Source organism: Melozone crissalis, unplaced genomic scaffold, assembly GCF_028551555.1.
Source record: "Melozone crissalis strain CALT ecotype California unplaced genomic scaffold, PUWL_Pcris_2 ptg000006l_1, whole genome shotgun sequence".
Lineage (NCBI taxonomy): Eukaryota > Metazoa > Chordata > Aves > Passeriformes > Passerellidae > Melozone > Melozone crissalis.
The window spans coordinates 37,360,301-37,648,658 of NW_026535784.1; the positions used below are offsets into that span (position 1 = coordinate 37,360,301).

A 288,358-nucleotide genomic window follows, 5' to 3' on the forward strand; every position below is an offset into this window, starting at 1 on the left:
ATGTTGGTGCATTCCAGTGTGGGAAGGCCCAGCAAACCTAGTCTTGCCTCATTCAGAGGAATGCATGGACATATTTTGTGCTTATGCCTAACTAGTGCTAATAGGCTGAAAAAAGTGTTTTCTTTTTCCTGTTTCGTTTTGGGGATTTTGTTTCTTTGAGTTTTTTTTAATGGAAGGGAAACATTCCTGGGAATGGGACCAAGTCATTGCAGAACCAGTTAGAGTTTGTTTCCTGTATGGAGGTGGAAAGCACTTTGCTGGGATGCAGAGATACATATTTAACTGCTTGTTATACAATAGAAAAACAATTGTGTTTAACAGTTGGGCAAGAATCTGAGCAGGAAATGAAGCAGATCATTATCATGTACTATAAAAATATCAAGATTTTTGTATTTGTTCCAAAAAAGATAATGCCAGGATGTATTTTGCACAGGTAGTTCAGGCTTTGCATTCAGCTGCTCTCTCCCCCTGTATCTGATACCATGAAATATTTTAGACATGACAGTGGGTTTCAGAAAGAGAAAACTAGGCAATTCCAAATCTTTTTTTCTCAGCTATTCAATACTTCAGAAGTTCTTTCTTCAGTGCATCTGCTTTTCTGGATTTATAGCCTATCAGTATGCCACATTTCTTAAAAATACAAAAATATCTAAGGTACTACTTCCTAGGGTTTTTTTCACTCACTGGAAAAACAACATGTTTTGTGAGTCTCTTGCAGGGATTGTTTCTATTGCCTTCTTTGGCAATTGTATAATTTTTAAACAAACTTTTTAGAAGCTTGACTTCAACCGAGTTGTAAACATGAATGAAAACATAATTTTTACTGAAAATGAAAAGCATGATCATAAAAAGATGTCAGTAAATATTTTAAATGTGTGTGGTTTCTGATAGGGCCACCAGACCATCTTCAAATAATAAGCTAGTTCCAATATTGGACCATTCTCTGACTTTCTGAATTTGAACATGATTGAAAACAGACTGTCCAAGCTGATTTTCAAGCACACACTTAGCTATTTTAATCATTCCTTCTAAATTATCCTCAGATTGCTTTTCTTGCTCTTCTATAAGTTTTCTTGACTGTAACAGTACCAGTTTAGTAATGACAGATTCAGAAAAGACCATGTAACTTGTGCCTGTGCTGCCAGATGCCTTTTTGTCTCTATTACACTATCGACAGAAAGAAACACATGCCATGATGATCAACCTCAAAACCAAGGCGTTTTCTACTGCTCTGAAATACCTATATTTACAATCTTTGAGCTGAATGTCTCTCCAACATCCCGAGTAAGTTACATGGATGTGCCAGGAAGAGCATGGCAGCGCTGTAGCAATGAAAATGAGGGCTGTAGCAATGCCAAAAAGACTTGTATATGTCTCAGTAAGTATGGAAAGCATTGTAACTCATGCTTTCAAGTAAATTTCTCTGCATTTCACAGCTTTTGGACAGAAGGGTTGTCAAAGGAAGAAGAATCAGAGAAAATATAGGTAAAAAATCAGCAAATAACAACCAAATTCCATCTCCATAGCTGAAACTACATAGCTCCACAGCTAGATCTCCATAGCTCTGAACTGCAGGACCAGAATAAGCTGGTTGAGAGATAGCCACAAGGTAATAGAATTTATCTACCTTACATCTGCTTTACCATAGGAAAGAACATCAAATTAGATGCAGTCTCCTACCTTGTATCAATTCTGATTCCAGTCCTTCAACACATAACTCACCGTGAAGTTTGCACCTGTGGGCACAAGAAGATCTTTGTTTCTTTGGGTCTTATTATCCAATGTCTGCCCAACAGACTGGCCACCTGGTTTGTTTTCAGCTTGTAGCTTACACTAGTGTCAGCATAAATATTCTTTTCTATTTATAGAAATTATGTTACATTTACACTTCTTTCATGTGCTATTTTTATGACATCATTTAAAATTAATTTCCTGAATGTTCCATGATTAACAGTGTCAACAAATTTCTCTAAATTCTGTTCTTTGGAGTACTTTATTTCTCTGGGGTTCATTCCTTGAACTCTTTGTTCTCAGCTCACATCTGGGACTGAAAGGCCAGGCAGAGCATACTGAGATGTACAACTCTCTGTTGAGCGGCATCTTTCTTGGTGATCTCTCTGGTGCCTCCATGTTTGCCTCTGACAGTGTCCCCTCTGATATTTGCAAGGCCTTCCAGCTGAACAGAATTTTTCAAGAGTCACTAACAAAAATGCAGTAAGTAATGGGAGAAGGGATGGATAAAGTAAAGGTTGGCTGGACTCTTCTCCCCTACTGTTCAGTGGTCTCAATTTTTCTGTAAAAAAAGTATTTCTCATACTTCTCATGATGAAGCACAGCCTGTGAATGAGTTTGGCTTGTTCCCTGTTTCTGCAGGTGGAAAAATCCTGCCTCCTGGCTGGGCAGCCTTTCCTTTTCAGGGGGAACTCAGCAAGGAGCTGGCAAGCTGATTTGCTGGACAAGAAATCTGTGAGCTCATAACTTCTCACAGAGTAACAGGACAACATTGATACCAGAAACTCAGTCAGGGTGAGTCAGGTCTGCAACTGGATTAAGGGAGAAGGGAACGTTTCCATCCGTTTTGGCTCCTCACGTCGAAACAGTCTGCCATCTGTGAAAGGAGCTGCTTTGTGCTCCCCTCTGCTTTTTACTCCTTGCAGGAAGGCCCCAAATAAATGCCCCATCCCCCAGGAATGCCACCAATCATAAAATAATCCCTCTCCAATTGCTCTCCCAAGCTCTGCTGGCACAATGACGACTGCACACTCTGCCAGAGTTAACAAGCAGGCACATTAATCCCCTCTCTTGCTAGAGAGTCTTTCCAGACCTGCCTCAGCTTTCTGTCAGTTGCTGTGCATGGAGGCAGGTTTGTTCCAGGATGATTCCTTGCAGGCATATTTGCAGGAGAATGCCAAGTGTGCACCTAATCTGAAACGACTGAAGCCCTCGGAGGCATGGGACCAGCTGTGCCGTGCTGCTGGCTCTTTCATTTGCAATTTTTCATTCGTGTGGTTTACTTTGGCTGCTCGTCTTTGGTAAACATTGTACAACACTGAAACCAGGAAATACCCAAAATAAATAAAGAAATGGACGATGATTAATGGACCTTGCTTTGTCTTTCCAAGGATCTGCCTTACTCAGGCCAAATTCTTGCCATCCAAAGAGGAGTAAAACCTCCCTGGGAGCCTATCAGGAGTGAAGGACACTTCTAGCAGGGAAGGAGGGGATGGGGAAGCTGCTGGTCTCGTGCAGCCACACTAGGGCTGGCTCAGCAAGCCTTGCAAATCACATGCAGAACAAGAGCCTCACCCAGTTGCCTTGGAGGCATTGGGAAGTGGGAAGCTCACCATGGTGCCTCAGGGCTGGTTTGTCCTAAAAAGCTTGCACTTCCCATTCCACAGTTCAGCCAGGGGTTTTCCTTCCCCTCCAACCTTTGCTTTTCCTATGACTTCTGGTGTGCAAGAAAACAACTTTGTAGATAAAGCCACACCTTTAGCAGTGCAGGTACTTTGCAATCAGATGAACTCTTACTGCATTTCAAAGGGAAAATCAGACAGTGAATGTACTGAGGCAGTGCAGGGCTGCCTGTCCAGGAGCAGGGCATCCTTGTTCCCTCTCTTCCAGGGTGGAAGATCCTTGTCAGAAGGGCAACAAGATCCTCTAATTCCCTGTCCCCACCAGTGGAGAAGCAGCTGGGAGCTGGGTCCCTACAACAACATACATCCAATCTACCCTATACATTTGCAGGTAGCAGGACAAGACTGCTCCTGCAACAGAAGGACTGGCTTTGCCTGGCTCTGGGAAGCTGTAACCTTCTGTTCAAGAGGCCTATGGCAGGAGGAAATCACCAAGACAAGCTGTCACCACTGCTCCTTTTCCTGCAAAAAAAGCAGGACAATAAGAAAATTCAGGGAAGATACACCATGACTGTTCCAGTTCCATAGGAGAGAGAGGGATTTTTTTTAATGTGCTTCATAAACCTCTGTAAAGGCTACTATAGCTGGGACACAGAACAAAAGGAGTCGCTTCTTCTGGACAAGCTTTGTGAAGGAGCCAAGTGATTAGGAACTGGATTAAGCCTTGCAGAAAATGTGGGCAAAGAAGATATGAGTGAGCATTTAACCACAGGATACTGTCAGAGATGGATGACATTGTCAGAGCACCAGCTGTGCTGAGACATCCTGAGTATACTCTGAAGCAGACACAGAAATCCTACAGGAATTATGGTATCCAAACTCCAGGGTGTCCAGATACCACTGTCAGTTGAATATGGGACATCCAAAAAGTAAATGCTAAATGCTTTTGTGTCTAAAGAGGCAGCAGGATCTCAAATTTTCACCAAGTCTCTCTCTTGCTTGTGGTAGGACTGTTTTCTAATTCTTAAATCTCTACACAAATGTCAGTAACTGTGACTTGCTGATTCTTCTACAACCTAAGCCTACCCACCAAAAGAGAGCTGACATTCTTTCCTTCTCTTTTTGTTTCAGGAGATACATAAAGTCTAATGGGAAAGATGAAAATCAAGGAAAAAAATTCCTGGTACAGGGTTTTTGCATAATTTTTTTAGGTGACATTGACATTCAGCTTCATATATAGAGCTTCTAGAAACTCAACTCCAGGCTGTTTTGATGGGGAATGCAGGGGAAGGATACCATTACCAGATCCAGAGATTTCTCAAGTGTGCTTATATTTCCATCTCCACTGCCAAAATTACACTTTTCAATCAAGCTAAGTAAAAGGTTAGACTTTTTAAAAACAACCATTCATGTAACACACAAACCAGGGAAACAAAAGACAAGCCTATGTCCTGGGCAGGCAAGTTTCAGTAAGGTAAAAGGGGCCAAGAGTCCTGGCACACACAGCAACATTCCCCTCCCCTGGCACAGGGTTTGGCTCTCAGAGCAGAGCAGCAAGGCACCAGAGAGAGACAGACTGTAAAGCAGTGTGCAGTGTTTGTAGAAAGCAGAAGCAGCTGTTGTGCAGACCAACTTATCAAAGTCAGCATCTTGCACAAGGGCAAGCATTAGCTCAACTGTAACTCCACACAGTGTGGACTCCAAAAGGTTTATTCCAGCTTGTGACAAATGGCCTCCTCTGCCATCAGAATAAATTGTACAACTGGAAAACAGTTTTCAGAATAAACTATACAGCTGAGGCTAGTTTTTGGAGTTTGCAGCAGCTGGCACACAGCATTTCTACCTGCTGCTAGGCAGTGCTGCAGTTCCCATGGGTTCAGTCATCTTACTCATCATACACACAACCTGTCTGAGACTGTGCTGCAGTGCAGAGCCTGCTTGTGCAAATCTGTGTTGGGCATGCCATGTCTGTCTTCTACCTGTATTTTTCTAGGAATTAATACAGTAACTCATGAGTAAGCAGACTGATCTAAACAGCAGTAGAATGCTGACGTACTCAGACACTTAAGGAGACCTGGGAGGCTCCAGAAGCTTCCTACTCCTTCCTCTCAGGAAATGCTTCCTTACCAGGCTCTCTCTCAGATCCCAGACTTGCAGACTTCTCTTAATACCTGCAGCATGTTTGAAGCAACACTGGGTCCACAGTAATAGTAATAAAAATAATAATAAAAAAAAAACCCAACCAGAGCAGTCATTAGGCATTTTTCACTGCAGGAGGACAGGGGGGAATTTGAAATTGGCAAGTTCAGTCCCATTACTGTAAGGATACATTCAGTCTGTCATCTATTGGAACACATGGGTGTGTATGCCTGGCAAGTGCTTTAAAGTTGTTGTTTTGATCTTTGCTAAGATAAAACTGTAATATTTTATAGGCATTTGAGAACGTTAGTTATTGGACTAGTTAAAAACCACTTTACCACTTGGAATTGATGCCATCTGTTTCCTATTTTTATTCATAGAAATCAATACTTAGTTTTTTGAGGACTTGTTTAACAAACTCTCTATATCAAATATGAGTGATGGTCTGCCCAAGACAGCTGAACTTCTGCTTGACAGGTTCACTGATGGGGCTGTTCAATTGATATATGACTATTCAGACAAGAGGAAGCAAGGAGAAGGACAGAACAAAGGCCATGTCCTTTCACTCATCCCTCAGATCAGCTCATCAGAAAGAACAATACTCGGTTAGATTTCCGGTTTCTCTATTATATGAAATGGCACATGAAGTTCTTGCAACCAAAATCAAACCTGCAGCTTACTGAGCATCAGTCATGTCAGCCATTCTGGAAGATGCATCCAGGCTTACATTTTACTAAGGAAACTAATTTTAAAAAATTCATATTCACTTAAGGATTGTGAAGCATTTGTATAAGTAATTATTTGGTCCTCAACTAACTGTAGTTTATCGGTACTTAAACAGAATTGTTATTAAAAACCTTTCAAGTAAATAGAAAGATTACTTTCTTAAAACAAATCCAAATAAACCCTCCACCACACATATGCAGTTCATCTATAAAAGGCACAAAGCTATCTCTCCTTAATGCTATTGTGAATTGAGGGCAATCACCAGTTGCACATTGCTGTAGGATATCAAACTGGGTCATGAAGTTCAGCTACTACAAGAGAAACTCATAATCTTGCCTGAGAACTTCACTCAGAAGGCAGAAGTACTTACAGACAGGAAAGTGTGTCACTGTGAGCTTAGCAGGCTGTCCACCCCTGGGCATTTCCACCAGGTCTTTGTGTCCCAGGTTTCTGCTTACCATCAGGAGTATCCCACCCTGCAAGCCACAGATGTCTCAGGCCAGGCCACACCAAGCTGTGATGTTCCAGACTGCAATCAAAAGCAAAAGCAAACCCTGCAAGCTGGGAGAGGGAGACCAGGTGCACTTGGTGTGATGTGTGAGAGGAGAAAGTGATAGCAAAGCGTCAGGAGAAAATTGCTCAGCCACATCTGTGCTCACCAGAGGCCTGGAGTGGGAAAATTAGACAGCTGAACCTTGATTAGCAAAAATTAGATCCCTGAACCTTGATTAAGCAAAAGACACCTTTGGTCTGATTTCTAGCAGCCCTGGAGAGTGCAGTGCATGCCAAGGACATACAGATGGGAAAAACTGAAACTTGGTATGCTAAGTAATTTGGCAAATGCATGAACTGTACACAGTGCTAACAGGGAGAGCCTGAAATCGAACACAGTGAATGCCCCATGTCCTTAGCCAACAGGAGGAACTGGAAGGTGCCCAACTGAAGGCTAATAACCAAAGGAGGAAGACAATCTGGGATTAAGCAGAGGCTTTAACCTCTTTAACCCAACAGAAGTAGGGCTGGCATCTCCTCTGGTTAACAGCTGCTTGCTTGTCTGCAGAGGGACTGATAGACCTGCAGGCAGCTCTGGAAAGAGCTGGTCAATATGAAACTGCCACTGAGCTCCAGAAGCCATTCACACCACAGACTGTGGCTTGTGTGGCTGAGAAGTGTGGGGGAAGCTGAGGAGGAGAAGGGCTTCCCACTCTGCTTTGGAAACAAGGCAGCAATGAGGTCATTTTCCATTCCCTCACAAGTGCCAAGTGCCCTGTCCAGGACGTACCTGTGCCATCGTGAGAGGGGCTGGAGGCAGAATGAGCCAGCCTGCCTGCAAGCAGCTGGAGGAACACTGCTGGATGCCTTTCATATGCCTTTCTCATATGAATGCAGCCGATAAGAGAGCAATAAGCTCCACTGTCTCACAGGTCTGAGGAGAGTGGTGGGAATGGTACAGCATTTCTTGACATTTCTGCAAGCTTTCCTTATCATCTTCAACATCTGGATTGCACTGTTCAGCATTTCCTACACCACATTGCAAATCACCTTTCATCTAACAAGGCTGTGTTCAGTGAATGAAGTGAAATATTTTTCTCACTAAATCAGAACCAGCCATGGTAGCAGGTTCTTGTAAGGCACTGTGCACTGCTGCAGCACCCCAGCATTGCATGAGAAGGAGGTTATTTCCAATTTTGAAATAGCCCTGCACTGTTACTGAATATTATTTCTAATACTGAAATAGCACCTGCTGATGCCCAGCCCAGGGAAGGCAGCCCACCCTCCTTGTTGTCTCTGAGAGCTGGAGCAGGGTCCAGGCATAGGCTCCCTACACATCTGTGCTAACAAAGACATGTGAAAGCATTAGCTTCCTTCACAAACTGTACAACCAGTCAAAATTAAAACCAAATGGCTTCTAGCAAACAGAGCATTTTTCCAGAGTGGTTGGAGAAGAGGTCTAGCACAGCCTGTCAGCCCATGGGTACAGCAGTCATAACCCAGAGCATGGCAGGGACAGTCATGGGTAAAATCTGTTGCCTTCTCAAAATCCTTGCACAAGAGCTGAATTTACTGAAGAGGATGGGGCCTTTTTGGTCACTCGTGAGGGTGACGTTGTCCTTCCAAGAGACACGAACACTTGCACTCTGTTGCAAGCCAAGCCTGGCTGCTTGCAATTTAGCTGACAGTGACTAATCATGCTAGATGAGAAGCTAATCCACAACTCATCTGGCACTAGTTTGTACACTGGGCAGGTCCTGCATTCCAAGCCGGCATGGTCCCTATGTGTGCAGGTTGCTGGCAGCCTCCAAGCAGTAAAATCTGCAGAGAGGTGCAGGGGCCCATGTGGAATCACCCAGACCTCCACCACTTCGAAACAAGGCTGCTAAAAATTCCAATAGCCCAGGGAGTAACATCCATATACAACCAGGGGAAAAACCCTTCAGAGTAACTCCAGAGGTAGAAGAGGTCTGAGGGATTGTGCTGCTGTTGTTGCTGAAGAACCCAGTAGGAAATGAAGCAGCGCAGAAAAAGTGAGCTGTACAGCGTGTGGCCCACAGTTCCAAAGGAGGTGTTTTAGTCAAGCTGGCGCAGACAGATTTTGCTGAGAAACCCGCTCGGGAGATGAAGGGAGGAACAGCAAGATTCAGTTTGCAGCAGGTCAGGAGTGCCTGTGTCTACACATTAGTAATGAGCTGCAGAGGTAGGTGCAAGCCCTCAGGACCTCAGTTGTGAGACCACCTTGTAGGGCTGGGACAACAAATCCTCTCCCATGCTCTGTTCTTCCACACTGCTCACCCACTGTCTTCCACTCCTCCACACCCTCAGCTTGCAAAGGAAGCACTGCTGGGACTTGCCCAGCAAAGCCTCTTCTCGTGCAGGACTGGGCAACTGCCCCAAGCAATACCAGGGACCTCCTTCTCCTGCTGGGACACCAACCTCTGCCAGAAAGGCAGGGTGAGTGTTGCACTGCATAGGGACAGAGTAGGGCCAGGCAGCACAGCAGTCTTGAGGAGACAGTGAGCCTTCACTCCACTCAAGTGTGTTGCAGAAGAGGATGTGATAAACCCTGCCCTGAGCCTTCTTCTCCATAGAAGCGGTCAGAGAGACTGAACAACAGGACGGGGCAATCAAAGGCAGAAGCTAAACACACCCATGGTGACAGGGAAGTGCCACTGTGCACATTTTCCAGTAACTGCTGAAAGCGAAGCAAGTATGTGAAAAGGGCAAAAACAGAAGGAGGTGACTCAGTGACTAAGAAAAATAAACAATGGGTGTTTCATAAGAATGAAAGGGAAGAAAACAAATGATAGCACTGTAAATACCAGCCAGAAGCTCACCTGGGAAGACGGCTCTGCAGGAACCCGTGGTGCTGTGAAGGCCATGACTTCCCAGGAGTCACAAAGGCTTCTCCAGAGGCAGAAAGAAGTTGGGTGGTGGAGCTGCAGGCCCTGCCAGCTCTAGTGTAGGTGGTGGAAACCTCCCTTGCTTCCACCCCTTCCAGAAGATTAAGTTAACAGCTCTCCAATGAGCTCAGATGCCTCCCAGCAGTCAGATCTCTCACCTGCCCTCAGGCTCATTCTGTCAGTGCTGGTCATGGCTCCTCCGAGCAGCTGGAACAGCCCTGCATGCCCAGCTCCAGCTGCAGGAGCTGTAGGACGGATCTGCCAATCACCACCGTACCTATGACAAACTCAGATGAGCAAACAACTACAGTGCTCCCCATGTGGGCCTGCCTCGGGGACAGCCCTGTCCCTGCAGCTCTGGAGCCCCACAGGCGGCACTTGCAGCTCGGCCTCGCCCATCTGCTGCTCCCATGGAGCTCAAAGCAGGCTCCCATGCTGGACTGGTGGCAGCCACGCTGCTGGGCTCTCCAAATGCCTCGCTGCAGGAGCAAGCTCAGCTCTGTGCCAGCCCCACCGGGCAGGGTCCCAGCAGAGCACTCCCCTCTCCTGCAGGGAAGCTGCATTGGATGCTCCCCTTCCCTACAGCACAACGCTGAGAGGGGCCTGCTGCAGCCCAGCAAGGCTGGGCCATGAAAATATCCTGCCACAGATTCTGGCTTTGTCCAGGTGCTGCCTCTCAGTACCAACAGACTCCCAGGAAATGTGCCAGAAATATTCTCTGGTTCCATAATGGAACTATTGGCCCAACCAGGCAGGCTTGGCCAGTATGGCCTGTGAAAATCAAGGACAGTGGTAATGTGGTATCTCTCGTTCTCAATACACATATAAGAAGCCACAAATCTGCTCGGAGCAGAAAGCAGGGGTGGCCGTCACTTCCTCCCAGTTTTCTTGGGAAACTAGTGAATGCCCCGAGACTATGGAGTGCTCACATGGTGACAGAAGTCAATACTGAATGCCTGGAACTGCATCCATGGGGATTTCCCCCCCATTCCATCATCAGCCCTACTAGTGAACTGTGCAAGCTATTGCTCTTTTATACTGGTATTTTTGGTATTCCCGTTCCAATTTTAAGCATTTCTTTGGTCAACTAAGAACAACTTTTGCTGATGTCTCTTAAAACAGTACCATTTTCAGAGAGATCAGTGAGGCTCCCAGTGCTGCTATAAGCACAAGGCAAGAAGCTAGAAATTACTTTGCTCATGACAATGAGATGTCTTAAGAGCAGCCTCTCCAGTTCACTCTAGCAGAACTATAATCACTTTGGTACCAAGCAATTATTTATTTCATCTTTCCCTGTACTGTAGGAGGAAAGATTTTTAACTGAGCCCAATCCCACTTGCATTCAAGTGGATTGCTAATTAAGCTACAGATGTCTCCTGATGGCAGCAATTATTTCTAGTAACCTTAATGAGATTGTTACATTCCTTAGTTATTGTTATGAAAAGTTATATGAAAAACTATGCCTAATACTACACAGCTCCTGGGGGAATAACTTCTTGATCTGTTCTGGTTTGATTAAAGGGAATGATTCTTTCCTTTCTTAGCAATATTTCTCAAGCTCTTTGTGGCTCATTCCCCTTGTCTTTTGTTGACACTTTTAACAAGTCTGATGGAATTTTTCACACAGGTCTTCTTTTCCAAACATTTCTATCCGGCTTTGCTCTCCCTGAATTCTCCAGTGCCTTTGCTTGGTTTATTACATAATTTTTCCTCTCTTTTCCAGTGATTGACTCTGTTTAGAACATACACTTTACTTACAACAGGGACTCAGTGCCTGTCAGAACTCCGCAGGGTTTGAGGTTGTTGTTTGTTGCAGATACAAGAAATCCATGTCCTTACACTGGAACTTGAGGAAAAGCCTCCCTTCAATGCACAGAAAATAAGGATATCCTTGAAACACTCAATGGAATTAACAGAATAAACTAAGGCAGCTAAGCACATCTTTTCACATCATCTCCTCTCTCCTGTGTCTTTTTGTCCAAAATCCATGCATGCTATACAACAAGTAATATTATCCAAGGAATAAAGAAGTTCATTTCATTTCAAACCAAAGGATCATTTTTTTTTAAATCTGTATTTATTGGGTTTATACTCCCACTCTATTCCTCCTGAAGTCTCTTACCATAGGCAAGGGATGCACAGAAAGCATGTCAGTGGTTATGACTACTTCTCATGGTTTAGTACCATTTTCAGGAGCATCAAAGTTCATAGGAACATGTGAACTTCCCTTCAGAATCACAAGCAATTACGATTAAACTCGAGTCAAACAGATTCCTGCCCAGCACAACACATCATGGAAAGCAGCCATAGACCCAGGTGCTAATTCCTGACCAAGCAATTAAAACACCACAGTTCAGAGAAGCATTCAGCAACGATCTCATTTTTCTGACATTGAAACCAAAGGAAGGCTTTGGAGCACCTTCCACACAAGCAATTAGAGCAGGTAAATGTAGGAGCTTTTGAATTTCCTAACCACTACCTGACTACCTTCTGAGCTAACCCAAACACTCGCGAAAGCATAGTTGGCAGAGTAACTTTCAACAAAGCTTACTTTGCAGGAACTACTGATTTACTGAAACAAACCTTTTGTGGAAATGCACTGTTTTGGCTAAAATATTTCAAGCCCTGGGATGGCGTTTCTGGATGAAACCGGCAAGATAAAGGAGCTGGTCTGATAGCTCAGCAATGAAAGAGAATAGCAGGGCCAGAATTTACGTCTGAGAGCTCAGATTACTGAGCAGCCTTGCATGCAGGCTGTGAAATATTTTGCAGTGCCTTTTCTGCTCTGTCTTAGAATAAAAACAAATAAAACAGCCTTGATTTCTTACTGTCAAATAGAGCTCTTGTCTTTCAGTCACTCTGTGAACAAAAGGCAAGATGAAATTAGCTAGCAAAAAGTAAGGAACTTGCTCAAGCTTGCAGAATCCTCAAAATAGTGTTTATACCCTGATGGTCTCCAGTGTGACCTCCCATGAGGAAAAGGACTGCCACCTCCAGTACAGCAGGTCACGTGTGGCTTCATTCAGCCAGGCCATGAACATGAAGAAGAGATCTCTTCACCTGTTGAGGTACCTGTTCTCCTGCAGCATCACTCTCCAAGGGACATCATTCTTCCTCATGTTCAACCTCCCATGGAGCAATCCATCACCACGACCACTTGCTGTAATGCCTGTGGCCACCACAACATGAATTTGGTTCTGCTATCTCTATGGCTCTTCTTTAAGCAGTTGTACAAAACTGCTACTGGATCCACTTTCACCTCTCTCTTCAGGCCTGACAAGTGCCCTTGTGCCAAGGACATCTCTGAACCTAAGGGATGCCTCTGCCTCCTTTTGATGTCCAGGCACACTCTGCCATGCAGAGAAAAGGCTCTACAGGAGGGGTAAGCAGAGACATCATGGTGGACTGAGTCCTGGCATGGGTGGCAGCACTTGCTCAGCTACTCAGTTTTAGTCTCCTAACATAAGCCAGCACAGTATCATTTTGTTTGGGAGAGTGGTGTGAACTCTGCTCTCAAAGAAACATTTCTTTCAGCTCAAGCTTTGGCATTTTAAACAAGTGCAATTAAATGCACTGAAAATGCTACTGCAACATGAAAGCTAAAAATAACAACACAAAATGCCAGGAGTCACTCACAAGAAAAGTTCCTGGAAGAAATGCCCACTCACCCACACTGCACAATCTTAACATTGTCCAAGTGACAGCTTGCAATTTGAAGCCAGATAAACAAGGCACAATTCAGCCTTTTTCCTATTGCCAGAAGTCTGCACTCACTAACAACTGTATCAGCACTAGAATTGACACCATTTGGACACTCTCTGATCTGCATCAACAGGTAGGTCCCCAGCTACTATTTGGTACAGATGCAATTACTTATGAGTGTAAGTTTGTACCAACAACTGCTAAACCACTCCTAGTTTATACCACAGAATGTAAACTTCAGAAGAAACATGTGCAGTACAGGTTCATGGACACTCTTAAGAACTAATACTGTCCTTGATGATGATAAAAAATTTGAATTTCAAATTTGTAGCCTTCACCTGACAATAACAGCATCCTGAATATGCTGTGCTTTTTAAAATGCACTGAATGCTCAGACTTCAGTAAAAAAATTTATTTTCAATATAAAAGTGCCAAAATATTCACCATTCAACATTGTAATCTATTCAGCAACCAGCTTACTCTAGTAATCAAAATTGCAAGCATCTTTATTCACATTTTTAAATCAAATTCCTTTCACACGTTTCCACAATAACCCGAGTCCCTCGAAAGTGGGAAATTTGCATTTCGATTGGCTGCTGTAGTCCATATGTCCAAGTTCATGTAGGCACGGAAAGGGTTAAACCTCGGATAGTATTCCTGCTTACACATAACTGCCTGGTTCTCCACGTGGGTTGAATGTTGAGTCGTGGCACTGACGGGGCAGCAGCTCTCATAAACATCACTCTGGGGTGCCCAGATGGAACCAAAAAGTCCAGACATTGGAGACAAGCTTCGGGTGCTTGAGAGGTAGGGCTGCAGAGCAAGATAAAACCAGCATGGGAAACTGCAACACGGACCTTTTGCCAAGGAAAATGTGGAAATGCTAAGTACTAAATGGGAGAGAGGAAGCAGGATTTATGCAGAAATTTAAGAAATCCACAAATAGAAAATTACAGAGGAGTTCACAAAGAAATATGGCTGCCAAAAATATTACAGCAGCATTAATATAAGCGTATGTGTGTGTGTATGTGTGTGTGTTTAAAAGCCCTCCACTGAATGAAGTCACATGAGTTCCTCCCTGCACAGCACAGATATTACTCTAAGAACAATATACTACTCAGTTCTGGTCAGACTGTTGAGGGAAATAGAGGAGAAATGGAAGACACACAAAGATCACCATGCATACTTTGAGAATTAAAATGAAAAGAGAACGATGCCTAGAAATGACAAGAAACGGGCTGAAGTGTGCGTCAGTCCAGAAAGACTGTGCATGCTGGGAGCAGAAAGGGATATTCAGTGTGAAAAATGAGACTGTAATTGGGAGCTAGGGAATTTAGTTAGAAAATTCTGAAAGCTTATAAAGAACCTCCTGGAGGGCAAGATGTATTAGTCTGCAAGGAAGTCTCTCAGCGAAGGTCATGGAAGTCTTGGGACTTTTAAAACTGAATGAAACATTGAAATGTATTGTGGAGAAAAGCTCGCCAGGGAAATGAACTGAATTATCTAATGCATTTTCCAATCTCTACCTTCTGTGTTTCCTGGCATTCCTGAATAAAATATGAAATAAAATATATGTTTATTTTAGGAAAAATTCTTCTACCAGTTTTGCCACTTTTTAACATAGACGAATTTTCATTTTTACAGTTGAAAATATTTCTTGCTTTATTTAGTTAGTTTCATTCAAAATAAACCTATAGTAAATTTTAAAAAAATCCAAAATACAGTATTTTGAAAAATAAGCAGAAGAGAAGATAGTTACAATAAAAGACCACCTTGAACTGAAGTTACTACACTGCACTGTGGGATGACAAACATGGCTAGTCTGGAGTATAACAGGTTAAAGTCAGGATTCTGAAATCTGCATAAATCCAGCTTAAATCGCTTGAATTTCCTACCAAAAAAAAAATCCTGTTAAAGTACCTGAGAGCAGCTGTCCATTCAGCTCTTCAATTTTCAAATCTCTCTGGGTTTTTCTGTCTGCACTTTTTGGGCTTTAGCCTCAGGTGGACACATTGATTTTCACAGAAAAAAGTCTCAGTAGACTACATAAACCCAAAATATTTTTCCATGTGTAAGCTGATTTTAGTCAATTTTCAGGCAAAAGGATCATCTCAAAATTTTGCAGACAAGGTCAATAACATCCTTGACAAACAGCTGGGAAAAACCTGGGCTACCAATGCTAGCATTAAACACAAACATCAGAATACTTAGAAGATTCATGAAGAACATGTAAGCAACAGGTAGGGAAAAGACAGGAATACACGAGGAAGGCTGTGAAGGAGCACGCAAAGGCAGCGCCTCACAGTGACAATACTCACTGTGGAGTTGACATAACTGGCAGGCTCCCAGGCAGGTGGCATGTTGGGAGGAGCATTCCAGGTGGAGGGACAGTTCTGGTCAATGAAGGCTGTGTTCTGCATTGCTGCAGTACCTGGGAAGCCACTGGGGTAGTTCATGTTCTCTGCAATTTATAAAATCAAGAAGACAAAGTAAGACTTATGCAATATAAAACACTACTAACATTTCTGTGGAGGAATGCTGAATCTTCTTGAGAGTGAGCCAGGCTGGGACTGACCTAATCCTTCAGTGACTCCATGCAGCGTCAGGGTAGCACAGCAGCGAAGTGTATCAATTTCTGTCAACAGGACTACCACTCTGAATTAGAGACCCACTAACAAATTGTTATCAGGAGGACAGGATAAAGACTTGGCAGTCCCTCTACTGGAGAACAGAGTCTTTATTAGACAGAATGTGCATGGCAGAACCTCCACAGGCCTCACCGCCAACATGTCTCAGCTCTAAGCACCCAAGGGATCCGTGTGCTGCCTGGGATTCTGCAGTCTGACCTTTCATTAGTACTTAGGTAGGTAATGCTAAAGAATTCTAGATTGCTGCCAGTGTGCTTCCCAAGCCAAGAAACTCTAGCCTGGAAAGATAATTGGTCACAAGAGGCCTTGTATTTCACACACTGGAAGGCTGAAGCCTGCCAGAGGGGAAACAAAGAAGATTGTACAAAAAGATATGTGTAATACTGTAAGCACAAGCATTTCTCTCAATTCCCTCTGGAAGTCCTGCATACTGCCTTTTCAGGCTCTATACAAAGGCCAATATTCTCATCCACCACATGCAGTCATTGTTTATTACTACAGAACACACTGCTGGAAAACGTAAAGTTGAAAGCAATGAACATCCGTGTATAGAACAGCTCAACCTTTTGTTCTATAAAAGGTGAGAGGAAAACAACCATGCTCTGTTGTAATTAATAAGCTTTATTTCATCCTACCTTCTGGGAAAGCACCATATTCATTCATCTCTAGTGGACAATACATGTTGGAAAACTGGCTGTCACAAGCTGCATTCCAGTCAATGAAGCTGTCTCAAGAAAAACAAAAAAAATCTGCAGTCAGAAACAATTTGCAAAACTTCTGAAAATTACTTAGAAATACTTATTTATTGTAAAGCTCTTGGATGCAAAATGCCTGTAACTGATCAAGAGGCTTTTCACATTCCACTTGTCAATTTTGCCAGTATCTACTCTGCGCCACTACACAATCACAGCAATCTCTCTCACAGAGTTCTTTTTCCTCTGGGAAAATGAACAACTTGTAATGACGGTACCAGAATCCTGCAATGCCTAGCTGGGTTCAACTTTCTTCCCTGTAAAAAGAAAACAACTGTACTTCTTCCCTACAATCAAGTATTATGTGATTTGAGGTGGCAGAAATACATTTGAATGCTTGAGAATAACAATTAAAATGGAGATTTCTATTTTCCCAACGAAATGTGCTAAAGTCCTGTTAAACAGTGCATTTTCTAAGATACACATAGATTTCTAGGGGTTATACTTCTTTAATTAAAATAATTTCAAGAAGATTTTTTCAAAAGTAATTCCTAAAGACATGCCAGTAATAAAATAGGCCCTGCTACACAGCAAGTCTGAAGTAGTCCAACTCTGGATCCAGTCTGCAAAAGGATTTCATAAGAAGCTGCTCTACTTCAATTTTACTATTCAGCCAAGCTGCTATCTGAAGTTATCACTACTAAATATCAATATACAATTGCATGGGTGTGCATGTATTTTTTGCTTATGAAGTCCAAATTGAGATAGGTGTATGAAAGCAGTCACAGAATGGGCAAGGCTGGAAGGGACCACAATGGGTCATACGGTCCAGCCTCCCTGCTCAAGCAGGGCCATCCCAGAGCACATGGCACTGGATTGTGTCCAGAGGGTTGAATGTGAGAGATTCCACAACCTCTCTGGACCATCCACTCTGGTGTGTGGTCACTGCACAGTAAAGAAGTTCTTCCTCATGTTCAGGTGGAACTTCCTGTGCATCAGGTTCTGCCCACTGCCTCCTGTCCTGTTGCTTGGCACCGCTGAGCAGAGCCTGGCTCCATCCTCTTAGCACCCTCCCTGCAGACACTGACAGACATTGATGAGGTCCCCTCTCAGCCTTCTTGATGTACAGGCCCAGCTCCCTCAGCCTTTCCTTGTAAGAGAGATGCTCCAGACCCTTAAACAACTTTGTAGCTCTTTTCTGGACGTGCTCCAGGAGCTCCTGATCTCTGTTGCACTGACTGTGGAGTTGGAACTGGACACCACTCCAGATGTGGCCTCACCAGGGCTGACAGGGGGCAGGATCACCTCCCTTCCCTGCTGGCAATGCTCTTCCTGATGCACCCCAGGGTACCACTGACCTTCCTGGCCATGAGGACACTGCTTGCTCAGGGACAGCTTGTTGTGCACCAGGACCCCCAGGTACTTCTCCTGTCATTTTGGATGACAGGATACAACTTGAAGAACTGGCCATATTTCACTGTTATGTGGTGGCAGAGTATTTCTGCTCTCTAGTTTGTGGCACATCTTTCATTACTAAAATTTGCTGTGTAAGCAGTGTAAAATATAAGAGCTAATCAAGTTCATTACCACAGGAAGATCAACCCAAATATAGACAGAGCCTGAAACATACCAACTTGTATCCCTAAACCACTTTTATAGTGGAATATTTGTCTTTATAACAATGTCTGTTCCTGCCTTTAACACAAGTACACACTGCATAACACACCATGTGGCATACACAAGCTACGCATTTAGCAAGAGGGCAACAGATTTCAAAGTCAGGCCCTCTGCCTGCAAAATGAGTGAAAGCATTTAACAGCTTTCCAAAAGTATTTAATTAAACTTGAAAAAAGTTCTAGAATATCTATACATGAACAGGGACAGCAGTGAATTTGTATTAGTAAAATTAATCACAAGGTACTCATGGAAGAGCATTAACAACTAGAACTAAGACTGAAGTGGCAGAACGACTTTTATTTTAACTATCATCTGCCTTTACAAAAATGATTAGTAAAGTACAGTCCTCTGCATTACAGAAGCCTGAACAAAGCATTATCTGTAGTTTTTACACAAAACGTAACTTGCCTGTTGTGGACAGAGGGGGTTTCTTGGATCATGCATGGTATATTATTCTCAAGGTTGTAGTTCAAACTGTTTGTCATGCAGACTGGCTGGGCAGGCCACAAGTCTCCTGTTGGGTAAAGACCTAAAAAAGGAAAGGGGAATGAAATACAGAGTAACAGGAAGGAGACTCCAAAGATTCTATCACATAGAGACTTTACTCTCAGATCCCCAATAAGGACTGTCTGCTAGAGAAAAAAATCCAGAGTTACTAAGCAATTTTTTTTTGTGATGAAGGCCCATCTTTTAACACATCTCAATATTTCTGTTTTTTAACAAAGATATATGTAAGACCTGAACCGAGAAACCAGAATTCAACAAAACAGGACAAGAAGTTCCTACTGAGGGTCCTTAAGTGTTCAACTGCCAGTGCCTAGATGGCACACTTCCACAGAGCAGGAGAAACAGCAGGGATGCAATCCCCACTGGCCTCCTTGTGCCCACCCCTTAGTCACTAGTCACTAATCACCTCTGAAGTCCAACTACACAAATGCAGCAGGAACAGGGTCAGGTTTCTAACAGACTGGAGCCATTCCTGACCAGACAATTTGTGAACTCATTAAATGTTGTATTTAGCCTCTAGCACAGATATTCATTGTGCTGCTCTTCATGGACTGCATGCCCTGACTGCCCACAGATATTTGGTTCCTATCAACTCTGAGAACTGGCAGCTGGAGAAAAGAAAAAATCAAATTAGCAATTTCCATGAGACAATGCTTGCAAAGTTGGCTCTATTTCATTATTTCACATGATACATATCAATATTGCTACCATGGAAGAAGGTTAATCAGCATTTGTATCTTATCAGACAGGTTAAATCTACAGCAGAAGGGCAGGGAGTGCTGCTGCCCAAAGAACCCCATGTCCTGACCAGCTTTCAAACTCCACCTCACCATGTAGCATGATGCTTTTATGAATCCCACTCAAAAAGCTAATATTACTTCCCTCTGAGATACAAATAATGAAAACTCAAGAATTTTAACAGTGCCACACAACCTCACTCATTATTGCTGTCAAAGAGAGCAAGTCCCAACTGTGGATATTTAGAGAGAAAAATGGTCATATTTGATTTGGTGCCAAGCTTCACTTTAACACAGCAAGTAGTGCTCTTGATCTCCCAGCTGCATTGCTTCTGGACATTAATCTGTGCACAGCAAGAAGATGAAAAAAAGAAAGAAGACCTAGAACATGAGTTGAAAGCTAAATGCTGTCTTGACGCAGAGAAGATGCAACAAAAAATATCAAGGTTATAAGCAACAACTGTCAAGGTTTTAAGCCTTCATTTGCTAACTTTGCACCCAACTTGCTTAGAAGCAAGTAAGTTCTAGTAACAATGTGTCTATCAGGTTGGTGCATGTGTAATTAGCAACATCACTAAAACTGCTTGGCAAGTGTGAAAAAAACAGCTCCAGTTGTTAATACTGACCTTTGTTTTTGTCAGGATCTGCAGCTATGTCAGTGAAATTGGGACATAAGGTCTCAGGATATGGGGGGATGCTGTTCATGTCTCTGCTGAATGAAAAGAAAATTTCATTTCTTAAGTCTCATAATCCAAACTATTTCAAAGGAAATATACAGAGATGTAGAAAACATTCTAATGACCATCATAACTGCTATTGTGCTATTGCTTTTCCACTGTCCTGATTCTTCCTATTTCAGAATTACAACTGTGCAATTTTTAAAAGTTTTTTTTCCAATTAAAAGCCAGCTACTTATCACACATGCAAAATGAATGAAATTAATACACCTTAATTACCCCATTTTTATTATCCAGTTATCAACCTACTGCAAATTAATTCAACAGCTGTTCTCTAAAACTGGAAAACAAGCTGCAGTTCGTGAACATCAGTAGGACCTCTTATAATTTTTGAACAACTTTCAGGTAAGTTTACTTTTATGTCCATGAAGACACACAGAGACACATGAGTGTGAATTTGGTATTTATCAAAGCCAACCCATCAAAGGAACTAGTCAAAACGAATAAAAGAAAACATTTTCAAGCACCGGAATCCCAAAGGAAAAGGATTGGAGTATTTCTCCTTGTAAAAACAGAGAGTGGTCAATGAGAAGTGAAATGAGGATTCACAGCAATAAAACTTGTAGATGCTATCTCCACTGCAGTAAAGAGGGAGAAAAGAATGTGGGGGAGAGAGGAATCAATTATCATGCTGTATATCCTAGGAGAACATTATTCCCATTAAAAAAATAGCATCAACTTGAAAGTCTTATTCCCACCTTTAAAAAAAAAAAATACAACTAAGCAGTAATGGAAATATAAGTTGCTAGGATCTGGAAGAAGTCAAAGTGGAAAACCAATTTCCATTTTTTTTCCATGGAAGCTTTTGGAAGCTTTTATTGTACTTATGCAGCATAATCAATTTTGCTTATATCTTCTCATGTACTGAAGATGATTCTTCTTCCAACTATTAAATACAATCAGATGATCATAAAAAATTACAAGATAACAGGTGCCAACAGGTATTATCTATCAAACTGAGACAAGACTTCAAGTTGGTGTTGTTTCTTTAATGCCTTACAGGTGTAGATTCAATTTTTTTACCTGGTATTGCAGATGTTATGAGACAGATTTAGAGTGATAGGAGTTTCAGATGGAAAATCATTTTGTGAAATATTCTCTCCTAAAGAAAAGAATGACTGTGAAAATCAAAGATCCTTAAAAAAGAAGTATGCACAGAATACACATCCACACAAACAGAATTATCAATGGTGTTAATCAAGTTTTCTCTCACACTGGATTATCACTAACTGCATCAATTTCAAGGCATGCTACCTAGGTCCATAGTCTTAACATGTATTTTATGATTTAGAAGTGATTACCACACTCTTGAAGGAGAGGTTCCTTGTTACTATCAAATTAGGTCTGAATTTAGAATGACTTATTTTCTTTTTTCTTAGGAGGCATTATAATTTGAACAAACAGGAAAGTCATATACACATGATTTGTTATCTATTAAATCACAGGTTCAGACAGATCACACACTATCATTAAGAAATGTGAAGTTTTATACATACACAAATACACATGAAGTTTCTGGATATTTTTTAATAACTCAAACCATCTTTTTGCAGGTACCCAAAGCTGGGTTTGCTGGTGTCACTTTAGCACTTTAAAATTACTTCTAGTGCCACATCACTCTGGATAATTATGGCAATGACTTTCAACTACTTTAGTGATATTCAGGTATTCAAGAATTGCAGTAAAGAAGCACAGCTCCCATTTCTCATGCTAGTCAAGTGACTGAGGTGTTCTGGCTATTTACACCTCAAATACACCTATCCAAACCCAGCTCCTCAAATCTGAACTGCTTTCACACATTCCTCATTTGTGCATTACTTAAATAGTTTTAATGTTAAAAAAAACCCCAAATAATGTGATGAATCAAATTCAAAGGCAGAAATTGCTTTGGCTATTCTGAGTGACTCTCAGTTCTCCCATCCTTCCATGACAACTAACTGTGCATACTGCTTATTGAGGAGCCTGACAGTAATCTTCATCTCTATGAAATGTGTGTACTTCTTGTCAAGTACAAAGTTCTTTACATCCCTCCTTGTGTGTCTAAGGGGGGCTCCACAAAAGACGAGTTCATGTGCCCCGTGCTGTGGTAGGCCTTTCCAATCAGCAGGAAGGCTAAAACTCTGTGCTTTACTGTGAAGAGGAGCTGGTTGCAAAACTTACTGGATGGAAGAAAATGCCTGGTAGTAATCATTGGCTTTTTATCTCCATCTGAACTGCTGGTACTGCTCCAGCTACCCCAGCTCCCTCGACTTGCACGAACGCTTCCTGACGAACTTCCACAATCTGAGCTTGAATCAGAACAAAACTTCTCCAAACATTTCTTTTTGGACCGCTGATAAAAGTTTTCTAAAGAAGTTGGGAAAAACAAAACAAAAAAACAATCAAAAAAACAACACAACATTTAAGAAAGTCTTGTCAGGGAAAAGTAATCTGAATCATGAATTTACATGGATTCTCTGAATTTTCTGATAAGAGAAGAAATATTTGCTGGTAGCTTCAGTAACTAGACCAGTCCCTAACATAAGGAGTTTCTGATGTACATGATATCCCAGTAACATGAATGCAGTGGTGATACAGTGCTGCTATAGGCCATAGGTTCAAAGAGGAAGTGCATACTGTCCTTTGAAATAAATACTTAATAACATCAGACATGAAACATATCCTGGCTGTAGGAACATGCATATGATAAAATGGTGCAAGTAATGAATTCATAAGTGATAGATTCTCTTATTATCTCATTAGAGATGCAAAGGACAATCCTATAGAAATTGATAACTTTCTTCAGATCTCCTCTTCCCTAAAGCCAGGGAAAGCCAGATGATTAAAATCCTGATGGAAAGGCAGGAAGCAGGTATCCAAGCTTTATTTGAACACAAAACCAGACTACCAGTCTGTCTTTCCTTCACCAAGAACTGATGGATCATTGCTTCAGACTGATTCACTTTCTGGTCTGCACCATGAACCAACCCCATGGAGAAGCATGCAGAGCCCTTCAGAAGTGAGCAGCTATTATTTCAGGCACTGTGTCATACCAGTCCTGTCATCTTCACGTCAGGGTTCAAAAGGGAGAAAAGCACAGGTCTCTCGAGTAAGGAATGCTCTACTGCCACAAAATTCACATTCTGTTTCTTTCCCCATTTTAAGATAATTAAGACTGCATACCTGTTTCTCCTTGTATGGACAAGTTCCCAGCTTTTTGGTCTGCTTTACAATTTTCCCCGTTGTTCTGAGGACACCAGGCTCTTATTCCAATATTCGCTCTCAGATCCGGCCTTTCAAATTCACTGCACATATGCTTCAACTCACTCTGCTCAGGGACCCTAATAGAACCACACCCCAAAAAAACCCCATGTTTGCATTTTACATTTCATCTGCAGTTTTCCTTTCCAGGCATTAAACACTTCAACTCACACAGCTATCAAGGCAAAGTGCAGGGGAAGCAGTAGGTTTGGGAGTCTTATTCCCCAATTTTACAGAAACCTAAAAAACCTTTCACAAAATGCAATATCCTACCACACAGACTACTACTTCTCAGGAGGAGAGGCAAAATGACATGTGCATTTAATTCCATTCTCTAATGCACCTGGCAGAAGGCAATCAGATGTTGCAGTGATAAGCACAGTTTAGCAGTGTACAAAGATCTAGATGCAAAGAAAAATGTGCCCTCTGCTCATTTCACTGGCACAACTACAACTAGAGTAAAATCCCAATCTGGAGCAATCTTAACTTTTTGCTAGTAAAGGTGGAATGAAATGTCTACATCCAATACCATAATCAGAGAGTATTGAGGAAAAATGATTAAAAGTCAGCTGTCAAATTTCTGCAGAAATGGAACAGTTCCATCTTAACTCAGAAAGCAGCAACTGCTGAATTGGTTCAGGGAACGGACACTAAACTTCAGTATTTCACTGCTTATTTTTTATCCTTCCTATCTACAAAGGTGTGCATCCAGCAAAGATTTACACATGCGCTGACTTCCCACAAAATGAACAGAAATGTGTGTATAACAGCCCTTTCAGATTTACAATCTCCTTTTAGAGTCCACTGACCTCAATAGAAGCACTCGCAATAAAAATTACATCTGTGAAGGCTTTGTAGGATTGTGACTTTAATTCAAAGGGCTGGGGGAGGGGAAGGAGTAGGATTTTCTCCTCAGTAGTGTTTCTATTCTAAAAGGAGTTTGTAACCAGTATTTTTTAATAATCCATACAACTTAAATTTAAAATATATTAAAAAAATAATTAAAAGTAATTTACAACTGACTTTAAAATGCATTAACACAATTCTCAGGGGGAAAAAAAAGTAACTTTTCACAGCGCTCACTCAATATTCTTTACAATCTAGTGCTGCTCTAGTTGTTTAAATCATAATAGCAAAAATGAAAGCCACTCTCTCATTTCTAAACATTTCTCTCCCAAAATTGGTAGAGGACAACATCCCCACAGTTACTCAATATGGCAGATGATTCTCCTGAAGGCGGAATCATTTCAACAATTTTATTTTCCTTTTTTCAGTGAAGAGAACACATGACTAGAACTTCTCCAGACACTACACAAGGGGAAGGAAGCTAACCATCCAAACTTCAGAGACAGCACATTCCAGACTCTAACAGAGAGCTACCACGGCTATGCAGAATGGGTTGCATCTATCTACATGCAGATTTACACATGGAATATTTTAAAATTTTTTGTTTTGCTGGTGATATTTAGTAGTGCACATTCCTAAAAGTAAATGCTCAGGACAAGATTAATGTGTGTTTACTTAAATAGATAAAATAATCCTGCCTAATGTATTATGCAAAATCTGCAGAAACATTAGAGCAACTCTGGGTTTCTTCATGATTTGGTGAGGCAATACATACCTTGTGGATATATTTACATTCTTCTTCTTATTTTTCCTAGATGTTCTATTTCTATTCCAATTCATATTTGGTACATTTCCTTCCTTTTTATCCTGAGGCTTCTTCTTTCTATATGCATCTTCTTGCTAAAGGCAAAAATACAAGCTGAGACATTGTAAAATGAACTTAACTTAGTCAATGAACTCCACTGGATTTTTCTAGCTAAATTTCTCTGGACAGAATGGCCTGACCCAAATGCATAGTTACTTCATGATTTAGTAGCTTTCCACAGCACATCCTCTTTCCAGCACCATCACTTTAACCAGCCTTTCCAAGACTCTGTCCATCAAGACAGCAAGAGATGATGAGATAGGAATTTCTGAATTCCCAAACTTAGCATTTTCCCTTTCACAGCATCTAGCTCTGACTTTCAGGGAAATAAAAAAATGGAGGGAGAAAAAGTAAAGCAGTCAATAAAATTCCCAATGTGCTAAAAACCAAAAACATCTGCCAGATTTATGATCAGCTGGTGTGCAAGTTCAGCAGCAATAAATCCTCCCTTTCCTCAGCAACTGGAGGCAGTGGGGGAAGGCATTCATTTGAATTACAGCTGAGGAAATTATGGAGTAAGTTACCAGCAAATACTAGTCATTTCAAGAAATGCAAGAAACAAAGTGAGCACCATCAGCCACATGGGCAAAGAAGTTTGTAACAGCAATTCCCAAAGCAAGACAAGACCGTGTCTTTTCTCACATATTCCCCAAGCAATGTAAGCAATTCTTCCTTACATCTTTTTGCCATGGGATTTATATCCAGTACACAGAATATAAACATAATCCAGATTCTCAGGTTCACTAATTGCCTGATGAAGCTCTTTTAGTGTTTTATGCTGCCTGCAACAAAGGTACAGTCTTGATGTGTTTATCATACTCAGAAACTAGGGGTGAAGATCCTTCTCAGCAACTGCGTAATCTGCTAAAGGGCTTCTGCCTGCTGTACTCCCAAATGCAAGTTTCTGATGCAAAGCCCTGGGTTTGGAGATCAGGTCTGCAAGTGAAGGCCAACATGCCCACTTCCCTTGCAGAGAATGTTCCCACATCATTAGTGTGGCTGACAGCTGGCATTAGATTCCAGTATGCTTGTGCCTGCTCTAACAATAACAATCTCTGGCTGTGATATGGCTGTTTTGATTTTTACCCAAACTGTTCACCATTCCATAAAGCAGCATGAATACACAATGGATGTGGGACAGCACATTGCACTCTTCCTCATTCATCTGATTTACACCATTTCAGGTCTGTGACTCTACAAAATAGTTCCTACATATACACACATATCTATAGGTATGTATATATGTACATAAACTATAAAAAGAGAATTTCAATTTTGAAAAGGAGAAAGATCACAATACCAACCTCAGAAGAAGTAATCTCCTCTTTTGCACAGCATAGAGTCTCTTCCTTGGGTCCCTTACTAATCTTTTTCTCTGTGGAAGGCTTTATGTTGATCTGCTTTTTTGAAGTCTCACAGTTTTCTGTTTCATTCCTGAGAGGCACTTGCTGGCTATTCCCTACAATTAAACAATAACAACTGTTTGCATGGGAAGAGAAGGGACTCTCAGTCATAACCACATACCTTTCTTTAAAAACAGCCTTGTATTGCTTTCCAAAACACAGGAGACTAATGTCTAGGCTGATGATACTGGAAAATTTTAAAACCAAAAGCTAATACAATGTAAAAATTCTTACAGCAGCTGCAAAAAGTAGCTTTGTGCTGGTTCACGGTCATGAGCACACCACTCCCAGTGCATACAAAGATTACACAAGTCCTGCTCATCTCATCTGAATTTGAGCTACTTGGTAGAATTTGAAGCTAGAGAACATTGGGTTAAAAAACAAAGAGGAAAAAATCCCTGCAAGCTGAGTAGGGAGAAAGGACAGCCTTTACTTGGTGCTTGACACCTCAGAAGTGTCCTCTGCATTCACTGTGAAGACAAAGGGAATTCATCCTTTCTTTAGCATGGGTTCCACACTAAAAGTTCTTTTACTTGAGAGGCTTATGAGGAAGAAGAATTATTTTGATCTAAGAGTCCAAAAGATGAAAGATTCAAGAGGAAGCCTGCCTCAACAACTAGCTCAGCTGAGTCACATTGCTCTGCCTGGGCCAGGACAGGATAGAATTCACTTTGCCTCTGATTGGTTCCAGGTATCTCAGAGACCTGCACTACATCCACAGTGATCTGCTACCAAGGCTCTCAGCTGCTCTGTGTGAGAAATGTCATCACTTACTGAACTGAAGTGGCCTTCTCACCTGGGAAAAGTACACCAAAATGTTTTTACAGTTTCCTGCCAACCAACCACAACATCCCAGCTCTGAGTCAGATACCAGCTCCCCTCTGGAGGGGAACAGGCAGCCATGAGGACTGCAAAAGGAGCACATGTGAATGAAACACCAGGCGAGGGAGAGTGCCAGAGCTCTAAAGAATGCTCTGCTGCCCTCCAGCATACAAACATGAGAGTACCCAAGGTCCTGAACTCCCTGTTTGCACAAAACCAGGTCTGTAATGATAATCAAGGTACAAACACTGCAACATGGTACTTTTTAGACTTAACACATCCTACTAAATGTCTTGAAACACAGAAATATCACATGCCTGATAGTGCAGAAAGCCACAACTGCTAATAGACAACAAGAGAGATTACCTTTAGTGCTTTACCACTGAATATAATGAATTATCTCCTAATTCAAAGCAAAGAATAAGCAACAATGCATTTTAGGAGCATATGACAAATACCTCAAAATAGTCATATTCAAAATATATCTCAAAATACCTTGTAAGAATGAGTGAAAATATCTTGCCTTCACCTGAGCTTGCACGCTTGTATCTGTTATAGCTCACAGGTAACAACACAACAAGCAACAAGCCCATGGTAGCAACTACACAAGACAGCAGGGCCTGAAATCCCTCTCTGATGGCTCACTCCCTAAATAAACTGCCACAGCTACAGCAAATGCCAGTTTTCACCATTCAATTACTTTGCCAAGTGCCTCAGTAAAGCCAAGCTTCCAGAGGATACATTCTCCTATCCTGCTTTTCATTTCTCCCAGGTGTACTTCTGCTGTTCTTAAAATTTTGAATTGTGAAGCTAAGAGGTAAGACTTCCCAGGCAGCCTAGCCCCACAATTTCAAAAAAACAAAAACAAGATAAAAAAATACAGCTATGCAATTACTGTGGAAAACACTGATTTGCAGATTCCTACACAATAAAAGTTCACACTATCCTGATGTTAGGCTTTCCTTATTTTGGGTGGTTTTATCTGAGGAGTTCTGAATATCTGCTTCTGAATGCGCTTGCTTGGTGATTCAACCACTGTATTTTCAGTGGACCTGAAAATAGCAAACTGGGATCCTTCTGAATATCTGACAAGGGCAATTTGTGTCTTATAAGCAGATCTAGGACATCAATTATTTTAGCAGTTAAAATGCTAGAGCAACAAGCTTGAAATTTGTAAACCAAGCAAATTTATGATTTATAAAACAACTTTAAATGTAAGCTGCTTCCTCGGGAATGTAAACAGACAAAGCACAGTGAACACATAAGAAACACCACAATTCCCTTGTCCTATGCAAAAGACAAAATCCTGATCACAGTGAACTCATCAGAAGATTTCACTTAGTAATTTAGACTGATAGAATTTGAGAAAAAATTACCACTAGTTTTCCTTATTTCTTGCAGTTCTGGCTGTTGTTGAGGTGAATTTCTGGGCAAGTGACTTTCAGGTAGCTTCTTGGACATCTTCACAGAACAGAACTCCTGTTCTTTGAGCTCAGCTAGATTTTCTGAAGTTTTAAGGTTAGTTTCCTTAGGAAACATACATGTTTGAAGATCTTCCTTCAGATCACACTCTGAAGAAGTATTTTTAACGAGAACTGTATTTTTCAGTGTACTTTCTTCTTTACCCAGAAAGTCTTCTGGAAGAGTTAAATTCTTGTTAACGTTTATGCCATTTGCATATTTCAGAGTTACCCAGTTCTCACTGACAACATCAGTGCAAATGTCCTCTTTTGGTGCTGAGGTTTGGTTCTCTGCAATCTGATTCTGTTTCTCATCAGCAGCTGCAATAGCACTGCCAGCTGCTGTGTTTGGTTTCTGCTTACTGTAGTAAACTGAACATTTGTGTTTCTTCTGAGAGTGGCTGTAGGTCGCAGGACTTCTCTTTGCCGCACTCTGACTTCGGCTGGAAGAAGTGCCTACAGACAGGAAGCCCTTTCCTTTACCTTTATCTGAGGAACTATAGGAATCCATAAATGTCTTGCAGCTTCCCCTGGAGGGAAAAAAAAAAAAAAAAGGGATTTGTTTTTCTTTACAAAGCCATCATGAATTGTTTTATGAGATATTGTAAGAAAAGAAAGGGGGCATATTCACAAGCCATGAAATTGCTTTAGGTCTTTAATTTACCATACCAGCTAAGCACATTCTGCTTTCAGTGAGAATTGAGCAACACTCTAAGTATTTGCTCAGACTTCCAACACACTTACATGCTTCAATGAGTAAATGCCTGACTGACCACTCAAGCAGGTCAGATTGAGAACCATCAATGCATTTTCCATTCTCTCCATGGCTGTCACACCTGGTGTATCCTTTAATTTTATCACACAATTTTTACCTTATGTATTACTCGCAATATTCAAGATTAATAAACCCCTGAGTTCCTCCATTCCTCCTGGTTTGAGGTGGAAGTTCTCTAAAAAAAGGCTGCTTGGAACACTTTAAACCAGCACACAGCAATATCAGTGAGGGTCAGACAAAAAGCACCACTCCACAATAAACACAGTAGAAAAGAAGAAAAAAAAAAGTATTTTTACTTGTAGGAATCAGAGCTGATTATGTCAACAGAGTTGCTGTTCTGCTGTGGTGAAGCACTAGGATTTGGCCTCTGTCTTGATTTCATGAACTCTGCTAGAATATACTGGGCTTGCTGGAAGGCTATCAGAATCACTCCAAGCAGGGACAAACTGCCAAAGAAAACAATAGATACTGGTGTCTACAACTTTCAGGAATATTCAGTGAAAGGGTTAAAAAGCTTCTAACAAGATACACTTCTCAAGTATTTTTTCGGTAAATTCTACATAAAAAGACAGACAAACTCAAAATACAGCCCTAAAAATGATAGTTGTAATAGTACTTTCTTTTCCTTTTTTTCCTTATAGGCCTTACTAGTCATTAGCTCGATAAAATAACTCAGTCATGAACTTTAAAAAAAAATAGAGCAAAGAAAAAGCTCATTCTAAGAGAGATAATCCTTGAAAGTAATTTAGAAGTAACTGTGTTGTAGTCTTACATCATATCATATTATGATGCATGACATCATATCATAATATGACCTATCAGCCCACTGTTCATTTATGATAGTCATCATCATTATTTAGGTATTTATTAAATACTGTTTCTTTCTTTTCCTAGAGAAAACGCTGGCATAAAATGAGCTACAAATGCCATCATACTTCTGAACTAAAAATTTAGATGCAAAATGTCCTCTCTCTCCACAGTGTACCAATTGCATCAATCATATATGGATCAAAGCAAAAATCTTTCTAATTCATCAAACCACCATCTCAATCATGCAGTGTAAATTTTGTTAGCAGGAAAACAGAATGAAAAATTCCTGGTTTTTCAGATCCCTGTAATCTTCTTCTGTTGCATCTAGAAGCAGGCAAAGTGGTCACTGCTGTTACTTCATTTGTGTTCTGACTCTTTCCAGTGTCCAAACCACACAAGCAGCAGCACAGTGTGCAGGGGGATCTCAGTCAGGGATGCATCAGCCCATGTGTGTTATCACCACGGCATTCACATGCACTGCAACTTGTAGGAGCTCTGGGGTGCTGTGAGGAAAGCCTTACCTTACAAAGAGGACAGTGAGCCTCCAGAAAGACTCTTCCCAGCTGGGTCCTGGCACCACATCCGCACACAGCGGTAACAGATGGTGAGGGAGAGTCACATTGAGCGTGAAGTGGAACTCCAGATCAGCAGCAGTCACCAGTGTGAGCTCACGAATTACCCACGAAGATGTAAAGTCAGGAGTGAATCTGTCAGGAAAAACAGAGGTGGTGTTACTTTTTCATTGTTTGGCTGAATTTTACTTTCTGAAGTCACACTGATAACAAAAATACAAACAATACAATGATGACAACAGGAACAACAACAATAAGAAGAAAACTAATTTAATAAAATTTACCAATAATTTAATAGCATTCTTAAAATTACTAAAATATTGCCTCATTATTACTATGAATTATCAATTTATTAATCCAGTAATAACAGTTTAGTTATATGAAATAATATTATTTAATAATATCTTTTAAAGCACACTTAAATAAAGTGCCCACTATCTGCTTAAACTGTGCAGGTGGCATTAGGTCATCTTAAATTGGCAAAATATGGGGTTTATTGCGACTCTTCACAATACTCTTGTTACTGTGACATGTTTTCTTTTTATCAAGGCAATACACATAATCAACTCAGGTTAATCAACAAAAGCACAGCTGCCCAGCATACAGCCAGCATAACTTCAGAAAGGGCCAGGTACTAGGGTGCAAAGCTGGAAAGATACAGAAAGCAGAAGAAACACCAGATTTGTCTCTTCTTCTACTTCCCCGACCCATCTCAGTATTCTACTTGATTGCTAGAAGGGATAACTTGCCTTTCTAATCAGAAGAGGTGAAATCTGTTGTATGGGAAACCACAATTACTTTACTACAGTAACATCAACTTTACTTTTGCTTAAGTCACAGTAGTATCTTTCACTCAAGGATAGTTTAAAAAGAATCAGTTTTAGACTATGTGCAATGCTGGGAAAACATGACTAGATTGTGGTCAGGCTACTTGGAACAAGCTTAGAGAATAACAAGCAAATAAAAAATTGTGGCAACTGTTTCGTTTTAATTTATTACTTCATAATGCACTGATAAAAGCATGTATGCTGCTTTTTAAAAATAATGGGTCATATAAAGAACCAGTATTATATAATCCATTCATTAGTGTTATCCTGAGGGAAATTCTTATTAAATTTCTATTCAAAATTTTGTGTGTGGTATGCCATTGGAGTGTCTGTTTCTGAAATTATTATTTCACATTTCCACTTCAGTTTTTTTGTCAACAAATTTGTCAGTGCTTACACAATGCTGATTTCTCGTGATGAGTTTTGAGCTAGGAAAAATTCCCGACAGTCTAACACTTCAAATCCATATCCTTGGCAACTGTAACCATTGATTTTCATTGATGAAATTGTTATAGGAAGAGGCCCAATATTCTCTACTTTGAAGTTCTTCGTAATGGATAGAATTTGCTTGCTGTCTTTCAGTTCTTAAAGGAAAAAAAGAGAGCAATTAGTTTACAGTGCATGAAATGATTTTCTTACATTCATAAATAAATTGCTATTTTTACTTACAACTGAATAAAAAAAAACCTAAGTGACCAAGATCTAATACAGACTATTCTGCAGTAGTGTATTTCTAAAACTTTTAACTATTTTCAGTCAGAGTTTTGACAAAAAAGAATCTACACTTCTCACGGCCAAACTCTTCAGCTTTGACCATTCTGTTTCTGTAACATCACTGTTCTGTATGAGTTCCAGTGCAGAGCAAAGCAGGCAGCTGCACAAGCAGAGACCTGTCTCTCCTTACTCACGTCGTCTGCAGTCCATTAGTGTCGCTTCTGGCACCTTGAACCGAAGGGATCCTCCTGCACCTGGGAGTCTTCCCCCTACTTTAAGCAATTCTTTGGCTCCAAAGCCTTCTACATTCACCACATCCAGAACAGTTAAGTTGTTTCTGCCATAAAATAAAAATCAAGCAGTCAGCCACTAAAGCACAAATTAAGTTTCCAAAGTCATGGCTTTGCTCTCTAGGTGCCAAACCAAGGTAACAGTGTGTCAGAACAGAATCAGAGGCAAACCTAGACAGGTTTCCCCTAAACAGAGACAGGATCACTCCAGAACCAGCCCCTAGTGAATTTCAGACAGTGAAGGAGCAAGTTTAGTGACCAGTGCCACTAGATAACAACTGTGTCACCTAGTGAAAATGGTTGCTTCTTCAATTAATAAACTCCCTTTTCCTACAAAGGTAACCAAAGTTTGGCTGCATAAAAGACTCACCAGATCCATAACTCCTATCATTATTAAGTCAGATTGAAAACAGCAAAGCCATACAATGTGTTTCTCTCAACTCAAAACTGCCTCAGTAGAGTCACATGCATTTTATAACCCTCTGACAACATATCAAGAAAATTAATGACTGAGACATAAGGCCCAAACACACTCTAAGCAATTTTTATTAACCAGAGGTATTCTGACTTTCAAATTTTGAGCATTTGTCTATGTGCCAGGACTTTGCAAATTCATTTTTACATTGAGCTGCTTGATTCTCACTTACAGCTAAAATTTGGCTTACCTGATTAAAATAAGGGAAGCTACTCTTTTGTAGTCAAGAGGCGTAAAAATTACACCAACTTTTCTGGTTTCCAGTGGCTGTAAACTTAAACAAAGCATCTCAGAACTGCATTTCTTGCTGGTGAGGTCCTCTTGATGTGCATTCTGTTAAACAAAAAATGCACTTCTTACTCACAGAAAACATGCGTGCTTAAAGATGTCAATAAAGAAAGCACTGTATCACCACTTAGCACCACACAGAATATTTCTGGCAAGGTGCAGAAACTGCTAACTAACTCGTTATATCAAAGTCTTTCCTTTTGACAACATAAAACATCAGATAAGATTGTTTATTTGAGCAAAAGTTCATATTACTGCACTTATTATGAGGAATGTATTACTTCATTATTTAAAACAGCTTTTATTTCCTCAGATGGAAAAGAAATTATAGTGTCTTTCATTTTCAAGAAATCCTGAAACACTTCACAACACAAGAACTGAAGTGTATTGATTGCACAGGGAAATGTGGCAACCATTATACCCTCAGTGCATGACTTACAACTTGATTGAAGTGAGAAAGGGACTGCTGGTAAATATGCTGATAATTTGAGTCACTGGAAGGAAGCCAAAGAGAATTCTCAACTATATTAATTGAAAACCAGAACTACCAGAAGTTCACTTAGTCTGGAAATAATGTAAATTTTTTTAATACTGTTGTTTATTCTTTCTGCCTTTGAAAAATGAAAATAGCCCTATAACTTGCTCTTCCAGAACTGAGGTCTCCTCTTAGAAAGGGGTGATCAGATACCTATAGCAGTCAAAAAAACCATAAAGATTCCAAAATGGGCTCTCACTTGGTTGTTTCTCAGTTTATGGGTGTTGTATTAACAGCTTTTCTATCTTTTTCAGTTCAAAATGTTTTTATTCTTAGTCTATTTTATGAAAAATAATGCACAAAAACTATCAGAACCTGCATTTAATAATCAGTATTTATTAAAAGCAAGTCATGTATGGTGTTTGCAAACTTCCCCATGTCACTCCCTACAAAGATGAGCCTAACAATTCACTGCACATAAAATGACTAGGAAAATGACGTCAAATGCAAAAATTTAAATGTTAGCAATTATTTGTTTGGTTAACAAGGCAAGATCTGTCTCATATGTGCTGAAAATCTACCTAACCCTGCATGTTCCCCCTAGCTCTTCAAACCTAATGAAAACCATGTATTGCACACACTGATGTGAAGATCCACAGCTATTTTTCCATTTGGCCAAGAGTACGGTGTGTGGGACTGTGGAAGCTCACGCCTCCCCCTACACTACCTTCCCTTTTTCAGAGTGTGCCTACAGGCTAGGATTTATAAACTGCTGTCTCCTCTCTTTTACAACAACTCTTACAACTGTTGCCAGAAAGGAAAGGCCAGTTTTGATTAGTGCAGCAAACATACTCTTTTCTTTTTACAAGGTACAAATATTTCATTAAGATCTTAAAGCATATGTGCAGAAACCTGTATCTATACAGGACATTAAACATGAAGCTGCAGTATGCCCAAACAGCAAGGAAAATACATTAATTCTGGCTTTTTGTACAAACCAGAAGTCTTAAGAAGAGATCCTCTGGGTATTCTGGATAGTACTCTGGTCACCAGAATATGCCAGCATCCCTGATACAGCATTTTCTCTGTCATCCATGACACATCATCTCAGGGTTTAAGCACAGCTCAGCACTGGTGTGCCATGGTCAAGTACTACCACACTCATTCAAAAATGAGGCAATTGGAACCAGAGAGAACCATGACACTCCAAACCTGAATCCAGAAGTTGCAATGGCATGAAGCTGATATGTAGAAATCCCAGCTCCTCCTGCCATGAACTACCTGACACTACTTCCCTGTTCTGAGAAGAGAACCAGCCCGCTCCTGACATCACTGACTCCGCAGCCTGACACTTCATGGTCAGCCTGGAGCCAAGGGTGAAGCCCCAGCAGCACATCCACACACTTGCAGCCATGCATGCACTTCCCTCCCTACAGCTGTATTCAAAACTGACCCAAATCCTGAAAATAATTAACTACAAAGATACAAACCTGATGAAGAATCAAGAAAACACTGTGAAACTGCTTTAAATTGCTCTTGGGAAGAACCCAGAAGTAGCATAGCTAGAAAAATCCTTCTCTAGTGTGTCAGACCACTTCTACCAAAATTAACCATCTTACCCTGTGAGAACATTCATCCATTAGCCTGAATTCGGTGGTTGTGAAGTTGATAGCTTGCACATTTATCCTGAACCTAAATAAACCAAAACAAAAAGTTAAGCATTTGAAACCCAGCCTGTCAGAACTGCTTTAACTTATTTTTACATGCTGGCATCTATTCTTAAATAGAGACTACTTTTACAATTGCATTTTGGCAGTGTGAAATATGGTGGAAATGTGGGTCTGCATTTCAAAAGAATACGCTGCAAATCAGTTTTATGTGGATTACACATATTTGGAAAACAAACAAATGGCTGGGCATTTTAGGTCTGCCAGTGTAGAATATTGTAAAAGATAACAGTCAAGAAATAGAATTTCTAAGCCACACAAACACAAATTCCCTGAAACTCTTTCTGCTCACATAACTGTTAAGAAATAATCATTATTAAATCTCATATAATTTATTCAAAAATCCCTCTTTCTGTTCATGATTTGTTTGGGACAAATTCCTATTTTCCATCACATAATGCGCAAATCAAATTCACTTAAAACAATTGATTTGTTTGTCCAAATGCAAATTATAAGCATTTGACATCAAGTATTAAAAACCAACATAAGAAAACCAACACATAAAATGTAGATTATAGACGAATGGACCTCCAGCCACTGAATGAAAACTCACTTGTCATAACTATCTATGACATTAGGTTAAAAAGAACCAGTTAATGGATGCGATTTCTGGTGAAGTTAGAAGATCTGCAGAAACACAAGTGTGCAAATACAGAGAAAATGTAATTGCAAACCACTAGAAAGAGTCTATGTGGAAATCATATTTAGTATGCAAACAGATGGAGTTATTAATGTGCATATATATACACAGACATATATATGCACATGCATGTACCTATGTAAAGGAATGAGGTTAAGGAAGCAATTACACAGGGATTGGGATCCCAAATAAGCAAGATACACCTAAGCACAGGAGCAATCCCACTGTCTCTAACCACACACACCTACCAACTATAACATTTTTTCAAAGATAAGTGTGACAGGGCTTATTTTGGTGAGCTTCAGTTCACTCACCAGGTCTCTTTATTATTAGTCTAACTCTCCTCTAGATTTCTCATTAGATCATCATCTCAAATCTAAAACAGAAGGGCTAAAACAATGCAGAAACATTTACTTAGCTGACCCTAAATATTTATGCTGAGGTTGCTCCCTCCGAATCTGCATTTTGCTTCCCAGTTTCTGTTTCCTCTTTGACCAGGGTTATTACCTAAGAAAAGGCTAAGAAGAAAACTCTTCTCTGGGATGGTTCAGATACCTTCTTTTCACTGATCTATCTACAGACTCTACAGATACCAACCAGCACTGTGAGGAGATGCACAAGCCCAACTCTGTAAACTGTTCACCTCACCTGGGCAGCTTGCACTAAGCCTCAGATACTAGAAGATGAACAACTATAATATATATCTGGCAGACACAAATTTCCTTAAAACATGTTAAATTTGTGTTTTATCAATGATGAGGTACACCAAAAAGGCATGCACCATACAGGGAGCTGCCCCAAACAAGGCTCTGTCTTCCAAAATGGGTCAGAACATAAGCCCCATCTAAGTTACACTTTGAAAAACTAAATAAAACCCAATAAGTAACAATCATAAGGCATAGCAAATAAGATCTTTTAAAAGGGAAAACAGTATCCTGAGATAGTTATTACCATTTGTTCAGCAGACTCAGTGAAGCTTGGGGATCAGGGTAGTAAGAAAGAGGCAGAAGCTGCAACGTAACTGGGAAGGATGAAGGGTTTCTTAGTACGAAATATTTTACCTAAATAGTTTGGAGGGGAAAAGAAAGAGTTAAAAACTACATATTTGAGAACTGGTTGGTAAAATAATTCAACAGTAGCAATACAATCTGCATTTTCAAGGGATTTCAATCTGGCTTTTGTGTCAATGCAGTATAATCACACATGCACATGACTGCATGTAACAGCAGGACATGTCACCACAATGTCAGAATCTGCAAAATCAGCTAAGAGTGCATTTTGAACCACATACACAAAAATACAGACCACCCCCAGTACCCAAACAACCCTTTCATTTGGATTTTGATTTATGCAGACAGATGTGAACAAAGCTCTAGCACAGAAGAAAGTTAGTGAGGTGCCACCCCATCTTAGAGAAGTCTGAATGCAAGCAGGTTACAAAAATTTCTGTAATGACTAACAATTAAATTGGACAAATGGAATATTAAGGTAATTCACAATATGTGCATATGAAAACTATTTCCATATGACTGGTTCTGGCCTAGGCTAGGTTAGTAGAAACCTAAATCTGACAAACAAGAAAGAAATAATTGTCAGTGTGGCTGGAAGATACATTGCTCTGCAAGTGTTGTATCTCTCATAAATGTTTTACACACCTCTGTTAGACAAGACAGTGGAATGAGGAAGGCCATCCTGTACAGCCTTGCATGCATCACTAATGACAACACACCCTATCCCTAGTCCCACGCTCAATTATTTTACCACAAGCATGTAACTTATATAACGAACACAAGGAAAGTTTAACAACAACAACAAATTGTTGGTTAAAACTTACACTGCTTTACTCTTCTCCTTGTACTAAAGTATTACAACTAGCAATCTAGGAAACTTACCAAAGAACCAAAGAGATACAAATTTAGTGTCTTAACTGAGATCAAAACATCAGTTCATAAGCAATATGAAAATATAAGCAGCACCAAATATTAACCACAGACTTTGTTATTTAAAAAAGCTAAACACACAACTCAGAAAAAAGTGTAGTAACAACCATCCTCACCATGCTACTTTTAACAGCTGTGGCATTAAAGTTGAGTGTAAGGCCAGGCTCTGTAGTCAACCGTGGCAAGAAAAAGGCAAAGGATTCCTCTTCAGAGTTCTTCTGCTGAGTAAAGCGAGCTGATCCTAAAATACTTCTCCTGCTTTATTGGCAAAAGCAGAAAACTTAATTAGTTTCTTTTTTTTTCTTTCAAACAAAGAACTACAAGATGATTTGCCAGAATCTGTAACTGCATGAATTTATCTTTCCTTGGAAATGGTCTCTACAAAATAAAGTCCATAAAGCTGTAGCTTAACAGCTAACTTTTGTGTATGTAGGCCAGGGACTAAAAACCGTGAAAGCCATTCAAAGACCCTGAGAAGACTGCTAAGACTGCTATACAACCTGATGATGAAGGACTCATGCAACTCCATAAATGAGCTGGTAAAACATGCTTGGACTGCTTTCATGCCAGGTAGCCCTGGTGAGATAACTAGAGTCAGAATATTATTTACATTTTAGGCTGAAAAGCTTACTTGTGGCTGGCAGTGCCTTGAAATGAAAGCTGGGGGAGTCTGGCGTGCTCTGAAACTCCATGTGCTTCAAGAGAACTGACTTAAGTGTAGAAAATGGTCCAGAATGTTTTGTTCTAATTAAGAATACTTCAGAACAGAAATATTCTTTCTTACAACACTCTACTGGCTTGATTAAGAACCTCAACACATTCTGTACAGACCTGCATGCTTCCCCACTTCTTATTTTTTGCCATCTTTCATAAAGGTCACTTGCAAGCTCGGAATCCACGTCCCAGGCAGAGCGGTCCAGAGAGAGACTCTTCTGCCAAAGCAGATTTGCTGAAAGAATAATAGATTTTTCAGATTTTACAGAGATAATATTTGCTCCTTCCAGCAGTCTACTTGAGAACATGAGTAATCAGTATCTGCAAAGCATCCAGACCCAAAACAAAAAAGCCAACCCCCTTTTCTCTTCACAGTGAGAATATGCAAGGGTGTGTATATATATATATATTATCTTCCATATCAGATTTGTTTAAAGAAATATATCTGCAAAACCAAGGTAACTGTACATGCAAACAAGAGAATGGGCATTGCACAGGCTGTGTATGCTTTAGTGAGACCTTTTTATTGCTGGTATTCCTAATAGATGCCACTGAAGAGTAACCAGGTCATCAGTAGTCTACACAGTACTCTCCACTGATGGCAGTAAAGTACCAAGATAATATGCTATACAGTGGTTCAAAAATATAGTAGCATGGCACAGCAGGGAACATAACAATTCCCAGTTTGGCAAAAACAGTCTTTTCATTTTAGCTTTTTTTCTAGATGCTGATAATTTTCTCAAATTATTCTTAAGATGAATTGCAAAGCTTTACATCAGTCTAAAGATTAGTATATTTTAGAAAGTTACACTCATATTGGTTCAAGCATTTTCACACAGCAGAAAGTAGTTAGAATAGCAAGCTTCCTTAGAAAGAAAACAAAAAATACTTATTTTGAAAGTGCATGTACTTTATTTTACAATCCTTAATGTTTAAAGTAATTAATTGAGATTGGTGATTATTGGAATAATCCAACTACAATTTCTTTAGGTCAGTATTTCCAGGCTAATGCATTACACATTTCTGTTTACAAACAGTAGTATCCTAAAGCAGAAGGCAGAATACCTGTAAGTACAGATCTCATTATGTGTATTATTAGAATGAAAATAAAGTAAGCAACAAGTATTCAGTTGTATTAGCCATATTCTTTCATTGAGATTAAAAAAAAAAAACAAAAAAGCAAACATTTTCTTCTAAGATACGGACCTTAGCATGCAAGTGTCTCAGTAAGTGTTCAAGTCAAATGTTTCTATATGTCACCTCAATTCTCCTTTTCACATCTGACTGACTACTACTGCCTTCCTCATATCCTCACACAAAGACACATTTCAGGAAACATCATCTTGAAAACATTTCCAGGAGAGTGCTCAAATATTTAAAGCCTATGCTATCAGCTGCCTTCTGAAACTCCTTACTGCACAGAGAGCAAAAAGCACTATTCTGAACCAGCTTTTAACAGGTTCAAAATTCTTTAGACAGTATCATGCCACGTTAAACCTATTGCTGTATTTTGGTAAATGCTAGCCAGGTACTTAAAACAGCTCCCAGCATTACAGTATCTGGAGATGGATTCTTCAGTCCCAGAAAAAAAAGAGACGCCTTCCTTCTGTTTCATATGATACAATGTTAAGGATGTTGTTTTACAAGCCTGATAAACCATATTTGCTGAAACCTACGGAATTATTGCTGTGGGAAAGAGATAAAGAGGAGGCCTTCAAATTTAACTCTAGATATAGGCAGATATTGGTCAATTTTTTTTGTTTGGTTTTCATAAAAGAATTCCCAGGATCTGGGCCCAGGTTATGCACATTTTCTAATAACTTTGAGTTAGTGGACAGTTTTACCATTCTACTTCAACATCTCTCAAGAAAACACGTATGAAGAAAGAAAAGGGCAATACATCATCAATGACAATTCATAGGAGAGTCTTAAATACTAAAATTTAAAAAAAAAAATGTTTCAAGACAGAACAATAGCTTAGCACACGCTATGGAACTAGATGTCTGAAATACTGCGCCGTGTACTCAGTTCCCTCAGCCATTTATATACTCCCAGAACATTTCTTTTTAAACAAATGTAAAACTAAGTACCTACATGAACACTAAGTACTTGCATGAACAATCTCAATATTCTCATTGCAAGTCCTGCTATATAAAATGAATTTTCTACAATAAAACTAGTCAGATGCCAAAAAAAGCCTTGGACAAACCTACCTGAATCAGACTTTCCCAAGTAGCACTGAATATCACAGTGGGCAATTGCTTCAAAATTAAGATCTCCCTGCTGGAAAAACAAAACAAAAACATGACAAAACAAGAGAACAAATTTCACTTTCTCAGTGCATAATTTCATAGAGTCAAATAAGAGAATTTTGAATTAAGATAATTAAGTGCCAAGAGAACAAGAATTCCATTGCTGTTCAACTCTGGGGACTTAAACTCTCAATCTTCAGAATGGTCTAACAGAGTGGTCTGATACTGAGCTTTTGTTTCAGGACTAAGAACAGATTTCTGGCCTCAGAGAGACACTGCTGCAGCTGGGTTTGCAGTGCATAATAATAATTCAACACACACAGCTGAACACCATACCTTGGACACAGTCGAATATATCTGCAGAGGTATTTCGAACATCACTCCCACGTTTGTGGACAAACAAATACTAGAGAGCACATTTGTTAGAGTGTCTTTCACATTGAGCTTCAAAGAAAAAACATTCCAGCAGCCTGGAGGTAGAGTGAGAGGTTCAGCAAAGTTCAGAATCTGAAAAGAATCAAACAACAGCTGAATTAAAATTGGTACAGCACATTCTGACACAGGTGGTACCTTGAAAAATGCAAACTTTCTTGTCTTTTGTGTTTTTGCTGTTACTACATGGCCATATGAGCTCATACCTGATCCAAACAGTGCACTTATGCAAATCCCAATACCAAAACATAAGAAGAGCCATTTAGATGCCTATATCATGTGCTTACTCCTAAACCAGATTTGCCTGATTTGAATCAAGCAGTTGTGCCAGTAAATCATTGGCTTTAAAGGTCATCTATGCAGTAAAGGCTTCCACTATGAAGAAATGCTGAATCCTAGAGAGCACAAACACACACATTCAACAATTCTGAGAACAAAGCAATGGTCTGTAATTTGATGCATCTGTAGCTGCAACTCAAATGAAGGAACAGTTGTCAATAAAACAATACAAAAGTAAGCTGGACAGTGAATAATGCCTCTTGAGACAGTAACCTAATGGTTACAGATGTACATAAACCTTTATTTTTAATGGATTCCAACCAGTTCTAAGAACACAAAGTTCTTCCAAGAACCCATTTTGTATGTCAAAAGTCCATATCTTTAAATCAAATACAAAACATTGTACAAAGAAGAAATTAGGCTTACCTTAACTAGATTCTTTGTTTCTCTGGCTATGAAGACCTCATTCAATTCAATGCTGAAGTAAAAATTGTTTGTAAACCATATGGACCAATATCCTGAAGTATTATGATGTGGTTCTATATGAAACAGTGCTGCAGAAGGATCTACATCAAAATACCTATAAGTAAATACATCAAAAATATAAATACATCTGCTATTGTCCTTGAGTACACAAGTGGTCTACACAAGAGAAGATAACATAGCATTCTTGTATGATGGGGCTCTTCTAAGTTTTCCCAGAGAGGAACAAAATTATTTATTTGGGAATAATGACATATGAGAGTAAAAATTCACAAGAACCATGTAAAAGAGACATGCAAAGTATCTATCCCTCTTGTCATGCTATAGTACAACATTGCCCATTGCTTTATGATACAGCAGGCTGGATGAAATTAGCAAAAGATGACTGAAGCAGGAAAAGACTTCACATTTTTTCTAAGACTATCCAGCTTCTGCATTGCATTAAAAAGGGTGCTGGAAATTTTATCATAGACTAAGCAACGTTTACATGATATAAGCTCTTAAAGCACATCTTTTTACGGGCTCCTAAAATTCTTCTTGGGATAAAATATAGAATTACTGCTTTAAATTTGTGACATTTGGCAAATGACACAGCAACAATAGGAAGAAGCCTCTTCACTGACCTTGGAATCAGAGTGACAAAGAAAGTTAACGTCATCTCTTAAAAGTAAGGCATAGTATTTCCATTATAGTATCAGTGCGTGTTAACGAACAAACAAAAATCCACTGCCAACCTACCCTTCCATCACAGGACAGAAAAGACAGGCTTTGAGTGTTGTAGTGCCTTTCAAAAGATAGTTCTTGCTGTTGTCAGCATAAAGACTTTCACTCTCACAGGATGCAGCTGGGAAAGAGCAGACACGTGGAATACATCAGCCACAAGCATATCCAAAATTATTTTCATGGGAAGATTTGCAAGAACAGTAAAAAGGGCAACCTTTGCTGGTGCAATGCTCACACAGGTGAGTAAAGTATCTAATTGAGTCCTAAGACTCAATTTTTTTCAGAGATCTCAAACCTTGGCATAAGAAGTATTCATGAATGATAAACACCTTCAAAAATACACACACAATAAAGCTGTGAAGAGCAATTTTAACCACCTGTCATTGGCATAGCATTCTTACTAATCAGAGCACACTGCCTTCTTTCAACAAATGAAAAATTCCTCTGAAAAAGAGAATCACTTAACATAACAGTCCCTTTTTCTTCTTATTCATCTATGTTTTCCCTAGGAAAAACATGTCTCAACGTCATTATGAAAGGAGCCTGTTTCATTAATGTTTAAAGTCTGTACACTGCAGTCTAGTGGCCAGAACAGGAAGCAGGCTGGAGTCAGGAATGCTTAAATGCCAATCTCTGCTCTTCCACAAACACGTCTGGTTTCAGGCAAGCCTCTTCAATGGTCCTGCCAAGCAATGTCATAGAAAATGACCACCCAAGCACAATAGCCTTTTAGAAAACATATTTTAAACAGAAAAAAACCCGCATAAACCATAAAAGGATGTTGAAAAAGCATATTCAATAATTATGCTTATTGTAAAGTCAGCTAACATTTCAGAAACTGGTTTTTGCCCCGTTTTCAAGTATGTATAGCTTAGAGCCTTCAACCAGCATAAGAAGAACCACATATAAACAAAAAGGGTGGAATGGAAACTATTAGCAAAAAGAATTAATTCTCTTTCTCAATAAAGTCTAGACAAGATGATTTTGAGATCTTTCAGGGTCTCTGCTGAAAAAATTACCCTTTTTCCAGCAATCAAATCCTATTTAATCATATTATCTCCAAATATGGGTAACTTGTACCTTTACAAGAAATAGAAGCAACTTTTGTGAAGTTAGTAGATGATGAGGATAGCAGTACTGGCTCAAACTCCACAGCTGATGTGTATTTTTGTGACAACTGCCGTATTTCCTGCAGGAAGACAAGACAAGTTATTTTTATAGCAGTACTACCCTTATTAGTGCTGCAGCTCCTGTATTAGTCTATCTTCTTGTCAAATTTGCATGCCACCATCTGCCATTTTCTCTTATCTTCTAAATCAACACATGAATTTTTATTCAAGTTAACAGCTCTTACATATTAAAAAAAAAATCCATCACTGAACTACAACATGTCATCTCAAGGACCTACTAGACATTTGGGCACACTTCAAAACTTAAAAGTGTGATGTTTGCCACCAGCAAAATCAATCTGCTATTAGAGAAAGCTAATTCCCTAATAAAATTCACCACCCTAAATTATGACTTCCTGAAGCCCACGATTACCTGTATATGCACCAGGCTGTTTCCAGAATGCATGATAAACACATCTACTGATGAATGACCTGTCCAAAGGAATAAACACCATGGTAAGATCACCAAGGACAGAAACACTTGTTTTGTCAGACACTCACAGGAGAAGCAATCCCAATTTAAATTTTAAAATCTTTGTGTGACAGACACCCTTGTAAAAAGGATGAACTGTTCACATCTTGAGCTGGCAAACATTCAAGAGAGAAATAAAAATGCTTTAAAATGCAAGCATTTCCAGGAAATAATGCAAAGTTGGATTCAACACTTTGGGCTCAAATCAGGAATGGTCTATCACCCAGTAGGTAGTAAACTATTGCCTAAAGCAACAGGAGACAGGGGTAACACAGCTTTCACCTGCTGGTAAGGTGGTACAGCTATGTTGGGGAACCACCTTTGGTCACTGGCAAAGCTATGGTCCCATCCACAGGACAGTAGGAAGACGTAGAGGACCAAAAGAAGGGCAGCAGGACAGAGTAAGAGGTGACCATCATACTACAGTCCTTCCACAAGGGAGGTAACTAAGTTTTTGCCCTTGCTTATACTTGCATTAAATCAGTGTATGCAGGCTGACATGAAAGGACGTTCTCCTACCTGACCCACCATGATTTCTAATAACGTGTGTGCTTTGCTCAGCTGCTTGAAAGCAAGACTGCAAGTGTCAGCTTCCAAAAGAGGGTTCAAGGTATTGATTATGAGCTCCACACATCCCACAGCTTCTCCTCTGCAGCCTTTTCAGCTGGTTAGTTCCCCTGTGCAGACTCTGCCTATCTGCTGTACCACCACCAATCCAAAAGGCTTATAGGACCAACCTCTAGCACAGACAGGACTTATAATTGCACTATATTTAACAGAAAACAGCCCTAAAAGATACTTCTAGTACTTTAACCATCAAAAGTGTTAACAGTGAGCACCCTTGACAGAACAGATGGGAACAATTTTCTACCAGCATCAGAATAAATGTACATCCACAACTCAACATAACAAAGCCCTGGCATCTCACTGGCAGGAAACTAGGTTTACAGTGGGTATTTCAGTTTCAGCTCTTGAAATACCACATCACAGAACAGGCATGAGGGAACCAGAACATTTCATAGATATTCTTTTGTGTATATTGTATCTATTGTTTTGTGACTAGATTTTGAAATGCATCTCTCAAAAGACAAAAAGATCATGTTCCACTTCAACAAGTATGTTAAAAAATATTATTTTAATCTGGATTCTTAAGCAGTTTCTCATTCTCCAATCAGAAAGGAAAACTGGCAGAAATGTCTAAAAAAAGCTATTCTACTAGACTGCAAGGCTCTATAAATAATTTAAAATCCCCTGGATTTAGAGGATTTGCAGCATAAAGAAACTGCAAGGAGTTGATTGTTTTGCCTGTGGAATTCTAGCTTACAAGAACAAATGATGTGCACATCTGTATTACCTCATTACCCTACTTTCCATAATGGCCACTATCCCCAGTGCCATATAAACCACTCAGCCTTCACAATCCCATTATGGTCAATTTAATTCATGGGAAAAAAGAAATGCAGTTATAGATTTAAAAGGACCATGTCACCTTTCCACACTATTTAAGCATGAGGGACTGAAGAATGAAAGAGATCTAGTGTACAGCTTTACAACTGTTACCTTTATGAAGAAAACTGTTTATGATAACTCTGCCTGACACAAATTCTCTGCTACCTGTGTTTAACTGAACTTACTTGGTTTCCCTTACTTGTGAAATTAAGTTGTCACTGAAATTGTTTCAATTTAGGATGTCAAATTACAAATTATGTATAAAACCAAGCTGAATTACACTTAACAGGTAGATTTAGGACTTACCTGAGGTCTTTGTTCTTTCCACTGCTACATAAACTATCAAAAGATTCTCCAGTAAGTATTGTCTGTGCTCCACAAAATCTTGCTGGGCATTTTCCACTCTTACTGTTAAGCTCATTTCTAGCAGCATTGGGTCATCAGACATAAAACAGCAACTCTGGAGTGAGACAAAGGGATATGGTGTGTGTGTGATGGGGGAAGAATAGAAAAAATTCATTACACTAATGAACTTTGAGAAATTAATCAAAGCTATTATCTAAGAGACAAGGTTTCCAGCACCAAAGTGCTGGCAAAACAAAAGTAATTAGGACCTTTGCTAAAATCTCAGCAGAAACCAAACACAGTGCAGGTACAGAGAGCACAGCAAAAACAAAGACAAAAAACAACTAAAAAAGACACTGAACCTTGAGAGAATGCAAATTTATAAACTGTCTTAGTCAGTCTCACCTCAGGGACTGTAAAACAGTTTCCTTTGTTAAATCCTCTGCCTTCAATAAAATGTGCCATAAACAGACTGATGCATGTGTCTTAATGGTAGGAAGACAGTTCATGTTCACTGGTCTGTTTATAGTTAATTTTTCCAAATCCTGTGCTTTTGTCTCCATTTCTCACTGAAGTAATTTTAAAAAAACAAACATACATGTACAATTCTTAATAGAAAACACTGTTGTCTGGCTAGAATACTTCAGAAAAATACAAATAGGATTTTATTTCTGTCTGTAAGTAGTGGCTGCTGTTAACACAGCTAAGTCATAGCAACTACAAGGACACGGACACCATTTTGCAAAAAAAATTAAAGCCAACAAAGCAAAATAGAACTAGACAACCAACAGTGAACAACATTAATTAGTCCTGCATCAAACCACAAAGGTCACTAAATTCAAACGACAAAGGTCACTAAAGGAGGACTAATTTGCTCAGGATGGAGGATTAGGAGGAGAAAACTGGCATGGGAAGTGCTCTCAGAAGTGCAGCAGAACACTTCCAGCTCTTGAGATTTCAAGTGGCACAAGCAAGTACAGCAGGGGTGGGGAAGTGCTGGAGGATGAGATCACAGCTCACACAGCATCAGAGACCCCCAGCACTTGAAATGGCTGCCAGGAGCAGGAGAAGGGTTGCCATGGAGACTGGAGCACAGGCGTGGTGTGCCCTAGGGAAGCTCAGAGCAGAGGGCAGGAATCTGCACTCCACACAGCCTCCCTAGGGAAGCTGAGAGCAGAGAGCAGGAAGCTGCACTCCACACAGCCTCCCTAGGGAAGCTGAGAGCAGAGGGCAGGAAGCTGCACTCCACAGAGGCTCCAATGCTCAGGTGCACCTCAAGTCCCTCAATGCACTGCGCACCGCAAGAACCAAACGGGGAAGGGAAGCGGCTCAGGAATGCCACCATGTGCAACACGTGCTCCACACAGGAATACAGCTATGGAGCCTGGGCCTTATTGCTCAAACTCTTACAAATTTCCTCATTGCTCCTGGGGAACAGGTGCCACTGGCCACAGTGCGGGCCAGCTCCTCACCCACAGCATGGGCACTGAGCAGCACCCGCCCATCCTGTGAGGACACCCAGAGACGGGAGGAGAACCCGGGAGGCACCGCCCAGGACACGAGACAACCTCCTCTCCTGAGGGCTCAGTGCTTTTGGAGAGGCTAACACACTCTGCTAACATACTAGCCCCTCCTCAGCTCTGCCCAGCTGCCCTCATGCTCCTCTGAGAAACAGCCCAGGCTTCAGCCTCTCAGCTCACTGATCACTTCTCACTGTGAACCAGACACTCGTGAAAAGTTTCTGGAGAAAAGAAATTGCAGAAATCTAATCATTTTTGTGCCCCACGTCAGCAGTACAACACCTACACATCAGAATGCTTAGCCTGTTGGAGTGGTTTTGGTTTGTTTTTATGTGAGGTTTATGGGGTGGTGGGTATCATTTTTCATCTCCTCCTCTTCTAAAGATTTTTGTGTGATATGTGTGACACTTAATTTGTATCAGAGGATACAATTTTATAAAAGCACAATTCCCCTTTAAACTGAGACACTGAAAACTGCATTTTTGCTAAAACTTCTACAGCTGTGGAAAGTGTCCCTCTAAGCTGGGCTTAAAATAAGAAGACTTACATAGATATAAAACAATAATAAAACATACCTTAACTTGCTGATATGTGTCATTAGGTAAACTGCATTCAAGCTGAACCCGTAATAGACTAGCATTCATAGTTTCTGTCTGTAAGAAAGAAAAGTGAAGAAAACATCAAACACATTGCCTCAAATATTATACAAATCCAATTCACATGCCATAATTTATAAAGATAATAGGACTGCTTCCTCATATATGTAACATAGCAATGTAAGGAATTTTTTTAATGAATACAATTACTCTGTACAATAGTTCAGTAATCAGTCTCTGAATCTCAAGACTCCATCAATATCTACCTACTTATCAAACTATTATTACACATGATTATTAAATATTTATACAGCATCTGCATAAGTACTCTTACAAATTTTCTTATGCCAAAAAATCTGTGTTCAACAGGGCCTTTGTGTGCAATATAAAAGCTTGTTTCCTTGTTTTCTGTGTATTTTCTTTGCTGATTGGATACTGAAATACAGTATCTAGGCCAAGGATATAATGCTTCTTGGACGTGGTCTGATACATAGGCTTCATGCCAAAATGGACAGACAGAAAATACTTGTTTTGCCTTTTTATTCACTAGAATAGGAAAAGAAAAGAAAATAAAAGATGACATTGACTGTGGCAGTTTGTAAAGCACTCATAAATCTAATGGGGCGACAGCACTAACAAAGCCCAGTATAGTTCATGAAAGCTATCTGGAAATCTGCACTGCCAAATTACTGGCACAAGCTGCACAGCCAGTATATCTCGATTCTGAATTAAATTTTTAAAAAAACAAAATAACAAAAAAAGCCAGAATCAGAATGGCAGACCTGTCACTCTGTCAGTGCCTTTCTTACAGCCAAATGTCAAGCTAATTTTGAGGCTAATGTGGAACCCCCACCCTCTGTTCTCTTGTGATACTGATATATGTTGGGTATCTGCAGGTTCAGGTTTTTGAAGGTGTTGATGAAACTGACTTTAAACAATTTCAATAATTTGATGGTGAAAAGCAAAACTGAAGAAATTTTTGAAGGTATCTAGCATCCTATTTCATACCTTTTTAGTACAGGAAAAATAGGACAGGCGCATGAGTAGAGAGATTTAGCACATGTGTGGCATTTCATGGGGTCCAGTTTTATAAAAGCACTGCCAAAAGGAAGCCAATATTTGCATTCCAAATTCAACAGGATTTCATACCAAAATGACTGAAGCTTCACACAAGAGGGCGACGTAGCCCCTGTAAATGTGGTTAGTGGCAACTCAAACACTGTCCCCAGCACAGCTTCCTGGGGGCTCAAACCCCTGCAAAGTCTTTTCTTTTTTAACAGATGTTTTTGTCTGTATCAAATTGTGAGACCAGGAAAAAAAAACCAAAAAACAATACATGGCTGCTAGTGGAGTTTTAACAAGGCAATAAAATTAAAACTTTGGAGGTCATTTTCTGATCAGATAAAACCTGATGCTTAGAGTTCCCTTTTCAGTGCTTCTTTGAAAAACACTACTGTCATTTAAAGTAACTTAAGACCCCACATCCATATTAAAAAAATCAGCTAGATTGTATTTTTCCAGTCTTTGCTTTTCTTGACCTGGCATAGATCTAAGATGAGAACTGCTGTCCTTAAAATTGAAGCTTCAAATGTACAGAGGGGGAAATAATGCTACTGGGGCATATTTACTGTTGATCTGTTTTCTAAGGGAAATTTTTATTTCTTTGTGAGGCTATCTTCAGAACAGGAAATGGATTTGCATTTCTCTAAGGCAAACAATAATGCATAACTGATGTGCCCAATATCTTACAGCACCGGCAGGATGGCTCTGAGTTCACCCTAAAGAGAAGATAATGCATCTGAGAAGGAAACACTGTCAGAGGCAGAGTTTCCAAACAGACAAATCCAGGACCATCTCCCAGCAGTGCAATCACTCCATTTATACTGTAAACACCACTGCTAATGAATCAGAGCAGAGAGCTGAGTTATGCAGCCAGTGTTTGTACCAGGGGAAAATTAAAAAGGAGAGGCACAGCAGGGAAATCTCAGAGAGAGCTCTGCAAAGCACTGCCACTTAATTACCTGGTGCCTCTATTTTGTATTAGGTCCTCGGGCATACGTACTTGAATGTACACGCACACTCAGCACCCACAAATCCTCTATGAACAAAGACAACTGATAGAAACCACACAAATGGTCTCAAAGATTTTTGGATATATTCTTGCATCATTACCAGGACTGTAGAGTTCAAATCACTTCCTGGAGTTTGCCTACAGTATCACTGAAAAAGAACAAACCTCCTCTTCTTCTTGTAGGCTGATCCCTCAAAGTTCCTGTCCTGGACAATCCCTGGCCCTAAACTGGTATTTCTATTCTGAATGGTGTTAATAAGCTATCCCTGTAATAATGATTGAGCAGAGTTTCATCAGTTTTTTGCAGGCAGTTATCAGGATAGCACACCAAGAAAGCTCTACTGTCTTCCTTCCTTCCCTCTCCACACCCAAGCACCACACTTGGACATGTTTGCTTCTATGATCCTCTGCCCAGCAGAGCAAAACATAGCTTAAGGAGTGCTACATTTCTGCCAGTACTTGCAGTATTTCCCAAGCTGTCAGTTCATAAACTTTGACTTCCTCTGGGCAGTCAGCAAAGCGGTATCTGTGTGTCTCCTACGATAAGACCTTCCACCCTGCATGCCACTCCTCCTCTGACATTTCCACCATCTTGAACATAGCCAGGCAGTGATGCAGCTACCCTCTTAGTGCTGTCCAAATACTAAACAATGCCAAAAACCAGGCAACTATAGCAAAGACTACACCCAGAAGCTGGGTAAACAAAGATGACCTATATGGGCTGCACCATCTGTTACGGCTTAGTGGTAACTAGCCACTGCTGAGTGGCCACGTGGATGTACAACGGATTCACACTGTGGGACACTGCTCTTCTTCCTCCCAACAAGTGAGCCACAAACCCAGAAATCCTGGGATCCAGGAGCACAGGCAGAGCATGCCAATCCCAACCCTTCAAAAGCTCAAACATTGAAAAGGGTAACAGAAAGATGGAGACATTCAACAGTAAGAAAGGCAAGTTTGCTTTTTTCTTTTCTTATTAAGCACAAAAGTTTCCGGTAAAAAACACGCGGGAACAAAGTTGAAAAAAGAAAGGCCTTTGTGTTTTGCCCATTAAAAGATAAAGACAACACACAAAATTAATGCTCATTTTCAACAAAAAAATTCAAACACAAACCTGTTGCACATTGTATTTCCAAGGGAAACATTACCATAAACTTCCATCTGTAATCCCCAGGTATATGTTATATTTCCACCACACATAGCCTACAGTGGCAAACTTTTACCCATATTCCCTATTTACAATTCTGGCCTTAACCTTCAAAATAGTTTCAAATCGAGGAATCTACAAAAGGGGTGGCCAATTTGGTGAAGAAATGGACAGCCCATTACCAAAGATACTACAGAGCATGGACACTTCAGCTTGACAAAGTGAAAGTTCTGATGCCACCTACAAACACTTCTAAGTGTCAGAAGCAGGACAAATTACATAAATTAAATGTGCATCTCAATATAAAAAATGACCACAAAGCAATTTAAATTGGAAGTCAGGTGTAGGTTTCCAACCATCAAAGTAAGTATTTGGGGTAACAAGGCCTCCAGCAATTCTATAAGTCACTTTACCTAGCCCATAATGGGACTACATGATGTCAAAGATTTTTTGGCCTTGATAACCAAGGATGTCAGTACTACCAAACAATTTAAACACAACCACCTTTAAAATAGAAGGCAAAAATAGACACACAGCATGGAGCTCTCTGTCTGAGGTTTCTAAGCAGTATAAGTGGACTTCAGAGGTAAGGACACCTTCCATGTTTCAAACTAAAAGCTGTCACGCAAGGTTAGAACTCAATCATCCCAAGGTGAAAAGGGATGTGCAAATGAGGCTCATGCTATCCTGAATTTATTAAAATAGATATTTTATGTCAGTTAAAAATAAACAGGGAAAAAGAAATGTGCATATGACTAAGTGAGTATGACTGGTTTGTTTTAAATGCTTTTTCACTACAAGACTCCATTCTATGTGTAATAGTTACGTATCCTTCAGCTTGCCCTTGTGTAGTCACTCACTCAAACCTCATCAACCTCTCTTCCTTCTACATCTTCTGAGCTTAAAATATAAACTGGACAAAACATAATGATACCATTTTTTAAAATGAGATCTGGATCAGAATGTAAGGGAGATGAATTGAAGAAGGCACTTCTGGAGAGGACACCTAGCTGTAGAGAAACATTCTTCTGAGAGGAACTCAAACTCAAACCATAAACTCCTGTCCAATATTTAGATCTATAATCTTCAACAGCTGAGGAGCCCATTCCACTGCTGCTCAAATTGATAACATGCAGTGAAGAGTGTTACCTTAATTACAACACACCACAGAAAAACTACACCCAGAGCTTGGAGAATTGAGTCAATGCTCTCTCCCACCTCATGTCTTACAAGATTAGTGCCAGGTGGTACCATGCTGCACTGCTAAACATGACCTCAAACTTGTACTCCATACAAATAAAACATAGGATAATGTTTGTCATTCTACAGTGAGGAAAATGTCAAATGTACCCCAAAGCTCCTCCTCTCAGAAATTCAGAATAACTGTAAAAAAGCATGTATGCAACTTTCAGATTCTACCTGACAACAACCCATTGAGCTAGATATGAAGATGCAGACATAACCAGCATCAAAAAAAAAAACCCTTCTCAGTTCTACCTCTAGCACCCCAAATTACAAAACCAAACTACAAAACCAAATTACAAAAGCAAAGATTTTTGCTTCCTTTCCAAGAGTCTGTCTTTGTTTGTCCACAAGCAAGTGCAACTGTGCAACTACAGGGAAGAGACTGGTATGGAGGAAAAGAAAGGGAGTGAAGGAAACTGTGCACTAACATTGGATAGAAGCAAGATTGATCTAAGATATACATAGGAGATTGAAAAATACAATCTATGCTGGTATTTTTTCTCAGAACAGAAGGCATCACAAAGGCAATTAACGCAGCTTACATTTAGATAAAGTATTACATTTTGTTACATGCTAAGGTATTCTAAGTATGTTTTTGGAAAAACAATGTCTGTGTATAATACAACAGGAAATCTGAAAGATCAGTTTTTCAGATTAGTTATTCACTTGAGAGGTTCTGTATGGACTGGAAGACTATGAAAATACCTGCAACTGCAACCAAATGACAGAAATCATTAAACTTCTTTCAACTCCAGTATTTACATCTCATAAATTCAGCTGGCTGTGTTCTCCAGAGCTCCTTTGCTCCCAGTAAGAAAAGCTGGTATCTTCAGCACTGACAGGGGCAGGAGGGGATGCTGCAGCCTGACTCCCAGCTCCCAGTCTCATCCATGCAGCACACCATGCTTTTTAACTGTGGCTAATTGTTGGTGCAACCCAGCTGGAAACTCGCATGGGAACTGGCCAGAAGTGAAAAACAGAACAAACCAATACAGCTTCCCATCCTTCTCAATTTTATGGTATAAAGTTAATTTTTCTGTTTAGGGCAGACCAATTCTCTAGTTCAGTCAGAGCAGAGCCTCACAAATAGTTTTGCCAGCACAGTTTAGAGGGTAATCCCACCACAGGGGCACGAAGAACAACAAGTGTGAATAGTTTAAATGCCAAAGACTGTCCCATAAAGCAGCTGATCACAGTAACCCTGCATCTTGCAATCTCTCTCCTGCAGTCACTGGTACTCGGATTTTTTGCTAATGTTCCTTGCATCCTCACAACCTGAGGTCAAAAATCTTTTGTGGTTAAACAGACTTGGGTTTCTCCCCTCGTAATGTATACTGTACCAGTGTGTGTGATGCCGGGATGTTCTGAATCTGTGGAAGCAGTAAGTAGGCATTTGCTAGCTGCACTTTAGGTTCTTCTGGAGAAGACATCAGACTTCCTGTTCCAAAAACCTGGTATTAAAAGAAAAAGGTCATTACATCAATATCTAGAATTTCAGTTTTAACAGCAGCTTCCAAAACTACATTGCTAATAACAACAATCTTCCCAAAAACAGATCAGTTTTTCACATTAAATTATTTTAAAGGACAATAAACATAAAGTTCCAACGTAAAAAGTTATCATAGACATAAATGGCACTTAAGAATCATCACTCATTCATTCAAGCACTATTACAAAGACAAACAAAGTACTCACTAGCAGGACATCAGGTTATCTCAAAAACGAAGCATCTACATTCTCCTACTATTCTCCAGGCAATTACAATACACCTATCACCATTTAGGAATAAGGTAATTTCTAAGAAAACTAGTAACATAGTCCCACTGAATACTGAATTCAATGGCTCTGCCTTAAAAATAGAGTAAAATATTTTCTCATTATTTTGGTTTTTAAAGACAGCTGTTTTCAGAACATTGTAAGAGTTGTAATTTGGATGGCTCTACTGCATTTATATTTTGCCCCGCCAAGATTAGTTTATTGACGAGGAGATGCACAATAACTGAGGAGTGTGGAGCCAAGAGAGATCAAGGAGGCAGGAGATCAACAGAGGCTGACTAAAATTACTTTGGGCTTTTCACTTGTATGCATATATTTGTTGTTTTTTAAGAGGAAAAATCCACGTATTTTTAATTAAGAGGATAACAAAATGCATTTTATGCTCACTGAAGATCTCTGACTACAGATAGAAAATAACAAAACAAAGGGAATATGCCTTTTTTTCTTTTTAATTGAGGTATTTATAATACAGTGGTGCCTTGTCTCCATTTGGGTGATTCTTCTGAACATACTCTTGAACAAATGCATTAGAAACATCAGATGTTTCAAAGCTTTGGGGCTCTCAAGAGCACTGTAACTGTGCATCAAACACTCAAGTCATGCCTCCTTTTGAAACTCTTAAACCAAATGTGAGCTGAAAACATGGACAACTACTTCCTCTGTCTCAGGTGGCTGGTGAAAATGTCCAGGAAAACCAGCCTGCTACTGATTTTTGCAGCAGTCCAACAGGAAACAAACTGATTTTGAGGCGGCACTGACAACTGCTTCCCTGCAACTTGTTGATAAAAGGCTGAGCTGACTGGGCAGTAAATTAAGGGCACAGGGAAGGGTGAGATGTCAGAAAGAAAAGGTCAATCACTCTATAATGCACTTTTTCCTCATCCTTGATATGTTCCTGCCAAATGTGGCACTACCTCTAATAAATACTAGATAACTGCAACATTTGTATTAAAATCCCAAGTATTTCAACTGAACTTACCTAAGCTTTCATTTAAGGAGCTTTGTTTTCCAGCACAAGATCAAAGTATAGGCATTAAATAGTTTGATGATTGATCAAAAGTGTCATTCTTTTTAAATCACTAAATTCAGAGTTAAGATTTTTCTTCATCAAAATAATAAAATCCAAGAATTTGGAGTATATAGTGTCCCTTAGAAAAAGTTTTAAAAGCTAAAGACCTGCTCAAATCCACCAGTTATTCAGAAAACAGACAGCTTTAAGGCACAAACATTACTTCAACTTTCATGTTTTATGGGCCTAAACCTCTAACCCTGTGCTACATCCCCAATGTGTTTACATAAAATCCTGCAGAGTAGCTGAAAACCACCTTAAATAATTCCTAGTGGGTTTTTCCCAACAAATGCTTTCCAGCACAGTGCAGTCTAGACTACACTAATATATGAAACTAATTAGACCAGGATCTTTTAAGTACACACATACAAATACACTTGGTTTTACCACCTCAACTGGCCCCACTAACAGCACTAAGTTTAACCACATACATGTATGTGATCATGACACTAGCATGATCTGGTAAAAGGGATGAATTGGGAACATTACCCCACCTGATCTGTATCAGGAATTCAATTAACTTTCAAAGTCCCTAAAATTATGAAAACCAATTTTTCAAACACAAGAAAATCCAAAACTCAAGCTAAAAATAAGAGCAGTTCCCTGATATGAAAAATAAGAGCAGTTACCTGATATGAAAGAACTCCATGAGATGAGGTATTTATAAATAATGAGCTTTCAATGCTGCCTTCTTCTGTGGGCAGGAAGAGTACTCTGAAAGACATCTTTCCCATGGCTGGAATCACCTGCAGAGAGCACAAAGAAGCTTGCTTGGTGCCAGTGATCACGCACTCCCCACTCAGTCACAGGGCCCAGAGGACACTTCCACATGTACATCCCCATCTGTCAATCCCACTAAGCAGAACCTCAGCACTGAGAAGATTCATCTGTGTACAGCTCTCAACTCTTACTACAAAGCTGAGATCACGCAGCAGCTTGCCAAGTTATGGCTGGAGTTTCTCAGCTAGCATGGGGCCTCACCAGCCAAGGCTTCTTTTTGGATATTAACCCTGCAGCATGGACAGCCTGTGAGTGCACAGAGACACCTCCCCACACAGAGAGAGATGGCTATTGCAAAGTGAATCAGTGCCCCTGTGATATACAGGCAAATCAGCCAAGCTGAACTTGGGCAACACTCTCAGTAACTGTGGAATAACAATGACATTTATGTCTGCACAGTAATACCCATTCAGCTATAGTAAAAGCAAAAATCAGATGAAAACATAATAAAACCCCTTTGCACATCAGCAGAGGATAAAAACTGGGCTTCATCCAACTGAGATCACAGCAATTCATTCTTAACATGCATTATATTGTTAAAAAAATCAGAGTTGAAATAATGGTCTTAGATCATAAAGGCAATTATGCCCATTACTGCAATGCAAAATACATAAAACATTTCACTGCAGGTTTTTCTGACGAATATGCAAGACCGTTCAAAAGACTGAAAATTCAGGGCTGTAGAACACCCACATGCCTGTGGATTACTGCATAATGCTGCTTAAAGCAGAATGTGATTTAAACAGCCTCTCTAACACTGAAAAATTCTTCTCCTCCTCTGTTACTGTCAAACACATTTCCTACTGTAGGTTTTGGATGGCTTCTCCCAAACAAGTCTAAGTAGAAGTGAACAAAAAAACCACTAGCAAAACAGAAAAAGAGTTGGAGGTCCTACAAAAAAGCGCAAAAATACAGAATGAAGAGCTCATGCCAGAGGAAGCAGGAAGGCTTGGCACTTGGCCATTACATACTTTGCAAAAGTACATCAACACTCACCCGGCTATGAGCGGGAGACACATGAAACTGTCTAGTAGCTGTAAACACTGAATTGACTACAACATCTCTATCTCTACTAGGGTTGTAGGCATGCAGCATTTTAGCTCTGGGTAACCCCAGTAACCTAAAGCAGGAGAAAAAAAAAGATAATTAATTATTCACTTTATAAGCACATGAAAGAAACAACACAAATTACCCTAAAACATGTTCATCTGCAACAGTTACCTACTTGTAATTTATCTTTGGAAACACACCAAACAAATTTTGCCTTTAGTATACAAAGGCAAATATGTAACGCTGGGATGTGAGGTACACTTGGCCAAAACTCACTGGAGTAACTAGGAGTTTGAAAAAAAAAAACCTTACAAAGCACAAAGTTTTGGATAAAAAGATTTAAATAACTGAAGTCTTGTTTTGTCAGCTAAAGCAATGATTCTCTTGAGGCTTTTGCTTTAGCTAGTACACCCTAAACCCCAACATCTTAGACATTCCTCCAGTGCATCCTCTGAAATATTCCTTTAACTCACAAGGAGACTGTGTTTCTTTTTAGTTACTGAGAAATCAAAGTCTCATTATCACTTAAGAACAATTTTTAAAGTTTTCTTAAAAGAGAACTAAGAAAAACCTCATTTATTCGACCAGCATGTTTTGCTTGGGACTCTGGATTTTGTTATCAGAATTAAGAGGCAAACAACAAGTCCTTCCTCCACTAGAAAGGCAATCTTTCAAAAATCAACAACCAGCATGCAGCAATTATTTGACATCCATGCAGAATCACCTGAAATGTACACCCAGAATGTATTATAGTCCCAATTATCTTTTCCTCCTTCTCAGAACTATGTTGATTTTTAACTTACAAAAGACTGCAAGGCAAGAAATGCACTTCCAGCTCTGTGGCAATTACTCACTACTCTGTTTTTCAGATAGTGGCATGATCCCAGCTAATGCTTTTTACCCAAATGGAGCCCAGTGTAGCTGTTCCTCCACACCTCATTATTAACCAAAATAACAATCATGTAAGATACTCACTGCATTCCAAAATGCAGAACTGATGGGTGAAAATGTAAGGCCTTCCCATTTGGAGGCATTTTTGCTGAGAAGCTGAAAAAAAGGGAAAAGAAACCACAATGAAAATTTAGTGGACATTATGCTACAATCTGCAGGGAAGGAAGATACATTGCAGGCTCTTAACTCCTTCTGTTCTGAAGCTTCCTTCCTTGCACAGGTCTCCACAGTCATGCTGGCACACCTGTTTATGGGGCTGTGCAGTGGATTGCAGAGGGAAAACAACTGGGATGAGTCCTGAGGAATGAAAATTACGTCAGCATGGAGCAGATTACTTGCCTATGCAAGCACTGGCACAGGCACACCTGAGAGATGTAGAGGTAGAGAAGTAAATGGCAGCTTGGACAAAAGCAGAGATAGAGGAAGTGCTTATATAGCTGTGACTGTAATGTAAAAGCCAGCTTGCTTCTTCTATGCAGAACAGAATAAAAAATACTGTGAAGCACATATATCATCATCTTTCCTTTGCCCTACAAAAAGTCACAGTTCTAGGACATTTTTAGCTTATTTCAACATTACTCAATATCCTGTAACATAGAAATTCCATGATATCTTCATCATTTTCTCAATTAAATTTTCTCAATTAAAATTTGTCTCCCACAAGTCCCAAAAACCACAGTGATAAAAAACAAGCCTAGCATTTGTTTATTTTATCTGCATACCCAGTGCCACCCTGTTAAAAGCTTCCCCAGAAGCAGTCTGCATGTTGAATAGCCAGAACCAGTTTAATCTTTACTGGATGATGCTAATAAGCATCCTAGCAAGGATGAGTCGAAGAAGGGAGAGATGGACTGTGGTCTCATTAGGTATCCAGCTGCTTTGCATAATTTGTGGTAGTACAGTCAATTGGTTCCCAATTTTAAAATGTAGTTCTGTGACATTACACCTTTAATATCTCTTACTGTGTACAAAATCCTGCTGTGATATTCCAAAGCAACAGACATCATAATTTATTACCAGTCAGGAAAAATAATACTTATTATTATGAAAACCCACAACTTTTATAAAACATAGAATCATAGGATGGAGAGAATTCTCTCACTACTGTAGCAGGCAGAATGCAATATATCCAAGTAGCATTCCTGAGGAGCTGCTAGTGACAGCATCCTTCCAACCACCTTGTCTCTGCAGCAGCCCACTCTCGCTCCATTCCCAGAAACACTGCAACATCCAGCACCTTCTTCCTCTTCCAAAATTCAACCTCAGGTACATACCCAGAAGTTAAGTCTGAGTACTGTTGTAACACATACATATTAAAATTACTACTGTAGTAAAAGGCACAGATATTTGAGGAAGACATGTTTCTTAAAGGCCCTCAGATACTTTTATTGTATGCCTACACATGCACAGCGGAACAAAAGTTAAGCCACTGGTTAATGCACTACAATATGACCTTGAACCTCACCACAACATCTTACAGGTACTGCTGAAATACCTCTTCCCACCAGAAAAATCTTTCCTGACAACAGCAAGAAGTTGAGTGCTTCTCTCTGCCGATTCATGTAATTGGCAATAGCTCTCCAAGACTTGTCCTCCTTGTGAGGAATTCTAGCAGCATCAGCTCTTTCCCTCTCAATTCTTGCTCTTTGCAATAGGTACCAAATGCACCAGCTGGGCACAAATGCAGCAGTGGATGTAGGAGACTGCACTTAATTTGGTCTAGGTGAACATGGCCATGCTGTAGCACTGGCTCTTATAAATGCACTGTATTGCTGTTCGACCAACCCTCTACTAGTCAAAAAAATGGGAAAAGCCCTATAAGAGTAGCAGCAGGAGGATCCCAGGAGTGCCATTTATTCCTTCTGGAGATGGCAGCCTGGACCTTGCACGGCTGAAGCCAAGATTCAGTTAATGACCTGTGCAGGTTCTGAGCAGGCTCCTGAGCACTGAGATAACTTTGGAGCATCCCTGCACACCGCTTGACCAGGAATGGTCCTGTGATTACAAGACACCCAGCTTCTGCTTTGCACCCCACAAAAGCTGGCAAGTCACTTCAAGCTCCAGCCTGGCCCAGAAAGCAGCACAGCCACATTCCTGTGGCACCGTGCCCATCGCCCTGCCCACTGGCCAGCTCCAGGGCAGCTGCACCACTTATCAGTGGCCCCGAAGCAGTGCCAAAACATAACCTGAGAGCTGAGTTTCTTCAACAACAGAACTGGGGGAAAGACAACTACCACTGCTTTGTGTTGGGCTTTTTTCCCCTCAAGGGAAAAGATGACAGGTTGGAATAATGGGAACAGGCAGGAGAACATTCTGCTCATGACAATCGAACAACTAGGACGTGCTTTGAAGTGCACCACTGTACAGAGAAAGAGACAGGCCCATCTACATTAGAAGTGCACTTCTCCAGTTTCTGTCTCTAAAAGGCAGCTGGAAGCTGGCAGAACACCATTCTGCATCCCCATGTTCCAAACACAATTCAGAGCTCTGTGGGGAATCTGACACTGAAATAAACACCAAGGCAATTTACTTAGATGTTTAAAATTTGAAGTCACTTCTAACAAAAAAAACCTACTTTTTTTTCTCTAAGAACATCATCTTACCAATAGATTCACCTCAAATTATGCCCAAAATTGCTCTTTTAACTACAGATGATGTGTCCAAAAAAAGTACATGGATCCTTTCATGAGAATGTCACAGGCTTGGGAGAGACAGAAATATCTGCCTAAGAATGGAAGTCTTGAAACAACAACAAGTGTGGAAAAACAGGCCTCTTCACAACAGAAAAGGCCCGGTTTCCACTTTTACTCTTTCAGTGCTTTTTAAATCTGCTAGCATCCCATTCAGCATGCCATCTAACAAAGCTGGTCCCCATGTTCCATGGCATCTCTTTTTGGCAGACCAGTTGAACAGCATCTTCTGAATGGCAGATTTCGATAGAGCAGTTCAATTCCAACATTTCAGAGGATACTTTTAAGCACGAGTGAACTGGAGGAGGAAGAAACAGAGGAGGGCAAGGAAATTCTTGGCAATAACTTTGAATGGTTGGTATGCATCAAAATTCTAGTTTAAATGGTGCTATTATCAATTCCCAGCCCAACAGTGCAATGCGCTTCTTCCTCTCCATCCACACAATATATCTAAAACCCTGACACCTTGAACCATCCATTTCCAGGAAAAAAGAGTAAGAAAAATTGGGGAGGGCACCATATGGTCACCCAGAGCACCAGGAGGCTCTGGGGACAGGTTCTGGCAGGAAAGGTGAGGGTGAGCCCACGAAAACTTCACCTCATCACCCTCGCTTGCAGAAAACACCCAGGAGAGAGAGACAAATCCCAAATGTGCACACAACCATCAGGAATGCCTACCAGGGAGAAAGGTGGATATGGAGCTGAAAAAAGTGGGCTGGAGGGGAGGTAGGGTAAGGAAGAGGGGTGACACCAGGGGAGAAGAGCAGGATGGAGGAACGCAAGCACCATTAATCACTTGTGCAAGCAGAGGAACACAACTCTAGGGCAGCATTTTTGGGGGGGATTTTTTTTGTTGTTTTTTAAAAGGTGCATGAGCTGTAAAATATTAAGCTACCGTATTCCCTCCACTAAGAAGCCCCAGAGGTGTTTGAACGTGGAGAAGCTCCAGCCTCTCACAGTGTTTCTTGATTCAGGAAAGAACGTTTTGGTGTCTTGTTGGTTTGGGACTATCAAAAGGAGATGCTAATGTAGGGATGCTGAGAGCACTGTTAAATACAGCATTGATATTGTTTTGCCCTTGCTTCTTTCAGTTCTGTTAGGCTGTTAGGATGTATTAAGTAAATACAGGTAAACAACCAGGTCAGTATTTACAGTCCCAAACCCTAATATTTTTATGCAATGTACATTACAAACATTTTTTTGAAATAAGCAAAAGCCTTATGCTCCTCCCAAATTCCAACAGAAACACATCTTTTTTCACAGGAGATTTGTTCCTACTTCACTGGTCAAAATCACAAGAGAAATATTTCTCCTAAAAATCCAAACAAAAGAGCAGATCCATCTCAATAAATTGCTGGAGATTACATTGGGGTTTTTTGTTTGTTTTGCCTTTATCTTAAATGTAATTTTAAAACTGAGTTAATTAATCTGATTATACACATAAAACACTCAATCTGCAGAATAAGCTGCATTTGACCAGAAGTGAAGGACATTTCCTGGAAGGACATTTATCCCAATGTTGCTTTTTTTTCTATTAGCTCTTTTATGTCTTCCTTGTATCTTTAGTTCTTCACTTGAATTGATTACTTTATACTATCTTAGCATGCATATTATCTGATGATTCAGATAGGAACGTCTGTAATTGAAAATAATCACAAATGCTACTTGGTTCCCTTTCTTCTTCCTTCCTTTTTGTATGCTTTGTTCACAGCACATGCTGAAAAAAGCAAGTCAGGGAAAGGCATTTTATTGTCAGGCCTTTTGCTTTATGGCTGCAGGGTTTTCTTGGAAGCAGCAGGCAAAAAGGACTGGATTCTTGAACATACAAGAGGTCCTTTTTGAGTGTATCTGTTTAGGCAGTACTGTTTTATTTCTCAATATATTGATAAAAGTAAAATTTTACTTATGTTGAGCATTTTAACACTTTGCATGACCAGTGCAATCATATTAATGAACCCACAAGATGAGGTTTTGAGATGTGAAAGCATGTATGTATTGTACAGGAAAGTACTTTTTTTAATGCAAGCTGAAATAGAGAAAATTAAATAAAACCTCTCTTTACTGACTAATTTTAGATCAATTCCTCTAAACTACATCTGATAAAGAAAACACAGAATGGAACACATAGGGAAACAGTCAAACACAGATACTTTTAATCATGCTGACTGCAGCTGATGCAAAGAAATTATTCTGACAAATGAAAAGAGGTAATTAAGGGGTAATAGATATAGAAATAGAAAAAGCAGCTGAATCAAAGTCTTATGCAGAGCTAATGCAAAGCTTTGGTTCATCATATCCCTAGTCCCTCTCATCTCTCAACTTCTCCTTTACCAAAGGTAGTAAAAACCGCAACCAGTATTAGGAACATTAAAGTGCAGCTCCTGAGACACACACAGTGCCTTTGAAAGAGATCATGAAATTGTTTGGAAATACAAAATTAAAACTTGAGTTTACTATCAAGGCAACTCTGAACTCTGCCAAAACCAGAAACAGGAACGGTTTTTAAATTATGAATTTTTTGTAACCTTAACTTCCTTCCTAGAGACAGAAAGAGTCCTCAGAAACCAGGAAATTGTCCAGCTTGCAATAACCCTGCACTGCTCATGGGCAAGCTATACATGGTGTGTCCCTGTGGGGCTTTGGTACCTGAGGAAGAGCAGGCACACTTGCCACCCTCACCTCCAGAGACTTACAGGACTTCTCCTGAAGCCCTGTACCAACCTGTGACAATACATGAATCATTCCATCTCTCTAGATTTTTTTTTACTTTTTAAAGAAAAAGAATGACCAAATGAGAATTTTGAATGCTGGAAACCTAGAGGTCCCCAAGGCTCCCTTATTTTTAGCACTGCATTTTTTAGGAAGAGAGGGAGGACTGACTCACTGCTTCTGAATGCTTGGGATTTGTAACCCATCATTAGGAATTCACTTACATGCTTTACCAGAGAGCTGTGCTTCTTCTGGAAGAAATTTTCTTTTTGACTGTGAGGGTAATGAGGCACTGCAACACATTGCCCAGGGGAAGTTGTGGGTGCCCTGTCTCTGGAAGTTGTTCAAAGCCAGGCTGGACAGGGGCTCTGAGCAATCCAGTCTACTGGAAGTGTCCCTGCCACAGCAGGGGTATTTGAACTAGACTGAGGTCCTTTCTGGTCCATTCTATAATTCTGTAAGAAGGATGGTTGCCTTTATTTCCTATGAAGCACACTACATACATGAAGGACTGAATCCCAGACTGTGGAAAGCAGGAAAGGCCAAAACAGTGTTATCTGGCAACTAACATGTGCATGTATACCTGCTGTTCTGCATGTTTGTGCTACAGGAAAATAGGCAAGGACAGCTAAACCAGAAGAAACCAGTGAAATGGATGAAACAAGCTCCCTAAAAACAAATCCCATAATTTATGGCATAATTTAAGGAGGAAGGCAAGTCTATCAACATTTTCTTTCTTTTTTATTTCCTAAACTACTGAAGTTGGAAAGGCAACATATAGCTAAGACCTGCCCACAAAAGTTTCAATGAGTGGATGACTTATTTACAAAGGCAGTGAAGAGGTAGGTAAGCCTAGCCTGTGTAAAGCAGAAACCATTTTGTTACTACTTCCATACTTCCACCTGGTCCCTCATGCATTGCTCTGCTCCATACTCTGGCCCTGGTGTTTCCATGGCCATGGGTCACCTTCCTGGGCAACCTTCTGTCCTCTCACTGCCTGTGGTCCTCCCCTTTTCTACCAAGTCCTGCAATAGCACTTACACAAACCATTGGCACAGCACTTACCTAAGCCAACAGTGCTTCAGTGTAATTTAGTACAAAACAACAAAAACTGCAATGATCAAACTCAAGAGTATCTCACCTGATAGGCCTTAAAGCCACATTTCTCAATGGGGTGTAAATGGGAGGACACAGATTAAAAAACCTGGCTTTTCTCTCTACCCTCACAATCAACTCCAAATCATTTAAATGCAGACCACAATAAAACTGAGATTAAGACTTGTAAAGAAATCTAGGGGAGATGATGATCAGTGAGGGACAAAGCGCTGTAGAGAACATCTTGGTGAAAAGAAAAGGCTTTCTTCCTCAGCTGCACCTGTGGTTTGCATTTTAGTAGCAGGAGCAGCATGATAAAGCGTGTTTAAGAGCAAAATGGAATTACTCCCTACCATAAATCAATCCCCAACTTCTGAAATAACTGAAATTTGTAGTAAATTAAGATGTTAATTCACAATTACTTGAATTCATTTGAAATTATTTTCTGAAATCACTTCTTTGAAATCCTTTACTTACCCGAATTTCAACAACTCACTAGAGATGTTCCAGGGGGACCATGTACATTTTAGGCATCTTGGACAGACAGCAACCAAGCTACTTGTTTTGGATGCCTGTCCAGGGCCCACTAGTTCAAAATGCACATCAAACACATTTTCCTCTGAAGCACCTCTACTGCTGCCAGCAAATTCCATATATCCTGCCAGGCAGAACATCCACCTTCATTTTATTTTTGGCTTCATATAATTCAACAACTGCATTTACATTCTGCAATATTTCATGAGGTAAACTCTGATAACTGCTCTCAAATAAAATCTTTAGCTTGTTTTTCTCTTTTATAAGCTTCTTTACAATTTATCTTTTTCAAAGAAATCAGCAATCTTCCATTAAAATTAAAACTGCAGAAATGATACAATTTACACTTTTCTTTTTTTAAGTTCTTCCCAAGACAAAAGAGCCACTTGCCCATCAAAAACACACAGTTTTGGCTCCATCAGGAGGCCTCGGTACTCTTGACATTTTGTCTTTACCAGGTCCTGGACTTATGAGGTTTTATGAAATTACTGCATTTTCATGTCTCTTTGAAGACTGCTTCTAGCCCATGAGTTTGCAAAATAAAACCAAAAATCACAAAAGCAGCTCATGCTAATTTTTTTCCTTTTTAAACATTGAAATTTTTTAGCCAAATTCACTTCTTTGCGTAATTTGCTGACCCTCTAATTGCCAAACCCTAAAAAAACCCCTCAGAACATTTAGACTGCCTATGTAACACAGGTTTGTTCTTCAAAAACTGCCACTAAGATCACAAATAATTGCTGAGATGTTAATTTTTGCCCACCTTACTCGATTAACTACAATGAATAAGGGCAGCCAAAGCTGAAGCACCCTGGCCTATTTAATTCATGTACAGAAATGGCTGCTTTTTGAAGAACACTGCCCAACTCTCACAGAACTCAAAACCTCTACAAGAGAAGCTATCAGTCTCCACTCCTCTGAAAGATCAGGTCCTCCAGCCACACTCCTGCCCAGCATCTCTGAACTGAAAATAAAACATTTTCAAGTGAGATGTGCTGCTCAGAGCCTTTTTCAGACACTCTGAAACTACGAACCCTAGAGAAAGGGTGCATGGGGAAGTACCTAGAGAAAAGGCTTCCGCGGTGTCACCATGCTGCCTTCTCTGGCTAAAACCAAAGAACTAATGCAAGCCTTGAGCTGAAATACCATGAAATTTAAATTACTCTTCCCTTCCCTACCCACAGTTTTCAAAGCCTTTTATTGAAAGCAGTCAAAATTCACAGCACAGCCCCATGAAAGAGGCAGGATAAAAGAAAAAGTCAGGAGATGGGCCACAAACCCACCTGCCTTTTACCTAAGAAGAACACAATTATTTTTACTTACCAGGTAGCAAAGCCTTTATTTCTGTCATTGCAATGGCAAAATGACAGCAGAAAATTTTAGTGGGAAGGGCAATTTTCAAGCACAGGCTGGTGTTAACATAACTACAAACTGAACAAAACAAGAGGCAGGTATTTCAGAAGAAAAAAATTCTAGCACATCTGCCTCAATGAAATTAATTCCCACAAAAGTAACAATGAACCTATTTGCTTTTCCTGCAACATGCCTACAGAACAATTACCAGTAGAGAAGGAAGAGATCCAAGTGACCTCACCTTTTTAAACATACCAACTGCAATTCTGTTTTTAACAGTAAAAATAAAAATTCATTTCATCAAGCACACCCAGTTTTAATCAAAACCTCTCCCCAAGCTGAAGAGCAAAGGGCCAGCTTCTGTCAAGTAAGTAGCAACCCTTCCTCCTTCAAGTGTTTCATTTCCACATGCCAGGGAAACTAGTTTTCCTCCAGCTCTGAGAATCTGGCTCTTGCCTTGAGAAAAGAAGGATGCATCGACAGGAAGCACTGTGGGGCTGCAAAGCTCACAGCAATAGGAAGTCACATTCTTGTCAAATTTCACTGCACCCAACCATTTCCTTTTTCTACATCAAGCCCAGCCAAAAATTTCTATCTTGAGAGAAACCATTTTAAGTTGCAGCAGTTCAGCAAAATGCAGGAAAGAGCTCTGTGGTCACTGATAAGCTTGACCTGCTTAATAATTAAGAAGTGATAATCTTCCTACAGTAATTAAGAGCGATAATCTTCCTACGGGAGCTGCCTTTTGCTGTTTCTACATTAATCCAAGCCTTTTAGTTTCTTTTTTATAAGGAAAGGCCTGTAGGACAGCATGGATCTCAACAGCCCATAGGAAACGTTTGCACTGAGCCCATTAAGTGCCAAAAATCCCACGATCCTTCCCCTTGCCTTGCTCCTCCCTGGGTAAAGAAAAAAGGAATGCTAACTAAAAAGGAAACTAAGCAAACACAAGAAAACTCAGACTTAGGACTTTAAAAAGTAGTAACTTCTGCTTTTAATTTATTCCTGTTGATCTGGACAGTGCATCTGATACCAGTTTCTCTCAAAAGAAGTTACAGAAAAGTCACTAAAATCACATCTCAAAGCTACAAAAGTTCCCCAGTAGTGGAAAGCATCAATCTGGACTTTGCATTTTTTCCTCTTTTGTGAATTTCAGCCCAAATTTTTAAAAACAAAGTATAATCTTTGAGCATCAACCTTTAAGAATAGCAATTTACCCAGGAGCATTCAATACCATGCCTTGTTTTAGCCAGTATGAAGACAGACAACCAAAATGAGCTCAGTATGGAAAACTGTACAAGTTATCTCCAAGCACGTTAAAAGGCAGCGTTAAATGCTACAAATGCAAAAAAAGCAAACACTCCAATATACAGTTTCACTCTACCGGCAGTAATTTATTTTACAAACTGATAACATGCTGGGGAAGTCCCTCAAAACCTTAAAACCATGCACCACTTGCAAAATCCTTTTACCAAACCACTTGCTTGAGTAATAGACCAAGACGAGCTTTCTCAGGGCTATGTTTCAGTTTTATAAGGACAGAAGTTATTGCCACTACTGATTGACAAATGTATTAAAAACATAATTATCTCCTCTAGCAGATGGAACTTCATACAAGACTTTCTGAAGCATCTCCAAGTGCTTCAAATTTGTTACCACAAATTTAAACTGCATAAGTTTCCTAAAAAATACACAGTTTCTCATGTAATTGAAAAGCATTTTCACAGGCTGTACTATATGAATGTGAAAACATGATGCAAATAAAAATATATGGAGAAGAAGGAAGGCTACACTTTTCTGTAAGGTACTGTAAGTGTGGGGAAGCTGTGGTCACACAGACATCCTATGCATGCCAAGGAAACTAAGCTGCTCCCTCACACTCCAGGGGCCACTACCAATCTTCAGGATGAAAAGTTAAATAGCCAAATACCACCAGTGAAAAAGTAGCTTCAACCCCAAACCACCAACACTGTCACAGGAGCATCACTCTCTTGTTTTTGTTTTCCACCCCTCCCAGTCGGGACGTGCTACATCCTCTTTAGGCCCCCTCCAAATGTTTCAGCATCCTTTGGTGAAGCTTTCTGTTCTGGTGCACTAATTCATTGAATCTATGCCATATGTGATGTGTGGAATTTTTTTTAGATAGGACACAACATACAGAACCTTATGAAGAACCTCTTAAAAACAGCAATAAAAAAATGCAGACTATTTTTATTGTTCACTGGCATTTATTAACTGATAGCACTGTGCATTTTCATCATCTCTATGCTTCAACAGCACAGTCATATAAACCTACTCTCAAACAAAGAGCTTTTCTCTTCTAGCTTCCCATACAAAACTCTGGTTATACTTCAAACTACATCCCCTCCTGCAGTCAGACAAAGAAAGGGGAATCCTGCACAGTGTCAGACACTGCACAGTGTCACACTTTTTCACCTAAAGCCTGTAAACCCCCATGGTGGCAGGACACCACTGCAGACAGCCTGCAAAATTTCCCAGGCTGCCCCTTTTGAAAAGTGCAGCTTGCTGAGCTCTCCTGCCTTGTGTCACTCATCACTCTGCTTTGGGGTGTGCAAAATGGAAAGACAGCCCCATGACTTAGTGCTATTAATAAAAACAAGCATGCTCACGGTGTGTTTTTGACCTACTCCTAAGTACTATTGTGTATTTATGGTTCACTAGATTCCACTGTTAAAGGAAACACTCAGATATGAAAAAATTTATACCAGAAAATTCAAACTGGCAAAAAACAACAACAAAAAATTGGCATTACCAGGATTAGTAATTGCAACACCTATCACAGAAACCATTGGTTCCTTACAAAACATCTGGGATCTGTTGAAACCAATGCACAGCACATGCTCTCAGCCAATTTCTTCTGATGTACAAAATGCTGCAGCATTCTGCTACTATACAACACAGAACCATATGAAACACAGCCTGCTTCACAGGTTTATTAACAAAATGTCTACCACCAAAGAAACCTCAGGTATGTTATGGCTCTGAATTCCTGCAAGGGGCATCTAAAGTCCACAAGTTAACATTTGTTTCCTTCAGCAGGATAGCTCTGAGGAAAGGGAGGAAAATTAGCAGAAAAAAACAGCAGGAAGTCAGCTTTTGATTATTTTATACCCTCTAAAAAATGTACTTGCAATCAAGTACAATATTAAAACTCTACCTCCCCTAGACTCTTGCATTTCGTCCTTTATTTCAAAGCTAGGAGGCTAATCAGAGTTCACCAACTGGAAATGTTCACCTGTGAAACCAAAGGCAAAGCATTACTAAAGCTATTTTTAGTTTCTTGACAAGCCTCTAACCAGACATCTGCCTCCACTGCAGTAAAGGATGCACTTTGCTTCTGCATGCAGAAGAAACATGGGGTTTCTCAAGCTGCCCACGAGAGGAAAAGGTCCTCCAGACACGAAAAAGATTCCTCTGCAGCCCAAAGGTGCATTTAACTGGTCTTGGCCATTCATCTCTCAACACTTCTTGCTCTTCAAGATAAGCAAATTAACGCCACGGTCCCGCATGGGAACCCACACGAAGGTCCCACTGAAGCCAGAGGGGCTTCTCATCAGCAGAGGAGCAGCTGAGGTGGACTGAGGAGCAGGACTCACACACAGCACTTTGCCCCTTCTTATTGGAGCATTTGGATACAGGGATGGACATACAAGAGCAAGACAAAACCCAGCAAAGTGCATCCAGCCTCTGAAGAGGCTTCTTCTGTCACTCACTGGCAATAATTTACACTAAAACAGGAGCCATATGGCTTTGTAAGGCAGATCTTCAATCATGTAAAGATGTGGCTTTTGGCACGAATATGGCAAAAATACAGAGGAAAGAAAGAAACTTAAGGTGCTGCCCCAAAACATGGCCAGCAGTAGGTAATGTGGATTTGCAGTTACCACAAAGTCACATTTTCAACACTTGATCTTACCCGTCCACAGCTTGCAAGCTTTCAGTGGGTAAAGGGAAAATAAAGAAGATCTGCATGTTCAAGCCAAGTGTCATTGTCCCCAAACCAGTATGCACACCCAGAACGGCTTAACCTCCAAGTCAGGCAGCATGGGAAAGTCACAGATGACATGGGACAACCTGAAGTTTTCCAAGTCCCAAACAAGCTTCTTCAGCTTGGGTATAAAGGCAAAGGTCCTCATCTTAAAATCTGGAAGCGTACACTCTGTATGGCTGGGCACTGCCCTGCCCTCCCTGCACAGCAAACGTTTCAGTGATTGTTTCAGAAACAACAAAACACAGCCCATCGCTTCAATGACCAGAAAGCATGAATAATTGTTTTTATTTACAAGGAGAGAAAAAAAATCCAAGCAAGACTGAAAGCATGGGGACCAGGGCAGGGGTGTGTGTTTGTTTTAAAGCGACTACCCGCATCTGCGGGATCAGCCACATTATCCCAGCAACACTGAGAATGCTCACAAAGGCCAGAAATGTCCCCTTTTGAAAAGGGCAGTTTAAACGCTGCAGAAACTGGGTCAGCGATGGGCCACAGAAATACCTAAGCAGGCAGCAGGCACCTCACGAGCTGCAGGCAGCAGGCTTGCAGCAAAGGCCTCCAGTGAAAGACAGAACACACCAGGACAGAAATCAGACAATAGCTATTGAAGAAAGGCAGTTAATAGCAACAAAGCACGTAAAGCACGGGTCAAGGAGTCGGTCAAGTACAGGCCCTTCAGCTCTCTGCCTTTCTTCAGTTGCCTGGAATCAAGATTTAGACACAAACCAGAGATGTACATGGCCCACAGCACCAGCAGGCAGGCACAAAAACTGAGCAGGCATGTTAAATCCACAACGCAGTAAGGAACTGCAAAACTTATTCTACAATATATTACAGGGCTGCTCGCTTTCCAAAGGCAGCACATTGCTTCTTGTTCTTCTAGTTTCATTAAAAAAAAAAACAAAAAAAAACCAACAACAACAAAACAAATCAAGAACTACACAATTTTTTCTTACACATGATTAGTGTACTTATCTCTGTGTTCAGGTCTTTACTGTTGTACATTTATTGATGTGTAGACACCTTAACTTTAAAATGCTTAGCACGACTGCAATCGATAGGACAATGCAACCTAAATTTATGAAGGCAAAATCTGAGAGGTGACCTACAATGTCACTAGTGAGGCCTGACTCGCTGACTGCATAATAGCTGACACCCAGTCAGTGTGCAGCAGGACTGTTGCACACATCTGCCAGCCACAGCCAAGATACTTGTTTCTGTTTTGCAGAGACCCTTAAAATCATTTGATGTGAACGGAGGTGGTGGTTACCCAAGGTGCATGCAGTTATCAATCAGTCACTCCCTCCTTTCTCTCATTTCACTTCCCTTTTGTTATTGTGTATCTTTCCCTTCATTGTTAAGATTGAAATCTGCTGTTGTCCCTTGTCAGTTTTGCCAATCACTTGAAATGAGCAAGCTCTCATTTGCTCCCTACCTACCGGTATCTTTGTTCACTTGGTGTTTTTATCAGGGCACGGCTTTTTGCCTTGCTTTGTTCTGTTCACAATCTCTAGCATTTTTTCACTTGTCACCATGCTTTGCCCCTGCCTTTGCCTTTCCGGCAATTACACCCCGTCCTTCCCCTGCTGCCAAATTCTGGCCCAGTCATGTTCAGCATCACATCCAAGCAGTTTCCAGTGCCATGTGCAACTTGCTGGCTGCCCAGCCTCTCTCCCCACAGCCAGGCAACCATGCATGGATGGTGGCATCCTGTTTCAGCTGAGTTTTGTCTTACCCAACACACTGCTCTGAGCTTTGGTAAGAGGAATCAGTGTAAAGAGGAGAGCCCTATGCACCAAAGCAGACGTGACCTGTGAGCAGCACCCCCAGAGAAAGGTCTGGTGGTTGCAGAGTGCCTTTTGTTTCCGCAGCAGGAAGTCCAGTGGGACCCAAGGTGCAGCCACAGCCTCTGCCCCCAAAGAACACAAACTGATGAGCTCAGAGGGGACAAAAAGGGGAACAAACTGCACTCAGTGCAACCTCACAGTGTAGTTTGCTGCAAGACAAACACTGACAGGCACCTAGCCAGACAGTGGGAACTTAATGAGGGGAAACAAAACCACTCCTGTCCTCCTGCCACATCCCACAGCAAAACCCCACTGCCCCTCCATCCAGAGATTTAATATCAGGACACCAGTGCAACCATCGCACTGGGCAGCACTCAGGTACAGTGACAGCATCACTACTCCAAAATGTTCAGCATTTGAAGCTACTGCATGGTGCAGGGGCTGACCTGTATGGCATTGCTTCAGCCAGGACCTAGTGCTTGATTCCCAGACTGCACCAAAACCATGAGTGTCCAGCTCTGTGCATGATGACAGTCACTTGTCAATAACTTTGGTAGAGTTCTAAGCTAAAAAAACAAACCTTTTGTATTTCAATTTTGAACCCTTTTAATAATCCTTGTAAGATTGTCCCTACTCTTCAAGCAGAGAGCAAACAACTTCACACAATAATTTCTGCATTATTAACTACTGCAAAGGCAACCAAATCTTTCAGGATGACACCTCGTATCTACTACTGTGACATTTCATGCAATGCACATCTCCATACTCCAAGAAGTAGTCAAGTAATTACTTTAAATTTTAAAATTACACTTTTTTTTTCTACTAAATGCAACCGTTTTATTAATGAATCACTGCGATTTATCCTCCAAGAAAATTTATCAACTGTATCGTCAGATAATTCAGTAGAATTCAACTAGTTTAGCTTTTTATCATTCAACTCTCTCAGGATTCAGCTGTGTTGTGCAATGACAACAGCCAGCACTGAAGTGTAAGTGAAAATGATGGGTTTTAAATGAGGGAAATGTCCCCACAGACCACACCTGTTTATGAACCGCTGGCCTGGAACAGAGGAGTAATTGACAGCTTCCACATATTCCCACCCAGAAAAGCCTTGAGAACACGGTGCACTTTGGCGTGCTGACACAAGCCACGAGGAAGTCTGAGAGCCTAAAAAATCCGGTGCACGTGCAATTTCAATTGCTTGTGTAAACTGCACCTCTCGTCCAAGCGCGCTACAGCCGTGCAGTTAAAAGGCAGCACAACATGCAGGAACCTCAAGACCTTGGAAACCATTCAAAGGATCTTTCTCACAAATAATAAAAAAACAAGCATGCATCTGTTTTTTCTCTCTCCAGTGCTAAACACATCATACTGAGACTGCTGGCTCAGAGTCAAACAAGTCTCCAAAGTCCCACTTTGTTCCAAGTGCATTCCCAACTGGCAGCACAACACACTGCTCCAACAAATGCCAGGAGATGGCATTAAAGTGCACACACATGTATGAACTGAATTTTGTCTCACGCATGGCTGCTGAACCTGTTCCTGTCCTCACTGATAAGAAACAAATACCTGCAGCTGAAGGACTGCAAAGAGTTGCCTCATGTCACCAACCCCATATGCTGCCCACAGAGGAGCTTTTTGGAAACACTCACTAGAAAAAGAATACCAGCAGGAAGCAGAATACCAGATTATCTTTTCAATTTGCTTTTGATAATAACCAGAAATCACAGAAATAATTGAAGCAGCTACACAAGAAAAGTCAGACCTCAGCACCAACAAACTTTAAAAAGTGTTAAGCATTAACGTTTGGATTCACTCCTTGACAGCCACTGTCAGCTCTGAAAGAAGTGTGCAGGAGTCAACAGGAGCACTCACAGTGACTCAAAGCCAGTCCCTAGCACTCCTAGAAATCTGAGTATCTATAACAATTCCCTTTTGGATCCTCTCCTGGAACTCTCAAAAGCTTTTCAATCAAGCCTTCCATTAATTCAGGAGGGGAAACTGTTGGAACATGGCAGAATTCAGGGGTCTCAGAAGACAACAAAGAAGAGTAAAAAAAGATTATTAAATTTCTACTAGATCAGATATCAACAGTCACATGATTTTAAAAGGCTGGGAAATTCTCCTCATGAGATAAATGTAAATGTGCTACCAACAGGGCAGATAGTCATAATTTATTTCTATCTACTTTGTAAAGCTGAGACTCCCTATTCAATTCAAAGTTAACTTTTTGTTTTGAGAGGTGCATATGCAACAACAGAATTATGCTTCACTGTCTCAAAGAAAATAAACAGGATCCAGAAAGAAACATTAAAATAATGAATAGCAATTTTAAAAACTCAAAAGCAATCTATAATGATTTATACATGCAAAAGAGTCAGCAAAAACCTATACCAGAACAATTTGGGCTTAAGGTCACTGTTTTTTCACACACACACACACATTTTTAGAACTCAGGCTTCTGAAAGTCTTCCCAAGCATTTTCATGTGTGTCAAATTATCGTGCTATTGATGCACAAGTGTCTCCAAAGGCCAGACCAGCTTCAAATCTTAGTACTGCAAAGGGAGGGAGCTCTTTCATAATGCAAGTGCAACTATGTTACTTTTTTTGGCACCATCACATTGGCCAAAAAATGTTTTAGGCTTAATAAATATTGAGTTGTTTTCTGCATTTCTCATATTTCCTCACAGAACATGCTGTTACAAACAAACATTTTAAACAGAACTTTTTCTTTCTCATAAAATCCAACTCTGAAACAACAAACAACAACACAGCCCATACTTTTGATAGCACTGAACAGGACACACCATCTTTTTTATTATTATTTCCAAGTCTTTACAGCTTCTTCATGTGTCCTCACAAAGTTTTAAAGCTGAAGTTGGTTTTTATCAGGCAGTAACTAGAAGCATTATTTTGCACTTTAAATTTCTTGATTTTGCCATCTGCAGAGTTCTGGTATGCAGGTGGGTCAGACAGTAAACAACTAGCTAGAGCTCTGCAACAGCATCTTGAAGCAGACATGGAAGATAAGGACTTCAGTAAAAATAAGAACAGAGGCCTACTTCTCACCTTCCTCTAAGAAATTATTTTTCTTTCTTCTTCTCATAATTCTGAGCAAAAAAAGTTGCTTTTGTGTGTGAGAAATTCCCGTGTTTATATAAAGTCAAATTTCTACAGAAAGTAAGGTCTATTTTGTACACACACACAAAATATCCTGAGTTATCCTTGCCTAATTATATTTCCATTGCTATTTCTAAAAGGTACAAGACAATAAAAAAACCAAAAAAAACCCCAAACAAACAAACAAAAAAAAACCCAAAAAAACACAACAACAACAAAAACCCCTCAACTTTATTTGTACACCACTTTGGGGCCAGAAGATGGAGAAGAAAATAAGGTGACAATTAACACCACTAGCTTTGCCCTCTATCCTCCTTATCTCAGTTGGCAGCCTGGACACAACACAGAATGGTGGACTCCTGAGACAACAAGCAGACACCTAAATTATTCACAATGATCACATGTTTCTCGCAGGTGACTAGCTTATTTGATGAAAGCAAACTTCTACAAATACAAAGCAAATATTTGTGGTGAGTACTCAGAACTCTGCAAAAGAGTTAATACACACCATTGTCACATGCAAGTATAATATTTGATATATACTGTTCCCCTCCCTGAAGTGGATGGGGCCTTTCTCTCCTGATGAAAAAGGGAGTTGGGCATTTTGCAATAACCACCAAAAAGAAAAAGTCACTTCCCAAAGTGCATACTGAAGAAAGTGGATAAAGAATGATGTCTAAAGACAACATATGGTTTGAACTTATAACTATTTATAACTACCACTGTACTATGGCAAACACCTAAACTACTGAAAAGGCTCCTTCATCCACGTGCCCACAAGTCATGGAGTCAGAGCCACTGCCAGGGCATGAGCGCAGCTTTCCTAGAGGACTTTTCCTTGTCAAAAAAAAAAAATGTGAGTCATTAAAAGCTAGGCTTGTGTCACCTTTGAGTATCCACAAAGATGACAGTCAGGTAACAAGTGTGCCTATAGCTCTTTATTACTACATTAGATAGATTTCAAGAGCTTTCATGCTCTGCTTATAATAATCAAATGAGAGTAACGGGGTTGGTCATTCAGAAGCAGACTGCACACAAATTCCTACAAGTGAGCAAACTGTTGTTTAGGTTTTCTTCTATTTTGTCACAATTTGCCAATCTGCAAGAGTAGAAAAATGGTGAAGTTAAATTCTTATATTGTGTCAATTTTCAGACTGCTGACACTGGTCTACAATTCCAGATGTCTGTTGCTTAACTGCAAAATGGTAAAATTACTGCAAATTAAGTCCCCTTATTGGCAACTAAGAAACAGCTATTATGGAGGTGAAAATAATTTATTTATAATAAACGCACAGACCAAAAGCTAAATCCTTTGTGGCCCACTGCCCACAAATCAGAAGGATTAACCTGAGATTAACAGACATCTGAAATCCATTACCAGTGTATTAAAATGTAAAAGTAGAAGCATAATAAGAAAGTTCCTATTCTGAACTACTTATATTACAAAAGCAGCAAGTACAGGCTATGGGGACACAAAGTTTACAAACGAACATGAACAAACACGCCACAGCAGCTGTTTACTTTTGCTTTTCTTTCTCTCTTCTCTAAACACACAAAATGTGTCCCAACATCCCCTTTTTCAAAACAAATCAGGTTAAGTTTAACAAGAAAAATGCCATGTTCCCAAGCAGACTCGCAGAGCCGCAGCAGCGTGCGACTGGCCTGGCATTAAAAGCTCACCTTCCCCATGTGTTTGCTGAATGACTGCACCAACAGGCTGTGCCCCGAGATCTGCCTCTGCTCTCCCACAGCTCTGCAGCCAGTACTGAACCAAACACAATGGGAAATAAGACACCATATGCCCTTGTCCCACCTGCTCAGACCAGGCTTGTCCTAACTCTAAAGGACATGCATTCTGGGCGGGCTCTATCCCAAAACATAGGCTGTGGGGAGCTTACCAAGTGCCAAAAAAACAAAAAAAAACATGCACAACAAATTATGTGCATGTGTGTGCACCACCTAGTGTTGCGGTGTGTCTTAAGCTTCTGGGTCCCTTTCCCAGGTGTGCCTATATGCCTCTCCCTTCCCCCTCGCCCCCTTGCTTAGTGTGTTGTGTCAGTCAGGCTTAACATTCCAGCAAGGCATCCTGTGATTGGTCAAGTTCAAAAGATGCCCCTATGCCCAGGGGTCATTGGCCTATGTCTAGGTGTCCCTCGTCCCTTGAGACCCCGCCCCTTTCACCTGGTTGGTGCTCACCTGTCCCCCCCCTCCCCCTGCCCCGGGAGCTTAAAAGGTGATCAGGCCATGTGCTCGTTTATTCTGCTGGAGCAGCTGCTCCCGTCCAGACCTCTGTAACCATGGAATAAACTTCTGGACATTAAACCTTCCAGCGGAATCCTCTCCTTTTTCTCTTCACCATCGCCAGAAGCTCTCTCTCCTGAGGTAAACGGAGTTCCTGACAAGCCTGGACTTGCTCAGTGCCCAGCTGCAACCTCCAGCAGCCAAGGTATCTCTGGGGTGATTTACACCACAGTTGCTGCCTTTGGCCCAGCAGCGAGGGTCAGACTGGTCCAGGCACCATCTAACTGATAATATTGGGATTCTTATTCCAATAACCTAGCAACTGTTCACACAGTGCTGCCACTGCGTGATTCTCCACACCATCCACCCAAAACCCAGGAGCTGTCCCCCAGGCTATCCATCATCCCAGTGCAAGTGCTTTGCCCCACTCCTACCCCACAGCCACTGACTCGAAGGTGTTACTCCTAACACACAAGAGGCTGTCTGTCTCAGCCCCACACTTTTGAGGACAGGCCTGCTCATCTCACCCATCTCACCAACAGTGAGCAGAAGTGCAGATCTGGCTGGGCTCCTCCCCAGCTCCTCCTGCACTGCAGGTAAGGGAGCAGGGTCAGCTCTGGCACAGGTACCACCACACAACCACCCACTCCCAGTCTGCCCAAAAGGCAGGGGCAGGAAGAGGCAGGTCTGAAGGACAGACGAAAGAGCAAAAAGATGCCACGAGGTCCGGAGCAGTGCCACACCAGCGTGAGACAAACAGAACAGAGATGACATCCTGCAGTGACACAAGGCACCCGTCTCACACAACAGCCTGTAGACACTGAGGGAGAACTTCCGTGCATGTTTTCAGCTGATGCTGCCAGAGAGCAACAGGGAAACCAACCAGAGAATGATCACAAGTAAATGTTAACCTGGCAATAAAACAAATTCTTCTAATCCAGAGAACTTGTAGGGCTGCACAAGGCAAGGGAGAGCACCAGGCCACAGAGTGCAAGACATCCTCTTCCTCTGGCAGTACAGACACTACAACCATTTCAGGCATGGCTGAGACAGAAGTTAAAAAAAAAAGTAGAGATGCCATAAGACAGTATGCAAGAGATCTGCAGAAGATACAGAGAAGAGAAAGTGAAGACATTATTTACAGAGGAAGACAAAGAAATAACTATATAGGGCACCAAAACATAAAGTATAGTTTGTCCTTTTAAAACAGATCATTACACGTGAGAAAGTTTCCTCCAGTAGCACATATCCACAAACACAATTTCTCCATACAAACACAATTTCTCCATACACACTAATCCCTGTGCAAACAATGACCTCACAGCCCCAGCCTGCTATTTTTACCAGCATAGAAACTGGTGTTTCCATAGAAGCCTGTGTGGCTTTTCAAGGCATCATGAGCCAAACAAAGGCAGAAGTGCCAACTGGCAACTGCCACACTAAGATTGCCTTCATTTCTCAAAGCCAAGTTGTCACCTACAGATGAGAAAGTCTATTTTAGATGGCATACAAGTTAACATAGATCAAAGAGCCTCTGGTCCAACCATGAACATCCTCCAGCCCAAGAGAGTGCACAAAAGTGAGAGAAATATACACATTCCAGCAGTTTGTTCAATGCAAACAGACAAGATTTTGATGATGAGTGGGACTGCAACAGCAAGTCTCGAGTAATTAAATATGGCCACACATCACCTTTAAAGTATTTCCATCAAGGTCAAGTAGGACCTACACTGAGGACAGAAGTTTGACATGCCTTTGCAGACAAGTGCAAGACTGCCACGTGCCATTATCTCATGATCACAGAAGGCCACAGGGTCACCTCCTCAGTTTGGTATGAAACACTGTACAGCTGGCCTGGGCAATTTGTCTCATTTATGAAATGTCTGAAAACAATTTAGAAATAAAGCAACAAACAATGGCTGAAACATTTGTTAGCACACAGCACTGCCATGCAATGTCCCAGGGGAAAAAACAAAACACATTTTTTGATGGTTGCTTGTACCATCAGGCAAGCAACACAATTTTGTAAAAGGACAGGTATTTTGGAAGAAGCAATGCCCACATGAAGAGCTGTTCCTAACAGCATCTAATACAAAGTTCAGCAAGGCAAAGTTCATCAGTAAATCAACTGCCACATAAAACAGAGATAAACAATTAAAGCAGCAGGAGTTCAGCCTGCCACCCTAGCTGTGCCTGGCAGAGGCATAAGGAAGGAGAGAAAGAGTAACACTGATTACTATGGAAAGAACTATCTGTTTCTTCATCTACAAGAGAACCTCCAATTTCACTGACTTCTTGCAATTCTTTTCAGTAAGCTGCTTTTAGTCCAGTTTCACAATACCCTGTGTTCCCTACAGGTGTTTCCTTAGGGATTTTTACCCAAGTGTTATAGGTGGGTGTGTCCATCTTAATTCTCCTCTCTTACTTCTAAGGATTAGGTAAATTTCATTTCTTTAGGCATCCAGTAAAACTTAAAATTAGTAGTCCCTTGATGATCTAGACAAAGTGGAAGTGGGATACAACAGCCATGATTATCAATTAAAAACAAAAGTTTGCCAATATTGAAGAAGGTTTTAGTGCTAACCACTAGAAACATACATTCTGTGCATACTGCAGAAATTGTACCTTATGCAAGTATAGTAATGGGACTAAAAAGCTTTTTCCCAGAAACTCTGCTTTTTCTTTTCTTTTTTAATACACACATGGATTTTTGCTTGTTTTGCAAAAGAAAATTTTTTAAAAACACTAAACTCTTAATAAAAGCAGCTTATTTTATATATATATATATATATATATATATAAAAACTATTACAAGTTAAGACCAAGCATGTATTCTAGAAAAAGTCTTCATGTAGTTAAACTTACTTTTGGGGTAAGTTTAATGACAGTCTAAATGATCAGTGGTACTCCATACAAGCTTAGGTTGAAAATATTAAGATGGTTCCTCTCGGACAGCTTAAGCACTCACTGACACTCTCAGACCTACTTTTCAACTTTTCATTTTGAAACACTTTCTCAATGCATACTCACTTTGTTTTTGCTTTTAATAGAAGATATTTAAAAATAAATACAACATAAACCTTTTTTTTTTTAATATTCATACATTTCTGCTGGCACAAAATCAATTTTTAGTCATTTCAGTTAAAAAAAGGAGAAGGAAAAAGAAAATCTGGTTGATCCTAACCTATTTTTCAATCTTTTTATTTTCCTGCCATAGCCACCACCCAAGCTAGTTATCTGGCACACAGGCATACCACTAGTCCCACGCCACTACTTTCTAATTGGGACTGTCAAAAATGATGGCACTAAGACCACAGGCTTTTTGGAAGGATGAGTCACCTCTGAAGTGTCTTAATACTCCATCCACAGTGCCAGAGCTCATTTGTGCCTCTTGGCTAGAGACGAAGCTGTGGCCAGGGAGGAATTGCAATGTACAGTCTCATAATGCACAGGAGGCTCGTTCTCCCACTGCCACTCGGATTCTTCCTGAAACAAACACTCTAACTCCATCTCCTCAGTATTCCCTAAACCCCCTAGCAATTCTGCAGTCTGTGCACCTCCACTGCTTTGCTCTCTCTCAGGCAGCTACTAAGCTGCTCCCTTGCTACCTCTACCTTCAATTTCTCCTCCACATCTGGAGCACTATTTCACAGGCACAGCAAAAACAACAGGATTAGGAGTAATTCCACCAAGCAATCAGGAGAGGTCAAAGTGCTGGGCATCAGCTGTCACTCCCAGGCTGCACTGACACCCTAGCAGGAGCCCACTGGGAGCCAATAGCACCTACTGCTCCAAGCAGCTCCAGCGCACAGGGTCAAATGCTCTCCAGAGATCAAAGGCAAAGGTTCAACAGAAATGCCTGACTGAGCCAAATGCATCACACTTGGAATTCTCCTAGCAGTTGATACCCATCAACTCTAAGCAAAATATGCCCTGCCATAGGAAAAGGCTGGAAAATGTCCTCTTCCTGACTAATTTCATTCCATACTTCTAGTATTTTATCGATTTCCCTTCTCGCAGACAATCACTGTGCATCATATATTAAGAATGCGTGCTCCACTTGAGTACAGCAGTTTATTCTGGTGCAAATGTTCCTTAATGTGCCAGCTGCAAAACTGCATCCTCAAAGACCTTTCTCCAAAAGTCCTCAAAACCCAAGTACTAACAATGATATACACATGAAATCACTTTTTTTTTGGTAGTCCAAGTCTACTTCCTTGAAGGAGAAAGCTAAAAATTTTGATAGCATCATTTGTGCACGTCACCTGACAGTACTGTCTCTTCATTTGTGCCAGACTTCTGCATTTCACAGAATATCCTGAGTTGGAAGGGGCCCACATGGATCATCAAGTCCAACTCCTGACCCTGCACAGAACCACCCCCAAGAGCCACACCAGGTGCCTGAGGGCACTGTCCAAACACTTCTTGAACTCTGTCAGGCTTGAAGCTCTGACCACTTCCTGGGGGAGCCTGTTCCAGCAGCCAACAAGAAAAGCTGAAAAACCTTTTTTCTAATATCCAACCTAAACCTCCCTACACAACTTCAGGCCATTCCCTTGGGTCCTGACTCACTATGCTGCTTTAGCAAGAACCTAAACCTTCAAAATTTGTAACTGCCAGTTGTGGCAACCAAAATCACCTGGATTAAGGGGCAGGTGTACAAAAACCCCAAAACAAAACAAACAAACAAAAAAACCAAAAACAAACAAAAAACTAACCTCCAAACACAACAACAGTCAACATCTGTCATTGACTGTTATGAAAGGCATCTTTTTACTCCTAGCTTTCAAATGTAAGAAAAGATTTTTAAGGAAACTCGAAGCTTTTTGACAGGCTAGTACAAATACACATGACTTTAATTGTGTTAAAGTCTGTGGCCTGAAGCAGTACTCAAGTGTCTACTACGCTGCATTTCTTATTTCAGAATCTGATCCAGAGAGACACAAAACAGCATGAAGCAACCTGCGGAAGCATCCAAGCAATCAGAATAGCAGGAATCGTAGGGTGAAAATTAAGGAGTTGATAATGATCTTCTCCTCGCTCAGGGCAGCTGCAAACCTATGGACCTAATCAACCATTTCTCATCCACCTCTGAAGTAGCTCTTCATAAAATTTACTATTTTGACAATGTCTTTCACCTCCATGCAAATTTCTCTATTTGTTAAAGCTAAACCTAAGGCAGAAACGGTAAGACCACATTCATCTCCCTTGTGCACTTGCCACAAGAGCAGCAAACCGAGAAGACCACCCCAAAAGGAAGATCTGATGATGCACATGCACAGGAAGTCCGTTAACAGACTGTTAATACTTCACTGCTTTTGTTGTGTTTGCTTTTTTCAAAGTAGGTTAACAGGCTCCCAAGGAGCCCACTAACCTAGAATCAAAAACTGAATAAAACAATGTTTCGGAAAGAGACTTTCTCCTTTATGCACCAAGATTATGAACTCCCTATACTTCCCTCATCTCTGGGGAAATTTCTGATTTCTCTATCTCCTTTAACCTCTGCTTATCCCATACATTAAGGTGCTTTGCTTCTTGGGGCTTCACATCAAATTACAGTAGCTTCAGCTGATTTCCCCAGGGCATGCAGTCAGACAATGAGATGAAGATGCTGCAAGCTTCAGGTTTTGCTGCTACAGGAAAAGGAAATCCCCATGATTTCACCATATAGCAATGTAAGCTACAGGAATGAAAATTTATCCAGAAATAAACTAAGAAATTCTAATCTTTCCAAGGTACCTTTGCTGCCTCTTTTTCATGAAGTCCACACTATAACATTCCTTCAGTTTGTAAAGCGCACACAGGTCTATGTATGTGTTTACATACAGCAGCAAACCAAAATAGTTTAGAAGATGCACACAAGCCAGGATTTGTTCAGGCAAGTTTCCTGAAGCATTTCAGTATGACAATAGAAGGATGTTTCCACCATGCAAGTGAACCTCTACAAACTTTACTCCCAAAAAACAAATTCATTTTTGAAAATGAATAATTACTAGAAAAAAAATTTAAGCACCTGAATGCTGTAAAAAAACCCCAGTCAAATCACTTATCACTTTTTCCTCTCTGAGTCTCAAGAACTAATTATTTTCAATATTTTTATTATTGCCATAGTAGCCAATTACCCCATCCACCTCCAGAGAAAAATAGGCAAGTAGAGAATTTTTTTCCATCTAAATTACATCTCTCTGACTACTAAGGAAACAATCAGAAACAAACTTAAGCACAGCACTAGAGACTGCTTCCTTCTGACTACCTCTCAATAAAGAAAGCATGCAGGTAATAAAGTTACACAGTAAAAATTCTGCATCCAAAACATAATAGCTCCCAGATGAAAAAAAAAAATCAGAAACTTCTGTATTTGTGCAGGGAAATGCAGTTTTCAGTAGTTTACCCTTCTTTTCACAAGAGGAGGTAAGAAAAAAAAAGTCCCCTCTGCAGGTAGGAATTGGGGCACTTAGGCAAGCACAAGTAATCAGCACCAGCTGTCAGCAGCCACGGTAATTCTCACATCCTGTTTCCAAACCATCTTTGTAATTCCCACGGAGATGAGGCACAGGAGCCCTAATGTGATGCTGGGCTCAGATGAGAAGGCTCCCAATGGGGCAGCAAGGGGAAAAGCCATGTGAAGAAGCATTGCAGTGCAGGACAGACCCATCATAACCATCCCGTTCCCGCTCCCCAGGCTTACTCCTTCTGCCAGCTCCCAAGGCTTGTGTGTTATCAGATCTGTTTGCTCTCAGAACTAAGCTAAGGGCAAAGACTGGAGATAAATGAGAACAGCATTTGTGGCTGACTGCTGCCATCAGAAAACAGTGCTGTTCCACATGTTTGTTTTAAGTCTTGTGATCTTTCTGGCTGGCATGGTACTGAAAGCTGTAACCACATTAACACATACCAAAGGAAGGAAGCGTTTCACTGGTAGATGTCCAAGCATTTTAACCTGGACGCTCAGAGGAAACAAAATGCATATTTAAAAAATTATCTGTGATGCTATTTACCCATCCCTTCCAAACAGAAGGCCTGATATTAACAGAAACCACAGAGTTGTGGCTATAGTTTTGAAGAGCTTCATTATTTATCTGATTTCAAGACATAAGGGTAGAATATTTATTGTTCCATAGCAACACATTAATAAACCTTTGGCTTTAAATTTCCCTCACCTCTTTCCTTGCCTTGGTGCAAATTAGCACTCCAAGACTGCTTACATTTACAAATTTTGTAATGGACCACTGTTCCTTGTCTTAAAAAATTAATTACAAAATATACAACAAAACAATTAATAAACATTTAATTTTTTGTGTGAAAGCAATGAAGAGTAAATTCATCTTAGAGACAGGATTAGGAGAAAATGATGCAAGAAGGTATTTTGTACTTGCATATGCAGAGCACAGGTTTTCTGGTTTTGCTAATAAATCAATATTAACGTTAAGTTGAGAAAATTGTAAGACACAAGTAATAAAGAACTATTTAACACGCAGAAGAAAAAAGTAATGTTTTAGTAGTGTGTCCTAATTACACTTTGGTATTTCCTAAAGCAAAAACCAAAGTGAACTTCAATGCTCTTGTTTCCATTTGAGTTTAGCTTACCTCTGCTCTTGTGGATGCTCTTCCACATCCTCCTCTGAATCAGCCTGACAAACAGAGAAAATACTGTGTAAGAATCTCAGAACTGCAACATGCTACGCTGGACATATATACCACTTTAACTCCATCACAGATGGATTTTCATGTGACTTGTTAGCAAAACAAATTCAGAAACTTAGAATTCCTATAACTCCTTCACAAGTCAGGTAAGGTGGTAGATGGATATCTTATCTGAGGTTTCAGCTCATCTTGCAAAACATAAATGGTGACTTAACCTAGGTACTCTGCTGTTTCTTCCCAAATGCTGACCGAACAGACTCATTTTCCATTTATGCATCTGTACAAAATCCTCTCACACACAGAATCTAAAGCCAACAATTACCCTGAAACTACAGAAAGACTATTTCCTCTACTTTCAAATTTTCTGCCCCATCAGTAAATTTCAATAGCCAGTACCTGGGGAAATAGGATGCAGAACGCCTTGAAATGCAGATCACCTGTCAATGCCAAAAGCAAAGGCAAAGTACCACATTCCAACTGGCACGGTGAGGTCCCAAACCCAGATCTTATCACTGATTAGCAGAATGTACAGAAAGCAGAGAGAGCAGAAGCTCTGAATACATCATCTTAGCTCAGCTGCTGCACTCAGGTAATTTTCAAGACATGCAGCTGAATTGTGTCAGCTTGCAGTTCACCACTAACCACTTTGAGCTGTCTACAGAAATGAACTCAAGTGTTGGTTCAATGAGCTCCCTGCAGGAAATCCATTTAAAACAAGGAGGTAGCTACTCTGAACTGGCCAAGATCTCCAGGAAAGCTTTAGGTACAACTCAAAATGAAGTGTGTTACAGCCACTCAACCCCTGCTGATGAAACCAGGGACAACTTTAGAGCAATTAACATTTTTCAGGAGGAGGTCACAGTCATCCTGCCAGGAACAGCTGGTGAGCTTTCCCAGCTTCTACTTCTGCAGGTGATGGTTCTACAAATTCTACGAACTAGAGACCTTAGCAACGAAAAGGTAAGGGGAAAAAAATCTTTTAAAATTAAAAGGCTGTACTTTCCACCACCCCTCCTACATGTTTCCCACATAAGCATATCACGGAACAGGCCCCAAGCCACCAGCTTTGACTTTGCCTATTTTCACCACATACTGGAAAAAAAAAACATCTGTAAACACAAAACATCTTTCTACAGGCTTCAGATGCTTAAGCACATCAGGCAGTCTGACCTGCCTACTGAATGGGACAGGCAGCAGGATTTCTGAAGACCTGAGCTTCATGAAGTGAGGAAAAACGACAACCACACTATGGCAGCAAATATGCTGAATGCTAACATTAATGCTAATAATTATTGTGCCTAAAATAATGACCTTATGGATAATACTAATACAGATCTTGCCAAAAGCTACCAGACACATCTGAACTTCCATCTTTTGTCACAAGCAGCTCATACAAGAGAAGCAGCACAGCCTCCACCATTACATAACCAAATCTGGAACAAGATTGACAGGGAAGTACAAGTTAATTTGAGGACTTGACAATCTTTCTGTATGCCTGCCCAGAGGTTGGAAACACCATGCTAATTGTCCAGGATCTGCAGGACACAACAAAGCTCTTCAGCTCAGATCTACTTAGAGGTCCCAGCACCTAGCCCCCATGAAGACCCAGCCATCTCCTCTAGAGACCTTGCAAAGCCTGTCTGCTAGACTTCACCAGGATGGCATGATACAAACCCATCACATTTTCCAGCTTCTCCAAGCTCCTTTTGTATTTTTAGGACCTCAGTACATTACCAAGCAGAACTAGAGGACTCCTTATCCACCTTCTCCAGAAACAGCGCCTCTGTCACGGCCAGATAGCAAGCTATCCTCATTTTAAATGGCTTAGTTCCTCCTTTAAATGGCTTAGCATCTGCCAGGCATCAGAAACCTGGGTCTGTGTCATTACACTGTGCTCACCCTTAACACTAGCCACCTTACTATTTCTCCTCTTCACTTTTCACCAAGCAACAATGAAGCAAACTTCCCAGTCTACAGTGCAGCCACAGCACATCTCAACTGTGCAAGGAGAAAAAATAATTAAAAATCACCTTCAACTCTGATCACACACAGACCTCAATGTTCAGCTTTCTCCTGTCTTCACTCCTCTGTGTGATCCAGGCTACATGTGCATGAAGGTTGAAGGTTTACACTGAGGATTTACAGAAAAAAAAAAAAAAAAAAAGGGAAAAACTAGTATTCTCAAACTACAGGACTACAGGGGGAAGGAAGGCAGCAAGACCTCCTGAAAGTCAAAATGCAGTTCCCAACAGTCTACCTATGAGAAGAAAAAAATTCCCTTCCTCCTAACACTATCCTGAATATGGGGCAGGTGCATATCTTTGTTGGAAAGTCCCTGAAAGCACCCCTCTTGTGTCACACAAGTCTCAAGAGCCTGAGCTGACAGCTACTGCATAATCTGCATGGCCATCCAGCCCCAAGTCCTATCAGCACCATCCAGAAGCTCAGCTGGTAGTCTGGAGAAGCCTTTTAAAAGCCCAAAGAGGAACACAATTCCCACTCCAAGCCTGTCTCAGACTTTCACACAAACTGTGTGTCTTCAGACAAACCCTGCTTTGAAGTAGGTGACTCTGTACAACTAATTTGTGCACAGCCCATGGGCTCGTTAATGCCACACTGCAGTGCCGCCTATCTCTGATGAATATATGTAAGATCAAGGTCTTCATCAGCTTTCAAAACCAGCAGAACAATTAACCTTATTAGCCCCTGAGCTGCACTGAAGAACAGAAACTGAAGACAAGCTCCTACTACTTGGGAAAAGAGAAAAATAACATCTTTCAAACCTGAGCAGAGCCTTTTAATGAAAACTCAGCCAGCAGTTCTGTATTTGTTCAGTGCCTATAACAACTATGATACAGTAAACACTGCTGTATCTTCCTCTAAAATTCAAACACCTGAAACAATGTCACAGTAAAGTGAAACAAGAAGTTATTGTAATCTCCTTAGAATATGCAACCAAACTGAAACATTCACAAGGTGTTCCTCTAAGGAAACATCTTGCTCGTCTCCTACATGTGACACACAGGAACAGCAGAAAACCCATCACATCAGTCAAGCACTGCACTGACACCAAAACACAGTTTGGTACACACTGACTTTGATGACTTGCTGTCATTTTCAGCTGTGATAACAAGAACTAAAATTTAACCTTCATTACGTCATTTTAAGGTAGTCCCTCCCTCTGAACTGAAGGGGCCAAAGTGAAAGCGCTCTGCAGGTACCCAACCCGCCTGCCCCTGCCTTCAGATGCTCCCAGTAACCACCTACATGGTTTCTCACAGACAGAAACACACAACTATGACTCTCTGATACCTCTTTTAAGTGGTGGAGGCCTTGAACAACAATTGCCATTTGTATTTCTTTCCTACACTTGTATGTGTATGTTATGTTTAAAACATAACTAACTGCCCTTCAGCTTCGCACTGAAGTGCTACAACCTGGCTGTAAATATCTGGAGCTTTTTCAGCCTTTAGTGGTGAATGGCTTGGGTGTCAAGTCTCACATAAAGGAGCTTTTCTCTCAAGCATTTTACTTGAGTATGTATTAACAAGTTGCAAACAAACATGCAAAACCACAAAATTATAAGGGACCTATAAAAACCACAACTGCTCTAATCAAGTCTCTCACACTCAAGATTTTCCATGTCAAAATCCCACTGGTTTTCAAAGAAAAATCCAGCTGCCCATCCCAGGGACATCTGCTATGAAAGGGAGGTTAAGAGCAAGGAGAAGGAGAGCAAGGCCAGTGGGTGCTCCGTGGTTACTCCACGCTTCACACCACCTTCAACAAGAAAGAAGAAACGGGCACAAGGGAATACAGCCACCGCATCCGACTGGGAAAAACCAGCTGGTCTCAGAGCTAAAAAGGGAATCCAGGAAGAAACATTGAAATGCTGGAGGAAGCAGCAGACCAGTGGAAGACAGTCAGCAGGCTAGATACAGCCAGCTCCCCCTCAGCCCCAGCATGCGAGCCCACACACACCATCACCAACTGCAGCGCTCCGGGCACCCTTCGGGCTCGGCTGCAGAGCACGAGCAGTAGGTGAGCCATCCCCAAACAGCTCTGCAGCCTTCAGAGGAAGCCAGAATCAAAAGCCCACAAGCCCGAGGGGAGGAGAAAAAAGGAAAAGCACAAACACGTATAAGAGGGAAGCTGGGAGGGGGCACACGAGAAGCACAAACAATGAAAGGGAAGCAAGAGGAAACAGAAGGTAGAACAACCAAGCGGGGTGGAGGCACGGGGGCCCTGGGCGGCTGCGCTCCAGCATGCAAATTCATGCAGTTCACGTAGACAAAGCGATGCTGTGAAAGGCCTAGAAAGCAACTACAAATATTAAAACGCTTTGTTTCCCCTCCCTCACCCCTTAACGTGATGTCTTTATTCGCTACATGCTCCTGGAACAAAAGCACGCGCAGGCAACCGGATGGCTGAATGGGTTACCAATCCACCCAACTTTCATCCTCACATTCTGCAGGCAGCAAGGAATGCTCAAAACTGCTCTGTCACAGGCAGGCAGTTGATGATGCATGGAAAATAAGATAATAGTGTAAAGCCATGACAGAAAGAGAAAAACATCCAACAGACAGCATTGGTAACCCGCCAGAAACAGGCTAAAGGGCTGGCAGACAGGGCAACCTAATCCATTTTCCTGCTGAGAGCAGTTGGAAGGAGGTGCTTTGGCAGACGATTATGCACGGCTCCTTCCCTGGATTTTTCACTTCTGCAGGTGAAATCCTCATTGGTGCCACACTCCCTCCAAAAAGAAGCAGGAAAAACAAAATCAAGGGGCCAGAACAATCCTCTTCCCAAAGTCTTCATCAAGACCCATCTTCAAACATGGGAATGAAGCAACTCTCGGATATTCCCTACCAAACAACATTTATTAACCACTCAAAAGCAAGGAGGTTCTCCCTACACCCTCACCATCACATCACCACTGCTGTGATACATGAACACTGGGCAACAAACCTCATCAAGGGTTTAACTGAAAAATTCTGTTCTTGCAAGAAAGAGAACATGGAAAACCTCCTTGTAGCAGTAGTAGGTCAGACCATTTTTTAAAGTGAAACGTGATCAACAAGCAATAAACGTCTTGCAAGTTTAAACACCTCTCTAACAAAGGGCAGCCAGATGTTAACAGATGTAGCGACTTTCCACATCTCAGGAACTGATGCTGGCTTCTCCACTGATGCCCCTCACCATCCCAGCAGTCACTCAGGAGGGCAACGATGTTGACACGTCTTTAGAACCTCACAAACACCAGCTGGATGGGCAGCCCTCGACTCCTTGGGCATCCACGGAAAAGCCATGACCAGCCACTGCGCACCAGTGCCACCGCTCCAGAAAAGAGGTGCTGAAAGGGTCCCTCGCCACATCCACAGCGACTCTGGGAAACCTCTTTTCCTCCTCACCACAACAAATGGAAAAGGTGGTTTCAAATGTGGCCACAGGGCTAAAGCCCAACAAGGGCTGGGTAAAGCCCAAATCCACATTTGGATGGAAACAAAAGAGTAAGCATCAGGGCCTGTAACCAAACTTTTGTCTTAAAACCTGTTTGAGGAGCCTAGTCCTTCCGTTCAGCTTGAGGAGGCACTCATGCATCAGATGCTGCTGTAGTTCTCAAGCTCAGAGGGGAAAACCCATGCAAACCAGTAAATGCACCACTGGTACTCAGAGACCAGCTCATCTGACTTTAAACCTCCTAAATCAGCAAGCCTATTGTGATTTACTTCTCACTCCATCACAACTGAAGCCAGAAGACTTCTTTCTTTCCTGCCTGTAACCTCTACAGAAATGATGGAGGAAGAGCAGCCTCAGCTTTGTCTTCACTGCTGCAAGAACTGAGCAAGACCATATGCTCAACTATGCCAAATTCACGGGTCATTTATGCCTGGTTTTTCTTTAGCCAAGCTAAAGCATATTTTTATGAGGATGCTCAAGAACAAAGTGTTTTCCAAGAGGACCTAATCTCCTCAGGAAGTAAACATCACGTCATCATCACTCAATTGCAGCTTCGCTATGAGAAGCAACTAAAAATGACTACATTACACAGTTCTACATCTAATGCATCTTAATATCTCCACTGTAAAGAACGCAGATGCAAAAGGCTGTGCTCCTCAAGCGCAGCATCTCTGCACAGCGACTCTACACCTCCCCTTAGCTACTGCCACATCTGCAACAGGCAAAATCTCAACAGCACAACAAATGTATCTTATAAAATCATTTGGACATACAATAGATAACACTTCGTAACACCACAGTACAAAATGCTGGGTCCTGGGAAGCAGCATCAATTGTTAGCTAGCTAAGAAACAGCACTTCTGCTATTTTTCCCTACATTAATGGGTGTCAGTGGCTGAGCACTAAACAGAGAATGATATATGGGCTTAAGACAAATAAATTACCCGGTTTTGCCCCTCATATAAGATGATGTCCCTAAGGACTGCTTCTTCCCGTTTATGAGCCTGGTGCCTGGAAGTCTAGAAGGCCGAGCTCAACATATGGCAGAGTCCGTCAGTGGGAGTTAAATGACTGCCTCAAATGCCATAAACTCCAGACCCGGCTCCCAGCGCCCCTCCTCGCTCACCAGCCCCACCGGGCATTGTACCATATTGGCTCCTCTCGCCAGCACAGAATTTATCACATCTTGTTACTGCCCAACGAAAGTGGCTAAACAAGACAAAAACAAACTGCGCTAGAATGAGAGGAACGGCAACATAAATGATGTGTCATTTGAGGGGGGGAAAATGGCTTCACCTGAGCAGGCCTGAGATATAAATATATGCATATTCACGGCAGGCCCGTCTGGTGCGTTCCGACCACAAATGCACTAGTTTAAAATAAATAAATAATTAAAGGGGGGGGGACCCCAAACAGAAAATAAATGAAGCCGAAGCAGCACGCCGCTGGCGCAGGCTGGGGGGCCGCGGGGCCGGGGCTGCGCCGTGACAGCAGCGGCGGGCGAGGCCGCCCCCGCCCCGCCGGCCCCGCGCCCGCCCGCCGGGCCCCAACACCCCCGCACCGCCCGCAACGGCCCCGGGCCCTCCGCGCCCCCCCCCCCGCGCCCCTCACCTGGGCGGGCAGCAGCAGCTCCCCTTCCTCGGCTTGCCACAGCTCCACCACGCCGGGGATGGGCTCGATGGCTGCGGGGGCAGAGAGAGAGAAAGCGCGGATGGGCAGGGGGCGGGCGGCCGGAGCCCGCAGGCGGCGGCCCGGGGCTCCCCGCGCCGGGGCGGGCCGGCAGAGACGCGTGGCCCGGCGGGTACCGCGGGGCCGGGAGGAAGGGAACCGGAGTCGGGGGGAGAGGTGAGGTGAGCCGCGTCCCGGCCCCCTTTGTGTCCCCGGGCTGCCACCGCGGCAGCCGCCCGAGGGACGCCGACGGGGGCGGCGGCTCCGCTCTCAAGCCCGGAGCGGGCAGTGCCGGCATCCCCGCCCCGCTTTGCCCCGCCGGTGCTCTCACCTTGCCCCTGCGCCTCCCCGGGCCGAAAGCAGGGTAGGAGGACGTGGAAGACGCCGAGCAGGAGGTTCATGGCCGCGGCCGCGCGGCAGTAGCCGCCGTGCTGCGGGAAGCGCAGCCCCGCCATGCCGAGCCGCGCCGCGCCGAGCTGCGGCTGGGGCGGGGCGGGCGGCGACGGGGGCGGCTCCGCGGCACCGGGCACCGCCCCCGCCTCAGCGCGGCTGCGCCCGCCCCGCCCCGCCCCGCCCCGGCCGCGCACATGGCCCGGCAGCAGCGCGGCCGCCCGGCCGCTCCCGGAGGCGCCGCAGCCGAGTCCCCCGCAAAGCTAGAGGGAGGCGGGAGAGGCGTTGTGGGAAAGACGGATCGGTTTTGTGTAGCTCGGCCGTGCGGTCGGACCGCGAGCTGCCCTACACCCCGCCCGCCCTTAGGCCCGTGTGGGATGTCACCGCGCCGGGGCCCGGCGCTCCCCGGTGATTTTAGAAACAAAAAAGCACGAAGGGAAGGAACCAGGATGCCGCGCGAAGGGGGAGGGGAGAGCGCAGCGAGGAAGGCGGGGACGCGCGGTAGAGGGGAAGACAAAGTCCCCGATGTGGTGGTCCTGTTGCACAGGATCGTTATCAGACGATCGTTAGGACCGGAAGGAATCTCTGCACATCATCGAGTCGACCCCCTGCCAAGGCAAGGTCATCTGGAGCAGGTGACACAGGAACTCAGTATTCCTTCACTGCTTGACAGCACTGTGTGTTGAGGGTCGCTGCTGCTGTTCTTAAGCAACAGTGTTTTGGTCTTAAGCAACTCTTCAGGTGCCTGTTGGATCTCTCAAGGAATTACACGGTGTTCGCAAAACAGAAGTGTAGAACAGAGCCCAGAGGTAGTTGTGAAGGTCACAAGGTTTTAACATGCATTTCACATACCCTTCTAATTGCATTTTAAAGTGCTTTTTTAAAAGTCCTTTCTGCTAAAAAAAAAAAGCCCCCTCAGATGCCTTAATTATGGGAAAAAACTGTTGTTAAACTAGTTCTGCAAACCTCAAGGAGAAAAATAAAGCAAATACTCTACTAACAAGGTTTGCACAGGCCCCAGATTGCATCTGGTTCTCCCCTTACCAATCACACATAGTAACTCACACAAACACTGGCAGCATGGGACTGGGTCAGCAAAGGCTCATAAATAAAGCTAAAGAAATGACAAAAACCATTTTTAGCCCTGAACTGAGACAACACATGAGGACATCTGGGACCTTGGTCCCCAGCGGTGGGAGGTCACCTGCCCAATGTCCTTTCTGCTCAGTGCTTGGAAAAGCTTTTCCCACCCAGAGGCCATTCAGGTTTGACTGGAGATGCAGGTGGGTCTCCACAAAAGAAGTGCCCACTCTCTTCCTGAAGAAGACTTTGGCATTTGATGTTGCACAATCACCAAAGTACAGCTGGCAACGAAGCCTTGTCTCCTGCCCCTATCCTCCTCTTTTTCCTGCTCCCTAATGGTTAGACAGGTCTTTTGTTTTCCACGCTGTCCCCCTGTGTCTTTAACCTCATTTCCTGGGCTTTCCCACACATGGGCAGAGGAACACTGTGTTCCTCTGTTCCTCCACCTGTGTCCCAGAGCACGCCAGGGCTGGCAGAGAAACACAGCCTTTCAAAATAGGAATGGTTGGATGTTTCTGTGTCGGCTAACATGTGTCTATGCTTGGACAGGTGCCTGAGTACCTCCTTTAGAGAAAAATAGAGTACCTCCTCCTTATATGACAACCCCATCCAGGGACTGCATGGCACCATGAACGTGCTGTGCATTCAGTAGGGAACAGTTCCCATTGCTTCTGCAACTGCTGGTTCCAGTTGGAGTAGTCGTTTGAGCCGTAGAGTAATATTATTTTAACTTACTAGCTTTTCTTGATGAGTTTTTAAAAAGTTGTGCCAGCTTGAGTTGATGATTTTTTGCCTGTCTGAAAGTCAACTCCATTTTCAGTGCCTGCAGGAAGGGGTCTGGCAAGATAGAGCTTGGGGTTTAAAGGGAAACTCCTAGGCAGTCTTGGTTTAGCTAAGCAGGTTTAAAAATGTCAAGTGAGAGAGTTGGCCTGAGCTGCAGTCCAGGTTGGGACAAGACTCACCCTGGAAATGTTTCCCCCTTGCTCTGTGTAAAGCAAGGGACAAGTTTGCAGCTTTGGAAAGGGCTGGGGAGCAGGGGAAGCAAGGCTTTCTTCAGTCATGGTAAAGCCACTTTTGCCAATCTGAACAGCAGAACACTTTGCTTTCTGGAGGCTTTTTCAGATGCAATGGGCAGGACTGGGAGGAAATCAGGGCCACGATGTGATTGCATGGGGAGATACTTGTTGTGTAACAGGCATCAGAGGAGAGCAGGCAGCCTAATTGCATTGCTGCTCCTGTGCCTCTGTGCATCCCTTTACCAGCAAAATATACCTGAGACTCTTCCTCGGGTGTGAGATGAGATGAGATGAGATGAGATGAGATGAGATGAGATGAGATGAGATGTACTTGATGCCATGTATGTGGAAATACTCCATTTTAGACCAACTTCGCTCTCCACGGGTGAGAAGGAGCTTGGTGTGAAAGGGGAAACAAAGGCTGCCTGGCCAGTCCCTGCTGGCCCTCTTTGATGGGCTACCATGGTACTCTTCTGTTCCTCAGAAAATACTGACTAATCTGGAGCGAATGGATTCACTCCACTCACCTGGCAAAGCAAATAATTGTTAAAACATTTGGATGAGGAACTTGTTGGATGATGCACTAAGGGGGCATGGTCCAGCTTGTGAACCTGGTGCAGCACCTCCTGCTCTCTGCAAACATGACACTGCTCTTTGAAGCTCACAGACGTATTGATGATGCTGTTTTCCAGCTGGAGAAGATTCTTTTGAGGCTGTAGACATACTTAATATTCATGCAAAACAACTCCTTGCGCTGTTGTACTTTAAAATCTTTGACTTGTTTTTTCAGGAGTAGGATATGCTGCTGAAATATTTATTTTTACTGTTTGTCTTGCCCTTGAACTACAAGGAAAAGGAGCTAAATTTTACCTACAGCAGTCTGGAAATAGTGCTGTAAACTTCTGCAAATCATAAAGCACACAGAAATTAATCCAGCCCTAAATGCCATTACAAATCCCCATTACTTGCAACATGGGAATAGTTACTTACCTTTCAAAAAAGATGTGAGACTTTACAGAAACACTAGGCAAAATTAATTTCTGGGGGAACTGAGCCCAGCAGAAGACTTTATAGTATGCAATCATATCATTTGCAGCCATGTATTGCACCACATGCAGTCAATGCTCCACGTAAGTTGAGCATATTTAGGTATTTCAATTAGGTGCAGTTTGAGAGGCAGTATGCATGAAGGTGGTATATTTTCCTTTTAAAAGCCCCAGTAAAGTGGTCAGCTCACTCTGCAGTGTTACCTCCACCTTGCCATCCCCAGCAGGGAAAGCAGCAGTAACAAGCCCCACTGGCATGAGCTGATATGCCCATCCTGGGGTCTGCATCAGGCTCCAGTGGAGCTCAGGGCCTGTCCTCCTCCCCAGTGGCCTCCCTCCCTTGCCAGGTTCCTGTTATCAGCCCCATGGCTACACATCCCCACGCCCGGGGCCAGCCCTATCAGCAAGTGCAGCACTGGGCAGTTCCCCCTGATAAGGCTACAAATCCCAAAGAGAGATCGAGAGGTGATAATGCCTTGCCTTGGGTCATCTCCTCGCCCAGCTAGCTCATTCCGCCCCAAAGGACAGCCTTTCCCCAAACACCCCTGCTGGGCGACCAGGGCATTCACCAAGGGCTCCGTCCCACACAAGGACAGCCAGGTCCTTCAAACCTGAGCGCACACCTGTGTGATCCCCAAAGACCAGCGCATGGCTGAATGCACAGGAAGGGGAAAAAAAATTAGCGAGAGAGAATCTGGCAGGGTACAGCCATAAAAGTCTGCTCGGCTGCCCGCGGGACAGCTGAAGATAAGCAGCCCTCCCTTTTCTCGCTGGCATTGGCCCCGCTGCCTTGCTTAGCCAGCCGGCGTTCTGGGAGCAGGCACTCTCCCTCCAGCTCAGTGTTTGTGTAACTCCCAGCAGAGCGGGGCTGCCATCTCCGCCAGGGCCCCTCTGCATCATTAGAATAATAAAACTGTACGGGAACAAGAGTTTCTCTCTTCCTTCTGGTGACAATTACTGTCATGCGCTCCACCACTGCACGCTCCCCCTCGCCCCCCCATTCCGAGCAAAGATTCTTAGCGAAGATTGTGAGTGCAGCTCGAGCTGGGCTGAGCCTAATTCTTTTAAAGACTAATTCAGCCTGATAAGAGTGTCTGGGACAAAGCCTGCCCTGGCAGCGTAATTAAAGAAGTACAAATTGTTTCTAAAACCACACGCTGGCAGAATTTTTACAATTAATGACCAGTTGTCTCTGCTGGGGCTTGTCAGGGAGGAATCGCTCTCGTCTTACGCGTCCGATCTGGGTCAGCAGCCCATCCATCGCCTCTTTGAGGACGGGAGAGCGAACAGGCAGCGGCACTGCCTCAATAAGCTGTTAATGACACCGCACTCATTACTGCGGATCACAAACATCTTGTTTCTAAGCAGAATTTTTGCCAGCTCGCTTTGACTTTCTAGGTTGTGATTAAACACAGACAGAAAAATAGGGTACTTACCTGGCCTACTTTTTTTCATTTTCCCTCTTCTCATGCATTTTTGATTGAAAAAATCTGCATGGTAAAGGAAGCATCTGTATGATCACACAGAAGGTTTGATGAACATAGAACAATATTACGTTATTTGAATGGTGCAACTTCTGAAATATTGACAAGAAAAGCAGAATGGTTAAGGGATCTATTAAAAAAAAAAACCCACTTGCTCTGGAATCTCAAGTATACATACATACATATATATATGTATATATATGCCAAACTCCTCTGTGTACTGAAGAAGAAAGGATAGTAAATATTTTTATTTTTAAAAGCACTGTTACCATTGTAGTATCAATCAAATGCTAGGTAATTAAAAAAATATGCTGATGTGCTCTGTCCTTTCCTTGCCCTGCTCTGCCTACATTTTTTAGCACATACACTGCATCCACTTGAAAGCGTGGTGGATCCTTGCACACAGCAGGATTTTGCAGTCTCCTGCGGGACCCACCATGTTACAATAGCGTTCAAAGCTTTATAAGCTTCATTTGGTTTCAGCAAGCCTGCTGGAGCATTGTCTGTGCTTAAAGAGGCATTTAAACTAAAGCGAAGCTTTGAAAGCTTCAGAGACAATGACGCTGGACTCCCTAAACCCATGAGTTCACTGCACGGTTTGAAGTGATGGCATCATGTAGAAAACATGACACGCTGCTCTGAGAGCCTGGCAGTACCTAGGCACAAAAGAGGAGGGGGAACAGAAAATCTGGGGTGCACATTGAGTTTCTACCACTGAAGGTCACGCCGGGACCAAAGGGAAGAAAAGCATTCTAAATTTTTTTCTGCCTTTGAGATTTGTACCTTTGCATATTTATTCTCTCGTTCTGGAATGATTTCTAAGCCATTGATATGTGTGTTTCTAAGCTGTTATGAATAAAAGAAAACAACAGCCAGGGCACACACAATAAAAACAAGGCAGGATGCAGCAGCCATGCTTCCACAAGATGCCCAGCTTTTGGTCTAGGTGGTTTGCACATCCCAGGGCTGTTCAAAAGGCAGAATTTAATGCAGAACTACACTACTTACAAGCTCAGGGAAAGAGCAATAAAACAGGTAAAACTGTGGTTTCCCAAAGAGGCACTCATTTTTCAATGTACAACCCTGCTTGTCACCATTTGTAGGTAAGGGCATGCAGTTTGCATAACCACAGTGAGAAACTGCATTGGTAACATCTCAAGGCAAGAGGAGAAAATCCTCTTGAATCCCAAAAATAAGCATCCACCCTACCCATGCCACCTCACTCAGGTGGTGAAGGTTACAGGTATTCTTGGGCTGCAGTGGCATGAAGTCCCCACTCCTGCCTTTTTTTTCCCTGGCAAAACGCCCAGTGCTCTTGATCACCAGGGAAAATGACAAGGAGAGGGAGATCCCCCAAAAATGGCAATGATCTATGCAAAAACAGCACCTTGTGGATCAAGTCAGCTACAGGATGCCCATAAGTAGATTGAGAGGACAGTCTGTAGCAAACAGGTGTAATAAATACCATCTTTGTAAAAAAGCCATGGTGCCTGGGCAGGTTTAGAAATAAAACAGTAAAATAGGATTTCACAGCATGACAAATGCTGTTCAGTAATGGCTGGGCACACCTCAGCAGCACTCAGAGCCATGTCGTGTCTCGCAGGCTGCATCTCATTCCTAAGACCACAGCACTTCATGGGGGCACAGCTGCAGGCAAAGCTTGATGGGCTGGAAAAGGACACGGTGTGAGCCACGGCAGAGTTACCATGTGCCTAATTTTCAATTTTGATAGCTGTAGAAGGTTTTACTGGGGGTAAAATGTCATCTTATTTAACCTCAGTCCTCAGCCCAGTGGAGCCATTTTTCACTGCAATTGAAAATAATGAACATAAACTAGTTGGAGGCAGATAATGGGCATGGGAAATTTGAGCTCAAAGGGGTGAAGCCTGGACAAAGTGTAAAGCAACCAGAATCAGTTTAGTGCCACAGCACATCAGAAAAAAGCACAGCTGTCAAGAATGCAGCACTTCCACATGTGTGCAGATGCTCTTATGGGAGGAAGACGCATTGATGACATTGAAAAAACATAGCACAAAAGTAAAACACATTTAAAAATATACCCAAATTGGAAACAGTACTGTTAGAAGCTTACTAAAACACGGTAAACTATTGCTGTAGCTATTTTTTTCAGTCCTGAAGTGTTACTATAACAAAAAAAACATGCTGATGAAATATAAGAGAACAGCAATGCCAAACTCCTGGAGAAGTGAATGGCAAATTTGCCAGAGCTGTGCTTCCAAGACTGCCTCCACATCCAATGGTAATGGGTCACAGATGTTCTCTTTTCACAAAAAGAAGTTGAATGTGTTTATTTCTTTCATGCTACCGGCCAGAGGGCAGTTAGGGGAGCAATTGGAAACCTGTGAGTTGCAGTTACTTGATTGAATAATCTGTTTGGAAAAAAGATGTTGCCGTGCAAAATTCTCCTCTCCCCTCCACCACCCTCCTGCCAGTTTTGACAGCACATAAGAGTTTCACTTCCATCCAAAACTGAGAGGGAAATTTAGGTAACCCAAAACAACGTAATGTGCACAGTCTGTGAACTACCAGGGATTTTTCATGCCACAGACATAAGGTCACCTTTTTTTTAACATGCCCAAAGAATCCAGGGATCTGGTTGCTGCCCAGCTCTGTGCCAGGGCATCACGATGCACATGCAGGTCAGGCTCTCCAACTGCAGCCAGGTTCTCTGCCTGCTGTGTGAGAGTTGCCATGAGGAGGGATCTCCTCTGGGCATGGCCTGACCTCTCAGCTCACTTATCTGCTGAAAACTTGTGTGGCTGCAGCCACCAGCTTGTCACCAAGTGCTCTCCTCCAGCACCTAGCTCTTTCCTCATTTAGGGAAAAAAAAGCCACAGTATAACAAAGGAGAAAATAAATCCCTCCCTGAGGACAAGGGGTGCTATTACAAAGCCTTCCTGACCACCCCAAAGCATTGGCATTTAACACCCAGGCTGCATGGGCAGCAGTGGTGTGGGTGACTGGGTACTTAGAGCAGTACAACTCAAATGACACGAGGACAAGAAAGCTCATGGTTCCCATACTCAACCCACAGCATGAACAGTCCTTTCTGGATACTTACATTGCAGAGCAGTAAAATCTAGGCAGGAGTGGAGCATCTCATGGCACTTCTGCAATACAGGGTACTGAGGTCCTCTCCAGAGGCCCAGCTCCATCACCACTGAAGTCAAACATCATGTGTAAATGTGGGATGCTTCTTCAGGGGTGGCAGGCATGGGTGCCCAGCTAGAGACAAGCTTTCCTCCGAGGCACAAACAGACATGAACTCTGAGTGGTACCCACAGACAGCTCAGCCAAGGGTAGGGAGGCAATGCTGGGACAGGAGCCACAAGACTTCCCTCACCTGAAATGGTCTGGTTGCTGAAGGAGTCTCTGCAGAAGCCTTTGTCATGTGCAGATCCCAGAGCACCTTGGGGAGAAGAGAGGCCCAGGCTGTCCTGAGAAGAGCTGAAAGAGTAATATTTCTGTCTAATTCCTATAGCCAGGAATCAGCCTAGATATTTACAACTTTCTAATCGACTTTTGAATGCTGCCTAGAAAAGTGCTGCAGAAAATCAGGAGATCTGGAAATTTTGAAGACTTACTTTATTTCCCAGGGAGCAATTTTAGGCTTGTACATTTCTTTTCACAGATCTGCAATTCCCTGCAACTGTAATTTCTATCATTGTCTTTCAAAAATGACACTTGTACAGCCTCCTTCCAAATAATTGCAGGAACTTTCTGTTCATTAGGGGAGCATATTTTCAATGCACAGGTCTTCACCTCACAGCAGCTCTGCCCTTTCCCCAGGGAAGTGCAAGCATTCAGCTGCTGTACTAACATCCCAAGGGCTGTGGCCCTTTGCTCACAGCTATTCCCAGTGGCATGGCACTCACAGCTGGACAGGAAGCAGTTCAGCTCCAGCACACTCTGGATGGGAACCCATGCACATCATCAGCCACAGGAGCTGGATGCCTCATTCTCTGCCTGCTGTGCCAAAAATGTACTCTGCCAGGTGCCTGAAGGCCATGCAGGATTGCTTTTCCAAGCCTGTTGTATATGCTGAGTGATATTCAAATGAAATGCAATATGCTGCTCCTCTACAGGCCTTGATAAGACATCAGACCTCTGAAAACACCACATCTGCCCTAGGAAATACATTTTGGTTATTGTAATGAATTATATTTTTACATCCAAAATCTGTTTAGTTTCCAGCAAGAAATCAGAAGATGGCTAACATGAAGTACTTCCTTAGATTCTGCCACAACAGCTATCCGGTGGCTGGATAAATGCACAAGGACTTTCTTCAGGTCACTGAAGACATCCCTACAAAGAGGTTACCAATAATAAGTTGTGTTTCTATGTAAAACTGTTAGGCTTTTAACATTCAGAACTCCAGCTTTGTTCTCACCTTTCTGAAGCCTTATTCCTTATGCTGCTGACTGCACACTTGCACTTACATGTTTTCTTATTTTTTTGGCTCAGTGGAGCAAACAGTCAGCTTTTCCCTCATTCCTGAGGGATATCAGGTTACAACGAATGTTGTTCTGCTATTATATACTTACCCGGTGGCGTATTAAAAATGCATATTTTCCATTTGAATTTTCTCCTTGCCAGAGTCAGGTTTAAGGCCATTTTTCTTCTCTCACTTGCTAGGTACCGTTAACAAGCAACTAGCTTATTCCCAGATGTAAAAAGGCAGGCAACAATATATGGCCTGTTTAACCCCAGCTGGGGATATAGTCCCTGATCCACTTCATTTAAACTAAGGAAATCTACAGTGCATCCCTGCAGCTAAACTGCTTTTGAGTGTATTAATTTTTGGAGAAGTGGGAGAAAGATGTACATATGGAGGCTGCCTGGTGAAGGGCCAGCCTCCTGCAGCTGTGTGCACTCCTGCCCTGCCAATGCACGGCACATGCTCCCACTGCACGTCCCAGAGGGTCTCCAGTCCCTGCTGGTGGGTGCCATGTCCCCCCCTACCCTGCCCCTGGGCCACCTGGGAGCCAGCTGGCAGCTGAGAGGCCATGGATGAGCACTGCTGCTGAAGCTCTGGGGCACCTTGAGGGTCCTGTCACTTGCAGATTTGTTCCAACTTTGAGATTTAATCAGTCATTAAAATTGAGCAGCAAATTCAAAATAAATACAACCAGAAATACAGAGCAGGCTTGTTAGAGCTGTGTGCTGGAGCCTGTGGCACAGGGAATTTCCTTGCCCACCACTAATATTGCTCAGTTTAGCAGCTTCATCTAAGTGCTAGAAGAATGAAACCAGGAGAGAATCCCTGTGGATGGTTTAACTCCCCACAGGCATTACCAGCACGGCTCCAGCAGCCTGCACCACTACACAGAGCCCCTTATCTGACATGAGGAGAAGCCCAAACACCACAGTGTCAGCATCTGCCCGTGTTTTCCCTTTGGTGCTTCCTGCTGTGGAGGGGTGGTTCATCAAACCTCCATTCCCCGGTCAAGGTACTGCAAACACATGGGGTAACCCTGGTACCTTGTTCTCAGTCTCCGAGCTCTTTATGTCCAGGAGCACATATGTGTGCACTCAGCAGCAGGATAAAGACCCCAAAACCTTACCAAGTGACTTTTTTAACTCGTTCACAATTAGGTTAAATACCTTGAATAATTAAATAGAACTGATGCTAAGAATATTCTTTTACAGATATGCTAGAAACTGGTAGTATAGGAATCTCAAGAGGCAATTTAATCATTATCATGATTCCCTGAAATACCAAAAGGAGGGATAAAACCATTTTTCCTACAGCAAAAAAAGGGTGAAAGGTTCAGCCTGAAAATACATTTGTGGTCTGGTAACTGCCATGTGTAAAGAGCATGAACTAGAGGATTACACAGACAGAGTGGGACAGTAAATCATATAGATGTAAAAGCATGTTACCACTCAAGCTAGAAATACTCCTTAAAGGAACTACATTGTCTGTTGGCATATTTTATTTGGTCTTAATTGAGCATATCAAGAAACAGATCACTACTCAATGCAGACTTCTGATTTGGTGCCTTGCTGCTTGGATTTATCTGTGGCCATACAATTATGGATGATCAAAATCAATTAAGTGCATTCACTAAGTAATCACCTTAGCAACAGGAAAAAAACCCACAAAAAAAAGGTCATAGAAAATGTTCTGAAATTATTTATATATTTATATTCTAATATGACATACAATAGCAGGGAGGACAGGCTGGTATTTCTAAAAGGACAAATTTTTGTGCAATTAATCAGAAAAACATGAAGTAAAAAGCTAGAATCTTATATTCCCCACAATTCATAGTCCTGAGAACCAGAGGTTAGGAGTTTGCACGGACATACTCTAGCTCAACCCACAAAAGGACTCATCTAGTTTTTATGCCAACTCATCAGTCTTCAGCTGGTGCATTAGGCTCTCTTCCTTTGCTTTATCCAAATCTAAGCATCCAATTCTACCCATCTGGGAAAAATTCACAAGATTTGCTTTATTATACTTAGCATGACAAGCATGTGAAAACAAGAGGATGCTTCATGCAACTTTCTCAAGGAAAAGAATGCAAACTCACCTCTAAGTCTCCTAGGAAACACTCTCATTCCAATCAAGAAAACATGGGGAAAAGTATAATGGATTAAACTTGAAATCTGGTTTATTTTGATTTCTGCTTTTAGTAATTGAAAGTTATGCATTCATCTTTCAAAAGCATTAAATGTGGATGAGACTGACTGTCAAACTGGAAAAGGACACAACACTACTGTCAACTCCAAAAAAAGTTATTCTGAAAAAAAAAATCTGCTGCTGTTGAGACCTCAAATCCTGTCCAATGTATTTTGGGCCCTAGAAACAGTAGTAAGCAAAATGACATTCATCTAGTTTGCATTTTTCTGCTGTATTCAGAACCTGGTTCAATTGCTCCTGCAGAAAAGGATGATTTACAATCCTGCTGTCCTTAACAACAGAAAAATGGGGAAAAAAACCCTCACAAAATCTCCCTTATTTATTTTAATCCATCTGCTAGGGAAGAGACCTGAGACTAACTTACGAAGATTTTTAGGCGCCCAGTGATTTCAGTAGAACTTGGTCTCCTGAAAAGCTCTGAAGAGACACAGATGCCCAAATGCCTCCTGTGGCATTTAGCACAGCTACACTCTGAACCCCCAGGGGTGTCCAGGCAGATGTTGAAAAATGCTCAATAACCTGCCTGGGGGCCAGGAACAAAAGATGCTCTGTTGTGCTTAAAGTGTACCCGTTGAGAAAACTGGCTTAAAGCTTCAGTTGAGAAACTCCACTGTGGGGTAAAGATCTTTCCCTAAGTTTGCAGGTAAGATGGAGGTATAAGTAAAATGTAATTAATTTCAAGAAAAAAAATAGCAAGACTTGTTTATGGCGATGATGGAAAGATATATTCAGGCTGGTCCCTTCCATAGGCCAGGCTGCAATGCAACTGTGGCATTTGACTGAAGCACATTTTCCACAAAAGCTATTCAGTCTCAAAGCCACCTGATGCTGCAGAGGCTACCTTTCCCCACACCAAGCTAAAGCTAAAGCTGCCTCTTGTGTCTCATTTTGACACCGACAGCTGTTTCTGCAGCAAGACATTACAGCACATACAGAGTTCAAGACTTGTTTGCAGTCTCTGCATGACTGATCTCTGAGCAATCACTAGTTTTCCTCAAGAGAAGATCCACACTGTAGCACAGATCACTGGGCTCTGCCTTGGCATCCAGGGCTCTGGCAGAAAGGCATCCTGAGGCAGAGCTGTAAAAACAAGTCAGCAATAAAATGGGAAAGGTGAGAAGCTCAATATCCAGCAGCATCCTGCATTACACAGCCTCTCAGACCTGCTGCAGAGAGCACTCCAGCAGTTATTCTGTTTTCACAAAAATCAGGTGCAATTCAAGAAGCTTTGGCCAGAAGGTTAAGATAGAAACCACATGCCAAGGAATTCTGGAGCACAAACGTCACAGATTTTTATCTCTGAAGCAAAAGTAATGGTTTAAACTCAAAAGCCAGAAAGGAGTGGAAGAAGGAAATTGTAGGGGTGAAACCTTGAGTACGCTTGGTGGAGGTGAACAGAGATAAGAATCCTGATTCCCTAAAGGCAAACAGGGTTCTGCAAAAAGAGGATTTTACTGAGCAGAGGATGCCTAAAAAGGAAATGATTTTCCTCCTTTTCATCAACAGAAAGATTGTTCCAGCGACAGAGTTACCATGGAAACCAATTTTGAGAATAACAAGAAAGCATTTATGGTACAGAGCTTATTTTAAAGGATGGTGAACCATCAGCATCCCATTCCCCTAACTGGACCAAGAACCTGACCAGATGACCCACAGAACTAAAACAGCACATTTTAAAGTAGCCTGGAATGGCAGTGCTAAATGTAACAGTCACAGCTCCCTATTGTTGTGCTTTTATGACCTTCAAAGCTGTGAATATGGGGCTCAAAAGCTTCTCCCAGGACACAGCTTTAGCCAGGCTGAGTGGCACTGCATTTCAGCATGCAAAAACCAGAGACAGGTGAGCACCTCTGTTCAAGGTAGTTCATGCAGGCTGTCATTTTCTTCTGTCATTCAGTTCTACTATGAATGAACAGGCTGAAAATTCAATTGTCAAATTCAAGGGCACATGGGACTGGCTGAATCTAGGAAGGCAGTACTCCTGATGCCTTTACAGTCACAGATTTTGCTTATTCCTGTGGCTGTCACACAGACAGGGCAAACTGAGAAACGCATGCTACCCAAGGTAGGGGAGGGAGGAGGGACCTCTAGGCTCTTTCTCATGTTAAAATTGACTTCAGAGCAAAAGTCATGAGGCTTTTTCCTCCTACTCATCTTCAGTCTTTGGTCTGCTTTGCATTTACTTTATATTTTACTTTTATTGCGTCTCCTTGCACTATGAAGGCTGAGGGATAGGAGGCTGGCCACAGACTTGAAAAGATAAATAAATGAACGTGAGCTCTAAAATAAAGGGAATAAGGTTCTACTGGCACTGCCACAAATATTTTTCATGCAAGGCTATCAAGAGCTTTCCAGCTTCCCAGATAGGAGGCTGTTTCTCTGCACCCAAGCAGCCAAGGAGCAGTATCTCTGCTCACAGCCACCCACAGCACTGCAGACCAGCCTCGCAGCCCCAGCTCCCGGGCCAGCCTCTAACGGCTCAAGCCCAAGATAAGATGACACCTGTCAGGTGGAGCAAAGACAAGAGGCAAAGCCCAGGCTTGATGAGAAAATACATTCACTCAATCAGATCTAGATGCTTTTTGAAGTACTCAGAAATCAAGCAAGCTGAAAGGACTTCAACGCAGAAATGTTTCTTTTTCAAGAACACAGAACCTTCTGAGCAGAATCATCCTCTGCTGCCTTCCTGGCAAAAATTCTTTAATTTTGGTAAAAGCTAAGGCCACGTGTCCCACTGTCACTGCTGTTGTTCATACAAGAGGTGACAGAACTGTGCAATTAGTACTGACATGGTGTATGAAACTAAAGCCTCTGAAATATGTTACCTTGAAAAAAAACTACATGATAAAGCAGACAGCTTGACATCAAAGGATTTCTTTCAGTAACTCCATAATACACCTGCAAGCCTGGTTCTCAGAATTTTTTTAAACTAAACTGTAAATTATTGCTTGCACTATTGCATACTAGTTTATGATGCAAAAGCACTTATATTAGAATATGACTATTCACCACTCACTTGCCAAGATATGCATTTGTTAGGGTAAAATTGTCAAAACGAAAGATGTCTAGAAGGGAATAGAGGGGAACTGCCATCAAAGGTGGATCTAAGCATAGATCTTACTTGTGCTTTTTAAGCAGTGAACTCTCCTCCCTCTGGCCCTATTTCAGGATGGGGACACGCCTGGCAATAACAGTAGCAGTAAAAAGCCAAAAAAATCTTGCAAAAACTCATTGCTATTGTTTTTTCTATCTGCTCCCTATCAAAAGCTGGAGGATGCAGCTGGGGAGTTGGTATAGAAAATCAAGTCAGTAATCAATGCTTTTCATTTATGGTTTTCTGATTTGGGAAGTTGGTTCAAACCAGAGGTCAGACAATGCCCACTCTGTTGTCTCAAGACTGACAAGGGAAAAGTCTAAAAAGAACCAAAAAATTTGACATTAAATTCCCTTTTTTCATTTCCCCACGTTCCTATCCCGGTATCAGTCAAATTTGCATAGCAGTAAAGGCTATTTAACAGAAAATTCTCTTAGTTCCAGTATAAGCATTGAAGAAAGAATAAGCATAAAAACACACAACCCCAAAATGCAGATTTTCGATCATGCCTACTTGAAGGAGTGAAGACATATTTCCCACCCAGACATGAATGGTTCTCTTAGGTTTGTACAATGTTCTAATGATTTAAACAGTTTATGACAAGGAAAGGGCTCCTAGATTTTTTTTTTTTTTTTGTTGAACACAAAGACAGCTTCAACAATGTGATATCCAATTTTGAACCTAACATTTTAAATTTTGAAGTTTTGATTGTGAATCTGTTTTCATTTTTACCAGCCCCAATCTAAGGTAACTTCTATAAACAGCTTGAAAGTACCAGAAAAAGTTGATGGATTACAAAGATGGATTTGAAGCTGCTTTTTTCAATGCTTAGTTTGAAAAAAAATTACTCATTTGCTGAGCCTCTGGATGGTAGTTACACCAAAAATGAAACGCATCATCCAGGCTTCTTGCCTTTCACCAGATGATACAGAGACTGGTGTTCTGGAGCACTGAGTATAACTTTCTTCAGTGTTATTTTTTACATATCCTTTTCAGACAGGTACAGCATCAATGGCCACAGAAATAACAATCAGGTCTGCTGCACAGCCTTGATTTTGGATTTTTTAATCACTGATCTCAGGAGCTGGCTGACTTTTTAAAACCTAGGGAAGAGGATATTGCCTAGTAATATTTCAGGAAAAAAAAAGCCCACATAAGAATATAGCTTATTATGATGATTAATTGGTGTCCATGCAAAAAAATTAATCAAAAAGCATTTCTGCCACTGGGAGTATGTCTTTGACCAAGTACAGCATAACAAAGAAAAAAAATCTGATTAAATAGGTAATTAATTTTTCTGAGAAACTGGAAACAAAGTATGAAAATTTGACTTTTTATCTTCCTTCAAAAATCCTCCAGAATGACAGGATCAGCCAGAAGCATTGTTTTGCATGGCTAGTAATGATATTGCAAGAAAGCATGTGATTGACTTTTTTACTCCCCTTTTTTTCTTAGCAGGAAGGGAGAGAATACATGACCATTTTTCTCACTGTAGAGTGCAAAAAATGAGAACTTTTTTTTTTTTTTTTGCATCTCAACATAAAATTCCCATCTCCAGAATGCCATTGAGGTGCTGCCTGAAGAAAGGTGACGTGATCAAAGGTGTCCAGGTAGGGTGGGAATCCCTGTAAGACACGGCTTCAGTATGCATCCTTCTCAGGCCTTTTTCAATTCAAACACAACCTCTTTCATCACTGGCTTTCTCTAGAAGTCATAATTTTAAACAGCTTCTCCTGTTGAGCTTCAGCAGCAGTGCAGCAGAAGTTCATCATCTCACTTGAAAAAAGGTGCCCCTTGGATGGGTTACAGGATTTACTTCAGCACTGGTTGCCAGACCAGTAAGGTTTTTTTGAAACAAAAGGATGGAGTATATTTTAAAATTAAGTTTTTCATATGGAAAGGCTCATCCTTTCTCCGAATGACTTGGGATTTCATCAAATACTGGAAACGGAAAATTGCCCAGCAGGTTTTGCTTAAAAACTGTTCTTTATAAATACTTCAGCAGGAACTTTTTTTTGTAAGGAAAATTTTTCTAACTAGGTTAGGTACAACCATCACACAGCATAAAAACTGTTCATTCATTTGTGAGGCGTTATAGAAGAGTCTGAAGTGACACTGAGAAGTTCAGTGGTGCTTGTGGTGGTGTTCACAGATCTTTCTGCTCCCTGGTCTTCTTGACATGCAACCTTCTGTGCATACAGTTTAAACAGGCAAGTCTAATGCAGAGATAGATGCTTCCCTTCCCGTATGCCTGTGCACTGGAAGGTGTGTGTGCTGACAGCAGTGTCAGCGGGAGGAGGAGTAAGACAGACAGCCATCTGTACAGACTGCAGTGCTTCGCTTGCTCTGCCTATGTGGTTGCCACAAGCAGATCTAAAAGGGAAACGACAGTGGAGGGGTGGAAAATGGAAATGGGACAAGGAGAAAAAGAAGCTGAAGAGAAAGGCTATCCTTGCTGTGGAGGCAGACTCCTTGTACACAAGAATACTTACACAGGAACTGTGTCTAGCTGGCGTTACCTGCTGCCATCATGGAAGAACCCAGTCACATGTGTGACACCGAGGATTAGTCAAGGACATCATTTGTTTAAGTAAGTCACCTGTTCCTTCCCACTGAAAGGATGCACACACCATCCCATCTCAGCCCCAGCAATGCTGCCAGACCCTCACATATTCCATCACCATCTTTGACATATTTCCTTCCTCCTCCCACCTCCAGCATGCTCTACCCCTTCTCAGAGTTCCAAAAGGGGTAGGTGGGAAAGGGAAAGCCTGTATTTATCAGGCAGGCAGCCAAACAGAAGAGATAAATAAATTGTGAGCTTGTACCAGGGCCCCTCAGAGTAAACTTAGCTGAAATCACTGGGTAATTTAAGAACAGGAGGGAAAAGGAGAAGATATATGACAGAAAAGTATGATCATACAAACCTCACCTCTAAAAGAAACATGGAGATAAGCACCAACCAGATCACCTGACTGGTGGAAATATGCCTGGGTGACAGAAGAACTCTCTAAGGAGCTCTTGCATTGAAGTTCTTAGTCACCATCACAAACTACAAACTGGGTTTCTCTTCCCCTCATTGTCCCAAGAAGTTTCGGTTCCACCTCTGTCACGTGACTACAGCATCACCGTGCCATTTGTGTCAGAGCCCGGATTTTCCCTTTTCATGCACCCCCAAACAGCAATGACATTTTACGTGATGCATTAATGAAAGGCTTAGCAACTGACTGCTGTCAAAACCTAAACCTTTGTGACTGTTAACATTTAACACTCTGCAAGTGCCATAAAGGGAGTCCTAGAGCTGACGCTTGGTGTTGTATAGAGCATGTGGATGGCAAGATAAAAGACAAGGAAGAACGGGATGTTTCAGGGCAGAAACAATCAGCAACTTCCTTTAAATAATTAAGGTTTCTTAGTAGATCAGGTAGACATAAATATTTTCTCCTGCATCTCTCTTACTTCACAGTGGCCAATCAACACGAGTCCCAAAGAGCAGGCCTACCCAACACCTCAGCCTAGTACTGTAAAGATAATCTCCTCATGAGATTTTGAAAAGCCGGACCTGATACTGTTCCTGCTAAGTGTTCAGAGCAACAGACTCTGCTAAAAACAGGTTTGATTTTCACCCACTGCACTAGTAACTGCTTTAATTATAAACCTGAATTGTAGTTAGGGCCTCACCTACTGGCTTAGCTATAACAGTTGAAAACATTTACCTTACATGGGCAAAAAACCCTATAGGGCACAAGAAATAAAGAGAAAAGAGGAAGACATACATAAAATAGCTGTGACATAACCACAAGGGTAACAGTAGAAGTAAGCACTGTTCTTCTTGTTAGATTCTTCACTGTTTTCTTGTTAGATTCTTAAGAAATATTTCAGGTTCTATCTCAAGAAAATCAAAAATACAAATTGGGACAAAAAATCAGCTTAAGTGTTTTAAATTTTGCTACAGACTAATAGCAAAAAATTTCTCAGAAAGAAAATAATTTTAACTGCTACTGACTTTTAACTCAGCAGAAGACCAAAGTCCCAGCTTCTCCTAAAAACTGAAGTGAACACACATCTCAAACCACACAATCCAACATAGTTTCATATTGTGGGATTTAGTAGTCTGCTGCATAATTTTTTAAGAAGAAAAGCTTCCAAAAGTGAGCAGATGCAGCAGGCTCAAAGTATCTTGGAATATACAAGATACACAAATTGTCTCTTTTTCTCTCAGAAAGGATGGGTCTTTGCTTTTCCCCTTGAAATTCACCTATGCTAAAAATCCAGAATCACAAAACAGTAGCACAAAATCAATCTATTCCACTAGAGGAGTAAGAATCAGTTTCTGGTAATGCATCACCTCTTCCGTTCTTCTCTTTAGCTGAGAAATTTCTGTTCTGACTGTTCCAAAATTGTGTCCTTACAGAAGCAGACAAATTCTCCCTCCAGGTTTGCTAACCAACACCAGAAGACACAACAAAAAGTAAAGTGCAATGGTATGTCTACGTCTGTTCTGTACCTATATAACAAACCCAAAACTCTAGAGAAAATTGCACTGCTGTTCAAATCCCTGCAACTGAACTACCTAAGTTCTGTGTTCAAAGCATAAAGGCTGTGTTTGACATTTTTAAAGCCAGGTCATTCTGGCTGACTGTAGTATCTCTGGGCAAATCTACCTCAAGTATAGTTATTTAGATGGTATTTATTGTATTTAAAGGTTTTACTACAATCCACAATGCTCTTACCCTACAGACAGGAAGCCACAATATTGCAGCTAAACTTACATAGCTGGTCATCTTCGTTTCCCTCTTGAATTTGGAAAGTAGCCAAAGCAGTGAAGTCAGTAAGAAACCCTCATCCCCACAGGTACCAGAGGAAGTTTTGGTGCACAAGCTGCTACAGACCATAAATTACCTGAGGCTCCCTGACAAGTAGAAGGTCAGCCACATGAAAGTGATTCTAATAGGCAAAAACCATCAGTAAGTTAATGTGCTCAATGCTCCTTCATACAAACAAGCCTTTTGAGAAATCATCATCTCTACTGTATGGCAGTTATGTGCTGTAAACACAGATGTGCCAAGGAGCTTCTCAAACCTGTTAGGTGGTACAGAACAGTCGCTCCAAATGTTTAGCAAAACCAAAAAAAGGACTCACTTGAGAGAGATCTCCTACAAAGAAGCAAAAAAGCCTGCCTCTTTACTGTTTCACAGCACAAAATCCAAGAGCAACCCAACCACCCAAGCTACAGGTGCATCAGTAGTTCAGTTTGGCACCGCAGGGAGCTTTGCTGCACAGCACCCCCTTCCTTCCTGGGGCAAAAGCCAGGCCTGCTCAGGAACTCTCCAACACTCAGCTCAGCACCACCTACTTCCCTTACACCTTTACCAGTCAGCAGCTGTACTCAAGGTTCAGTATTGGACATATTAAAAATAAAGTCCTTCCAAACATACAAGGAATATTAGGAATAAAGTCCTTCCAAACTCATAAAACCATTGCAATTTTAAGCTTAATGACATCTTCCTATGTGCCAGGCATCCCATACATTTTCCTTAGGCAATGGACAGCTTGCTACGCTATCCCTCCGAGAGGAAATCTTTCACCTGTTATCTTCCCAGTAACTCTGCTGTCCCCATAGACATGAGATGACAATATCCAGGGGCATACCTGAAATCCTTGCATTTTAACATGGGCTGAACTGCTAGGAAACTTCTTAATTGGAAAGGTCACAGGAGACAGATTTCTGGGAACATTTCCAGATAAATGCCACATTTCAGCAAAGCTCTCTCATCAGATGTTACATAAAAGGTGGACAGACACTTTTCAGTGATAGCTTGCAGCAGGCCCACCTACCTCCTGAAGGTAAAGCTTACATGCTCCAGAGCTGTACAGCACAAATGCCATCTTGCAAACCACAGTTGTGGAACGCCAGTCTACACTGTCCACCTCCCTTGCTGCAGCCATGCACAGATCAGAACTAGAAACCAGAAGCTGATACAAAGTGAGGTGCTTCAGAAACTTCACCAAAAAAAATGAGGTGCTCACCATCTGTTATTATTTCAGCTGGCTGCGCTTTTAACTTGAAATTGAAAAACGTGCATAAACCCAAAATCCTCAGTTTTTAACAGTAAGTTGAATTCAGTCTCTCACATCCCAGATAAACATCCTAAATCTTGGTGCACAGTGGTGTGAAGGGATGGGTGCTCTTTGTTCCCCCTTCTATGCAGATACACCCTTGACCAGACTTCTCAGTGTCGAATCCAAACAGATTCAGCTCTGTTGCACTAGAATTTTGCAACAACAAATATCATGTTGTCACTAAACTTACAAGCAGTTCTAGCAACCAAAACAATAAAAAATTACTAGAAACCAGAGTTCAGCCTTTCTACTCACCTCCTTACTGTCTCACTTTTTTCCCTTAATGGATTATGCCTCTTTTCTATTTCATTGGTGAGACGAGGGAAAAATTCGTTCCACTCCATATTGTTCCCACTAATTCCCGCTCCAAAGCCTTCAACATGTTTAAACATAAATCCTTGGAGCTTCTAGCTCTTAGGACTTACCTCTTCCAATTAAGCAAAGGAAGAGTTAAATCCAGTCTCAAGACTCTGTAGTAATTATTCCCTATAACCTCTGTCCATGCTAAGCCTGTCTCACAGAAGAAGGCATGAGATTTACTATCTACTGAATACAAGAAAAAAAAAGGGCAACAAATATTTTTAGTATTTTATTAACCTTAACAAAACCAGCAAATTAAAGGGCGGTCACCTTTTTTGGAGAGGATTCACATTTTAATGGCAGCTATTAATATATAACAAACTATGTACAACTGTGTCAGCCATCAACTGAACACTAATCAATGTAATCCAAATCTTCTGGGATTCCAAAACCTTTATCTATTTTGCTCTCTTCAAATCCAAACTTACGCTTGGCCCAGGACTTTATTGAAAAGATGTTATCTGTAAACAGAATGAAAAACATTCATTTTGAGTATTTAGGAAAGCATGAATTTTAGTCTCAGCTACAACAAAATCCTTCCATTTGCAGTATCTCTTGTCTGTATGAAAAAGGTACATACTGGGGAACATCATTATCAAGTAGATTTAGAACAAAAAACATGAGGCTTTTGTTAATAACCTCCAAAAAAGAGGAAATAATTTACTTAGCACCGAATAAAAATATGTTGTCTTTATCTTTTCTTGCTCCTCTTTTACAAGGAGACTGAAAGCTACAATTACAGTGTAAGCCTGCTATAGAGTGATGAGGTAAGTGTGAGTATGCATAGTTAGTATTTTACAGGTCCTTCTTCAACTAGACACCTACTATGTGACTGTCTACAGCTACAAAAATTTGATTTAAATTTACCGTAAGGTCCCTTCTAGTCCTGCGTGTTTGTTCAGACACTATTTATTCAAGAAGCTTTATTTTAGTCAGGACTTCTCTTTTTAGCATCACATTACTTTAACATATACATTTTGTTCAATTTAACATAAGTTTTCACTGCAGCATTTACTGAAACTCATTACGTCATTTTTAACACCCATAAATTGCAGCATTCCTTAAGAGAGGAAGTGTTCACAGTCTCTGCACAGCTTAGAGATATTTTTTCTTTTCTTTAACCATCACACATTTGGTTTTAAAACTGTCTCTTCAAAAGAAAAATATGCTGCAGCATATAACCAAATTGTCTAATTAAATAGCAAAGTACTTTTACAGGCTGAGGCACAGCTCCTTTACCTCATTTGAAGCCTTGAGAACAGCCTGTCACCAACACCAGAAAATCCTGACAACTCCCAGAACACGTAATTTTATTTCCCCATATGCAGTAAACAAGCCAGGTATAAAACAGTCCAAAGACTAAGACAGAGATATCCTGCTGCACTTGGCACAACCAATGATAGCAAGCAGTCCATCACTAGGAGATCTATTCTAGACAAAAAATGATAAACAATATTCTAAATGATTTTAAAAAACCATAAGGACATATAAATTGTTTGCTTTGAAAAATGGGAATGAATACAGCAAAGCTAAGCAACAACAGAAAATTAAGTTAAACTTCCATATGAATGTCATTACAGTAGCATTCCTTAAAACTATGCATCATTTTACCTGTCAAAACTGATCAATTAGTTTGAGAAATACATACTTTATATCAACATCCTTCACATGGTAGCAGCAATAACATTCCACAAAACATTCTACTCTTTAGAAAGAAATGAACATTCAGAATAGAATTAAACTATCTGAATACCTGGGCATCACCATTTCCAGTCTCTATTGCTTTCCTCATCTTAAGAGATTTTAACTTATCCAAGGAAACAAGTTACAGGATTTAACACAGTGTACAAGACAGCATCAGAAGAACAAATCTGTTATGGCATATGAAGTATATTCAGTAACAAAACTGAGAAGATGTATTCTTTTTGTTGAATCATAATAGTTTTATAAGTAAAATAAATTTCTCTATGTTTTTTTAAGTGAGGACTATCCTACGTCAAATTCTAATCAAATTTAAAGTTCTTAACACTAAGTAGGTCTTTTCCTGAAATTGCTCTAGTGTGAAGCTGTGTCACTGCAATACACACCAGTCCATCTGTTGGCTGCCTCCTTGGCCACTTGGTTTGTTTGGCCTGAAACAGAGAAAAACACCAACAACAATAAAAGCATGCATCACAGTAAAATCATCACACAGTTTCAAGGCACAGAAACTAAATTTTTATTGATGACATTTTTATGGAACCACACAATGTAAGGAAGTTATTCTACTGCTTCCAAACACTTGTTTTACATTTCTAAGGTTCCAGCAAGCACAAAGCTAGGTCAAGGAAAAAGAGGAGTAAAGAGCATAAAAGATACCATATGAACTACGATAAATTTTAAAAGCATATTTTAAAATAAAATAACCCTGGTTTGGCTTGCCTAGGGGCTTAATTGTCTTCACCAAGATTTGAACTAGATACATGGCCTGAAGATATCAGAGGCAACAGAATGGAAAATATTTCATAATCCTCTCTATACATAAAGTAAACCATCACATGGGTATGCATGACTCTACACAGATAAGGAGAATGACAAGGCAGCAGTCTATCATATCAATCCAAAAGTTTATCATATGGCTCTGGAATATCTCCACAGCTTTGAGAATCCCTCAATGAAATTAAGACAAAATAATGTTTCTGGCAATTAAACTTGGCTTATGTCCCTTAACACCATTCCAGAACTAAACACATAATAGTAAATTACCATTACTACAAGCAGGTTTTGTATCGTTTCCATGAGACAAAACAACCAAGAAGAATTCCTCTTAGATCACCTTGCTCCCATTAAAGTAAGCACTGAATCGAATTAAGCAGGTTAGGCTGGAACGTGGGAATTTATCAGAATCACTCTGGTTCTCACGCCTACATGTAACTTAAACTATTCCCAGTCAGTCTTGTCAGTACTTGCATGATAATACTCATTTGAATGGTCAGCAAGAAACTTGGCTCCAGGGTACTGAGATATGAATACATGATCAGGTACCCATTGTTATACATATTAAACTTAAAGGAAAACCAAATTATGTTGAAAAATCATCTGCTAGCACATAGGAAGGGAAGTACTCATTACTCCAACCTTAATAGTAACTGATTTGAAAAATGTTTACATTGGAGTAATTTCAAAACCAATATAGTTTCTAAAACTGGCCTACAATTAGAAAGTTTGAGCACAGCATGAAGAAAAGCAAAAAAGATGAGCAAAACACTGAGTGGGAAAGAAAATGGCATTTTTGCTTACTTGCATGCATCAGAAATTCAAGTTTAGCCTGAGAGGGGTATCCTTTATTTCCTTTGCTGAGTGCTTGCTGCCATCCCCACTTGTTCAGTTCCACAACTGGGAGCAGACAACAAACTTGCAGCTAATGGCATTTGGAACAGTACCTAACCCTATTTAATGCAAGTCTGCAGAGTAAGAGCTTCCACTCATCAAGACTTTAAATGTGTGACCTCAGCATTTTTCTAACATTCTACTGTAACACTTGACAGCTGTATTTGACTCCAAGTAATGAAGTTTGAAATGAAGTGAAGGAAAGTGAGATGGCATTAAACTCCATGGATCCAGAGCTGTCACCTCCAGAGCTGTGAGGTGACAGCATCCTGGTGGTGGGGGAGCCAACCTATTCCACAGCACTTGTGAGGTCTCAGCAGAAAGCTCAGTTTTGCTGGAAGCAATTGACAGCACAACAGTGGCAGCATGGTGCCCTCACCCTGCAAACACTGCTCATGTGTGCTAAAATATACATATGTCATCATGTGTTCTGAAAATGTGACTTCACACCTCTGCCAAAGAAAAGGCTGAGGTGATGGCAGACATAGGCTGGACAACAAGTGAGAATTGCAGTCACTGCCTATAACCAATTGTGGCTAGAAATGAAAACATACTAGTGAGAGCAGGAAGCTATAATGAGGAAATACAGACAGACAGACAGACAGATAGACAGACATATAATCCCCAGTGTCTCATGGCTACAGGTGAACATTTAGCTATCTGAAGACAAGATTTAAGCCCCTTGGGATCAGTCTTAAGTCTTGCCTATGATTCCACTGCATGACCTTGTGTGTCTGCTGCAACCAATACCATGCCTGAAGAGGAACAAGATAGTTGATAGTTATGGACCTGCATCTCCAGGCACAGACACCAGCCACATCTGCATCACTGCCAGCATCTTCCAGAGACCTCACAAGAACTGTCAGAAATGAAGAACTCTGCCCCTTCAGTGCTTTCTGGAACTCTTTTATAGTTGCTTGTTGGGACTTTCACTGGTTGCACCATCTGTATGTACACATGCACGGAGGATGAGGGAAAGCAGGAGTAGTAAAGCAGACACCCCCGACACACCTACTTTATGCATGGGTGTAGCTAACTCCAAGTAATGCTACTTCTGACTGCTTGCTCTCTAGCTCACACAGGGGGATCACACAGCCAGGCTGGTTCTTAGACTGCACTGAAAAAGAAGCTCAAGATCTGAAGACAGCAACAGCATGGGAACTCAAAAATACACACTCCAAAACAGAATCAGGACACCAACTGCGTGAAGCTGTAAAAAGGAGAAACTCAAACACAGCACTAAGGGCAATTGGCTAATTGCCAAAACCATTACAACCACGGAGCCCCAAACTTGGCTGGAGTCCTTCTGATCCTCCTGCTCACCAGAGCTGCTCTAACTGAACTTATTTTTGGCAACTACTAAATAGTACTCCAGTACTGAATCTGCACAAGACAATGAAAGGCCAAATATGTAGTAGAGGTGAGCAAAAGAGGAGGCAACATTTTCCAGATGCTTCCAGATGTTCTCATTATCATTAGGCTCTAGTTACAGCCTGCATATAGGCTGACAATATATTGCTGTCTGGAAGCTGCAAAACAATCCATTTGTCCTGGACATTACATATTTATTTCACCTATTTGTGTGACAATGAATCAGTAGATTTTCCCACTCCCATGTCTGCAGGATACAGGTCATTTATTTGGCTAAGCCACATACCTGTATCCTCTGCTGACTAATTTCAGATACATTTGGCATTTTCTAAGAAAGAAAATGGAAGCTTGCATTTTTGTCTCCAAAACTGAACAAAAGCAACCACTCTATGTACAGCAATGCAAGGCCCAGGAGCAGCAAGACGTGAAGTGCTGGTCTGTTATGTCAACAAAACACACCTGGAAACATGCCCAAAACAGTGAAAGGTTACAGGACAGAGTTATTTTGGCCAGTCCTCATTAAAGTTTTTTTTCCCCTCAACTCCTATTATCTCTGGAGAACTGCAGGGAACTCAAAAAGCCCAGATTCTGGGAACTGAACCATTATCCCAAGCATATTGTGATTGTCCTTCTCACAGGGACAATCCCCTCTACCCCCCCAGAGGAAAGCAAAGGTATGGAAAGGAAGGTCCAGCCACAGTAAATGTCTAAAAAGAAAACAAGGGTGGGTTGGAAACATGCTTTTCAATGCAGGGAAGTGGCATTCTACCAGTGACCTGCAGGTATTTTGGAGCAGGCCAGGAGACAGAGGTGACAAACGGGCACAGGGACAGATGTCAGAGGTGCACCAAAAAGCTTCTAAAGCAAATGGACAGCACCTGGTGAGGGGTCAAGGCCAGCAGCACAGAACATCAGCACAGCAGTGTTTCCAACAAATCTCAACAGGCATTATATATTGACTCAAATCATTGTAAGGCCACAATGTTTCTGATCTGACTCAGGAAGCCCCTACAGTCATTCTCAGCATACTGCAGAACTACAGCCTCCTCTTTCCTTCTTCCCCCAGATTCTCTCACTTTTTTCACTGGAAGGGGGAGAGAGTTTGAATTAAAAATCCTATTTGTATTCCAAAATTGAATGGCCAAAACTGTAGAAGTCTCAAATATTTCCACAGGGCAAAAATCAATTGTGATACTAACAACCACCATCTCCTCAAACATTTTCCAAATGTACTTTAGGTTCTTCCTAAAAACATTTTTTAAGTCTCACACATATCATTACAGGAACACTAAGGATACAGTCATGGAACAGTACTCAAATTCAGATTGTAAAGGTGCCATATTAAAGTTCTGGTAGTAAAAGAAGCAAAACAAAACAAACCAATGGCCAGAACCAGCTCACAACCACCTGAGCTGGCAGAAACGAACAAAGAGCTGTCACTTTCTCTGATCTCCTAGATCCTACTCTGGCATTTTCTGGATAACTTTAAGAACTTCTAGGTCCAGGAACCTCTACTTCCCCAGAATAACAAAGGCTAATTGTATTTATAAAGCTTACACACTTGAGTGCCAGTTTTGACCTACCGCAACTAATGCCACAAGAAAATGGTATGGACTTCCTCACTTAAAAGGCACGTGACTGCAGAGGGAATTAGCACCTTCCCAAGGAGAGAGTCACCCACCAGCCTGTAGGGTGTTAGCAGATACATGCAAAATACAACTGCAGCCTTCAGCATGTGGGTGAGGGAGTTATTTTACAGCATGGATCACAATTCCTCTGCATGAAACACAGGGAACAGCTGCAACTGTTCTCAGGGACCAGGGAGGATTATTAGCCCAAAGATTCCCAATCTCTCTCGTGATACTGGTCAGGGTAAATTAAGTGCATTAAGTGGATTTGAATTCCTGTAATAAATATGCATTCACTTGGAACTAATTCAAAGATGAAAAATGGCAACTACAGTAGGAATATGTAAACTTGAACCTCTCATGACTCTGGATAACCCTCTGCAGAAGGCAATGGATAATCATTCTCCTGCACATAGGTTGTCCTTACTTTCCAGAAACGTTACCTTGCCATCATGACAGTGACAGACTTGTTTTCCTACTTCTCCTGGGGTAGCATCACTATAATATCCTGTGACGCAGTTTCCAAAATTCTTTCCACTAATGAAAACATCTCATGCAAATAAAGATCCCATCTCCGAAGGCCAGGGTAGAAGGTGAGCATAGAAATTATACACCTGTCATCCACAGAAAGTACAAAAGGTCATTGCCTAGTAATTCCTACCCACCTGTCTATTCAAACTGACACCACAGACTCTGATCAAGAGCCCACGGCTTGCCATTGGAGACTATTTATGGAAATGATGTGATGAAGTGGCTTCTTAAGGTCCATATTTGAGTATTCTTGAGAATAAGTAATCTACAACACTGTCAACAGGCTGAATTGCAATATGGCAAGAAGAGCTCTACAAGAATGTTTTGTAACCCTGTACCAGGCAGATATGTCTATACTATTGGAAATCTTTATCCTCCCCCATGCTTCTCAAACGGGAACTTCCTCTTATAAACAGAATAAAGAGCTGCCGTGTAGAAAAGTGATAGCACATCAGAATTCTGTCAACTCCTTTGAATCCAAAATAACACATCACTCCTCCCCCATACTCCAGTATCCTACACAACACTTTTCTTCATTATGTTAATCAACAGGTCAGAATTCATTACTAAATTCAAGTCAATGTGTAAATATGATTTCTCATTTAAATGGCATCACAAACTCAACTCAACTTTTTATACGAACTTATTTTAGACTCTGAATAAAGTTTCAGCACTACAAGAAAAAGCACTGACAGTTATGAATGCTAGCTACTCATCTACAACTATTCTGAAAAGCACAGAACACAATATAAGCTATTTGAGATAGAAAAATACTCAAGAATAGTGATATATGAATTAACAAAATCAGCATTTCTGCTGCAACACCAGTGTATATATGCTTGGAAATGAACCTGAGCAAATAGGTATCACAGTGCCAGTCTTGTCTACCTGGTGAGATCTAGCAGTGCACAGTTAAGCTACTAAGAAGCTGATTCACATTGCTGAGAATATGCTTTTAAAGGGTCTGCGATCTCTGTCAGTGTGTTTGAAAAAAGTGTCAAGTCTCATCAGCAAAAAACTCCCTCTGTCCTGTATGAAAAGGTCACATTGTCAAATTTCATCAGTATGTACACAGGGTCTCCTTGAAAAATGTCCAACAGAATTTGTCAGAATTGCTACCAAAAAGTTCCTCTATGCAAGACATGGTCCAGCACTTAAGTTTACAATACTCATGTACCTACAGAAAAAGTAGCTACTCATGTATAGCTACTCATGTACCGACCTTTCAAGTGTTGTACTTGAAAATCCACACTGAAATCTTAGTTGCATAACTAAAATACATCAATTTTCATCCAAAGAGCAGAGGGAAGCAAAGAGCTTGCAAAACAGAAACAAGCACACCAACTTGATTCAGGGCTGATTCAGGTCTCCCTGACACCACTCTGTTTTTCTTGCACTGGACAACTCTTCCTTCCCCACTTCATTCACTAATAAATGCCACATCTTCAGCACAGCTAAAGGAACTTGCACACTTCTGAGCTGCTGAATTGTATTTCACAAGGAGGCCCATGCCAGGGCACCATGGTTTTTGGGCAGATGTGTATTGCAATCTGCTGTGACCTCACATGTCACAAATGTTGTAGAGTCTGGAAGGCAGTGCAAGAGGTTCTCTGGTCTCTGTCACCACAACTCAAAGTATGTTCAACTTTTCCTATGCCATTTTTGAGATATTTGTTGCCTGTTTTTAAGGTTTCCAATTTTCTGGCCCTACAATTTAAGGCTATTACTTTTTGCCATCTTCTCCATGAACCTGAGTAACAGGCTGTTCCTTTTCTTTTCTTGAGGAGATACAGATATGACAACCCACTAAGAACCATCTTCTTTTGAGCCCTATTTTTGTAAAGTTTTTTTGTCTCTTAGAATGTGATTGCTCAATGTCCTTTTGCTCTACTCTGAGCACTTAGTTACCTGAATATATGAATGCTTTGAAATAAAGTACTAGGCTATATCCAGGTAGGATATCCAACACTGACACTGTGTTACAGCTGAAGCCATGCTAAAGCCTTTAGTGCCACACTTTCTGCCTTGAGCAAAAAGAATATTTTATACATCTCATTGTGGGTTATATCACTGCTTTTGTATCTTAGTGTAGGGGATTTTCTTGGCACAACAAAAATTCTTATATTCAACTCTGACATCTTTTTTCAAATCCTCCCCACTTAACCAACTGCCTCAGATCATCTGCGTAGCACAATATCCTTGAATACAGGTAACAGCCTTGCACTTGCCACTACCCAATACTATCCATTGTTTATTAGTCCATCTTTGCAGTTTATCATGATCATTTTGCAATCACATTCTGTCCTTTGTCCATGCAGTCTCTCCTAGTGTCATCATCTGCAAATATAACAAAAGAACATCTTCCATTGTATTATTCAGCTCATTAATATAAACACTGAGCAGATGCACATACATGACAGACCACATTACAGAGCTTCATCAACTCAACCTCCCTTTCTGATACTGAATTGCTCACACATTATAAAGTAGTTTGAGATTTCACACTACTGCTGTTTCATCAGGATTATATTTGCCTACCTTTCTTAAAACAGCGTCATGCAAAACTGACTTAAAATACCAAAGACAAACTTGCCCCAATCTACAAAGATCTCATACAGTGGCAGAGAGAAAACTTCTGTGTTGTTCTAGCTGTTTCCAAATTGGTTTTCTGTTCTGAATTTTTCTCTGATATCCTGGCTCTTTTCAGTGAAACTAATTCATATGACATTAAAGTGAGAAGGGAAGAAAAAACATTGGAAATACTGTCAAATGTGCTAACATTAGTCTTGCACTCACACAACCTGCCCTGCAAAATCTTCTGTTAAATGGCACAGGACAAGGCATCTATATTAGGAATATACAGTCATTATTCAGAAAAACCCATAGTGAAAACATAACACACCATCCCATAAAATAGAGGAGATATTTTAACATAAAAGATTAGCAATACGTTTCTTTAAGCAAGGCCAGGGAAGACCTCAATTTGACAGTCCTGCATGATAGCAGTAAAGACAATGAACTAAAATCCACAATACCCTTCCTGACCTAATTTTGCATGTCAAAGTCATGAAAATATATAGGCCAGTACATTCCTTCAAATATCACCATAACTTTATCAAAATTATCTGAATGGGTGCTACCATACACAACAAACTTAGCAGGTCTAACCCTGGAAGACAGAAGCAAAATACTTACTCCACAAAAGCCTTTTTGTTTCATATATTAATGGATCTATATATTATATCCTTTCATCAGGGCACTCCTAAATAGAAGAGTGTCATAAATGAAACCATAAGTCAATTCACTCCTAAACAAAAGAGTGTCATAAATGTAGCCATAAGTAGCTATTTCCCACATCACAAATTTTATCAAGTGTCTACCATTCCCAAGCAGCTCAACAGCTTTTGCCATAAGGATTTACTGGCAGAGACAATAAAGCTATTCCTATATACTTCACCTATGAGCCTCTCGCTTTAACTATTTTTTCTGTCATTCTAATATAACCAAATAAGAAACAAAATAAAGAACAATAATATATCTTGTGAGTGTTCTCATTTGATTTAAAGAAAAAGCAACCTTCCAGAGTGGTAAATTCATTTAAGCAGGGTGTTTGCTACATATATTATCTAAAGATTTGGTCCTCCAACTGCCTTCTTTCTGAGTGTCCAAGAAAAGCTCCACTGACAAAAAACAGCTTTTTGCTTAACTAGCTAAAATGCAGCTTCATTTTAAAGCAAGTTGGCTTAAGTCGACACTCCCTAAGAATAGTCTGGCTAGAATGTGTTTGAGGTATAAAAACACAAGTATGCATAAGTCTAAATATTTAGGACAATTTCTCATTGCAGAGTAACCTCTTATCTGAAGACCAAACACAGAGACAGAGAAATTCTCTGAAACACAGAGAATAAGTGCCTTTTGCTGAAAGCCAAATGACCCTTCTGGAGTTAAGCTTTCCAGCTTCAGCCAAAAGCCCCGTATTTCACTTTAAGCTTTCTGCCTTAGGTATGTGTGCACAGACACTTCTTAATTTGCCCAGTTTGACCTGGTGGCCTTTCACTCATTATTCTTCATGGCTGTTATATTTTCCCTTTTTTCTAAGTGCCAAAAGCTGCTCACTCATTTACATAGTCCTGTTGCTCCCTCATTCAAGTTTTTTCAAATCCATTTTCTAACAGTTCAATTCATTGCAGAGTTCATGAAAATCCCCTTATGAAAACTCATCATCTGTTCCTAGCTGGTCAGAAGATCCCTGGGTGCTCTTCAGAGATTACCACATGACAGACAATTCTGTGAGGTGCATGACAAATGACCACATGTATCAAAGTCTTATGAAGAAGGCAATGAAAGACTTCTTCAGATTTTCTGGATGGAAAGAGAGATTCAAAGACCTCATGAGAGTCCATCACAAGATACAGGCATCTACACCATCAGTTCCTAACTTGAGCTGACAGCTTATCACTGTCAGCTCAAGTTAGGAACTGATGGTGTAGATGCCTGTATCGAAGCACTGGAACGAAGGAAGGGCCAAGGTGAGAACTCTTTAACTTGCTTTTGTCAGGCAAGGTCCTTAAGCCATTACATTACAGCCTCTGGTAATCACAGCCAGATTCTGCTTAGTAATTGTTTCCTTAGTCAAGGGTTCAGCCTTCTCAGTATCTGAAATGCAGGCAAGCCTCCTTTGATTTTCAAGATAAAAAAAAAACAGAAGGGCTGAAGATAAAGGGGCAGATACTCTGCTCAAATTGGCAATTTCATCCAGTTTCTTATGATTACCAAAGCAGCTTGGATCAGTAATCAAAGTACACATTGGTACCTCCGTTCATTAAGTACCCTGTTCCTTTTCTCAACTGTACTTAACAGCTAAAATTTTAGCATTACTGTACAAACCTATGTTCACATTCCTGTACATGTATTATTCCTCATTCTTTCTAGAAACTAAGTTATGTTTAGTTTTCATAAGTTTGATTTACATTTTAATGTAGTTTTTGAACAAGTAATTTAATTTGTTAACCTTCCAAATGAACGACAAGCCATTCCAAGAACAGTATACAGAGCAGGGGAAACAAAACAAAATTCTTAGTTTGTTGAGAACAGTAGAGTAACCATGTCCTTTTGTTACTGGTGCGCGTCTATATATACTCTGGTACTCCATGATGAAGGAGGAAAAAAGGCGTGGGTGTGTGAGCTGTGTAGTTTTGTTTTGATTAGAAGCAGATAGCCTGCAAGCTCCATATATGAACATCCATTGTCTACTTCCTGTCATATTCTCACCCAGATTCTCTGGAGAGGACTATATTAAATATATAATACTCTGTAAGATGAGACTCATTAAAAAAGGAGTTCTTGCGTTTATAACCATTATTTTTCTATGCACTTTTAAGCAAGTGTCTGATTCATTCCAAGGAAAGTTTAGTTTAACCCACTAAGACTAACTCAAGTGTGAGTGAAGACACAAGTCTAACATCAGCAGAATGACTAATTCCCAACTGCAGACCTCTGTTAACGGCATTGCTGCACGAACTGTAAAAAGCACAGCTTGTCTCAGATGCCAGGTGCATATTTCATGGTCAGTAGCTAGGAAATATTCTCCTAATTGTAAACTGAACATACTGCATCTAAAAGTGATTAAAAAAACATTTTCTCTAAAGGCTTCATCTGTATACTATTGATCTTGGTGGCACCTAGACCAGGCTCAAAATTATTTGTAGATTTCCACTTTTCCAAGTGGAAACATTCAATTTTTTTTAATAGTTTATTAGCTGATACTGCTGACAAGGCTTTTTAGTTTAAACCACCTTTCTGATACAGTTTCTGAACAACAATCCATTAAACCATTTGTAAATTATTGGCATTCTGACACATTTTGAGTAAAATTGATGCAACTCATTTTAAAGTCTCTACATTAGCCAGGATAGTCCAATCTTCCTTTAATTTCTTTGCTATTGTTTCTCTTCTGGGAACAGGAACTATTCCTAGCATTAGTAAGTATGTGCCAAAGAATCTACCTCTTAGAACTAAAGTTTTTGTAACATGAAGTACATCTGCATATGCAACATATTTTCAAATTGATTTGAACATAAGAGAATAGCTGGGTGTATCAACAAAAAAACCAACCCCCAAACTATGCGCTCAAAAAAATCTAAATAAACATTAACTTCTCAGCATTAACCTTTCAGATTTTAAGATGAATGAAAAAACTGAACAATACAGAACTATTTTCTCATACTGTCTATATACCCTGACAATTCCTCAGTTTGTCAAGCTAAAATTTTCTTTGTTTAGAAACATCAGAATTAGAAATTTCTGAAGGACCTAAAAGGAAAAAAAGACATTTTCAAATACATATTACATATAACATGACATTTTCATGGTATTCAGTAAAGTCTGGGTGTTTTACCAAAATTTATTTTCACAGAATCATGTAAGTATTAATTTTAGAAAACAACTTGAACTGGACTGGCAGTGATGCCTCTGAGACCACACATTCAGAGAGTCAAAAGAATAATTATGTGGATATTTGTAGTTTAAAATCGTGCCCATTTGAACCCCCTGTCTCTCTTGTTACAGGATAAAAATAAACAGAGAGAGCTAAAGTAAAAAGGCTGACACCAAAATTGCTACATGTGTTGTATCTGGTAGTTGGCTAATTTTTGAGAAAATAAGCTTGCCTAGACATGTTGAGATCACTGTTTTAAAGGTAAAAGCCTAAGACATAAAAGTTATCAGTAACCAGACATTCTAAAAACATGCTAAATCAAAAAGGAATGCTGACAGGCAAGACCCCAGGCCCCATAAATATTAGCAATCATACCACAGAGAAGTCAGTGCAGTCAGTAGGTAACTATTCCTGAGAGAGCTGCCCTATCCAAAGGCACATAGTAAAAAAGCATGGCTATTGTGTAAAAACAAGCAAAGGCCTAACAATGTTTTAAAAATTTTAATTCCTCTTATTACAGTGAAAGAACAAGAAGTTTGAAATTCTAGAAATGTTTATTTTACAGTGAACACTGAAAGTGTTTAGCTGTTTCCAATTACAAGCTGACCAGCAACTCAGAGGAAAGTCCCTACCATTTATACACTTATGTTGCCAGACAAACTTTTCTATAAAATTAATTATGACAAAAATTTTATTAGCTCCTTAACACCTCTCACTGGCAGGCAGAAAGAATTGAACATATGCAGCAGGGTAATCCTGATATTAGGTGGAACTTTTTCTGTTGACTTTATGAAAAATCTGCATCAACTATGAACTATTGTAAGCTTGCACTCTCCATGGCTTTGTTGTCTACCATAACCTTTAGAGAATCCAGCAGCATCATCTCTCCAACTCTGCATACACGCATACCATGTCACAAAAAGAGACAAATCTCTCTACAATGGCTGCTCTCCCATGAGAATACATCCCACCTACATAGGCCTGTCTCAAAGGTGAGAAACAATCTCCATCTGAAGCAAGGTCACAAGTTGATTAGAAAAGTATAAAATCCCACTATTTGTTTGGCTTTTTTTACTTCAAATTGTTCTTGTCAGTTTTACTGCCTTTGAGAAATAATTTATTAATCAATGCTAACTCACAGAAGGTGTCTTAAACAACACTACCAAGTGCCAAAGACAAACTTCTGAACTGCAGAGGTCATTAGAAAAAAATCTACATATTTTGCTGTTCTAGATATATTTTTACAATACTGTTCCTGTAAAATGGAATTATCTGAATATATCCACAAGACCAGACTATTACGTAGCTTCCTCTAGTGGTCAGTCCCTAAATCTTGTTGCCTCTGCTATTTTCTCTAGTTACTTGTTACACACAAATTCTGTGTTCAAATGCTGTAAATTTGAGAAGGCATTAAAATTTATACTGCAATGTACCTCTAATACAAAAGCCAAGGAAACTAAGCCAAAACTTAGAGCAAAACATTGGTTAGTTGACACTAAAACAGTGAACTAGCTAAACAGTGAAGTCAGCAAAAACCAGAGTTATTAGTTTTCCCATTTGCACCCTTGTGAATATACATTATAATATATTTAGTTACATGGTCAAGTTTGACTTTCCCACCATAAGACTCAGGAAGTAAAGACAGATGTTCAGTTTTTAGCTGAGTCTTCAGATATTTGCTATGAATCATTCAAACTTTTGTTTTGACCCTGAAAATTATGTATGTATGTGTGCGTGTGTGCATGCACGTTTCAATGAGCCTCGCTGCTGTGCAACTGGTTTCCTTCTGCAAAACTCTGCTGAGGGTTAAAAGACACACCAAAGCATTCTCCAAATTTGAAGGCCACTGAAAACAGATGACAACTTGATATAGCCCTAAAATACCACAAGAAGAATCAAGGCAGCTCTCTGTCCTACAGGATGAGAAATTAGGAGGATGAAATTTTACACTGGGCATCAGGAAGACTGCCCTACAGGTTGAAGTCATTAAGGAGGAAGAGAGAAAACCCAAAGGCAGAAAGTGACAACTGCCTGTTACAAAATATATTTTATTGAATATATTTTACTGAATATATTTATTCAACTGTTAAAAAGAGTGTGATTACATAACATAACAGCCATCTCTGACTCTAAAATAAGGTAGTTAGAAATCTGCTCAGATGATTTAACTGAAAATAATCCCAAGGGTTATGTTATCTAAATTGTACAGACGTAGAAAATCCTATCACCCACGTGCAGTTTGAAAATCTGTGAATGAGTAACTTTTATAATATGTCTTTTTTCTGTGAAACAGCAGCAATAACTTTTATGTCCAGCTGAATGCATTTCATTGCCTAAGATTCTTTATTGCCTTCTTACTTTTGCCTTTGCACTTTTCTGCACTCTGGAACCAAAACAAATCCCCCTCAACCCTTTTTTTTTTCCTTTCCATCTCTTCTATAAAGCCTGTCAACTTCCATTCAGCTCTGACAAGGGCATTAACTCCCCAAAACTGACACCACCATTTACTCACTCATACATTGCCAGCAACAATGCATGCTGCCAGTGTAGCAATGCCTGACAAAACACATAATGAAGCAGAAAATTAAAATTAAGTTCAAAGACAAATTAATTTTGAAACACTACTGCATATTCCCCTGGGAAGCCTACAGGTAGCTCAACAGTGCTAACCCCACAAGTGCCTTAAATGCTCATCCCTCCATCACAGAAATTCACATGGAGCTTCCACACATTTGGACAAAAAAACCCAAATGCACAACATACAGACAAAAGACAAGGGCATGACTGAAGCACTAAGTATTACATTTCCTTCCCTTTTTTTCTTTCTTTCCAAGACACCAGTCTGCATGTTACCAGCGAATGCAGCTTGCCCTAGCATTGCAGCTGTGATTTGCTCCCTTGTGCCATATTTAGAAATGTGCTCACTGTGACTGTTTCAAAAGAGGCTCTCAAACCATTCTGTGAGATGCTGACTGTAAGGGTACCTCAGCAGTTAAAATACCTGATGTTACACATCCCTCTGCTGTTGGTATCTGCCTAACCTCATTCATTTTTACAGCTGGAATCAGCTGGAATGTGTCTTCTCCTCAGGAGAGCAGGCAGCAAGGGATTTACAGCACAGTAACTAACCTCAGGTCTCAAGTTTGCTTATTCCCTGGCATACCATTACATCCTTGGGGAAAGATAACACAGCTGACAAAAAATGTCACAGCTCCTCAAAATAAATAATATCTGTCCAAATTTGGAGAGTGCTGCCAACTCTGTTTATGTTCCTGGCTTTCTCTCAGAACAGCTCTAAAGCTGTGAACTTTGTTAGTAAAATAAGAAAGGAGAAAGATTTAGCCACATCTCTTTTCAGAAAAAGTTTTGTGCCTGTTTCTCGTCACTTTGTAAAATCATTTTGCCATTACAGCAACCTGAATATGCAGTGGTGCTTGGGTAGCAATGTAAGGGCCTAATAAATAAAATATGAAGGCTGCAGAAGAGAAAATTAAATAAAATTTCATGCATGCTTTTCATTTTTCATGCTAAGGATCAAAATATTAAGTGTATTTCAGTGCCAAATTCTGTATTAAAGTCATTGATAATTCTCTGTATTCCATTAGTTAGAAACTCCAACCAAAACCCAGCATGTCAGAGACAGTACAGACAGTCAAGATTGTGTAACCTACTTTCATGTACGTGACAATTAAGCATCTCTAATGAAATGCTTATGTTTTAAATAGGCAAGACAAAGTAGAAAGATACCAATCTTAACAGCATGGAACTGAAGGCAAACAGGAGCTAGAGACTCCTCCTCCTCCACACATTCTAGGGTACAGCACGAGTTATAGAATTAACATGGTTCTGGAAAGGATGACCCTGATGTTAATTCTAAAGCATCAGAGTATTTCAATTATAGGATTGTTTCTCAACTGCTCAGGTGGTGGCAGAGTAAGTCTCAATAAACTTCCTCATGTATAACAGAACAGAACATGAAAAGAAATGGTCAGCGTACCTGTTTTGTATTGCTCAGCTTTAAAAAGAAAAGCAGTTATTCTTTGACTAACTTCTGAATACCAGATTTTAGGCCAAAGAAGTGCAGAACTTTTCAGGCAAAGGATCATTTGAAACAATGCACAACTTACGCATCTCTTCAACCACGTCTGGATCACATTCCCTGTATTTGTCTATTTCTGTCTTCAGCTGCTCTTTCTTCTGCCGAAGGGCAGCAAGTTCCTTCAGCAGAGCTGCACGATCCGCCTGAGCATTCAAAGGATGTTGGGAGATACAAAAAAACCCCTCCAATTATTAAAAACAGTAATTATCACCCAAAGCTTTTTTAAAAATAAAAATATACACTTAAAATTTAAAAGCTGCTTTCACTACTGCTTTCTGTCTATGAACTACTTGAGCATTTTATTTTATTTTATTTTATTACATAGAATTCTCAGAGACATTAAATGATACTGAATACCAACTGGAAGGAAAAAAGTTAAGGCTAAAATGTACCAATAAAATTGTACCAACTAAAAATTTTCTACAACCTTTAAACCATGGTTTAACAAACTCCAAAGAGATGTCTTAATTATTTGGCTTAAAGGTTAAGCAGTATTTAGGAGTGTTAGTCTTGTAATTGTAAAAAAATTGTAATTGTAAAAAAGACGGCATTACAGAAAAACCTACCATCCACCCTTTCACAAATTGAGATGCTGTGTATGAACACTCTCTGAATTTGTCTTTTTTTCTTTTGCACACCCTTTAAGAGCAATGGTCTCAAAAATAAATTCATGCATTTATGACATGGTAGTCTTTGCTAGGATTGTACACAATATGGACCTCAAAGATTCTATTGATCAATAAGAATCTGCAGACACTGACTCAACATGAGCTCTCCCACAGCCAGCTCAGCACATAGCTCTAATTCAGTCTGTAGCTACAGACAAACACTGGAATTGGCTGATATTCAAATAACTCAAGCTAGGGTAGCCTAGAAGAGCCAGACTGCATGAGTTTGTAAGCCATCGAGATTTTACCAATGGCAATCTCCATGGTAACCCAGTAGTCTGAGGTCTTTGTGGATCTGGGATTTTGTTTACAGTTGTTGGGTTTTTCCTCCCCAAACTTCCATATTTCCCAGTGCTTTTGCCAACAGTTTGGGTTCAGCATGTTCTGAAAATGCAGTATGGAAATCAAAAGTTTCCAGATGCTGAGGTACGGAGGTGAGATGCTTGGAGACCTACATTGCAATCTAGATTTTTTAGGACTTCTTCTTGATGTATAATCAGGAATGAAAATGTTGGAAACATCAGCCAGAACAGGATTTCCAGACCAACAGCTGTCTGTAGGGCAGGCCACATGCTGGAGAAGCCCAAGGCTGAAACAGTTTGTTTGGAAACATGACAAGCACAATTATGTGAGAAACCTGCCTGTGATTCCTGATTACAGTCCATTGTGAATGAATGAATGAAGAATTCCCATTAAAGACACTGCCAAAAAGCAGGTTTTAATTGAATTTGTGGAACTGCAACATCAACAGAGTTTGATGGTAAGGGTCACTCTATTCCTTACTAGATAAATGAAACATACATAGGGAAAACCTAGAGTGTTTCTACAAAACAGTTTGGATTTGAAGATTTGGCACTTTCCTACAAAATTCAATTTCCTCCTGAAAGCTCCTGGCTATGCATGTTTGTTGGAGGTTTAAATCACTTTAGACTGAGCATCTCAGAGCAAGTCAGCAACCTAGAATACCATACAAAGTATTTCTAACTAATATGTTGGTTATGACAAACAGCAAGCCTAGATATATTTTTTCAGTGTTAACAGCTTCAGCAGCAAAGAGCACTGGGCTTACATTACTGCTCAGAACAGTAATTTAGGAAACTATATTACAAATAAGTTGAAAAAAACCCAAACCAACATCGAAGTTTGTAGTTACCAGATTTGGCAGTTCAGCACCCATTGGCAACTCTGGTACAGGCCTCTGGGTAGTTCAAGTTTTAAGATACTTTTATATCTAAAAACACCTGGAAGTACTACATTAGTATTTACAAGAAGTACATACTTGTAGCATTATTTCCTTGTAGGATTACATTCCCCCCAAAGCAACTTACAGTATCTTCACGTCCAATTTTTGATTTCTCGATGCTTTTTTCTAAAGTCTCTTTTTTCTGACTGCTTTCAGCAAACTAATAAGGAAAACAAAGAACAAAATAAAACTTTTCCAGTAACATTAAACACAGCTATAAAATGTGCATAAATATTAATGTATTTAAATTAAAAAGTGAATATATCTTTTTAAAATACATGTGTTTAAAAAATAATTAAATTTTAAAATACATGTGTAACTTATGTAATAAAAATAAAGACAAAATAAATACAAAAGTGCCCAAATAGAAATCTGAGGCTCTGACCCACAGAGAAGAATTACAGGAAACAACTTCAAGTCTAAGAAATACTTATTCCTGTGGCACATAATCTTGTTATATACTGCACGTTCAGCATGGGACTAAAATCCTGTTTCATACCATAATCTGGCATCTCTATGTAAAGGACCCCCTAACATGGAGGCTTTGGATCTGATGATTTCCTTGGGTCCTTTTCCAGCTGTCCCTATTCAAGGAAGCAGGGACAAAAGCTGCAGCAGCTCCACCTGCTCAGCTGTGGATACCGGTGTTCCCAAAGTGCGGTATGCCACTGGCACAGCCCCAATCCCCTTTACATGCTGATGAACAGAAGCCTCTGTTCAAAGGCATGCAAAGCTGTGGCCCCCTTTTACTGTGTGGCCCTTGCACTGCCAGAGCTCACAGAGATCCCTTCCTTCAAGCCCAAGGCAGAGGAATCTCACAGGGCTGGTGTGAATAATCCTTCCATTTTTCTGTTACATCAGGAGAAATAATTTGCCAAGACAGAGCTCTCTCCATTAACCTGCCACCCATCTTGAACCAGGCCTTTCCAGTTCAGCTGGCAGTTTTCCAGAGATACTTTGCAAACTCTTAAGCTGAGCAGGACTATGACTCGACCCTCAGGGACACCATACTCAGCATCAGACAAAGCACCTTGAAATAATAAATGAGATGAAGAAGAACGAAAAAAAAATTCTAATAAAAAACAGTTACTGCATTGAAACCAACACAAAAGAGGAAAAAAAGAAACAACAGCATGCTTTTTGAGTACCCTTTGTTTTAGTTTTAAAACTAAAGCACCAATCAGTATACCAATATATCACAGTAACTGTGAAAAGAACAGCTGCCAGAGCTCAGCTTTTACTCTGCTCTACCCCAAGATCCCCCACATGAGTCCTCCACTTCTACATTCCCCTTCTCACTGAGGATCCCACTGAGTGCAAAAGCATTCCCAGATATTTCTTGCAATCTCTTTGCTAATTTAACCAAATCACTAAAATTGTGCAGCTGATATAAATACATTCATGCAACACAAACTGCACTCCTTTGGAGGTATAATCACCTCTCAATTTCAATTTAAACTAATGTTTGGTCCGTATTTTCAGAATACTAAATGTAAATGTATGATAAATATCAGGCAGAGCTTACTGCCAAGTCTTGAAGATCAGTCATAACAGTAAAAAGAAACTCCATACTGGTGATCCATAAAGATTAGGATACAGCCCAACTGCAGCTCACTAGGATTTGTGGTTTCTTTCACAGCTTGATTTAAAAAAATAATTACTCTGTGTTCATGCACGTGTGAGCATGCATACAGCCAAAAAGTCTCCTTTCTAAAAGAATGCTTTAGTTTTCTTCAATTTATATAGGAATTATACTAATGGTAAGACATAATTTGAGGAAAAATACGTCCAGCTGTTTACTTTCTGCTCTCAATGCAAGAAACCACAGAGGCAGCATGGGTTTCACTATGTGGCTTGAAGTAGACCAACATCTTAATTTTGGTGGATAGTCAAAGAGTACTCCTTCCAGGCTTTCCACAAAATTCTTACAAGAGTAGGTGTGTTAGTCCCCACATGATGCCATACCAAACAGAGGTACACAGTTCAGAAGGGGTAAGTACTTAGATGCAGTTTGCAGTTCACTAAGTCCAGGGAACACAAACCTCAGAGCAAGTCATTTGGCATCTCTGAAGGCAGGACTTTTCTGGAGCAAAACCCACAGAGGACACAGAGAAGCCAAGGAGCTTACCCAGACCCTTAGACTGCAAGTGCAAAGAAGCCAATGCTCTCTGCAAGGGAGGTCATAAAGGTGTCATTTTCTCTGTTTTATTTTCATACTCATTAAGTTCTTAAGGAATGTTTCTGCTTTCTCTAAAATGGATGTACCGGAGGAGCTCTCAAGGAGTGCAAATTATAAAAGCCAGTTTACAGCATGGAAGCACCCAATGAGGCACCTTATCATTTTCTTGATCCTCTGTATGCCACATCATTTACTAATGCAAGAAACACTAATGACAAACTATGGGAGATAAAGGAATTTCTTAGATTCTGTCCTACACAACATGCAAGGTTACTGTGCCATGAGGTTAGAAGACCTTCCTTTGCCTAAAAGCAAAGATGATTTTTACATAATCTTATTTAAAATATTACCTTCTTAACTCACAGATTTTAATTGTTTGGGTATTTTCTGATTTTTAAATCATTCTTTAATTATTATTACACTTAACAAAAAAATTATTAAATAAATTGACACTTCAGCTCTTTATACATTATTTTGAAGTCATGGTAGTTATCCTCTATAACAAATAAATCTGAGGATACAGAAAGGAAGAGCAGAAGGAGGCAAGATATAGAAAAAAAACCCTAACAGAGGACAAGGATTCAAAGGGTGAGGAACAGATGGCCAGGGTTTGTACAAAGAATCTATGACTATGAGAGAAGCGGAAAGGCTTGGATAGAGAGGTGAGAACACAGCTGAAAACAACTATAATGAAAGAAGGAAAGAAGCAAGGATAAAGGAGTCAGAGGAAGGAAGGACACACATGATACAATACTTAATTGAAAGGCAAGTGCAAATGGCAAATGACAGTTTATAGGGCATTAAAAAGAAAAAAAAAAAGCAGAATATGCAAACATTGTGTATGTATGATAGCAGACAACCACATCTGGACAAATACAGTGACTTACTTTCCCACTCACCAGCTGTAGAAAAGCTTGATTGGAAAGAAGCACAGTAGCAAATGGAATATTTCAATCCTTGGAGCAACTTCCCAGGGAAACTGGCAAACAATTTCTCAAGGAACATTAACCACTCTGAGAAATCTATTTCCTACCAAAAGCAGAGAGAGCAGTCCAGAGATAAAGATACTGTGTGCCCTCTATGTTTCTTGAGAGACATGTCTGGGCTGACACAGGAACAACCTTCTGCCACAAGTGTAACAGACCAGCTGTGGAGAAGAAGTACAGAGAGATTCTACTCCACTACAAAGCTTCATGTCTCCTATCTGACTGCTCTGAATCAGCACATGATTAAGCAAGATGCAAGAAAGCAGCAAAAACATCATCTAGGGGAAAGAAAAAGGAGAGGAGACTAAATAATTCAAAATTAAGAAGTTAAAAATGTTCTCCACAAGAGCATTTTCATGTTTTCAAAACACAGTGGGAGCCTGCAAGAAGACAGCTTAATGAAGAAAGTAACTAGCATCTATAAAACAGGAGAGTTGGGGAACAATTTCTTTAGTTTACAGACCAGTATGATCAATTAAATGGCCACTAGCCTTAGACACTGATACAATCCCAAGTTCCCCCCAATTTCCCAAAAGGGAACAATCACTCAAAGGGATGATATTTCCTACTCTGCAAAGGTATCACAATGTTTAGCTAGACATGTGTGCAGCAGTTTGGGTGTGCAAAGTGCTGTGTGCTGGTGATAGCACTAGTTCCATCAGGGAACCTGGGGTCTGGTTTGTATCAAAGAACACAGATTAGACATACTCACATCATTTATAATCTAGTATGAACACATTAATAGCAGGCAAGCTTCAGCAAGCCACTGATCTACATTTGGAAGAGGAATGTTTAACCCCAATGAACAAGAGCAGCAGGTTCCAGTTCCAGTCTTTCTCAAAACCTGCCTGATAAACTTATATTCTAGAATAAAAAACTACTTTTTTTTCCTCCAGCAAAGGTTTTTGTTGGTCCTATGCCATCTGATTCCCTGTTTGTAACCACTCTAACCACCAGTATCCCACAAACATGTAGCTTGTCTCACCAGCATACTAAAATATCTACAAACCCAGTATAAGCCATGCAAACCCAGCCCCTGAGCATGTTCACTGGCCAAGAATCAAGCCAAGGTCTCACATGCTAACCACCAAGAGTGCTCACAGCTGTTAACTCACTGTCATTATGGTCTGAAAAAGAAAAATCATCCATTTGGGTTTTCTTTTGGCAAAACACTCAACCAAAAATGGTATTCAAAATTACTGCTCTTGTGAGCTTCACTCACTGTGGCACTACAGAAGAATTAAAGACATAAATTTTTAAATCATTTCTAACTTGTAAAGTTATTTGCTTTGGGTTTGAAGCTCACTGTGCCTTGTTTCAGGCTAAAGGCAAGGTTAGTTGTCTTCTGGTTAAACGAAAACAGTTCAAGAGGTTTAGGGTAACATTAAGCAGTAGATAGGTGTATTTCTTTTCTATGGAAAAACCAACTCACTACTGAAAACCTTAAGTAGAATTGACAGAAGGTATGGAAAGAAAGTACTTCAAAGCATTCCTCTAGATTTTAAAGAAAGACAGAAAAAATTGAAGCTAAAAACAGACTAATAATATATAGAGAGGACAAATGCAAAGATCAACAGCCAAAGAACAATCTGAAAATACTGAAAACAGACCTTTGTGTTAAAAGAAAGGCAGAGAACATTACTAAAAGAAATCACTTAACAATAACTGTTGACTAAAACTTAGAGGAAGAAAAATCCCAAAGGGCAGCACACTGACATGCAGAACTGCTTTCTTAAGTACTACACTAAGCAAGCATACAGCTACTCCTTTTACATACACAGTCCCAATCCATGCTTCCCACAGTTTCCAAATACATGTAAGCAAACTTTGCAGCCAGCTAATCATGGTCACAGAGCATGGAGAGCCCTCCTGTGACCTGCAGTACTGTGGCCTCTGCTCTGATCCCAGGATGTCCTGTATCACTCATGAGAGGCCATTTCTCCATATAACCCACCCAGGGAACTGAACTACAGCAGGAGCAGCCGCCAGCTCCACTGGGGGCTCCGTCAGGGATGTGATAAATGTCCCATTAAACTCTCAGTGAGCCACAAACAGCAAACATACACTCACTGCATAAATACAACTGAGATCTATTTTTTTCCTTATTTTTGACATTTGTGAAAGGAAGAGAAAGCAGCATGCAACATCTTACCCTGAGCCACTCCAAGTCATTTCAGCAACATGAAGTAGTGATTTATATTTGGTGGGACATAGAAAGAGCAACTAGGACTCTGCAACAGTTCAGGAAATAGAAGTAAGAACAAGAGTAGAGATAAAGCAAGATCAAGTAAGAATTTTTAACTCATAAACTGAAGAAGAAGATTTTTTCAGCAAGAGGACATCATAAAATGGAAGGAAAACAGACTGTCAAAAAAAAAGAATGGAAGAGTTAGGGCCCACCACATTTCTGTATTCATAAAAATTTTGGTTTTAAATACTGAAATATAGGTATATTGGAAAAAAATGTTCAAGAACTATCTTCTCTTTATGCATGATATAAATTTTACCATAAGAAGAATTTTAATGCAATCTTTGAAAGAGTCCATTCAAAAACTTGGGAGAGAATAGGGAATAAACTTGATTTTCTGGAGAAAAAGGATCACATAATTGGTCAGGTTGGAAGGGACCACAGTGGATCATCTGGTCCAATGTCCCTGTTCAAGCAGGGTTGGCCTAGAGCACACTGCACAGGATTGTGTCCAAATTGTTCTTGAATATCTCCAGTGGTGGAGACTCCACAACCCCTCTGGGCAACCTGTGCTGCTGCTTGGTCACCTGTACAGTGAGTGACCTTATTCCTCCTTTCAGGTAGAACTTCCTGTGCCTCAGCTTCTGCCCACTGCCTCTTGTCCTGTTGCTTTGCACCACCAAAAAGAGCCTCAATCCATCCTCTTGATAGCCACCCTTTTGATATTTACACACATTAAGGAGGTCCCCTGTCAGTCACCTCTTCCTGAGGCTGAACAAGCCTGGCTCCTGCAGCATTTCCTCATAGGAGAGATTCTCAGACCCTCAACCAACTTAGTAGCTCTTCAATGGACCCCTCCAGGAGCTCCATGTCTCTCTTCTACTGTGGAACACAGAACTGGACACAGAACTTCAAATGTGGCCTCACCAGGGCTGAGCAGAGGGACAGTATCACTTCCCTCAACCTGCTTTTTCTAAGGCACTCCCAGGAAACCACTGGCCTTCTTGGCCACCCAGGCTGGCTCACAGCACACAGCTGGCTCAGGGACACCATGCTGTCCACCAAGTTCTCTGGGTCCTTCTCTGCTGAGTTGCCTTCCAGCAGGTCAGCCCCTAGCCTGATGCATGCTGTTATTTCTCCCTGAGTGTGGGACCCTGCATTTGTCCCTGTTGAATTTCAGAAGGTGGCCAGATGTCATTTTAGATGGGACTTGGCCTTTCAAGTTTCATTTCTACTCCTCCTGACCACCTCTCAATACTCACTCCAAGTGGCCTGGCCTTGCTTCTGTTTCCTGGTAACTTTTTGCTTTTGCTTGAGTAATGACAGCAGTTCTTTATTCATCTATGGTGGTTTGTTTCTTGTGCCGTTGGCCTGACTCTTTCTCATTAGGATGCATCATTCTCAAGCTTGGAGGAAGGGAGCCTTGATCATCAACAAACTCTCCTGGCCTGCTCTTCCCTGCAGAGCCTGGTTCCCATGGGATTCTTCCAAGAATATCCCTAAAGAGGCTAAAGTGAGTTCACCTAAAGTCCATGGTCATCATCTTGCTCGCTGTCCTGCTACCTCTTCATTCAACACTGAACTCCACAATCTTGTGGTCACTACAGCCAAGGCTGCCCCCAACCTTCACATCCCACCAAGACTTCCTTGTTGGTTACTATGAGGTCAGTCAGCACACCATTCCTTGTGGGATCCTCCACCATCTGTGGCAGGAAGTTACTGGCAGTGCTTTCCAGGAACCTTCTGGACTGACCGAGTATTGCTGTGCAGCTTCTCCAGCAGATGTCAGAGAGCTTAAAAGTTCCCCACAAGAAGCAAGGCCTGTGACTGTGAGACTTGCTGCTAATTGCCTGTAGAAGGCCTCATCCCTCTCCTCCTGTTCATCAGGCAGCCTGCAGCACATACCCACACCAGGGTTGCTCTTTCCACTCTGCTCTTTTATCCTGACCCATAAGCTCTTGACTCCCTCATCATGCTCACTAAGACAGAGCTGAATACATTCCCTTTCTCCCATAACACATCATATTTGCTATTAAATTAAAGGATAGTACATTGATTATTGTAAGTAAATAACACTCGCTCCAAAACATCATAGTATTCATCCTGCCAATGTGTAAGTTCTGTCTTTTTTAAGAGGGACTGAAGAGATAACAAGTGTGAATTTTTAAGTTTAGCACTATAAATATGTCAGTGATTAAAAAAAAGTATCTGACAGTAATGCTAAGTAAGTGAAGGTTTTTTTCCAGGGGACTAAACTGAAAAAATACCTGACTCTCCATACAACTGTTTGACAAAGCACTACAAAGGCTCTCAAAAACTAGCAATTCTTAAGTTAGATCTCTGCACTTACAAGCAGTATTTCTATGTTTTGCTAGAGTATCCATGTGGGAAAAACTGATTTACTTGCCCCTCCCACAAACACAATTCATTTTACATTTCAAGATAAAATTTAGGTCTATAATCCTGATTTACTTAACATGCTATCAGATGAGAGTAAGCTGAAATATCATACAGTAAATTAGGCATGGCTCTGTTCTCAGGCCATGTTGAATATGAGTATTTGGGTTTTTTCTGGCAAATAAAATGTAATGTGGGATATTCAGAAGAAACAAATGAGAAATTCCCCCTCCATAGGAACCTTCAGTCATCCACATGAGGGTTCAAACGTACAAACCTGATATTGTTACCTGCAATTATTTTAAAAGTATTACCATACAGTAAGTCCCTCTACATTAAAAGTATTTTAATGCAATTATTTTCCATCTTTTTAGATTTGCCATAATAATTAAGTTAATTTAGAAAAAATGTCTTGCCAAGAGCTTTTGTTTTTGCTTCATTCATTTGCAACACCATTTGATAAGCAGTGGTTATGCAACAAAAACTAACTGCTCGAGGCCAACCTCCTTAATAGACAAAAGGTGAAAGAAACAGTTGTGCAGGCTCAATGAAAGAACTGAATTTCTGTGGCAGCTTTCAGAGTTGGTGCAGTTGGCAAGACCTGAGGGACAGATGGCTGTCTACTCAGACACAAATATCAAGTACGCCCCAATCAACCTAAAAAACCCCAAACCAACAAAAACCAGCTGAAACACCTCATTCAACACTGTTTCACAAATGCAAGAAATCTAATAAGGAAAGCTGAAAGAACTTCAAAAGATATTCACATGACTGACAGAACTACAGAAAATTTTCATACCTGGACATGAAGGATATGCTTGTTACTGAACATTAGGGTATTTAATAAACCTACAAAGTCCAAGGTGGTAGTTAATAGGCCTGTTCAAGGCAGGAAGAACACAGAAAGATATTTTCCCTTGGAAAGAAAGGGAGAGGATGAAGAGAAGTTTCAATTTTTCCCTGAAGGGTTTTTGAAGATTGCTGTCTGAAGCGGCTGGACCATACACTGACAATGCCTTCAGGGACTATGTAGAGATAGGCACAAGTTAAAACACAATATTCATGCAATACTCCCTGAGCTCTCATTCTGCTTAAAGACTTTAGAAACAAAATCAAACTTTATTCCACAAACTTCTAGAAATGCCCAAATTCTACACTGAGATATTATCAGTAAAATAATAAACCTTAGTAAAATACATCTATCAAACTTCAGAGTTTTGACAGCAGTTTTACATACTAACTCTTTATGCCAATTTTGTCATTTTTAAATAATGCTTAGACAGATCACCCAGTCATCTCCAATTCTTGATACAAAGAAGAGTCTTTCCATGTGTTCAAAAATAATGAGTTGTTTGGCTGTGACAAGAAAGACCTTTTCCTCTAAAGCCTCCCTGCATCAAAATAACTTAACACATTTTGGTCTTATACTCTGGGTTTTTTGTTTAGTTTTTCTTTAATTTTATTCCCTTCAGAAGAGGACAATTCTATGAAGTGAGACTTCTATAATTGCTTGCTGGTAGCTCATTTCTGCATGCATGTTCATTTTCTAAAATAAAATATGCTATATTAATTGAATGAAAAGATTTTAAGGTGAAAGTCAAAGTTTACATTAAACAGGACTACAACTCAGTGTCTCCATCAAATCCAGCTTTGAAAGTAGTATTGGCTGCCTATCATTAGGCTGGAAGCTTCTGGCCTTACAGTACAGGCAAATTTCCAGACAGCACAGAACATTTAAGCCTTTAAAGTTTCTCGGGATGCTGGTTATCTGCTGATCTGCTGAATGGTCCTTCCCACCTGCCATGCTGACCATGGGGCACAGGGAGATGTGCAGGGCTGTGTCTCTGCCAGACCTGACTGGGCTTCTACAGTGACAGCCCTGTTTTTACTTCCAGTTTCTTTTCATTTCAGATTAACAATTTCACCGCAGTGCCAGGAACGGAGCTAGCAGCAATGGAGCCAGCTAGCAAACCTCTTCAAAAAGGTAAACTGCTTAATGATATTACTTAAAAATTCAGTGTCACACACAATCCTGTTTGAAAAACCTAGTGGTCTTCCTGCATTATATCAGAATAAATATCTATGTATCCTTTTTAATGTAGTAGGAATCTTCCTTCAAACCTACGTAAAAATTTTTAGAGTTATTACAGAGACAGTTTTAAAAACAATTGCTCTTAAATCATGTCAATTTTACCTTATGCTCATCAAAAAGCAAGGAAAGGAAAACCTACACTTCACAGTTGCCATCAAGTTAGTTATATATTAACAGTAAAAGGAAAAGCATGAAATTCAACTAATGAACACCAAATTATGAAGTTGCTTAATTCCAACAGAAGCCTCCAGAGCACTGTATTTTTAGAAATCTGCCATGACAGCAGTAACTAAGCACACCCTCCAGGGCTTTGTAGAATGCCATAAAACATAATTCCAGAAGGCTCTAATAAGCTACAGCATTAGAAGAGTTCTCTGATGGACATTTTAGGACATAGTAAATGCACAATCATTTTAAGATATCACCATTATTCAAGTGCCAGATGCAGAAGTAACAAAAATTGTGGACGATTCAAATAAAATTTTATTAGCATTTTCCAGGGGACTAATAGAGGGAATAAGCCTTACAGGATCAATGAACAAATGGGCATAGATGTAATCATCATATTGACAATGTTTAAATTATGCAAATTCTCAGCCTCTTGCCCTTATTGTTACAGCTCCCCCTGGATGGTTTGAAGTGAGTTAGTCACACCATACCAGCTCTGCAACAGGCCATTTCTTTATGAGTCTAGTCCTTCAGTTCAAATAAAATGTACAGGTCAGTGAAAGCCAGAAGGCTGAACATGGGAAGGGTCACAAATTGTCTCTGTTGGGAGAGTAATTACTATGCAAGAGAAATAAAAAAAGTGAGCCAGCACAGAATGGAATCACCCAGCTCATTGGGTCTGCAGACTATCAAAACGGTCAGGAAAATCCAAGGAAGAATAACTTACTAACTAACTAACTAGAAAGCTAAATGACACATCCTCAAACAAGAGGGGAAAAAAGGAGGCCTAGCATGCATATGGGAAGACTACTCTAACTTAGTCAGCACACTCGGGTCCTGCCTACATATTACAGAGCAATAGAATGGTAAGGGTTGGAAGGGATCTTAAAGACCATCCAGTCCCAATTACCTCTGCCGTGGGCAGGGACACATTCCACTACACCACACAGCCCAAGGCCTTATAATGGCATTAAAAGAAAGACCTCTTCAGCCATCAGAATTTTACTTTTCCTGGAAAGGAACAATTTATTGCATTTTCTGCAACCTAACAGAATTAAATAGTAAGCACACATATGTCTAACTTACTGAATGAGAAAAATGTCTAAATAAGTAATTCCTAGCATAAGTCACACACATTAGTTCTGACTTCTGGTTCTGCAAAGGTACTTTTCTGGTTTAGAGGACAATTCTTTAACCATACTATCTACTACCTAAAATTAATAAAATTACATATATGAAAAAGATAGTGCTAAGCTTTCTAAATGTATTACAGCAAAGCTTCAGATCATGATAAACCCTAAGACATTTTATGCCCACAAGTCCTTTTTTTTTCAATAAATAGACAAAGAATTTTTAAAAACACACTGAATACAGCTCTTCAATGGATAATGGGAAAATATTACACCGCAAAAATAAACTGTTCTATTGAAAGCATTAAGCCATGGATTCCAAAGGTGTTGCACATGTACCTCTAGGAATAGCTCATCACTGCTGAGAGGCAAAAAAACCCAAATCAGTGAGACCTTGCATTCAGAACTATCAAAGGCTGAAAACTGCAATAGAGACCTGAGGTGTGTGAGGAGCTCTGCTGGGAGCTGATGCTGCACCATCTACTGAGGACATTTCTGCAAAGCAATGCCAAAAGCTTGCTCCACAGAACTGGGTCCCACAGGCTCTCCCTGCTGATGCAAAGCACCATCTGGGACACAAGACTTGTCCAGTGTCTACAGCAGCATCACCCAACTTCAAGCACCATCAGGCTTGCTACTCCTCACTGCAATCTGTGATCTCCAGGGATTTGTACCTCAGTGCAGGATTGGTTACTTTTAGCCAGCCACTGCTGAGCACTTGTACTTAACTGCAGTCCAGGATCAACCTCCAAACCATGTGGAAATACCCCAACAACTGAGTCAATGGGATGAAGGAGGAGGCTGCTCACACTGGAACAATGAGGACAGCAGAAGTTTCCTGAGCTTCAGTCAGTGGTCTCAAGCAGACTTATTCAGCCACTTTCCAGTCACAGTATTTAAGGAGGAAAAATATATCTAAAAGGATAGAAATAGACCAAGCTGCATCTTGAAAGAACTTTCTGATGGTTAAAACTAAATTTTTTTGTGTGCATTCTAAATAAACAAGGTTCTGTTCTTTTACTTATGTTGTCAGATATCTTCAGGAGGCTTCAAGCCAGATTACTCACAATATGAATTTTTTTTTTCATTAACTATTTTCAAACAATGTGCTTTCCTAACATAAGCATTTCCTAATACAGTATTCCCTTCATTTTTTTTACTAAAATAAATTCTTTCACTTTTCATATTTCAATGCTCATTAGTACAAACAATTTAATACATATGAAGTCACTTGATTTCAACAAGTTCATTCCTGGCTGGGGGGTGAGGTTTGTTGGGTTTTCTCTTTTTTTTTTTTTTTTTTCCAAACTAGCTGGCAAATGTGAGTCAGGATGTACCCAGTGCAAATTCTCTGCTTGGTTCAATATATGAGTCATGGGAAGCAAAAATCCCTCCTTTTACCAGCCCTAGGGCAGGGATTTAAGGAATGAAACATCAATTAATCTTTTCTGCCTTAACTAACAGTGGCCCAATGCAAGGCTTAGTGGGAGAAAAACATTGCCAGCAACTCTCAAGTCTCTTGGTCATGAGTATGATCCTGCTCTAAAAACATTCTGTTCCATCTCCATTGCAGCTCAAGGTGACACCATTTTCCTCTTAGCTGGAAGAGCAGCTCTAACAGTTTTGGCTGTTAAACTTTCCCTTGCAAAAGCCTCAGAACACAAAAGATTAACCCACAAGAGAGCAACAATATGAGAAATGAGACAAATAACAACACAGTAAAATTATTAGTTTTAAATGTAACAGTGAAATTAACACCACCACACTGAGGAAAGAAACTAACTAATTGTTCTCCCAAGCTAGTGGACTACAGTGCTAACAGTACTGTCAATAGTTACACTAACAAACACAACATCGTTGAAGTGCTTGATATTTCAGGTCAGATTCAAGTGTTTTGCCCAAGACAGAGATGAAAAAATGAAAGAAAATCTAAGCCGAATCTGTTTATAAGGCTACATGAGAAAGATTTCTCTTTTCCTCACTCACAACTGTTATACCAAGAATAAATATCTTGTTTTGTCAAACTATAACTGATCACAGGTAACTCGAGGCTTCTAAATCCAACAGACAGAAAAATGTTAGAAGAAGATCACATCATTTCACCTTTTCTTAGGGAAGGAAGACTAATCCCCCAGTAAAGCTTCAAAAGTTCCCTTTACAAGCAAGGCTGCATTAAAATTTTCTCCACTTATGAACATTGTTAAAACATTATTTCTCAGTCCACACCCTTGCTCTTCTTTCACTACCTCACACCTGTACCCAACCTAAGCAAATGCAACTTCCACATGCAAACAAACCAAATGTGTGTATAAACCCATCTCCCTAAAAGGCAGCTGCCAACATATTTCACTTTTTCAGTGGTCCTCTTCACAGATGCATAAGCATAACCAAGAGGGGAAGAATAAGCACCTGACAGAAGGCACAAACCTTTAGGAGCAACCACACCACTGCAAAACAAATCAATACAAAATCCAAAGGGACCTACTTAGCAATTCTCACTGTGGGAGCTATTGGAGGAAATAGTTCTAGCAGATGCTACACAAAATAAAGACATTTGCTATCCTTGCTTTTCAGAAAAACAGGAAGAGGCCCAAGCAGTAACTTGGGGTTAGAGGGCACCACCAAGATACTAATTAGATCAGCACAAGATCTGCCTCATATATAAGTCAGGGATTAGTGCCCCTCTCCAAACACCTGCCTCCACAAAAGCAAGCCAAAAGATGGGGTCAGGCAGGGAAGCTGTCAAAAGAAACTTTAGCATTGTTTTTAACTGTGGTATCTCTGCACACTGATCATGTAATGAATCCTCCCTGGAAAAAGTCTGGTGTATACAGCACCCCTGTGAAGTGCAGCTTAAAACATCCAGACAAAACTGGCTTGATCTTCATTATGAATACCAAGCCAGACTTCTTTGCTTCTGCATCTCCAAGATGGGATGTGGCTTAATAATCACTAAAAAATCTGAAACAAAAAAAAAAAGTTTCAAAAACAGCTCCTTAAACAGCCTACCACAATCTCAAGTTCTGTAAAATGCAGAATGCCATGAGCAACCTGGCTGTAACATTCTGAAGTATCAACATATGCAGGCAAAAGGTCCTGCAGCAGGCCCAACTTGTCAAACATAAGCCTCAGTGCTGTGAATTAGCAGGGGAATTTACATCATGAAGCAGCCTGTTCTGTTCTTCCACATTATTTCCAAATGACAATTTAGCACTTGGGATCCCTCCTTTCCCTTGACTATTTACCCATGCCCTCAGGAAACAAAGATAATGCCTCCTGGGAAAAAGCCTTAATTGCAGCATGAACTGAACTGCTGGATTTTGAAAGATGCTTTAAGTAGGGCAGCCTGATTCTGGCTTTTAACTGCTGCACAAAGAGACCGACTGATGCAGTTAACAATCAATGTGGACAACACACAGGGAGCAAACACATCTCTCAGCACACCACGAGCTCTGTATGGGAATGATCAAAGACAAGCAACATGCAACAGAAATGGTACAATAGCTGACTCTTTTCCTCTGCTTTGTATGTTCTGACAAGAAGCTTTGTGATAGTCAGTGACTAGATTTAGAAGTCCTTAAGAAAATCCGTATGTGTGCACACCAAGAAGAGTACAAACACCAAAAGAGCTAATTTGAACTCACAGACAGAACCTGTTATCATCTTGTAAAAATGTTCAGAGAGCTTTTCATTGAAAATGCCACCTTTCCACTGTGTCAATAGAGAAGTTATTTTCAGCTAGTGAAAATGCTTTTCTCTGAAATGCTGAAACATTTCCAGTCTCATCAGAAAAGCAAGGTAATGAAGAGAAGTACTTTTGAAGAACTCATACCATCATCTAAAGAGAGCTCTCATACCAACAAGCCCAAATGTCAGGGGCAGGGCTTGGTTTGCAAGTAAGGTTCTGGTAATAAAACTATTTCTGGAACAGTTTTGTATTGCAGAATTGTTCATATCAGAACATAGAAATAGCATCACAAGTCAATAACTACATGCCTATTACACTTTCATAATAATAGATGTGTTTGTTTAAGTGAAAGTACATTTAAAGCAGTTCAGCATATTTTTGTAGGCAATTCCTGGATATTTACCATGGAGCACATTAGGCAGATTCTGCAAGACATTCCAAGGAAGACAGATATTCATCAGGGTATGCCAGAGACCTGCTTGACCAATTATGTTCAAAATTCACAATGGGACTAGGCCCAAGGGCAAGGACAACAAATACAACTCCTCCTTTCAGCTACTTGGCTATAATATGGAGCATGAGCAACAACAAAAAGGATCCAAGAGCAAATCATTTGCATTCGACAAAACAGTGGCACCAGGGAGTTTGGTGAACAAAACAGGAGTTTTGGAATGCATTTGTTCAGTTTTTCAGTTGGCAATTTATGTGCTGGCAGAGTAAGCAGCCTTGTCTAAAACTAGTGTGAATGTACTAATAAGTTGAGTAATTTTACTGGGAAGTTCAGTTCCAACTCAGTGCAGAGTTAAACTAATCTGTTTCAGACAAATGAAACTCCATGGAATAAGAGCCAGTGCATTGTTACTACCAGTCTATAAAAATTAATTTAAGTCCAGTTGTGCCAGGTTAAGTCCATGCCTGAAAACAGTAAAACCATATTCAGCTAAGTCAAACTCTCTTTTCAATTCAAGATGGGGGAAAAAAAGCATTTTTCTTTTGATTATTTTGATATAACTGTATAAATACAAAGAAATAGCTGAAGTTGACAACACTGTACATAAGACAGCAATGCCTGAGATTCATTCAGAGCTATGCCTGAAGAAAATAATGGCTATAAAAATGTTCAGATGCTACCAGTAAATCTGCATTAATTCAAATGATTCTTTGAAGAAAGAACATAATGCTGAGTAATCACAGGAAGAGTTGGCAGTGCTGCAGTACAATCCCACCACATGGTCTCAAAAAGCTCATTTGTTCATCTTGTTACCATATACTCCCATTGCAGATAAACTGATGAATAGATGCTTTCCCACTCCCATTAGAAGCAGAAAGAAAGACAGTTCCCAAAAAGTAGGAGAGAACCAGATGCACAGAACAGCAATGCTGCAATGAAACATGCCCTGCTCTTCTGAAGAGGAGCCTCTCCTCCCCCTGTCCTCTGCCCTGGCGAGGCCTCCTCAGAGTGCTCTGCCCTGTTCTGGGGCGCTCAGCTCAAGAAAGACAAGCAGCTGCTGGAGAGGGTCCAGCAGAGAGCTGTGGAGATAAAGAGGGACTGGAATATCTCTCTTGTGAGGAAAGGCTGAGGGAGATGGACCAGTGCAGCCTGAAGAGATGACTTCACAGAGGACAGGGGACCTTATCAATGCAAATACCTTAAGGGCAGGTGTCCAGAGGATGTAGCCCAACTCTTTACAATGCAGGCCAGCAAAAATACAAGGGGCAACCGGCACAAACACAAAGTTTTATGTAAGTAAGAGAAAAAACTTCTTTCCTTTGAGGGTGACAGAGCACTAGAACAGACTGCCCAGGGAGGTCACTGACCCTTTTCTGGAGATACTCCAGATACACCTGCACATTATCATGTGCAACCTGCTCCAGGTGAACCTGCTTTAGCAGGGAATTGGACTAGATCTCCAGAGGTCCCTTCTAACCCCAACCATTCCTTGATTCTGTGATTCATGACCAATTTGCTCTTTTCTCCTGCTAAAAGTGCAGTATGGGATTACAGAAGTGCTCACAAATTAAGCCACCAATAAAAGCAGATGAAAACACAATGGCCTAAGTAGAAACCATTGCCTCATCTACTCAGGTTATGCATTCCAGCTGTCATCACTTTGATTACCTCATGATAGCCTATCTTATAGAAAAGACACAAAAGCATGCTACCTTTGAGTCCTTAAATGATGCTTTGCATCATGACTAGCATGCTTTCAGCAGCAAGTAGACAAGAAGTTTTCTCAAGCTCCAATAAGAACCTCCAGTTTTCCTGAGGTAACAGTAAGATAATGACAATGCCCTACTATGAGTGACAGATAATTCCTACAGTAAAATCTGTGTGTGTGATATGTACATGTGTACACGTGAGAGATATAAACAAAAATGACAAGGGGGTATAAGAAAAAGCAAAACCATTCAGATAAACAAGTATTTTTCATAGAATAGATTTACCTGAGACTCTAACTCCTCCAATTTACGCTTCCTGGCATGAAGAGCTTTACTTGGGAAAGCCCAGAAATAATTGGAAGTTCCAATTCTATCAGTGTCCACCATGCCATCATCAACAAGGCTCTGCAGAATCTCTTTCACTGACATCGAGGCTAAGAAAAGCAAAAATGTAAAATCAGAACTGCATAGCAGCTGGACTATGGAGAATTATGAATACCACAAAGTACCACCTACAATCATCTGTATTGCCCTCCAGTGTCAGCTAGCTGGAAGATTTCTCACGGACAACATGCTCAAAGCTTCACTCGAAGGGATGAATCTCTCTGAAACCAGCAGTTTGCTCCAAAATGCTGCTATTCTGCACATCTGCTACCAGATGTTTGCAAAACACTGCTCAGAAGTATTGCACAAAACACATGCATGTTACACTACAATACCATAATAAATCCATGAGAGGCACATGAGAAGTTGTCCTGCAGTCTTAATTCTAACTTGGATTAATTTATGTTTCTTGACTGGGAGTGTAATTACATTTCACTTTGTAATGGAATGTATGTAGCAGCATACATCTCACAGCAGCAGAGGCACTAAACCATCTGTCCATAGACTCAGGAAGGACAGATTCTGATTTTCATTATATTCACTTCCAATACAAAACATCATTTACACTCACAAGCATCAACATTTCTGAACATAACTGATAATTTCCTTTCAAACCTATGGTATAATTCACCATTTTAAAAAATGGTACCTGTTCAACAAAGCTAAGTAGTTATGTTATCCTCAGGTGTAGCAGATATAAAGACTTTTGAGCTCAATCACAGGTTTTGGTACCTGATGTTCAATTTCAAGATTAGAGGGGGTCCCATATCTTTTGGAAGCTATAGGCTGGATGTCAGGATGGGAGCAGGTTAGTAATTTTTCTTTTCAGAGTAACTGGGGCTTGGGTTGTGTGGCTAAATGCCTTCATATGCAGAGACAGGATGAATTTGGACTATTCAAAGGTGTTAATGGCTTTAGAAACTCTAAACTCAATTTTACTGCAAATTACGACTAAACACATGCACTGACATACCAACCAAGAGAGCACCACATCTCTTCAGAAGCCCACGAATGCCTCTGTTGGCTGCTGACACAACTGAAAAACTCTGCTTTGTGATATTCACATCTGCAGTTCTCTCAGCAAGTTCATTTACTCTTGCAGTGCCACCAAGATAAGCTGAGAAGGCCAGTGGTAACTACATAAACATTAAGCTTTGCCTCCCTTCTGTCAATGAGCACAGAAGGAAAATGAATAAGGCACATACACAACAATCCAAGAGCACAGATAAATCCTCTTGGACCTAATCCTAAACCAATGGATCTCATCAGGAAGGCTTTTATAGAAAAGACAAGCCCCTTCCATCTATTGCTCTCCAGCCACTTCTGGAGGAGAAAAGCTCAAGAGCACACTGCCCATGTATATTTGGACTAGGATTTTAAACATTTGTGATATTACAGGCAGATATTTAATACTTGAGTGCAAGCAATGATTTCATACACTGAAAGTCACTGCAAGTCAGACAGCTCAGAGCCTAAGCAAGCCCCCCTCCCATGTCACTTTTAACACTACAGCCCTGCCACTGACCAGTCTCCCATTCTAGCTGTATTTTCCATTATTAAAATCACAAACCTAAGATTGTAGCCAGGAAAATTTACACTGCAGGACCCGTCTCAAAAATGATTTCTTGCTCAAGAGAAATAACTTTTATAGACACTTACTAATCCCTTTTTCTTTTGGAGCAATCTTCTCTAGATCCTTCAACTGGAAGACATCTTTCTGTGCAAAACATAAAAGACATTTCAGTTCCAAATGACAGCATCATCTAAGCCTGAGTGTTTTTTACACTAAATCAATGCCAACAAAAGCAAGTACGAAATACATTGTATGTTTTGGTTTTGCTTGGGAAATAGCCTGCATATCCCTCAATAGAACTGGAACATTCTGAGAATTAAATAATAAGAAAAAAACTATTATTGTAACAAGCCCTTCTCTTTCCTCTGGTGATCTGAAGCCATCATATTTCATTTCAAATTAGACTATAAAGCCCTTAAATAAGGCTTTAGAAAGAATAATAGAAAGGTTAGACTGTCAGCACAGAGACACCACATTGCTCCAGTACTCAAGCGTCACAGTATTTTTTCTAAAAGGTAAAACATGGTGCATTACATGTGCCACCAATACAACTGTAGGTCAGCTTTTGGATCTCCAGGTTTCCTCTCCCCAGGGACCCTTTCCAACTCTGCTCTCAGTTTTTCTAAAGCTCAGATTTCTTTCTCCTCTCATAAAATGCAGTGAGATACTGCCTAATTTCCTGCTGTCCCTTCTTATGGTAACAGACTCAAAATGAGATGTCCATAAGTAGCAGATGAAGAATTTAACATCACCTGTGCATCTTTATTCCTTGTCTCCCCCTGGGGATGGCCACCTGAGCAGAAGTTAAACAAATGAAGTTTTGCCCCTGTAATTTTCACCCTGATGTCACAGGGCATCAGTGAAATGCCTGCCAGGGTAGAGTTCAGCTACATTCACAGTTAAGCTCCTTTGAGGACCTGTTTTCCCACCAATGTAAATGCAGGACAATTGCAAGTTACTTACTGTTTCAAAAAAAATCTCCATCATACGAGCCCTCTTCTCCTCAAAACTCAGACCTTTTTTCTTGGACTAGAACAGGGGAAATAACAAAAAAACTAACCAAGACATTCAGTCATCAAAATTACTATGTGCTCAGAATTCAAATCTATTTATCTGTAAGTTATATCTGACATCCTTTAAAATACCTGACCACCAAACCCAGGCTTTCAGATACACTCCTTTGCAAATAATCTCTACACTAAGCTCATCTATGAAATGGAGGGACCTACCTTTAAGTTTGGAGCCAGCCACTCACATAACCCAACCCCACTCCAGCCTCAATTCTCCCTGACACATACCAATCCCAAAACATGTATTTATACCAAACTCACACAAATGTTCAATAACTCTTCCAAAGATAAAAAGTACCTTCTGTTTGGTTTAGTTTTTTTTTTAATTGCTTTCTATCTTGTGATATGCATACAGTAGTGTGAGCTGTAGGCCATTCAGGTTTTTTTTAAGGAGTTACAGAGCATTTTGAGATATGCCCTTCTTCAAAGGTCCAAACCAACTATATAATTTCAAGGTCATATTTTAAAAACCATGCTGCTTTTATTTCTTTTCTCTCTGGTTGTGTGACCAAGCATTAAATAACTTGGGTTGAGCTCCACGCAAAAGGCAGAAATGGCTATTCACAAACTGCTATCAACAACACAAAACTGAGAAACAATCTCCTCCGGTCACTTTCAGAGGTGCTATTTGATATGCCTCTTATAAAATTAGGATGTAAAATATTTCTCAGAGAATGTAAAATATTAATAAATAGCATTTATTAATAGATTTCTCTATTAATAAATGCTATTTATTAATAGCATTTACCATAATCCTCAACAACCCAAAAGCAGCAGCCACAACTGGAATCTGAAGTTTCCCCTTGCCCCACTCTGATTCACACACTGTGTGCAGCTACAAAAAAGGGAAAGGGGGATGGAAAGGGCCAAATAGGATGCTGGCAGAAAAAGGTCTCATTTTAAAAAACAAACAAAAGGCATATTGTCACCTATAAATCAGTGGAAGTCAGTAGTCTAACAAGAAGATACTTTGAGAAAGACATGGTTATGTTTCCAAGTTTCCAACAAAAAAGAGTCAACACTATTTTTACTTTTTAATAGCAGTTTCTTTTTAAAAAAGAACACGATGAGGCAGCACATAACACTTAAAAACATACACCAAAAGCAAAATGGCCAGATTGACTTCTTTTTAAAAAACAAACATAAAAGCTAGCTTATGCAGCTGCAGTAATACATAGACAGAAGCAGAAGCAATTCAATATTATATGTCACAAAGAGCACCATTATTATTTTTTTAGGTTACCTCTTTCAGCCATCGATACCCTAGGTCAGCACTGCTGCCTCCTGCGATGTCAGTATATCGCAGGATGCGAACCTGGAGCTGCCGTGAACATTTCAGCAGGAGCATGAACAGAAAGCAGACGGGTTTAACTTCCACCTCCTGCTTTCTCCAAGAGCCCTGAAGGCGCCGGGAGCAGCAGCAGGAACCGAACCCGTAGGCGCACGACGCGCAATGGAAGCGGCGCTTCTGGAGCCACGTGCTTGCAGCTACGCCCCGAGGGCGTCAAGTTTCACACGGCCACTCCGGCAAACAGAGCAAAACAACGAAGCCAAGAGCACTCTCCGTGGAGGTTATTGACTTTCACGTTCCCACCTCACTGGCAGGCATTCCCACCACAAATATTAACCACACCACGGGCATCCCTTTCGCTGCCGCGGGCAGACGGAGGAATGCGGCGCTGCGAGCGCACCTGCGATCCGCTCTGCCCTCTCCCCCCTCCCCACAGCCGCAGCCAGAGGCTCAGCCTGGCCACACCTGGGCTCCCGTGTCTCGGGGGGAAGCAGCGGGCACCGTACCCACCCCGAGCCACAGCCACGGGGCTATGGCCGCTCCTCCGGGTGCCTGCTCGTTTGCATCGCTCTTCAACAACCCAAAGGCACGGCCCACGCCGTGCTGACCTGCACCCCCAGGCACCGTGGGGCCTCCCCGGAGCGGGAGCCCCGCTCCCCTCAGAGCCACCGAGGCGGGGGGACAGCGAGGCGCGGGCACGGTCACTCGCCATCACCGCGGGCGCGGCTCCACCCGCAGCCTTTGCAGCCGCCCGGGAAGGAAAGCGGGGCGAGACGGAGGGCGGGCGGCCCCGCTTACCATGTCGCGGGCGGGCGGCGCGGTTTGATTCCGGCGCCACCGGGCGGGAAGAGGCCGGCGGGAGGAAAGGAGGGAGGGAGGCCGCGAGGCCGCGTGCGCAGCGCCGCCTGCCGCCCGGCCCGGCCCCGCTCGGCCCCGCCCGGCACGGCACGGCCCGGCCCGGCCCGCGGCCCTCACCGCCCTCACGGCGGGAGCGGGGTGACCGTGCACGGCACCGTGGTTTCGGCTGCTGTGTGCGTGGCTTTTTTTTTTTTTTTTTTTTTTTTTAATTATTATTATTTCGTTTGGTTTGGGTTTTTATTTTTTGGGTTTTTGTGGTTTGGGTTTTTTTGGTTTTTTTTGTTTTTTATTGTAGAATAAAACTGAGGGCACAAAAAGAACATGATAACCACACGTATTGTACTGAACAAAAGGCCTTTCCACGGGATGTGGAAAAATAAACCCTCGCTGCCCGTGGAAAGGAAGGGCCCGGCCACATCTGGTGTTGCTTGGAGCAGTTGTTCATTGCGATGACTGTTGTAGCAACTTTAATTACTGACGGCTTGCTTTAATTATTATTCGTGTTGTAAATCACTTTCCTTCAGCTGCAGCAAGTTGTGGGAAATTGCTTTGCAACAGCAGTGGCTTCATATCTGCCATACTAAGTCAAGAGTTTAAATGCAAGCAAATGAAAATGTGCAAGGTGAGATGTTAAGGCAGTTCCTGTGAATATTTTCAATGCCTTTTGCAAGGTGACCCCTTCCCTGAAACCTGATGTTCTTTTCCAATGATCCCATTCCTCATTGTATGCACCAGTGTGTTACTAAAAATGAAAAGCAAATTAGAAAAGACATTTTTAATACAAAGCTTTTTGTTCTTTCTCATGTGCATCACATTTTCAGCTTGCTAACTCAGGATGAAATCTATTGGTACACCCCCTCATCTGCTGTTGAAGGCTCCTATTCTGTCTCCCTGCCTTTCATTTCCTTTGGCCAGCCCTTAAAGTGACTATATCCCCATGCTCCCTGTGACAGTTCTCTTCCTCCTGTCACCCTCACCACTGCAGTCCGAGGGTCTGGGCCCCTTCCTGCTCCTTTGTTTCACAGCCTGAAACAAAACTGAGCTCTGCTGTTTTTTCTGCTGCTGCTGCCAAGGAAATGATTGCTGCAACATTTGCAAAGCCCCCGTTGCAGTGTAGGTTTTCTCTGAGCAGCACATATGAGTGTCAGGGTGGGTGTCAGAGCTGAGCATGCTGCCTGCAGTAGAGGAAGAGGAGAGGAAGGAAGGGTTTTCAGAGGGGCATTCACTCTTGATGTGGGCCTGGAGCAAGTACCTCGTGTCTTCTGTTCAATACTCATAAGGCAGCAGTGCTCCCTTCTCCCCATTACTTGTGAAAGTAGACTGCCAGCAAACACCCAGGTGTCACCCCTAGACCGAGCCAGCACACGGCTGGAGCACACCCTGGAACCACAGCTGGAATGCATTCCTTGTTTCAGAGGTTGAATGTGATCACAGCAACCCAGAGAGCCCATCCACCTCCAAAACATGCTCTTGAGGAATATTGGGGCAAGTGGCTCTGCAGGTTTTCTCTGCCCATGGCCCCTGGGTGATGCCTTAAGACTTTGCTTTCACATTTTCCAGATTCTGTACTGCATTAGTAGATAATTCTGAACTTCATATCAAGTGTTAGAAAGTTCTCTTCACAAGTTAGTTAGACAAAACAATCCTTTTCCAGCCTGAGAACCAAGGACACCGCTGCAGCTTCAGGCCCAAAAGGTATAAAGAGCAGCGAATTGAGGAGAGCAGCCTGGGAGGGTGGAATTCATAACCTGAAGCTGTAATTGGACAATTAACCCCAATATGTGAATGGACCAAAACTTATAAAAGTGTGAAAACTCTTGACTTGGTGTCCATCTTGGGAGGAGCCATGGCTGGGCTCTTGTAGTGCCCAAGGTGTATCCTTTGAAGGCCTTTTAATAAATACCTACTTTATTCCTTTAACACTGTCTAGCTTCTGCTCTAGGTGTCCTCTCTAGGCATCATGGGGACAGCCAGGCTCAGCTGCCCCAAGTGCCCTGGCAGCCCTGAAGCCTTTCAAAATGTCAGGAAAATCCACAAACAGCAGCGGTTTATGTGGCAGAGAAATCCTGCAACTTCATTCAAATAAAGGGAGAGAGTCCACTGGGGCACACACCTGCAGGGTTTTCTCTCTGGCGGTTTCAGAGGGCACAGCCTCCTTTTATCCCAAACTTCTGGCCTCATGTTGCCTCTTCCTTTCCCCACTGGCTGATGTACTTGGAAGGTACAGCCTTCCTGAACTGCCTATCACATATTCTCCCTTGTACCTACTATTTTACGCCAAAGCTCAGAAACTCTGGCTTGTGCAGACCCACTTGTTTGTTTCAGGAGCCAAGCTGTCTGGGCTCTGCAACAAGCCTGCTGCCCAAAGTTAGTACAGACATGAAGACCCATTTCAAACACCTTAACCCCATACCTTCACCCAGAAAATTTGTTGTAAAGACATGAGCTTTCCTCTCAATGGCCACATCACCAGGTTCAATTGGCTCTGTAATAGGAGGTTCCCTAAAACCTCCCACATTTTGTAGCACCTGGTCAAAACTAGCTGAAAGACCACTGGGTGAAAGAGGTCCCAAACAAAAGGGTGTATCTCAATGCTTTGTCGTTTGAGGGGTCGTTTTCCTTTACTGCAAGAAGTGGAATGAATGACTCCTAAAATACATAAAGGCCTGGCATTTTTAATGGGCTTCAGAATGTCTAAAGGTGGTATTTCACAAAACTGCTAGTCTTATGATTCTAGAAACAAGACAATGGATGGAAATACAGTGTAATGGAGACTTATAACTGTGTCTTTCTGTTAGAATATTGTTCTCATCTTCCTGTGATTTTAAGCTTTAACAATTTGGGCTACATTTTCTGTTCTAGGAGTCTGACTGAGATCTTTAAGTACTGGTCAAAATAGTTTTCCACTGTTCCTGAGTTAGAGAAAATACAGTGCTCTGTCAGTGTAATTATGCTTGGATGAGACAAAATTTCTACTCTCCTTAATTTTGCTCTTACAATTGTCTGTAGCTGAATTACAATCAGAAATTCTGTTTTGAAGGGACAATAAAGCGACGATGGCAGAAAGCTTAGCCAGTAGAGAATGAAAATTGTCCTGGTTTAATTTTGTTCCTTTCATACGTACGTGCCATAGCACAGTCTTAATTACATGAGCTATTTTTTCAGAAGGGAAGAGCTCAAGTTGAATATGTCAGGAGACAGAGGAGTCCTGCAACTTAATTCTAATAAAGGGAGAGGCCATGGGACATTTCTCATGGGTTCTCTCAAATTCTTAGGGGATGCAGCCTTCTTTTTATCCTAATTTCCCAGACATGTTTCCCTCTCTCTTTCCCCACTGGCTGAGGAATTTGAGAGGTACAGACTCCCTGAAACACCTAATACCTAATACCCCTTCTAATGTATAACCCCCCTCCCATTTTTCTTTTTCTTTGTGTCTCTGTTTTTTTTTTTTCTCTAAATCCAGAGATTTAGCAGAGTCTTGAGTAACAGTCTGTGTCAATTAGTGGAATTCCTATGGAATTTATGATTTCTCCCATTGCTTCTTTCACCTTGCTGTATCTGGCCTTATTTATGTATCAGGCCCACAGTTTGTTTGTCAAGACACGTTCTTCTCATTCCTTTCCAATAGCAGATCAGTTTATTTCTAGAAGGGTAAGAGCAAGTCCTGTGGAATCCTGTGGCTGCCTCCCACAGCACCTGTCTGACTGAGAGCAGTAGAGCTTGCAGGACAAGGAGATGCTCACCCCTGGGGGGTGACTCTGGGGTCCAAGCAGTCTATCATGGGCCATGGCCACACATCCGGAAGCAATATGATCCATGAGTATCCCATACAGGCCAGTCTGCAGCATCTGCTGCCTCATTTCATCCTTGAATGAGCTTTTGGACTGTAAGCAGATGTTCTCCCTACAAACATTTAACCCTTGAGTGAAAAACCCTTGGTGAGAAATGCTAGCTGGCCCTCCCCCAAAAGTTACTGCTCCTACAACTTTGCTAGGCAGAAGTGAGCGTTACGATTATCCTTGAGGCAAGTAGCTCAAACAATAGGATTTTGGTCACAAGGCATTTCTCTGAAGGAACAAGGCATTCATGTGCCTAGCTCAGAACAAACCTGAGGGCAGCAGCCTTCAACTGCATGTAGCAATGAGCAGCAAGTGCTGGGTATCTCCTCTACCACCACAGCTGGGGTCTGCCTAGGGAGAACATCTGTCCACAGAAATGACATTGACTGTTCCACTCCACTGAGATAGTTCAGTCTGGTCCAAATTAGGGAGCATTCACATGAACTGTCAGTAAAACTGTGGGGGGAGTTAACTGCAGAGCAGCACAGCTGGAGGTGAGAGAATGTCAGGCTAAGGAACAAGGAAACGTTTTTGCATGTGCAGTGGTATGTTAAGGGGTACCACTCTAAAGAGAGTGGCTAAGGGTGGCTGCCCAAAGTACCTGCTCCTTTAGCTACTTTGGCCCTGTTCTCCCCGACATTGTTACTCGTTGGTGAGACTGGATTCTCTAGTCCTATTTACAGAACTCCTGAAAGATTCTCCTGCCTCATGTAGGTATTTTAATAAGTACCACAAGAGGGTCAAAGAGGAAGTTGGTCATTTACTGCAGATATTTTCTGGTAAACAAAAGTGTTCTCTGGTATTAGTGTTCAGCCTGTCTGTCTGATTTTGCTCAGTGATGAAGAGCCTCTGCTGTAGTAATCCAGGGAACAGAAAACATTTCTAGCCTATCAATAAGAAAAGATTTGGAATGTAACAAGCATCTTACCTACTAAGCCCACTGGTTTCAGGAAATCCTGTGCTATTGCTTCTTTTCTTCATAATCTTTTTTTACATGGGAAGGAACAAGTGCTCTGCAACTCTGAATGTCAATCCAACACTGCTCGGCTTCAAGATGTGATGTTCTTTTAGCTGGCAAACAAATAAAGCCTTTGGTAATCATCTGAATTTCAGGACAGATAGACAAGTACATTCAGCACCAAGAGTCTATGAGCATGTATTCATCTGGAGATTGACAGAAAACCAAAACTGATCCATTACATTGTACTAAGTTTGTCTTTAGGAGAAAAATGAGGCCTCGAAACATGGCTGCTGACACTCCCTGTGACTTGCAAGAAAGAATAAAACACATATTCCTCTAGAGGGTTTGGGGGAAAGAGCCACAAAAATGGACAGCTGCTCAGTATTTCAGCTGTCTCATTTCTGGCTGTCCTGCCACTGAGCAAACACTCATCACTGGGGGTTTCACCGACCCTGCTAGTCCCCTCCATTGAGGCTGCATCCAAGCCAAATGATGCATCTGAAGATTCTGTCTTACTTCGTGAGCAAGTTCCCAGTCACACTGAGTTCTCAAATTATTCCAGTTTGGAGAGTTCACCAGTGACCAAGAAGACATAGGTACTATGTGAAACTGAAGTTAATACAAGCTGGAAATTTGTTCTTACAGGAACAGAGTAAGACTGAACTCCAAAGGCAAATTTTCTGTTCTCCACGACAATTTAATTTGGTTTTCTGCAACAGACTGTTGAAAGATTATATCACACCTCAGCTAAAAGATACTGTGTACTTCTGTGATGCAAGCAGAAAAGCTTACAGCTCTTAATCTTACTGCCACCAATGAAAATCTTAATTTTGATTTCTGTACTGAGGAAGGAAGAGAGGAACAAGGAAGTTCCAACTCTGCACCTTCTTCTCAAGAACAACTCAAGTCCATCTTTCCTCTGTGTCAACATAAAAAATTTAACACCCATGAAAAAATCAGTTTCCTTAGCTTGTGACCTGTGGTGTCAGGGAAGAAAACTGGAAAAAAATTACCTGGCTTCCTGCATTATGGGGTTACTTTTAGGGACAAGTGATCATGAGACATATGAAAAATAAATCCTCAACCATGAAAATAACAGAGGAAACAAGCTTTATTTTTATTATTTGAAATTTTTGTGCGTGGTAAAGGTACACATTTGACTCTGGTTTTCCTACATTTCCAAGACAGAGTAATTTTTTTTGTCAGCTAAAGCATTATGAATACCATGGCACACAGGAAGCTAAAACTACACACACACACACGCGCGCGCACGCACGCACGCACACACAAACACTTTGATGTGCATCTTTCATCCTTGACCTTAAGGAGAAAAAGTCTGTATTTAGCATCATAGGGATTAAAAAAAACACAAACAAAAACATCATCATCGACCACAAAAAAAACATGTGAGAAGAATATTTCATTATGAGTGTCAAGAGAGTACAAGGCTTACATATACACAAAACATATATTACAAAGATGGAATGTACAAAAACGTTTTAAAAAAACACGGAAAAAAGAACTGGAAACACTCCTAGAACTGGAAAGCTGCAGCATATCAGCTGGTAGAGATTTCTATCAGGGGCTGCTGCCATACACCGCATAACTTAGGGAACATTCCTGTGTCATAAAGTCAAAGAAAAAGTGTCAGGGTTAAGGCTGTGTTGCTCACAAACATCGACTGAAGTGCTGTACATTCGTCAGAAATACAATGACCTGTTAGGAACCTTGCCACTCCATAGTACAAATGCCTTTTGTACACTTTCTACAAACAGGTCAGACAATCGCTGCTTGAATTCTTGAAGAAAAGTTTGACTTTACATCATGATTTCATAACAAGCTGTCTCCCACAACTGAAGGTCATTTCTTTATAACAAACACAACTTATTGGGCACTTATAGTTCTCATTATGGCAACACTAGATCCTTATTATAAAAAATATTGACATAAAATCAAAAACCCTCTAGCTTTTATGGAACAGATGAGCATTTACTAATAAGTAGCACTCCATCTTCATGAGGCAATTGCTTGCCTAAACCATTTTCTTTTTATTTTTCAGTACATTGGTGCTGGTTTAGCCTATGCAAAACTCTCCTATTGTTTATGTTGGATTTATCTGAACAGATCTTTTTATTCTATTCACTGAACAATGAAAATACAGTTGGCTAGTTTGTCCTAAAATGCTCTATATGACACAAGATCTAATAACCTTTTGAGATTACTTTTGAGTTGAAGATTTGCTAAATGAAGCACATATTTTCACCATTCATGCTGTGCTGCTACTCAATTAGCATTCCAGGGAAGTCAAGGGGACATTTGGTTATACCTGAAATCTGGCAGCAGCATGCCTGTAAAGCCTTCAATAAATGCTAACAACTCAGCAAATCACATAGTGCAATTCTGACCTTCCCTTAATTGGATGAGAAAAAAAGTCTGCCAGCTTTTAAGTGCAGAATTTCTGCTTTGGTTGGTCTTTGTAAGGTTTGTAAGCCAAGCATTTTAGCGAAATTGGCTTAGAAGCACCGTAAAAGCAATGTGTTTCTCAGTTTCCCGGTGCCAGGCAGATAAGGTCAGACCTTGGAAGGGAATGTCCTATGCCACTAAATTTGAAGTTGACAGCATTTGCTATCAGAAATAACTTCAAATTCATGACATTCTTTAGGTGCTGCTCTGCTGATAATGTCTGAAAATCCAAAAAACTACTCAATTTTAAGAAAAAATCCACAAAACTCCTAATAGCTTTGAGCTGTGTTGTGAGGAGGGTTATGTGCAGAATTCACTTATTTCATCAGGATGCACTGGGTTCACAAGGGTTATCTAAAATCCTGCTAAGCAATGCTGGACCAAAGGACTGAAAAGCTTTTGAAGGAAAGTGTATACATGAAATAGCACAGTCTTAAGTATCTATTTTGCTATATGGGTTAGGATCTGATTGTCATGCTTCTCAAAGTACCTGACAACAGAGGTTTTGGCAATGTTTTCTGAGGGGTAAACATGTAAGCTTAGTAAAATTGTATTCTAAAAATCCATATTCAGAACTAAGTGTGATAACTGACAGCCACAGCACATTTTTAAAAGTTTTCATCTCAATCCCTTTATCGCAACCCCTTCTCTTTATTACTAAATACAGTTCAAATGCCTTTTCTTCACTGATGTGCTATTTAAGGGTCTTCCAATGTCAGAAAGTGTTATAAGGACACTTAGAATGAAATTTTGATCTACAGCTTTGTTAAATTTTGATAGGACAGTTTATTTGTAATGACTGAGATACCATCTTCAGAATTTTAGGACAAACTCAGTTCAAGCAGAGGATATTTTGTTCTCTTAGTAATAACAAATGTGAGTTTTAATATTCATAAATGTTACCACCGGTTTCTCAGCTTCGTTATACAGTCCTTAAGCTTCATGCACAAAATATTTATTCCAATGAAATAAAGAAACTTGTATTTGCACGAGAAATTTTAAATTGATTCTATGTGCAAAAAATAAACAAAGGAAAGAAGAGGAAATATCTTCAGGAAACAGTAATTAAAAACCAGACAAACCCCCCATTTAAGAACCTTGGGGTCTGCATTTTTACAAGTCAAATGCAAGTTTAGAAAAAAAACCATTCGTTTTTCTCAAATTTATCGAAACAACCACCTTACATTTTAGAAATAAGACAAATACTTATAACAAGAAATTTTATCAAAGATTTCTTTCCATTTTGCAAACATGCTTAAAATACTCCCTTGTTTCTGACCCAATGCCCTTTTGTTTCAAGGCCCTAAAAATGAGAAAGGAAAGACAGCACTTCCCAGGCTATTGCAGGCATTGGCAGCTCCTCAGGCAACACTTGAAAGGGAGCACCACTCTATCTATATCAGGCTACAGTAGCAATTCAACCTTTGACCACTGGATATAGAAATAAGAATAAAGCCAATGCTACTTTAGAAAGGACAAGGTCATACTTTAAAAACCCCCAACAAACCAAACATTAAAAACAGAACCATGCCTGTAAGCATTTCCAGTTAAATTAATACTTCAACAAAGAACACAGTAGAGAGATCTGGCAGAGGAAGAAAGGTCATTTTTCAGAGTACTGCCATTGTCAAATATCATACATACGTTCCAGTTTGCTGAAATAACCCACATTTACCTTTTTTTAATTTTTACGTCAATCAGTCATACATACATACATACATACAAACAAATTGGAACAAATCTCACAGTCCTTGTTTTGTCCTCTAACAAAATTCCCTTTGATGAAGGACTTCAGGAATTGGTTCAAATTCATTTTTATTTGTAACGTATTTTTTCTCACATAAAAACAAATAGCTTTGGTAACCCTTGGCTTTCCTATACAACCTCTGTTTACCACAGTTCCTTTGGTTGTATAACATAGGTCCTCCACAGGGTACTTCTCTGGCTTTCTGTCCTGTGTGAAGCTGCATCTTATTTTAGAGGTTAATACAATGAGTTGCCGTAAGGAAACATGGCAATGAACACGTACGAAAGAGTGGCACACATTAGGTTAATTGACTTGACATTGTAATAACCCTGATCCTAATGAACTAGTTTGGTGTCAGAAGGTCTGTGGTTATACAGAAAATTCCTCTTCCACTAATGTATCGCTACAATTAAGTTTTTCCAGAGCTTTAGAAATGTCAGGTCTCTGCAAAGTCCTTCCTGCACATTGAGCAAGAGGAAGAGTGAACAACGGCCGCACGAAACAATCCTTCATTAATTCCACATGAGTAGGGAATTTGCATTGGTTCTCATAGTGCTAAACACTGAGCTGTGTTGACGGTTAGAGCTAGATGGATTTTGTGAGATTTAACCTTATAGTAAAAGGACCTACTTGTTCTACACAGTAAGACTGAAGAATGTTAGAAGTGTAATACCTACCATGATAATGAGATCTAGAAGATTCCCAGAGTCACCCCCGGGTTAAATAACGTGTAAGAATGATACTTCTTTAAATCTGAGCAGGAGCTATCCTTCGCAGTCATCAAAAAGCTTTGGGGACTTTTCCCAAACTTCTCATTTTTGCCTTATTAGTTAATTCCAGTTTCACAGGATGCAGTTTGTGTTTAATTTCACATTGTCTTTATGAATTCAGTTACAGAGGATTTTTTTTTATTAACACAAGAAAAAGTTCAGTGAGAAACATAAGAGTTGCAAGTCCTATGTAAACAAGGTAAGATTGGAAATAATCACAAGAAGTCCATAAGAGACTCCTTTGTTATTAAAAATAAACACAAAATAGGAGATATCCGGCACTGGATCTCTAGGACAAGTCTTTTCTTAAGGGTGAGTGATTATCCAGCTCCAGAGCTCGTTGCTACTGTAAGTATCGGTAGACCTTGAAGCAGTGATTTCCAGAGTCTGCAACTACAACGTGGCCATCCGAAGTAAGAGCCAGACCTTGGGGACCATAAAGGGGGTCAGCAGAGGTGTTAATGTAGGATAAAAATGATCCACTTCCATCAAAAACCTTTGAGGGTGAGAAAGCACAGAATAAATGTTATGAATAAAAAAGGAAAGTAGTGGACACAAAGTAGTCTGCTCTCTTATAAGTCTCTCTTATACTATTATACTTCTAATTTCTGAAACAGTGGACATACAATAGAATAAACAAGGGCAAAATCTGTTCTGTTATCTCATAATATGCAAGTTTATATACAAATGTGTGTTGTTATTAAAAAGAACTAATTATAGCCACCAGGATATTTGGCAAGATTTAACACACAATAAAAGAATAGTATTAAATAATAAGAACCTCAGCTGTTCCTGTTCTAAAAATAGTCAACTACAATAAATCAAACTTAATTGGGAACTCAACCAACACCTTGTTTTCCTAACATATATCACTGTTGCAGCTAGCCTGATTCTTAGGTTCCCACACAGAGAAAACCAGGAATTTGTTTACCCTGTTGAGAGTGCTTCCTGAGAACAACTCATAAGCAGCTCCCTCAGTTTTATATTCAGTGGAAATAATACATACACTTATTTATTAGGTATTCTTTGGCAAACAGGAAGACCTTATGATTAGCACTTAAAAGATAAAAAGACTGCAACTCTCATAACTTGGAAGCAGAATAATTTCTCAACGTTTAAAAAACATGATAAAGATCTGCTGCATTCAGCTCATTTGCTTTTTCATATTTTCCACTATGTCTCTGATCTTCTGTTATGGTGATTATAAATTACTATAATCTCAGCAATGCTTGCAAGTCTCCTAAGTCATCAAGAAACTTTTGGGGAACTACTTGGCACCAAAATCCTTGATCCCCATGGCCATCAGAGCTGCCAGCAGCCACACTGAAAAGCTCACAATGTAACACCACCAGGTCTGAAACTGGACAATGAGGCATATAAAGGATGGTGTGAGAAACCACATCACTTCTAATGCTGATGGTGTTTCTTGGGCAGTCTGAAGGCCAGAGTTAGCAACCCATTAGTTTTTTTAATCAAGCACCTTTGAAATACAGAAATTTTACCTGTATTCGGCTGTTTCCCCAATCTGCTACGATAATATTTCCATTAGAATCTACTGCTACTCCAGTTGGTGCATTAAATTGCCCATTTCCTTCTCCATTTGATCCAAACTTCAGCATGAACTCTCCTTCCTGGTTAAAGACCTGTATGGGTTAAAACAACAACCTAAATATGGCATGGTATCAAGAATTATAAGATCTGAGTCATCTCAGCCATGGAGGCAAAGGGCCCCAGAATTCTTCTGCAGCTTGTGCATCTTGAACTGAAAAGAGCTGAATGCAGATGCAGCACTGGGTGCTTTGTTTCTTTGGAACTAAAACACAATGGAGCAGATGCTCTCTTCTCTGCTTCCATAATCTAACACACATTGCAAATGATGGCATGCTGCTCTCTGCAGACAGGTCAGCAACTGAATTCTCTGTGATGGTAACAGGTTTAGACAGCAGAAAGATGGAGCTGATCAATGACTATTCTGTCAGTGACCTGGATGCACCAATGGGACCAAACAAGATACAAAATGTGTCATTTACACCATCCACAGCAATCTCTAAAATATTTTTATCCATTTTGGATCCAGGCCCAGCTACAGCACAAGGCCCAACTGAGTTCTTAGAGACTGACTGTGGCTTGCACAAGAAAATGCAAAGACCTGACAAGTGCCAAGCGTACACTGAAGTGCTGATAAGGTGGAAGATGTCAGGGAATTATTGTGTGGTCAAACACCCACAGTGAACAGAGTAAAAAACATTTTGGGGGAGGAAATTAATGAAGTACCAAGTTAGTGCCTCAGAGGATTAAAGAAAATAATAATAAAAAAAAGCCAACTAATGAAAAAATAGACAAAGATATATTGCTCTCTCCCTGGGCTAAAGTGACCAAATGAGAGAGAAGCCTACATTGCACAGGATTTTCCATAAAAGATGCCTGAGGGAAGGAACATCCTTGAAGGTTAATGGGGACAAGAGAAAAATGTTGCTGAGTGAGCTTGTTTAATTCAATACACTGGTGGCAGAAAGCAGCTTTTGGGACTCATAAGAGTGAAATTAATTTATTTAGTTATTTATAATTTATTATTTAAAAGAAGATGTACTCTCTGCTGTCAGCTTATAAACTCTCCAGAGTGTCAACAGTTATATGTACCAATTTAGAGAACACTACAGAAATAAGAATCTTTTCTGGTTAGTACCAAATTGTAACAAGTAACATTTGTATCCCATTGAGTCACACACAGATGGGACACTCTGTTCTCATTAGCAATGTAATAATTATAAATCCTCTAGGATGCCACACTTCTTACATTTCTTCACTTTCTTTTTTTCATTTCAGTTTGCCCCTTGCTGTTAAGCCTCTCCAGGCATTCTTGTTACCAGGCAAACCTTGCTTGTGGAGAGGTAATTTATGGAGTCACAGGCCTCCTGCTGCTTTAGGGCTCCTGCAGCAGTCTTGGTTTTTGTGTTGTAATCCAAACCACGAGCTGCTGCTTCCTCACCAATTGCAAAAGGATGCGCAAGCAAGGCTGCTATTCCAGACCTCGGTGATTCAGCACTGCTCAGGACACAAAGGTGTCTATGCTCAGGCAGCAACCTCCAATTTCAGGTGAATACATAACATTTATTTTTTCAATTAGAAATAGTGAAGAACTAGACTGAGGGTTCAACTTTATGTTCAGTCAAAATAGGCATTAGATGAAATGCCAGGGACTTTATTTTGTTGGGGTGTGGGACTGACACACATGTCCTGAGAGCCCAGGTAGAACAGCATCCTGCCTCTGTCCTCCTGCTGCTCTCTCCTGTAGAGGGAGGGCACAAGAGCACACGCAGGAAGTGTGGGAAAGGGAATGCCTGAGAACAATCACACACAGGTGAGGCATTTCTGAAGTGGCCTGTTTCTCCTTCATAGACATTTGCCAACACAACTCAGCATGTTTCCTTGGTCTGGTTTATTACTGGGACAAACAAACAAACTTCCTATCATACCATGACTTCAACAGGCTGAGAGTCAGGAATTGCCATGGGTGTACAGACTAGTGGCCAGTTTGGCCCAGTGCAGGAGGCACTGAATGAAGACCAATAGAAACATGGGTTTTAAGAGAATCAGGTTGTAAAATGGGTCCAGTAATCTTAAAGCTTATAAGTATGGAATTTAAAGACTGTAATGTATCTTTACTTTGCTATAATTTTACAACTAGAACTGTGGAAAGCTTTTACTGGGAAATTCAAAAGCCAGACTTTTAAAAGACAGAACACAGGGTCATTAACACGTTTGGCAGAGGGCTACTAAAATTAAGTAAAGTTGAAATTATTCATTTCAGATACAACCTATGTTTAAGCAATTGTGTTAGACACCATTATAGTGACACCAAAGGCAATGGACCATATCTTCACTAAGTTATGCACTGCATGCAGAGTTCTCTGAAAATGCTGTCTCTATAGCAGAGCTATATCACACTCCTTATATGGAATGTGATCTCTTTGGTTTTAACAATATGTTCTTTCCCCCAAAAAATATCATAATAAAATTAAAGTGGCAACTTTCCACGTTGCCATTGACAGTACCTTGACAGAATGGTTATGAAAATCTGTAATGATAATTTCATTGTTGCTGTTTACAGCTGCAAAATGAGGACCTGCAATGCAGAAAAAGAAGAAAAAAATAGTAGTACCATTAAAATAAAAAGTATGGGTAAATTAAAAAAAAAATCAGCCTGCCAGCATATTATGTTTGGCCTCTGAGCAACGGTAGTACAAGTGGGAATACCAATTTCAAATTCAGAGTAATTTTACTTCATGGTTTCTTTAAAAGCTCAGCATGCTTTTTGTAAACACAAATAATTTCTTTTTCAACCAGTTGTCAGTTGTTATTGTTCCCAATAAGCATTGTTGATTTCTCCCTCTCTTGTATACATATGACTATGCAGAGATTTATGGGCTTATTAACAAGACAAAACATGAAGTGCTTAAGCGTAAAGTTGTGCATACACTGAAAATTGTTATCAGAAACGTTCCTGTAAATTCTTAATTGAAGTATTTTATGCTCTGTGTGCTCACATCTTGCAAGCATTTGAGCTAACAAGTTTTAGGATAAATAAAAAAGTTACTTAGAAGACCACTGTCAGGGAAAAAAAGGGCATTTTTTGCTTTAGATTGTATATTGAGATATGTGTGCAAATTTGAGTAAAAAACAAATGGTAGTTTGAAAACAGGCAAGTACCCAAATTAAAACACTTGGCGCTATTTTGAGTTATTAAAGAGAACAAAACTCAGTTTCAGTTTTCACAGTATATCAGGGTAAACTATAACAAAAGTGAAAAATTTTGCAATGAAAACATTAAATTATTGACAACTTACCTGTTTTCTGTAGCCTATCAGCAAGAAGAGGTGATGTATTTCTCAAATGCACTGTCAGAAAGTATTTGCCTACTTATTTTCAGGACATGTTTTTGCAAATTTTCGAATGAAAAGAAATTGAGATACCCAGAAAATTTAGCTGTGTTAGAGCACAAGCTCTCATAAATTATATATATTATGCCATAACACATTGCAAGAGATCTTAGGATAAAAACACATTGATGTTATTCCTGCCTTTCACTGTGAACCAGTCAAAACATCAGACCAATGAACCTACATACTAAAAATGACCCAACACCTGTAAAATGACCTGCATACCTAATTTGGCACCTTCATTTCAAATTTTGAAAGAATGCCTATTCACTTAAAATATATCAATGGGGTTGTTCTGTTTTTTAAACCTAAATGCATGTTCTACTTGAAAGACAGCATGTGCAAGCAGTCAGTTGAGTATAAATGGCAATTTCCCCAAACTTACACTGGCTGTTCCATAACTCTGCCTTCCTGATCTCAATCTTAACACTACCCCATTACACTCATTTTCTAAGAGTTACCACTTAGGGCATTGGGGTTTGTCTCATGATTGGAAACACAAAGCACAGCATCTGAGTTGATTGTGCTGAACAGCTTAGTGTGGCAATTACAAAGCACTTATAAAATGCTAGTTAAGATCAGTCTTTCTTGGGTCACTGATCTGAAATGTTTCCAGGCATAGGGAGGTAGATGAAGAAATCTGGTTACAGTTACATTAGCAGAACAGATGTTGCAGTCTGCCTGAGCAATCAAGCAAATAGGAGCTGTATGTCTAGCAGAACCTCTCCCCTGGAGGATAAAGGGGTGGGATACAGCATCTTCAACATGCTCAAACATCATGCAAATGTGAGCAGAAGAGGCAAGAAAAGGGGATTTACATATTACCATCAAGTGTACCTGCAAACTGCTTGTCACCATTTCCTCGACTTCCGAACCTGGTGACTATTTTGCCATTTGGCTGGAAGATGAAGACACAGCATGCTTTATTGTCCACTACTATGATGTGTCCATTACGATCCACCGAAACACCTTTGGGGCCCATGAGCTTTCCAGACCCAATTTTGGCCTAAATGGGAAAACACAAAACAGGAAAATATGTTGGCACAATAGAAATTAGTTAGTACTGTTTAAAGCTTGTATTACAGGCACAGAGTAGAACAGAGAGGCTTTTCTTCATCAGAAGTTGGAAGCAATAGTTATTATCAGCTCTTACCATGTACTTCATGATTTTTTTCTTCAGTTGAAAATAGTGTGCTTTCTGTATGTCTTTTCTAGACTGAAAAATCTGCCACCTCAGCAACTGAGTCCAAATATATAACTCATAAGAAATACAGTCATCAGATTTGTGTGACTTGATAAACCTGTCAGAAATGTCTGTATATCCAGCATTAGGGTAGCAGCAGGATAGGCAGACAAGCAGAAAGGACTTCTGTCTCCCATTGTGTGCTGTTTCTGAGTCCAACAACCACCTTGATGGACAGGAGACATCTTTATCACTGCCTGCATCAAAGAAGTCAGAGTTCTTGGAGCATCAGGGCTGGGTGGGATGTAGGCTATGATGTCCTCTGTTGCCTTTCTTGGGTTAGTAAGACAACAGCACCTTCTGAGCGCTCTCAGAAAGAATCTGAGCAGAACTAAAGCTCAGGCTAACCTCTCTACCTTCCACCAGATTCCACATGAGATTGCTTCACTTGCTGCTTAGACTCATGAAGTGTCGGCTGAAAACTGCAAAGGGGAGAGGATCATGTTGCCAAACAGCAAATGAAGCAATCTTTGAAACACTAAACAAATGAAAGCTCATTCCTGTCCTGTCTTAGGTAAATAAAATAATTTCCATAATTTTAAATAGGCCTTGTGACTACCAAAACCATCTGCCGGCATAATCAGCAACAGGAGGGGAATTGTATACAGTATTTCACTGGAAAAACGTTCAATGGAGATGAGATTGATCTCATAACAGTAAATTACTTGGAAAGGCTAGAGAGCTGTCAAATCCAAAAATGCCAGAAGCATGCTTTGGTAGGTTTAAAAGGAAGGGATTCTTAAAAGAGGATCTAAGCAACAGAGCAAGCAGAAATTGAGACCAAGCCTTCAAAGAATCCATGAGCTACCTGGGCATATACAAGAAGACTCAGGATTACCTCACAATCCATTCTGCATTCTTCACCATTCAGCTTTTTCTTCGGCTGGGATTCTAGAAACTGTTTTAATCTACATAAAATCAGTTGGTTTTTGACCTTTCAGTTTAAAAAGGTTGTAAATACTCAATTGTTTGTGTTGGAATGGAGCAACTTGCATCCTGCTTACAGATCTTTTTTTAATTGATGGACAGATTTGAAAGCACTTATTCAGGCTGGTTTCAAAAGTCTGTACTGGACAGAGAGTCCACCAGAGAGGCTTTGTTGAAATGATGAGTTCCAGAACTTTCAGATTCTATAGTAATTTGTGACAGACACATCCTACAAAGTGAAATTCATATCTTGGTGAAGAACATACTTTTCTGTTTGCATTGGAATTTAAATGAAATATATACTAAGATGTTCATCTTATTTATGAAACAAGGCCATCTTTCACCTCACTGCCTTTGCAGAGTAAGACAGATCATCCCCTAGAACCAGCAATGCTGGGAGTCATAGAATAATTTCAGTTGGAAAAGACCTCTAGGCTTGAGTCCAAGCATTAACCTAACACTGTCGTATTTACCATTAAACCATGTTCACAACTACCACATCTACTTCTGACTTCTCTGCCGCTCTCCCCTCCCTCCTGCAATTGGTGAGTAGCTGTGGGACAGATTACAAGGCATTGAGAAAATCCATTGCCTAACTCATTTTTCTCATGTCCCTGATGTTTTCAAAGCAAACAGAAGGAGCTCTCCTATCCTTAGTAAGTCCCATGCTCCTATTGCATGGTACATTCTTAGGTAGGATTGGGGTTGCAGGTAAAAAATAGGAATGATCCTAAAATAAAGCCACCTGGGGACCCTGAGGATGGCTGCTACTAAGCCACTACATAACTTTTTTCAGTCTCCAGTAAAGAAAATTCCAGGGAGCAAATCTTGCAGCTGCAAGACTATGCTTAGCCAACATGCAATAATCTTGTGTCAGTTTTATGTTCATGTACATATACTGTTAGAAACTGCAAAATATTTAGGCAAAATCTACCTAATTGAATCATGCTAAAATATCCCCAGGAAAAACTATTAAAATTTATTTTGTGTTCACCAGGGGAAAGATATCAGCAGACCTACAAAATGTATTCAGTTTGCATAACAACAAAGCAGCAAAACCATAAATCAAATGCAAATCTGTAGAAGTATTTCCTTTGGGGTGATTAAATCATATTCCCCTCCTTCCTTTGGGATGCCTATGTGGTTGTCTGCTTGAGCATTGCACCACTCCTTACCATCTTTCCAGGATTCCTAGGAAAATGACTCAGACTCATGAGTACAGTGTCTTAATGCCCATATAAACACATATGGAAAAATATAACAAATAAATCACATACTACATTAATGGGCACTCAGTGCTGAGAAGAGTAATAAAAATCACTACTCTTGGGCCAGGTTTAAAATATAATTTGCAAGCAGCAATAAAGTATGCCAGGCTAGAGTTTGCAACGCTTTTTACTAAAAATCTGTTCCCAGTTTAGATCAAAATATGCTGATGACACATTATTGGATCTGGCTGAACATATTCTTTATATATTTTTATTTCAGAAAATTTCTTAGAATTATAGGTTTGATTATTTAGAGCAGAACATTATGAAACTCAGTCACTCTCATTAAGTGTATGAATGGAAATACTTTCAGGCTTTTTTTCCATTAGAAATGAATACAGTATAATGAATCATGTAAACCCTTAATACAAATAATGTGTTTAATTTAATTCAGTCAGGGACATTATGTCCCTTATTTTATAGGCTCTAAGGAATTTAGACTGGTTTTAAAATATGTGTTTATAAAGTCACCCTACCAGGTTGGAAAATATTCTACTGGGGGATATTCCTAGAGGTAAAAAAAAAAAAAAAAAAAACAAACAAAACCCAAAAAAACCTGATTAGCCTACATAAAAATTTATGAATACTTTTCCACTGTAGTAGTAAGTGTATTAGGGCTAAGTTTAACCTTACCATGCTTGTTGCTGTCCGAAAGGTTCAAGATTGTCAGGGATTAATTAAAAACTTTCAACAAACCATCTTTTGCTGTTTGAGAACTTCTCTATTAAGGAGATACAACTTTGTCACACTTTGCAATATCACACAATAAGTGGATTTATCATTCATCTGACTGTCAAAATTCAACTGTGACCATTTAACCATACTACCCATTCCCATCGGTACATGGAACCAGCTTCAGACAGCTCTTTCCTTAATTCTACTAGTGAGACAAGGAAGAAGTCTGACATATAAAATACTTCCTCTAATCTTTTCCCATTTATCTAAACTTGATCTTGACTTGCAGAGCCCTGTTTGGTTGATAACAAGCTTGTCATCATATATGCAGCTCTTCGAGACTAGAAAGAAAACAATCCTCAGAGGAACAGGAATCATTGTCTTGGCTCTGTTGTCCAGTTCCTTCATTAGGTTTGAACACCACTTGGTGAGGAGCTGGTACAGCTGCTTCACCATGCTTTCTCTCCTTAGCCTAGTGCTGTATCTGCTGCAACAGCTTTCTTAGCAATTTCAGAGTACTTGACAGAGGAAGCCAGCACTGTTATCCACCTCTTACAGATGAAGAAAATAAAGCACTGGGAAGTGAAATGGAAGATCATAGTCACCCATGAGATCTGTGGCACAGCCAGAAATAGAAACCCCAAATCCTAAGACCCGATCTGAGTCTTTATCACATCCGGGATAGTACAGCTCTTCATGTGAAGAAGCTCATACTTTGGTGCAACCTTAGATTGGAGTTTGCCCACCTCTGCATTTATGTAAGTTACAGCCTTGAGAAAACAGAACTCTGTCTTTGTTGCTGCCCGAACTAAGGAAGGTGACACTTTTCTGCCTGGCAGTGGAGGTTGCCAAGGGGAGTCAGTCCAGTGCTGTAATCAGGGACATGCCTGGGCCTGGCTCCAGGGAAATTTGCCTTATGGCTCACATGACTATTAAAGTTCTGCTAAGGGAGAGTGAGTATAAGTAAACACAGAAGAAGGGGACAACATCAAAAATAGTTATATTAAGCTCTAAACAGCCCCCTGAGAGTGCTGAGTTAACAGCTAGCAGGCCACCTGCATCAGAGGAATTACACAATGACTTGTAGGCACAGTCCTTTGAAGGCAAATGCCGTTATCCCTTTCTCTCTCTCTGTTATTTTAGCAAGTGCTGCCCAATTTAATCTGACAAGGCCCCTGTAAGAATTACCACTGCCAACACACAAAAAATTACAAGGCTTTGCCCAGATTCCCACAGGCTAGATCTGTTACATCTATGTTCTGTGCTTCCATTATATTTTATTTGTTCTGTGCTACCATTATATTTTATTTAACCCCATCACAGAATAATATCCTGAGTTGGAAGGATCACCAAGTTCAACTCCCAGTCCTACACCACCATGCCCAATACAAGTCCCATCCCTTCATGGCACTGACCATCCCCATATCACAGCTTCACCCTTGGTGGGCATGACCTCCCAACCCCGTGTGTGTCCCCCCACAGTTCCCCCAGGCCCTGTGCTCACCCCACCTGCACTCCTCCTCCCCAGCCCAGCTCTCCAGCTACACTGTGCAGGATCCCCTGAAGCAGTGCTGCACCAATACAGGACCCCCTACTCCCATTAGAGCTCCTGAGTGTGGCCCTGTGCCCAGTGCCCGTCCATGTCTCCATCCCAGTGTTCCCACTGCCTCGCTCCTGCTGTCCCCACGCACGTGCTCTGCCACCTGCCCTCCACCCAGCTCCTGCACTTATGTGCTTATGCCTACCCTCTGTATAAAAAAATACTTCTACAAACATTTATTTTTCCTCTCATAAATATGGCTTATTGCATTCAATCTAAAAACAGTATTTTATACAATTGATGTTGCATCTCTTATTTAATCATTCTAGCCCCAAGAGCTATGAAGTCTGATGCATAAATTTGTATTAACCACGCAAACACTGCCAACATCACACAGCTTTTGCATTTTTTGCAATCCAATGAAAACATTGACAGAAAACAAATCTAGGCTTCGCATCAGAGGAACTACATTAATAATTCTTTTTTTCCAATACCTGTCTCCCTGCTGGTAGTATATCACATAGAGCATTCTGGCTTCTCCAGAGCTTTTTCCTCCAGAGCTGGCACCATCCAAAATGCTGGACTTACAGCATATCTTAAGAAGGCAGGAAAACAAGCCCTCCATGTTCTGTGTTCAGTTCACATTAACGATGTTAATAATTATTTAAAACATACCTAGGATAATCAGAATATTTGGATTCTTAACTAAATTACATATTTCTTTGGGTTTGTTTTGGTGTTTTCATTTAATTTAAGAACTTCAGCCAAAACCAAGGTTTTCCTGTGTAGCTATACGTTTTCAAAATTACTTGACAACTAAAATCACATCCTCTCTGCAAATGCAAACAATCTGTATTTTTTTTTTAAACTTGCATTACATTTTAGTATTTTTTTACTTTAGCTTGAAGTCTATACATGATCTGGATACTTCTAGAAGGGTATGCACTGGTTTCTCAGATGGAGGTCACTGAGGACTACGCAAGTACCATTACCTATTTGCTTTTGCTACTTTGCAAAGACTATTTGGAGAAAGGCCATTTCTTGCTGCACACATGAGCGGCTCAGAACCTGAGCTTTTTGGCCACTAGGCTGCCAGAAGATTAGCCAAACAGGCCATATCTTCCCAGTGCAGGACTCCAGAACTAAGTAACTATGGTAGAAATTTCCCTCCAGGTCTATTATCCCTATGACCAGTGAGTACTGCTAACCTCTGCCAGAGATGGCTCTCTCTAATGTGCACCACCAGACCTGGTATCATGCATTCAGAAAACAGCACCAAATCAAGGAAATCTTTAATTCTCTCTAGAACTGCACCTGAACCCAAGTGAAATAAATGTTGCAGGTTGGGAAAAAATCATCAATGTAGTGTAGTAGCTGCTGTCTTATTTTATTCCCATTAAAGGGATCTGAGTTGCTATGAAAATATCAAGTTGTTTCCTTAGAATTTCTGATTTCTGAAACCTGCAACATCATTACTGTCTTTCAGTTTTTTCAGTGCACAACACACCAGGTAGAACACTCTTGTTTATGCTGTAGCACTGAAACAACACTCCGGGTTACTCTTCCTTGCTTATATTACCAACAGGATCACACATAAATTATACACTATATTTGCTGAGAAGTATGGAATAAAAGAGGAAGTCATCATCAGTCTGCTGCCTTCTTTTTCTCCTCCATATGTCACTCAAGAGCTTCATGTACTCCTTGTAAGATTTTGTGTCTGTGTGCACACATGTATCTGCACACACCCTTCTGTACAATCAGAGTACTAATGATATGAAGGTTGTTGAGCTAGTCCAACTAGCCGTGCTGGCACTTGCTGTGCTCGACCATAAGTTACAGAAAGACATCTAAGCACGCAGTATGGAACATGCTGTCTCTGCTTGGTGTAACATTAGCATTGCTGCTGTGATCACCTCCTATTAATTATACCATGTGGCTGGGTCAGGTCACATCACAACAATGGAATTTAGACTAAACTACAGCCAAACTATGTAGTTTCTTGAAAAATAATGTTACTTTGCATTCCTTTGAAAGACAGAGAAAGCTCAGGAGAGTTCACATAGTAACTCATACCTTAAATTTTCCATCTGATGAGAATATGCTAACCCATTTGTTATCATAGTCTGCAATAATGATGTCACCACTGGGATGCACAGCCACTCCTGTTGGCCGCTGCAGCTGGCCAGGAGACCTTCCTCGTATGCCAAAACGGCTTTTGAACTGACCATCATTGGAAAATATCTGTAATAGAAAACAGGGATTTTAAAATTATGTCCACATATGACCATCACCTATTTCTTGGAGCTTAGATTTTAGCAAGTCACTAATCAACACTATAATCAGGAAGAGAGCTGGGAACGTGAACCACTTTTACACAGTCCATATTTGAAAGTAATATACCTAATTTTAGAAGACCCTAAGTTCAAAAAAAAGAAAATCTCACTGCACTGTTTTTTCAGTGAACTCAAAGTACTTCACAAACATTAATTAGCTTCACAATATCTCTCTCAGAAGGGAGGGAATGGTATTATTTCCTTACTAGAAATGAAGAAACTGAGGCACCGAGTGCTAAGTCTGCAGAAAACAAAGGAATATGTCCTTGTGTCCCCAAGCCAGGTAACTAAACACTGAAGTTCCTCTGAAGAGGCTGCATATTACAAAGCATGAGGGTGCTGATGAATATTTGATTCTGTCTCTTTGAAAAAGCCTGGAAATGAGTTCTCATGGCATGTGGCTTGCTGGTTCTCCCACACAAGAGCAAGCGACACGCTGCTGCTGCTGCTGCTGCTGCCGTGTTCATTGCTACCACATGGGCAGCCTGGAGAGTGATGACAAATTGGTAATGGTAAAAAGGACACATGGCAAGCAAAAGAAAAAATATAGCTTGATTTTCACAATTCTTTACAGAAGAATGGGTGTCAGGGTGCTACCACAAAAAAGATTTCATTATATCAGAAAGAGAAATCAGTTAAATAGACTAAAAGCCACTTGAAAATGATATCTATATGCTTTTTTTCTATTTGTACTTCCTAAAAAATTATATTTGTGGCACCATGCTCTAGATTTACATTTGAAAACATGAGAGTGATAAAATTTACAATGTAAAATTATATTTACAGAAGGGCATTTTTCCAGATTATTGCAGAACTTTTTTTTTCATTCATTGCCAAACATCATAAGGAAGGGAAATAAACCCTGATGATATACTAGATATAGTATAGATCTGAAAAAGATAGCTGCAGGTCAAGAAGATGGAAAGTAAATGGATAATAAATTACATTTCCCTTGTATTTTCTACATCAACTGAATTGTACAAAATGTGTCTTTCTGAGGGTACAAAAAAGGGAGAGGTGTGGGGGCAAGGAGAAAAACACTGAAATATTCTCATACCTGCACACACTGGTTGTTACTGTCTGCTATTAATATTTTTCCATTTGTAGATGCAGCTACACCTTGAAGATTTGTAAATTCCCCTTTGTTTCTTCCTTTGGTGCCTAAAATTGAACACAAAGCACATAAGAAATCAGGTTAGACAGGACTAATCAGTTAGGACCCAAATGCCAACACATGCAATTATTACATTTCTGATCAAAGGATTTCTATTTTGAAGAGTTCTTCTCACTTCTACAACTTCAAAGAACCCTCTCAGTAACAGACAGACAATTCTACTGACAAGACAGGATTGTTTAAGGGACTCTTCTCACTCTACATCATGTGTCACCCAAGCCCCCATCAACATTAATTGCCTCTTCAGCCTTCCTAAATCAGTGCTCACAAATTGCCTCTTGCATGAGGGAAGCAGTAAAAGGTTTTTACATAAGTAATGGACTTTTTTAAACTGCAGATTTTTATTCTACTAAAAGGATGAGTACATGGGAAAACACAAAGAGGGGCTAAGATAAGAACCCGGACAGATGACATGGTTTTAGCTAAGTCTCCTCAGTGAAGTCACAAAGGTGGGATAGAACATATCACTTTGGATGGAGCTGTTTCAAGACAGGGAAGTTTCCTATTCCCTTATATATAGTTTGTAGTCAAAGGCTTCAAAGATTCCTTTAGCAGGGAGATTCAGATTAAGAACTAGTTTTGAATGAATGGGACTTGTGAGCCAATGAAGAACAACACCTGGAGACTGAATGCTTCTGGAAAGACCTTGGATTGTTCTAATAAAGCAGTGTCCCCACACATTTTTAACCATAAATGCACTTGTGTGTTACATAGAACTGTAAGTCTTTTGCCCAGTGGCTTAAGGAGATAAGGAGTTGTAAAATGTCAATTTTTCCACTGAAGTTCATTAAGCTTAGGTGGTTCATTAGATGTTTGTTCTGAGACATTCCAAGGGGAATCACAGAGCAAATTGTGATTTCTGAAACCTACAACATCATTACTGTCTTTCAGTAAAGATCAGCTCCAAAGCGGCTGGTCCAAATTACACCTGGAACACAGGAACAGGAAGCAAATTCCTGATTTGTTTCTAAAGGAGGCTCAGGAGTCCTTGGAAAATACTCTAGCTATGATCTTGGACTCCAAGGTTATTAATAATAAATGAAGCAAAAAAAAAAGCCCAGCAAACAACTACCAACTCCAGAAGCTGTCCTTTCCAAGACATGGATGCAGTGCTCTTTTTCCTGGTGAAATACTTTTACAAGCATTCACTGGCTGTGTATCTGGCATTAATTGGTTCCAATATATGGTTTTAACTGAAAAACTTGTATTTAATTTTAGTCAGTCCAAAATATTCTGGAGCACAGTGATTAAACTGTTCTGACTGTGACGCTTAATTTAAGGCATATATATCAGCTCTAATTTGTATTTAGCTTTCATCAGGGATGTGAATGCTTGTAACAACCCTTCTTTCTTCTGTGGTGATGGCTGTGGGATGCACATTTCCTGTCACTAGCTAACAAGTAACATTTAATTTCTCTGCACTCAATGCTGCAGGAATGTTCCTTTGTTTCAAGACTTATTTTCTTCAACTCCACCCGCTTCATCCTCTAAACAAGGCAAATGCTTCTCAGTTTTTGTACTGCAAGGGAAAAGTACATATTCAGGGAATAGTGAGTTACATACCAATTACATTACCCATACTTGAGCCATTTCTGTTTATTCTTTTAATAAGCAGTGCCTGAGGGATGCATGCAGCATTTTTTTTCCACCATATGCTAATGATAAGTTTCCTTCTTGCTTTTTAGCCAAAGAGAATGGATGGAAAGAGAGAAACATTCCTTTTACTACTGAGAGTAAAGGGAAAACATTTGTTAGAAAAGAGGAGGCATAAGCTAGAGCATCTGGAACTAACTAACACAAACTTTATGGAATGTATGCTCTTTAGCCGTAGAAAAATGTTCTTGAAAGTCGAGGAATTTTGTTTTTAAAGATAAGAGACACCTATATAAAAAGTTACTCAGAGCGTTCTTCAGTGGAATTTTGTAAATATACATCAAAGGAAAAACTGAAGAAATTACCCAGGAATGTCATAGTCACGTTTCACAGTAAGTATAAGAAATAGCAATGTATTAGCACAGGGTGTAGATGAAATTCAGCTCCATGCAATGTCCTTGTAACTAGCACTTTGCAGCTATTAAACCTATTACCTAGCTCCTAATCTGCATACAGGCCCTTAGACAGTCCCCTCTGCAATGGCAGAAATTCCCCTGCAGAAGAAAGCTTACTTCCTCATATATGTTCAAGAGGAAATCAGATAGCTTTGAACTTTCCATTTTGAATAATTCACTATGCCAGCAGAGATCTGAAGCCAAGCACAAGCATTTCAGATGATGAGAGGAGAGCCTGTAGGAAAGCATGTCAGCTTCTGGAAAAGCAGGCTTTTGCTACTGACTCTGCAATACCAAAGGATGACAGCTCCCCTCTGTAAGCAGAAATTCCTTCCTTATGAACATACCTGCCTAAGAGAGAGTCTTCAGCAAATCTCTTACTGCAAGATACCACCCTTCTGTATCACGGCATTTCATATTTTGTCTTCTCTCCATCATGGGCAGTCACCCATCTCTCCTTAGCTTAGGGAGGCATCAACATTTCAATTGCACAAGGCTGGAACCAGTAGGAGCCTCATTCCAGAGTTTCCCAAGCAGCCTGGTTAATAGATGAGAGGCTGCACCTTTTGTGCCCATCGTTTCCCACTTTATCTCCCTGCTGTTCTGAGCTACTGCAGGGCACAAAGGAGGAAAAGACACAGATTTTACTGCAAGCTGCTGGGGACTGGGAAAAACAGGAGAGATTTCAAAAGGAGAAGACTGAACCCAGTTATTGGGAAGCAGATCTGTGGCCTGTGGAATATCTCCTTTTATATCATTTTTGTATACAGGTAATAATCAGATTTGTTTTTAACCCTATCTAATTCCTTCTGGAATTACTGAGCATAGACTGCACACACCAATTAATTTAGCTTTCAACAAAGAAAGTGTGCATTTTCTGCTCAAGATGATTCTAGCACACATAAAATGCTTCATAATTCCAATCTTTTACTCTTGAGCAACAGATGTTATACTGAGTCTCACCAAAAAGAAGAAAAAATAATCTAAAAGCCCATTAACACTGACATGAGATGTTAAAATAACATCACGTAACTGTAGTAAGAATCTGCTCTTTAGGTCCTGGGAATCTGAACAAACTTGTATAATGTATATTTTTGATGCTCATAGTAAGAGAAGGAGTGTTTTTTGATTTCCAAGTTTTACTAATATGAATAACAACCCCCCTGCTTGCTAACCTAGATTCCCCAGCTTCCTAAAACACAAAGAAAAACATGTCAGTGCCTCCAGCAGGAAGGGAATAGATTCAGAGAGACAAAATCAAACTGCAGAAATATTACAGATTATTGGGAAGACGTAAGAGGTTGTGAGTGGCCACAACCTGTCGTGTAGGTACCATTTCTTTCCTGCCTACAGCACTTCAAGTAATTCTTCTTGTACTCCTTCCTATGTGGTACAGAAAAAAAAAAAAGGGCAAAACTAAACAGCATGGAAAGGTCTACATACATACTGCATAGACAGGCATCAAGGAGCTTTCTTTTTTCCCAGCTTCCTTTCTTTTTTTCCTCAGAGTGCCAAAAGATATTTAGTCAAATCTTACACATTATGAGGATGTGACATCTCCTCTCATAATAGATGCAACTGAAGCACAAAAGTCTCTGTAGTAAAACTGCACTGAATTGTTAACCCTATGTGTTTTCTGTACAATGAATGTCAGTCTTTCTAATTCAAGTTCCCAAATAACCTTAAGTTTTAAAATCAGTCAGTCTGTTGTTGAAGGCACATTGCTTATAACCTTTAAAGAAGAATGAGTAATTCAGTAGGAACTCTGGCAGATATGCCCACACACTGTTGGTAGTGAAGATAGACGGGTTTGTGTTAATTTGCTTTACACAGCATCTTCCCTAAAAGCTTGGCCAAGACCACCTCCAAGCCCTGCTCATGCAGCAGAAACTCTGTCACCACAGACAGGTGTGCACAAACCTAGGGGTAAGCACAAATCAGAAATTCTTTGCTGCCACAGCAGCCAAACCTCAAATAACAAGAGCCAAATCCAGGCCAGGTGTCTGTTGTCAGCACATCAGAACTAAACTGGGGGCTTTGCCAGCAATGTGGTACCGAGAGCTCTGCCCTCCCTGTCCAGTACAGGTATGACTGCAATGCAATGCAATGGAGGCCTGGCAAAATTCCACACTGACCATCACACCCCCATAGAGCTCACAATGAGCATCAGAGGGACTGAAGCTAATAAACGGGAAAAGGAAAGTCTACTTTCCCATTACTAGGTATTCCTATTTCTACAGCAGGAAGGCTGGACCAGGTGACCCAATGTGGGCCCTTCCAACCTTATTTCTTTTGTGATTCTGTGAAACGCCCGATCAAGAATCCCTTTACTCCCTCTAAGGCTGCTTTTAAACTGCACTAAAGCTATGATTACATAGACCTTGTTTGTGATTTTTTTTTTAATGTGGAATAAATTCACAGTAAGGCTTCTATTTGCTTTCAGCATTTATAACAGACCAGAAGATGACATTCACACCTAGTAAGGAGGCTGACAGAAGTTCTGTTAAAGGCAATTTTTTTACATGCTAATGTACCAGCTAAACTTAGATGCTCAGTTACATGACTGAACAGACAACTAAACAGTCTGAGGAAAAGGAAAATTGGAAAATTGAACTTTCTAGCAGAGGGCCAACTCTCCATCTGGCTGTATCTGATGCCAATTCTAAATATAAGTAAATGAAGAGGAAAAAGCAGTTAAAGTGGGAAATAGCACCACTACTGCTAAATGGTGTCAAAGAACCCAGTCATGAAAAGTGCCAGAAGGGAAAAAATACTAAGGCACACAGCACAGCATGGCAGAGCTAGAACACAAGATGGGGTCCTGGACAGAGCAGCTGATGACAACCATGCCTCTCAACCCTTCTTTGAAGGACATGGAAGAGATTTACCAGGCGAGGTGGAAGTGGCACTGGTGGAATGACACTGTGAACATCCCTCACCTCTGCTCAGCATGAGTGTAAGGCACAAAAGCAGGGTAATGAAAGAAAGACTTCCCTCTCACTTTAGTGCTTCCTACCAGTTGCAGTTGTAGAGGTAGCAAAACCATTGGGCAACAATTATTTTCTGGATTATCATAAGAACATCATTCTTGTTGGCATTTGTATAGACTAAGGACATCCTATGCAGATCTGCATGGACACACTCTTAGAGATTACACCTGTTTAAAAAGAATAATAAGTTCAGGATATAAATTATTGAGAGAGAAAAAGAGAATGCAGAAAATACTCTGCTCTTGTAAATAATAAATTACATGAATGTATGAATGTGTAGTCAGTAATTTGACCTTGGAATGTCTGAAGAGATCCACATGCCATTTTAAAAGCCACAAATAACACAGCATTGGCAGAAGATACAATGCACACATCCCCATGAACAAAATGCACTAATGTTGCATTAATGCTGTCTCTTGTTAGTACTAGCAGGAGAACAATCCCCTGCTAGCAGCTGATCAATTTACTTGTGCATAAAAGCCCGTACATCAGCATACATACAACAGCACACTGCACAGACTTGGATGCCCAGAGGAATATTACACTGTGATTCTCCAACACAGCTGTACGAGCTTCTGGCAGGCCAAACAGAAGATTTATCTTAGCCAGCTAGAAATAGAGATCCAGATTTGGCAAGAGCCATTGGAGGAATTCAACAATGGGTTCAAAACAGAGATAGACAGTAGTGTTGGAGCACAGTGATAAACTCTTTACATTACCTCATCAACAAATCAACCAAACCTTAATTTTTTAAAGTGAGCTGAAACTGGAAGTAAATTAACTCCATGAAAGCAATCCTTGTGAAAACATCAGAAGTTTTACGTGTCTCAATAATTTTGCATAACTTGAAAGAATGTAAAACCCTAGAGCATTACACCTGTGACCTTGCAGACAATGCAGGCATAAGCCCACAGAAGCCTAGAGGAATATATCTATGTAGGGTCATTCTATGAAATGAATGGCTGAAAACTGAACACAAAATATTACTCTCAGCTCTGTTTTTTCTATAAAATAGTGATCCATATATCCCAAATGTGGACATTCCAAGAGATTTCATGGAGAAAAAGCTCTGAGCCATGCATAGCTCTTGTTCTAATGAAATACATCTTCCTGTTTTGAGTGGTGAAGAAAGGGAGAAGGTAGAACTCAAAAATAAAGCACATGGTCATGGTTGCATCACAACAGAACTAAAAGGCTCTGCACTTCTGGGAAAACATTTAAGACTTCTAGAGTTTATGGCATGTTAGAGAGAGTAGTTTAAAAAAATACAAAAAACACCTAACAAACAGCACCACTACCAACAAAACTATACCACTATTTGGTAGTCAAGCCAGAAATGCTCACTAGAAGCAAGGGATACAGAAGCTGAAATTACAAGCTGAAATTACTTTAAGCCATACCAAAAGCTTTGCAATATGAATATTAACAATTTTTAAAATATCCCAAATCAAATGTATGCATTTCTCAACTGATATCCCAATTAAATATTTGCTGCAAACTATTTTTGGAAGTGTGTACTTCCAAAATGTACACATAAACAAAAGTCAGGAGGTCTAATGGTATTATCAGGTTGCTCTACTCACAGCTTTAGCCTTACAATAACTAAAATGTTTCATTCAGTTTCCCTGAACTATTTTAAGTATGTCAACAGGCAGCCGAGTGACCTACCTATTCTGAAGATCAAATCATCTTCAATGGGATTCTCTTTTCTTTTGCCAGTGCTGTACATGCTCGCAGGTCTTTTCACAGCTTTCTGCTTCACATGACCACTGCCTGGAGATTTAACACGTCTCTTAACCCCTTCAGTGGTAGGAGACACATCTGCTGACCTGACCACTTTAAGTTTGAACGGGCTGCCCTTGATATGTTGATCATAAAGTCTCAGTGACAAAGTGAAGTCCCCTTCTTTCTGAACAGTATACAAAAATTCGTAAGTGCCGTTTTTGTTGTCAAGTATTTCTCCATCCGCCACGCTCCCATCAGGCGTGCTCAGTTCAGCAGTGAGGTAAGCATTCCCAGATTTACAGAGCTCCCCATCCTTGTCCTTGGTTGTGATGGTAACGGACATGGGCTGTCCGATCACCGTCTGCCTCAGTCCCTCACCGGTGGCAACAGTTTCAGAGGCAACAGCGTTGGTGGTTAAAATAGTGCCCAGGTTGTGAATGGACTTCTTCAGGCCTTCTGTTTCCACTATGAAGTCCAACTGATCGTTTTCTCGGGGCTGCAGCGGGAAGTCCCTCTCGGCCAGTTCGTTCAGCTTGTCACTCATCTGCTTCTTCACCAGCAGCACTTCGGTTTCAGTGCCATGGTTGAGGGCTTGGGCTGTAAAGTTGCTGCAGCTTTTAATGCTTTCCTGTCCTTCTAGTAAGGTATCCAGCTGTGCCTGGAGGACCTGTGTGCATTACCAAACACCAGATTAAAATCATGTTACTAGCTATCCCAGGAAGATGTAGCATCTAAAGGTCTTTGTAGACACCAAATTTATAATGTCTTATTTTACAGTTTAATTTAAACATTCATTTTAGAAGAAGTAGCACACTGATCGCCAACCTGTATTTGGAATACAATGCTGCGACACAAAACAATACCTGGGTTTGGGGATTCAAGACTTTACAGACCCACTGTCACACTAGATTGAATTATTGCCCCACATATCTTGTCTTGTTTGGTTTTGGGTTTTTTGCTTTTGTTTTGGTTTTTTTTTCTGTTTTGTTTTGGGTTTTTGTTGTTGTTGTTCAGTTTTGGTATTTTTTGAGCAAAAACCCAGCAACAAATGTAGAAGTTTGAACCCTGCCCCATCTAACTCTCAGCAGTCACAGTTAATGAGATAATTACTGGAACTGAGTTATGTTCACAGAAGCAGAGCTATTTTGGAGTCATGAGGTCCATTAATAAGAGAGGCTGAAAGAAACTTCTTGATACTGTTTCTTCAGAGACAAGGGAATCTGGGGGTTAATTTTCTATGGAGATGGACAAGAAGGCCTCAAGACCTGGATGCTCATCCATCCTGAGGAAAAGTGAGATTCCTGAACTAAATGAGTGAGGAAAGGAAAAATCTCCCCAGCAGAAGGTAAATTGATTCCTCACTTTCAGCAGGCAGGAAAGCAAAATATACAGAATGGGTTGTGGATAGTGGAAAGAGTTGGATAGAGTAGCTAGAAATATTGGTGGGCAGCAAGTGGCCACTCAGTATTTAAGACTATGAAAGAGCTTCTATTATAGGGTCAGTTCTGGCCCTCAGCCTAAAATCCTTAAAACAGTATTGGCCTCAAAATTGCTAGGTGTGGGCTGGGAACAGGGCTAGCGATTTAAAACAAAAACCAATTTTGCAATGAATTGGAAATGGATCCCTGAATTATGACAACCTAGCAGAGACATTCATGATAGTTAAGATAACATTGCAGCTGCCCCTCACCATCTCCACTGACAAAATCCCTAAATGAAGGTATCCAGTCACACAGTTGCTATGTTTTTCCTACATAGAAGAACTATGGCACAGACATGACTGTGAATTAGAGAAGTTATTTTGTTGACCATCATTGTAAAGTAAATATTTTTGAAACATTTCAATTAATGTAAAGTAAACTTTAAGACTGGCTGTATTGCTACGAAATATTCTTCCCTTGCTGAGACATTCTATGTAATGACACTGAATTCTAAAGGTATTTTTTTCTGAATTTTCCAAAGATTTGAACTTTGGAAAGTTCACTGGAGAAAATCCAGGCTCATGTGTTACTGATATAGGAAAGTAATAGCAACATAAAATCTTTTAGAATGAACAAATTTCAAGTCATCTGCTTTTCTAGGCACATAGAAATGTCTCAGGATGCAATACAAGGCATTTCTAATCTGTTTGGTCTTCATTCAAAGACATAAGAAGTCAAAAGAGAGCATAGCCAACAAGGTCCCAGGATGATGAAACTCCATATGCTTCAGCTAACAGATCACAAACTAAAAGAAAGACCATTTCCAGCTATTTTTTAAAATACTTTCTCAAGACAGTTTTCTTTCATTACAAAAATGAAAAATATTAAATCCTAACATAAATACTATTTTAAACGCACATAGAGTATTTTACATTTTACACTCTTTCAGTCCATTGGACAACAAACTGAACTGCCAACTTTTTCTTTGTAAAATGTAGCCATTGCATTTTTTTCATTTTTTAAAAGTATATGATCAGAATGGTTGTATTTTGTAGGACTACTAGTCATTCAAAAGTAAAATCCAATTTCAGTTGGGGTTTTTTTATACAAACAGGGTAGATGCCTCTTTTACTGCTTATGTACAATTTCATAAAAATTTGATTATCTAATGCTCACAGTTATTAAATTATTTTAAATATCTTTGAACAATAATAAGATAATTTAACATCATATTCTATTTTGTGTAGACTCTGTACACATATAGAATATATTTGCTTGCTATGGAAGTAAGTGTGAAATCTTGAAGACATTTAGATGAATCTGAGATCTAAGTTAACATTATTGATGCTCAAACTTTTGTAAGCTGCTGCTTAGCTCTGGAGATAAAGTCTGTGCCCCAATGGTTTTGGGCTCCCTATGTTTCTAAAAGTATGTATCTTGTGCATGTGTTAGCAATCCTCCATTTCCCCAGGCTCAGCAGTTCAGCACCTTTCTAATGATGTTTTCAAGCCTATTCTACATCCAGAAACACAGCATTCCTCCACTTCAGACATCTGGAGATGCTCAAGCTGCTCATTAATGGCACTCTTGAAACTCCAGTTATTGAGGATATTTTCTCTTAATGGTAATTTTCAGGGAGAAATCTTTCTTTATAAAGCAGAGAACTGATGCACAGGAAAATAAGGACTAAATTCTTTAATTATCCTGATTCAGACCTAATAATCCTCAATAAAATCTCTACCCTCCATGTTACAGGCTTTGCTTTGTAAAAGTACAGTTTTCTGTTTTCTTCCTCTGAAGCTTGGTCTACCATATAGGGGGAAAACCCCCAGAATCAATCATCCAGATAGGCAGTAAAAGAATGAATGCAGCTCTGCAACTTGTTACTCTCCTCATTCCCCCAAGAAAGTGAGATGTCCCTCTAATCGTTTTGTATTCCAACAGGTGACATCTGACATGAAATAGGTTACCAAGCACTGGAAAGGAAAACAGTGCTTTGAGACAAAACAGGCAGCCTTACTCAGTTCTTCAGAATAAACTGTTTGGCCTGTATCTTCATGGTCATCTTATAAGGCTGAGCACCCACAAGCAAGGCTCTGCAGCATCTGATTTTGGGAAAACAAAGTTCTATGGATCTCAGACACGATTTGTCAAACTGGCGTCCTGCATCATTTGTAAAAACTGGCTGATTAAAGTAACAGCTTTTCACTGAAGCAAAAAATACCTCTTACTTTGTGTTTAAGGCCATAATTCACTTCCAGCTCCATGAGCAGCACGCTCTTTCGCACATTTAAAGTCTTCTGGAGTTCATCAAAAGTGGAATGAATGTCATCTACGATGCTAGCCTTTTGATTGGTTAACTGGTGTATGATTTCAGATATAAAGTGAAGCGCTGAGTCAATCTCTGGAAGCCTGAGGGAGGAATTAAATTACAAAGATTGCGGTTTCAAAAGTCATTAAACATTGGCCCTTGCCCTGGTATCTTTTGATTAAACCCTCTCATCAGCAGGCTGTCTTTAAATTTGGTCATTTCCCAGAAGTAAGTTCATTCCTTTTATAACCACACAGTGGGTCTGGTCTGATAAAATAAGGCTAAGCCACAGTCCTTCCCTGTGCAAATCCATTAGACTTTAAGCATTGCCAACAATGAGGCCTTGGATCCTGTCCTTTATGCTGTATATCTACTTGAGAAGATATAACTAGATTTATCCCACTTTTTCTTTTTTTTTTTTTAAGCCATTTTGCCACCGTAGTGTTTGTACCTGTCTTTTTAACAACCAGCATTATTTAGTTAGCTATCATTAAATTCATGACTGGACAGCAGTTTCCTCCTTAGCATTTTATGCCCCTTCTTTGCACGACACTTGCATTTCTAATGGCCTCTCTTTTGTAAAAGACAGACAGGAATCTTTTGCTCTTTTTGCTAACCCCTCAGTACATCCCACCCAATGCATTTTTTGTCCTTATGCTAGCCTCACTATCCCCATTTCCTAGGTAAACACCCACGGAACCAGCACATTAAAACATCTACCCCAGTCAGCACAGGAAGCCAGTGATAAAACTGAAAATGGAAAACAGTCAGTGGAGTCCCCATACCTTTTGTTGACAGCATCCAACTGGACTTGGAGGGAAGCCTTGTGTTGCTCCACCACATCCTTGAGTGGTACCGTGGGATGCTCTGCATGCTCTCCCTCGGTGCACTCCCGGCACATGGCTGTCTCACAGGACTGGCAGTAAAACTCCATCACCTGGAAAAGTGCACAACTCTGCACTCAAACATGGCAGCAGGAACATAACTCAAAGCACATCTTAGTGAGTCTTGAACTCGTTTATTAGCCAAGCTCTGAGACAAAGCTTCTGTTTTCTTATGCACAAATAATTTACTGCCTAAAAGATGGCTGTTATTCTTACATATTTTATATTAAAATGCTAATTTAAAAGCACTTAATTCTATAATAAAGTGTCAGAACAGCAGCCTGTGAACTGAACATCATTGCTGGTCCTAACATCATCTTTGTACTGTGTAATAGTAAGTTTTGGGGTTTCTCTTACAGACTCCATGAAACAACTCAAAAAAACCAGGCATTCAACTGCCCTCATTAACTCAATCCTTAGTCTTCTCATAGGGTTTGCTAAAGAAAGTGTAAACTTAGGCTGTTTTTCATAACAGGGTCACTCTTGAAACACAAACTCAGTGGAAATCACCAAACAACAAGTTTATTTGCTGGAGGAAAGCACCCTAAATGAATCTACATGCTGCAAGGAAAAATCTCCATATCCCATTACTAATCCCTTAAAACCATTAAAACCTCATATCTGAGATTGTAATTGGAATGCTGATCTACACTTGAAAGAGGAGGAGATTGTTTCAACCTCTTAAGTACCCAGCAAGATGCTCTTTAGAGATAAAAATAGATCTTTACATGTAATAGATAACCCAAATTCTGAATATATTCATGAAGGGAAAGAAACAGAGAAGTCCTGTGCCCAAAATCGCATGTTAGTCAAAATAATGCACATATATGCAAATTTGGCATGAGACTTTCTTTCCCAGCTAGTAAGTCCTTGGGCACAAAGCCTTTTAGGGTTATTAAAAAGGATATGAGGAAGTTTGTAGTATATGCTTCAAAGCAAGACATTGGCAGCTCCTTTGCATTCAGAGCATAGCATCAGAATCTTGAATAATTCAGTTGATGCTTCTGGCACTCAGACATCCTGCACAAAAATGGTTGTGCTGGATTTGTTGGTTGATGAGATGGTTGTGTAGAACCAGCTGTTTTCAGGTGAGCAGAGGGATTTGTAACAGCACCGTGCAAAATACCAGGCTGCTCCAAGGCATCTTGAGAATTAAGGAGGGGGATGCAATGACCATGTTTTGCGTGCGGCTGTGAGCATTAACAGGATTTTCCTCTGATAAGCTCCTTTCTGTCCTATTCCCATTCTTCCCTCTTATCTCAATTCACAAGATATGGGATTCACGTGCAGTGAGGGTTTAGTCATTTGTCAGCCACTCATGTAAGCTCAGAAAATTTAAAAGTTGATCCAAATAACCTGTGTAACATCAAATAGATCAGCAACAGGAAAAAAAAGTAAACCTTCAAAACAATGTCAACCCTCATGAACACTACTCCAGTCACTGTGAATTTAGCAGTCTCATTGTAGTAGGTCTCCGAGGCCTGATAGTTACTTTGGTAGGCACTGTGATTTGATGCATTCTTACAGTGCATAGAGGAAATCAGTTAAACAGAGTTTAGGATTTAAGTTCTTTTCAAAGGCTTCAAAAGTCTGCAATCAGAAGCAGTCAAAAAGAATAATACTTTACTAGGAAACTCTGAAATCTTCTTATATGGCCAAAAAAATTAATTCATTTATTTTGCATGAGTGTCCTAAATTCAACTTTCTGCCTCTCAAAAATTTAATGCTTAGGTTCAAGATATTTCAACACGCCCTTTATTTATTCAGTATTTTAATCTTTGGATACAGTGATTAGAATAATTTAGTATTTCTGTTCTCTACTAACCACCCCATAATAAACATCATTATATTTGCAGCCACATATAGAAGAAAGGAAGCATCTCATTGGCATTAAGGGTGTTCAGCCTAAACAACTTTCCTCCTCTTTATTTAAGCATCAGGGAAAGACAGAAGTTCAAATAACAAACAAATCACAAAGACCTAATGTGTATCTCTATATAGAAAAAGGTGTCTTTGACTCAAATTCAAAATGTCTCGAGAGAAGCAGCTTTCACTTCCCACTATAATTTTTGTATTGTGCATAGATGAAGGAGAAGGAAAACCTCATAATACAATCAAACCTTCAACTGTCTAGATAGGCTAATTTCCTATTTTTTTCTTAGCATCTCTTAATCAGGCAAGACTGAATTCTAACTACAGACAGACAAGTATCACTGACTTTTCATTTCTCCCCTCCATGCCCAATGTGAGCATCACATTTTGTGAATCTCCAAAAAAAATTTTCATTATGACAGGTTTGCCCTACAAAATATCTCAGAAAAGGACATTTGCCTCTACTTTCCAAATTCTAGAGAACTCTAGGACAGGATATACTGTAGCATGCAGCACTGGCTTCAGCTGTATTTCCGCAAATTCAACGAGAACATTCTCATTAGCTGTAATGAAATGTGAATTAATACCCACCAGTTCTGAAATCCCATCCAGTAATTCCTACCTTAAACCAGACCAGCATATTTCAGCACAATGATGTAACTAGAGACCCATGCACATCTTCACTACTATACTTCAACTGAATTTACAGAAACTTTTAAAATTGCATAATCAAGGATCCAAGTACTTCTGAACTAGATTTCACAAAGCCAAGACACACTAATTCCAGCCCTTCAAAGTTCAGGTCTTGACGAAAAAGCTCTCACCAATCACAAGCCCCTCTTCTCTAAAATCACATTTGTAAAATCACATTGCTCAGCCTCTGCTTTCTCTATGTTTGAATTAAAAGAGCAGTCTACAGCAAAAGGATGAGTCAGCTCTTTGCCACCCACCTTCCTCATGTCACACACACATGCTTAATTCCTCTGTCCCAGGGCTAGAGTGCACCTTAGCTTTGTGTGCTTTCGCTTTCTAAAGAATGTAAGTTTGAATTACCTGAGGGCACCTCTGAGCTACCTGATAAAATTTAGAATGTGTGCTTCTCTCCCTCCCTAGTCACAGCTTTTGCCCTACCCACAGATTACACTTTAATGGGATACATGAGTAAGTGACATGGTGGGAAGTACAGAGGTGAGGAGAAAAACCAAGGGGTTAAAAGGTAAGATATGAAGTCACTTCATAAGAATATCAAGGATAGGTGATTTTTTTATTTTTCTAAGAGAAGCATACAGGCAGTAAGCAACAGCTCCACAAGTTCAGGAAGTGTTTTTGAAGGAAAGATCTTATGCCTGTCAAGTTGCCAAGCTATGCTATGATCTTTTGAGAAAAAGCTAGTCAGAGAGAAGGCATTCTCTCTTGTTAAAAGGGTTTAATTTAATACTGTGTATCCTCTCTTGTTACACTCTAGAGGCAGAAAATACATTGCCCCACCTTCTACATTGTAAAAACATGGATCCTTCACTCTGAGCTGGTTTTCAGTTCAAATTCAAACAAAACCCAAGTATAGACATTTCAGAGGCTACACAACTGATTACATACAATGGAGTTAGAATTTCATAGCTTTTCCTGCCCTGGCTTTTGTACTTCCCCTAAATGATTGTAGATCAATGTTTCAAATCCAGAATGCTTTCATACATAAGAGCTGCAGGTGTTTCACACCTGAGAATAAAGCCAATCTTATTTTAATGTGTAGGCAGAAGATAAGAATCTTCTACTGGTTCAAAAGTTCCATATGTGCCCCATAACCTTGATTTAACAGGAACATACACTTGTGCTCCATGGTGGGTCAAAATGAGGAAGCGTTTTTTTATAGTTCAGGCACAGGTAATACAAAAGATCTTAAAACAAAAGTTGGTTAAGATACTACAAACTAAGTTTCATTCTTCATAAGAAGACACAGAACAAAGCTGCCACAAGAGAGGATGGGAGAATGTGCACAGAAGGTATAAAGTAAACGTACACATATGGAAAATATGAGTGATGGGAATAGGAGACCAACTGGGAAGGGAAAGTATCTAATCTACATGGCCTGAGGAAGGCTAAGTTCCAAGCAGACAGGCAAGCAAATGAGAAAGTATCTCTGCATCAGTTTCTATCTTAATCAGAGAGGTTTAAGTCCAGGATGGCTGAAATGATAGAAAAAAAAACTTGTTTAATCAGAAACTTATTTCCAAGCTAATATGAAGAAAAACTGGTAATATTTAAAAGAAACATATTTGATGCAAATAGTAAAAATACAATGGGTCTGACCCTACCTGAAACAATATGTAAAAATTAATGGTGACTGGATTTAGTGCAGAATGACTGCTGCTTCTGTAAAGGCATTCTCCTCCAGCTGCCAGCTCAATCTTTTTTCATTTCCTGAAGCCCCCAGTAAAGTTACTAGCAGCCAGGCACTTAGAATCATAGAATATCCTGAGCTGGAAGGGACCTACAAGGATCATCGAAATCAAACTCCTGGCCCTGCCAAGGACCGCCCCAAGAGTCACATCATGGGCCTAAAAGCATTGTCCAAATGCTTCTGGAACTCTGGCAGGCTTGATGCTGTGACCACTGCCCTGGGAATCACATTCCAGGGAAGACATTCTGGATGCAGATGTTTTAGATATTTCCTAATATCTAACCTATTTGCCACACAGTGCTCTTGTGTCCTGAACCTATAAAGCCAGCAGAATCCCATTTCCTCAGTGAGGCTTAAGGTGCCCAGCACCTTGTCCTGTGCACCCTTGCAGCCAGACCCACATGGCCAGCCTCAAGCAGCTCTCCCCAAATCTTACCTCAGCTCCTCCCATCACATGGACTAATGTGTGCACTTAGCTTTTCATTTCTTAGCTTCACAAAGCTTTAAATTGGAGTCACCCTCAGGCTAACCCCAACCCTCCCAGATGCCTACTGAAGCGAGAGGATGTTCCCATCACACACTACAATGTTTCCATCACTACTCAGCATCCTAAATGGCATGCTGTGTTTCAAGGCAAGCCAAGTTGGTTTAGAGGACTTACAAATGCACCTTTCCTTATAAAGGAGTTCTCAGAGAGGTATAAGGTGGCATGTTTTTGATTGTAGACAAGCCAGGTTTTTTTAAACATACCCAAAGAATAATCAGCTGATAATTTAAAACACAAAACAAATAATACCTTAATTTTGACCTTTTTCTGCATTTCTCAATCAAATGGCTCCTATCAAAATGGCCATGTCAGAAAACAACTATGATTCATTCTAAAGAGGGCAAATAAAATGCAAACAAAAACTAGGAATGCATTAATCAGTAACCACTACACACACATTAGTATAGTACATATTTTTAAAAGTTACACCAGTTATTCATTAATCAGAGTCCAACATCAGTTCTACAAGTCCACCTAATTCCAAGAGAGAAGGAACTGAGCTATTCCTCTATTACAGTAATCACTACCCATCAGCTGAATTACTCCTACACAACCAATGTACCTACACTGAGTATCAAATAACACAGTCCCCAGAAAGTTGTCTTAAACTACTGGCATGTTTCTTAGCTTGCATAGAAGCACAACATTCAGTTTACAATACAGCATTTCTGAGTTTTGCAGTCTCTATTTACATATTTGCATAAGTTAACCTATGAGTCAGGAGCTCATATGCCTATCATGAAGTTACACAGGTTAACACTGAAAATTGTGAAGTAAGCAGAGTTAACTCAGTTGGGGGCACTTGCCAATGAATATACTGATATGATTTGAGGATGTGGTTGAGGACATGCTAGGTAAAAAGAGTAGGCAAAAGGAAAAAACAAAGCAGCCTCCAAGAACTGATATGAGAGATCCACAAAACACTGCAGATAAACAGAAGTGCTCTGTTTCTAGCCTGTGCTGATCCAAAGCGTCCTACGCTAGGAATCACTTTTATTTGAGCTAGGAATCACTTTTATTTGGTTCTGTGTTAATATGTTCACATATCTTTTGGTACTGCCCTAGCGTGCAGGTCAGTAAAACTCATAAGGTCCTTGTCACATATTGCCAGACAAACACACAGCTAGCCACAGCAACAGCTGATGCTACAAGGGCTAAGGAAACCCAACCCAAAGAAGTAAAGGCACAAGGTTCAGTACTTGCAGGACAATAATTCTGACCAAATGTGCCAAAAGACATCATCATCCCAGATGACTGGTAAGATAAAATAACATCCTGACTACTTCAAGATGCTCCACTGAAAACATTTGAGTTAATTTGAAGAATCAATTGTGTTTTGCTGATATATTATAAAATCAAAGAAATAGTATGATTTACTTCCCCTGCTTTCTCTTTAGAAAAAGACACCCATGAAACACAGACAAGTCAGCACATATCAATGCCTGCACACAGCACAGGCGGCTGTCTCACTTACATTTCCATCATGATTGGGGCAGGAGAGTGGTTTGCCTGCAGCAACAGCAGTGACAGTCTCCAAGATGGAGGACTCCTCAATGCTGTTGTCCGGCGTTCGCTGCAGGACATCCATCAGGTTGGTGATAAAGAAGTTGTTCTGGAGTGCAGAAACCCCTTTCTCTGGCAGAATGGAGGTCTGGCGGCACACGGGGCAAGAAAGGGTTAAGCTATGGGCTGGAATGTAATTCTGTAAACACCTATGGGGAAGGAAGGTGGAAGGAGAAAGAAAGGGAAAGTATCATCAAAGAGGGAAAAAAGCCCTTTCATCAGTTAAAGAGCTGGTTTGAAATAGTGCTACCCCTACTTATAAAAGTACATCAAACAGGCTTCTGAAGCAAAAGTGATTATGGGGAATAATTTTTCATTTAAACGTTTTTTTACTCTGCCACATGAAAAAAAAAGGTTCAATAAGCAGACATCATTAAAAGAGTTACATGCCTTTTTTGGGATATTCATGCAGTTGATCATGCTTTCAGATGCCTACTGCATGCTGCTCACAGGATGTTTTATGCAGTAAAAATTTTGAATTTATCTGATAAAGTCTGACAGACATGAAGTTGCATCAAGTATTTGAGCCTGTGCCTTTAACTGACTAATTGATGCTTGACCCTTGTCTTTCCAACAGAATCTCCTTTAATAACTTGTGTTTGTGGGTTTAGTGTTTCAGAGGTAAAACATAGTCCCAATAAAATCAAAGGAAATTTTTTCATGTATTTCAATTTGGAAAGTTATTTGGCAGCTACCCAAAATCAACAGAGCTTTCTTTATGACATGGGGAACTACCTGCTATGTTATCACAGTTTATGTTAAGGGGAGTTTTGGAGGAAATTTTTGTTTGTGTTTGATTGGGAGGGCAGTGTTGATGTTTTTCAGAAAAAATAAATTTCACAGAGTATAAATCTGACACAAAAGTTCAGCAATCAACAATATGCACAATATGCATCAGGCTGGCCCAGGTGAGACTTAAGGCCACTTTTGGCTTTGGAAATAAAGTTAACACCTGCCTGGGCATGCAATATACAGTTGCATGCAATATCCTATATTCAATATGGTCCTGTAAGCAGAAGAGGCTTTGCAGAATGCAGTTCTTAAGGGGAGCAGTGCTACACCAAATTCCTCATGAGATGCCAGCTGAGAAAGTGTGACCTCACACAGCTCCACAAGCCCTTTACAAGGGTTTTGGTTGCACCACTCTTCATCTTCCCCTGGCAGCCCTCCTCCTGACCCCCCAGTAAGGGCTCCATGAAAGGAGAGCTTAGACTTTGCACATCAACACTTCACTGGAAGAGTTCTTCCAGCTTCTCTCCATAACCAGATCAGCCTAAGAGGATTACAGTGAAAACCAGAAGCTAACCTTAGGCTTTACACATGAACAGAAGTCAGGAAACTTAACACATGATGGTGAAAATCTTGTCTCACTGACTTCAGTAAGAGTTTCAGTGCAGCCTTTTTTAATGCTGGTATTTCCTATTGTTCTACAAAAGATCGGTTCATCTGACACAGGCAGAGATCCAAAATTTTTCTTTCACCCTGTGCAAAATTAGAGATTCACACCACAATTCTTCCTAAAAGGTGGAAATCTCCTAAATTAAATGTGTTCACACCGCTATATACCATTTATAAACATTCTACTGCCATTCAATATACAATCCAGAGTTGCATCTCATCATCAGATTAAGAACTAACCATTGATTCTTCACCAAACTTTTCTGCAGGCCTGTATTTTTCACAATTTGATGGATAATGCAACGTTAAAGTATCATTATGCATATGCAGTTCATTCAGCCAAAGACAGTAAAAGGCAGGTTGGTTTATCACATCTCTTTCCAGAGAGTTTTCCCACTTCAGTCAACCAAACTGCAGAATAATGAAGACATTTAATCTCGGGTTATTAATAATGTATATATCATGTAAAACTCTTGGACATTAAAAGGATGGGATAATTACTTATTGACTTAGTAAATCAACAAATATTTTTTTTCTTGCTTCTAATTACACGATAATCAGAATAAATTTGAGACCATTAACTTGAGGTCCAAATTCTGGCTATCATCACCTTTCACACTGTAGTAACCATATTCATTAGTTTAATTGGATTTACTTTTTGTTTACTCTTGCATAAAGGGAATGTATTCCAAATATGCCACTGCTGTCTCTTCTTCCTGCATGACACAAATATGTTTTTCTACATCTCTTCCTCTCCAGCCTTCCCAGACTTTATCATGCCTTAACAGGACATGTACAAGTAAAGGGGAAAGTCCCGTTCCACTAAAGGATGCCTTGTCCTGTGCTTGCAGCATGACACAAATCCTGAGTTACCAGCCTGAGGAAAGGACTTACCTCTCACAGAAAGTGTGCAGGCAGGGAAGTACTTTGGGGTTCTTGTAACGGTCCAGGCATATGCTGCAAATCAGAAACTGCTTGTCAATCTGACGGACCACAGGACTTGGGATGTTGGAGCCTTCACTGGCCATCCTAGACCACTGACATGTGGGTCCTGTTCCCTTCTACCCTGCACACTGCTGGAGCAGGGTGGGAAAAAGAAGTAAAGAAGAAAAGAAAAAAAATAAGAAAAACGGCTTATAAACTCAATGAAATAACAAAATCTTTGACAATTCCACTCATGTTTTATCCTTATGCAGGAATTCATACTTCCATATAAAACCAAAACAAGAAAGAATTAAACTTCTAAAATGGATTATCACTGATGACAGCCAGGCAAACAGTCAGCAACATCTACAACACCTTTGCCTCAGCATTCTGGAAAGGCATGCTGCCTCTGGACTGAAAGAGTTACGGGACTGTCTGGTTTTAAAGAAAACCCATGATGAAAACATTCTTGTGCCAATAGGTTCAGCCAGCGCTAACAAACATCGGATTTCTTACGTCTACAGTACTGCTGGCAAAATGCTCAAACTGGAACTGCACCAGCCAGTCAAATGGCTGCATCACAGACAGAGTTTGAAAATTGTTCACCTAACAATTTTTTCCCTTGTCGGTGCTGGTATTGCCAAAAATATCGTAGATTTTGACTACAGGAAGCCTCTGAACCAGACAGCCCCTGGGAAGAAATGCTTAAATTCTGCATCACCAGTAGGGATGAGGTAGACACAATGAAAATCCTCATGATAAAAGAGCAAAGAAGAGGCAACTGATAGCCACTGAGAATCAGCAATAGCAGGGTGAAGCACATCCAAATAATAAATGCAATAAAAATGTCATTCTAGGCAGAACTAGTAGTAAGAATCATGTTTCTAGGACTGAGGATTCTTCATAATCTGGCACATAAAGCATGAAATAAAAGGCTAAGAAAAAAGTCTACTAACTGTTAGAATTAAAATCGCAGGTTAAAGAGATGGCAGCAGGCTTGGAACGCCTCCTGTCCTGGAACAAGGCACAGGGAGAGAAAAACGTAGGTTCTTTTCAGCTGGAGATACAGATTATAGCCAATAATAGAATAAATTATGAAAAGAGAAGACAGGAGGAAAAGGATGGGAGCAACCACAGAAAAAAGTAAACTGTCTGCTAAAATAGTTTAGGGAAGCCTGGCAAGCAGCGTCCCTGGCAGGGTGGCCCAGCAGGAACTGCTGTCCATCAGCATTTCTAGCAGGCTGAAGTGCCAGGAGGTGCAGGCGCGAGTGCCGCAGCACCGAGCTCTGCCAGACCTCCCGCACCCACAGCGGAACCGGCTCCTCTTCTCTCTGAGCTGCAGCCCAGCCGGCCTTCTCTGCAGGTACACTCCTGAGGGGTCTAACTGCTTCCTGAACAATTTCTACCCCTTTTTACTCACCCATTTCAGACAATTTGAGATCTAGCTTGAGGGCAGTTCAGGATTTCCAAGACAGAAACAACAAGCCCTCTGCTGATCATGTTCAAAGGTCATGCAAAGCAGAATGCTTTGCATGACCTCTGTAGCATTTTATTGTTAGTGTTACATTAGGTCTTCTTCCTGTGCTTGAACGAACAGCACACTAGACTGTCAGAGTTGAACCCATGCTGCTCGTCCTGAGCTGTGTACTTAGCCATACTGCTATGTTTTACTTACTACACTGAGCAAGGGGCTATTTCTAGGATAATGACAGTGATTATGGATCATAAGTCAGCTCTGCTGGCTTCCCTGATAACAAGTTCCTGGGGCATCGCCTCGGTGTTAGCAAATTCAGCAGCATGAAGTTATTCACAGTTCAAATACCCAACAGCAGTAACTGACATTTCATTCAATGGAAAACACTTATGGCAGGTCCTTTTGTTTCCTTTTATACCGGGGAAGGGGAAACTGCAATTATAAAAATTGCTCTAGTACTCATAAAATATCACGTTTACTCATGACCCAAAAATGCATGATTTCAGGATTGATAATATTAGCACGTCTTTTACATATTTTTTAATATTAAAAAAAAATCCCTATAGTAAGATAAAATGTATTACATAAACACAAATTATTTTTTCCTATTTAAATGCCAAAAATCACAGAGAATTAACCTTAGGAGATCAATTAGCAAACCACATTACTTTTAAAAAGCTTGAGTTAAAGGTGGCTTTACAAGAAATGGAACCAAAATATCTGGCTTTTACAAAACAGAGTAGAAAGACCAGATAATAAAATTCCCATTAACGTATTCATACATTTGGCAGCTTAACATGCAGAACATCAGCGACATGTTTCAAAAGGAAAATTCATTCTACCACTCGCACAGCTGTGTTTGCCTCCCACCCTCCCTCCCCAAATGTTAGAGGCAGGGACTCAAATAAAACAGGGAAGATAATCAGAAGCAGGAGGATTTCTTATCAAAAGCATGGTTTCCACATTGGACACACCAACAGTATAATTTTTTTGTTATAGACTGAACATAAACTACTGGAAAAAGCTGTACTTAAGATATGAAAGAATAGGTCTCCAGCGAATGCTGCCTGTCATTTAACAGAAGAAAGTTCTCTAGCAGCCAGGTATTTTCTGTACTTCATCTTTCCCTTATCAAGTAAAGCTACAACAGCACATAGTGGTTACACAAGAAAATCTGCTGCTGGCTGAAAAAAAATAATGCTGATTTAACCTGGTTTTCATCTTAGTTTTTCACATTCTTCCAATGTCACCACAAAATCAAGTAATTCTTAGCATTTCATAGACAAATCTCATGCCAGCTACTTTATTTTTCAAATGCTCATCCTTTAAGCTTTGTCAACAAAAGAAACCATTAATGATTCAGAAATAAGTGCTTTTAATACTCTGTATTTGTCTGAAATGCAGCAGGCTATGACTGTCATTTATCCCCTGTGTTCACATAAATCAGATTTAAAACATGCACCTGGAAACAGAATTTCATCTGTACATTTCAAGCTTTGGTCACTACCTGGTACAACTTCTCACACTAAAAGTCCCTTTAAAAAAATCTTTTGAGTATGGGATTTGCAGGAGATTTTAAGGTCGGCAGAAAAAAAAATATTGGGTTAGTTCAAACTAAACGACCAGCTAATACAGCCTCTCTAAGGCAGCCTTTCTAAGGCAATTCCACCTTTGATGTAATCTTGATGAATGTGATGTAGCTATGAGAAGGATAATTTTGCTCATTCACTCAATGAAAGCAACTGTACAATCAAAGAGTCTTTGAAGAAAATCTGAAGATTTTAGACAACGTTTTTGAATTTCATCCAACAGTATTTTTTCTGATTTACTGCTATGCTTGCAGCAATGTAAGTTTTAAATGTATTAGCAGTGTGAGATTTTGCAAAGTAACACTACATGAAAACATGAAAAATGGGGTTTTTTTAAAGTAGCATCTTCTGAGCTCAAAAACTGCCAGAGTGCTTTTCAGAGGTTCATTATGTCTCACAATCAAAATAGAGCAGCTAAAGCATGAGCTTCAAAAACGGGGCTATTACTTTTCCATGTAGTTACACTCTTTAATTTAAATATGCAAAGCTAAAGCACTAGGAAACATTGCACCAAACAAGACATAAGCCCCCACCCATTTATCTGTCACACACACACACACACTCAAAACCAAATTCGGGTTCGGAAAACCAAGCGCAGTAAAGGGTTCTGAAATTTACTCCCTTTGTCGCCCTTTTGAGGCTCAAGGATCGCTATCTTCCCAGCACCCCCCAAAAACAGCATCACTCTTTTTCCTTCTGCTTGGAGATACGATTTTCATTTAAAATATACTGGACAGCAAAGAAAGGAAAAAACAATGGCTCTCAAAGCTAGTGGAAAGCTTTGCCCCGCTATGCATGCATGCCTTCAGGAAAGCCAGGGTGCGGCCCCACCCATATGAAAGGAACTTCCTATAGCACTGGAAAAGGAGGAAAAGAAAAAAATCACGGTCGGTATAGCAAATAACAGTTCCAGAAGAGTTGTTTCAGGCAAATAGAGACATGTAACAGAAAAATGCATCCTTTCTAGAGTATCCTCAAATGAGCTCTGGAACTCCTGAAAATTCTCTATTAGTTTCCCAGCCGAGAAAAGACATTGAGGAATCAAGTAACTGTTCACTTCACAGGATTTTATTCCTAAAAGAGCAGAATTTTGTGTTACAATACACTGCTGTCTCTGAAATCCACCCAGCCAGAGCTGCAACTAGCTTGAAAGTACAGCCTGAGGAGAACAAATTGCTTACAGCTTATTCATCCTCTTCTTATCAATGGTATTCACAACCTACAGGGTCTATTCATGTACTATGAATGAATAGGTTTCCAATGGCAACGTTTCCAAAGGAACAGTTAGGCCTCCAGAGCCATAAGAAAGGGTGGGGAACCTCAATAATGTTGCTTCAAGGACTGGGAGAGCGGAGGCTTTAAAGTCCTTAAAACAGATAGATCACCTGTCCACAGTCTGTAGGAATAAAGAACAGATTCAAGCTATTTCTAGCAGCAGCCCCCAGATTAGCCAATACAGAATACACTGAGCAAATTAATAATCAGAACCACCACACAGTCCACTTGTGTAAAAGGCTTGATAAGCTAAATTTGCATTCCTTTCTCTCCCACTCTTGCAATCAGCTTAGTGCCTTGTTTAAAACACAGCAACCCTCTTCATTCTTACAGCATGCAGAAATGTAATGAACAATCAGGGGCCAAAGCAGGAGCAACCCAGCAGCAGCCACCAGGAATAACACTGAGCAAACTTGAGCATTTCAGACCTACCCATCTTTGTAGAAAAATAGCTTAATCAGTGCAGTGCTGAGGATAAAATCCTTGCAGGGACGGAGCTGCAGTTCCGCAGTAATCCAAACGAACAAACCATCATCTGTTAATATTTCAAGCCTCACGCTTAAGACTGCTAAGGAGTCCCTATCACAGCACAATCATTATTAGATGCACAAGAGATTTTGTGCTCTAAGGAATGACGCTCTATTCCATGAAGAGGACAGGTGGAAAGAAAAATGGAAGAATAAGAGGAGGCCCAGTGAAGTCGTCATGAATTTTTTTTTTCTCCCTGGGTCATTTACAAGTGGGAGACCCCTTCAGGATTCAAACCAATCAATCTTTATTTAGCACATCTTTTTCTCACTCAGCCTGTGTAGAAAGACTGCAGCAAATGGTGCAAGGGATTGTGGGATGGGGATGCAGCAGAGAGCTGCAACCAGATTCGCTGGGCTCTTTTTTTTCCTCCCTACTCAGCAATCAGCTGTTCCGAGGCTCCGCGCACGGCCATTGAATTTGGTCACCAGAATGTTATTACAGGATTAGCGGGCGGAGACAGCTACCACTGTGCATCTGGCATGTCAATGCAGCTAAGAAATACATATGCAAATACTACTCACAAATCGGAAAAAGGATTTAACTCCGAAGGAGAGAGTAAGTATTACATAACACCCATTACCAGGACAGCTGCCAGAGATAAAACGAAAGCACTTTCGTTTATAAAGAAGATAAAGTTTAAAATTTAATGATTTCACTCGGATTTTTCCAGGATTCTGGGTATTTCTTGGAAAGTAATTCTTCCCTGCTCCAACTTTAAGAAGCAACAAAAGACCCCACAAACGCTCTTAGTCTCTCTCCAGATGTTTAAAGCAGAAGCAAAGAGCCTCTCCGGAAAAGTGTGCTACTGACACACAAACCAGCAGCAGCTTCTATTACAGAGCCATATATTTGACCTGACTCAGTCTCAAGTCAAATATTCAAGGCAGCAAGTAGTAAGCTCATATTCAAGGAATTTGAGAATCAAAGCTAACAGACTGTTCAACTTTTCTATAAACATTAATGAAAATGTATATTATTATTATCATAGTTAATCTATTTACTTGCTTACATTTTTTAAAATTTCACAGATCAACTCTGATTTTACTAGGCTGTTACCAAAGAAATAAAAAAAAATTGTGCCTGCCATTTTTCAGCTAACAGGGAAGGTTGTTAAAAAGCTGTTTGTGAATACGCAGACACTACTGAAGTAAAGCAACATAGAATTAGCTTTGTCTTCCAGTATAACAGCTGGTGGGTTTTGCAGACAAGGTAGTATTTGCATCTCTAAATATAGTGTATCTTTTCTTTTGAAAAAACCAAATCATATGCAAGTATTTCAGCTAACTGAGGCTAACAAAGCTTCCCACAAATAAAAGAACACAAAGCACCATTTGCATCAATAAGAAAACACATGGGGCTTAAATACTCTCTTTGCCACCCGACTTAATTAGGACAGATACAGCTATTTTAGAAGTTTAAAATGTTGTCCCAAGCTCTTTAAGTACGGTTTCCATTTTATTCCACTCTTGAATTGATGAGTTAAATAGTATTAAAAATCATTTAAAGTGACTGAAATGTAATCTAAATTCCTGTTGAAAATACAAATTCTGTACACATCCTTTACTTTCCACTTAATGATCATTTAGCCGGATCATTTTATGCATCAGACAGATCCAGCCTGGTTTCCCTGGACAATATGCCACAGGGTGAAGGCATGTTGTAATCCAGTTTATAACCTGAAATGAAACATCAGGCAGCGTGTGTACATGTATCAGGGCTTGGGGTGCCTGTGCCAAAATACTGCCCCTCTAACTCCCTTAACATGTGCTGAACTCAATCAAAGAGAGAGCACAAGGTATGTTTCATTTTAGCTCCAATATTTAAGAGCAGCAGGCATCTGGACAGCAGGATTCACAGTTTAAAAGAAGGCCAGAGATTTCAGGCATGTTTTTGGAGACATAGTTTTTTTATTCTTTGGTTCGGGGAGGTTTCTGGTTTTCTTTTCAAACTGTCTGAGGAATCCGTATTGCAAAGGACAAGCAAAAGGTTTCACTCCCACAAGAAGATCCAAGGCCTTTTTTATTTCTGCCAGTGGAACAAGACATTTATAACAAAAATCAAGTGATAAAGTTCAGGAGCGGCACCCCCAGAACTGAAGACTGTCGGACAGAAGCGTGCAGGCACAATTTAGTTGCTTGCTCATTTCTAACACTGCATTTACATACACTGAAACAGAATGACCAATATCACTCAAATTACTATTTCCATTTATGGTCAGCAGTAAGGACTATGTACCCCTCTGAACTGATCCCATAACATACCTCATGGCCAAAGGAGACTGCTGGAGCCACAGCTGCAGCCACTCTGATAGGGAAATACACTTCCAAAAGAGAGATACCTTCAAAGTGCTGTTCTCTTAAAATTAACTCTGAAAGTTGCCTGCTGACAATGAGCTGATACTCCACAAATTATCCTGCTCCTTCAACAGAACAAAAATGTGGTACTGTGGCAAGGAAGTTGAGACAAAAGGCATAGCGTTTCTCTGAGATTTTTCTTGTTATGTGTTGATACGTGGGTTCCTTCTCCTTAGTGAAGAGGAAATTGATTCAATCTTGCACTTTACCCCCATAGCAGTTACAACCAGACTCATTCAAATAGGTTTATTGTATGTGCATGTCTTTTGTGCTGGGAGATGGGGGTGGGGGTGGTCATTATATGCTTTGTTTTGTTTGTTGTTTTTCTGTTTTTATTTTAAAAAGAATAGGCTACTTTTCCTCAGAAAATTGCTGCATTTCATTGTTGCTGTTGACTTATCTGTGTCACTGCTGACCACTGAAGAAAGTTCTGGAGAAGAAAATACATAGTACATGCCATCTTTGTAGTGCCGTGGAAGACTGATCTAGCTTCTCTTGTCATCCCCTGTAAATGTCCTGGGTTTTGAATAACTTATTGTTTCTCGTTGCAAACACAACCTGAATTCATATTCTTAGGGAGGCCATGATTATTAAGCTACAAAAAAACCCTCAAAGTTAACTTACAGGTCATAGGTAGATATTGATAATATTAAATAAGTCATTCAAACACTCCAAGTTAAGACTAATGGTCTGCACTGAAGCCTATACTATAAACTGACTGAATGAGAGTAGTCTAGCTCACCCTGCTGTACAAGAGATTTTAAGGTCAGCAGAAAAAAAAATATTGGGTTAGTTCAAACTAAATGACCAGCTAATACAGTCCTGGCAATTAAGGCTGACTGAAAAGTAAGAGATGTGAGAGACCAGAAATCAATTACCCAAAGCCAACATGCTGGAAATGAGGATTAGATTAGGAACACAAATATAGCATAGGATGTGCTGTTACAGCGATCACACAGCTCCACACATCCCTAATACAACCCTGGTGCCAGGAGAGCAAGTGGGGTGAAACAGCAAAGTTTTGTCATTGTGGAGCCATGCCCACAACCAGGAATCAAGGGGCCTAAGTCTCCCTTATGAGCCGGTGGCCTTTACCTTTCACTGCTGCAGTTGTGAACCCATGCAGACCCAGCAGCTTCCAGAGAGCAAGTGCAACTTCCAGTCCTCACTCCACATCCTCCAGTAGTCCAGGCTGTAGCTCACACCCTCTGAGAAAAGCAAGAGCTTCCTCCCACTGTGGGTTTGTAGCCAGAGAGCATGTGTGCCCCAAAAGAAGCTCTGCTAGGTCCCAGTTCCTCCCCACCAGCCACAGCCGTGAGCCATGGTCACTCCCTCATCTTATGATCCAGCAGAGCAGATGCTTTTTCCCAAAGCTTGTGATACAACACAAGGGATTTGTCAAAGCCTGGGAGGCAAACAACTTGAAAGGTTTGCCTGGGATGTAATGCTGGAAACTTTCCCAGCAGCCCAGCACCCATCCTCCTATGACTTTGCCACCTTCTTTTATTTCCTTCTACCTTCTGCTTATGCCTGGTTCAGCTTGCCAAGGTTGCGGCTTTTGCAGCACAACTGCAGCACGGCTGGGACAGCCTGGCCTCCCTGCTCAGCCAGCCTGAGCCTTCCTGGCAGGACTGCACTTCCTGCCTCTCTCCACCACCGAAGTTGCAAGTCAGGCAGCACCAGACACAATCTGCTTTTCTCCCCTCCGAATTATTCTTTCTTTTCCCCCTATTGCCATTGAGGTGGCACTGCAGTCACCAGAAACAATCTCTGTATTCTGGCATTCCTTCTGCACAGCAGTGGGCTGACCTTCAGTATCACTGTCAGATGCAGATGTCACAAAATAGATTTTTTAAAAATAGTTTTCAGATGCTGAAGGCACAGGAATAACAGGAATAGAAGCCACTGCTACAAATTAAAGCCTTGCTTAATAGTGCTACATGTTTAATGATTTATTCTTTTTTCTTCCTCCTTTCCCCATCCTGTAATCAAAGCTCACAAAAGGGTGAGCCCCTGAAATAGGGGTGGACCTCTTAAGACATCATCATACTAATGCTTTACACTGCAGTTTGTGCAGGGAAGGCTAGGGCTGGCATCTAATACCCACATTTATTCTCTCCTCATCCCCACAACTTGTGCCTCTGCAGTAGCCCTTCTCCACCCCACTGTGGAGGTGAATAGTCCTGCTTCTATCCCCAGAGACCCTATCTCCCAGCTCTCCTGTCTGTGGACGGAGAGGGGACCTACTGGTGGCTGCACGGCACACACCAAGGGACAAGCCTGGCAGGTTAGAGCTTGTGTGATCACACAGTCATCACCAACTGAGAGGTTATTTGTCTGAGGTGTTCAGTACCTCTTTTTGAGTCAGGGTCTTGCACAATAAATTCCAAAACAGCTGGAACACACTAAATTTACTGCACATGAGACAACAATGCATGGATGGGCATCCATGAATCCTCAACCAAATACCCCAAATTCTCAAAAAGGAGATTTCAAAGAGAAGGGGTAGGAAATTAATAGGAAGGACACATCAAGGGTAAGAAAAGGATAAAAGTATCAGATTAAATTACAGCATCAGAATTGTAACTTAGGGCCCTTTCCATGTTTAACAGAATGTCATACTCTCAGGTGAGCTCTAAAAAAATCTGCAGTAAGGTATGTCAAAGTAATTATTTCAGGAACTAGATGTTATGCAGTCATAAGTAAAAGAATTTTAAATTTTATACTTGCCATCCAAAGTAGTAAGAGCATCTCTACTGAAAAAAACTCTTCCCTGACTACCAGTACTGTTACCATCACCCTTATATTTACACATTTTTGACTCTCTAGGTCTACCTGTTCTGTGAACACTGACAGGTCTCTGTTCAGCCTTTATAGGTACACAGGCACAAATAAAACCAAGCTGAACTGACAAATAATTAAAAGTGCACATGAAAACACTGCTGCTTCCATAAACATCTGCTGGGAAATGTTACTTGAAATAAAAGTGCTCCATGAAGACTCCACACTAATTACTGTTAACACTTCCAGGAGCAGGAAAACACACAATAGAGCAAAAAGAAGGAAGCTGATCAGGAATCTATTTGAAAAGAGGTCCTTGGTCTTTTCTATGTACTATTAGATATAAGATATGTTGAAAAATGCTCTAGGCATTTTCTTCAGAGTTGCTGAGCAACAAGAAAAAACAATAAATGCAAGCAGAAAATGTTCAATGCTTTTGGTACTGAGCTGTATGGTGAAAATTGTAGAGACCATCCCCTCCACTCCCTCCTGAGACTGCATCTGTGCCACACTGCATGTCCACTGCAGCTCTCACTTTAGGGGAGATGACACACTTCAGGTGCTGGAGTTTAGTCACATATTCTCTGATGACCACCAAAAAGTTACTCTGTTGTTTCCATTTAATTCAGTAGGATTTGGTGAACTACCATGAAGTTCAAATCAGCAAGGGAGAAGGCTGCACTCAGCAATCATTACAAGCCACATAACCTCTTCACAAAATTAACTTAAGAGAGTACCAACTCTTTAGATTGTTTTTCTTGCAGCCTTCAAAACTCCCACTTCCCATCAAATATAACACATGAAACACAACCTAGGAGGTAAAGGAACCCAAACCACCTTAGGTGTCTCACAGCAAGAAACAGGAGACAGAATCTAAGTATTAAAAAAAGCAAAAATGGAGGCAAAAAGGGAAGGAATTATCATCTTAGCACAAAAGCACATATTGGAATAAGGACTAAGAAGGAGGGAGAAAAAAGAGCTCCTCTCCAGCATGTGAGCAGCCTGAAATCAGGTTCACATGCTCTGTAACATTTATACTGTTTAAACATAAAATATTGGTTGCTGCACCTCCATATTTACCTTAGCTGTTGAACAGTACCCACCTCATTTTCTTGTCCACAGCCCAGCAACGATGTTAACTTTTATATCTGCCAAGTCTTCTTCTGAACTAAAATATCTTTCAAAAACACAGCAATAAGTCTAAACGTGTATATGGCCGTTGGGTTCAGAGAAAACCTTGCTCAAGCGTTAGGTGGCAGGCAGAAGTTTACCCAGGCAGGCTCTTTATGTTGGCAAAAGTGCAATGCTGAGCTTTCACAGCAAGTAGGTAAACACATAGCTATGGGCAGCAGGTAGTCTGGCAGCACCGGCAGTAGTGAGAAACAATGTCAGGACAACCTTGGCAAAAGGAGCTCTGTGGGTTTGAACAATGGTTGTGGGCACAGGAGCTGAACAGCCCAAACAACCATAGCAAAAAGCATCTACAGCTCGGTGGGAGCTCAAAGTGCTCAGAGCTCAAGCGTGCCAGCTGTGACGCTGTGTCGTCCACCTCCACACTCACAGGGACACTCTATTTGACTTTCCAGCAGTCAGTTCCAGCAGTTCAAAACCTGGAAACACCCAATGGCTGAACTTCACCCAGTAAACATGTCCTTCCATTCCTCAGCAAGGACACTCATTTGCTGATTGCCCGCCAGCGCTCCTATTTAAAGAACTGTTGTTATTGGAAATAGCTGAAACCTTTCCACAGCAGGGATTAAGTGCTCCCTGCACCTTGTGCCTGGCCTGCAGGAATGCATCGATTCCCAGCATGTGCTTCCACAGCAGAGTTCTACCACAGCCACAGGAATGTGTTATCTGCCTGCAAAGTCCATCAAACCCCTGGGTGGGCAGGATCCCCAGACAGTCCGACCAAGCGGCCACTCTGGCTCAGGCCAGGCTTTCCCCAAGCCTTCTCCCCGAAGTACAAGGTGTTATACATGACACACAGCTGCCTACCTTTACCCTTCATCTCCAAAAACAACTCTCCTAAGCTTTCTCTTAGATATCTCTTGCAGGTTCAGGCCAGATGCCCAATGGCCCTTATGGGGCATTGCCAGGCTGCTCATAAGCAAATGCTCAGCACTGATGTAGGTTAGATTTCTGCAAAAATTACATTCTCAGGAGACCTTGTACATACACTCCTGCATGAATGTCAGTCTTTTCAACTGGCATCACAACTTAAGAAGCAACAACTAATGAAAGAGGAATAAAGCAGAACCACTCATATGCACAATTTTAAGACTCTCCCAAGCTGAACTGGGAAATACAGGACATTCATTTCTACATGAAAACACATCCATTTTACGTTACAGGAAGCCAACTACATTTTTGTGTATGCAAAGAGCAAATTAGGAGACAGTATCAGAAACTATAATATAATAACCATGTGAATTCATCTGTCTGTTAAACAAAAAAAAAGGCCTTGGAAAAAAATCTGGCATCAGGAGAGATAAGAGCAATATTGTCTTAAATCAACCACATTATCACTTGGATTGTGATAGCCCCTGGAATCTCTTTCAAGTACCAGAATCCTGCTGTGATAGGCACCTGCTACACAGCATACAAGCTCCCTTGCAAACATAGGTAACCCGTATCTAAAGGCCAAACACAGTTAGACTGTTGCTATGTGACTGTATCTGTGACACTAAGCACTTTCTACACTACGAAGTAACTTTGCATAGCCAGCCATCAATTTAGATAAGGAGTGTCTTCGTAAAGAAAGAGGTTCAAGACAGTGGCTCATATAGTATGAAACTCTTGCAGTCAGGAATAGGGGCAGATCTTAGCACCCTCTTTCCTTTGCAAACTCTATAAGTGGATATAAGAACTGGCTGAGATTTTAGAAATAGTCCTTGTGATAACTGTGACAAGATGCACCATGTTGTTACTGAAACAGATTATACACCTAAGTGATAAAACCCATGAGAGGTGTATGCAGAGTAACCAGATGTAAGCACTGATATTACAAGGAATTGAGAAATCCCAGTGGAAAGCCAGTTACAAATAGGACATGGAGACAGCCCTGCCTCAGGTACATAACTTCTCTAACTCAGATTCCACAGTATGCAGCTCTTAGGACGTATTCCAAATAACTTAAATGCTTTTGGAAGGTTGATGAAACAGTAGTCATTAGGTTTATGGCAGGTGGAGTCCACTTGAGTTAAATTTTATTCACAATGTATTGTTTTTTCACTGTTTGTATCTATTGCTTCTCACTATTCCTTTTTACAGTCCACAGAAGAGAAGCCTCTTTTGCAGATACCAGTAATGTGCTGGATAATTCTTCACCCTGTGAGCTGTGAAACCCATTGTCCAGGGTGCTACAGTTGTTAATATTTTACAGGCATTCCAGGAGAGTGGGACAAATTCCTGGTGAATAAATTTATTAAAGACACCACCTCTACCAGGAGCAGAACTGGAAGCACAAATTATTGAATGCAGAAGATAATTTTGAAGAGTACCAGGATATCTCTGATCCATTCTTGTGCTCTTCTGGAGGCACCTACTGTCAGCAACCATCCAAATTATAAGGCTAGGCTAGATTTACTTCTGATTTGACCCAGACAAACCTTCAAATTACTCAGAGCAGGCATCACAGAAGCCTCATAGTAGCCACTCCTTTTTGGCATAGTTAATTGCCACGAATGACTTTACAGGGCTGCTTCTTTGCAAAAAGAGGGTCACTTTGCAAAGCTGGGCCATTTAGGAATGTCAGGTGAAAAGAACCCCCCAGACATCTGCCTTATTACACCACTGTTGCATGAGAAATGCCACTCAGGGCCTTTAGCATTTCATTTACCCATTACAAGTCACACAAACAAGACTCCCAACAATGGTGAATGACTGAGCATCACCCCAAGCAGAGAACCTTTTATAGAGAATACAATAATAACCTAGCACTTCTTTTCCCTCTTCCTCTTACCTTTTCAAATTTACTTCATCCTTAAGAAAAAAAAAAAAAAGAGACTTCCAGTGATATTTCCTTTTTCTGGTTTCTCTGCATAGGTACTCTGTATTATTAATGTATTAAGCAATGTCATAGAGCTTGGGGAAATGATGCCTTGATCACTGTCCTGGTTCTTCTCATTTAAAAGTTGCACACCTTCATCATCAGAGGTCCCTTCAGACTGTGCACATCTTCAGAGCAGGCTGTTCAGAGGATAAAGGCCACCATTCAGGAGCACAGATAAAGACCCATCCCAAAAGTTAAATATGGGAAGAAATCTTCCTGCTTTTACAATTAACTGTATTCAAGACTGTGTAATATGTCAGCTTCTGATAAGACAAACAAAAATTTTAAACTGTGCCAACAGAGGAAATGGAACTACTCTTTTTTCTTTTTTTTGCAAATCCACCTTACTATACAAACATTTTTGCATGCTCTAATCTAATCTGGTTTTTACTAAGTTTTATAGGATGGAACAGTAAAACCTAATTAAAATGAGGAAGCTAAGGGATGAGGGGATTCTCTGCCTACACAGAACATATAGTGCAATTCTTATAGAACGATCCTCCAATAATTAATGTCTTCCTTTACTGTGTAATAAAGGGTTGCATTTATCTCCACTGAGAGATTTTAAGTAAAGGATTACTTTTGTAAACTAATGAAAAGTTATTTGTCTTTAATTAGGAACTAAGCATCTCAGAACATGTCTGTATTTTATAATCAAAATTTATTTCCAGCTGTTTTAGATTCAAGACAAAAAGTTATCACTGCTTATTTGATAAAGAGAATGAAATATTCATGGTGCAACACTTAATTTTATCTTTCTTATATTTTCTGAGCTGAGATGCACAAAGATCTGCTGCTCCCAAAACTACTCAGAGCAGACTAAGAATTATGTAATAAGAGAAGAATCAGTTCTTTGAAAAGGATCCAGTAAAACTTAGAAGCACTTTGGAAAGACCACATATTAACCCATATTGTAGTACTGTGTCAGAGTAACACTCAGGAGAAAAAACCACCATCAGATGCTATGAAATAATCTGTGGCTCTACTTGACATGTTCGCCCTAGGTTTCCTAACTTCAGCACAGTGCAATTACTTGAGTTCTAGATATCAAATTAAATCTGCTTTCAAGATAAAAAAAAAAAAACCAAAACAACAACAAAAAAAAACCCCACCAAAATACCTAGAAACAATACAAACCAGCACCTGCAGAGGTTTATCTTGTGGGAGTTAATCCCTGAAGGTTTACATTAACACTTCCACCAATAGAGGGATTACAGGAGAGAAAGTTGTTGAAGGGAATTTCATGAATACTGTTTCCTTGCTGGAAAAGGAACAGAAAAAGCAAAACCAAATCAAAAAACCTGTGTGAATGCAGAGAAACATGGCAGCTTTTCCTCTTCCTGAGTTTCATGTATGTTGTAAATGGCTTGCTCCTCAGTCCTGCATTTTCATTCCTGGGGGTCATTTTAGTTCCTGAAGAATTTTTAAGTAGAGGGATTTACAGTATTTGCAACTTACAGCTGTTCACAGAAGAACCAGGGGGCCCCAAAGACATCACTGAAACTGCTGACACCTGCTCCTTTGGAAGTCCCATTTCTCACAAAATATGCAATTTCTCAAATAGTACAGATCATGGGCCTAATATGGTTGGGGCTAAATATGGGACACTTACTGTCTCTCCAAGGACCACTACAGAGATTAATGCATTCAGAGGCACACAAAACCCATAATTGTTGGGATCTTTTCAAGAACATTTCCAAGTTCAGCACAATCTTTTGAGTGCAATCTGTTGTTGTTCTGTAAGTAATTGTTTCAAGCCTATTTTCTCAAGATTCCATCACTACTTCAGAGGGCTTTTGTTCTGCAAAAGGTGCAGGAGCATTTTGCACTTTCATGTTTTCATACTATTCAGAGTTATGTAGTTCAAAATAATATGGGCACTGTTCTTCCCTTGCTAAATCAACTCCTGAACACTTCACAAAACACACTGGTAGATATCACACACCTTCAGGCTCACAAATAACCAGGTTCTGCTGAACTTTGATGTAGAATGAGGCAGACACAGTATACATCATCATAGGGACTATAGCTCTTTTTAAGCCATCAGTCCAGACATGACAAATTTCCAAATTACACATTTGCTGAAGAAGTATCCTCAAAACTAGCAGAAAGAGAGAGAGTGAGGGGAAGGGAGGGGGGGAAGGGAGGAAGGGAGGGAGGGAGGAAGGAAGGACGGAAGGAAGGACAGAAGGAAGGACGGAAGGAAGGAAGGAAGGAAGGAAGGAAGGAAGGAAGGAAGGAAGGAAGGAAGGAAGGAAGGAGAAAAAAGGAAAAAAGAAAAGAAGAAGTGGAATTGTCATTCTTTGTTTCAAGAACTACAAGAAAAAAAATCAAGAACAGAAGCTCATGGCAGCACAAAACAAATAGCTTTCCATGACAAAAGAACAGAAAGTCACCCATAAATAAACTGATCATACACATGTTTAGGCAGACTAATGACACTTAGACAAATAAATCCATACTGGATTAGGAGCAAGCAAATTGCTGAACAGTCATCTCAAGCATTTAAAATCTGATCAAATGTAATTGCATCTGCTTCAATCCTTATGTCTCTTTCACAAAGAGCATCCACCTTGGCATAAGGACTGAAAATCACCATCCATGTAATTAACCACTCCTACAATGTATCTAACATTGATAATATTCAGATGGTTTTAAAGTGAGACAGAATGAATAATACTTTTACACATGAGCAAAAGCACTGACCACAAAAAGCAGAGTTGTTTGGAGTTCTTCCAGGGGAATATTAAGTATATATGTGATTACAGTAAATTTTTTAAGTCATTTCTCTTCTCCTAGTGGCAGGGCATATTCTTATGTTATTACCACCTAGGTTTACTATTTAGCAATAAACCATCACAGCCATTTCAGCATGAGTTTCTTTTGATGCTTGTGTTAGGAGGGTCACCATGTAATGTAAGAAGTGCCAGAATACAAGCTGCTAACATTTTTCACGTGTCTATGATTAGTCTCTTCTTAATTTAGCTGTGCCTCTTTTAACCCTACTGCAGCTAGACAGATGGATAGAGCCAGCCAACATCTACCTGCTACATCTACCTGTTCAGTACCTCAAGAACTATGTCATTTGCATTTCCAATTTCAATTTTTCCTTTTGAATGGGATTTGCCTCTGAGTTTTTGCCCTAAAGTCCAGCTAGCAAGTAGGAAGGCTGCCTGGTTGCCAGCAGACTTCTCAGCTGACTAGATCCTTGGCAGTCCCCACACAGAACATTAATGACATGTTACATCATTTGTTTCACGGTATGATATTCCAGTTATAAACTGTTATCAAGCTAAATTACTGACTTCCAGCTAAAATTACCTTTCAAAATAAGTGATGCCCAATCCAAATCTAACCAGGCACCCCAATTATTAGAAGGAGTGACATGCAATATGTCTACAGATTGTGGACAGAAAATGCTTAGACAGCCTGTGGTAGAAAACCAAGGCAAATACCTTTAACATTACAATTCATACAATAAATATTTATCTATTTAAACCACAGAAATAAAACATGGTCTTGACAGAAATAAAACCATTCAGGAAGTCTGACATGAAATGCCATCTTCATTTCTCCAAAGGTCAGCCTGAGCTTTGTTCAGTGGAAGGCATTCTTTATTTCAGTTGATCAAAAATAAAAAGGAAGAAAAAAGATCTAGTGCACAAAACATGAATTCTTCCAAATTTCATTTGTTAAGTGTTTGCAACCAAGCAGCTCTTTCCCTTACAGACATGTTAACACAAACCTTACAGCACACCAAGGGACTGCCTGCAATCTATTCATGTCACATAACAAATAGAAAAGCAAGTCCAACTCTAACAGAAGGATCAGAAGTCTTGAAAAGTAAGTAATTTATCAAAAATTGAGATATAGAGAGGTGAAGTACATTTATGTGACTGCTAAGCCCTGCTTGTGTCCCTTCAGTATTTTAAAAACCTCTAAATAGTCATTATTTTCTTTCCTATATTGATTTCTTCCAACAAATATTGATTCTTGTTTTCAGTCTAGTTTTTTCAACAGCCCATGCCACGCATTTCACATGGCTAGCTCTCCCCACCTTTGTTATTTTTACCAGGAAACATTACAGAAAACAAAAGAAACCCCTGCAGTCTCTGGAAATAGCATATAATTACAGAGAATTATAATTTTGGTTGAAGGTGTCAGCCAAGTGTAGCATTTGCTACAGTGGATTGCAATCTGGCAGTCAGTGGAGTTCTTTAATAACTGAAAAAGGAGCATTTATATATGTTACCCTGCAAAATATGGATGAGCAGAATTCCAGGAGAAATTTTTTAGGGCTTTGGAATTAGTGGCATTTTATAATACAGAATACTGCATTGTCTGTAAACAACTGATTAAATCTAAAGTGTTGTTCCCTTATATAATGCCATTGTGGTAAAGAACATTCTTTATAAACTGAACTTATTATTTGCAGTAATATATGCTTGCTGCTGTGTATAAAAAAATAGTACAAACTAGCTACACTTGTATCTTCAGACACATTTAATTCTGATGAGACAATGTGCTTGCCAGCAGATCAAATCAAATGCTTTTACACATGGCTCAAGGATTTATCCCAACCCACTATCAAGGATTTATCCTAACCTACTATACATTGTGCCTTTGTTTTTATAAAAATAGTTCATATGTCTAGACACAGTACTACATGTTTCTGCAAAACTGTGTATGTTTAATACTTCATGCAGATGATTAAATTTCAGCTTCAGTATAGTAATGTACAACACTTTGTTCTCTGAATTAGAACACCCAGTACCTTTCCAGTTAATTGAATTCCTCAGTTTTCCTCAAAGGAATCAGGAGCATCACTGTGTTTGCATAAGCTGTCCAAATTCTAGTTTTGTTATGAATTAATGAAATTCCATTATCAGGCAAAGACAGGCCCAGCACGCTTTCATGATGGCTTCAAGCACCAATTATCTGGGATTTTCCAGTAAACAACTTGAGCTTCAAGCTAAAACCAGGACTGTCAGAGAAAGAACAGTATCATGGCTGGGGAAATCCCCCAGCAGAATTACCATCTTTGTCCAGGTATGGTCTAATGTTCCAAACATTGTGCATGCTGCTGGACGTAGCAGAATTCAGACAGCACTTGCATGTGCCACCAGACCATGGACACTGCTTGTCTCAAATCTAGCCTCAAGCACAAGATTTCATCAAATATCAATGCCATGAAAAGGATGAACTTTTAAGACACACATACCTCCGCTACTTCTCCAAAGCCTTAAATGTATACGTACTTCTAATTTTTATTCTGTGTCGAGAAGGATGCATTCCCTGTCTCCCTTTGCAAATTACATAAAGAAATCAAAAGATATTTCCCTGAAATATCTTGACTGAAATAATTGTTTGCATGGTTTTAATCCTTCCCTCTTCCCAGAAACCCTATAATCAAATCTAGAATTGGTTCTGTCATAAAACCCAATTAAAGTTTCCTTCTGGCCCTCAAGCAGTGTTACAGATGCTCCTTGAACCAAAGTTCTCTTTAGCCTTCTCCCTGAAGAAAGATGTACTTATTAAAGGCCTATCAAAGCCATTTCTCATGAAAAAGAATGAATCTCAAGAACTGAAATGAACCCTCCACGAAGACAACACAAACCTGTTCTTTATAACCAAATTGTGGGCACTGCAGGTCCAGGTCAGACATGGGAGTGTCTTCACCACTCAAGTTTGTAAAATGTTTTGCTGAGATTTTTGAGGAAACCTTTGGTTTATGGTAAGCAGTTCTGGATGAGGGCTAAAGCACAGAAGCCTTATTTCATGTTGTTAGCAGCTAACAGACTGATTCCTCCCCCGAAGTCTCTGGAAACAGGGAACAACCTCCTCTTTCTGCAGTCTGTGTTTTCGAGCAGGATGATGCAATCCCAAGACCAGGTACAGCAGCTTTCCAGTACCTTCTCTCTAGAACCACACTTTAGATATCATCCATAACATTATGTGACTAACTTGAAAATAAACACGTTTATACAGATTTTAACAAAACAAACCTTTCAATATGCTTTTCAAACCCTACAGTTTATATTTCCAAATTTATTAAAAATATTCACATTGTCTAGAAGCTCTCATTAGTATTTCTAGTCAATGTAATTTGTTTTCACACAAGCAGCAATGTGGAATTTTGAGGAAAAAAACTTCTGATTATTAGATCACAATAGTTGGCCATAGACTATTATCTAGATAATAAATTCCTTGCCCACAAAACCAAAAAATCCAAGGCTGGAACAGAAAGCAACTTTTCTTAAGCTACATCCTTATCTAAGAAATATTTATTTAGTCATTGTACTTTCACAACAATTTTCTTATTTGTCCCCCTGTAAATTAACATTTATGTCATTGCTTTGGCCTGATAAATGTTTGAGTTCAGGATGATTTTCTTGGTCTCTTTCTTGCTTCATTCTTAGTATAATACCTGGTATATTATCTATAATTATACCCCTTTTTTTTACTTAAACCTATCAATCTGCCTGACAGTCTGCCTAGACTGCATTTTGAAAATAGCAAAATGAACTAAGGGGAGAGTAATCAACCTACATCACTAACCTATGGAGAGCTATGAATCAGGTAATGGCTCAAGTTACACTTCACAAAAGCACCACAGAATATGGCAACATAAATGCCAACTTCCAGCTTCAAAATATGAACCACTGGGAAAAGTAAACTGTCTCTCCTAATTAGACCTTGGCATTGTCCTCTCAGATTTACAGAGTCATTATTTTGCTTTGAATAAACATCACTATTTCTTTCCTAGGCAAACTCCTTGGCTCTGTTTCAATTATTTCTTTTAAATATTAAAGAACAGGAAACATTTGTTTTCCCTTGTCACATCCTGTCTTCTTTACACAGCATCACACAGTCCCCTTTGAACGCCTGCTCTTACGGCAAGCCTGACATGCACAGTTCAATCAAAACATTTGCTATTGTCTTTTGCCAGCTACAAACAAATTTCTGCACAAACACTGAAAAGGTTTAAAGGTTCCGACAGCCGAGCTAAAGCCGAGTTAACACGACTGTCAAAGAAAGGCGGTGTCAAACTGCTCGGCTTCCCCGCTACCACCCTGACTTAAGAAAGAAACAGAAAGACAAAACAATTCACTCACTCACACAGCAGAGCTCCTGGCAAGAGCTCACTGGCTATAAAACCACTGCTCTCACAAAATACTCGAAAGCAGAAACAGCACACAAACATTTAGAGATGAGCGTGAAAGGGTAACTTACATTATTTAGAAAGACAGTGGGAAAGGACTGCTGCAGTTTCTTCGTTATTTTACGCTGCTCTCGGCAGAGCAGACAACCAAAAAAGTTCATCTAAAGAAATCCCTCCTTTTAATTCTCTCTCTCCCAGTTCATTTACTCTGGAGTCCCTCAGCCTGAAGAGATCCGACAGTCAAAAGTTTATCCCCTTGTATTTCCGAATGATATGGCCGACTTTCCTTGGACACATACCAATGATGCAGTAAAAATAGACAAAACTGGGGGGGAGGGAAGAAGCAATCTAGCTTGAGCCTGAATCTTAACTCAATGTTTTCTGTAAAAGCTGCTCTTATGTCAGAAGATCCCATTCCTACCCTAACTCGCGGAGCGCTCAGTCATCCATCTGGTTCTCATAAACTGCAAATTACAGGCAAACCAGGGAACGTACACGGTCCAGCTCAGCAGAACTCCCCATGCACCGGCCTTACAAGTAACCTGAGGTACAAAGGCTTTGAAAGCAAACAGCCGGCCCCGTGCCGGGATGGGGTCCCGTCCGCAGACGCCTGAGGGCTCCCCCGGCAGCGCCCGGCAGCCCGGAGCGCCACCACGCTCGGGGCACGGCACCGGGCCCCGCGCTCCCCGCTGTGGAGACAAAGCGGCCCTGCAGCCCGCCCCGGCTCCCGGCGCAAAGAGCCTGCTGGAAAGGGCAGGGACATCCAGCGCGGCGCATGAAACCGGCAACCGTTCAGCAAGTCATTTACAACAGCCTGGTTGTGATAACAGATACGCGAAGGCTCACCCCCTTACATCCTCTAAATGCTTCCAGGTGGGAAGCAAATCTAATGTGTTGCAGAGTTTTGTTTTGGTTTTTTTTGTTTGTTTGTTTTGGGGTTTTTTTGTGGTTTTTTTTTTTTTTTTCCTACTGAGGCAACTCAGAGCCAGTGGAACAGTTGCTGAACAGGGACCTTCTAGGGTGGTTCAAGCCATTCCATACCAGAATGAACATTTTACCAAAAGTAACAGAAGCAAAGTTTTGATATGCACCCCATGAAAGTCCATGCCTCAAAGCCCACAAGTCACCTTCAGCCCCTATTTTCATCTATTTAAAGGTCTAGTGCCCTGATTCAAGTACCGAAGGCCTGAGGAGTCACCTATATTTTTGGATACTTCATGGCTTTTGCATCAGGACAGAATAAGATTCTTTTCCCAATAAAAAAATCAAGCAAAAAAAATGGTGGATAAAAAAAGTTTTGCTACTGCTTAAAATCAAAGTTTTATCCGTATGTTCTTTAAAATAACAAGTTTTATTTAGTTGTTAGTTTAAGCAGAGGACTTTTTCAAGCTTTTCTACTGGGAACAATTTACTCTGCTTGAACAATGAGACTCTGAACAAGGCAGCTTTCACTAAAGCATCGGTGAATCAGTACAGTGAGTCATTAACAAAATAAAAACACCATTGTAAACGCTCTGACTAAAAGTCCTGAGCGTTGTCACTTGCTCAGTTTTTTATCTTAGCACAATCAGGATTGTGCTGATTGTCTACTCATTTGTACCTGGATCCAGGACTGACACAACTGGACTGTTAAAGCCAAAAGCAGGTGAATGATTAAAAAAAAATCCCCAAAACAAACAACAACAAACACAACGCCAAACCCAAAAAACAAGGCTGTCTAATCAGTAGAAGCAAAGGAGTAAATTATGAATTAATTTTTTGTGTTTTGCCTGTGCTGTCACAATTCCTTCCAGTAGTTGTGTAACTCATTGAATAATTTCAGTCACATCAGGTAGAGATCCCAAAGGTATTATATTCCTACAGCTTTTGTGAAAAAAAGGCAGCTGTCCAGATGAGCGAAACACAATCCAGTGATCCAAGAGGCCACACATGAACTCAGCTGTACTATTAGACACCAGGGCACCCCACACAAACAAGAAGCCTATGAGAATAGATTTCATGTGCACTATGGCTCAGCTGCTACCAAAGTTGGACAACTTTGCCTATATTCTAGCATTTTTCCTCTCTTCTGTTCTCTTGTCAAGGTAGAAAGCAGCAAAACACACAAAATGCACAGATGTCAGCTGAAGCAAAAAATAGTATTGTTTGAAACAGCAATAAGCAGGGTTTGGTAAAGTTGAGTTATTCTCCCATTTAGTAATAAACAAATGGGGTGAACAGACTACCTCATGTTCTTACTGATATTCCCCATGATACCAAAGAACCTGATCCTTGTAGAGCAGACTTACAGGCTTGGGGACAGAAATTATTCATGGGCCACAGCAGAGTAGTCTTTGTGTGGTTTTCTGAGCACATAGGTCTCTCCCCACTGTACCAGGACAAGCTGAATGACTGTTATCTTTGGAGTAAGAACACTTTTTCTGGTGAGACATGGTAATAAAGAGAAGAGTAAGTGGAAATAACCACTTTCAGTTTGTGGTGCTTTTGCTGACTGAATGTTTTTTCTCCCAAAGGAGCAAATGTATTAATTCACACTGATCTCTCAGGTGGTCTTCAAGATATCTGTTCTCTCAAAAAACCAGTTCATTTGCATCAAAGGTAGCTTTCACAAATAGCAATTCCTCAAGAAAACCTCAAGAAAATTCAAGATTCAAAACCAGTAGATCAATTTTAAATTGATCTTCATTTTTCAGGCTCTGAGGATCATCCTTACTCACTAACTTTATCTCCTTTTTTTTTTTTTTGCATTTTTCATTTTGTCTTTTACCTCATCCTTATGAGGTACCAGTATCCTACTGTCCATACACAGCTCCTGCCTCCAGGCAGGCCAGCTGTATGTCCCCCCACTATTGCCTGGATCTAAGGCATTGTTTGATGCTCACATTTTCATCTCTCACTCTTTGTCTCTGTGAATTTTGGGGCAGTCAAGCCCCATGTTCCTGTTGAGCACAGGGATCTCGGCTTTCTGGAGAAATGGAGATGGAAAATATTCATCACTTTGATGGTGAGAAAATTTACTCTAGAAAGCTTAATCTAGGAAAGACTGCAACAAAGAACAGATCAGATAGGAAAACCAACTTTCTAGGAGCAATTTGTCTTCTCAGAAAAATGGCAGCTTCCATTTAGGATATTTTTCAAATGCCTATACAAAACTACTCTGTTATTTCCACCAAGATCAACTATGTTACCAATATTAGTAGGACAAGAGTGGAACAGGATGCAGCTTAGATATTGATTATGCTGATTATGTATCTTTATATGTAGATGCTTGAAAGGTTTTTTCAAACCCTTAAAGCAAGGGAAAAGTGTCCCTCCTAAGTCAGTGACAGACAGGTTGTGACACACAGGACATGGCAGAATATGTATCTCTCTTGATCTGAACTCTGCTCCCATCTAGTCTAATGTGGATATATTGGAAACACTGCATTGCAAAGGTATAGTTAAAACCAATCTGGTTTCCAACTAGTTTTTTCCAGCTTAAATATTGAGAAAGTGACAAGTGAAAGGTCTTGGTTTGGTAGAGGATGCACTTTCCATTTAATTTGAATCTGTGAAATTATCTAAATGATAGAAGCTCAGAATGGTAGATTAACAAGCCTGGGTCTCACCAAAGGTATATATCCACCTTTGGTTTTAACACTAGACCACTTGGTGTAGGACCTCAAATATATTTATGCAGATTTCTAGTCAGTCACAACTGAAGTTCTAGATGAGTCTTCTGATGCCAACAAGCTGGCAGGCATTGTACTGACTGAAAAACCACAGGTCTGATAAACTGAAACAAAACTATCCCTGGAAGAGTTCAAGGTGAAGTTTCAGTTCACTTAATGAAATAAAATAACATAGATTTTGGCACTGGCAGTAACTAATTTTTAAAAGACAAATTAGCTGTGACATTATAAATCATTTATCACCAGCATTTTAAAGCCAGCACATGGAACAGCTGCCTTGGGTCTGGGTTCAAATGCTAAACTTCTATTCAGTAGGTCTGGCCTCACGTATTTTATCATAGCACTCCAGCTTGGTGCCCAGTGATTTGAATTTGGCAAAAGTCTGTCCCCCTCCAGAAAGACACATAATTGTTAGCTGGTCTTCCAAACAGATATCATGTGATAATGCTGCCTGCTGCAACTCTTAGATGAGAATGGGGCTGTTTCAGTGCTTTTGGTATTGTTTTCATGATGTATGTGTTTTGCTTTGTAATGTATCACTTCTCTTCCACAGAAAGAAAAATGCAGCTCAGCCAAACCCCAATGCATGATAACCTTGATGTCATCATTGGAGAAGCCCCATGGCTGCTTCTGTTTTCACTACTGCCTGCAGTAGCCCCTGACTGTCCCCAGGAAAGAAAAAGGGAGAATAAGCACAACTAAGCCACTTTTCCCATCAAGTCTCACATCTGTGACTGCAGGGATCTGGGCTTGCCTGGGGCACATGAACTTACTCGGAGCACATCGGTTATGGAGACATACACAGCCTGTTCCGTTCTAAGTGAGATGAAACGATGATTCCTTTTTCCCACCTGGAAATCCACAGAACAGGAGTTAATGGCTGGATACTTCATATTCTTTAAACAACTATGCAGTGCATATGTCCCAGTTGTTTTCATCAGTTGTTTCAATCAAATATTAGAAGAACATAATTTCAAAAGACAAACATTAGACTGTTTTCAAAGGCCCCTGTTCACCTCTGAGTGCACCCTCACACTTTTTACCTCACACTGAGGCACTTGCTGGACTCCCAGTGAACAGACACAGTTCATTGCCTGACTCAAAGCTGCCCTGTGAAAAAATGCATCTATTCGCTGCAACCCGAGAGAGGTGAACTAACTCCTCAGTGTCCACTGAGTGCTGCAGACATTATGGACTGGAGCAGGGGAAGAAAGACAACTGCAACCAAATGCTCAAGCTTCTTATAAAAACACACCATGGAAACAGCAGGTAAGCCCCACACTCCTCCTGACTGTAGTCCTGCTTCAAGGTCTTCAGCCACACTTTTGTGGCAATTACATCCCTTAAATATAGGCATACACTCAGTTTGTGCCCAGTTCACGCTTCTGCTCTGCACCATAGTTTGCTACTCTGAGGCTCCTGTAAAATTGTACTGTCTCAGTATTACTGTTTTTCACAAACTTCCATTCATGTAAACTTCCTTTCAAAAGCAAGTATCCTGGAAATACTGGTGTAAAACATTTTCATATGTCTGCATTCATGAAAAGTTCTGAACCAAAAGTAATGTGCCCAAATCCCTCTTTTTGTTTGAAAACATCATTCATCCAAGAATCAGAAATGTTACCATGTGACTGGTAACACAAAGAAATGAGCACATGAAGAATCACAGCAAACAGTTCAAAAGCAGCTCTGGGCCTGAAGTTGGTTCACAAGCTATTTGTTGAACACTGGACACTTTGTTTGCCAAGAAAAATAGAAAAGGCTGTATTTTCTAAAAAATACCCCCATGCTTATATATTTCTTGGCTTAGGCTTTCTCTGACCTTGCCTGGAGCTATCCCCCTTCACAGCACACAAAAACTAGTATGTGCCTGGTTCACCCCTGGACCTGTCCTACTTTCCTGCCTTCAAGTACAATAAAGAAAAAAAAGAAAGCATGTTGAGACCTTTGCACTGAAGAACCTGAGACTCCAGGGGAGAACAAAGAGCCCCCTGTCTCTCAGACAGCAAGCACTGGGCTGTAGTGAGAAACAGACAGTAGGAAGAGAATACAGCAGGAGCAAAGAGCTCTGGGGAAGTTCTTAAGGACTGAGAGGCAGGGAGAACAAGCATTTTAAATGGCATGGAACACAGAGGTTCAGGAGGATGGGACATGGGAGGCCAGGAAAAGAGGTGCCTCTAGGATAGGAAAAGAGTTGTGGCAGAGATATGATGAGCCTGTGAATTTTGTGAGTGAGGCAAGGGGCACAGACAACAGGGAAAAGCTACATGCCCTCCCTACACAGGCATGAGCTGGACACTTGGACTAAGGGTGAGGGGCCAGAAGACACCACAAGCCAGAGTGAAAGGCTGACAGGCTTGAAGCTGAGCAGAGCTTTGGGCAGGTAGGGAACAAGACTTTCTCCACTGAAACTACCCTTATCTACATACCTGCATGCGTATAAAAGATGCTGTCCCTGCTCCATCCACATGAACACCTCTTCCCACTCCTGCATCCTTCTCTTTTGCAGCCAGGGCCACATCAGTCCTGGCCCACATTTTCCCATCTATGTATTGGAGTGTGACAGTGTAACATTTTCTATAGCCAGTATAATCCAAGGAAATGTTTTGCTGTAGCTCTGGATCCCAAACTGTATATGAGTGTTAAGCATAGATTTCAAAGTGAAAGAGAAGAATGGGTATCAGGAGAAAATTACAGGGAAAATAGAGAGGAGGAGACATTTCTTCAGACAGATGCTCTCAAGAAGGCAATGTCTGAAAAGTGCTGAAAGTTCAGTCACTGCAATGCTGGAGTTGACATTAACCTCATCAAATACTTATCAACTTTCTCTTACACATTTGCAAACTAATTGAAAAGAAGGCCAAAGGTATCATGCTAAAGTCCCAGTCAGAAACAGAAATTAAATCACACATGTGGGAAAAGATTGTATTCTCACAGTCCCATTTCAGTCTTTAAGTAACCAGCCTCTCTATCACCTTCAGCAAGAGTTTTGCCAGAATAAGACCTGCAGAATTCCATGCCAGGATATCAGTATAAAAAATGTTAACTTTTGACAGCACATTAAGGGATTACATTAGGGAGCATTAGGTAAAGTGTCAACTGAAGATGCTGCATAAGATGAAAGATGTCAAGAAGAAAACAAGCCACGGTATGATTTCATTTAGTGAGAGAAACTGCAGTGCACTCCTTGAATTTTAACGGATACAATGCTTCTCAGTTTCACATGCTATGAACGAGCTGTGATAAGAGGAAAAGGCTGATGACAGCCGTGATAATTTCTTTAGACAGAAGCAACGAAGAAGAACACAGCAGTTACCCCCTTAATTAGGAACATTTTATGCTACAAACTAAAATTGCTGCTTTATTAGACCTTTGGGCAACTACACAGGCTGAAAGAAGGAAACTGAAATACTTAAAAGCTTCTTCATGGTAGAAGAAACCATAGCGTCTATTATATTTCCTGCCTACTTGAGCACATACAGGGATACAATTTGCTTTCTGGGCCAGAGAGAGGTGAGCTAGAGAGAGAAATGAGCCATCTGGAGGCTACAATTAATATACCAGTCCTGTATGTACCCTAAAAGAAGGTAGTTTGCACAAATGTGCCTTTTACACACTATCAAAGCAAAGCAGCAATGCAGAGAGCCTGTTCTGTAAGCCAGTAATTCCAGTAAGAAGAAAGTTTAGGGCTTGCCAGTAGAGTCCAAGGAAACATCTTCCCAGCATGAGAGCAGAGCATAGCCAGTGCAAGTGCTGGAATGCCACTCAAGGTTGTTTCTTTCAGCATTGCTGCCTAGCACAGAGGCCACATATGTCAGACAGGAGGGAGATGAGTCAAAGGAACCAGTGGAAACTGGTAGATACTGATGATTTAAAGGCAGCACAGCCTTACACTGCCATTCACTCTCTGTCACAGGCAAAGAAGGTAGGAACTAATCCCTTTTTTCTGTCTTGACCCAAATTTTCCATTGTATTTCAGGCAGGCCACCCTACAGAATGAGATCTGTGGCAAATACCTGGCTGAGAGACTTCCTCTATTCTCCTGGGGTGAATTTTGCACATAAACTAGCCTAGCAATCCTTTTCTTTCCTAAGAGCAGGTAACTTCTCCAGGTTACACCACCAAATTAAAATGCACACACTAGAGGAAGATCCTCTGCTCCTAATGCATGAGTGAGATCTGGGTACTACAGCCCTGCTGCTTTTGTAATAGAAAAGGCTGCATGCTTAGAGTTTCTCATTTTTTCAGAACCAACCAGTATGTTCCACTTTAGTGGCAACAACTTCCCTTACCTAGTATCTAATACCCAGCAAAAGGGATCTGGGGATAAAAAAAAGGCCACAATGAAAGATTTCAAGAGCTTTTATAGGCATAGGTAAAATCTGAGGATATTAGTCAGATGGTTCAGATTTAAGAGAGAAGACAAGTTACGCAAGGAGGCTGAGGAGGCAAATTTCAGCATTTATCCCCATAGAGACCTGAGTTCTGATAGCGAGTGATTTTACAAGGAAATCTATCCAAACCTGACACAAGGCTGCCATTGCTTCTTTCAGATCCTCAGACTGTTTCCTGTTACCTGACAGTTCAGTTTCCTGGTCAGACTCAAATAGCTGATGGGAGGGAGACATAACAATATTTCACTCAGAGGCTGTTCCTTATCATAACCTTAATTGATGTGTGCCAAGCATATAAGACATATTAGCAGAGTACCTGCTAATAATAAACACTGAGGCAAGAAGTACCCTTAAACCCTTCTGTTTTCACTAAAAATTCAAATGCCCAGTGTCATGAATTAGAGCACCAATAACTCAAAATCCTTCGTAATTTAGAGAGTTGTTCCTTCCCAAGATATTGATCCATCCTGGGAGCTGGTCTGACATTCCCAAGGGCAGTGTAGGGGAAATACAGTGGATCTAATAATCTGGTTACCATGAGTATATTTGGGAAAGACTGGTAAGAAGTCAGGGTTTCAGTCAACCCCAAATGAATACCTTTCATTAAGTTCTGAACAACTGAACAATAGCTGTATTACAAGTGTGCCTGCAGACCAAATACTCAGCCACAGGAAATTGCTGGCAAATGCACCTACAGAAGCAGAGGAAGAAAATGAGCCACAGTAAGCAGTTCTATTTCCAGCTTCCTTGCAGATTTTATCTCCTTTTGTAGATTGAGCATGATATGCTTCTCTGCTTGCCAGGCCATCTGAAAGCTTTGTTAATGAGTATTAGTAAATAACTCTGTTTTCACAAACTGCCTACTAGCTCAGAATCAAAAAGTGCAATTATAGCTTATTCAGTTCAGAGTAGTTCTTTTATGAAGGATGTTGATTCAGCACCTTGTTTTAGTAAGCCCTGTAAATACATCTTCAAAATTATCTCTCTGGGAGGAAAAAAAAAAAAATCAATTTTAATTTTCTGCCTGTTTACCCCAATGCAAATCAAACAGGCACAGTCTGCCCCTTCAGAGCCAGCCATGTTGTGCTGAGCTCGTGATGCACAAGGGATTTCTTTCTTTAGTCAAGAGATAGACAATGTGGTGAGCATATTGATTCCTCCTAATTAGGTACTGCAAGGGCACAGCAACAATTCCTAGGTGTGTGGTGTATCTCATGGCTTTAATTTAAATCCTGAGATCCCAATTTTTTAATCTATAGTCAAAAACCATCTTTACTAATCAAGGCTTAGTATCTATCTGCTGCTTAGTGCAACTGACTGAAACACTCTGGCTTGTATTCACAGCCTGGCACAGAAGCAGCTTATTGCAGTAATTAGCTTTAATTCATACACTACCACACATGCACTGTACTGCTGTAGAGAAGGCTCAGACTCAGAGCTGAACAACCATCAGCATCAAGACCCACCTAAAAGTACTAAGTACAACAGCTGCCTATCATTTGATCTGTGTTATTAGAAAGTTTCTGTCCACCTGTCTCTTAGCCACTGCTTCCTAAACATAATATTGCTTGAGTGGCACTCTGCAATCCACAGCTCACTGAATGATGCAATCATTCAGATCCTGTAGGTGAGTAGGATTGTTGAGCCAAAAGTTTCCAGGCTGCAGCAGGGCTGTCTGTGGAAGCTGTGCACTGCCTAAAACACAAGCAGCAGAGCAGAGACAAAGGCACAACCCCAGAGATTCCCCTACTGAGTACATCCACAGGGGGCAAGCTAAACAAGCTGAAAGGAACATGGCATCAGGCCTTGCTTTGGATTTGCTTTTAATTTTTTTTTTTTGGTATGAGCCAAAGCTAATGAAGATCTGATTGCAACTTATTTCCTGTGATTTTAAATAGAGGAATAATGAACATGCCTATTTACAATGACAGGCACCTTTCTCCCCCTGAGGTATCTTGAACTAACTGAGCCCCAGTTATCACATGAAACCTACACACAGACTTGCCTAAGCTTCAGCAGCAGACTACCTCTGAGATTCTTCATGATGGCCAGCTCTGACACAGACATTAAAACTTTATTTGCTGGTGTAAATGGTAAAAGAGAAAGTCTAAAAAGTCCATAAATATATGCAGTGCAGGTATAAGTTGAAGAATACTGCCCAAAAAGGCAATATTTGAGTTCAAATTCTGAAAATTATAAAGGGTATACTAAATATGCAAGAAGTCATGCTCATTCCATCTCTACAGTCTTTTGCTCTGTGGAGCTGTGAACAATTCCCAATAACAATTCTCAGTAAACAAAGAGGACTGAAATCTCTGACCATGGCTTTCTTTTTCTATTGCTAGGTATATATCTTCAAACATGACAGCACCTATCAGCATTTTGGGAAGCATTCATTTTATAGTATCTCATTTCCAGCCATTTCACACTTTTCCAAACCACACTACTCATGACCTTGCAAAAATTGCTGCTGTTTAAAGTGAGACTGGATGATCAAATACTGTAAATGCATCTAAAAATAAGAACCAGATGCAGATTAACTTAAGTTGTGTATATGTGTGTGTATGTGTGTGTGTGTGTGTGTGTACAAAAAACCTCAACAACTTAGTAAGTTTAAATGGATTATGTCCTTATTAACTTCTTCCCTTTTGTCTTCCAGGAAGGTCTCATTTGGCATTGAAATCGTGTGGTCCTTGCAGTCATGACACTGCATACAAAGTAGCTGCTCTTTTACTTCAGACAGAGGAAAATGCTTTAATAGCTGCCTCTCTGAATGACAGCACCTACCTGCCTTGCTAAAACATGCCCTTAGTCTTACGAGAAAAGCCCCAACAAGACAGAAGGCTACTTACTAATGTTCCATAGAGTCCAGGCGGGAGAGTCGGAGGCTGAAATTCACTGTGCCTCTGATGAGAAGATTTAACTGCCTGCAGCATTCAGACAGTTGGTCCCATTAGGGCCATCGGGCGGCTGAGTTAAAGGGTGGCCGTGCACAAACATAAACAGCTTGTCAGCACAAGCCAAAGAGGCGGGCCAGCCCTGCCAGCCACAATGCGAGCCAATGATTAGCTCCTTCTTTGCATTCTGGGTGTTCAAGATATTGGGTTTCATTCTTAAGCAGGGGAACAAGAGGGACTGACTGGGAAGGGCTAAGGCTTGACGGTTTACTGCTAGGCATTTAAATGCTTAAGGTAGAAGGAAAAACAAAAATCTATAGATCACTTTGGGAAAAGCACATATTTGCTGTGTATTCATATAAACACTTCTAGGGAGCCTGCAGGCATCTCCAAGGCACACTTTCTTTTAGGTCAATCAAACATACAAGTAAACAAAAGACCTCTAAATTAAATTTAGTTCATATTCACTGTATAGAAGTTTCACTTGCAAAGTCTCTAATTTTAATTCTTTCCATCCTTTTTCTTATTCTCATCCTTCCTAACATGCTTTATCTGCTTTATTTGCTGACAGTGGCATTTCTCACTTCTCTGTCACAAATGTCTTACCCTGACCTTCTTGACCTGACCCTCCAACCTTTATTGATCCTCCTATGATTGCTTCTCTTCACCTCCATCTTAACTGCTTGTTCTTTGGGTCCTGATCTCCCTGAAAGAGCAGAGTCACAACAGAGGCACCTTACAGTAAGGTTCTGTGAGACAACCAAATTGATCTAGCAAATTATTGCTGTCAAAAGGGGAGGTGTTACATCTCCCTTCTCTTCAGCACCACACTGTGCCCTTCTTGTCTGTCCCCCCAACATTCAAGAAAGGCAGTGTGGCACAGAAGCAAATGCTTCTCAGTCAGTTTACTAATCTTAACACAGAGACAAAAGAGGTATTGCATGGAGTAAATACTCCCTGAAATATAAGCTCCTTCTGATCTTGCCTGAGTCATCTATGTTCCCACCTGTCTGCCCAGGTTCCTCTCTCCCTTTGTTGTTTGAATTGAATTGTTCCTAGTTAATTGAATACCCTGCTTACAGCTGCTGATCCCATTTCATCCCAGCTCTGTCCTACTTTCTTATGCCTCTAGTTTGGCTGTGAGGCCTGTCTGCCACCAAAATCTGTCTCATTAAGTGTTCTATAATAACTCTCTGCATAAATATCATGCTTTGTGCTTCAAGCCTCAGGCTCTTTGAGATTTTTTTTTGCTATCCTCCTCAAAAAACATGCTATCTTTTTGGCTTTCACTGTTTTTTTTCTCTGACTTTTCTGATTAATTCTTCTCTCAGCATCTACTCCTCCCTCTCTCACACTCCCAAAGGCACCCTACTTCTTGTTATATTCTATCCAGCTTTTACTATTTGCTTGTGCAGGCTCCTGTACCACTGACTCATGTCAGTGATTTATGAGCATCCATTTGTACTTTTTAGCTTTATGCTTTTCTCCAGTCCCATATTTCACCCTGTGTTTTAGGCATATTGTATTAAATACCCTGACAGCTTTTAATTTTAAGATCCTTTTTCTGGGGTCGAATTAAAGCGGTGCAATCACACTACATTCCTGCAGTCTTGGCACAAGTCGTTTCTCTCCCTCTCTGCTTTGCTAAAGGAGCTGAACTCGCTGCAGCAGCAGATGCTGGAGTTAGCACCTCGCTCAGACAGGCGGGGTATCGTAGCTGAGCTCTCTGGCTTCTGCTGACAGGCTGCACGAGAGCTCTGGCACAAAGCTCTGCATCACAATGTGCTCAGGTCACGTTTGCAAGTTTTTCTTCACAGTGAGACATACTAGACACGTTCTTCAATGACATCTCAGATTCTGACACAATTGCACAGCTCCATCAGCTGCTACCCAGGGACATAACATATATTGCCTCTACTCTTGCCGGATTTCTCACTCAGTCTGTGCTATCCACACCAATATCATTATTTTACCGTAGCTCTTTTCCAGTATTTTTAACCTGTAAATCGCTGCCCAGGTCCACTATGTGATCACAGTATATGATTACTTTCATTATTTTGATTCTTGAGCCTAGACCTTATTCCCAATGCACCTGCATTGCTTTCCACAAAAAATTCAGCAACTGAGGTAATCTTTTGTTCCATACCACATGAAAGCCATGCTTTCATGTCCTGAGCTTCAAGGCCTTTTCAGAATTTCTTCTTTCTTACTGATCCACTCCCACATCTCTCTTCATCACAAAGCCTGGCTTTTCAGCTTTCTCTCTTCCTTACAAAGCTCTCTTTTCTTACCTTTTCTTCTATGCAGAGAATGCCCTGCTTCATCAAATCAAATTACCTACTTTTCTTTCTCTTCTACAATCTACATGTCACAAAATATAGAAATAATGTATCAGAGTGAGAGTAGGTGAAAAGTCATTCCAGAAAGAGAGATGTTTCACCAGAGTATATAAAATATATGTGCTATAAATCTTCTACCATCAACTATATACTGCATGTTACTGCACCTTACACTTGTAGATTTTTTTATGGAACAGGATAGGCATGAAAAGCCCTTGATGGATATGGATCAAGTGCCCAAACACTGTACATGAGATTGTGAAAAGACTGCTATGAAAAGACTGTTTGTAGATGCACAAGAGAAAGCAAGCTAGCTATTGCATCTCTGATTCCCATGGAAATTTATTTAAGATGCTAATTCAGTGTAGCCACAAATCAAGAAACAAAAGAAAGAGCAAGAATGAGCTGATTTAGTGGACTTTGTTGAAAAGGCACACTTTAGACAAAGTCACCCTGGGTACAACTCCTGTGACTTCAATCATAGCATTATGCCAAGGATGAAGCTGCCTCTTTGTCCTTAAGCCTGGCATGACACAGGAAAAGTGTTAACCAGCACTGCCAACAATACTAACCCAGCACCAGCTAATAGTGATGGCCAAGCTGATTTAATAATTTACTTTTATCAAAAAGGTTATCCCTCTCTCTTTACTGCCATTCCCAGTTGCACAAGTCTGTATCTCTCTCACACAGTGTTGCAGGAACAGTGTGAAAGCTCACAGCCCAAATTTGTCTTGCTGGATATGTCTTTCAGACAGGTTAATGGTCTGACTCAATATCCCTGCCATGTTAGGCACCCGAAGTGCCAGTGGAGGGAAACAGTAAACATGTTTTAGATAGAGAGGGCAAAAGGTGGAGACCAGAATCACCATCTTATTTTTCATATGCAAAAGATGGCTGTCATCCCCAAGAACCTACCATCTATCCTGGGGTGAAACCTAAAACCACGACCCCCAAACCCACACCATTCACCAAACACAAGATCCCACAAGCTGATGAGTTCCTTCCAGCTCAGCATATTTTATGATTCTATGATATGATTCAACAGAACTTTGTCTACTCCCTCAGCTGCAGACTCCATGGGTGACATTTTGATTCTGTCCCTTTCATTTTACCATCTGGCTCCTATTATTTATTGTTTGCTTTCCAAAACTGGGGTTTTTTTTACTATTTTGCGGCCTCAGCCCACCCTCACTCTGCCCTTTCTTCTCAAAACAAGCTCAGCTGGATGCTATTTTGCCTGTTCTTTGCATCTCCCTTTGGGGCCAACAAGGAACCTCAGGCCCCCTGAGGCTCAGGCTGTCCAGTTTCTGTCTACATGGCTGCTGGGAGGAGACCTGCCCTGATTCTCCAGCAGAAGCCACAGATGCTGCAGAATGGAGTGGAGTGATGTTTTTGTCATGTTTTACTGGCCTGCTTTCAGTTATAAAAGGAGTTACAAGTTGTTCCCAGAAAACACACCAGCTTAAGCAATGGAAGACTTCAGATAGTGACAAAAGAAGTGAAACTGTGTAGCTGAAATGTCTCTTTCCTGTTAAAAACGAAAGCAAAAGGCAGAAATGGGAAGGGGAAGAGATCATGCCCAGATGCACCACACTAACATATGAATCTGCAGTCAGTGGGAACTTGGGTTTAGTCTCAGCTCAGACCATGTGCATTTTGAACTTTGAGCTCTTGGACCACTTCCTAATTAGAGAGCAAGTGACACACTGTGGAACGATTTAACTCTTTGGTAGCGCCTCCTGAGGTGTAGCAAAAGCCAGAAGAGACTCTGGGGATGTGTCTAACCCCTGGAAGCCACAAAGACTACAGGATCTATCCCTATGCTCCAAATAGACTAAGTGAAACAACTGCTGTCAGCACCTCTTTCCATGGCTCCCTGCACAGAAAGGTCAGGCTTACAACTACTCCTTCCCGTGCTGCTGAATGATTGCTGGAATCTCCCCTTAATGTGCCAGCTTTCCATCCAGAATCTGCCTGTCTTCAAGACAGAATAGTTCCTTCAACCTCATCAGCAATGCCACACCAAGGATCAGATCAAACAGAGATACCTGCAGCAACTTAATAGTGTAAGTAACACCACACTGAACCAAGAGACCTCTTCTCTGCTTAACAGGAGTGGAAAAGCAGCAGAGTAACTGTAACTAAAAACACAATTCTAGCATTAGGAGCTGTGTGGAAAGAAACTAAGGTTATACAGCTGATGTACATCAACAGCTGTCATGATTATCACTGGTGTTCTAGTTAGATCTGTACCTGTGATTTCATTTTTTATATCTCCTTGTAATGTGGTAATAGTATGTCTTACCTATTTAACAGTTCTGTGTGCATACATTTACAGTTCTTTGAGGCTCTCACTGAAGACATTTCAGACATACAAACTTTTTATTTTCACAGCTGACTTAAGAAATATATCCTTTGAAAGCAAATAAACAGGATAACTACTTTGGCAAAATAAGTGTTTTTTAAATTTCCTACCACCTCAAAGGTCACTCATTCAAAACACAACACAAATGCACTAATAAAAGGAGATGCACCTCCAAAAATGCATGCACTGTAGGTAAAGATTAACTTTGGCACTGTAGAGCACAGTAAACCTACAAGTTTAAAGTCCATCTAAGCAAGTTTTCTGCCTAGCTTTGTGTCCCATTTCCTGGTGAGAGATGTTTCACAGGCCTCAGTTGTCACAGAGTTCAGAGGAGGCCTTTCAAGTACAAACTACTCTTTGCACACACCCTTCATTTCCCATTCAGTTGTGATCTACCTTATTTGCAGACCAATGGCCTCAGTTCTCATTTCACCTGGAATTTGGGTAGTCAGAGTTTTTGAGCCTTAAGGTTTTTATGGGCATATCTGTGACAGCAAGGTAGCAAGAAGTGTCAAAGCTACTTCTGAAATATCTGTCTAATGTACATGCTGGTAAAGCAGGAGAAAACTCAGTCAAGAAGCAAAGCAAATTAGCCTGTCTTGGGCACCATGCTGCCATAACTGGCTTATATATTCAAGCTGGCTATTAGCTACCTTAAGCCTTGCTGTACTACACTGCAGGCATTTCTCAGTTAAATTCTGTGAATTAATCTAGACTCAACATTTAAATTTCACTGTTGTTATGGGGCAATTCACGCACTTCTAGAAGGGTTTTGCAAATCGTGATGAAACATTCCTTATCTCTGATTAGGTTTATAGTAAAAAAAAAAATATTTCAGACAGACAGATGCTTTGGCTTTGGAGCAAATCTATGTTCAGAGTGTCAGGTATGCTGACAAAGAGCCAAAAAAGAGCCACAGACCCAGAAGCACACACATCCATCCTAATTTCAAATTACAAGATAACTTGTCTCCAAGGAATGTTTTCCTATATAACAGTATAAACATTTCCAGTGGTATTTCTGGAACTGACAAATTCCTTATTATGTATGGCCTTTGTCACAAGAAAAATATCACCTCTCCAGTTTCTCACCCCTCTGTGGGCTGTGTTCTTGCTCAGACAGAAGAACACAAGGGAAATTTCCAAAAGAACTCTTTTGTGAAGACCTTGCTGTTATACAACAAACAGACAGCATTAATTAGAAGACTGCCTTCAAGATAGCTGTGGTTCCTGCTCCCATAAGAAACCCTATTCATCGTGAACTCAGCAGTAAATATTCCACTTGCTTCTTTGGCACAGAACCAAATTCCTGCATCAACTAGAGCAAAGGATGCTCAGAGACCAAGAGGGATTTGCCCATCACAGGAAAAATGCTCAGATTAGCGATGCAGTGACCTTGGTTCAAAGAAAGCACTTTAATACATGCCTTTCTGTCAAGCATATGAGAACTCCTGCTGATTTCACTGTCACATCAATGAGGTCAGCCACGGATTTATTCAGGAACTAAAAGGAATTAACTCCCTTCACACATACACACCCTCTGAATAATGGCCAGAGTGGTCTGTGCCCAGTGGTGCAGATGTGACTTGTCCCTCCCCTCTCCCAGTGTGGATCAGGAGTTTACCTCTCCTTGAATGACACTACTGATGCATTTTATGCCTTCTTGCTGAATAAGAGTGAGTGGGTACCAAAAAAACTGCTATACCAAACTTACTTCTATTTCCCCTTTCTACCCAGCAGGCCTAGGAAAAGTGTGCCAGTTACCAAGCAGGTGGAAACACCAAAATAATTTAACTGCTTGAAACTGCAGAGGAACAACAAAGGTCAGAATCCTTCATTTGGACACAGAAATCCAAAGAGAAGGTGGTGTGTCCTATATAAGCCTGCAAGCAAACACAACAGGCCAAGTTTTCAGTATTCTCATATAATAGGCTAGTAGGAGGAATTTTAATGAATTCCAGGTGCTCTTAAGTCAAGTTCCTTGTGACAACCTATCCCCCCAAAAAAACAGGGACATACCAGTTCTCAAGCAAAGCTCTGTTATAAAGGTATTCTGAGCAGCAGGAGAGGAAAAAAAGACCTTAATATTAAAGATACTACAAACCTCAATTAAAAGATAAAACTTTTATCTTTTACCCCTTGATCCAAGTAGCAAAAAGGCTAAACCTGTCATGTAATCAGGACCAAACCACATCCACGTCTGGATTTAATTATGCCGTGCCATTTTACAGCAGCCTAAGAAAATGGAACTGGGGGTCAAATAATCCTAGAGTAATTCTTCAGTCAGTCACACATATAAGAACCTGGGTAAGAATGGATAACAGACAACATCAGCAGACTGAGCATACAAAGATTCTAATTAAAGGTAGGAACAACAACAAAGAAGTCCATAGACGAATGGCTCACTTCAGTAGAACCTACCGAAAAAATTTCTGTATGGTCTACAAAATTCAAGCAAACTTACAAAACTAATGCATACTGAAAGGATGGAGCTCTGGTCAGTATCTGCTCACTGATTTGAAAAGAAATGGAATTAATGGAATTCTAAAACTCTTCAGAAATACATATTTTTGTATGAGTTCTACATGTATTTAAAACAGATTCTCCATAAGAAAGTATTTATATGAGATTGTATGCTTATATAGCAACTGTAAATTACAGGGAGAGATCTACATAAGAACATGCTTTTAATTAATATGAAAGTATAAAGGACATATAATTTAATTATTTAGTATTATGAGTATACAATGTGAGTATAAAATCAACCAAAATACATAATTTTTAATTGAAAGCAAAACATTCTAGATACGTTACTTGCAAATGTTAACTGGGGAGAAGAAAGTCTTTTGAAATATTACCTAGCCAGCAAAGAAGCTTGGAGATACTGCATATTCTAGCTCAAGCAAATAAATAAAAGTGTATATGCAAAAGCAATGCAAATGCTACCCAAATTAGTAAGGGTTTCCTGAAGATACATAGCATGAAATTAAATTATAATTTCTATAACCTGCATCCAGCATCACTATGGTATTTTTTTAGTATTATGAAATCAGTTCCATGTCAGTCTGGGTTTTTTTTTCCTATTTAACAGAGCTTTTTATGAAAAAAAAAAAAGTGCCACTTCTTCCAGCATGTATTCTTATTGCTCTATTCTGCCTCATTCCTTTAGCAAGGATCCCCTGATCCTGTTAAAACAGCCAGAGCTGCCCAACTGCACCACAGTGCTCCACCAGGGCCTCTGTGTTAACCCAGCCTACAACATGGATTAAATTATAGCTCACACACTGTGATTCTATTTGGCATGCAAGGAACAAAATCTGTGTGAGGTAATACTGCACAGTACCCAGGGTCTGGATGAACAGCAGGCCTTGAAACTTTGTGTGCATTCACTTGCGCTCTTCTGCCTGCTTGTCAAGGTCAGCAACATGGCACATTTAAAGGAGGCTTCTTGAATTGAGAGGATTTTGTTTGCTCTTGGTTGCTTTCCGACTCAAGCTCAAGCTGAGAAAGACCTCACAGAAGGAGGCAATGATTATTGCATTGTAATTGCTAAAATTCAGCAATTGCTCAGATTCATGCAGTTATTTTAAAGCTATATTTCTTGGTCATTTTAAGGCCAGGTCAAAGACATAAAAAAATGACAAGTCAGCCAGAATCTTATCTTGAATTCATCCCACTGGCATCCATAGATATTATGACATCTAAAACCCCTTGATATTCCAGAGGATTCAAGAACACTGGTGTCTACAATACAGATCACATGCATTCTGAAAAGCAAATATTCTGCAGAGTCAAAACTCTGTTTAACTTGTGAATAAGGAAAAAAGTTAAACCTTCTCAGCAGCATTTCAACTGAAGATGGTCCAGTCTTTTTTCCTTTCCTCCTCCATAGCAATTTCAGACTCCACAATAAGCTCCAATGTCACTTTTGAGAAGGGGAAGAACCCACAGAGATATTTAATATCATCCTCAACAGAACAAATTACCATTTGGGGTGGTTTTCTAAGAAGTCTTGTTACAGCTATACTTAGGAACTTCCTTGATACACAGATACACAAAGGTACAAAATACCATGATGTTTGCTCAGAATTTTTTGTTGATTGTGCATTTTAATACTATAATCGATAAACATGGTAATTTTATATTTCTCCATTAAGTGACCCTATTTCAGCTTTTAAGAGACTGACAGCCTTTACTGGCTAGCATGAAATTTTTCATGCTAGATGTCTGCCTCATTAAAAAAAGAAAAATCAGCCAAAATTGAATTGTTTCTGAGAACAAGATTAAGAAAAATCAGGTCACTTTGTGTGACAAAAATTCAGGTGTCTTTATTTGAGAACTATGAAAATCCTCAGCTTTTCAGTAGGATACTAAACAACAGGGAGAGGCTTCAACCCAGACAATGACTTTTTAACATCACATAAATATGCGCATTAACCTCACTGTGACCCAATGCATACTCACTTGGGAGATGAATTTTTTGGCGATACTGGCAGCCTGTTTTCTGTCCTTTCCTAGTGCTTGTGTAGCATCTCTTAAATACAAACCTTGCAATAGAGGACAATATTAAACCACATGCATCCAATCCACTTCAATGAAAGATTAAATTCACAAGGCACTGAAAGGAACTCTGGTAAGAGAAGTATTCCCATGGGCAGCATTCTCAGAAGACATACTGTCTTACAGAAAGTTCCCAGTATGAAATAATGCTGGTTTTATTGCTTACTGTACTATTTCCTCACTGTTCCTTCCTAATTTCAACTATGGTAGCCAGCTCAAGGCCTCACTGTGGTCAAGCAGCATGCTTTGCAGGTGAGCAATAGTAGAAGGTCTTGGTCCAGACAAAGCCAGTGGAATCTATTCAGTGAATGATGCCAAGTGAACAGAACAAAGAGACTGCCCTGTCACTGTATTTCCCCAAGCTGGCTCTTAGTGGGATCATACTTTGGCTATAGCAAATAAAAATGGCCAACAATTGTTAGCAGCAACAATTAAGCCATTCATTGTGCCTCTTGGGGAATGATGGATGGAGTTTCTTGTACCATCCTCTCCCCAGCTGCACTCTTTGTCAATTCCTCCTTCATGGAAATTGTGTGATTTGAGCATCTGTTCTGAATCAGATAAACAAAGTGCTATGGACTATGGTACATACACATACCCACTGACAAACAGTCCTGTGAAGACTGTGACCCACTGGCCTAGGGACAGTGACAGGCAGCCCTATACCTACTTTTCATCCCCATATCTGATAAAAGCAATCAGCTGAAGGGATCTCTTTATAAAGGCACTATATTAACACCTTTATTTAGATAGTTCATCAGAATCCCAAATGACATAGTGATGTTGCACCACTTGTTGCTCTGACAACACTCAAACTTTCTTCAGTGACAGGGGGGAAGAATATTTACAGGAAAATGCTTTCTATACGATAGGATCAGAGTAGGGTGGGGTCTCTGCTGCTTAAGGATCTAAGCTATTTTTTTACAGCTCTGTAAATCATAACATCAGCTCTGGTTTCTGCTAGAGTTAGCTGGCTGAGCATCAAGGAACATCAAAAAGAGATTTTTGCTTTCTGCTCTCCATAGCACTTGCACTCAGATGTGTCTATCTGCCCTCACATCTTCAAGAATAAAGCAAAAAAAAAACCTTTCAGAAAACATTTCAAGCACAGAACCATTTTAAAAAGCATTACTGTAAGCCAATGGTGAGGCCTTTTGTTTTCCCAAAACTCACACTTCCCAAAAAACCAGAAGTGTTTTACATGGTGGTCCTCCCCTATCTACACTCTCTGATGCTGAACAAGCTATGAGCATTTCTGGAAAAGAAGTAATTAACTGCAAATATGATTTCAGTGCATGAACAATCAAGGTCAGAACCAAAGCAAATCATCACGTGTCTCCTGATAATTACAGTGAAAATAATTACTTATTTCCTCATCAATAATTATTGATTCCTAGAAGACCTCTGATGTCATAGCATGTTATTCATTATAAGCATTATACAATGGCATCTATGTTACAAGCTTCACTATGTTTACTCTCAACATGTTCTCGAAAACAAAAGAAAAGCTGAACAAATTCTCGATTTCTCATTTTAAAGCATACACTATTAATTTCATAGAGAAAAAGAGTACTTTGGCCAGTCCACCTAGTAGGGACACTGATGGCTGGAAGCCCATTTGGGGTAAAATTTTGCCATGGGAATATGCAGTATGAGTTGCATTCACTTTTAGGATGGCTATATCTTGGCCCAAGGTGAGTAAGTATATTGTCCTGGGAACTCCAAACATACTAAAATAATTTGGCTGTTAGTTATCTAACTCTTTAATCAATTTTCAGCCTCATTGCTTTACTTTTACATAGCAATTACCTTGACTTTTACACAGCAATTACTACTGACTAATTAAAAATCTGAGGGCCACACATACTGTAACAAAGCTATGGCAACCTATGGATTTCAGGTACGTCAGTAGGGCAACACTCAGAATGCCAAGGGAGTTGATGTCAACTTCCTCTTTCTGAAATGTAGCATTGACATCCAGTAGGATCTACTCTGCATTCTGCTAAAATCACTTATTTCAGTGAACCTATTTCCAAATAACAACAGAAGCTGGTTGATGACAAAGTATTCAACAGAGGTAGCTCAATATCAGTCTGCAAACTCTCTACTTTCTTAAAAAGAGCCCCTCAATTCCCACTGAATTGAAGAGTGGGGGGGGAACAGAATAGCAAAAAACAGAAAAAACCCATTTTTCAATTGCTCCTCTAGATAGGTAAAAGAGACTCAAAAGTACTGAAGTCTTTAAATTAAGACAACCCATGTTTCAAAAAGACAAACAAGCTTTAGTGATTTGGTTATTTCTGATTTACTATCTTTAAAATTAGGTCATTACTTTTAGAATGCTTTGAAATAAATGAATGGCAGGAGAGGATTTCAGAATGTTCTTAACAGTAATCCATACCATTCCTGGGGTTAAACTGTTTTGTCTTTGACCTTCTAGTTTATCCCTTTGGGAATCACATTATTGTCTCATAAGAAAAGAGGTACCCATCTTAATATTCCTAGCCTAATGAGTTCTGCAAAATCCTTTTAAAATACTAACCAGATTGAAATACTATTGTTTTATGCATCCAGATCAAGCTGGATTTATGATTAATTGCATGCTTGCAAATAATCTTTCAGACTTTTATTCATGATTCCCTGTATGAAAAAAAAAAAAGTCAGTTGAGGAGTACAACATCCCTTCATATTTGTTAGCTTGCATTTGTATAAATCCTTTCAACTGCTTTATGGAAGGAACAACAGTGACACTGTCAGAATAAATTTAAATTTCATTTTTAATATGTCACTAAAGTGATACAAATTGTGGTGTCAATGCAAAAAGAGATATCATGAATTATAATTTCAAAATGAAATATAAAAATCCTAGGAAATTCAAAGTAGAATATCTTTTCAACTGTGATTTGGCCCTCTGGGATCCTTCGGATTTTTTATTTCTGCATATACAACTAGGTTTATCACCTCAAAATAAAAATGGCTCTTAGAAATCATAGTGGTTTATGTGATACACATTTCCAGAAAGAATAAATTTGCCTTTGGGCTCAGATATGTTGATTACATTACTCAGTTAAATTACAACTTGTATTCACATGCTACAGCCTCGCTTTGTGAAAGATGATCTGAAGAGTGTACAAATTGAACACATAAAGTACCTTCAGCATGAAATAGTGTGTTTTAATGGGGCTTTGTGAACTACAGAGTTGTCCTGACTGATTTCAGATGGCAGTTTAGTCCTAGTTTATGAGTATCAAAACCAGTGTGTACCTTACACCATATCATCCAAACAAAAGGTAGTAGAAAAGGTGATGTTAACAGATGTGTGACTGCTCCTGAAATCTACTGGTAAGATGGATAAGGAGCAGAGTGATGGGGAGAATTGGTCTTACAGAAAATGCAAATGAAGATTCTCATCTGTGAGACTCTCATCTCACCCATATTGTGAACGTCAGTGTCCACCCCAAATCACGGTACATCTTCCATGAGTCAATTAGTGTGTGATAGTCATGTGTCATGCTGCTGCTATTTCATGTGAATAATCAACACTGAAATTTAGATTCTGTAAATAATCAAAAGTAAACATACTTCATTAAACTTAATAATGAATATTATTACCTTAGTAATTAAGTTTATCATGAATCTTATTAAGTTAGTAATTGGCAATAGCATCTTAATTTTAAGGAAAATCTTTGTTGGTGGTCCAGAAATATTTTGTAATTATAACCATGTTTTGGTCAGTTGAGTTAATTTCAATTAATAAAATTCATTAACTTAATACCTAAATACTAACAGCCTAAAGGGAGATACTTTCAGTGAACCAGTATGACAGCTTTAAAATAAGGTCACAGTAAGTGTATGTCATTCCCTAATTTTAATTACTTGTAATTTCAAGCCTATGTCTAAGCAAATTCTGGTATCCTAAAGACCAGTTCAGATAACACAGTACCAACATCTGTGTTCTGAATGCAGATAAAGAGCCAAACAAGAAAGGTAGTAAGTGAGTGCAAAGAAGGTTTCAATTTATTTGTAATAGAGCTTGTAAGCAGTCTGGGGGCAAGGATTACCTTCTGTTTCTGTACAATACCTAGCTCAGTAACAAAAACCAGTATCCCTAGATGCTGCAGAAATAGCAAAGAGTAATAATAAAATAAATGCAGAATGAAATGATAATGCCATTGATGCAAGTCAGAATTTCATATGAGGTATACTGACAGATGTTTAATGAACTGCACTGAATCAATCTGACACTGCACAGTTCTTGGGAAACAACCAAGTCCTGAATAATTTGATTTAAAAGAAATTATGGCCGCTGCAGTTATTTTTCTCAGATTTTTTTCTTCAAGCAAAGCTCACAGAAAATAGCAGCATCCCTATTTATTTTTTTTCTTTAACATTATCAGATGATTAAATAGATTGGGCTTACATGTGGCTTCTCATTTGAAAATCAAAATCCAAAACTCAGCCTAGGTATCTGAGCTATGTTAAGTTACATTAACTGATGCATTAGCTTCTTTTTTATTCCTCAACTAAATGAGCATAATGTTGTTCTTCCTAACAGATTTTTATATCTTAGTAATTCTCAAATAACAGAAATGTTTGTATGAAAGCAGGTAAAATTTGGAAGAAAAGGGAAAGGAGAAAGGAAGGAAAGGAGGAGTTAACTACTGTAAGATGTTTATGGGAATTTGTCCTTACCTAGTTCATTTGCCACAGAATTCTTCTTGTAGAGAATTAGGAGAAAGGAGCAGGGATCACAGAATACTAACTGGAAAGAAAAGACCAACACAGATACATAGCCTTTCCTATACTACAGTAGAGAGAAGGTGATCATGGAATGCAGTGTTCCTGGTTTTAAAGAGCAGAGGGGGGAGGAAACACTTCCTCTATGAATAGAAGGGAAGAACACTAAAACAAAATTTTAAAAAGCTGCTTGCTTGTAGTAAGACAAAACACTTGGAGTGACATAGAACTCCGACCTTGAAACAGGAGGGAAAAAGGAAAGAAATACTGGAAAAAACTATTTTCCTTTTTGGTGTCTTGGTAAGTAGCAATGGATTTGGCACTATTAAATCTAAATATTTAATGCTCTGCAGGGGTTATCTGTGTTGGCAGCTCACCCTGTGCTTTGCAAGGAGAATACTGAAAATTCTCTTGAACCGTGGCCAGTTGCAAACCGGCTGGACAAGACTGGTCTGGAGCAGTTACTGGTGTTCCCCTTCCTACTCTCCAAGAGAGGTCAAGCACAAGGTGAACAGGTTTGTTCCCTGATCAGCCATGCACTCTGCCTGCCTTTCCTACAGGCCAAGGTTTCACACCTCCCAGAAATATTTATGCAGCAGGGCTGAAACCACTGAGATACCCTATCAGTGTCACTGATCTGTTACCAGGGGTAAAGGTATCTGAGAATCTGACACACCAGTGAGCACGGGAGCGCTCACACCTCAGTGCCTTCAGAGAAAGTTACAAAGCATTGATGCATGTAGTAGCAAATGAGATTTCAGCTTAGGGCTGCAGCACCAAAAACTGCAGGGGATTGCTTAACATTCAGTGAGCAAATGCCTAAAAAGTCAGTGCACGTGCTATCAGAATTTCAGCATCCTGTGCACATCAATGAACTTTGCTTAAGCTTCATCAGGATCCATTTACATTCTGGATAAGAGATTTGGGAGCAAAACTGGCATATAATGTAAAGAGCAAAGTTAAAGACCAAAACCTTCTTTTCAGGATATCTGTCAGGAAGATGCCTGAGTAGATTTTAAATACAACAGCTCTGAAATTTTCCATCCATGTCCCAAATTTTCCCAGAAGAACTTCTGAAATTATTCAGGACACATATGAATAATTTCTCTATATTTAAGAGACTTAGGCAGGGGCTTTCAATGTATAATCCAAACAAGCAGTGGATTAACTGTCTTCAGCTGAAAGCCTGCCAGATGACTGCCCTTCTCCACACACATGGCATTTGATGTCTGCCATTTTAATATTTTGACATTTTTGTGAGAGACATTGTCCTGAAAGGTCACCACTTGTCTCAGCAGCTGGCTGGCTGCCACTGAGGCTCGGGAAGCTGAGCTCCGCAGCTGTCATTAAAAATGACCATCTTCACAAATAAGTTTCAGGGAAGTTATGAATTTATGTCTGTGAGGGGAAAAAGGAGACAAGAGGAAGGAAAAGGAAGCTTCAAAATCAGCTTTTACTTGCTACAGTGAAGACAGGCATTTATACATATACATCTGTAAGATGAGGCTCAAATATTTCAAAAGCAGCTTATAAACACAACAGTCACCAAATACCTGTGTTACAGCATCATTATGGGTTATACCATGAATATGTTTAGTCCTCTATTGCAGCAAACTACACACATATTCTCTCCCTATTCAGTTAATGGCAGTCACCTGTTAACTGTGCAAGTGGCATTCTCACATGGCTCATGAAAAACTGACAGTACCACTGGTCCCCAGGAAATAACAAAAACTGTAAATAAAGCAAGAAAGATGACATAAAAATTGAAACAAATTTGCTACAGCCTGCATTTCTTGTGCAGTTATCTGACTACTGTTTATAATTGGTAATGATCACAGGCTGTTTTCAAGAAGCAGATTTCATGCACAGCACGGTAAGAATTCATTAGCCATAAACTCGATAGGACAATGGCAATACAGAAGCTTTGAATCAGAGAGAATAAAAAACAACATACTACTTCTTCAGCGCTATGAGACCAAAAATAAACTGTCAAGTATCAATTTTCTTCCTTACAATATCACCACAACGCTGAGAAACCTTCAGCTCCACTGCTTCCCAAGCCACCTTACTATCCTGTCTTGATGCCACTGTGGCAGATAAAGATTGTTTCCTGTACAGACGGAATGAGATGGGTGAAAAACATGCATTGCTCACCGTGCTATGTTCATTGTTCTTATCAGGTCAGATGCAGACTTACTGGTGCCCCTTATGATGACTATTTGTTTGTGCTTCTGAAAATAAGGTACTGCCGAGTTCCTTAATGAGAAGTCCGGGTCCGCATTTATGGATTTTTAAAAAAAATATTCCAGGTGAAAAATACCACGGAAAATTTTTCTTCTATGTATTCACAAACTATCTATTCCTGCTGAAGTGTCTTTCTTGCTGTATATCTATTCTAAGCAGAAAAACATCTCTCTGTAAGTACCAGCATTTGCTGGACTTCTCCCCTCACAGAAAAAATAGCAAGCAGACATCCCCAAAATCAACAAACACAACTGCAAACTACTTGTTCTGGAAAGCTTTCAAGCATCCCTTTCCCTCAGCAGCTCTTCCACTGAAAGCCAGAACAATACTGCAGAGAAGCTTCCCCTGTCAGGATGTTTTCAGCTTTCATCTCTCTGCTTTTTCAAGCAGAAGACTAAGGTAGAAACCTTAATTAGCAATCTGAAAGCACCACACAGGCAAGGAATACTTACATTTGCAACTGTATTTGTGATATTTGCGCACTGATCCAGCGACTGGTGATTACAAAGAAGAGAAAGAGCTTTTTAGGCTGCCTTTCAAGTCTTGCAGCAGTGAAATGAAGGCTGCTATCTGAAAGCTACTCATTTTCTATATGCTGTGCTCTACTTGCTTCCCATGTGCATACAACACAGCTGCCAGATTTAATAACCATGTCAGCCTGCTTTCCCCAGAAAGCAGCAGAGAGATGACAGGATGAAGTAGCCAGAGCGTTAATCTGTAGTTATGGCTGCACTAAGCCTTGAATGAATGTCACAGTTTTACTGCCTTTGAAGAAAAAAAGCCAAAACAAATCAATGCTGTTTGTGAAAAAAATAAGAGCAAAAGGATTTCAGAAATGTTAATCCATACTTGCCCCCATGATATTAAAGTACATTAAAGACATTTCACCATTTTTTCCCCCTATCAGTTAACAAATCCTAGGACTTGAGGTTTTTTTATTCCTTTCAGAATACATTTTTCCTAGCAGTGTATGCTCGTACCCCAACAGAACAAAACCATTAACTGACAAATTAGTTGAGCTTCCCTTCTCTCCTGTTTCTCTCTGGAAGGAAGCATTTCCATACCTGTTTGTCTTTGCTGACTTCTTTCAGGCAAAAAAAAAGTTAATAAAAAAGAGGGGAAATTCTCTTTTACCATTTAAATTCTCCCATGCACAGTGGTTCCTAGAGCACTGGACTTTAGTATCTGCTGTGGTCAGTTCACTGCCAAGGTGGAGCATCGCCGTACCTCCAGCTGTAAAACCAGTTCCACGCCAGGGAAGGGCAGCCAGACTTTACATGACAAGAGAAGGTGCCACTCATGCAGTCAAAAACAACAAACTGAAAACAAACCCAGAAACGCTGGGTTGGATCTGCAACAGTGCAGGGATGCCGCAGAGGTCATATGACATCTGTGCGCGTCTTTTTCTCTCTCTCTCATTTATATTCCTTTCACTTCCCTTGGAGGCACCTTCTCAGCAGGGAGTGGTTTCTGTGGAAACTACGGACAGTCGGTTTTCCCTTCGGAGAAACTGTTACTATGGTAACCTTACATAATGTATATGGCCTAGATTCTTTTTAAAAATATTCTAACCCTGAAATTCTCATTATAAAATTAGAGCTGATTTGTCTGGGGGGCAGGAAATACAGTTATTTAAAAATTGCATTAGAAATGTAGGATAAAAAAAATCCAAATGGTGTTACAAATTAAATGAGAATATAGGGGGCATGTCATGGCATCATTCAAAAAGGCAAAATAATTTGCAAATGCCAGTAAACAAGTCTATTATTTAGCACTTGTGGGAAGCAAGGAGGAAGGGAAGCATAGACTTGACATCACAGCTCACTGCAGCAATCAATATTGCATCTTGCAGAGTGGAAATTTTCTCTCTATGTTTATTCTTCCAGCAACCAGGACCTCATTTAATGATGTAAGCCCAAATACTGCTTACATCCACCCTACTCAAAACCGAAATATCAGCTTCAAAGTCACTTACCCTGCACTATGAAATCATACTACGTCAAAACTCGAGGAAGTGCCTGAAAGGAGCTGTGTGAGTCAGTGAGGCGTAGCGAGCAGTACAGTAGAGAAGAGAAAGCACACTGCTGTTTATATGACTTTCTTCTCAGCTCAGAGACGCACAGCCCTGGTGGGGAGGGCAGGGCAGGTCTGTCAGATGATGTTAGGGACAGGGGGATGTTAGGGCCCCAGCAATGGGGCTGGGCAGGGTGAGCCTCCTAAGTCAGCAAGTAAAGATCTGCCTGGCTGGGGAGGACATCAATGTTTTGTGACCCTGGTGAAACAGGTAGGTAAATGTCTCCCATCCCTCCTCTACCTGCAGCAACCCTTGCAGATAACCCTTATCCTGGTTACACTAATCAAAAGTCAAATGGTTAAGAAGGCAAAGCTACCAGATCAATATGACATAAAACTGGTGATTTCAGCTTGAACAACACTGTTGGGGAAACTTTGCTAGAATCCTACCTTGGCAATATCTGTGTAGTGACTCAGTGGATTGGTATCTCTCCTGACCTGTCAGCCTAGCAACTGTTATTAGCATGAACCACATTAATATATACAGAAGATTGATCTTTCTTCCCTCCTTCTATTCAGAAGATGAACAAGAGAGAGCACCTGGCCTACAGAACATTTTCCCAAAACTTAAGCAAGGTCCTCCTTCCTACATTCTGCAGTGCAAAGGAGGCTCTCCAGGTGGGACAAAGCAGGCATGAAGCATTGCTTCAAAGCCCACAGCCTTTATCTTTCTTGTGTGGTGGACATACTTTTACAAAAGAGACTCATACTGCCTGAAGGTGAAGTGTTGTTTGGGATGTGGCTTCTCCAAACAGGTGTTCAAGGCCACGGTTTCACAAAAAACTTGCTGGTGCCACAAGTGATCGGACATATTGTAATACAAAATCCCTCAGAGAGGTTACACTGCAATGGGAAAAAGACACTGGACTTTTAAATTAAAGAAGAAAACTGTTCCAAAAATTGCACTGAACACCCAAATTGACCTATACAGCAGATTTACTCTGACAATCACACAGAGCAGTATTTTACCAGAGGCTGTGCACACAAACACATTTTTGTCTGTGAAACTCAAGGGTTGTATGAAGATGTGAAACCATTAAACATTCTCTCTCCTTTACACAGAAAAATGAAGATTTGATGCATTGTGTTAAGTTCAATTGGGTTTGAGGAAGTTCAGCATCAGCAGGATACAGTCTAAAATTTACATGACTGAGAATTTTATGATTTATCAAGTATCACATTCCTAGACAAACAATTACACAGGAGTCAGGCCTCTCTGGCATTTCACTTTTAAACCCTAGGGCTCTCATGTTCTATCCACAGGACATACAACCACAAAGCATTACAATCAATCTCTTCCTTTTTAAAATTAAAAAAAATTGGAAAATATTTGCAACAAAAGGTCTGCATCAATTTCTGAATTAATCTTATATACAAAACTAAAGAATAATTAGACAATGTCGAGTGAAACATATATTTAGTGGCTCTAGGAAAGTCAATATATTCAAAAAGAAAAGCAATAAAATGAAAAGATTCCTTAAGCAGATAAGAAAGCTAAGCTGTCACTTAAACTCATGTAGTTCTGACATTTTGCTATGTAAAACCTTGAACTTCAAAGAGTACATTGCACAAAGACAGCAACAGGGACAAATTGAGAAATGAATATTACAACAGGTAAAGTAATGAACCTAATAGCTTATTTTTTAAAAAGCAGAAAACATCTGACATAGAATGAGAAGGCTCAACTATGTTTTATAGTTGTGCCAAGTCTTCTAACACAAAAAACCACAGCACAGTGCCAACATGGTTACATGACTTCTGGATTGAGCTAAGCAACATTTACCCAACTTCCAGTGTGGAAGCAACATGAACTTGGAGTCCTCTCCTTTATCTGTGTAGACAGTCTGTGAGTATCCAACTCGTGGACACCTGTGGCTTCCTCAGGCAAAGGACAGGGCACACAGCTCAGAAGTGGACATTTCACTGGTGCCACTGTGCTTCCAGTAAGTTCACATCCAGCACTTGCACTTCTTAGCTCAAACTCCAATCATTCTGTAAGGGACCTGGCTGAGATACTGCTGAGAAGGCAGTTAGACTAACAAAAAGTAAGATCTGCATTCATAGCAGGACTCAGGCACACAAAGATGCAGCTGTAACCTGTGAACTTGCTGTTAGTTTCCTTCCAGCAGGGAGTTAGATCACTCTAGTTCAAGCTTCTCTTGACAGTCTAAGATCTGCAAAAATGGCCTCTCAACAAATAGATTCAGAAAAAAAAAAATTGAGTTGTTATGATCTGCACATTGTTTGGCACACCTCATGGAACATGATAGCAGCTCCACAGTCTACCATACAGCTGAGAAAGGCAGACTTTCAGTGGTTATTTAAAATGTTATTTTAAATGTCTTTCATCAATTCCATCAGTATTTATTATGTTTTCCACATCTTTTCCCACGCCATTACATCAGGTCTATGAAAAAATATATTAACAACATAATATTATATATGACTTTGGCCAGAGATAGAAGTGTCAATAGAAACCCTTTGTACAATGTTACATCACTCATTCCAAAGGAAATCTCTTGTTGTCACACCACCTCAGTTAACTCCATACCAGGCTTTTACACAGACAGGTTACTTCTATTTCTAGGGCACTGACTGCTCATCAGATTTACGCTGCTTTTCATACTACAGTCTCCTCTCTCTCATGGTCCTATTATAATGAAAAAGTCCCACTCCCCATCTACTTCAGTTGACGTGCTTTGGATGAAGAAAAGAAATCTTAGCAGTAAACAAAGGAAGAGACAGATTCACAAAGAGGCACAGGCAAGGGTGTCAGCTCCTAACCACAAGGTGCCTTGCAGTCTGCAGATCCTCCTGCCAAGATTTCTGTGCTTAAGCAATCCACAGGAATGACACCCACAAAAGCCACCACATTAGCACAGAGCTGTCTAACTTGGCTACTGTGAATGGCAAGATATTAAATTCTCTCCATGAACTTGGTATCCTCATCTGGACTGCAGGAAAATGCCCATGACCAACTGGGAGTCATACATTCATACTCATTCTCTTATGTTCCCTTTCTTAAAAAAGCTGACTGGGGAAGAGATGAGAGCCAGTTACTGAACTCAAGGGATGACAGATTTGGGCTCAAATCTCCTAGCAGCCAGATAAAAGCATAACCAACATTCCCTTATTTAATTGTATCTTTTTAGGTTATTGTAACTTTGGATTCCTCCTAAAGCTGCTGTCTTGCTATTAGCAAATAGCAAAGGGAATGCGGGAGGGAACAAAGACCACTGCATAGCCTGTAGTCAGACTGTTGTTTAAGGCACTAACCTTGAAAGTCCAATCTCTGCCTCGGTAATTGGCTGCTCATTAGGCGTAGAATCAGGTTTCTGTGTCCCCGACGGCAGGAGCTGTTTTGCTGGGGTTCAACAGGTGCTTTCTGAGCTCTGTCAGACTAAATGCTTCAGAGAGGACGGGCACAGTGTCTTCTGTGCCTAAGTATGATGGAGATGCCCAGCTGCTCAGCCCTTGCTGCTGCTTAGCTTCTCCAGACACCTGGGTTACGTGGCAGGTTTTGAAGGCTGACATTCCTGCCTGAAGTATTTAAGGTGGCCATTAGGCATTTAAGGCCATGCCTATAAATGTGGGTGCAGGGCCACCTGAGCTGGCAGGGATCTGCATAGTGACTCATAAAACAGAAATGCCAGGGATCTCAGTGCACAAACACACATTCTGGCTCTGTGCATGGCCACTAACAAGCCTTTGTGCTGTGCACAAGCCTGCACTCCATTGTAACTGTTCCAGATTGAGGGTTCCTGAACTCTAGTCTACCCCAGAGAGTAAGCAGGCCCTACATCTGGCCTCAGTCCCTACATCTGGCCTCAGTCCCTGCATGGATCTTGCCTGAGTTCAGCCAAGGAATAGTCATTATGGGGATTAAAACCAAACTGATTTCATCTAGCCTAGAACACACAGGAAACACATCAAAGGTGGATTTCTGCCTGGGTTTTTCATGGATTTCAATTTTAGTTAACACTTACAACTGTAAGCCTTCCTATTTCTTTCCTTGTTTTAGAAGCACAAATCATTGCCAAGGCTTTGGCAGCCAGGCCAGAAAATAGTGACAAATAGTGTAAGCTGATCTGGCAGGCTTCATTAAGGGCAGATTAAACATTGACAGTCCCCAAGGTTTTTGTGATATGATTGCATGACATGGCCAATGAACTAGTCACTCCCTAGGGTGAGAAGCAGAGATAATGTTCAACTGCCTGGAGAGTGGAACAGAGACTACTCTGTGAAATTACATGGTACAACAGTGTAAGATACAAAGCACCATCTCTGAACAAGGTGCTTCACCTCAAGTAAACTTGTGACTAGCTAAATAAAAGCCTGTCTATTGCAAAGATGGCTAAGCAATGTAGAAAAAGAATCAACAGAGCTGCAAAAGGCCAACACAGGAATTTAACAGTCTATCCCAGTCAGGATATCTTGCCTTTTTTCCTATGCAAACACCACAGCTCTCATAATTTAAGATTTTTTTTTTTCAAGAAATATTTGAGAATGATCCCTCATTTACTGGATCAAACATTATTATATCAGAATGTCAAGAAGTCTCTGAGTTGTCTGTGCTTATGGCAAGGTTGTCTTGAATCTAAAATGGTCTCCTAGTTCTACTGTCTTCTAGTAATTTCATGATTTTTCTTGCTCTACCAGGATTGTGGGTTTGGAAGTTTCTAATGACAAAATTGCATGACTGCATTTCCCTTTTCAATCCATAATATTCCAAACACTTTCAGATTTATTTTTTTTTTTGCATCACCAAATAAATTGTTCCTACTAGAAAAGTTACCACTTAACATCAAGATGATGTTATCCATCAATCTTTCTTTGTAGGTCCAGAGTACGTAGAGTAGAAAGAAGATGCACTGGTTCTATAGACAGGACAGGAAGCTGCATTAAGATAATGATACCCAGAAGAGTCAAATTTGTCACTGAGCATCTGAAATTAGAATTCTAGCAGTATAGAAATCACAGAATCATAAAGGCTGGAAAAGATCTTCAAGGCCCCAAGTCCAACCTTTGACCAAATAGCACCATGACCACTAAACCAATAGCACTAAGTCTACCTGTTTTTTAATTATTTCTAGAGATAGTGACTCTACCACTTCCCTGGGGAGCCTGTTCCAATGCTTAAACCCTTTCAGTGAAGAAATTTTTTCTAATACCCAACCAAACCTCTCATGGCAAAACTTGAGGCTATTTCCTCTTTTCCTGTCACTGGTTGCCTGAGAGAAGAGATCAACCCCCACCTCTCTACAGCCTCCTTTCAAGCAGTTGTAGAGACTGATATTTCCCCTTAAGTCTCCTTTTCTCCAGGCTAAACACCCTCAGCTCCCCCAGCTGCTTCTCACAAGGACCTGTGCTCCGTACCCTTTATCAGCCTCATTGCCCTTCTCTGGACACACTCCAGCACCTCAATGTCCCCTCTGTAGTGAGGGGCCCAGAACTGAACACAGGATTTGATGTGCGGCCTCACCAGTGCCGAGTACAGAGGGACAATCCCTGCCCGGCTCCTGCTGGCCACACTATTGCTGATAGACCAGGATGTCACTGAACTTCTTAGCCACCTGGGAACACATCTGACCAGGGACCAACATCTCCAGGTCATTCACCATCAGGCAGCTTTCCAGTCACTCTGCCCATAACCTGTAGCACTGCCTCAGGTTGCCGTGACTGAAGTGCAGACTCAGCAGTTTGCACAACTGAAACTCATACAGATGGCCTTGACCCATTGAAATGAAAAGTAATAACCTCATCTGTGCCTCACTACTTTATCCAGAAAGGCAGGAAATTCAGATACATAATCACCAGCATTATAATCAAAAAGTTGAAACAATTCTGCAAGCTCCTGTAGAACAGACAGTTTCTAATTCCAGCAGAAAATTATATGAATTTCCATGTTTCTCTGCTAAGACCTGACATAATTTTGGAAGAGTGAAAAATGTGTCTCATGGCCAGAGAGCACTGCAACCGAGAGGCACAGCATGGCTTCTAAGCTGTCTCATGGAAGACCTGTTTTTCAGTGCTGCAGGTTCTGCCTTTAACATGCATTAGTGACTTCAACCACATCTGGAAAAGCCATTATATCTAGCAAGAGCCTCTTCAACACAGTACATGCAATGTCCTGTTTGAAGTGGTCTATCCTGCCTTTATTATTAAATAAAATGGTTTGGTTTGCTACAGTTACAGCAGGACATAGTAAGAGACAGCAGGTGAAACCGAGCTGCTGCAATACACAGGGAAAGGTGGACCTGTACAAGGGAAGCCAGAGTTGTCCACTGTCCCCATCCTCCCTGCATTTACTTTATCACCATAACCAGCATTCACAACTTCTCCACTCAACCCTTCCAGACAAGGGAGTCCAAAAAAGAACAAGAAATAGTTACCTTTAGGTCTCCCGCTTCATCAACTCAGCATGGAGACAGCTTGTCACTTGCTCTGACACCATTTGTGCCCAAGAAGTTCTGAACTAAAATGGACGTCACCAGACTCCAGGGACACCCAGAGGGAACTCCTACAGCACTGCTTATTTGCAATGTCTTTATAATTGTTAAATACAAGGAAACAAAACACACAACCCAAAACTATCTACCAAGACAATTATATTCCAATGCAAATGACACATCCAGCTAGTTACACTTTTTTATGGCTTTGCTTCCAATTTAGAATGAGTTGAGCAACTTTCTGGGCATGTAAGGGTTCCAAGGGTAATGGAATTTATAAAAGCACTCATTCAAAACACTCATCAGCAATCTTTTCCAGTAGTCCAGTCCAAATCAGTTATTTCAGTGGATTACTTATAATTTAGGAACCACACACTATGTCATGCCTAAAAAATAAACTCCTAGAGATAACTAGAATGCTTCAGAAACAACTGAATTAAGACAAAGATTGTTGCAAGAGGAAGGAAAGAGCTGCAAGATGTATGTTAGCAGTATCTTTTATCTCTTTCAGGCTTTGCAGAAGTCATTCTCCATGCACCTTGATTTCTAGGGGGAAATGGGCTCTAGCTTGGTGGGAATGAACCAAAAATGTCAGTCTGCTTCTACAATAATTTCCTAGTGATAATACAGAGAATTGAGATAATTATTTAGACACATCTCAGATAACCCCAGTGCCTGAAACTAAAATTTCAATTCTTAAAAGTCACAAACTTCCTCCTGTTCCCAGGTTGAGCCTGAAATCAGGAAATCAGGGAACAGAAAGTAAATCCTTGGTTTTGCAGCATAATGCTCTCATATCCACTCCAGAGATAGGATTCTGCCTTATCTGCAAGCTCTTTTTTTTTTTTTTTTTTTTTTTTTTTTTGCAATAGGTCTCATTGTATTCTTCAATCTGAAGCCAGAGAATTGAAAAGTACCACTACTTGTTTTGCCTTCTCCAAATACAGTCCTACTGTAGTGGATGACATCCATAAGGGAGTCCTTGGTAGAAAAAATGTGATAATGTGTGGCTTTCAACTGTACCTTGGTTCCTAAAAGCAAGAAAATTTTGACAAGCTCCTGTGCTCACTGTTTTCATTTGGCTACTTCTATGTTGAGCCTGAAGGCACTTCACTGACCCCATACAGTGCCTAATACTGGTGCCTGAACTTAACTTGTTAGGACCAAGCACAATTTTTACAGGCACTGGCAGAACTGGAATTCCTGAAACAGATATTACACACCTAAAAAAAGAGCACTTGTATTGATACTTGAGCACTTGTCTCAAATTATTAGTCTTACCTCTAAGCAGATTCACAGCAGCATTTCAGTGTATACAGAAACACTGTATATTTATATCCTTACTCAAGGATATAAATTTTCCATGTACAATCTTTGCACATGCCACATGCAGACATGTTTCTGCTTTCTCAGCTCAGATGTAGCACCATATGCATCTAAATATCTGAATCCTAGGAATATTAGATCCTTACTGATCCTACTGTGCTGAAGAACATCGTGTATCCTCTGGTAAAATTAGTTTCCCTGATTCTGCTACAATCAGCAGTCTGCCCAAGCAAACAACTGCTCTAACAGGACTCCTTACAGACAAAATGAGATTGAAATTCCATTGTTGATTAGTGGAAAAAAACAAACTCCATTTTATTCAGCATGAGCATCTTATCTGCTTTGTATTCCTAGAAAATGAAATGTACTGGGAAGAATACACATTTGTCAGGTAACAGCCCATCTTAAATCTCTGTTTTGAGCAGTTAGAGGCAACTTCTCTCCTTTTTAAATTAAGGAAACTCTAGTTCTATTTTCCAGAGAAGCATCATTTTCTTGCTATGAACTATCTGCACCTCAGCATAAAATACTTTGAGATTTACACTGAACTAATCAATAGTTAGGTCTAATTAAACTTTCTACTTTAATTACATAAGTTGTTGCTTTTAGAGACTTTATGAAAACATCAGAGATGATAAGGACACTTTCATTTCATGCTCTCTCAACCCCCTAAGCCTTTCAATAATCCCTTCAGTACAGATGTCCATTCTGGCACCAAGTGGCTTGATGGCTGTACTAAAGTCAATTAAACCTGGCCATCTTGGCCACATTCAGGATTACTGACTGCCAGAGAAAGTCATGGTCAACCAATGCCTGACAAACAACTGGCTGCTAGGATCTCATCTAAGAGCCTCACCTTTCTTTCCTTGCCCTATCTCTTTTTATAAGTGCAAACAATGGATACATAGCTATTACTCTGTGTTGCTGGGCCGCTTGGAACAGAAATTGTACCACCATCTTTTGACTGTAAAGAGAACTACACCTTTAGGAAGCCTCTCTTCTATATTAAGTCCCTGCAGGAAGTAATCTTTAATCCAGTGAATGAAACATCAAGATCCATTTAAATGTGAAGACACAAGCTGAACAGTGTAGTGTGTGAGCAAAGTCCTTTACAAAAAGCAATCTGGTTTGAATATATTCTTAAGAAGGCCCCTAATTTTGGGCAATCTATGTATACCCAAGAAAAATACATTAACAGTCTTAAATGTGTTGGCTCTGGTGCATCTATGTCCATGTCACATGTCCTAGCAAACTGTTTGGAAGCAGCCCATTATGACAGCTCCATGTTTCCTTTGGCACTTCCAACCTGTGACTACAATGTGCTCACTTCTTGGGCAGATCAGTACAGACTGAAGTTGGTATTAAATACAGACTCGATGATCATTGAGCAGTCTATATCTACAGCTATTCAGAAGTGACAGACAGTACCACTTATGGAAATGTACAGTGATCTATGCAAAATTATTACAGTTCCTAGGGAGGTTTCGTACTGAAACAGTTAACTGTCCTTACTGAAAGTCTTAGAATCAAGGATTCTTACATTTCTATGCCTAGACAAAGCTCTTCTGGAACAAATCAAAAACACTTTGGAGATGCTCATAAGAGGTATTCAGAGGTTGGTTATCCTACTTGGTGCTCGTACTCAAAATTGGGATATTTTGAAGCAAAGTTAAAAGACAATACTGATATTTATGTGCAATTGCAGATGCATTTCGTGTATTTATAAAAGGTAAATTCCAAAATACTGCAAATAAGCAAACATATTTAAAATCCAAAGCAATAAGTTAAAAGGTACACCTTCCTTTTGACATTAAGAACAGTTTGGGGAGTGGAGTGTTTAATAACATTCCTCTGCATAGCAACAATGGTTCTGCTGGATATCTGACAACAGAAACACTGGTTTAATGCCCTGTGATCTAACAACAGCATTTTTGCCAGTCTCTGAAAAGAAACCACTGGCATTTTGGGTGTGCATTATGGCATGTGTGGCTTAGTGGCGCTTAACCATTTTATAAATTCAGGAAAAATTTTGGTTTCAGAGAAGCCAATGGGATATTTGCTAAAGGGCTCCACGGATTTGGGCTTTCATACCTAATATTTAAGAAGAGGGGCTGTGGTCTGAGGAAGAGGAAAGGAGAAAGTAGAAAAGTTTGGGGTTTTTTTCCATTGCAAACAAAAAGGTCACAATTAACACTAATGGGTAAAATCCAAGGTTTTGGTAAGATTTTTTGCCCCTATCAATTATGCCATGCTGTACACAGTTTTTAAGCAACTCTCAATCAATTTATCTATGTACATATGCAAAGAAATTGGAAAACAGTACATACATGTACATAGGCTAAAAAAGCCAAGAGAGGTGCTGGTTTTCATTCCCTGCTCCCACTAGCATAGATCCACTAATACTCATTCCCATGTGGGTTGCTAGAATTAGATAGGGTAATAAATAACAGAGTAGAGGTACTAAAAAGACCTCTTTTTGTTCTCACACATAATGTTATTGAACTTACAAAATAGTGGTGAGGGGTCTCACAGTGACCTTTCATTCTGATCTTTGATCTGGACCCTCTGTAAGAGATCATATACCACACAGTACTGACGTATCCAGCTCCCTCACACTGGAAAACCAGGGCACACACTCAGCATTTATTCCTCCTGGATGGAGGGAATGCATCACTGCTAAATAATTCAACAAAATCACCTTTTATCCAAAAGCATCTTGTATATTCCATACTCCTCAGTAGCAATGAAAGCACTCCTTCCCTCCCCCATGACTCCCTTAAATTACACAGAATCTACTTTTATCCTGGGTATTTATAAATAGAGCATGAAAAATAGTTTTTCTGTAACTAGAAACAATGTTTCTTTAGTTGTACACAGCACCTAAAAAGTTGATCAACGTAGTACATCCTTTCCATCTGCTGGTTCAGAAAATAACTTGTCACTGGATCTCTCAAGGCCTGGGAACCCTTGATCTCAAATCTATTGTTTTACCAAAGGTGCTGGTTATTGACATGATGAGCCTCAAGAATAGGAAATGCACCTAACTTTTGATCTCTCTTACATGCCTGTACCTGGTAGTACTGCTGGTATAAGGATATGGCTTTGTGAAAAACCACGTACTGAGGTTTGTGCATCATCAGCCAGATGAAAGAATGCTTATCTCATAATGAGATAATGATTCCTTAGAGCCCAGCGAAGGAACCAGCCTGAATGTCATCTGGAAAGGAGAATACTGTCTAGCTAACATCTGAAATACATCAACATTTCTACAATAAGGTGAATGGTTACATGTCCTGTATGAGAATATTTAAACTGACCCCAAAGAAAGTGATGAATTACAGGAAAACATTAAGGAAAAGAGACAGAATGCTTGAATCTGAACAGAATTCCAAGAAAAGTTTGGCCACTTACCACATGCCTGTAACCCGTAAATATAGGGGGTTTTTCAGTGACATTGAAATGCAAAGTAGTGGGCTTTGTCCAAGAATTAGATCCCAGCCATAAAGCACCAAAGTATTCTGACTGCTTGCTAGCTGAAGATGAGCTTAAGTAAAGGTGGATATCAAGAATTGCTTTTATTTCTTCTGGTTTGCTGATGCACCTACTAAGTTTGCTGTCCATATTTGGCTTATGTAAATATATTATCCTTTGATTTATCTTATGAGGGATTTAGGTTAACTGGCAATAAATACAACATCCTGCTCTGATGGGTGTGGATGATCATTAAGACATGGGTATTGGAGCCATTTTCAAAGTGCCCAGTCCCCACCACTATTAATCATACTGAGTCAAGAAAAAGTTAGGAGGATTTCCTTTTTCTAAGCTATCTGCCTGCTGGGAAGCTGGCAATCCAGTGTTAGTGTGGAGAAAATGTCATTCCCAAAGATTAGCACTGGCTGGAGATATCCCAGCATGCAAGAGACCTGTAGGGAGAATGCCAGGACCATGAATCAAACCTCATCAATGATTCATGACAAATTACTCTATCTGGGCCAGGCAGCACTAAGCAAGAACCTGATATGTACATGTACACTCCTAAACTGCATCAGAAATGTTTGGCACATCCCCTGAGACTGAATGTTCCTGTTCCTTGCTCACCAATGACAAGAGATACTTCTCTCTCTGAAAGAGTAGTTAGCACTCCTAACTCCAAAGTAGGACAAGACTGCAAAGCAGGCAACAATTTCCCATGCATCGCTTCTTTAGGGGCATTATTAGCTTGCTTATCATCACTGTTCTTTCCTAAGATTTTTTCAATACAATACAAGCATTCAGACAAAAATAAAGTTTTGTAAAGTTATATGTTGTAGGCTTCATGAGTTGCAGCTGTATACTCTGTCTCATGTTTGATTAGAGAAGTCTTTTCTAACACTTTTGGACTTTCCATTTACATTACTCAGCAGAAATATTTGTGGTGACATTTGAAAGTGCTCAAAATGAGTATTCCTTCCTATTTCAATAAGAACTCTACATTAGACCCCTGTTGAAAAGACCAATACAAGCAAAATAAAAATAATTTTCATAGAAAAGTGATCCACAAAATAGCAGTGTTCACTGCATGGACAGCAATATTTCATGATTTTTCATTTTCACAGAAGCACTTTTTGCATGTTCCATTACCAGCTACAAGTGAATTCTGAGATTTCCCTACACGCCACAGCATGAAAGAGATGATCTACATTTGATCCTAAATGCCCGGCAGGTCTGCGCTCTGATATGCCTTTGTCTCTCATCCCATTTTTCTTCAAAAACTCAAACTTCTTTTTGAAATGTGCCCACCTTATGCATATGTTTTCAAGTTCTTATTCTAGACCAAAAATACCTGGAAAACAAGATGACAGCATAAGGGAAGAAGGCTACAGTTATTTTAAAACATCAGGGTTGGCACCATACTCTGGGAAATGCCAAAGGGTTTGTGGAATAAATTCCATTTGGCAAGTTTAGAGAGAAAATAATCCAGCTGCTTTCAAACACCAAATGCACCACTAAAAAGTGGTCTCTGAAATTCCCGAAACATCTTAAATCAACAAAACATACCAACCTCCTACACAAAACAAAAACAACAGCAACAAAGAACCTCAAAACACTCCTATTTACATAGACTTCAATAGTAGCTGAAGTATGTCTGTTCCAGGCAGTCTGTCAAAGAATACACTTATATGTAACAAAGGGCATGGGGTTGAGGGATTTTCTGATGCTTCAGGCTATTGCAAAGCTAGGCAAAAAGATGAAAGCAGTCATGCTGATGAGGGACCCGGGATAAGAAGTCAGGCTGAGCCACGAGATGATTGGTATCCACTTGATTACAGTCCTGCAATGACCGTATGGTTGAACAGGAGTTACTGGCTCAGTGTTCACTGAAGTTGGCCATGACCCTCTACTACATCTAAAAGGTCTTTGAATCAGATGCTAAAAGAACAAGCACCATCTATTTATGCATCCTCTTCCAAATTTAAGTACAACCTGTTCAACTCCTTCAGGACACGCAGGGCACATAGAACACACTCTTAGAAAAACTGGAACTTAGTCCCTTTTTTATGTAATTTTATCTCCTTTAATATAATCAGAGAAAAAACACAGAGGACCCTCTGCAGAAATGGCAAGAACACTATCCTTTTAATTCTAAAGAGAATCTGTATTTCCAGGCAGTTGCCCCTTGTCATTGCTCCTTCAACAGAATATCCACTGGCACAGGTTCCTAGCTCTGCCTCTCACAGCCACATCGACATGGCAGAGGTTTATACCCTGCACAATCCAGCAACTCGTGAAACTGCACTCCAAAATGGATTTGCAAAAAGGATTGGCCCTAGTGGAGCGTGAACATATTTTATTTCATTTTTAAATTCAATGTTTCCCAGAAGGTTTCAAGACAGCCACACAAGTGAAGGTAAGGTAGTTTCCAGTAAATAAAAGACAAGTAAGCCACTGGAAATTACTGACAGAATACTACTCGGGGACAACAGTCTGGATGTCCAAAATGCTAGCACAGTGTCCTATAGACAGAGTCCTCCTTGCAGGTAACTAATAATCAAAGGTAAGAAGCAAAATGAATAAACATTCTCTTGAAAGTTCCTTTCATCTCTCCTTATCTCCTGATAACTCTCCAGTTTGTGAGCACCTTTGAAACTCACATTTCAAGGTGGTAATTTCCAGCTAGTCTTTAAAAAGATAAGTATCAAATCTAAGCAAAAGCAGTTCAGTAACTCTGCAGTATGAAAAATAAACACAAACTTTTCCATTACTAAACATACACACAAAGAACATTAAAGAGACTTGTGCTGAAGTGGCTGGATATAGAAGGCACATATTTAGCTGGCAACGTGACTAAATAAGAATAAATAGCTCTACATTTTCCAATAAAATGGGATTTACTTTGACTGATCTGCTGCAAACTAGTCTTTTTGTCCTTTATCAAGTGTTTTCTCTCAGCTCGAAAGGAAGCAGCTAGGGAAGATCATGCTGTGCTTGTGTACAATTAACTTAGCCAAGCAATGAAACATTCAAAGAAGAAACAGAACAGCCCTGTCTAGGATATGCAAATTTTTGTTGCATGCTTACACGGTGGTGAACATCCCGTATGGTAAAAGCACTCTAGCTTCCAATATCTGTGTATTTGTTATATCCTACTAACATGTCACTTCCACAGTCTCTATTAAAAAACCTGAGTGAATTACAAAAACCATAACATCATGGAAAGTTCTATTTGGTAATGAATACTGGCACTAGGGTTTCAATACCCAAAGTGATACCTATGAGTGCCTATGGATAAAGTTGTTTATAATTTAAGAAATATCCCACTATAGAGGGTCTGTGTAATTTCTTACACATTATCTCAGCCCTATTATTTCACATGTCTGGAGTGCTCCAGCATGCTCTAGGATATTTCACCTTACACCTCCTCCCAGAACATGTCTTTTTCCCATACTCTACTTGGCTTCTAATTTGCCAGCAGCTGCATTGTTAGGAATTGAGCAAACAAGCAGAAATCATCTTACTTTTATCACTTTTCATGTCCAGAGAAGGGCAATGGAGATGGAGAAGGGTCTAGAGAATAAGTCCTATGAGGAGCAGCTGAGGGAGTTGGGGTTGCTTAGTCTGGAGAAAAGGAGGCTCAAAGGTGACCTTACTTCCCTCTACAACTGCCTGAAAGGAGGTCAGTACCAGTTTGAATTGACAGGGTTTATTTTCCTGCACGAGGATAAGATACTCTAAGAAAGGTACTTTAAAAATTTGACACACCACTTAACATACTCATGAAGGACTAAACTGGAGTTTTACCCTTTTTACTTCAAACAATATTGTTATATTGCAAGTCCTGTTCTGAAAAGGTCTTTTTATAACCATTTATGCTAAGACGTATGAGTAAAAGAAATCTTTTGTTCTCAATGAAAACTTAGCTGAAAAAGAAACTCCTCTTCTAAAGAAATTTCCTTTTTCAGCTAGAAACAGGGGAAGCCATTTCCAAAACCATTCTTTCTATGGCCTTCACTGTGCTGGAGAATAGGATTATCATCTAACTGTAACCTTGTCCCTGCCAGCAAAAATTAGAGCACCCATTTAAACTGAGTGAAGGCTTTCAGTAGCCAGCCCTGCTAAAATGGAGTGTTTGCCTCTGGCATGTAATTTCTTAGCAGTAATCAGGACTAGTGAGACAGAAAGCTGTGTCAGTGGGTGGAAAAGCAGAAGCCAGTACATAGAACACTGAATGTTTTTCATTACTAATGAATGCATTTCTGTAAGTGTTGACATTGTTGTGACATCTCTGAGGTCCAATCCTGACATATTTGCACCACAGTTGTGCACCTGACTGCCGTGATGTACGCATGAACAAGAGCAATGACAACAGCAGAGGCTTCAGCTCTGACATTACTCAGGCACATGCAGAACAGTCTTGTGTTGCTTCAACCACTATAGAACACCTACATTCAGCCTGCCTCAGATTGTCTGGGGCATCTTTCCTTTATGATGAAGGCATACCCATATTGAGGAAAATACAAATCCTTGGGTGTCAGGCTCTCTGGATCATTCACCATACCATCCAGTAGTGATAATGAAAACATCAGACCTTTGTAGAAAAAGCTATTAAAAAAATCACAGCAAGCTTGTCCATGATTTTGCTTCCCAGGAGAATCAAATATAAGTATTTTAGTATAATATCTGATCAACCAACTTTCAATAGAATAACACTCGAAATTAACTCCAAATCTATGTCAGTTCTATTCGATTTGAAAATCTACTTTTTTCTTCTTCTAAAGAATTTCATTTCCCTCGTTGCCAGAACTTGTGCTTTGCCTTAAGCTAGTCAAAATACCCAATTCCTTATAGTTTTGCATTTTTCTCCTCCAGGGACATTCTTCTGTCAGCTCAGCAAGGCCTTTTTCATTATATATTCTCTTTTTGTGCTTTCTTTTCCTCCCAAGCCCTCTTGCTTCTGTGCTCATATTTACTAGAGCAGTACAGATGTAAAATACAAGCATATTTTACATCTCCTCACTATTACTTTCCTTGGGTTTCTTTAATCTCTTCTATCCCATTTCATAAGGAATATACTCATATTGCTTACTTCTCATCTCCATGCTGTCATGAACTTCCATCTCTTTCCATCATTCCATCTCTGGTTTTTTTCCAGTCCTTTTCCTCCTCAGCCTTATATCACCTGCCTCTGTTCCTAACACTGTCAAACTGATAAAATGTTTCTTGTGTCCACAGGTTGTAGACAGTTGTGCAGTACTCACTTCTTCAAAGTTAGCATCCATTCAGGAAATGGGGTATTTGTAACTCAAATTAAAGCCAAGAATTGCTGTCTCACAGCTGTTTGAGACCAACAAGATGCCGCTGTGGAAAAAACCTGCTCTTAGAAGACTTAAAAAATTACAGATTACAACATTTCATCAATATTAACCCTGTACTGATCTTTAGAACTGCAGTTAAAATTTTCTATTCTGATTGACATAACTTAAGTGACTATGAATTACATTTGTTTCAAAAGCCTAACCTCAGTCCTGTGAGGAGTCACTGGCTATAGCAGTATGATACTAGTCATATCCATACTCATTTCTAGACAGGTAAGGGAGCAGCAAGTGTAAAATCCAATAGGACTCACTTGGCAGAACAAAATTGAGAGGTCAGTAATCATAAGGAGAAAAACTGCAAAATCATCATCTTCAGCTAGAGCTTGCTTAAATATTCATGGAACATAAGATATCCATTGGTCCCACAAAACTTCAAGAATTAGAAGGAACCATAAATAAATTGTAACAAGTAACCCTAATGAGAGGCATACATATGTTTTCCTCTACCTATGTTTATCCAACCAAACCAGCACAAAAGCACACATTAGATGGGAAATTATCTCAAGAGCATGAAAGAAGGTTTACAAATTCTGACCTCCCAGACCAGGATAGGTGCAGAGGGCAGAGTCACCATTAGGTGAAAGCTACTGGTCTCAGCTTGGTTGGGCAGGAGAGAGAAGAGATGCTATCAAGAACAGGCAGAGCAGCTCTTCAGACAACAGTAACCCATAGAAGAGGTGGTTTTGAAAAGACAGTTTAGAATCTGGCTGCGGTCTTGACACTTGGTCTTAATGAGCTGGACTGAACTTGCTCCAGCAGAGTTGTGCTTAAATCTGCTTTTCTGGACAGAGGGCTGCTATCCTGGTCTAATTGAAATAATTCCCTGGCCTTCTGTAATTAACTTGGGTTTGGGGTTTTGCTGTGAAGACCGCTATTAAAAAGCAAGCTGCTTAGTGGTAGCAGTACTGTTTGTATTACACCAGCACCTCTAAAACCCAGTCATGGCTCATGATTCCAGTGTCCTGAGGCTGTACTGACAATGAAGAAAAATCATGCATGCCACAAGATGGAAGCACTGTGTCTTTCTCCAGCTTGGCAATATGGCTCAGCATTTCAAGTTTGTCTCTTTGTGGACACATGATTTCCTGTTGCCTACTGAATACTGGCCTGGGAACCAACCCACAATGTTGAAATATTATTCATCATCTATCCAAATATGAAGCCACCTTCCTCAAGGTAGGGTCTGCAGCAGGGAGAGCAGGTGACTACTGTAGGTACTTACATGTTTCTCATGAGAGCAGCACTGAGGCAGCTCACTGTCCCTCATGTATTCATCATTACAATGCCTCCTCTGTAAAGAGGTTGTCTAGGTCCTGACAGACCTTATTGACAAAGCACATTGCCCAAGATGATTTTAAAAACCCAAAAAAGTAGGAACTAAATAAATTTTCCTGGTGGCCACAGAGCTCAGAGTCCACTATTCTCTAAATGACCTTTCCTTGCATCACGCTAGGTTTGCATACCATATCAAGTTTAGATACAAATGTTTTTACACAGCACATCTAATTTCTTTCTTTTAAACAAAAAAAGTGTAAGGTAGTGGTATGCTACCAAAAGACCCTGAACACTACAGGGTTTCATAGCTTTAAAAGACTGAAAATTATCTTAAGACCTATTTTGTTAATCATGTTTCATTTATAACAGTCACATCATTTCACAAACAGCTGCTGTATAGTTGTATTTGGACTTGCACTGCATTTCCTCCACATTTTTTATACAGCAAGCAAAATTTTATTACCCTACTTGAGGAGATGCTGAAACCCAAAGAAAATAAAACAAACAAAACAAAAAATAAAACAAATAAAAAATAAAATTTCACATAGTAAGTGAGTAAGTGTTCTGAGTCTGCAAGAAAGCAACCCAGCATTAGAGAAATGTCGTGCGAATCCTCTGGCTCCTTCATCATGTTTTGTGTGTGGCATGACAACAGTGGGGACCACATGCATGGTCTGCTGGGCTGGAGCTCCAACAGTCATAGACAGGCAGCAAGTCTGTCACTGAACACAACATGAAGCAGAGCTTTAAGCAGCCAGAACAACATTGCTTAAATAGCAGAAAGGTAAGAGGTGGTTTGAAAGCCAGCAAAATACTCAAGCACAATGATGAGCCCATAACCTGAATTTTCAATGCGATCTTGTGAGCTGAGACTGTCCACAGAGGAATAAGTAGTAGGTGAGGGTGGAGGACTAAATGGTAGCAAGATGGTCCATTTAGGTCTTAATTCAAGGAAGTTCTTGGTACAAACCAAAGTTTGTTTTCAGTCTGGGTGCCTCCCAGCTTTTGTTTTCCACATGATTGCTCTCCCAACACATAGAAAAAATATTTGAGCTGACTTAAAAAGCTTTCTCTTACTTTTCAATTCAATGCTCAAACACTTAACTGCTCTTTCTTGTCCAGTTGCACTGGTCTTTGCGTTCTCACATTAATCCCCACCCACACTTCCTTGTCCACCATTTTTTGTTTGCATTTTCTAGAAAAGAAACACTATGAACAAAAATTGAGGTGAATCGAAGAAATAAATTAAACAGTCTAACACCTTAAGTGTAAGACACAGTGAGCCCTGATCTGAATGTTAGCCCATTCCTTTATCTAACCATTCACCCCAGAAGATAACTATGCTGATTACATCAGAAAGCAATGCTGCAAACATACTGTGGCTAGGTGTTTACTGGGAGGCACTTGAAGAAGTTACTTGCACAATCATGCATCATTGGGTTCAAGGTAGACTTTAAGTGCTGCTTATACCTTTCAGTTCATATCCTGTTATCTTTGTCTGCATACTAAGAAGATTTTAAATCTCCAGACCTTCCTTCATGTCTAGTAACAGGTTAGCAAAAAAATCTACAAGGCTATGAGAAAAATATTTTACAGATACATTAACATCAATCTTCCATGCAGCAAAACATAATAAAACTGCAAGAATATTCATTACTATTCAAAATATTTTAGTATCTATATATTTCAGGTTTCAAACCCAAACATTTTAAAAATAACTGCTCCTTAAAAATGAAGCACATGGTAACCTAAGTGTAATTTTACTTTTTGAAACTTTTTTTGCATATAAAATACTCCAATGCTTCTGTAGATGAATCCCAGCAATAATGAAACAAATGCCATGAAAACAAACACAAAGTAACTTATAAGGCAAAATAAGGAGTCACTGCTGAGTTAAGCCATTTCATTGGTGAGCATCTCAAAACAAGCAAAAAAAGTGTTGTACTATTTGATATGTCCAACATGCAATTTTAAGTAACTCTCCTATGAAACTGTAGACAAGGAGAACTCAAAGACCATGAATTAATTCTCTCATCAATTTATGACCTCTCTCCAGTGCTGTTTCTCTGCTTTCATACCAAGAGGAAGAGACAGAGGCAGGTTTACAGACCACACTCAGCTGCAGACAAGAGGTAAATAAGCTTAATTAATCAGAAAGAATTTGTTAAGTACCTACCTCCTCATAATTTTCTTCAGCTCCTCTGCAGTCTTCAGCCTTGCAAAACTCTCCCATTCTGTATGACCCCACAACAGACTCTTGAGTGATTCATTGTGGCAAACTTCCTTCTGCTCAGCTTCAGATTAGCTGAGGTGGAAAAAAAAATTAAACAAAGGAAAAAAAAAAAAATGAAGGCACTGACAAGAGAATCAAAATTCTTAAGAATCAGTGGATCTGGTTAAGGCAGTCTGTTCTTCCACCATGATAAAGAGCTAGCTTAGTGATTATTGACTTTGGTTGTAGGTCACTAGGGTGCTAATGCCAGGAAGGCAAAAGGAATCTTGTCCCTTGATAGGATTTAAAGGTAATCTTCAGGAGAAAGAGTGAGAGCAGCTAGTACCATTTGGGAGTGTGATTGCTAATCCAGTAATAATGCATGACTGATTTATTAACTATTTCACTTGCAGAAACAAATGGAAAAAGATTCTGCCAACAATCTGCCATTCTTTGGTGGAGACCACATGGTCTGAATCCCTTTCTTAGAGCAAAGCTGTGGCGAATGCTGAGCCTGTACACTTCAAAATGAGGGATTAATTTCATCTTAATGCATAATCCTATATGCTTACAGAGGAGCGAGAGCTGCAGAGAATTTTTTAAAAGCATGCAGAAATATCTAGTGTGTTATATATGTTTATAGACAAAGAGGAAGAAATATTTCTTCATGCATTTTTTTCTCTTGTTTATCACACCAGCAGTAGCTAAAGCAGGTCACACATACAAAGTTAGCCATTACTGTTTCCCCTACTTCCTCTCCACCACCAAATCCTAGTTCCATGTGTGACATTGCCACAAAAGCAGCCAAACTGCATGTTGTAGGTGACACATTGTAGGCTACTCTTCAACTGGACTATGGGGCCTTGAAGAACACTGGAGCCTCTTATACAAGAAAACATTATTTGTTTCAAAAGGCTTACAGTCCAACCAGATACCCCAGTGAAAGAGCTGCATTAGCAGCTCAGACAAAAATCATTCATTCACAGCATTCTGTAAATTCCCATCCTATAGGCACCTATTTGTATGTTGCAATGATACATGCAGGGAAGAGACTTGCTGAGTTCCACAGTGGCCCAAGTACAAGTGTTAGAGGCAGAAATGTTCACCCTGAAGGGCCAGGTGTGCAACGCTCAGCTGTCACATACCCATTGAGCCTTTTCAACTGAATTCACGTCTCACTTTCAGGATTCTTCCCTAGTCAGGTATCCCAATCACATTTATTCCCTGTTATGGCTTTTTAAGAGAGCACTGCTTTTGAAAGAAAAGCTATTAACATTTGCGTTATGTCTTCATGCCAGGAGAACTTCTCCGAGTTGTCAGTTTAATTGTCAATTACTTTATGTACCAGACACCTCATAAAACGAGTCAATATGCGGGTCTTGGTTCAAACAATCTGCATTCAGTATTACAAAGTAAGTGAGATTTGTTAACTGTCAATAAACAAAATAAATAAAAGATACTAAAACAGAAAGAATCTGAGGTAGAACAGCCTATAAGAAAGCCAAAATTTCTCTAGGCCCTTATACAGATCCATACAGCCAGAGCTCTTTGCCTGTATGAATTCTGCAGCAGCTCAAAAACATTGCTGAGCCTTCTGCCACGTTTTTAGCTCTTCAACTTCTGCCTTCATCATTCAATAAAACATGTTATTAACACTCAAATACAACCCACTGCTCTTCACAGAGCAAAACCCCCTCCATTCAGCAGTCCATTTCCTGGATAATATGAACAAAGTTGGCTTGAAAGTAGGTAGAGCAGCTGGCCCCAGGCCATCAGCTGCACAAGGTGTGCAGCCAGTGTGACGCCATACAAGATCTAAATACAAGCACCGCCTGCAAGCAATCTAAAATATTAAACATTAAGATCCCACCAAAACTGGGCCACTCTTTTTCTTTTAAATGAATGTCCTAGGGAAGACTTGAGTAAGAAGCTGTGAACAGTGTGCAAGTAGAAAAATATTTGCATGCTGGTGCTTTCTCAGCAAGTGCCCTCACTTGCACTGTGGGCAGTTTCACTGCTGATGTAAGAGCCCTGCCTAACTCTGCACCTCGCCGTGCTTTGGCTTGTACGGTGCAATATCATATTGTGCTTCATCTTCACAAATCATCTCAGTGACTTCTTCAGACAGATTTGGACCCATCCTCTGATAATTTATGAATCCTAGAAGCTGATCTGCCTCTACTCAATTCATGTATTTCCTTACCTTGGTTAAGTAGTGACCTTAAAAAGCAGTACAGAAATAACAAATTGTCTCAGGAGGGCTGTGTGTCATTAAAAACTGGGACAATGGCATAACATCAGGAAGCTTTCCCTCCACTTCACAAGCCTGATTTTGTCTAAGGAAGGGAAAGGACTGCAAATAAATAGCCATGGGATATCTTAGCAAAGGAAGGTACAAGAGCAGGGCACATTTCAGGTGGAACAAAGATTTCAAGTCAGTGAGGCGGTCTGGCCTGTCACAGTCTAAAGACAGAAAATTCACATGGTAACAGGTTAGGTCAAGTTGAAAAATTATCCTAATAATGTGGTTTCCCACAAAGTATAGTGCCCCCAAACCCAATTACAATCCCACTATATTTTCTTTAATACAACAGTATCTGTCAAGAATTAAAGTGATTTAGTAGGTATGTAACTATTTTGTAGAAATTGACTGAAGTCTAAATTTGATTAAATTTTAAATAAGGACTTGCTTACTTTTCTTCTCCAGTACAGATAATATCTTTTTCCTTACTTAGCTGGTACATATTCAGCACCAGATTAATTTAAAACACTGAGACTGTATCAACTGTGTCTCTGTCCAATATACTAAAAATACCACACTCTTCTTCTCTTCCCACCCCCCATGCTGATAGAAAGTAAAATAGCCTTTTATTGTATTACCTTTTATTTGAAGCCTCCACACAAGTTGTTCCCTCAAGGCCTTTAATGCCTTCAGAGGAGGAAAGTCATAAATATCCCTTGGCTGTAGTGCCTGATATTTGACAGCTCATGCTGGCTATTCTAGGTCAGTACCAGAGTCCCTGGCAGTGCCACCAATCTCAAACACATAGACACAAAACATTAAATTAACCAACATAAACACTGTAATATCTCAACACCAAAATATTTAAATGTTCTATTCCAGGACTCTGTATATTATATTATATTATATTATATTATATTATATTATATTATATTATATTATATTATATGTTTATAAAATATAGAATATATATTGTATTCTATTCCAGGACACTGTATATATGTACATGGTAACTTGATCTTTCTGTATCAGTCCAGTCATAGACTTGGACATGTTATTTCTAACCAAAAAATTACAGTGAAAAAAAGCCTAGTCCATTGCAGTGAGTACTGTAGCACCCAAGAACTGCAGGTGGGTAATTTGCAGTTCACTCTCAGGTCTGAAGGATTACACTGACAGGAAGAGAAATTGAAAAGGTTGTCTCTCACAAGCCTGTCAGTTTCTTCCTTACAGAAAACACTGCATCTTCAGGGTTGAACAGTCTTCACACATAAATCTTAACAGTTCTGTAAACATCTGCATGATGGTTCATCAATTACCCTGCCTTGCCTTCTGTCACCAGCAAAGTTTGGGAAGCCCTTCTTTCTCTCACTGGAGAGTGACTTTATCTGGAATAAAAGTCATGTCATCTCTTTGTTCCCCATCTAGAAAGAGAATGAAAGAAACATGGCTAATTGTTAATCTTATTAATTGCCTTACCAGAGACTTTTTTACCTCCTTTTTTAATGCACTTTGCTCAATTTCACTAGCTCCCTGAAGTCTTTCACATTTGTCATTGCTCAGTGCTTTGAAGCTGTAGCACAACGCAAGACAGGGCAGAGACACTGATGCCACCTCAGTATGAACTGATTCCACAACCAGCCATCCCAATGGCTTTTTGAAGCAGCTGTGTACAGATTATGCCCTAGGGACAAACCTTACTTTTTTTTCCAAAGGGCAGCTTTGAGTCTGATTGTCACCTTAAGACTGTCCATGTAAATGAGAAATTATTTCTATTAGCACTGAAGAACAACTGGAGGCTGGGTTAAGTGAGATTCACACAAATCACTCATCACCCTTTCAGGCAAGACCCTTTTTATCCTTATTCTGTACAGCAGGTAAGCAGCTAGCTCACATCACCCTGATCTGCAGCAGGGGTTTCCAGGCATAAGAAAAGAGGTGGGGGAAGGAGAGAGAGAAACAGAATTATGCACAGAGAACCCTATCTGCTAGTCAGGAAGAAAAGACAAATCAAACTAAATAGATCCATGACCCAGAGGAGGTTCTTACATTACCAATTACAAAATGCTACAGCTTTGATCTCTAATCCACATTCTCTTATTCCTCCTCCTCTTTTTACATCTCTGAGCAATTATTATGCCTTATCTTACTTGGAGCTAGAACTGTGAGTCTGGGGAGACCAGATCTTTGTAAAGTGCTTTATCCTTTTGTGGCAACATTAAAAAGACAGATTTCCATAACTGCATTTTTCTCTGGGAGCAAGATTCCTTTCCTGATGCAGCAGGTAGTGCTAGCTCTCTAGCATAATGGAGCACTTGGAGACTCTGGACTGGAAACAAGTGCAGAGTATCAATACATACCTTTTAAAACCCAAGAGAGCCTCTTCCCTTATTTTAATGTAACTGATAGAGTTTCCCAGGCTCTTCAAGGATAATTCAAAAACCCAATCAGTCCTTTCTGCTTTAAAGTCCCCAAAACTGGAAAAAAAACCCCCAAAACCTTAACCAATCAACCAACTAAACACAACCCTCTCACATCTGCAACTGAAATGTCAACCAAAAATAAACCTCTTTTTCTTCAGGACTTACAGGGCCAAATTCTGCTTAACAAGGCAACCCAGGCAAACCCAAAGAATCAGTGAGTTTGACCCCTGGCATTTTATTCTCTGTAACAAACCAGCTAAAGGTCACACTCACAAAGATGTGCCTATTTCGTCTGTGTTATGGGTGCACAAACAAGCACGGGAGAGACAACAGGAAAATGTCAAGAGAAGAAAATTCTCTGAGAGTTGACAAAATTCAGGAAAAAAAATATAGTGAGGATAGATTTTATCTGAAGAGGAGCTAAACAACCCTCATTTCAAATAAGAAGTTGTAAGATATTTGATTTTCCTGCTGATTCCTTAATGTTGTGACTTTGAAAGCAAGAGGAAGGGTGTACAATGGAAGGGGACAATGTTTCCTCTCCTATTACACAAGGAAGGAGAGAAAGTGAGCTCAAATCTATGCTTCACTGCTCACAGCATTTGCTGACTGGCAGAGCTGAAAAGGTTTAGGGGTATGACATCCATGGGCAAGGAGGAAGCTCATCATTTGCCTCCCTTGCAGCAGCTGATACTCAGCCAACACACTCCTGCTCTGATGTCAGTGGCCTAAATGAGGGCCATACTCTGATAGTTTAATCTCAGGAAATCTCTGCTGAATTATTAGCGAGGCTCTGACTCCCACAGCAACTGCACACAGCTCCTCAAGCACAGAGGAGATTCACCAGCTTCCGATTCAGGCAGGGAAGAGTCTGCAGCTATTGAACACTGCTGCAAACTTACTTTCAAGACAGATCTGCTTACATCTGTTCTGCTTACCATGAACCCTCACTGAACAGAAGAATATTTTCCAGTCCCTCAAGAAATTCCAGCTGGGCTATGTCAGTAATAATTACTAAGTGAACAAAATGCCACACTGAATAAAAATACTCAGAATAAATGAAATACTGTAACAGCATTTCATCTTCCCTTTTTCTGTCTGAAAAGCTAAAATCTCTTCAGCTTTCAGAGTCTCCTGTGGATATAATAATTTTATATATCACTGGAAGACTTGTTCATGAGTCATTTGCCTGTATTACCAAGTGGATTTTTAGTCCAAAAGCCAGACATCCATTATGCGGGCTGCTAAATGATTTACACTGATTGAGCACGCACGGTATGCAGCTCTTGCAAATTTTATATGCTGGCTGTATGGAGAATTAATGCTTGCTGATTATGCTCCAAATAGCAATGAACCCAATTACCTAAGCCACTAACTCCCAGCAAGGAAGCCAGAAATGCAGCTATTGCTTCAGTACCTTAAAGTGATATTTACTGTTTGGATCTTAACTACTGTAATTTGAAGTAAATGGGAGATTCACATTAGTGAAGAATATATCTGTTAGTTCAAAATCACCTCTTTTAATGACCATCATTAATTCCTTATGCTCTAGAGTTTGTATTCCAGCCTAAGGCTTTAACCCACACCTGGGAAAGTAGACAAGAATCCAGCTAATTTGGGAATCTGTGCAACTTCCCAGGTGTAGCCACCAAGATAAGAAGCCTGAATAAAAGGGCAATTTTCAGAGAGAAATGTAAGGACATTTCTTAATCATCTTGTGGTGAAAAAATTACTTCTATCATCCAGAGAGGCAGAATGAACTTTGGCATGAGGAACAGGTACTCATGACTGCAGAAGAATCACCCAAAAAGATAAAATTGTGGCTGAAAATAGTATGCAGAGGTTACCTAGACAAAATGTTTTTCACATAGAGCCAAGTCCATGGTAGATATTGAGATTCTGGGCCTTGTCCACTTGAGGGTCAGTGGGGATTGAGGGATGACATCTCTGGCTCTGCCTCCCCCATGGGAATTACTTTTTTTCCCATGTCATAATGGAACTTTCCTCGTGGCAACATTTCAATGTTGTCCATTATCCCCTCATTGTGCACAGCTGGGCACAGCAGCCGTGTTACCTGTGACAGAGCAGAGCTATCACCACAGGCACCCCATGCAGAGCAGTGACAGCAGTGGGCCTGGGGTATGGGTGCAGGACCAAAGGGACATCACCACCAGAGGAAACAGCTGCAGTTCCACAGGTCAGGAGCAGCTACAGATTTAGCCAGGAGCTTCACTTAATAGCTCATATTGCATTTCAGAGCTCTGACGCACACGCCATTGACTGACGTCACCACACAGCCCTGCACCCAGCATGCTGCCGAGCTTCAGGGAAGGACTTACAGCTAGGACTGGAATAACAGGAAAATCAGGGGAGGATGCAGAACAAGCTTATCCTTTTAAGTTCATAAAGCACCTGTCACACAAAACACTTCTCTTTTTCATGAGCACAGAAGTCACATATTGTATCACAGAATCACATGAAAAAGCCAAAAATTATTAGTGTGACTGAAATCACATCCCCCCTCCTCTTGTTCAACAACCACATTATGAAGACCAATGGCTAAGTGACCTTCCATTTCAATCAATAAAGAAATTGCTGTCTATAGTCAGTAAGGTTTTGTCTCCTGTTCCAAACTTCTAGGTATACCCACAACTACAGTCACTGCTGCAGACCGTCCAGGTGCACACCTCAGGGGATTAAGCACAGATGTAACCTCCTAAATTTAGCAATATAATTCCAAAATTAAAAAAAATAAAATTTAAAGAAAGGATTTTTTATAATTTAGATCTAAAAAGAAATCCTATTTAAAAAACAAACAACCCAAAAACCCCCTCTCTAATTAACACTCTATTTTGCATGTGTGAATCTTTGACCTTACAAAACTCTCCAATTATTTTTATAGATATTAATGGGTAGGGCTGAGCCATACTGTGAAATCTAAGATGGCTGCCTGCATCTATCTGTAGGGTTTGGTAATGGCAAACAGTGCTCACCACTGAAACAGAAATTTCCCAGTTAGCAAAAGGTACAGCTCCAATTGCAGAGATTCAGGCAAAGCAGAAGGAAATTAATTATGAAACTCCTCTTTGCAAATGTGATTTGAGGATTCATTTCATATCCCTTTCCCCTGGAAAGAAAGATAAGATTCTTTGGAGGATCATTCTGGAGACCAGTTTATCTGCCCATTCTCTTTCCTGCCCTACATCTTTCAGAGTACTTTGTGCAGTGGCTAAAAGGGAGGATATGAACAGATGGCTGTTTGCTCTGATAACTGTGTCTGTTCCTAGTCAGATTAATTGGTTGCAACCCAGTTAAAGATTAGAGTCTGGTAAAATGATACAGACAGTCCCTCCATTACTCTTTACTGTCCATATGAAGAAGATAAAATACACCCATAAGAATGAAAATGGAGTTTCATTACCTGCTAGGGATTATGCAAAACACATTGCCATAGAAAAAGTACAGTATTTACCCTTCCAGACTACAGTTTCAAAGAGTAGAAAATTTACAGGAACGTGAAGGTCAAATAGAGGTTTGAAGGCACAAGATGTTCTTGTGGATCAACAAATCAGAGCAGTATCAGTGTCATGATTACTTTTCATTTATCCAGGCCTTTGGCATCAAGCTGCTCATGAGACTTAGGGGCTGCAGCAGTATCTAATTTCATACCTCTTCTGATTACATTGAGAAGAGATTCCCCTTCAAACAACTGGGAACACACCAGGAGACAGAAGCATTGTACTGATACTCTCTGAAGAGGAGATTGGGTTGACATCAGTAATTATAACCCTCAGTGCATGGCAAGATAATGGCAAAACCCATGCAAGGCAATCAATAAAGAATGAAAGCATGAGAACATAAGTAGGGCTGGCCTGTCCGATTATACAGGAAATAGAGACCAGCTCACAAACTTGATTGCATGCTCTGAGACTGTGGGATTGATTACCAATGGTTATCAGGGAAGTGCAACCACTTCCACAGAGCACTCGACACAGAGCTGCAGGGCACTGCACTGTAAAAGGCAGCACTCACCCTGCAACAATGAAAGCACAACACATGCACTCAAAAATGGTTAACTTGGCAGGCTCACAAAGATGCTGGGGAAACATTTTCAGCTGAGCCAGTTTCTAGTGGGGGTTCTGCATGGTTTCATTCTGGGTACACAGCCTGTAAAACAATGTATTTTCCTCCCTGTTCTATGAAATAAAACCATACCTAGCATACACATGTATGTTTAACATCCTGAGACTGACAAAGAGTAAAATAACTTGATAATAAGTAGAGTTCAGTTCAGTAATATATGGCACACAAGCAAATGCAATACAATAAATGTTAGAATAGCACGCATAAGCCTTGCAGTACAATGGTGTATTCTAGAAAGCATAGAACTTGAAAAGAATTTTAAAGACAAAATTAGGACACTACAGACATAGCTGAAGAAGCAAAATGAGTGTGCAGCACAGTCTTTCTTTTTGCACTGTGCTGCAGGGGAAGGCAGCTGTGGAAGAAGAGCTTGTTTCTCAGATCTTTGATTAAGAATTTGGGAGGAGTTATAAAGCACCACAAAGAAAAAATAAGAGCTCAAGAAAATACTTTGCAGGAGAGGCCTATTGGGCTCCAGCTGTTTGGGCTATCAAAAGGAAGACTAAAGAGATTAATCTGTTACAGTATATAAATCCTTCAAAAGGAGAAAATTAAATTAGAGAGATCTTTAACACAGTAAAGAAAGACACACACACACCAGAAAAACTCTGTAGTTCAAGCCAAGAAAACTAATTTGTGAAATCAGACAAAGGTGTAATCTACAAGGTGATTAACCAAAGAAGCAATGTACCCAGGGAGTTTTTTCATCTTTGCTTGGTGCTGCCAAATCAAGACTGGATCTCTTCATGGAGAATAGAAGCTTGAGTCTGACTCTTCAGACTAAGGGGGGGAAAAATCAAAATTCTGCCAAAAGCACCAGTTCTCAGTCTGTGGTGCTCACCTCTAGTTTACTTCAGAAGTTGCAGTCTTGGTCTCGCTCCCAGTGCTGAGATCCATCTCTGGTATCACTCACCAAGAGGCCGCTAAGATTTATCCTCTCCCTCGAGCAAGTCTCAGGTTTCTTTACTTTCCTCACTCCACGTACCTTTAAGCAGCTTGGTGAGCAGGCATGACCATTTTTTAATGCACGTCACAAAAGCCAAAATTTCCTTTCCAAACCGATACCCAAACCCAGAGGGAAAGGCTCATCACCCACGCGATGAATGGCCCTAACACAGACTTTAAACGTCTCTCAACCCCAGCCTCATCTCTTACTCTGCTACACTGCCTGTGCCATGCCCTACGTGTGCCTCGCACTCCCTTCCTGCCATGTAAAATTCGGGAATTTGCGGGAATTCACAGGGCACGGCCGCCGGCCAGCAGGGAGCGGCCCTGGGCCGCTCTCCCGCCGCGAGGCCTCTGGCGCCACCCAGCGGCGGCCGGGGCGGGGCGGGCGGGCCGTGAGGGGCGGGCTCGGGGCCGCCAGCCTGCTGCCCCCATAAAACAACATTTCCCTATCAGCGCCTCCCCACAGATCCGGCAACATCCCTTTGGGGGCGTTTATACCCCAGGAGCAAATCCCCAGAGCCGCCCAGGGCCAGCTGGAATGGAGCTCGACTGTCACACCCCCTCCGCTAATTAACTCTTGGCCAGGCTCTCCTCTCTCCTTAATGAGCAGGAGGGAAAAAACTCCCAAGTGTTCCCTAAAGAGCTCCGTCACCGCCATCTGCTAGCGGGGCGGCCGCCTCTGCTGCCTTTTCGTCACCTTTCTCATCGCCGAGGCTGCAGGAGCCCATCGGGGCTGGCCGGGGCAGGGCGCAAGCTGCAGAGTTTACATGTTGCTGAGCGTAAAACAGCCAAAACGAGATTTCTCAGCTTTCCCCTCTGTCAGAAATCCTTTGGGGGAAATTTCATCTGTTCATTCTGAACAAAAATTCATTGGGGAAAAATGTTTTTCTTTTAGTCAACCCAAATCTGACCAAAAAAGTCTAAGGCAGCCCCTCCTCTGCCTCCAACTGTGAGAGCTAGGCCTGCAAATTTGATCTATAATTCTTAAAAATTAGATTTTTTTTTTCCTAAGAATGGCTGCCAAAGCTTAGTGGTAGGACCACACTGAAGAGAGGGCAACAAAAAGATGTAATAATATCTTCAGATGTCCTTGGATGCATTGCCTCTTTAAACCACTTAAGTGATATAATGAGTTAAATAAAAGCATGTGTAGGGTTTTTTTGTATTACAGAGCTGCTGCTTACAGTAGGTGAACTACCTAAGTGTTTAATGTAATGTGTCAACCTCTTGACTCTCAACATCTGAAAGAACTAAGCTAGAAATTCTAATAATGACTAACCTGCAGACTTCAAACTTGGTCTGAATTGGCTGCTCTTCTCTGTCATCTCCACCCAAAAAGCACAGCCCTTGCTCCATCTCTTCCTGGAGTATCTTAAGTCCCCGTGCTGCTTCCCCACCCGCAGCACCTGCAAGCCAAACCCTCCCTTCCTCCCCTTATCTCTCTCTACCTCTTATACTTCCATCATGTTATGCTACAATATCACTTTGGCATAGTTTTGTATATGTCTTGTTTTGATAGCAATGAACTGATCATTATTCTCAGGAAAGACAGCATCTCAGTGTTTCACAGTTGCTGTGTTTTCTACATCCTGTAATTTTTATTACAGGGATTTTTTGGTTACTTGCAAAGTGATCTGATAATCTAATTGCATCGTTTTCCTCAGGCCTTCACAAAGCCTTTGGCTTTTTAGAATCCTCTCTCTAAATCCTGAAAATAACACTTTTTTCTTAGCATTTCTGTTTAATACTTGCCTTTTGAACTCTACAAGTATCTTCCTTCTGAAGAGGGAAACGCAATTACCTGCTCCGGAGCAGCCTGCCCTCATCCATCTGAAGGGACGACACCTGCTGTGGTATCTAAGGAACATTTTTTGAAAAGCTATTTTTCTATTGGCTTACGGTGTCAATGACCCAACAACAACTGGCAAAGGAGCTGTTTATCAGGTCTCTCCCTTGCAAATTGCTGTTAATGGGCACACATACCTTGTACCCACATGAAACCTAGCTTGGTGGGCTGTGTGGGTGGACCTGAACCTGCATTCCTGCAAATACTTGAGGGCACAACCTGGTCACATCCTTACAGTTAAATGTTGTCTTGAGATACATTTGAGAAAAGTGTACATTTCAGCTAATTTTTTTGCCTCAGTTTTACACCCCTTAAAAAGTATTGCCCACCTTGTCATCTCTTGTTTATTCTGTTGCCTCTTCAGTGTTGCAGTCTGATGGAAGATCTGCTGGATACTCTCTCAATACACATTAAGCAAGAGCAAGTCATAAATTGAGTCATGGAAACCTCATTGGTAGGATGTCTCTGGAGGTAGGACAAAATATCCTATGTCCTACATCCATAAGAGAAGGGCTCAAAAAGGTGGTTTTTAATTATGATTACTTTAGGGAAAACAAAGATGGGTTTGGGTTTATACATGTCTGACTGTCAGAGTTGCTAAGCATGTAATAATACCCCCACCATGCAGAGGAAGCTGAGATACCCTACATATCTGCAAACCCATGTGCAAGAGTAGTAGCACTGCATTCCAGCACTGAATTTGTTATTCCTAGTGCTGGTTTAGAGATGGAGATTGGGACCTTGATTTCACTTAATACATGACTGACAGTGCCATTCTAACATCAAAATCCTCCATCCACATGCTTTTAAGGAATGAGGAGCCAGAGCCTGTCAGGTGGATTAGCCATATGTCAACTCCCCAGTGCACTAACACAGAGCCATCGTTGAGCTGAAAACTTGATCTCAAGCCAAAGGGAACAATTATATAACCTAGATATCTGAAAGGCGAATAATACAAAAACAAACAAGAAAGAATAATTATCCTTACTTACACATGTGTACATTTTACTACAACTATTAGGCAATCAAGACTGTCATATAATTGGGTTTTTTTAAATTACAAAAATGATGGAAGGGTTGCAGTAATTAAAAAGTGCAGGCAATATGTTGAAAGGTGATAAATTACATAAAGGCAAAGTGAAGATGAAGCAAAACCTTTACAAGTATTTATTTATTTGCTGTTCCACAATTTAGATAATTTGGGTGTTTGCTGTTTGTCCGTTCCTGACTGCCAGGAACCAGTGTGAAATTGGTCAGAGGGGCAGAGAGCTGTCACAAGGCAGAGAGCTGTCACAAGAACTTGAGTTACCAGTGTGGAATATTACTTTAAAAATTGATGTCAAGTCCCAGAAAAGCCACAGGAATGAAGCTCCTCACCAAGACAGATTGCATGGGCAAGTTCTATGGCACATGCCTGAATTGTCATGAACATCCAAAGCAAACTTTGGAAAACTGTCAACAGAAGATAAAGGTCCACTAGCATTATTCCTCCCACATGGTTAAAGGAGACAAACGTGCAATTAATTCAGCTTATTTATTAGGACAGTGCCTAGGGCCCCTCAAGGTGGGGCCTTATTATGTTAGGCACATTAAAGCAGAACCAGCCTCTGCCCCAGAAAGACGTATACAAGTATATCTCCTTGTGCAGGGCAGGAGAGAGGAAGATGAAACATAAGCTGAATGAAATAGCTGTCAAAGGGATGTTAAGATGATACTCTAAAGCACACTGGAAATTATTCTAGGAGGAAAGTGTCTACCTAGGTAGTTTGAAAGGCCAGCCTTTCCATACTGCCCTCAAGCCATCTTCCAGAGATCTGCTACAGAGCTTGTAGCCACTGTCAAATCCCACAGGAAGGTCTTCAGTCCCTAGTAAATTCTTAGGACCCACCTGATCCTCAGGGCTGATTTCCCACATAATTATTCTTGGGAAGCTAATGGTCTTTCAAGGGTCCTGGCATCAAGTCTGCAAATCTACATGCAGTTAAATACTCAACATCTGGACACACACTCTTGTACCTATTGACTCCTGAGGCATTATTTGCAACATATTGCTTGCAACCATTTATTTGTATTTGCAGCTTCCTTGGATTTTCTTTTCTTTTTTTTCCTTTTATCTTTCCCCCAGAGATGCCCCAGGTTGCACAGCCTTCTAGCACTTTACGTGCACATTTCTGAATTTACTTTGGATTCATGGGACTGCTCCTCACTGGCATGGGCGAATTCTTTATGATAAGTACTGTTAGTAATGATATTTGCTATTTTTCTCTTCTTTCATAGTTTCAAAGTATTGAACAAATTAACGATCTGAGCTGCTAGAAAAGCTCTTCTAGCAGCATTTCAGATTTCACAAACCTAAACATTTGTTCTGTGGCCAAACTGTCAAGACACTGCAGTGCAGGTAGAATAGTAACCTCTAGCTGAGAAATGTCAGACTTGACATTGTCTCCACTTCAGCAGGCGTGTGTGCATACACAACCTTGTAAGTTAGACGTGTTAGTTATCCAGCTGAGGTCACAAACAGTGGACACTCTCACTGGGGCAGGGGGCAGTTATATATGGTGTGTAAAGAGTGATTTCAGTAAGAATAAGGCTTGGTTTGGGTTAAGGGACAAGAAGGAAAGGACCCAAGCAAAAGACTAGTTGAGAGGGTGTTGTACACAATTTTGGCTGTAAAAGCCTGTTCAGATCTGGAGGTAAAATGGCTGTCAGGCCTTGTTGCCAACTTTGGCATTAACAGGAAGCACAGAAGCCAACAGATTGCGTGCTGGCCTCAAACTCGTAAAGCTCGTGGCCCGCGAGCTGCTGGCTGAGCGACGCAAGGAGTACTTCACTTCCCAGTGCTTCTCTCTCCTTTCCCATCCACTGCTGCTCTTTTAGATCATGAGCTCATACGCCGAGAAGCTGTTTTCCCATTCTGTCTATGAAGAGCAGAGCCCTGAGCTCAGTTGGGCCTCTAGGCACCAGGTTAATATATATAATAATAGCGTGGTACAAAAAAACAAAGGCATAACAGTTTCATGACAGAACGCATCTCAGATGAGTTAATGTGTGCAAAGCACTTTGAAGTTGAAAGGTTCTGCAGCGTGTAAAAGCTGAGCATTGCTTTCATATGGATTTGTTGATCTTGAGGACTCAGGAAGCCACTCCAAAAGCACCTCTACTCAGCAGAGTGTGAATCCCTGCTATTCACTCCAATGATCTCCAAATGGAGTAGTATGTCCAAGAAATTCCTATTTGAGGATGTCATTAAGAAAACCCATGTCATTATAAGCAAATACCTTAAGTTTTACCACCTCTCTATATTAAAAACAAGCATCCCTGGGGGAAAATGCAAATAGTCTTTTCACAATCCTGCTGATTTTGGCATTACCCCTTCTCCACTGCATTGAGTCACTCTCACTTTCTGGTTCTCTTACATTAAGTTGCCATGGGAAATACGAAAAGAAAAAGTGTTACAACCTGCCAACAGATTGACATGAATCTTGTTCATTCTGGCTCCTGAAGCTGGATTGACTTTCCAAGGTTCCCTGAAGCCTAGTTGATCCCTTGCCAGTAATAAATGGCATTTTGTGACTCCATTCAGTCTTGCTTGGCCAAGCTCTTTCTGGGGCTGAAGCTGAGACCCAGCCCAAACATTCCCCAACAGATTTGAGATCCACACTGCTACTTTGGATCATGCTTGCTGTAGTTGCTGTCATACCTCACCACTCCACTCCTTTTAGAATATTATATTCTGCATTTCAAGGGAGCAGTTTAGCTCAGAACTGAGGCCTGGCTCATGAAATGACACTCAGGCACACCCAGCAGTGGTCCCCGAGCTCATCTTCTGACTGGATGCAGTAACTGAGCAAAACATCGCCTAAAGAAAGCAGAAGAGTGACAGGAAAACAAGGGACTACACAGAGCAGCTTTGACCCTAATTTTGGTGGTTCTGCATCATTTCAACTCTTCCACCCCTTTGGTGTATGTATTATGGTAGAGATTCACGGTGATGTTCACGCTTATGCATGCATCGACCCAAAGGGAGAAGAGCTCTGATTAAACACACCTGACGGACACCCGCCGTCCCCACGGCCGTGTCCCCTCCCACGGCCACCGTCGTCCTTCCGAAGCCGGTGCCACTAGATGGAGCTGAGAAACAAAATTCCTCCCAGGCCATGTGCGCGGCTGCATTGCCTAAGTCTCAAGTTGCGACTTGTTTCTTGCTTACTGGGCACTAATGTTGTTTCCCTGGACAGTTGATACAGGGACAAGCTGTGGCGAATTGTCATTAAGAGATTGCAAAACCATACTCCCCAACCACGCTGATTCACCCTTAGCGGAGGATGATGTCAGTCTGGGTAGATTTGGCAGCCAAAAATGAGTTTGGGAAATGAAAGGAGGGGCTTCTGCATGGCCCACAGTTTATGGGATGGAAAAGCAGTCTCTGTCATAACTTATTCTGGTTAACTAGGGAGCAGGGAGGTTGGCAGCCTCTGCCCATTTAGTGAAAACCCTTCTGCTCATCAACAGTCTCCTGAGAGCCTGGGAGACTGGAGGAAAGCATCTCTGCTTTCCCTATGGTTGCCTTTCCAGACTTCCACATGATCTGGTGGCAACAAACAGGACACAAAACTTCCTGTTGTCCTTGGAGGGATTCCCTAGGAAAAGCAATTGTAAAATAAACCCCTATCCTCATGGTCTGGATGGAGCAAAAATTTCGGGGGAGCAATCAAAATGCAAGCACACCAGATAGCAAAGCACCTGTCACACCCATCCTGCATGGGGAGTGGTGCTGAGAGGCTGAAAACTGGCTCAGTGGAAATACGCCGCCCTGGGACAGCCCACTTGAAAGATGTGGCACTGCCAGCTCTTGTTTACACAGGGCATTGGCTGCTGTACTCTGTCTCCATCTCTTTGGAGGCAGGCAGGCTGAAGTCTGCCCTGCTCTCCACAGTGGAAGGGTTATCCCACTGTAAAGATGTTAAAACCATCCCATTTATTTTGTAAACTACTTTACTCTTCAATGCTACCATAACTAAACAATTGTGGTGGTGGGAAATCTGCTTTGTAATTTTTTTAAGATGCTATAAACAGAGGAGATAAATGAATGTGGAAACAATAGGAGGAAAAGGTGAAAATACATATATATATATTAGCAAATTGGGTAATTGCAACATCTAAAAAAAATTTAGGATGCAGATTGCCAGGCTAAATTTTCATTTTATCTGTTGACAAATATAATGGACTGTAGTGAGCTAGGAGCAGAATGCAAACACAACCACAGCTTGTAACATTAAACTTCATTTAGGTTGTGTGTTAAAATGGGAATAGGGATAAGCTAAATCTGCGTTATAGTGGGCCCAATATAAACCAGAGAAACCAATGTGAAAACAGAACCAAATCTTAGAACTTTGAAATACACTTATGAAAATTACATGGCCATGTGAGAAAAAAAAAATTATAGTAAACCACGGGATGAATCAGCAAGTGTAGTGTTTCTGTCCAAGCCTAACTGTATTATCCAAAATAAGCCTGTTTTTGCCTTTACCTAATCAAGTGCATCTAACTGCAAAGATAGAGTGTATCATCTCTTATTTTCATTATTCCACATGTGTGCCATAAGTTCAATTTAAGATTACTCTAAAATGAATGCTCTCTGCATCCCAGCTCTTTAGGTGGCAAATGTCTGCAGGCAGACACCACTGAGATGTTTTAACCTTACATTATGCAGAGTGGGTCGTACAGCAGTAGGTTTCTACAATGGTAGCCAAGCAGCTAAGCGTTGGAAGACCACATGCTAAGGTGCTTTGCAGTCAAGGTGTGTTAAAACCTGCAGGAAAGGGTGTGGTACACTCACAAAAGTGTGTCCCTGGCCAAGGTGTTCCCAGGAACGTGGGGTGAGTCACCAATGTCACATTGCTTAGCTGCCTGTGACAGGTGACATTTGGTAGCTGCATTATTACTAAACAGAGGTATGACTGAGCCTTGCTACATGCAGGCACTGAAGTGTGATGTGAGCACCTGATGCTTTACAGAAAAACTCAAAGAGCCCACAGGACTAAAGCTGTAGCGTCATAGCCTGACAGAAAAAAATGGGCCC

General features: G+C 40.6%; 3 protein-coding genes across 21 annotated transcripts; all 3 read right to left on the minus strand.

Annotated features, from left to right (window-relative positions):
• Nucleotides 1-13,806: 13,806 nt before the first annotated feature.
• TMEM131L (transmembrane 131 like) lies at nt 13,807-93,777 on the minus strand. Of its 3 annotated transcripts, none has more exons than XM_054293646.1 (35): nt 93,654-93,777; nt 93,266-93,336; nt 86,138-86,181; nt 59,033-59,104; nt 58,004-58,127; nt 56,857-56,973; nt 54,723-54,833; nt 48,899-48,976; nt 46,765-46,918; nt 44,911-44,969; nt 44,449-44,557; nt 43,384-43,489; nt 42,589-42,742; nt 41,788-41,958; nt 41,413-41,482; nt 39,317-39,434; nt 38,602-38,740; nt 37,497-37,606; nt 35,798-35,870; nt 33,606-33,748; nt 32,845-32,987; nt 32,334-32,520; nt 31,059-31,244; nt 30,024-30,173; nt 28,869-29,482; nt 26,572-26,726; nt 25,178-25,302; nt 23,479-23,636; nt 22,477-22,662; nt 21,340-21,418; nt 20,206-20,291; nt 18,744-18,864; nt 16,602-16,690; nt 15,637-15,779; nt 13,807-14,131 (listed from the first exon to the last, which is right to left on the minus strand). In XM_054293646.1, the coding sequence occupies exons 1-35, from the start codon at nt 93,775-93,777 to the stop codon at nt 13,853-13,855; spliced, it is 4,848 nt and encodes a 1,615-aa protein (XP_054149621.1). In that variant the 3' UTR covers nt 13,807-13,852. The 3 variants fall into 3 exon arrangements, with proteins under 3 accessions (XP_054149621.1, XP_054149626.1, XP_054149618.1); XM_054293651.1 differs by having other exon boundaries at nt 20,206-20,288; nt 38,602-38,743; XM_054293643.1 differs by having other exon boundaries at nt 38,602-38,743.
• A 21,094-nt stretch (nt 93,778-114,871) lies between these two features.
• Nucleotides 114,872-156,079, minus strand: MND1 (meiotic nuclear divisions 1). The gene is made up of 8 exons (XM_054295830.1): nt 156,035-156,079; nt 153,839-153,904; nt 152,962-153,019; nt 151,204-151,352; nt 134,016-134,090; nt 132,048-132,162; nt 116,673-116,717; nt 114,872-115,046 (listed from the first exon to the last, which is right to left on the minus strand). Exons 1-8 carry the CDS (start codon nt 156,035-156,037, stop codon nt 114,940-114,942), a joined length of 618 nt encoding a protein of 205 aa, XP_054151805.1. The 5' UTR covers nt 156,038-156,079; the 3' UTR covers nt 114,872-114,939.
• An 8,638-nt stretch (nt 156,080-164,717) lies between these two features.
• On the minus strand, nt 164,718-249,930 carry TRIM2 (tripartite motif containing 2). 17 transcript variants are annotated; one of them, XM_054291151.1, is made up of 13 exons: nt 249,622-249,930; nt 201,015-201,072; nt 200,029-200,207; nt 197,648-197,885; nt 191,258-191,409; nt 190,393-190,573; nt 186,684-187,407; nt 179,861-179,964; nt 178,544-178,711; nt 171,640-171,820; nt 169,930-170,000; nt 167,377-167,517; nt 164,718-166,370 (listed from the first exon to the last, which is right to left on the minus strand). In XM_054291151.1, exons 3-13 carry the CDS (start codon nt 200,160-200,162, stop codon nt 166,218-166,220), a joined length of 2,247 nt encoding a protein of 748 aa, XP_054147126.1. In that variant the 5' UTR covers nt 200,163-200,207; nt 201,015-201,072; nt 249,622-249,930; the 3' UTR covers nt 164,718-166,217. The 17 variants fall into 17 exon arrangements, with proteins under 17 accessions (XP_054147126.1, XP_054147116.1, XP_054147152.1 ...); XM_054291141.1 differs by having other exon boundaries at nt 200,029-200,210; XM_054291177.1 differs by lacking the exon at nt 249,622-249,930 and adding an exon at nt 204,829-205,199 and having other exon boundaries at nt 200,029-200,210.
• Nucleotides 249,931-288,358: the final 38,428 nt, after the last annotated feature.

What these genes read in the sequence shown, in the direction of transcription:
- TMEM131L (XM_054293643.1), bottom strand. Translation starts at nt 93,777, where the DNA reads ATGGCGGGGCTGCGCTTCCCGCAGCACGGCGGCTACTGCCGCGCGGCC. An exon ending in CGGGGAGGCGCAGGGGCAAG is followed by an intron (nt 93,337 to 93,653) that starts GTGAGAGCACCG and finishes CTGCCCCCGCAG; the next exon opens with CCATCGAGCCCATCCCCGGC. An exon ending in CTCACTGTCCTCTTTGTAAG is followed by an intron (nt 30,174 to 31,058) that starts GTAAGGCTTTCC and finishes TTTCTTTGGCAG; the next exon opens with TTTGTCCCTGCTTGGAGTGA.
- TRIM2 (XM_054291246.1), bottom strand. Translation starts at nt 200,162, where the DNA reads ATGGCCAGTGAAGGCTCCAACATCCCAAGTCCTGTGGTCCGTCAGATT. An exon ending in CTGCACACTTTCTGTGAGAG is followed by an intron (nt 197,886 to 200,028) that starts GTAAGTCCTTTC and finishes CCTTCCCCATAG; the next exon opens with GTGTTTACAGAATTACATTC. An exon ending in ATTATGGCCTTAAACACAAA is followed by an intron (nt 187,408 to 190,392) that starts GTAAGAGGTATT and finishes TAATGCACACAG; the next exon opens with GTCCTCCAGGCACAGCTGGA.
- MND1 (XM_054295830.1), bottom strand. An exon ending in TGGAGATTTTTTTTGAAACA is followed by an intron (nt 153,020 to 153,838) that starts GTAAGTAACTTG and finishes TGTTTTGCACAG; the next exon opens with AAAGATGTCTTCCAGTTGAA. An exon ending in TCCAAAAGAAAAAGGGATTA is followed by an intron (nt 151,353 to 152,961) that starts GTAAGTGTCTAT and finishes TGCTTTTCTTAG; the next exon opens with CCTCGATGTCAGTGAAAGAG.